This window comes from Pleurodeles waltl, chromosome 9, assembly GCF_031143425.1.
Source record: "Pleurodeles waltl isolate 20211129_DDA chromosome 9, aPleWal1.hap1.20221129, whole genome shotgun sequence".
Taxonomy (NCBI): domain Eukaryota; kingdom Metazoa; phylum Chordata; class Amphibia; order Caudata; family Salamandridae; genus Pleurodeles; species Pleurodeles waltl.
In genome coordinates this window covers 371,563,259-371,851,616 of record NC_090448.1, presented here as the reverse complement: position 1 = coordinate 371,851,616, position 288,358 = coordinate 371,563,259, and the positions used below count along the sequence as shown (strand labels likewise).

The following is a 288,358-nucleotide window of genomic DNA, read 5'->3' as shown; positions in this document are numbered from 1 at the left end:
CAAGCACCGCTCCGCTGGGCACCGCCGTCTCAAGCACCGCTCCGCTGGGCACCGCCGTCTCAAGCAGCGCTGGTCCATTGACAGTGCTGGTTCTGTGTCGAGCAGGTGTTCACGAAGCACTCTGGGCACCATGCCTCCTCCAATACCAGTGGAGTCAGTTATCCATCTGATGGACTGTGGCTTTGCACTCCCCAGGATGGTACAGTGGGCATGGAGGCCCCTCGTGGATCTGGCGTCGTGGACTCATGTGGCTGAGGTGCCCCCCTTTCCCTTCCCCCTGAGGTGCCTGTTGTTTTATCATCTGATGCCCCTGCAGTGTTCTCTCCAATGGTATCCGGTTTCTTGTGTGGGCTTTGCCCATGTGTTTGTACACATTGGCCCACGGACTATGGATATTTAACAGACTGTGCAGGACTTATTGACTATGTTTATACTTTGCACTATGTTCATTATTTCTTTTGTATATTTCATATGGCATATTTACCATGACTTCAATGAACCTATTTTATACATAAATTTGAAACTTCATTTTAATTATGTCTTTGCATTCTTCCGGGGGGTTTGGAGGGTGTCACTCTGACTTGTTGCTCTGCATTGGTGTGTAGGTATTGGGGGGGTAGGTATTGGGGGGGTGGGTTGGGGGGGCGGGTGTATCGCGTATGTGTGTGCCCGTAAGCTTTCCTCTTCCCCCCTCGCCTGTGTCGTAGGTGCAGTAATCACCGTTGTCGTCTGCGCCGGCGTTCGTACTCCTGGTAGATGAGCAGGTAGACAATAGCTGGTAGGATGTGTAATTCGGGTTCCATGCTGTCCTCCTTCCTCGTGGAGTGTGTATAGGTGAGTGTTTTCCCGTTCGTAGTCTGTTTCCGCCGTGTTTTTATCGGCGGGGCTCCCGCCCCGGAAAAGGTGGCGGATTGGTGAGTTGTGATAGGGTGGGCGGTACATTGTCTGCCGCCTGCCTGTTGGCGGTGACCACCGCGCTGTTTGTCGGTCCCGCCGTGGCGGTCGGAGTGTTAAAGTGGCGGGCTGTGTTGGCGGTTCCCGCCAGGGTCAGAATTCCATTTTTTGGACCGCCTACCTGTTGGCGGGTTGGCCGCCGCTTTATCACCGACCGCCAGGGTTAGAATGACCCCCTCAGTCTCTAAGGTGCAAGTGATGAATCAGGGGTATGCATATTATCCCCACTACATTCATGATTGAGGCAGTTCTCCACGGTTACAACCTCACGACCATCCACTCGCCTTCAATTGTCTAGGAATCTGCGTCGCTGACAGTGCTACTCCTTCCACCTGCCATTCTGCATTTCACGAACTGATCCAATTTCTTGTGGTCCGTGGAAAAAATTGAGCTGCCATCCACATTGACTCTTAATTTTGCTGGGTACAGCATTCCGTAGTCAAGGTGCATATTTCGTAGTTGTTTCTTCCTCGCGATGAACTGTCTTCGTGCTTCCTGCACTTGTAGCGTGAAGTCTGGGTACAGCGAGATTGTCAGTCCCTCATATTGCAATACACTCAATTCCCTGGCATGGTGCAGGGTGGCGTCTCGATCTCTATAGTTCAGCAGCTTCGCTATAATGGGGCAAGGAGGGGCCCCCGGAGGCGGGCGGGCCACCAGGGATCGATGTGCTCGCTCTACAACAAACAGGTCAGAAAAAGTAGCGCACCCCAGTAGTTGCACCAGCAACTGTTCGACTAAGCTTTCCACATTGTCAACTGCAGTGGACTCTGCGATTCCCACTATGTGCAGGTTATTCCTCCGGGAGCGTGCTTCTAAGTCGTCTACCTTTAGTCTGAGAGTGCTTAGTTCTTTGTTTAGTTTTACTTGGCTGGTAGCCAGTTCTGTTTGACCGTCTTCCACCTCAGACACCCTCCTCTCTGACTGATCCAGGCGCTCCGCATGTTGATCCAGGCGTTATGACATTCTATCCATGCAGTACGAGAGTGAGTCCAGCTTGCCATCTATCTGAGTTAGGCTATGTTGCATTGCCCCCAAAATTTGACGTAAGCCTTGGTCCTCACCTCAGGTTGCAACTGGACTCCTCTCGGGCCCCACCTCTGCTCCTTCTCCTGCTGGACTGATCATTTTGCGCCGCTCAAACTGCAACCTGGCCTGGGTCTTATCCGTCCTGCCCATGGGGTAGTTAATTTACTCCTGTCCAGCGTTGCTGGAGTACAACAGGTATATTCTACTGTGTCAGCCCAACTCCAGGGATAAACCTGTACTGGTAAATATGAGCGTACCTCTGCTGCTCAGTGTCCCACAAGCCAGCCTCGGCCTGTAGCGCCGTTCAGGCATCCAAGATCATGACGTGCCCAACAACCCCTCCGAGTCCGTCTCCTACTCGCACCGCCACTGTCACGGGCCAGTCCCCCCTTGGTCTCGGAGACTAGCAGTAGCGTGTGCACTCAGGGTTCTAAAGCCTGAAGGGTCTCCGCAGCGAAAGGCCAAACTCCCAATACAAGTTGCATCATGCACCGCCCCGGGGCCTCCAATGCACGTTTTCGCCGCCAACTCTGTACCCGCCGTATCTCGCCACTGCTCCCTGATGGGCCGCTCCACTCTCCGGTCTCCAGTGTGCAGGGGCTTCAATGCTACTCCCGGACCGCTCAGGGTCCCACCACGGGGCTTTCTATGCGCTCGTGCTATGGCCCTCAGCGCCCAAGGTCGTCACGAGGCACTCCGCCACGCAGGGCCAGTAAACCGCCAGTCTTAGCCTCCAACACACCCACTCCAATAGGCCTCACCGGTACCGCAGCACTCCCTGACTTCGATCCGCCGTGCTGCCAATCTCGGCACACAGCGCGTTCTCCGTTCGCTCCGCAGCACGGCTGCTGATGTCTGCAACACCTCGCCCACCAAGCCGCTTCCGCTCCGACCGGTGCCCTGCGTGCCTCTGGTATCTGTAGGTCTAGCAGCTCTCCACGAGATGCCGTATCCTGTGGCTCCCGGCCAAAACAGGGCTCATCTCGCACCTCACATATCTTCCTACCGTCAGTAGTGTTATAATATTTAGGCAGGAAGGGTTTGGATTGCAGGATTATTTACAGATTTTCAGGCGGCCGGTGGAGCTTTGTTACAACACAGCCATCTTGCGGCCGGGCAAGCTCCGCCCACCTAGTACAAAACTTTTAATAATAATCTTATCGTTACTAATAGCCCCCTTTTTTATCTAACCCTCTATTTGGTAGAATGAACATCTTATCTCGAATTGTTTCTAAAAGAAAGATTTAGGATGCCTGACCAATAATCTTCTTACCAGTTTCAATATCCAGGACGTTAACATATGGAAAGAATTCAAGGTTTAACATCGGCTCTGAAGTGTTTGTAAAAAAGTCACATTTGTAAATGTATTTTTTTTAAATGATGGAACTATGGGCCAGATGTAGCAAGGGTTTTGCGAGTCGCAAACGGCGAAAAACGCCGTTTGCGACTCGCAAAAGCCACTTTGCTATGTTGAAATGCATTTTGCGAGTCGGATCCGACTCGCAAAATGCATTTCCGAATCGCAAATAGGAAGGGGTGTTCCCTTCCTATTTGCGATTCGCAATGGTATGCAATTCCATTTGTGACCGCGTATGCGGTCGCAAATGGAGTCGCAGTTACCATCCACTTGAAGTGGATGGTAACCTATTCGCAAACGGGAAGGGGTCCCCATGGGACCCCTTCCCCTTTGTGAATGGACCCCAAAACATTTTTTCAGGGCAGGGAGTGGTCCAAGGGACCACTCCCTGCCCTGAAAAAACCGAAACAAAAGGTTTCGGATTTTTTTAAATGCAGCTCGTTTTCCCTTAGGGAAAACGGGCTACATTTAAAAAAAAAAAAAAACTGCTTTATTTAAAAGCAGGTCGCTAACATGGAGGCCTGCTGACTACAGCAGGCCTCCATGTTAGCGAGTGCCCATAGTCGGTATGGGGCCGCAATTTGCGACCCACCTCATTAATATTAATGAGGTGGGTCTTTGCGACCCCATACCGACTCGCAGAAGGTGTCTGAGACACCTTTCTGCATGACATTTTGCGACTTGCAAATTGCGAGTCGCTAGTACTCGCAATTTGCAATTCGCAAAATGTCATTTTGCTACATCTGGCCCCATGTGTTGAGCAATAAGTGAGCTTAACAATTGGAATGTTGGTCCATCAAATAACTGATACCTTCAATCACATAAAGATGGAGAGAAGGGGGAGGATAGAGATAAGCCACATAACCCTTTATATGTAAGAACAAATGGGACTGCTGCAGCAGAAAAACACAATTATGGTGGATCAGTTTTGCCTTTTCTGGCCACAGGAGGGTATTTCCTTTTATGGAAGAGGAAGCCTCACACACTTAATAGTGTCATGTTTCATCATCGGCTTCCTCCCCCCCACCTTAGTAGGACAATGCCACCAGGGCGTACCCAACCACCTGATTACTCAGCGCAGTAGGGAGTTCTTAATAAGTAATTTCTGGATCAAAAAAAGGATCCAGACAACTAAGCTAAAAATACCTTGTGTTGCCTGGGCATTTCACTTTTATTAGTGAGGAACACAGGCATTATTAAAAACAGGAAAAGGTGATATCTCGAGAATTATGTTTCGAGTCACCTATTAACGTCAATGTTGTTTCTGCCCATTTTTATAAGCCCTAACGGGTTGGGGCATGCATCAGGGCCATGGATCCCTACTTCACCTTGGTGCCTGGTCTAATTATTTTTCTTCCAATCTAGAAAGCAAGGGAACAACATGCAACAAATCCTACCTCAGATCAAACTAGAATATCTTGGGCCACCCTAAATTTAGGGACCTGGTCAGGGAAATGGACAACGCCCTTTACAGTCGCACTCACTCCAAAAGGTGTGTTGGTCCGTCAAACTTATTCTGACCCTCGCCATGCCAAACCCATAATTGGGTTTTTCTGCTGCAGCAGTCGTATTTGGTTGTGTTTGTTACTTCAAACAACTGACCCACATGTTGAAGTGTGGAGCCAGACAATAAATAAAAACTGCATCATTTGAGAATCTCAGAAGTAAAGGGTTATGCAAGTGAAGCACATATTTATAAATTTTAGGTATGCCTAGATGTGTCATTGCGAACCATAAATGACTATAAATGCCAAGGAACTTACATCTCATTGGTTTGAAGTATGAAGGGTAGAAAGAACCTGTAGATAATGAAACGTTGTCATAGAGAGCCCATAGTAGGGTCCGATTCTTTTTAAGACCCAGTAATTGTAAGAACCTAGAAAAGAAAGCTCACCAATAACAACATTTGCAACAAGGTAGTGTCCATCCTTCCTGAGAAATGGGAAGCTGAAGATATCAGATAGCCCTGCAAGGTTTTTTATGGTGCCATACAACTTGTGAAAGTGGTGAATCAATGTTCTTAAAGAAAGCCAAGGACACAATAAAAAATAAGGCTCTGAGTAGAAATAAAAAATTCGGCAGTATTGCCAATTTAATATTACATCTTTTGATGTTTTTAAAGGAGGCTACAGTAGTTGTAAGCAGGGATTCTTAATTAAGTTTTTAAACATCTCATCAATTTGAAATGATATTTTCACTCCAATTATGTAGGCTTTGTGAAATACCAGGAATCCTAATTAGGAAATGTATCATTATAAAAGATCTGAGTCTTGTTCTGATTAAATAATATTCTGGATGCCAGGAAGAGCTAAAGTCGGATTGTGAGTAAAAAAAGCAATATTATCTACAGTAGCGGCCTAACCCTGGTGTGAGCAGATGCCTCATTCCCTCGTATGCAGGGAAATCAATGGTGCGAATCAATAACGCCCTCCACAGGTTACCCCAGCACATGCCAGATGACTAACAGGGACCCGCGCTGTCAGCGTCTTTGGGAGGAAGGAGGAGGCGGCAAGAACAACTGAGGGCAGGAGCCCTTTAAATTATTCACAGCGCTCCCACCTTGCGGGACCCGCGCTGTCAGCGTCTTTGGGAGGAAGGAGGAGGCGGCAAGAACACCTGAGGGCAGGAGCCCTTTAAATTATTCACAGCGCTCCCGCCTCGCGGGACCCGCGCTGTCAGCGTCTTTGGGAGGAAGGAGGAGGCGGCAAGAACACCTGAGGGCAGGAGCCCTTTAAATTATTCACAGAGCTCCCGCCTCGCGGGACGCGCACGGGCGGTGCCCGGGCGAAGCCTGGGCCAAGGGCGGGCCCGTCCTTTGCCCGTCATCGACCGGAAGAGGCTGGACTGGGCCCCCCCTCTAACGTCTCATCCTCCTGCCTTGTGGTAATTTTTTCCGGAAGCTGTGAAAGGTACTGTGTGAGACCATTATCTATAATGGGGAAAAGAAAGATCAATGTGCAAAAGGGGGAAGGCGGGCCCAGCTCTCTCCAGTCCTCCATTACTAGCTATTTATCTTCTGTGATGGGGGCTATTGAATCCGAACTAGAACAAGTAGAAGAAAGGATTGGGGCTGTCCAAAGCACTGTACAGCAGCCCCCTTTGGAACCTATTGTTCACATAAATACTATTCCAAGAACCAGACCCTTACTACCGATCCTGCCTTCGAGTACTATACAGTCGGGCGACGATATACTCCCTCCCACAGATTTGAACAATTCTTCTACCCTATTAGTTATTCCACCCCTGGAAAGCTCTTGTTCTCAGGCCGATTCTCCTCCTTTGAAGAAGAGGAGAGCCGGGAAAAAGCCTAAAAATATAAAAAGGGCCTTGGGCCCTAAAAAGAGATTACCCCCCCTCCCGGTTTTAAGTGACAAAGTCCCAGTTTCCTTGGTTTCTACCCCTGAATGTCTTCTGAGAAAGGATGCTCCTGAAGATTTTTCAAGCATTTTAGACTTGCCACTCAAATCTTTTTGTGCAACCTTAGAGGCGAAACTTATCACTTTGATTACCAGGAAGCTAGATGGCTTTTGTAATGACGTGACCAGTACTCTATCTCATTTTTTCAAGCCAGGATTAGTAAGTATGGGAATATCTCACAGCCAAGAACCGTCTTATCAAACTATCCCTCCCTCTACCTTGGTACCTCAAGGAGCAAGTAACCCTTTGCTTGATCTACAGGCCGTTTCTGGCCAAGGAATTTTAGCTGACGACCCTGCACAAGGGTTGACAAGGGAAGTTTATTCCTCTAGGTTGCAAGACACGGGTCCAAATACATTTACAAGGCAGATTCTTTACATCTACCCCCTGATTGTAATCCGTATGTTTTGGTTCTCTCAAATGTTCCCCTTTTGGAGAGTTCTAAACCAGAAGATACCCAATCCTTAATTAGGAAAGCTGGTCACTGGTTAAAATCCAACATTAAATCTAATTTTTATCATTATAACAAGATTCTTATGGCCCGCAGAGTGAGGAGGGTTGGATATTCAAAGAAAATGGACGAGGGAGATTATGTTGTTTTAAATTTTCCAAATCCTTGTTCAGTGGACTATCTTTTGACCAACTCGGAACAATGTAATAGGATCCAAATACATCCCCTGTGTCAATTTTATGACCCCGCGCTCCTACCAAAACGCATTGTTACTAATTTAAGAATCCGCAGACCTGACCCAGAAAGGTCCCAATTACAGGTAAATGTACCCACAAGCAATCGGTTTTCGGCTCTTAATTATCTTGACGAGAACGACTGACTGACGGCTTTGGTCTTCCCCTGTTCCTCTAACACGGAGAGATCAATAGCTGGGAATGTCTACAATAAATGCACTTGGGACACAGGAAAGCCTGTATTGGACTTGTCAACTCCTATAAATACTAGAGTTCTAACTTCATGTTCTGGGTCTAGACCACTAACTCTGCTTAGCTGGAATATAGCAGGGCTGCGGTCTAAAATTGACAATTCGGATTGGAGGAGCTTTATTTCTTCTTATGACATAATTTGTCTACAGAAGCCCTGGTCTAAGGATACGTTCCTTCTGAATGGATTTACTTCTCTGTGTCAGCCGGCAACAACCTCCCAAATGGGGAGAGCACGTGGCAGCCTTCTAGTTCTTGTTTCCTTACATCTCCCTCTTTTAAACATGTCCTTAATCTGGTCTTCCCCTTATTTTATGGTTGTTTTAGTTTCTATTAGCGGACAAAAAGATATCTTGATTTAAAAAATTTGTAATAATATCCTTCGGGCCTCCTTATGGGTCACTTGGAGGAGGTAACAGACCTCATAGATTCATCAAATGTCTTGCAGAATAGTGACCTAATTACCCTATGGGTGGGCGATTTCAATACTCCTCTGTGTAGTAAGGAACACATGGAACTGTGTGCCTTCCCTGCTGAGGGCAGAGAGTCATTAATCCATTTCAATCATACTACTGAAGGAGATGCCCTAAACTTTTTTATTTGTAAGTTTGATCTGGTACACGTTACAGAGAAATTGGCTGCTGATGCCTGTAATATACCAACCTTCACAGGGAATCTGAAGGGGAGCATTTTTGATTATATACTTATTGGCTCTTCTGATTATCATTTAATTCAAGAATTTAAGATCACGCCTCACTGTGCCAGTGACCATAATCCCCTTAGCATTAATTTGGATTTAAAAATTAACCAGGTTCCTAAGAATAAATGTCTGAGAGCTACTACTGTTTATAATCCAAATTGTGGTTTACGCTTAAAATGGGACAAAATAAATCCTAAAATTTTTAACCACGAAATCGTAAGAAGTAGGTCTGACTCTATTCATATGTGTTTGTCCCAGCAGCTAGATCCTGAATGCATTGTTCGTGAATTTGAATCTTTAAGTACTGATATTTCGCGAGCCTTGGTGCTGGACAGGTCCTTGAAGGGGCCAGTGGCCCACAGATCGTTTGACTCTGTGTGCTCATCTGCCCATAAAAAACTTAAAGATGGTCTTAAAGCAGTTCCCCTCTCCCGCCAACTAGTTAAACTAGCTAGAGCCGATTACAAGGCCGCCCTTGAAAAAAGGAAATCAGAAATTAGGTCCAAGGCCTGGGACGAACTTCTGGCTGCCTCTGAGCTGAAGGATACTTCTAAATTTTGGAAGGTGATAAATCACTCTTACTTCTCAGATAATAATACTAAGGCCGATGACCGTCTTATTGCAGAGGACGTCTGGGTAACTCATTTTAGGAAAGTTTTTTGTCCCGGAAACAACGAGAACCTGCATATAGAAGATAATCCTACTGCTTATTCTATTTTAGACCCTAATATTAAGGCCTTAGATATTACCTTTGATCTCCATGAGGTCCTAAGCGCCATCAATCGATCAAGGCAGGGAAAGGCTCCTGGCCCTGATGGGATTCCCGTTGATCTTTTCAAATCTGAAATCGACCTTTGGGGTCCGTTAGTTACAAATGTGTTGAATAGCGCGGTAAATAGTAATGTACCCATTTCATGGAAATCGCCTATTATTGTTCCCATCTTCAAAAAAGGAAACAGACAAGATCCTTCCTGTTACAGAACAATTTCTCTTATCAATTCGACGGCAAAGATTTTAGGAAGTGTGATCTTATCTGATCACTTTTCTAGTAAATTAGGCCACAGACCCCCTGCACAGATGAAAACACTTTATAACTCCAAGTGTGTTGCAGCAGCCCTATACGGGGCAAGAGTTTGGGGCTACAACAAAATACCCTCTCTCCAGAGCGCAAAAAATAAATTATTGCGTAGATTACTGATGGTTCCAAAATGTATAGCAAACATCATCAGCCATGAGGAATTCGGCCAGCGTTATTTGGAGGACAGGGTCTCCATTGCTCCTCTACTGCTCTGGATTAGATGCTGGCTGAACCCTGCGGCAAAACTTGTCCAAGATTGCATTTCTGATTGCCTACAATTAGACAATACAAATAGGATTCCCTGGCTTGTGTTTCTGCGAAACTCCTTTGAGAAGCTAAGGCTTAGGTACATGTTTGACGAACCCCATTTGTTAACTACAAATTCTAGGTCTGTTTTGAAGTTAACTTATTCTGAGCATGTTTCAGAGCTGAGATTTTATAGCTTCCTGAAACTGAAATCCTTCGATACCTACACTTGGATTGTGACTGCTCCATGCCTTGAAAACTACTTGACCTGGTTTTCAAGTTCTAGAATAACTTCTCTTTTAACACTTTTCAGATTTAATCTAATTCATTTTAAGGTAGCCTTTCCCGAACCATGTTTTTGGAAAAAGGATCTACCATCCTGCCCCTGTGATTCCAAATCAAATCAGAGTACCTTGCATTTTCTTCTTTTTTGCCCTCTATATGCTGCTCCCAGAAAGGCTTTATTTTACCCATTTTATGTCATCTTAGACCTATCCACTACAAGGAAGCTCTATTATATTTTCAGAGACTACCAGATATCCAAACTTGTCATCACATACTAGATCTTGTTACAGCTTCTTTAAGTATTAGGAAAAGGTCTACTCTATTTTAAATTTCTATATGCGTGTGAAAGTCTACTATTTTGAGATTGTAGTGAATCCTAGTTTGTTTTAACGGGTTAACAGGAGTTAGCTTAGCCGTAGGCTTGTAAACTCGTGCCCCCGTCACCCAGTGACTTTTAACCTACTTAACTTGCTCTGGCTTAGTCCATTTAATTATTTATTTCCTTTAAAATGGCGGCCTTGTTTATAGTTAGGCCACTTGTTATGGGTTCTATTATCAGTGTCACTGTGCCAAGGCGTCAAGATCAAGCACGAAAGACAAACATACAGTAGGCATTCACACTTAGGGATTTTCCCTCTCTATACTTTCGAGGGATTGTTGATATTAATTGCCGTCCCAAGCATGCCTGTTATCTATTGTTATGAATAACACTTATGTCAGGGGACCTTGTAGATCTGTATAAATACAACACACTTTTAGACAGATAATCAGAGGGATTCCGGCCAGAGGGCATCGCCACCATCGCTGATACCGATGCTGCAGTCATCTTGACACTGATCCAGTCTTCGTGTCCCTGCGGAGTCTGAGATAGAGACCTCATTCCAAGGTAACGAGGGTTGGGGGCTCCTCTCATGGACACGGTTTTGGCAGATTAGGTTTAACGAACCCAGCTCTTTCTTTTTAGGTAGGAGGTTAGACCTACTCTCCTTAGGGTATTAGGGCTTATTCCATCTTTTACATATACATATATTTCTTTCATATATTGCATAATGGTGGGGGTCTTTATAACAATGACTCTCCTCTTTACAATACTGTTGCTTGGTATATTCATTATCCTAATCATTGCAGTTCATGCAACTTATCACAAATTGCAGTTATGTTGAATAAAAACTATTATAACTTTACTGCATCTGTGTTATTGCCTTTGTTTGTATGAGACATAATAAATCTGTGAGAAAAGGGTAATTTCCGTTTAACCACGACAACCCTGAGATATTGTATTTTGAGTCCATGCGTAAGCGACTGCTACAAATCACCTTTTACTATTGTGTTTTTGGTGAGGTACTGCTAGTAAGCCGGTAAGGTTTGGACAACAGTTACAAATAGCTGTAGGAAGAGACCTACAAACGAAAGTACTGTCATCCTGAGACCAGCAGTCTTGCTCAGAGCAAGAGTCCAAACTACGACATGGCGCCACCAACTATGGTGTTTAGGCACTAATTTACGGTTACCCTGATTATCGCTGTCTCACAGACAGCAGGTACCCTCAGTACCATTATACGGAGACGTCCGTGGTCTTTGGGAGAATCCTCCTCAGCCAAACAGGTAACTCCTAAATAGGCTGTAGGTTGTTCGAGCTCGAACTCACAAAAGGAAAAAACTTCCCCTATTTTGGTGTTCCGTTTCTCTAAACAACTATGGCTAATACCATAGACATTCCTGCGAATGCTAGACATGCACTTACACAACATTTATTAGCACATGGCCTTACAGAAGAGGGCGGGGAAGTTACTTTGATTATAGAAGCAACTGAAGCATACCAAACGGAAACATTTTACTGTTGGGTTGCCTTTCCTGAGGCTGACCAACGAACGCACACATTTCACACTTATGACATTGCGGACGTACCCGTAAGGTACAAAGCATACCAGTATCATGAAATATCGCTCACATATCAGGAGCATCAAAACTGGTTTGAAGGCCCCCTACCACATATACTGCGACGAGTGAGGCTAGGTCCTTTAAGTAATGAAGGGCCTACGTGGCCCATGTTTGCCACATATACACCTCACCCAGGCATACAGACTATGCCGCTTGTAGATTTAAGGATATTATATAATGAATTAGTGGCATTATATAGACGATTGGTCCAGTTCGTAATGCAAACATTAAACACTACACCACCGCGTCCGGCACCGCCAGTAGCTGGTGGATATCAATTGGCTACTGGGATTAATCCACAAACGGTGCATACCATTATGGGTAAAGTGCCCTCGGATCGAGAAAAAATACCGTTCTGGATTGCTCAGAAAACAAATCAGCTGGAAGCTGTGTTCCCCCATACGGGGCCACAGGAGAAACATAGATTGCTCACTATGTGCTTGCCATTCGGGATGGTTCCCTCAGTTGATGAATGTGCCACTTGGGGTACAGTCTTTGCTGCCGTTTATACTACCACGCATGGTACCCCTACACTGGCCAATTTGCCGGAAGTGTTGAAACAAATACAAAATGAGCATGGGGCTGCACCGGCCCTAGATCTGGGGATGAAATTGATGCCTAACTTTGACGCCGTCTCCTCGATAATATTAAGTAATATTAAAGGGGAAGCAGTAGCACTGGCGATACGCCAGCGTCTCCGGGAAACTCCACACCAGGAACAAGAGAGACAGCTACCGAAAATAATATCTGATAGCATTAGAGGGGTCTAAAAAGCGCTGGGACAAACAAAAGGATTTCAAGGATAGGAGAAATAAAAGAGCTGATTCTCCGCATCCGGAGTACTCCGACAGGAGATATAATTTCAGGAATAGGGATAACATTAGAACTCCAGACAGATATACTGATTCACGTCCTTCTCGTTCCTTTCAGGACGCACCGGATAAACGTAGCGAGAGAGGGGGCCGTCAAGATCGACGTCCGGAATACGTGAAAGAAAAGAAAGACTCGCTGCAGTCTACCATTAAAAAAGAAGAAAAGACTCCTCAGCAGAAGCCACAATTTAAAAAGAAGAAAGTGGCAGCACTGACAGTTAAAAATGCCAGTAGTATTGAGAACACTGTTGAGGAACAAGAGGTGGGCAGTGACTCTGTTGGACAGCGCGGCAGAGGTCACGATATGTCGCCAGAGTCTGAAAGATCATCTGGATGCGACAGCAACTAGCGATTACATCGCAGTTGAAACGGCGGATGGCCGCGTACTTCCACCCGATCGGGTTTTTGATTTAACAATTCAGATAGAGGGAGATGTGGAACGCATTATTAGTGTAATATTTTGGGATGAACTTACTAGTGATATCCTGTTGGCCGAGAGAGAGTGGCCACCTGAACATGTCCGCATGCTCCCACATGGGGAAGATGTCATTTTGCCTTCTTTCTCCGATCTTGTTCCGGAGACAGACAAACAAGCCTATGCTGCTGAATGGGCTTTAGCACAGGCACCTGCATTATACCGTAATCATGTAGGATGGGACAAGGACTCTCCTTGTCATGTTATTCCCGTTCGGTCTACACCACACCCGCAGCCACAATACCCTGTTAAACATGAAGCAAAAGCTCCAGTGACGGAGATACTGTCACAACTTGAATACCAGGGAGTAATTGAGCCCTGTACATCGGCAATGAATAATCCGCTATTTCCCGTTGCGAAACCTGATCATTCATATAGAATAGTGGTTGATTATAGGCACTTGAATAGTCATGCATGCACTTATGCTATACAAAATTCACACAGCACAGCGCTAATTAATAATATAGTGTGTAAAAAATACAAAACTACATTGGATATATCTAATGGTTTTTTCTGCCAGAATTTAGCACATGAAAGTAGAGACCTAAGTGCATTTTCCTATGGTTCTCAAAGACGCTTTTGTCGTTTACCACAAGGCTATAAAACAGCCCAGGACTGTTTTCGGCCCGTGTCACATCAATATTACAGGAGCTTGATTCCGAGGCATTATCATATGTGGATGATATCTATCTCACTGATGACACCCTTGACATTCATCTTGCCAGGGTTGATCGGATAATTTTGGGATTTGCCACCTTCGGATATAAATTTAATTTTAAGAAAAGCAAGATAGCCTTTCTTAGTGTATGGTTCCTAGGATATGAACTATCAAACGAGGGGAAGAGCCTGGCCCCGCACTTCCTAGAGAAGTGTGCTCAGCTACAGCCTCCGAACACGCTTAAGAAATTGCAGTCATTACTGGGTTTCTTTAATTTTGGCAGAACATATATTCCAGATTATGCTGAACGCGTAAAGCCACTATATGACTTAATTCAGCCCAATTATTCTAGCAGGCGATGGACGATTGAACACACACACATCCTAAGGGACATACAACGAGACATGCTAGAAGCTAGACACTTGTACACACAGGACAATAAAACGAATTTGGTCATCAGAATAATAGCTGGTGTCCTAGGATTTACCTATGTCACCTTTAATAAGGGTGACACAGTGCCAATAGCATACAAATCACATTTGTACTCCAATGCAGAAAAACGTTTTGCTCCTACTGAAAAGATTCTGACGGCAGTTCAGATTGCCGTCATAAAGGAGAGACCGCTTGCCCAGGGGAAACGCATTGTTGTTGTCTCCCCGGTTCCGGCCTTAGAGGCTGTCACTAAAGCGAGCGTTCCTAACGCTAAGGCATTGCATCCACGCTGGATTCAATGGGCAACATCTCTGACCGCCACTGATGTTGATTATGTGTTTGACCCAAGACTTCAGACACAAGAATTTCTCCAGTATGAACAAGAGTACCCCGCTCCCTTACACATATTGCCAATAGACAGTTATGATACCATCATATACACTGACGGATCGGCACAACCGGCTGTGGGTACTAAACATCAATACTCCGCAGCTTGCGCAGCCGTGTGCGGGGTAATGGAAGACGGAGTTTTTCATCCTCATAACACGTACACTCAGACCTTAGGGGACTGCACAGCCCAGTTGGCCGAGCTTAAGGCTCTTCTTCTAGCGCCCGAACATTTAGAGCCAGGAACACAGACTTTGATCGTCTGTGATTCATATTACTGCGTCCAGTCATACAATGAATACCTCAATCATTGGATACTGAACAGGTTTAGAGATTCTAAAGGGAACACCATTAAACACAAAATATTGTGGGGAAGGGTGGCTGATCTTAAGGATAAGCTGCCATGTGTCCATGTAGTTCATGCATTGGGGCACCAACGTGTAGGAATACATGTTGCCGGTAATACATTGGCTGACGAAGCAGCCAAAGCTTCAGTAGCTACGGCTTCTGTGGCTGCAGTGACTCGTTCTCGGACGAGGTTGGATAATGAAATACTGATTGCCGTTAAAGCCTCGGCTGCAGGCAAGCCCCTTCCGAAAGGATACCCTACGAACTATACATATCATATCAGTGCACAGAATGTTGCTTTTGCAACAATTCCTGATGTTGGTGATCGAGTGATCCCAAATGAAGACCAAAGATTGGAACTGATTACAGCTGCACATGAGGGTGTCGCTTCTGCACATGCTGGTATACAGGCCACTATCACCATTCTACAACAACGGTACTGGTGGCCTGATCTATGCAGACGGACTAAACAGTATGTCCTTTGCTGTGACATTTGTCAGCAGATTAAGGGCTCGAATGTCAGACGCCCTCCGCAGACATCTCTCTTAGTGTCAGACAAACCACTCCATTGTGTGTACCTGGACCATTGTGGTCCTTTGCAACCTGATGGTGCATACAAATACATTTTAGTGGCTGTAGATTCCTGTTCTAGATTCCTGTGGGTATGGCCACAGCGGTCGGCTGACGCCCGGACTGTTATAAAAGATTTGCTGATCTTTATCGGTACATATGCGGTTGCAGCATTCCATTTGGACCAGGGCCCTACATTTGCCTCTAAGGCTTTCAGGGACACCATGAGGACGATGGGTGTTGAACTCCATTACTCCTCACCATACCATCCCGAGGGAAATTCGGTCGTGGAGAGGCGGAATCGTGATCTAAAGCAGTCCTTAACAGCTAGAGTATTAGGTTCAGGCCGTAGTTGGTTACATCACCTATATGGGGTCCAGAGAGCACTGAATAATCAGCCAAGACGGTCCTTGAGGGGAAAGTCTCCATATGAGGTTCTCTTTGGGACAACTATGTATGTTCCCGATCTTGATGCCCCTGGTATGGTGGCAGGAGAAACACCATTTGACATAAAAGAACGTCTCGCTGTTTTACAGGAGCTTCAACAATTCCGTGATGATAAATCATCTGCAAGCGCTCCCACCTTGGGAATAAGGGATTTGGCGAAAACTTCGACTGGCTGGATTCCTAGCGTTGGGGATCTGGTTCGTGAGAAGATCGCTGTGAAAAAAGAGTTTGGTCCAGCATACAGAGCACCTGTACCGGTCTTGGGGATAAAAGGCACCAGGACTGTCATCCTTTCGCCATTATCTGGTTCCAAATCCAACAGATTCATCTCCATTGATGACATCAAATTACACCATGTGGCCGATTCTTCACAGTAGACCAGGAGGTCCCTTGGGTGGTTCCCGATCCCCTCTCACTACCCAACAGGACATCCCTCTACATAGTAGGGTTACCATCGCTACTACTGACTATGCAACTATGTCAGCTGCTGTTCCAGACACTTCCTCGACCATGGGGACGGCGGAAAATGAACTTTTGTTGGTTCCTGTAACAACTTCGGAGAACGCACCGCTACAGGATTTGGCTGTATTTTACACAAACACTTCCACGACTGGTAACGTCATCTATCATGAACCTCCACGAACAGTGGATGGGAATTCGATGAGTCCTGTGTTTGCGGAGACTTCCTCTGGCTATTTTGTGGACATTGATGATTTTTCTTCAGATTCATCCTCAACTGAGACTGACAAACTTTCCAGAGGTAGCAAGTTCTATCAATGGCTTAAAAATAACTATTTGATATATCCATGGAACTATCTCTGGTTCTGTTTGACATTTATTGCATTGTTTTTATGGATTGGTTTTGTGACTGTTTTCTTTTTACTAATTAATGGTCATTATATTGCTGATCGCTCCTCAGTGGAGCCTGTTGATGTAATTTTAACACGCATCATTCATCACATAAGGTCCGACGTGATTTGTCCCCTGACAATATTACAGCTATTCCAATTTCTGATGGGATTGTTTGGGACAAAGTTCCGTTCGATATATATGGGCCTACAGAGATAATTCAAATACCATACGTGTTAAAAATTTCTATGTCTGATGTTATTACACCTCATGTTGTCTCTGATGATTGGGATGCCCAAACAGTGGATTCCATGCTAACTGAAATGAAGGACTACTCCGCTTTTGGAAGTGATGATGTATATGATTTTACAATGAATTATGGTGAAATGTTCTGCTATAATAATTGGGGACATCACTACCTGCACCGTGCAACTAGATATAGGCCTCTTTTTAACTACACACAATGGGAACATTGTTCAACACCACGGGTGGGGAGTCCAAAGTATTACAGTGACAAATTCACATACTTTTCTGGGCATGATACAATGAAAGCTGAATCTTATTATTTTAAATGACCTAAGACACACATTAGAAAACTGTTGCTAACAGATACAAAACTGATTTATTCAGATCCCTTTGTTTCCCGACTTTCGATTGAGGGTTATGAATATTGGAGGGACACTATCGATTTGAAGAGTGTATGGGGGACGCAAGATTGGCAGATACAGGGTAGGGAGGCTTTGTTTCGAGCTTGCTTAATTCCTGTGCAAATGATTTTTTTAAATGACACTGTTGAGCAGACATCATGTCTGAGATTAGCTCAAATAAAGGATCTAAACACACCCAGTATCCCTACACCGATAAAATTTAAAGATTGGCAACACTTTCTAAATGTTTCTGAGGAAAGGCTGGATGCATTGGTTAAGGCTGGTGACTATAATTCTTCACTTTCCAGTCCCGGGGGATGGTTGGTATGGCCCACCGATACTGATGAGTGTCAAAGGCGTTTTTTGAACTCTTCAGGGTTTTTTTCCATTCATAGACCAGACCCTCGCTTTTTGTCAGGTCAGCATGCTGGTATAATTACAACTTACAGTGTGGGCAAGCTGTGCCAACAATGGGTACAAACGAACACCTTAACAGTGGTGAAACAACACCTGAATACTCTTTCTGACAGTATAGACCTACAAGATTTCCTATTAGGTCCTAGAAAGCAACGCTCGAAACGTTTTTTATATGCCATGTATAATGAAATTTGGAAACTTTCTCAAATTGAGGCTGCTGCACGTTTACGGCAACTTGATAAAGAGAATTTGGAAAACACATTGGCTGTTGTCGACAATGGCATGAACACGCTATCCAACAGGATTTATTCCCTGTCGAATATAGTGTCATCTGCTATTGATATCACTCAGACTGATTTGTCTCGGTTATATCATGGGCAAACACAGCTGCGTTCCATCATGCAGCTGAGTTGGGCATTACAGACGCTGAAAAGTGGCCACATTCCATGGAAATAACTTAATGGGAGTGAACTATTAGCTGCTTTTAATTTTTCCAGGGAACAAGTGACAATGGCTAAAAGAGAGACTCGTTTCACCTTGCTTCAAGTAGAAAAATTAGATAAGTTGCCCTTCACGGTAGCAGAGAGTCCTTCAACTATCTGGCTCTTACACGCCATTATTAATTTACCGTTTTCAACGTTTCGTTTCTCAAGCTGCCTGAAACATCTTGCAGTGGGACGATATGAACGGCTAGGAGATAGCTTTATTAAGGAAGAGTGGGAGTTGCCCTTTGAGTATCGATGTCTGAACGGCGAACAAGAGGTCTTTCTTAGCGGAAGTGAATGTGAGACTACTGTTCGTCATTCCATGATATGCAAACAGGTGTCTCTTCACGGTCTTTGCAATGCGGGGGTCGCAAATTTGGCCTGTTTTCTGAAGGGTACTCCCGTCCCCTTGATTCGTTCAGTGTTTCATGTTCTTTCTAATGGGAGTTATGTTCTTCTGAGCGATGACAGCTGTTGCGGCTTGCGACCTGGAATTGCCTACGCAATCTCAGTCACGAAGGTCGTTACGTGTTGTGGCCATGTTTTGTTTCCCCCCACACGAGAGATACAAGTATCTGAAATGTGGCCCCACATTGATACTATTAATGTGAACTATGACAAGTTGAGTAGACTGAAGGCGCTATTGTTTCAAAAACAGGTCGCCTTGACGTCCGCAAAAGAGACGTATGCTGTAAGGAAATGCCTCCTTGGCATGGTTGCCCCCTGACTTTTTGCCTTTGCTGATGCTATGTTTACAATTGAAAGTGTGCTGAGGCCTGCTAACCAGGCCCCAGCACCAGTGTTCTTTCCCTAACCTGTACTTTTGTATCCACAATTGGCAGACCCTGGCATCCAGATAAGTCCCTTGTAACTGGTACTTCTAGTACCAAGGGCCCTGATGCCAAGGAAGGTCTCTAAGGGCTGCAGCATGTCTTATGCCACCCTGGAGACCTCTCACTCAGCACAGACACACTGCTTGCCAGCTTGTGTGTGCTAGTGAGAACAAAACGAGTAAGTCGACATGGCACTCCCCTCAGGGTGCCATGCCAGCCTCTCACTGCCTATGCAAGTATAGGTCAGTCACCCCTCTAGCAGGCCTTACAGCCCTAAGGCAGGGTGCACTATACCATAGGTGAGGGTACCAGTGCATGAGCATGGTACCCCTACAGTGTCTAAACAAAACCTTAGACATTGTAAGTGCAGGGTAGCCATAAGAGTATATGGTCTGGGAGTCTGTCAAACACGAACTCCACAGCACCATAATGGCTACACTGAAAACTGGGAAGTTTGGTATCAAACTTCTCAGCACAATAAATGCACACTGATGCCAGTGTACATTTTATTGTAAAATACACCACAGAGGGCACCTTAGAGGTGCCCCCTGAAACTTAACCGACTGTCTGTGTAGGCTGACTAGTTCCAGCAGCCTGCCACACTAGAGACATGTTGCTGGCCCCATGGGGAGAGTGCCTTTGTCACTCTGAGGCCAGTAACAAAGCCTGCACTGGGTGGAGATGCTAACACCTCCCCCAGGCAGGAGCTGTAACACCTGGCGGTGAGCCTCAAAGGCTCACCCCTTTGTCACAGCCCAGCAGGGCACTCCAGCTTAGTGGAGTTGCCCGCCCCCTCCGGCCACGGCCCCCACTTTTGGCGGCAAGGCTGGAGGGAACAAAGAAAGCAACAAGGAGGAGTCACTGGCCAGTCAGGACAGCCCCTAAGGTGTCCTGAGCTGAGGTGACTCTAACTTTTAGAAATCCTCCATCTTGCAGATGGAGGATTCCCCCAATAGGGTTAGGATTGTGACCCCCTCCCCTTGGGAGGAGGCACAAAGAGGGTGTACCCACCCTCAGGGCTAGTAGCCATTGGCTACTAACCCCCCAGACCTAAACACGCCCTTAAATTTTGTATTTAAGGGCTACCCTGAACCCTAGAAAATTAGATTCCTGCAAACAACAAGAAGAAGGACTGCCCAGCTGAAAACCCCTGCAGAGGAAGACCAGAAGACAACAACTGCCTTGGCTCCAGAAACTCACCGGCCTGTCTCCTGCCTTCCAAAGAACTCTGCTCCAGCGATGCCTTCCAAAGGGACCAGCGACCTCTGAATCCTCTGAGGACTGCCCTGCTTCGACGACGACAAGAAACTCCCGAGGACAGCGGACCTGCTCTAAAAAGACTGCAACTTTGTTTCAAAAAGCAGCTTTAAAGAACCCTGCAACTCCCCGCAAGAAGCGTGAGACTTGCAACACTGCACCCGGCGACCCCGACTCGGCTGGTGGAGAACCAACACCTCAGGGAGGACCCCCGGACTACTCTACGACTGTGAGTACCAAAACCTGTCCCCCCTGAGCCCCCACAGCGCCGCCTGCAGAGGGAATCCCGAGGCTTCCCCTGACCGCGACTCTCTGAAGTCTAAGTCCCGACGCCTGGAAAAGACCCTGCACCCGCAGCCCCCAGGACCTGAAGGACCGGACTTTCACTGCAGAAGTGGAGGTTTCCCCGAGGAAGCCCCCCCTTGCCTGCCTGCAGCGCTAAAGAGATCCCTTGATCTCTCATAGACTAACATTGAAAACCCGACGCTTGTTTCTACACTGCACCCGGCCGCCCCCGCGCTGCTGAGGGTGAAATTTCTGTGTGGGCTTGAGCCCCCCCCAGTGCCCTACAAAACCCCCCTGGTCTGCCCTCCGAAGACGCGGGTACTTACCTGCAAGCAGACCGGAACCGGGGCACCCCCTTCTCTCCATTCTAGCCTATGCGTTTTGGGCACCACTTTGAACTCTGCACCTGACCGGCCCTGAGCTGCTGGTGTGGTGACTTTGGGGCTGCTCTGAACCCCCAACGGTGGGCTACCTTGGACCAAGAACTGAACCCTGTAAGTGTCTTACTTACCTGGTAAAACTAACAAAAACTTACCTCCCCTAGGAACTGTGAAAATTGCACTGTGTCCACTTTTAAAACAGCTATTTGTGAATAACTTGAAAAGTATACATGCAATTGAAATGATTCAAGTTCCTAATGTACTTACCTGCAATACCTTTCAAACAAGATATTACATGTTAAATTTGAACCTGTGGTTCTTAAAATAAACTAAGAAAAGATATTTTTCTATAACAAAACCTATTGGCTGGATTTGTCTCTGAGTGTGTGTACCTCATTTATTGTCTATGTGTATGTACAACAAATGCTTAACACTACTCCTTGGATAAGCCTACTGCTCGACCACAATACCACAAAATAGAGCATTAGTATTATCTCTTTTTACCACTATTTTACCTCTAAGGGGAACCCTTGGACTCTGTGCATGCTATTCCTTACTTTGAAATAGCACATACAGAGCCAACTTCCTACATATGCTCTCCAGGTTGCGAGATCATCAGCCGAGATACAATCCCTTTTAAATACCGATTTCCCCAAACACTTTGGAGAGTTGGTGTCCAGAATATTCAATGCTTCAAGCATAACTGGGATTGTTCATTTCTTTAAGGCTGTCGGGTCTGGTTTCGTGTCCATCTTCCAGACTGTCTTCAGAGTCATCCCATCAGCCATCCATTCACTTTTTTCCAGTGTGTTTGGTGGCTTTCCAATTATTTTGGCTTTAATAGGCGGACTACTACTGCTATTTTTTCTGATTCGCGGTGGTTGTTTTTTTCCAGCGACACAGAGCAATGGAGCCGCTCCCGTCAACGCAGCTGTGCCGTGAACGCATGGTTCGGTTCTTCGGTACGCCTTTGCTGGTGGAACTGGAATTTGACTGGTCATTGTCATTCCGGCCTCTACTGTGGTGCGTACAACGGTGTTCCGCTGCATATGGTGTCTCTTTGAACATCTGCCTATGGTCTGTCTTGCTGTTGCACCGACATCTCCTGTGGACCACGAACTGCTGATGTCCCCGATGAGGGTTCATACACGGTCATGCCCCTTGAGACTGAGGTTGCTCCGCGAGGCCACCTATGAGCTTTCTGTTATTCGATCTAACATGGATGAGGACACTACAGCGAGTGTCGATACACCGATGACTATGGCTCACTTCTGCTCTGTGGATCCGTTTGTCCGTCCAGCTCTCGATTTCACTTCAGACGATGTTGACTCATTTTTGAGATCCTTGAATGGTGACTTCGATGACATTCTTCAAGATCCTGCATATAGCACATAATTTGATGAATTTGCTTGCCAATTCCCGATTCTAATCAAAGAAGCAATTATACTAAAAGTTTGCTATACTTGTCATGGTTGATATTAAAGTCTCTGAAATGTTTTTTAGAAACGAATTTTATAACACAGCATTTATTTTTTCGTTAAGTTTTTTGGCTTTTTAGTTCAGTAGCAGCTTTTTAGCGATTGGGTTTTCTTTACCTTCATCATACCTGTTACGGCAATGGGGAGGGTGTAGTGAATCCTAGTTTGTTTTAACGGGTTAACAGGAGTTAGCTTAGCCGTAGGCTTGTAAACTCGTGCCCCCGTCACCCAGTGACTTTTAACCTACTTAGCTTGCTCTGGCTTAGTCCATTTAATTATTTATTTCCTTTAAAATGGCGGCCTTGTTTATAGTTAGGCCACTTGTTATGGGTTCTATTATCAGTGTCACTGCGCCAAGGTGTCAAGATCAAGCACGAAAGACAAACATACAGTAGGCATTCACACTTAGGGATTTTCCCTCTCTATACTTTCGAGGGATTGTTGATATTAATTGCCGTCACAAGCATGCCTGTTATCTATTGTTATGAATAACACTTATGTCAGGGGACCTTGTAGATCTGTATAAATACAACACACTTTTAGACAGATAATCAGAGGGATTCCGACCAGAGGGCATCGCCACCATCGCTGATACCGATGCTGCAGTCATCTTGACACTGATCCAGTCTTCGTGTCCCTGCGGAGTCTGAGATAGAGACCTCATTCCAAGGTAACGAGGGTTGGGGGCTCCTCTCATGGACACGGTTTTGGCAGATTAGGTTTAACGAACCCAGCTCTTCCTTTTTAGGTAGGAGGTTAGACCTACTCTCCTTAGGGTATTAGGGCTTATTCCATCTTTTACATATACATATATTTCTTTCATATATTGCATAATGGTGGGGGTCTTTATAACAATGACTCTCCTCTTTACAATACTGTTGCTTGGTATATTCATTATCCTAATCATTGCAGTTCATGCAACTTATCACAAATTGCAGTTATGTTGAATAAAAACTATTATAACTTTACTGCATCTGTGTTATTGCCTTTGTTTGTATGAGACATAATAAATCTGTGAGAAAAGGGTAATTTCTGTTTAACCACGACAACCCTGAGATATTGTATTTTGAGTCCATGCGTAAGCGACTGCTACATATCACCTTTTACTATTGTGTTTTTGGTGAGGTACTGCTAGTAAGCCGGTAAGGTTTGGACAACAGTTACAAATAGTTGTAGGAAGAGACTTAGGGGGTCATTCTGACTTTGGCGGGCGGCGGAGGCCGCCCGCCAAAGTCCCGCCGGCAGAATACCGCTGCGCGGTCAAAAGACCGCCACGGTAATTCTGAGTTTCCCACTGGGCTGGCGGGCGACCGCCAGAAGGCCACCCGCCAGCCCAGCGGGAAACCCCCTTCCATGAGGATGCCGGCTCCGAATGGAGCCGGCGGAGTGGAAGGGGTGCGACGGGTGCAGTTGCACCCGTCGCGATTTTCAGTGTCTGTGTGGCAGACACTGAAAATCTTGGTGGGGCCCTGTTAGGGGGCCCCTGCAGTGCCCATGCCATTGGCATGGGCACTGCAGGGCCCCCCAGGGGCCCCATGACACCCGTTACCGCCAGCCAGGTTCTGGCGGTCAAAACTGCCAGAACAAGGCTGGCGGTAAGGGGGTCGGCCGCCATGGAGGATTCCCTTGGGCAGCGGGAAACCGGCGGTACACCGCCGGTTTCCCGTATCTGACAGCGGCTGTACCGCCGCGGTCAGAATGCCATGGGAGCACCGCCAGCCTGTTGGCGGTGCTCCCGCGGTCGTTGGCCCTGGCGGTCCATGACCGCCAGGGTCAGAATGACCCCCTTAGTCACCTACAAACGAAAGTACTCTCATCCTGAGACCAGCAGTCTTGCTCAGAGCAAGAGTCCAAACTACGACAAGATAACATCTGTATTTTTGTGCTTTTGTGATTTTTAATTATGTTTTAGTATATTTATCTGCTATATGTCAAGGGGTTTTAGATTGGATGCTTATATGATGTTCTTAGAAATTGTTTTATAGTTTTAATTGTGTTTTATACTATTTATAGATCCGTAATATGTGTTTTGTCTTGCACTTTTATGGCAATTGCCGAATAAAGTTATTCGACTGACTACATAAGCAGCGAACTTGATATCTGGTCTGTTGACTCTCAAACCTGGAATGTCTGTGTTCATCATCAGATGTTTTAGGTATGATTTGAGATGTAAGGCAAATAGCTAAGGAGACCTGGGGCGCCCTTGACGTGATTCACCCAAAAATATCAAATCTAGTTTACAGGATTCCCATAAATCTAATTTAAGCCGTTATTCCTCCAGAGATTAGCAGAATTGTGTGGATCAACAGTGAGCCAAAACTGAAATGATAGAGCACATGCCACAGAAAGGGCAAAGAGACCATATCAAAATGCTTCTTGGTGCTTAGTATGATAATTGCAGTTGGCTTTCCAGTAACCATAGCAACATCAAAGATCGATGTGTCCAAATTTGCCTGATTGGTCACATCTTGTGTTGGAACAAATCTATGCTGCACAGGATCAACCCACTCTTCAAGCAAAGGTGAAATCCTATTCACAAATATTCCCTTGAATTCCTAATAACTAAGAGTGAAAATTTCGAAGCAAAATTGTCTTATATTAGCCAAAATGTCTTTATAAAACATAAAGCGATATTAGTTCCTTTCCAAGAGGGAAAAGGGAAAGTTTTTTGTAGCAAAATAATTAAACAGTAATAGCTTAAAGGGTGCTAGGGTTTTAGTTCAGACCATCAGACGTGGATCCCAATATTTGAACAGATGGGACAGTGAGCAGATAGTCAAACTGGGACCTTATTCTAGACAGAAAAAAAGATCATCCCACAGAACAGGGAGGTGAGAGGGCGCAGTGAAATCTGCAATAAAATAGAGTATCCACCAGAGTTGGAAATGGCCCTTCCTGCCGGGTTATCCCCAAACTTTTTGCCTTTCTTCTCCTATTTTTCTGACCCTCTTTTTGTTGGCTTTAGGACTCTGGGCACTTTACCACAGCTAATCAGTGCTAAAGTTCAAGTGCTCGCTCCCCTACAACTTGGAATAATTAGTTTACACCTGTTTGGCTTATTTAATTTACCTGTAAGTTCCTTGTAAAGTGGTATAACATATACCCAGGGCCTGTAAATAAAATACTACTAGTGCGCCACCCACAGAAGTAGCCTTTGAAACCTGAATCAGGTCTGCCACTGCAGGGCCTGCATGCGCTGTTTACTGCCTTGGCTAGTCAAACTACTTGCCAAGGTCTAAACTCCCTTTTTACTACACCTAAATCACCAATAAGGTACGCCCTATATAGCCATCTGGGCAGGGTGCTGTGTATATAAAAGTTAGGACATATGTCTTTATGTACCTACCCATCATAGTAATGATAAACAGCCTATTTAGTTTCTCACTACTGTGAATGCTGCTTCTCTGATAGGATTTCATTGGAAATGTCCTGACGTATGTCTAGTGGTATCTTCTGATCTATGAGGAATAGCGTGGGCGTGTTTAGTATGTTCGGGATGGTAGTGAGAAATCCTGCTTACTGGTGTAGGTGGATTTTTTATTACTATTTTAGAAATGCCACTTTTAGAAAGTGGGTATTTCTCTGTGCTTATAACTCTAGTGCCTCCAGTGTTTTGTAGGCTGACTCCAATCTACATCTGGGACACTTGTTGCATACTTTCCGGATGCCATCACACAGTAGGGGCTGGGTGTGACAGAGGAGGCCTCTGCATGCCGATAGGCTTCATGGGCTGGGGAGATGGAGGGTTGTTTACACCTTACATGTGAATAGGCTAAGTGCTGCCCTCACACAATGGACTGATTACCCCCTACTGATGTCTGGAGACAGGGCTGGGTTCAAAGGGTGTTGTGCTTCACTTGAAAGGGCTCTCTTGAAGTCCCCCCTAAACAAAGGCATTTCTGAGTATAAGTAGAGGGGCTGTAGGCCCCTGATTTGGAGAGCACTTTTGGAACTGGGACCAAACCTCTGCCAAATGGACTTCTGGACTGCACAAAGGATCCATCTGGACTGCTCTTCTTTTGTTGCCATGTTACCTGGTGTCTACTGGGTGGTCCAAAGGACTCTTCTGGATTGCGTTTCTGCTTGTTGAACTGCTGCCAGCCTGTTCACTGACTTGGTCCCAGTTGAGACACTGTATGAACTGGACACCAGATGCTGCTGCAAGGACTTGTCAGGAACCACCGCTGGGATTGCCCTGCTGATGTGCTGACCTGTGGACTGCTAGGTCACAGGAAGGACTGCCCACTTGATGTTCTCTAGGGCCTTTGTGCTCGCCTGCCTGCACTCTGCTTCGGTGTCCGGGTGTTCTCCAGGGGCAGGGTGGTGTGCCCCATTCCCCTCTGCTTCCTACTGTCTAGCGTTAGTGCTAGAATCTGCTTGTGCTGGAGTGCTCTTGCCTTCCCATGTCAGCGCGTTGTAGAGCGCATGTTGAGCACTTTAATTTCTCTTCAAGAACCCCCTCCGGCTGTGGGACCGTGCTGGGGGAGGGTTGGTGCTTGCCTCGCTGGTTGCAGGCTAAGTGCCGTCATGGTAGCGTGAGGAGACGCTGGCTTTTTAATTTCTATTAAAATCATACTTGAACATCGGGAGGGTGCTCTGAGATGGCAGGCAGACGAGACGCCTCTTGTGGGTGCCCCAAGGAGAGCGCCCCTTTCTGAATAGGAGTGCTTGCTGAGGCTCCCGCTTCCTGCGCGCTACACTGCCCTTACAGAGGAGCTGGGGGACTGCCACTCTGCTTACAAAGGTGACCCTGCTGGCCTGACGAGGAGGATGAGGGAAACTTCTCCACCCCTGCGACGACATGCCTGCTGGAAAACATCCTTAACAATGCCTGCTTAAGGATGTGGACATTACCCATGCAAGCGTAACCACAATTGCCTGAACAACGCATGGCTTTTTCAGTGCCTTAACCATGCATGTACTGAACTATGCATATGCATGGTTAAGGCAGAGAAAAAGCTATGCATTGCTCGGGAGAGGATGCAGAGGACATTGTGCGGTAAGTGGGACTGGGGCAGGGGTTGTGAGTGGATTAAGGGATTGGGTGGGTGGGGGTTTCGAAGGTAGGTTTTTTTTTTTAAGGGGCGGGGTGGGAGTTTGGGTATTTTTTTAAGGGCTTAGGGTGGAGGTCGGGCTATTATTTTTTTGGAGTTGGGGTGTTTGGGTATTTTTTTTATTTAGGGTTTAGGATGGGGGCAGGATAGTTTATTTTTAAAGGGCTCGGGGAAAGTTTCAGGAGGGGTAGTAGGAGGGAGGATAGAAGAGGAGGAAGGATCTGGAGAGGACGCGGTGAGGTAAGTGGGGTTTGGGGCAGGGTTGGTGGGTAGTTTTTAGCAATGGGGGTGTATTTAGGGCTTTGGGTGGGTGGGGGATGTCAGAAACTTTAATTTTTAGAGGCAGGGGTAGGGAGGTCAGGTATTTTTTTTAGGGCTCAGAGTGGGTGGGGAGGTCAGGGTAATTTAGTTTTTAGTGGTAGGGATGGGGGCATGATAGTTGTTTATTTTTAAGGATTAGGGTGGGTAGGGATTTGGGGTAGTTTACTTATTGGGGGAGGTTTTAGGGCTCAGCGTGGGTGGAGGGTATCGGGGTAGTTTAGTTTTTAGAGGTGGGTGGTCGGGTTAGTTTTTTTTTAGGGTTCAAGGCGGGTGCGGCTCGGAGTACTTTACTTTGTAGGGTCGGATAGTTTTTTTTTGGCTCAGGGCAGGTGGGGTTGTCGGGTAGTTTAGTTTTATATGCAAGGGGTTTAGGGATCGGGGTAATTGGTTTTTAGGGTTCAGGGCGGGTGGGGGTGTCAGGGTACTTTAGTTTATGGGGGGAGGTGGGGATCGTTTTTTTAGGGCTCATGGCATGTGGTGGGGTCGGGGTAGTTTAGGTATTAGGGGTGTATGGAGTTTTGGGCCTCAGGGCGGGTCGGAGGGTTGCATGACAGAACCACGCATGCTGTTACGCATGCGTTTCCACACATGCCTTTACTAGGCATGCTTTTACAACGAAATTCGTTCTGAAGACATGCATGATAAAGGCATGTGTGGAAACGACTCGGTCGTGGTAGCGACTGCGTTGTTAAGGCATGCGTTGTTCCGGCCTGCTAGCGCTGCTAGTTCCAGACTCTCATTGTTTGTACTGCCGAGTGTATTCCGCTGTAGCACGCCTCAGCCCCAGGGATACACTCGTGGATCACCCATACTCGTGTCGGAAGGGCACATCCTGAGTCTCCTGCCATTTCGTCTTGTGGCTGAGGATGCAGCGGAGACTTGCTCAATGCACGGGGAGCTGCCCAATAAGGTTTCCCTGCTGAATCGTGCCTGTGGAGCCCCTTTTGCCCCCGTCCTGGTCACTTTAATTTTGGGGCAAACAAGACTCGGCTGGCAGGACGGGAAGGGAATCCTAAACGGAGGTCCCGTCCCTGCCGAGCCACAAAAATAATTACAGGTGTAAAGGTGCAAGAGTTACGGGACCTGTGTCGAGATATTACTGTAATTAGAGAGGTAAGAGCGCAAGAGTTCCTAGACTCGATGTGGTGGGTTTTGCTCACACCGTATACTGTGTAAAGGAAGCGCAGACGTACTACGACCTTCGTTTTTTCATAGGCATTATTGGTGATGACCTCGTAATTCTCAGTTCACAACTGTGTCTTTTGCTCTCAAGCATTTCTTCTGAGTTTTCAGACCTGATATAAGGGGATATATCATGTTGTGAATATTCTCAGGATCTGCCTCGGGTGCACTGGGAGTGCAGTGTTCATACCATTTGTATACTCACTTTTATTTACACTTGTGGGCCTGAGGAGGACGGTTTGACAACTGCTTGCTCAGCAGAGTATTACTGACATGTTGTTTTTGGTCTAATGATGTTTTATGCAATACAGTTTTTTTATATAACTTTTTGTGGAGTTTTCTTTGTGGTGTATTTATTGTGTCACTGGGTTGTGTATCTTGTGCAAATGCTTTACACATTGCCTCTGGGATAAGCCTGACTGCTCTGGCCAAAGCTACCAAGGGAGTGAGCCGGGGCTATCTTGGGTGTGTGACTCCCTTACCCGGACTAGAGTGATGGTTAGTGCCTGGCTTAGGTGCCTACCCTAGCCAACCAAGAACCCCATTTCTAACAACCAGAGAGAGCATTGCTGAAGGTAAGTAACTTATTCTTCTGATGGATACTTACTACTGTAGATTCCTCATCTTGTGAATAGATACGAGGGCAGTACCTCCCAGGTGGTGGGTCAGGGAACTGTCTCAAACCAAAAACGTCCTGCAGGTCCAAATGAGCAAGGTTCTCCTCTCATGGACCTACCTATCAGGGTAGTAGTGCTTCCTGAAAGTATGAATTGACACCCAAGTTGCAGTCTGGCAGATGTCTTTGACAAGTGTGTCACATTCCAATGCAGTGGCAGCAGCCTTGGCTCTGGTTGAATTAACTCTTAGATCCCTCTGGAAGCTGCCCCTAGGCCAATGTGGAGCAGTTTTTAATACAGAGTACTATCTACCGTAATATGATCCTTTTCTGTACCGGTACTTTTTTAGCCACAAAGAGCTGATTGTCCACCCAGTGGTCCTTGGTACGACTGATGTATAAACTCAAGGCTCTTTTGGGGCCCATGTGATGGAGTCTTGCTTTTGAGGGGTGAGGCAGAGCAAAGAATGCTGGAAGAGTGATGGTTTGGCCTACATGAAAAGAAGTCATAACCTTTGGCAGAAATGCTGCTCTGGTGCAGGAAAAAGGTAGTTATTGACGTTGAACAAACAGAGCCTGCAGTTCATTCATGTGGCACTCTGAGGTTACTACAATGAGAAAGATCATTTTCAGAGTCAGGAGATACAAAGGGCAGCTGTGCATTGGCTCAAATGGGGTACACATATAAGGAATGTGAGATCCAAATTAAGTTCCCTCTATAGCATCACAAAAGGTTAGGTTGAAAGCAAGTAAACTAGACATTTAAGAAAACACATCACAACTGGTGATTTAACCAAGGACAGCTGGTCCTGCAAAAGCAAAAGGGCCAGAAGGGTTGAAAAATAGCCTTTAACACTACCAACAGCAAGTTCTTGCTAGGTTAAAGACATCGCAAAGTGCTTTGCAAGGGTCTGTATAGCAGGACCTATACTAACCAACAAACTTATCCCAGTGCCCGATGTAAACAGATTGCTGCTACAGTGACATCTGCAACATTGGGAGGGAGTCAAAAGCAGTTAACTGTTACCAATGTTTGTTTTTCCTCTCGCTTTCAGGATTTTAGGCAGGAACTCTGCGCGTGTTTTGCAGCCTTTGGCGCAGTGATCTTTTGGGAGACGGAGGTTAGAGACCTTGTGTGTGTCCTCCTGCATCAACTTTTGATGCAACTTTAGGAAGAACCTAAAGGAAGAATTCTCCATCTCTCAACAGTCCCGGATCCCATGGTTGCACATTCTCAGACCACGTGGTCAGGCTTCTACAGAGGTAATCTCGTTGTAAGATGCAGTTTTTGTCTATGTTATCATCAGTCCTCGATGTTCCTCATGGTTTGTTGGTTTTTCCTCAAATCTTGTCTATTACGCTTGACATTCTGTTGGTAGATCCTCTCAATCCCTCTGTAGCTCTTTTGCTTACTTCCTGTCCCACTGGTGAAAAACAAGAATCTGATGATGTTGACTAAACAAATGGACTTCCAGGGAGTATGTCTGATGTCATAAGGAGAAAGACATGCAACCGAATGGTCAGCGGTGCCAACGAGAGGAAGAAACAAAAACATAAGGGGCTATAAAGAAAATTCCGAACACAAACACTAAGCAGCGGAATAATGCATGGCATGTAAATTCAGAAAAGATTTGCACAGCAAAACCTGACACAGAGAATTAAGCATGGCATTGTTACAGGATTCTGGTTGTGACATCTCTTGAAGCAATATTTGCGGCACAGAGGGTGCACCTGATGCTGGTATTAGATATTTCCTTCCTCTCTTGTACAGTCTCCTACATGCTCTTCCTCTGTATGCCTAGAAGGTTCTTGAAAAGTTGTTTCATCTACTCCCTGTAATAGCATTCATTCCTAGCAAGCAGAGCCATGGAGTTAGCAAAGCAATATTGTGTTGATGCTCTCAAAGTGTAGCTTTTTCCACCAGCTTTGATCATCTTACTCTCTTTGTCGTGAAGTGGCAAATCTCTGGTACCCCACATACTTTCTTTTCTTTGGTGCTGTGGGAATGACAAGTTAATACTGTGGCACATGCCCCTGGATGAATAATAAATCTTAAAGTGCAGGCTTGAATCTTTCATCAAACCTAAGAGTGATTAATCTTGTTTTGACAGAGTCTTTGAAGCTTTCAATTGAATACTTCATGAGCATGGGTAGGTACTATGTGGTATAATCAGTCTTGGACAGTGTCTCCACAAGGACGTCTTCCTCCCCCTAGTTAGCAAGCATGGGCATGCTATGGTAGGCTGTGGCCCATTACTGCATGATAAGCAAAAGAGTCCTCTAGTGAAGGACATGGCTCTAGGAGTGAGTCAACTTGAGGGTCAGCCCTATAATCGTACTACGCATGCTCCAGTTAATTGGTTGGCATGGATCTTAATATGGTTGGAGGGCATCAGCGGATCTGTGAAGTGGTCTTGATCAGTAATTAAGATACTGAGTGTGGTAGGTACAGCTGTGTTGCTGGTAGTGGTGGGATTGTGTCTGGCCTAATCTTTTTTGGAATTGAGGAAGATTAAGCCCCTCTGAAATAAACTCCTCAAAGTTGAGTCTGCTACTTTTGGTAAAGTTGGAGGCATTATGCTCATTGACTGGGTTGATATAGATTTTCCTCTGTCGAATATCAGGCTGCTCTCCTGCATCCTCATGTTGTGCATGGTTGGAGTCAAGTTTGTGCTCTGATTCAACAGTCTTGGTGCTGAGGGCTGTTTGAATTCCTGTTGCCTTCGGAACTTGGTGTCTCGGCTTCTGACCTGAACCACAGTGGGCATAGCAGACTTCCTGGCCTTCTTTGGTGGAAACTGATTGGTTGAAACATAGAGCTCTCTGGGCAGTTACTTGTTAAGTGGTTCAAGACTGTTTTCAGGTTGATCCCCCCAGGAAATATTTGCTGTCTGTTCGAGGCAGAGCAAGCTGTGCTTGGTCCTCTGTACTAGGGCCTAAAACCAGTTGTGGTTCTTGACTTCGGTGCAGGTATTATGGGAGGCGTGGGAAATTCTTCCTCTTCTGCATTCACGGGAAGCCACATTTGAAGGGCTCCTTCCTGATGGGTCTACAGGCTGCCATAAAACACTTCCTCCTCATTGATGACGTTGATTTATTTGGGAACTGAGGAAAGTGAACTTTGGCTCATGGTGATACATTGTTGAATAGTTTTGAATAAAAGGTATCACATGCCGAGGACGTGATTTTGTCAAAGTCTCTCGGAAAACAGGAGTCACAGACCCAATCCTGGCCAGACCGTGAATATTTACAAGTGCTTTAGAGGCAGAATTTTAAAAAATTGCTATCCCCACACCGTCCTTCCACACAAGTCATTCTCATATAATATTCACTGTAACGGGACATGAAGCACTGATGCAGCTGCTATTTCTTCAGTGACTTGATAAAAGTTACTTACTTTTGATAACACTCTTTCTGGTGGCTACTCTATATAATGGTGGATTACTCACTTTTGGAATATTCCCAGGGTGTCAGACTGGATTAGGAAGCTTTTCAGCAATGCCCCTGCATGCCTGTAGGTGGCACAGTGTGACTCGCACTAGCTCCATACCTCCCCTGAAATGAGACAGGGTGCAACAGCATTTAAGCACCACCCCTGACAACAGTTTCTTGCCTGACTTTCTTCACCATCAGAAGTGGAGGATTAATCAGCTATTGGTGCCAGTATGCAGATATTCCACTTAGGACCTTTTTAGATACCGGTCCACAGAATAGGGAGGTGAAAGGGTAATAAAGTATCTGCTGATAGGATATCCATTAGAAAGAGCTTCAACGAAGGTAGCCTGGTCATCTGATGGATACTTCTAACCGCTGCTTTCTCATTTTTATAATAAATATCAAAATAGTAGCTCCCAAAGAGAGAGGGTCTGGGATATGGGCCCAGACCAACATTTCCTGCAGGACAGAATAGGTGCAATGTCCTTCCTGTTGGATCTGGCTGTCAAGGCAATAGTGCTTCATGAATGGGTCCAATGATGCCCACGTTGTAGTCCAACAAATCTCAAAGACAGGCCCTCTGAGTGCGCACACAGTGGTGGCAGCTTTAGCCAATGGTGTAATGGGCATTCAGTGTCCTCAAGGTTACTTTTTCACCAGTGCATAGCAGATTCTAATGCAGGGGCTATCCACCTCAACAAGTCGTCTTCTGAACAGCCTTCCCTTTCTTCATTCCGAAAAACCCCTCTCAAAGCTGATCGTCCACCCAAATGGTCCAGAGTATAATCGATATAAAGCTTAAAGTCTTCTTGGTCTATGGAGCCACGTCTCCACTTTTCAGGGGCAATCAACGCTGGGAGAGTGATGGATCGTCCAACTAGGAAAGGAGTCCGAACTTTAGGTAAAATGTCTACCAGAGTCCTTAGCATCCAATTTGTTCAAGAGAAAGGTGGTGTAGGGCAGTTGCAGCAATAGTGCCTTAACTTCACTCATGCAATGAGGAAGATCGTCTACAAGGTCAGAAGACACAAGTAATGAACAGCTGTGCATCAGTCTGTAGGGTGTACTCATGAGAAACATCAACATCTAGTTATGGTCCCACTGTGGAACCACAAACAGATTGCAAGGAACGTGTCATGTCTTTAAACCTCACAACAGCTGACTTAAACATGGATAATTGGGACAGTACATGTTAAAAGGCCTAAGATGCTGACAAACAGCCTTTAATAGTACCCACAGCAAGGTGTTAATGGCTCAAAGATGAAATAAACAACAGAACATCCAACAGTTTAGCTTGTAAGGAGTCTGTCTTGCAGACTTCACACCAAGCTATTATTTGTCCCAGTGTCTGGCGTAAATGAACTTTGTGGAAGGACACCTGGCAGCAAGGATGACATCCACCACTTCAGGCAGCAGTGCCAGGAGAGCCTCTTGAAGTGGAAGCCTGATCAGGGGGCAGATGCTCATGCCTAGAAGTTCCAGGTATCACACTCTCTCGACCCAAACCGGAACCACTAGGATGACTTGGGCCTGATCATTCCTGATCTATTTAGGACCTCGGAGCATTGAGGTGGGGGTGGAAAAGCATACAGGAGTACAGTGTTCCATTCCAGTCAGAATGATGTGGTGGAGCTGACAGACTGTATCTCTGCTGTCCTTAAAGTGCTCAGGGGCAAAATCAGCCAAAAAAGGTGTGAGCCATCAAATGGCATATCCATGAGAAGCCTGCAGTCTCCCGAAAATCCAGTGGACAAACGTCCACACATGGTGGCGCAGCATAATGCTGGTGGCTACTTCCCTCCTCAGTCAGTGGTGTCTAAGCAAGCACAAATTGCATATTTAGCTAAATCTTGTCCATCTTGTATTGTTTCAGCCTGAGAGGCCCTAAGGTCTTCTGAAACTGCATGCAAGATCTCACTGGCTATGGCCCATAGGGCATGCATATAGTGGCCCAGTAAACAGACTGGTCAAAGAGAATATTTGTTCCTTAGAAGCCTCAATCTGCTTTGCCTTAATCCAGAGGAGTTGTAGGAAAGGAATTAGGGTTAATCTTACTGGTAAATGCCTGCACCACTAACCTCTCTGGAATAGGGTGCTTAGTGAGACAATCATGGTTGCCAGGTGCTGACCTGTGACCCCTAGCCGCCCACACATTCACTGCTGGGCAGGAACACGGTTCGGACCAAGTACCCATAACATTATCTGTGAGGATCTCATCAAAGTAAAACATGGGCTCAGACATGGAGACCATAGTTGTAGATTTTCTGTGGGAATTAGTCTTGGTTTTGACAGTAGGCAACTGCAAATCCAGGACTTCAGCTGCCTGGAGAACCACTACTGGAAATGACTGCTCTCTTCAATAGGCAGTTCAAGTGGTGAGTCCAACTCTGTTTCAGGGGAGGTATCAAGTGCACTGGCCTCTTGCAAGTCTATAAAGAATAACTAGTTTCTTACCTTCTGTAGGGAAAATGTTGCTTACCCAGTAGACATCTGTTTGTGGCATGAAGCTGTGTAGATTCACATGCTATGCATCCTTCCGCCATCAAATGTTAGGCCCAGATGTGTGCAAGTTGTTTTTCGAAGAAGCCTTTCAAGTCACAAGGTTGGGCTACTCCTACTCTTGTTAGTAATACGCATGGGCATCAACTCCATTGTTAGATTGTTTTCTGGTGTAAGGCGAGTGAGGATGGAGTGATTTACGAAGCTATGCAGAGATGTATGTCCATTCCATCCACAGGTGTCCGGGGAGTAGGATGGGTGCATGTGAATCTACAGCACTACATGCCATGAACAGATGTCTACTGGGTAGGTAAAAGTTTCCATTCAAGGCATGTGTGGCTGTAGATACACATGCTGTGCCCAGACTGTAAAGCAATGCACTCTCAAGCGGTGGCTAACCTGTGGGTGTTGCAGTAGATTGAAAAAGTGTAAGGAGTACTGCTGGCTAACTTTGGCCTATTGTAGAACTGACACATCCACACAGTAGTGTTTTGTGAAGGTGTGTGGTGTGGACCAAGTAGCTACTTTGCATATTTCAGCTACCGGAATGATCCCTAAAAAGGCCATAGCAGCTCCCTTTTTGCTAGTAAAGTGAGCCTTTGGAGGGACGATGAAGTCCTCTTTTCTGCTATCGAGTCTAGTTGAGGGAAAAACACAAGGAGTTCTAACAATTGGTTGAGGTGGAATTATGAAACCACCTTATGAAGGAATTTTTCGATTGGTGCAGAGGACAACTTTGACTCTATGCACCTGAAAAAAAGGTTCTTCTAAGGTTAATTCCTAGAGCTCACTGACACATCATAAGGGAGTAATAACGACTAGAAACAGCACTTTCCATGAACAGAATTGGAGTGGACAAGAGTAGAGAATGTCAAAGGTGGACCCATAAGCCTGGTAAAAATGATATTACGGTTCCATCATGGTGCTGGGTAGGTTCTGGGAGGGATTATCCTTTTGAGGCTTCCATAAAGACTTTGACAACTGGAATTTTGAAATAGGCATATGTTGCCTATTTAGTAGGTAAGCATCTATAGCAGCAAGGTGGAGCCTGATAGAAGTAAATGCCAATCTGCAATTTTGCAGATGTAGCAGTCAGTGTTCTGGTCAGCTGGTGTGAGCGGGTCAGTTTATTGTGAGTGACAATAGTGGACAAAATGTTTCCATTTGGCTGCGTAACATGCATGTGTAGTGGACATATGTGTTTCTTTGAGAATGGCCATACATGAAGGTGGTACTTTAAGATATCCAAATTCTAGGACTTCAGGAGCCAGATTGTAACCTGGGTGACCTGGATTCTGGGTGGTGTATTTCTCCATGGTTCTGCATGAGAATGTTCTGCCTGACTGGGAGTTTCTAGTGAGGAACTACAGATCATTTTAGAAGTGTTGTGAACGATGGTTGACAGGGCCAAGTGGCTGCTACCAGACAGAGATGTTTGCCTCCTGGGGGAGAGGAGGAAAAGCGTAGTCGAATATCCCTGACCAGTTCTTCCATAGTGCATTGCCTTTGGACTGTGAATGTGGGTATCTGGATGCAAAGTTTGGACATTTTATGTTTTCTGCAGTTGAGAATAGATCTATTTTGGGGAAGCTCCACCGCTGGAAGTATTGGTGGAGGACTTACGGGTGGAATTCACACTCGTGGATTTGCTGCTGCATCGGGCTGAGGTTGACAAAGTTATATTCCATTCCTAGGACGCGCTCCACTAGTACATATATTTTGTGATGAAGAGCCAACATACAAATTTGTTGGGTCAGCTGAGAAATCTGTGGAGACCAAGTCTACCGCCTCCCCTTTCTGTGGAAAAAAACATGGCTGCGGTGTTGTTCTTGCGAGCAAGGGCAACTTTTCCCACTAGATAGGGAAGGAAAGATTTTAACGCTAGTTGAAGTGCTAGTTACTCTAATTGATAAGAAGGCCCTGCTGTTTGGGTTCCCAATGGCCTTGGGTGCTCAAAGTTTGCAAATGTGCCCCCCATCTAAAGAGGGAAGCGTCTGATGTAATGGTCTCCTGTGGATCAGGTTGAGAAAAGACGGCCCCTGCAACAAGTTTTTGGTGTTCCACCACAGGAGCGAGTGAAAAGTTTGGCGACTGACACATACTAGATCTTCCCAATGACCCTCCACTGGAGAACATTGTTCCGCTAGACATTCCTGCAACAGATGCATTTTTAGTCGTGCATAAGGAAATTTTGCAATGCATGAGGCCATTATGCCTAGAAGGCCTGTAACCTGGCAGTCTGGTAGAAATTGTGGTAGGAGTGTCTGAAAAGACTATACTCTTGCCACATTGGGGTAAGCCAACCCTCTTTCTCAGTTAAGATTGCGTCTAAGTATAGTTGAATTTGTTGTCGTTGGATGTGAGATTTTGAGATATTGATTGTGAATCCCAACCCGTGTAAAAAATGTAAAGTGGCCTGAGTCTGTTTTCTGCATAATTGGGCAGTGGAACTCTTGATGGTCCAATCATCTAAGGGAAGATGTGAATGCCCTACCTTAGAAGGTGCGTGGCTACTTCTGAAAGGCACTTTGTGAACACTATGGGAGCTGTAGTGACTCCAAAGGAGGGTACTTTGAAGTGATAGTATTTTCCACTGACCACAAACCTGAGGTGACGCCGATGTGCTGGGTGTATAGGTATGTGAAAGTATGCATCTTTCAGGTCAAGAGCAGTCATAAAGTCTCACTGCTGTAGAAGAGGTATGACATCTTGGAGGGTGACCATATGGAAATGTTCGTTCGTTACTTTATTTCGGCAAATATTGCCATAAAAGTCAAGACATGAAATAAATACAACATACACATATACATTTCACAATTAAATATAAGATACAATACATACAATTAGCAAGAAATATATGGATGTCTCCATGGTTAAGCAGTACCGCATATAAAAATATAAGTAACAGTTTATAAATTAATTAAAATTAATTAAAAGCCAGAACTAAAGAGAAAGAAAAAAAAAAAAAAAGTTAATTAACTTGGATCGAAGAAACAGTGCATCATATACCTATACAAGGAAGGGAAAGATCGGGCCACCTGATAAAATATTACAGTTTGTGACCAAGTCGTTTTCTAATAAGGTACACATTGAATAAGAATCTACTCGTGCCAAACACCACTAATTGTGAAGTATTAGACTGGAATATGCGCTCTGCTTCTTTGTAGGATCTAACCCCCACATATTTACAAACGGGTTTGATCCAACAATCCCTTGGTTTCTTGTATACTGGGCAAAAGAAGAGTAGATGAACAACATCTGCTTTAGCCCCTAAAGTACAGAGAGCGCACAATTCACAACCTTTTACCCCTCCCCAATTGCATGTGTATGCATTAGTCTGTAAGACCCCATACCTAAACTGTAAGTATAGTGTTTTTGCCAGTGGAGGACCGATCTCATCCAAAAATTGTTCGAAATAAGGTGTATCTTTTATGTTCAAAAAATTCAAGGTCAAGGTACCAATCGATGAACTATGCAGTAGCTCTCCGTTGACATAAGACCAAAAGGTGTCCCTTACATATTTCTTAGTACATGTTGTCATATTCTGAGGAACTTCCCATAGGTGTGATAAACCTAATCTCTCATACCACTTAGATACATATTTTAACCAAGGGGTATTCATATGACCATCTATCTGAGTTAATTCAGTCAATCCACCCTTGTAATCACTCAACTCCGGGGTTACCCATAGCCTAACCCAATACAGCAGTGGTCTTAATAATGCTTGATAGTCTGCTCTTTTAAGGTTAATATCGAGGAAAACAGGGACTAGAGGAGTTCTTGTCGGTATTTTGAGTAGCCTTCGTACAAAGTGGTTTTCCGTTTTTCCAAAGTTATTGTTACAGTAGTAGCCCTAGAGTTCAGCACCATAAAGGGCGGCTGATTGGGCCTTCGCTTTATATACTTCAAGTGCCGGTGAGATTGCTTTAAAGTAACTAGCTCAGTGTACTTTTAAAATAGGCATTGAGTTTTGTTTAAGGGATAAGATGCTTTTATCCATCTGTCCTTTCCAGGATAGGTTACTATCCAGCATTAACCCCAAATAATTAAAACTCCCTACCTGTTCCAGTTTTTGATTCTCCAAGGACAGATTATTCCTGAGGGTTTTCTTGGGGTTTATGGACATATACTTAGTTTTGGTAGGATTTATTTCTAACCCCTTCCCCACACAATACTTCTGGAAAGAATCCACCAAATTTTGCAAACCTCTCGGAGTTTGAGAAATAAGGATGGTATCATCGGCAAATAATAATGCCGTAACCGGCTCACCACCTAGCTTCGGGGAGTCATGTACACAATTCCTTAAATAGCTCGGAATATCATTAACATATAATGAGAAGAGTGTAGGTGCTAACACGCAACCTTGGCGCACACCACGGTCTACAGGTATGGCTCTTGAGGTTTCACCTTCTTTTCCCCATCTAATTTTTGCATAGTTCCCTGTGTGTAGCTTGATAAGTTCTTTAAGTAGTTCCCCAGGGACCGCCATGTTCCTTAGTGTAATCCACAACAAATTGCGAGGAACAAGATCAAAGGCGGCCCTTAGATCCACAAATGCCACATAGAGACTACCCTTCCTTATGTTTATGTACTTCCAACAGATGCACATAAACCTGAATACCTGGTCAACCGTACTGATTTTTGTTCTAAAACCAGCCTGATATTTGGTTATTATTTTAGTCTCTTCAATCCAATCTAAAAGCCTATTTAAAATGTGTCTGGCATATATCTTTTGAAAAGTGTCTATTAAACTTATTGGGCGATAATTGCTTGGATCATAACGATCACCTTTTTAAAAAATTGTTGTAATTTCTGCCCCTTTCCATGAATCGGGGATCGGTGTGCCTGCCGCAATGGAATTACTCAGGTAATTTATATAAGGCCCCCACACATCCACATCGTATTTTAGTAGATCGCCGGGAATTTTATCAGGGCCTGGGGCTTTGCCCATTTTCACAGCTAATAAAGCCTTATTAGTTTCTTCTACACTAAAAGATAATGGGGCGATACTCATTTCTAAGTTTGTCTCATAGTCCCCGAAGGGCAAACTCTCTTTTTTGTTAGCATAGAGCTTAGTGAAGTGATCACACCAAGTGTTTTCATCTAAAAAAATATCCTTTGTTGATCTACCCTGCTTATTTCCCTTAGCGATTAAATTCCAGAACATGCTCTGATCCCGTAACTTAGCTGCACTCAAGAGATCCTCCCAAAGACTTTCATCCCATACTTTTTTAGCTTGGGCCATAGTGTGTTTGTAGGTTAGTCTACTGCTTTTTATATCCAAACAGTTCCCGGATTTTACTGTCTGGATCAGTCTTGATTTTGCTATTCGACAATCTTTATTATACCATGGGTTCGCTGTCTCAAGATGGTTCCTTATCCTATTACCATCTTTTTTATAAATTTTACTCACTAGTGGAGTTAGTGCATCTACCAGCTTAAGGTGTAAATCAAGAACACCTTGCGTTCCCACTAATGCTGACTGTAAGTCTCCTACCGTTTCAGCAAATACATTGTAAATATTTATCAGCGTCTTTTCTGTTCCCAAGATATATGGCCATCTTAGAGCACGCCTGTTATTGGTTACCTCTAGCTCCGCGACCGTGGTATTTAATAGGGTCTCTTCTTCGGATCTAATAATAAATGGTTGAGAGTCTAGCCATAGTTGGAGGGGGAAATTATCACTCTCCGTCCTGTGGTCTATCTTGAAATCAGTTATTTGGTCCCATATATTCCGGGTAGCCATTACAAAGTCTATATGTGACCTGAAACTTCCCCTAAAATAGGTTGGAGCTGCTGGTCTGTCTGATCGAAATCGACCATTGCAAGCCCTTAGATCATGTACCACAGTCAACTGTAAAATCTGCAGGGCGGCTTTTGTACTTTTAGCTGGACTTGCAGATTCTAAGGGCAAGATATCATTAGCAGCATCTTGTTCATCAAGCAATTTTTCCAACCCCAAGACAGGCTCATATTTACAGTTAAAGTCCCCACCAACTAACACCTTTACATTATCTCCTAATGAATCTAAAAAGGAGTCCAAGAGATCTACCACCTCTGATTCCTTGCTAGATGAGGACGGTCTATTATATATATTTATTAAATATATAGTTTCTTTCCCTCTTGTATCAATTTTAAGGCCTAGTAGGTCCGGAGAGGGGATGGATAATTGGGTGACAACTATTTCTAGAGTCACTTTAACCCAGATAACCAGCCCCCCTGAGGCTCTACCTCTAGTTGATGGAATAGCATAAGAACAGTATGTTTTATACCCCAGCCTATGGGGGGTTTCTACCATCCAAGTTTCCTGTAGGAATATGATATCATAATTTTCAATATAGGAACACCATACCACGTCCGCAAGATTCCTGGCTAAGCCAGCTATATTCCAAGATATCAGTCTAATATTTGTTTTCCCTTTAACACAGGGTGAATCTAATACTACAGGTAAGTTATCTTTTTCTGTAACATCCTCTAGTTCGACTAAAGGATTTAATTCTTTGCCTTGGTTATAGTTTTTACTAACATCATTAACCTCCATTGACACTGCGAGGCACTTATCAGGTACGCCCAAACTGATTACCTCACTCAAGATAGAATAAGGGGATTTAACGATATTTACCAATTTAACTGTCCATGAGTTTCTGGGGCTCGAAGGTACTAAAAGTTTCGGTTCTAAATGTTCTATACTCTGTTTTTGCTCCCACTTCTGGGTATATACTAACATTCTGTGATAGATTCCCCTGCTCGTGGGAGTCAATCGTTTTCATCCAAAGTACTCAGTGCCGAAAATCTATTTTCAATTGGAATATAAAAATTTGTGTTCCTTCTATTAGTCAAGGGTCTGTGTTTTTTAGAAAATTCTGATGTACTGGCTAGATGTCTATAAAAATAACCCAAAGGGTGCACAACCACGTCAGACTCCTCTACGTCCAGAGAAGCTGCTCTAAGAAGAACAGTCGCAACATGTTGAGGGTGCCTAAAGTTAACAATTACACAATCCCCCTTACATTTTTTCCTCGCGTTTCCGATCCATGATACCCGTCTTGTAGACAGTATATGGTCGGATAATTGTGGGGGGAAACCACAATTTTTGTTTAGCCAAGCAACTGATTTCCGCTTGAGAGAATCATGTGATTCCTCACGGAAATTCATTGCTGTTGGATCTAAGGGAGGAACATTCGAAAGGACTATGACATATGGTTAACAATCAGGTGGGAGATTAATATGATTTGGCCTGTTCTCGGGAGTAGTGTACCTCACGGTATTGGATGCAGCTGCTTTCATATGAGAGGTAATATCCACCATACATGGTGGTTCCCTAGATTCTGGTAAACATGACCTCTGCGCTACAACCAATTGTGCAGAGTTACCAGATTGGATGGGTAGCTCAGGTTGTTTCATAGTCTGTTCCTTACATATCTTATCTAAAAGACCACCCAACCTAGATACCTCCGTAGATAACAATTAAATTTTTTCCATAAGAGGTTTAGTCATATGGTCTAGTTTTTCCTCAAATAGCTTAGCGATGTGACCCAAGAGATCACAATTCACATTGTCCTTATTAATTATAATCTCGTTATTAGCTACATTAATTCTATGACCATATTCTGTTGTTGGTTTAAGATGCATGTTCCCCTGCTTTATTTGCGTTTTTCTGCATTTTCTAACAGCTCTCTTAGGAGGAGAGTGAGACAATACAGACTCACTCGGGGGGTCCAATGGGTCTTGAATTGGTGGTTCTAAAACTAAGGACAAAATGGCTGAGTTTTCCAAAGGGAAAGTTTCAGTATTAGGGGGATCCGTCATAATAGAACCGCTACCATCGTCTACAGAAGAAAAAATTTCTGAGGTGGACTCCTTCCCTAAGGATTTCCTTCTATCAATGTTTATCTTGCTCACCATTTTAACTAAGTAATTATCCAGGGTGGAAATATTTTTAGCCATTCTACACCACCCTCACGTATATAACAACCACTACTAGTATTGATAAAATACTCGATGGACTGTCTAGTATTTTATAGCCCTGCCCTACACAGAGCTTTTATATCGCAACAAAGTGTAGGGCACCTACATATATCAACAATAACACAGAACAGCAAGTGTATATGACCCAAAAGGCACAATAACTTAATTAGATAGAGCCCAAGTACACAGCTTACTAAAGCGTTAAAATAGAAGCAGTTAACAGCTTAGCGAATTGCCCCAACCCGACCCCTTCCGGCCCCCTAACGGCTACACAACGGCCCGCCCTTTACCTGCGCTTAGCCCGGTGCGGCCCGCGCGCGGCCCCGCTCAGCCAGGGGCAGGACCAGTTTAATAGCGCCTTCGTGCACGCAAGATGCGTTGGTTCCGCTAAGGGGACCTAGGTAGTGTAGTCCCGTCCTGTCCCGTCAAACGCTCCCCCCCCACAAACGCTCCCCCCACACAGCGGTCGCGATGTCAGGCGACTTCGGAGGGGAGACTTGGAGGCCAACAGAAGGAACAGCAGTCCTGAGGACCACAGGGGCACGCAGGTAAGCAGCACGATGCGGGCGTAGGTAAATTTACTGTAGTCTCTGACTTGGCTTTGTGGCAGAAGTGACCAACCAAGACATTTCCAGTTCCGTTGCTTTTAGAAAAGAGAGGTGTGAAAGGAGACTTTAGGTTTTAGATACCCAAAAGTGAGAGTGGAGACAGCTCCAAATGAGTGAGAACGACAAGCTAATAGGCTATAGTTTCAACCAGACTGCGCCTTTTAAAATGGGGTAATTATTAATTGTGCAAGCCAGGTTAACACCAACCCAGCTAAAAGTAGTTAAACAATCTAGCAGAAAATGATGTGTATAGAGAGCACTTTGCCGAGGGGTAACAATCTATTTAAGTATAAGTTAGAATTAAAAAAGGAGAAAGATAAGAAAAAGAATGAATAAAAAAATAGATTGTCACTTAGTTGTCCCGCGTGTAGTAGCTCCTGAGATGTTCCTGCTCTTGATATCCCAACAGAGGCTGGAGGCGAGTCCTGAAGTTCCCAAGAAGACACTGCTGGCCGGGTCAGGAAGGACGATGGTTCTCCGTTCCAGTAAGTATTTCGCTTTCCTTTGTGAGCTGGGGCCCTCAGAGGGTAAGTGAAAGGGGGGGGCCCAGCCCGGCCTCTTCCGTGCAATGATAGGCAAGGACGGGCAAGGACGGGCCCGCCCTTGGCACGGGCGCCGCCCGCGCGCGTCCCGCGCGGCAGGAGCGCGAGTTAAATTTAAAGGGCTCCTGCCCTTTCACAACAGCAGCAGAGTGTTTCCCCCGGTCTCTGGCGGCAAATGCGCTTCCCGCGACGGCGGGAGCGCGAGTTAAATTTAAAGGGCTCCTGCCCTTTCACAACAGCAGCAGAGTGTTTCCCCCGGTCTCTGGCGGCAAATGCGCTTCCCGCGACGGCGGGAGCGTGAGTTAAATTTAAAGGGCTCCTGCCCTTTCACAACAGCAGCAGAGTGTTTCCCCCGGTCTCTGGCGGCAAATGTTCAGAACTACTGTGTTTTTTAGGGGCCTTGGGTAGAGAATGGGTCTGAGAGAGCCATCTTATTTGGGAATTAGAAAGTACACAGAGTACACTCCTAATCCCTGTTGTTGAGGTGGTACTACTTCGAAGGAGCCTTTGAGAATGAGGGACTGTACTTCTCCCATGAGCGGTTTTATGTGCTCTGGTGAGAGCCTGTGTTTGTGGGGTGCTATTGTGGTAGTTAGCTTTAGCTCCAGGTAATGACCAGGCCTATTAATGTCCAGCATCCACTGGTCAGAAGTGATGTTACACCAAATGGGTAGACATTGTTGAAGAGGACCCCTGATAGGTGTTTTGTGATCAGGGGCATGAGTGGTATGTCAGGTTTGGTAGCTGTGGTAGGGGTAGCTGTTGAGGAGGCACCTTAACCTCGCCCTCTTGAATTATTTCCCCTCTAGGAGCCTCTGGAGTAACCTCTACCTGAGAGGGCCTGGGCATGCAGGCAATTGTACATTGTGGAGGTTTCAGGGGAAACCTGGTTGGAGCCTCCACAGAAGAGTGTGTGGCAAAAGGATTGCCAAAAGTGGGCATTTGAAGTATGCCCATCGCCTTTGTGGTTTCAAAGTCTTTTTTTAAATTTTTTCTAATACTTGATCTCCTTAAGGCCCAAAAAGATGTCCACCAAGGGGGAGAGTGAACAAATTCTGCTGAACCTCAGGTTTAAAACCTGATATGCGCAGCCATGCATGGCGTCTGAGGAGGAGGCTTGAGCTAATGCCCGAGCAGCCATGTTGGCGGCGTCAAGGGCACATCTTATAGTAGTGTTAGAAATTAACTTCTCTTTGGAGACTAATTTATGCTGTCTCTTTCTGTGTTCTTCAGGGTCGTACTGAAGGAGTTCCTCCATTTTGTCCCACTTGACTCAGTCATATCTACTTAAAAGTCTTACAGAATATTAGCAATACACCAGTGGTTAGAAGATCGCAACCCTACTCTCTTTCCCGCAGCATCCGGTCTCTTACTCTCTTTGTCAGGCAGGGGTGCTTCTCAGGTTGCTTGGGAGTTAGGCCTCTTCCTAGCTGAATGGACAACCATAGCGTCCGTTCAAAGCTGATCTTCAATGTAAGGGGGGGTCAAAAGCAGAAGACTTATATTTTTTTGTCTACATAGAGAGTTTTCACCTGTGCAAGGACAGGGTCCTGGAAAATATCCTGTGTGTCGCACCACACCTTTTAACATAGGGAGGTGTTGTGTGGTACATTGTGTGAAGGACAGGGTCTCAAATGAAAAATCCTCCTTTAGAATGTCAGAATGGAAGGGGAACCTTGTGATAAGCTTCGGCTCAGGCAAGTATCTCATGATATGTTGAGGAATCATTTGGGGGGATGAATGCTCTGGTCCTCTAGCATTAAAGTTTCTTTTCAGTGCCCAGTGGTAAAGAGTAGTCAAAATATGTCTGAACCTGATATGAATAAAAATACAATCTATATGAGAAAAAAATAGAATCTGAGGTGGAGACTATGTCCTAGTGTCCTGTAGATTTCAGTGGAGGTATCGCTGAACATCTTCACAGAATATCAACTTCATAGAAAACAACTAACAATGTCCGTGTCCCCAACAAGATAGTACGAGTGTGTATAGCATGTGACTCAAAGCAGCACTTGTTGCAAATGACCTTTTATTCACCATACAATAAAATATATTCATTCATTTTGAGTGCAATGGTTGTGAGGTCCTAATACAATAATGTTAAACAACAGTAGCGCTCCCAGCTATTGTCCAAAAACTTGTCCTCCACAGGACCTTAAGAATACTCCACTCAGTAGACTTATGGCAATGTCCCTTTTGAGGCATTTAAGAGCTTTAGCAGTAGGGCCTTTGATAGGAAGTTCTGAACACTGCTTAACATAAGTTGTTTACTGTCATGCTAGCTAATGTGTTTAACCTTGTATGGGGTGAGAATACAATTGCTCTGGATAATAAAACTGTTTATTAGCTTCCAAAGATAGGAACTGATCAGATGCTGGCAGAGGATAAGGTTTATAATGGTGAAGATACGGTGAGGCGGTCTATAAGCACAATGAACAAATTGTAGGTCTAATCATATAGGGAAGCACAAGAAAGCTCTCTGATAAATATTGAAGGCATCATTGCCTCCTTGATTAATACTGTGCCCTTTGACCAAGTAAAAATGAACCTAGAACTACCAGGAGCTCGACATCAGTAAGTAACAGTAGTGGTATCAGAAAATAGGATACACTGCGTCACCTTCAAACGTATCTCAGAGCTCAAGGGACCTACTGCCAATATTATGCAAAGAGCTTTGCTGCGTTGGATCACTGTACTTCACAAAATATTTATTTCTATCATTGATACTGAAAAGTGACATTTTTACTACTATTAATTTAAAGTTGCACCCCCAATTGGACGGTTTGTGTGTGTGCATGAGAGCTGGGTTTTAGTGCAAGTATGTACCACAAAGTTCCAAACTGCCAGGTCATCCAAATTAGAGAACAAGAGTTTTTAAGAATATCACATGATAGAACGCTGTGGCAAAATCACAGAGAAATCTTTTTAGACTTAAGAGTAGGGCAAACCTCTGCCACATCTTAGCTGTCCCCTGGTATGTTTGCATGCTTGTGTAGCTTTGGAGATGCGGTTTCCAGAGCATTGATATGTGGAGCTCTAAAACGGAGAGAAATCAAATTCACAAAGAAGTTAAACTTTGTCTCCATGGAATTGAAAATGGAGCTCACTGCAATTTCCTTCCTTAAGCTGTGACAAACCGTTGTCCTTGCAACCTTCTGCCCTGAGGTACAGATTTTTGTACTTAAGGCTTATGCTCAGAGACACTCTGATTTCCAGGGTTTGACGGCAAAAATAAAACACATATGTGCCATATTGACTTGACATGATGGAGGTTAATCAACCAACTAAACAATAACCCAGTCCAGAGTAAACATGTTCCTGGCATTTTACACTGACTGAACCAATCCGAAAGCTAAACCTGTACAGTACAACTGGCAAATGGCATAAATTATGAGCCTTGAGTGTAGGACTTTCAGCACCACAGATGAAAGGATATTTAGGCGATTTTGGCCAATCAAAATGGGTTGTATTTGCTGTTCCCAATAGCAATCTGGTGCTTTTAGTTGGCAGGCGGTTCAGCAACTGCCTTACCTCGTCTTGTTATATGGCTCCCACTAAAAGGTCTGACTGCATTAGGACGACAGGAACTTCAGGATGTAGGGACTGAGCCCCTGTACGCCACCAGGAATGGTTGGACCAATTCACCTGGACCCCTAACCTTCATGGAGCGGCAGGTGATTTTGGCGACCTCGAACACGACCACTCTGATTCCCAAGGAAACAATAGAAACAAGTGTTACCCTTTCATTGTTTACTCATGCATGCTCAGGGTAAACACAAGAAAGATAAGAATAAAGGTTTTCAAACGTTTATTGAATTAATCATATTCTTGAATACAGAGAATGAGCTGGTATTATTAGGAGGATGAAAAAGCATTGTATCCAGCATTACTAACATGGTGAGCAGAATAAACAATCCACACATGGCGATCTTTCGTGATTATATTTCTAGGTACTCCTACCTATCACTACCTACACTCTGACAGCATAGTGGGTGTAACCTCTGCCAGATTTCAAAGGGTAGTCTGAGCACCCCCATACCTGGATAGCTGGTCCAGGGAGCCAGTCTGAAATTGAGTTGGCAATCCTCCTTTGCAAGATCAAAGTTCAGCAGAGCTGCATATCGAACACAGGGTCTGGTCCACAACAGTCGTGGCCAGAGTTCTCCTCTGTCCCATAGAAGCCAGTGCACAGTTTATATAATCAAAACCATACAGCGTTAGAGGTGCAGCTCTGATGCGATGATATGTGTAGGTTTTAGAGCTGTCTCCAAACTGATAACACAAGCGGAAGGATATCTTGTTCTATGTTCCTAGCCTTGAACAGGGGGCACAGATTACATGGCGAGACAGGCTTACTGAAAAGAAGCAGTATGTGCAGCATATTCTCAGAATAATATTGTACATGCATAAAAACATGTAAAACACCATTGCTAAAACTATGTCAACCTAAAACAAAGTGAGTCCTAGCAGGCCTCCCAACAGTCTTTTGGTACATTTGAAAAAGGTTATTTAGGAAGGCGGAGGCAGATGTTGCATTTCTGCGTAATGGCATGTGCCGAATGGGAAGATATGGGGAACACGTCAGTATACTGTTTCAGGAAAAGGCCAAGAAAAGACTTTTGGCATCCAAGATGCTTTCATTGAAACAAAAGCTACATAGCAGAGGGCCTGCTCTTCTCAGAGGTTACCCATGAAGATGAGTGAAGTCTTACATTCGGTCTTCATTATGAAGCAAAAGGAAATACATCATGGTCTTTGCTGGCCAGTCACAAGTGCAAGGTTCACAAACAAAAAAGTATACACATCTGGTCCAGAAAAGAAAACATCAGACATCTATCTGTACAGGGGTCCAAGAAGCCTGTCTAAGGATTAAAATGCCATCTTCTTAAGCTTCCAATTTGCCCAGGAACCTTAGGTTGAGGATTTTAAGCTGTTCATCCAGTTCCATCCGGACGATTCCGTCCTCGCCATCAATACTCAGGAGCACACCTGTAGCTTCTCGGTCCTCTCCCAAAATTACCTTCACCTGCAAAAACAAAAAGCCGGAGTCAAACAAAAGGAAAGAAAAAACACCACTTCAAATGAGAATTACATTGTAAAGAAGTCTGAGGAACAGGCACAAAGGGGTATTACCAGAAGTAAGGCATGCGAAAGGGGAAACTCTTGAGTGTTCATCATCTACCACATCACTACTGGCAACAGACACATGGTCCTGATGCACTGCTCCATGTATGACTATATTATGCAATAAACAAAATGGTTGCAAAGTCTTGGTATTGCTGGTTCGCATACTACGTGACATCACAAGCAGAGACATATTACTTCAACTAGCCTCTTCTTAGTAATCACAGGCACTAATAGGGTCATATATTACAAATTCACGACGTATAGACATGAATCCAAATGTAGTGCCTCATGTAAAACATCACACACGTTGTGTCACCACAGCTCAGCAAAGTAAAATCTATTAAATCAGACAAATCAAGAGAAACTTGACTGCATTCATCTCACACATCACATATTCAAGATGCGGGAACTGAAAGGTATTGTATTTTATTACAACACACACCAAACCCAAAGAGTATGGCACCTTTGATATGACACAAAAGGAATATCAGTCAGTATTAAACACTTACAACAGACCATACTGCCAATAATCAGGGTTAGCTTTCTGCATCGTGAGAGTAGTACAAAGTGGCTTAATGAGGTGAGAAGGCACTGATTCCTACCTTATTGTTCTTGGATGGTGTAACGGGTTCCAGGTGTTCCCCAGAGATACTTACTACCTTGTCACCATCCTGCAGGAAAACAGAGCACAATCCGCCCTAGAGAGAAAGAGAGTCAATCAATCGCCTGAAACAATGACCCAGCTTGAGATTATATTTCGACAAAATCTATAAAGGGCCACACTGGAGTTTATCAGAATCCATTGGTAAGGAGTGTGCTCTAGCTTGGAGAACGAAGACCATCAAGTTTTCAGGCATCACCAGCTGACAAAAGAACAGATTCAGATGTTTTTCTAAGTCTATCAGAAGTGGCCTCTTCACTCTTTACATCCGTTTTCTGTACGCTTAAAACTCCCTCATCATGCACATGTAACGCACTGCCCGCGTTCACGTATCTATTTCTACACAGAGGTTTGTCACTGCCTTTGTGCTCATAATTTTCTAATGCAAAGATATATTAATGCCCTATGCCCAGAGTCCCCTCTAATGCAGAGAACAGCAACTGTTATCCTTGAGCACATACCTCTATGTTAAAACATGCAGTCTTTTGAGGGTTCAGTTAAGATTTATAAGCATCTATTTGAAGCTCAAGCGCCTACTGAGCAATTTCATATTCCATGTGACTTCCTAAATATCAGAACGCTCAAGGGTATCTGTTATAACAAGACAAACACTGCAAGTAAAATGAAGATTTATTGCAGGAAAACCAACCCAAGATAGGATCCATGCTCCGTCATCTTACAACTCCCCAACTCTCCCCAACCGCCTTTCTCTCAGAATCTTAGCGTCTCCAAGCTCCAGAAGTAGGTCCTGGAACACAGGGACAGCAAGGTTCCAGGTATGACTCAACTAAGCATTACAACACATCCCCCTCCCTTTACATTGATGTCCCAAAACCCAAACAGAACAAAAACAAAGAAATAAAAGAGATGGGAAAATACAGTGTTGAAATAACCCGCAACTAACAACACGTTAAGAAACCTAGGGCCAGATGTAGGAAGGCATTAGCGCCTCGCAAAGGGCAAAAAAAGCCGTTTGCGAGGCGCTAATGCCCTCACGCGATGCAGAAACACATATTGCGAGTCGGTACCGACTCGCAAAATGTGTTTCAGACTCGCAAATAGGAAGGGGTGTTCCCTACCTATTTGCGAGTCGCACCGCAATGTAAGTTGATTTGTGACCGCGAAAACGGTCGCAAATCAACTCGCAGTTACCATCCACTTGAAGTGGATGGTAACTCATTCGCAAATGGGAAGGGGTCCCCATGGGACCCCTTCCCCTTTGTGAATGCTCACAAGAATATTTTTTCAGAGCAGGCAGTGGTCCCATGGACCACTGCCTACTCTGAAAAAAAACGAAACTAAAAGGTTTCGGTATTTTTTCTATTTGCAGCTCGTTTTCCTTTAAGGAAAACGGGCTGCAAATAGAAAAAAAAAAACTGCTTTATTGCAAAGCAGTCACGGACATGGAGGTCTGCTGTCTCCAGCAGGCCACCATCCCCGTGAGTGCCTAGACTCGCTATGGGGTCGCAAACTGCGACCCACCTCATAAATATTTATGAGGTGGGTCTTTGCGACCCCATAGCGAGTCGCAGAAGGTGTCTGAGACACCTTTCTGCATTCGCTTTTGCGAGGTGCAAATTGCAAGTCGCAGGGACTTGCAATTTGCACCTCGCAAAAGGGAACCTTCCTACATCTGGCCCATAGTCTTTCATCCAGATTGGTTTAGAGCGTAGTCTGGACGGAACATTAGTAGACTCCATGGAAATTTTTGTAGAGAGGTTTCCTCTCCAATCATTCACGGTGGAAGAGCTCTCGACACCAGTAGAAGAGTTCTCCACACCAGATCATTTTGCTATTCTGGATATGCTCCACGCATCCCCATTGTCCACGATCACAAAATTTGTCTTTACTTCCCTGATGCGGAAAGGGCCCTTGAAGGATGATTTACCATTGGTTTTAAAACTCGGATTCTTCACCAACACTAGGTCACCAACCCTCCACCTCACCTTGCCAACACAATGCTTGGCATCAAAGCACAACTTGTAATTGTGTTGGTACTTATCTCGGAGACTAGGTGCCTTATCAAACCTATCTGGGTCCAAATCGACTCGATGTAGAGTGTTGCTGAACCATGCCGGGAATAACTTAGTACGACCCAACCTTCCTCTCATGTACTCAAAAGGGGCAATGTTGGTGATGCTATTTGGAGTGTTACGATGTGCCCACCACAGATCTCTTAGAAGAATGAATAAGGGAGTACTAGTCTCAATAGCTTCCTGCACACAAGCCTTCATCATCCTATTCATACGCTCAGCTAAACCATTTGCCTGTGGCAGGTACAAGGCCGTTCTCAAATGCACAATAGCAAGGGAGTCTAGAAATGTCTTCATATCTTGTGAAATCAACTGCACTCCATTGTCCGTTTCTAAATGACTAGGTATTCCCTCTTTAGAAAACTCTTCTTCCAAAAATTCAATCACAGTACGGGTATCAATTGAATTCACACATTTAGTCACTACCCATTTGGATGCATAATCCACCATGAGCATGACATATCGTTCATTCGGTGGTTACAGATGGAAGGGTCCCATGAAATCAAGACCTAGTTTCACCCAGGGTTTATCCGGGACCTCGACAGGAGAGAGAGGCGCTCTCACCACCACTTTGCTCTTGTCATTATGTGCACAACTCAAGCAATCTTTCACAACAGCTTCAGCTTCACTATCCAGCCCTGGCCACCAATATGAAGATTTATTGCAGGAAAACCAACCCAAGATAGGATCCGTGCTCCGTCAACTTACAACTCCTCAACTCTCCCCAACTGCCTTTCTCTCAGAACCTTAGCGTCTCCATTCAGAAGTAGGTCCTGGAACACAGGGACGGCAAGGTTCCAGGTATGACTCAACTAAGCATTACAACAGTATCTTTACCTTACACAAATTAACAGCCGATCCTGTCTATACGTGGGCACAACAGTAGAAGCTGCAAATTGCATGACCCCCACACCTTGCCGAGAGATCACCCTGTCTGGAGAAGCTTTTTTTTCCAGGTCAATCACTTACTGTCACACTGCGAATTACGCCAGACTGCCCAACCACTTGGTTGTCCACATAGGTGTCTCGAACTTTGACCTGAATGTCAGTGGTGACCCACTCATTGGTACTTTGCTCGATGGATGAGCCAGGCGTGTGTGGGTTATATGCGCCTGGAGACGGGGCACCGGGTGTCATAGGACTGTACCCCACTGGACTTGGACTTGGACTAGCCTGGAAAAACATAAGGGCAGTTCAGAATTTCTTTCCATTCAAAATGGCACAGAATTATAAAATGACAGAGCTGGTATTTTGGTCTGCACGCTGACAACACAGACTTGAATGACTGATAGCAAACGTTTCTTAGTTTTATAAAGGAACCTCATCTTGATTGTTTTGGGGCCTAACAAAAAACAAGTTGTTCCATGCAGATTTGTGTTTCAAGACTCATGAACACAGAATTTAAAGCTTGAAAGTACACAATGAACAACGCAGTCGCATGGATGATTAATTGTGTGCAGTGGAATGAAACAACAGCATATTTCATGGAGAGAGGAGCTAGCAGGGAAACCTTACCTGAAAGGTAATGGTGGATGGCGGCTTTACACTAGGGGATCCTGGCACTATGGAAGAGTAAGAGCTTGGTAACAGAAATGGAGAAACCACAAGAGCCTCCTACCCAGGCTTCCTCACACACAGGGCTTTGAATCTCACTTTAAATGGGTATTAAATGAAGATGGGCTCTTGCTGGACTATATCGGATTAGATGAACTTGTAGCTAGGAAAGACACTTTTCTAAAGTCACAGTGAAATTGTCAATTGGATACTAGTTAAGATTGCTTTGGTCACCAACTTCAATATAATCAAGTGAGCACGTTTTAAGATGGCGTCCACCTTTAAAAAGGTAAGTATAAACATTATAATAGAACACAAATTCAGTTCCAATTAGAACGAAAGACAGTTTTACTTCATTACCTGGTGTAATAAAAACACAGAAAGGATATATAGGATAAGGAAGGATGAAAAGATGGAGCTTTCCGTACTTCATCTGGCAGTATATGAGCATGAAGACTCTAGTTTTGATACATAGGAATGCCTTCATTTTACATAATAATAAGACCAATAAAGAAAGACTTTGGGCGCTGAAATACTCTTGTATATACAATTGGTTTGGACACTGAAAAAGTTGTGAGTATTCTGGATGTCAAAGATATGGGAGAGATTATAATGAAATGATCCTTGGATTTTTGAGTGGAATAAAGGACAAAGGGCAATGTCTTAGGGTGAATGTGACTTTTATGAACATTAAACATTTTTTGGAATTTTGCTTATTTCCTTTATGTTTTTATAACTTCTGGTGATAATTTGAAATTTAAGCTATTTTATAGGTTTTCACCTGTAAGAGATTCTAATGAAACAAAATGCATTGGCATGGAGATTATTAGCCTTTTCAATGTGAGAAACAAATTATATATATATATATATATATATATATACATATATACACACACACAAAAGGAACCCGAAATACTGAGGCTCAAAAAAGTGGCGGTCCGACCATGGTTTCGGGAAAAAACATACATGAGACAAAAACAAATTCTTGTAAAAACAAGAAAGGTCAGGACACTTCCAGTGAAGTTGAAGCTTTTACTTCTGTGAACAAGGCTACGGCTGAAACGCGTTGGGAGGAAGTATCTGTATGACAGTAAAAGCTTCAACTTCACTGGATGTGTCCTGACCTTTCTTGTTTTTACAAGAATTTGTTTTTGTCATATATATATATATGGAAAATGTCTCTTACCCAGTGTACATCTGTTCGTGGGATGCAGTGCTGCAGATTCACATGCTGTGCATATATCGCCATCTAGTGTTGGGCACAGAGTGTTGCAAGTTGTTTTCCAGTCACAAGATCGAGTGACTCCTTCTCTCCTCCGTGATAGTGCGCATGGGCATCGACTCCTTTGTTAGATTGTTTTCCCGCAGAAGGGTGAAGTGAGGAGTGAAGAATTGTATATGTACAAATATATATAGAAAGTAAAGAAGATGTCCATGCAATGTATATACATATCTACATATTAATAAATTACTACAACGACTACAGGCTGCCGGGGAGGAGGGAGGGCGCATGTGAATCTGCAGCACTACATGCCACAAACAGATGTACACTAGGTAAGTGACATTTTCCGTTCTATGGCATGTGCAGCTGCAGATACACATGCTGTGCACAGACTGAAAAGCAGTCCCTCTCCTAAGTAAGTGGTGGTTAGCCTGTGGGAGTTGAAGTAGTTTGAAATAGTGTTTTAAGCACCTCTTGACCAACATTTGCTTGTTGCCGAGATAACACATCCACACAGTAGTGTTTAGTGAATGTGTGTGGTGTGGACCATGTGACTGCTTTGCATATGTCTGCCATTGGTATATTTCCCAAGAATGCCATTGAAGCTCTTTTCTTTCTAGTAGAATGTGCTTTTTGCTTTAAAATAGCAAGTTTGAAAACACTTTACTATCCATATGGCCAATCCTTGTTTGGAAATGGGATTACCCTTATGAGGCTGATGGAAAGCAATACAAAGTTGTTTAGATTTTCTAAAGTCTTTCATTCTGTCTATATAACACATGAGAGCTCTTTTAAGATCAAGCAAGAGAACGGAGAGCTCTTTCAGCAACTGAATCTGGATGTGGAAAGAAGACTGGCAATTCCATTGACTGATTAATATGAAATGGTGAAACCACTTTGGGTAAAAATGTTGGATTTGTCCTAAGTACTATTTTGTGTTTGTGTGCTTGGAAAAAGGGTTCTTCTAAAGTGAATGCTTGAATTTCACTTACTCTTCATAAGGAAGTAATTGCTACCAGAAAAGCAACCTTCCATGAGAGAAACTGACGAGCGCAAGAATGCATGGGTTCAGAAGGTGGCCCCAGATGTCTTGTGAGCAAAATGTTAAGATTCCATGCAGAAGATGGTGGAGCTGTAGGTGGAATAATTCTTTTAAGACCTTCCATAAAAGCTTTTTGACAGGAACTCTAAACAGAGAGGTGTGTTGTTTGTTTTGGAGGTAGGCTGAAATTGCTATTAAATTAATTTTAATAGATAGATATGCAAGATTTGCTTTTTGTAAATGAAGCAAATAACATACAATACCCTGTACTGATGCTTTAAGTGGGTCAATTTGTTTAGGTTGGCAGTAATATACAAAATGTTTCCATTTATGTGCATAGCACTGCCTGTTTGAAGGTTTACATGCTTGTTTTCGAATGTCCATACATTCTGGTGGAAGCTGTAGATATTCAAATTCTATGACCTCAGGAGCCAAATCGCCAGTTTGAGCATACTGTGATTGGGATGCCTGATCTGACCCTTGTTTTGAGTCAATAAGTCTGGTCAGTTTGTAAGCTTGTGATGTGGTGCTACCGACAGATCCAATAGTGTTGTATGCCAATGTTGACGTGCCCAAGTGGGAGCTATGAGTATCATACTGAGGGAAGTGTGACGGATCTTGTTGACCAGAAACTGAATTAATGGGAGAGGGGGAAAAGCGTAAGCAAATATCCCTGACCAATTCATCCAGGGAGCATTGCCCTTCGATTGAGTGTGTGGGTATCTGGATGCAAAGTTTTGGCATTTTGCATTTTTGCTTGTCGCAAAAAGATCTATGTTTGGTGTTCCCCACATTTGAAAGTAATATTGAATTACTTGTGGGTGAATCTCCCATTCGTGTATTTGTTGCTGCGTCCTGCTTAAGAGGTCCGCTAGCTGGTTGTGTATCCCTTGGATGAATTCTGCTAGCAGGTGAATGTGATTGTGAATTGCCCATTCCCAAATTGTTTGTGCTAGAAATGAGAATTGGGATGAGTGTCCCCCCCACTGTTTTTGCAGATAATACATTCAATGTCATGTTGTCCAACCTACACTGTTTTGTGTATGATCTGCAGTTGGAATGCTTTGATGGCTAAGAACACTGCCATCAATTCCAAGTGGTTTATGTGGTAAGTTTGCTGGACTGAATCCCATTCCCCCTGTATTGTAAGATTGTTGAGATGGGCTCCCCAAACTGTCATTGATGCATCTGTGGTGATTATGGTCTGTGGCACAGGGTCCTGAAATGGCCGCCCTTTTGATAAGTTGGTTTGATTCCACCATTGCAGAGATTTGCAGTGTCTGGCGGTCCAACAACACTAGATCCTGTAATTGACCCTGTACTTGAGACCATTGTTGCGAGAGACACTGTTGCAGTGGTCTCATGTTTATACGTGCATTGGGCACTATTGCTATGCATGATGCCATCATTCCCAATAGCTTCATGACAAACCTTACTGTGTAAGTTCGATTGACCTGCAATTGGGATATGAGAGTGTGCAACGCTTGGATTCATTGTGGAATTGGGTAGGCTATTGCTGACTGAGTGTTCAGAATTGCTCCCAGATAAGGTTGAATTTGTGCTGGCTGAAGGTGAGATTTCTGGTAATTGATTGTGAACCCTAATTTGTGTAGGGTATTTATTGTGTATTGTGTGTGCTGTTGACAGTTTTGAATGGTGCTGGCTTTTATTAACCAGTCTCCAGATAAGGGAAGACATGTATGTACTGTCTTCTGAGGTATGCTGCAACTACTGCTAGACATTTTGTGAATACCCTTGGTGCTGTTGTTACTCCAAAGGGCAGTACTTTGAATTGATAGTGCTTGCCTGCTATCAGAAACCTTAAATACTTGCAGTGTGCTGGATGTATAGGAATGTGGAAGTAAGCGTCCTTTATATCTAATGCTGTCATGTAGTCTTGTTTTTGTAACAAAGGAATGACATCATGTAGAGTGACCATGTGGAAATGCTCTGACAGAATCTATTGATTTTAGAGGTCAAAGATGGTCTGAGTGTGCCATCCTTTTTTGGTATGAGGAAGTATGTAGAATATACCCCTGTACATTGCTGACTGATAGGCACCATTTCTATTGCACCTTTGGGGCTGCAGGGAAATTCACCGCTTTAATGAAGTGGAGGCACCTCTTGCGGCAGGAGATTTACCTCTGGATCTGAAAGTGTGTCCTCTGTAAGAGCCTCTGAAAGATCCTCTGGGATAATATTGTTGTCCCTGTTTTAGTTGGGACGTTGAGGCCTCTGAAGTGTGTGGCTTAAACTCTCCTCTAAATTGAGGTTTACGAAATGAGCCCTGAAAAGGGCTCCCATGGCCTTTGCTGTATCAGAGTCCCTTTTCAATTTGTCAATAGTTGTATCCACCTCCGGTCCAAAGAGTTGCTGCTTATTAAAAGGCAAAATAAAGGACCGCTTGTTGTATTTCAGGCTTAAAGCCTGAGGACCTCAACCAAGCATGTCACCTAATTGTGACACTAGTGTTTATTCCTCTAGCTGCCATATCAGCTGCGTCTAGTGCTGATCGGATCTGATTATTAGCAATGGCTTGTCCCTCTTTCACTACCTGCTGTGCACTTTTCTGATGTTCAGGAACTCCTGCATCTCTTCCCAATGTGCCCTGTCACACCTGGTTAAGAGAGCTTGGGAGTTAGCAATTTGTCACTGATTTGCAGCCTGAGTTGCTACTGTTTTGCCTGCTGCATCGAATTTAAAGCATTCTTTATCAAGGGGAGAAGCATCCCCTGTGGACTGGCTATTTGCCTGGTTTCTGGCTGCACCGACTATGATGGAATCTGACGGTAACTGTTGTGAAATAAAAATTCAATCAGTTGGTACAGTTTTATATTTTTTATCTATTCTAGGTGTATTATACCCTGGCCTTCACTGGTTCTTTGAAACTGCCATCAGCATGTTTTAGCATACCCAAACATTGGCAAACATTGATATTGTTCGTGAGTTGAGGAAAGAGTGTTAAATAGAAAATCCTCTTCTATTGGCTCAGAGTGCATGTGTACACTGTGATAGGCGGCTGCTCTGGAAATGACCTGATTAAAAGCTGTGGTATCCTCAGGTGGAGACTGTCTTGTGGGATACAAATCAGGATAACTGAGTAGAATTGGGCCAGAGTCATGCAAGTCCCATGGATCCATGTTGTAAATACTATCACCCATATAGTCCCCATGTGAAGAAGCATGAGACTGTGTGGGTGAAGTTGGTGGTGGTGGAGTATGAGGTGGTGGAGAAGAGGGAAGATAAGGTGAATGCGGTGGAGAAAGCGGTACAGTCTTTGGCTTTATGTTTAAAGATTTTCGCCAGTGAAGGGCCAGCATTCAAACTCTCTTGGAATGCTAATTTCCTCTTTGTAATTGGAGGAGGAGAGGCAATAATCTTTCCAGTCTCTTTCTGGATTTGAATCCTCCTTTGTTTTTGGTCCATGACCTCAAGAATGGGTCTAATGTCTTTTTGATCTCCCTCCTGTTCTAAAGATGAAATCTGTTTTCTGCCTCCTAATGAATGCTCCGAAAGCTTGGTGGCAGCATGCTTCATACGGGCCAACAAAGTGGTCTGATCGGTAGGGGAAAGTGTTTTTTGGCTCTGAAGAGGGGCTTTCATTTTTGACTCCGAAGAGGAGCGTGGATGTTTCGGCTCCGATGTGGTATGAAGCTGACTCGGTTCCAAAGTGGAAGCCTCCATCTTTCGAATTGATGCCAAAACAGGCGTGACAGTCTGTTCGTGGGAGTGATTCTTGGCCTTTTTCAGTGCTGAACCCGAGGGTCGGTTGACGATTTGTTGCTTTTGGGTCAAACCATGGCCAGCAAGCAGTGGTAGACCTATGGCCTTCTGTGATTTCTTAATTTGTTTTTGATGGGAAGGAGTTGGTGTACTCACGTACTATACCACAGAGAGTACCTGGCTGTCTCGAATGGAGACTGCAGTGTGTGCCTGTTCCTCACCAAATATTGTATTGTATTGTATTGTAATCGTATTTATATAGCGCTTACTACCCCTGACGAGGCGTCGAAGCGCTTTTCGATGAGTAGCACGCTACTCCGGTACCCAACAAGAATTAGTGATGGATTAGTATAATTTAATAAGGAGTACAGTTTTAGTATTATTATGAGTTAACTTGAGTTGCAGATATGAGAGTTTGTTAGTTAGATTGACTGGAGTAATGGAGGGGTGGAGGAGGAAAGAAATCCAGAAGTGTTAATTGGGAGTTTATCCTACATTTACTCAATCCAAAAATATGTCAGGTTTTTGTCTGACAGACTTCGATGCTATCTCCAATCGCCTTGCTCTTCGATCTTGTAAGGTCCTCTTCGATCGAAAAGACCGACATGCCTTGCAGGTCTCTTCTTGGTGGTCGGGAGAAAGGCAGAGGTTGCACACCGAATGATGGTCGGTGTAAGGGAACTTGGTGTGCAAGGAGGACAGAATCGAAATGGAGTCCGATCCATGAGCCTATGATGCTGTAGGCACGAGAAGGGCGCGGGCACCCGAAAGGGAGCTTAATCGATCCCGACGCCACAATCGGATTGAGTGTAGTCAGAAACGCGATCGAATACGATACCGACGTTAAGAAAAATGAAAGAGAAGTTCAGATAGTACTGAAGCAAAAGTGCCAGAGCAAGAGGGAACACATCCGAACCCGACCATGGAAAGAAAACAATCTAACAAAGGAGTCAATGCCCATGTGCACTATCACCGAGAGGAGGACTCACTCGATCTCGTGACATGAAAAAAAGCTTCTTCGAAGAAAAACAACTTGTAACACTCCGAGCCCAACATCAGATGGCGATATATGCACAGCATGTGTATCTGCAGCTACATATGCCATTGAACATATATATTTATATGTATATATATAAATATATATACAGGGAGTGCAGAATTATTAGGCAAATGAGTATTTTGACCACATCATCCTCTTTATGCATGTTGTCTTACTCCAAGCTGTATAGGCTCGAAAGCCTACTACCAATTAAGCATATTAGGTGATGTGCATCTCTGTAATGAGAAGGGGTGTGGTCTAATGACATCAACACCCTATATCAGGTGTGCATAATTATTAGGCAACTTCCTTTCCTTTGGCAAAATGGGTCAAAAGAAGGACTTGACAGGCTCAGAAAAGTCAAAAATAGTGAGATATCTTGCAGAGGGATGCAGCACTCTTAAAATTGCAAAGCTTCTGAAGCGTGATCATCGAACAATCAAGCGTTTCATTCAAAATAGTCAACAGGGTCGCAAGAAGCGTGTGGAAAAACCAAGGCGCAAAATAACTGCCCATGAACTGAGAAAAGTCAAGCGTGCAGCTGCCACGATGCCACTTGCCACCAGTTTGGCCATATTTCAGAGCTGCAACATCACTAGAGTGCCCAAAAGCACAAGGTGTGCAATACTCAGAGACATGGCCAAGGTAAGAAAGGCTGAAAGACGACCACCACTGAACAGGACACACAAGCTGAAACGTCAAGACTGGGCCAAGAAATATCTCAAGACTGATTTTTCTAAGGTTTTATGGACTGATGAAATGAGAGTGAGTCTTGATGGGCCAGATGGATGGGCCCGTGGCTGGATTGGTAAAGGGCAGAGAGCTCCAGTCCGACTCAGACGCCAGCAAGGTAGAGGTGGAGTACTGGTTTGGGCTGGTATCATCAAAGATGAGCTTGTGGGGCCTTTTCGGGTTGAGGATGGAGTCAAGCTCAACTCCCAGTCCTACTGCCAGTTCCTGGAAGACACCTTCTTCAAGCAGTGGTACAGGAAGAAGCCTGCATCCTTCAAGAAAAACATGATTTTCATGCAGGGCAATGCTCCATCACACGCGTCCAAGTACTCCACAGCGTGGCTGGCAAGAAAGGGTATAAAAGAAGGAAATCTAATGACATGGCCTCCTTGTTCACCTGATCTGAACCCCATTGAGAACCTGTGGTCCATCATCAAATGTGAGATTTACAAGGAGGGAAAACAGTACACCTCTCTGAACAGTGTCTGGGAGGCTGTGGTTGCTGCTGCACGCAATGTTGATGGTGAACAGATCAAAACACTGACAGAATCCATGGATGGCAGGCTTTTGAGTGTCCTTGCAAAGAAAGGTGGCTATATTGGTCACTGATTTGTTTTTGTTTTGTTTTTGAATGTCAGAAATGTATATTTGTGAATGTTGAGATGTTATATTGGTTTCACTGGTAATAATAAATAATTGAAATGGGTATATATTTGTTTTTTGTTAAGTTGCCTAATAATTATGCACAGTAATAGTCACCTGCACACACAGATATCCCCCTAACATAGCTAAAACTAAAAACAAACTAAAAACTACTTCCAAAAATATTCAGCTTTGATATTAATGAGTTTTTTGGGTTCATTGAGAACATGGTTGTTGTTCAATAATAAAATTAATCCACAAAAATACAACTTGCCTAATAATTCTGCACTCCCTGTATATATGATGGAAAATTGTTGAAAGGTATTTACAAATTGGTTTCAAATGTGAAATATAGATGTGCTTATAAGAATGAAAATCATGCCACAGGACTACAAAGACTTAATGCACGTTACTGTTTTATGTTTAAGATTTTCACCCCCTCACAAAGTATTTTATGATCAGGATAGCAGCCCATTACCAGCAGCACCTAAATTATATAATAAATAATAATAATATAATTGAATAAAGTCTGCGTGCATGGATAACGTTCAATAAAGAGGTCAAAGAAAACCATTTTTGAAAAATGTAATTACTTATTTTGCCTACAGAATGGAATCATTATTTGTAGGATTCAGAACAAAATAGCACATAAAATCACACTGCCAGCCTAAGTCTCCCATGCGTTTGTATTTCTAAAGAGCATATGTGCACAAGCATGCTGCTCCAGCTGTCTTATAGTGGCTGTGCATCACTTTGTGGCTGTAAATCTTCTACCGTGGGCAGGCTGGGATGTGCCGCTGGGTGCAGGCGCTAGTGGACGTGCTTAACAGTAGGATTCAGCTGGCTCCCAATTACCCTATGTGGAAATGTATAACATGCACCCCAAAGTCAGAAACATCAAGCGTTCTCATGACACTTAATACTAAGGTCTCTCCAATGTCAATGCAGATCATCATTTCAACCTGAGCCATCGAATATTAAAAAGAGTGGACACCAGCAGCAACCTATAAGACAAATGGGTACAGAGTGTAACACTATCACAGAAATTATTAATCACATTGCTGCCAAGTGACCCATGGTCATGTGACACTGTCAGAACGTCATGGCGTTTCAACCAAAACCTCGCCTTCTGAGAATTTTACATTTGTTTTGCATGGGTGGGCTTACCAGTGCCAGGATGCAAACATCTCTTGTCTCAATATGAACTTGTTGAATTTGTTTATGGACCGACGGGGAGGGGAGGGGGTTGAGGGTGTTGGAGGCAAATAGCCAAGGTGTTAGGTGGAATGGTTTAGTAAGTTAACTGAAGAATTAATTTCTGATTATAGTACTTGGTAGAAAAATACTGACATCTCACTAAGTAAATCACATCGCATGCTGTTCTCTGAAAGGTGTCCCAATCTGAATCTCAATTATCAGATCACCATGTCAACAAACAATACCTGGTACGCCATGGGTGAGGGGGTTGGATGATAGCTGGCAGGCGAGAGAGTATTTGGGTAGCCAACAGGACTTGGTGCCACTTGGTGGTAACTCTGTGGACTTGGACTTGGTTGGTAGGACCCTTGTGGAGATGGTGCAGCATATGGGGAGAACTGGTCTGTATTGTACCTGGAGGAAGATAGGTTAGTGAAATGAGAGGAGAGTACTGAACTGCAAGCCCATTATGGCCTTATAAAGTGGGGAGACTATTCCTACAATGGGAAGAATACTCACATTGCTGGCGTGCCTGGTGTTTGAGGGTTGTACGGTGGATTAACCGGCGGGGATGGCACATCTGGATAGCCTGGCGTCTGTGGGTTTGGAGTCCCAACATATCCTGTCGGAGAGGGTGAGGGTTCATCGTCAAAAGCAAACTCGTATTCTTCTGCCTCAGCCCTAAAGAGCACAAAAGATTATGAACTTTATAGAAACACTAGTTATGACTCTATGACAAGATTTCCCCACTATAAGCTCACATTTGCTTTTCATCAAAGAATGCTGCCGCTCTGATACGGTCTCATGGAATCAGTTTTGGGACCGGTAGGAAGGGTCTTCAATTCTTATGTAACATTCTTGATTCTTTCAGAGGTATCCATAACTGGTGGGAAAGCCTGAAATACTTAAGGCCTCTTTATCTTTGTTCTGCTCTCAATGACTGGTGCACTTATGCTGACAAAAAGTAATCATCATTTAAGATTGCTTGCCTAGCATGGTGATCATTAAAGTCTCCTGCCTAAAATATTGTACACGGTCAGGGGGTGGTTTCCTTAGGTATGAGGATATAATATAACAGCATGACTAATAAATACTTCACAAAGGAGATGCTTAATTTGAACCTCCGTAGGAAACAGGGAAGGCAATCCCACCAACCTGGAGGGTGTGTTAGGGTTGATTGGATCCCAGGCTCCACTCTGTGCTGGCGTCCGGCTGCCATCATGGAGAGGCGTCTGCGAACCATAGTGAGGTGTTCGGCTTCCTGAAAAGAGTTTAGAGACGGTATCCAGTTTACAGATGTGAAAGGAAAAAGGTAATCCATTAATGATACTAGCAAGGGAAAGTTACTTATATGTAATACTGAGTCTGCAGCTGGTTGTCTTATTGAATTACACAGAATGCAAAATCCTGCGAGCTAGCCATTTGCTTTAGAATAGTCCTTCAAAAATGGAAGGTATCAAGGTGGGAGAATTAAAATAACCAGATCCCTGTGTAATATTGATCAGAAACTTGCATGCCAATGAAGATAGTGCTATATTCAGTTTATTTGTTGTGGAGCAGTTACATAATTTCCCTAATGGACCTAGTAGAACCTTTTAATGGAAGTGGCAAAGAAGTTGCTGCAATTGTATTATATGTCGCACCTGTGCAATGTGTCTAAAGTGGGAGATCGAACCATAGTGTTTACCAAATGTTTGCACTAAGAAAGCACCTTTCCTACCAACACGTTTTAATATTTTGTTCCTCGTTTGCAGGACCATGGGTAATAATTACATCTGCCTGGGGGCTCAGTGGGGATAAATTGTATTCTGTTTTCCCTAAAAATATATTTCTATGATGAAGTAATCCTGCAAAACCAGTTTTGACTGGAAAAGGGTAAAAACAGGACAAAATGAATAAGAAAATATGTGTTTTATACACAAAGAAAGGCAACATTGTAAATGCAGTTAGGAGCCAGAGATGGTAAACAGACAAAGGGGGTGATTCCTACTTTGGCCAGAACACCGCTGCGCGGTCAAAAGACCGCCGCGGTGATTCTGGCTTTTCCGCTGGGCTGGCGGGCGACCGCCAGAAGGCCGCCCGCCAGCCCAGCGGGAAAGCGCCTTCAACGAGGAAGCCGGCTCCGAATGGAGCCGGTGGAGTTGAAGGCATGCGACGGGTGCAGTAGCACCCGTCGCGATTTTCAGTGTCTGCTTGGCAGACACTGAAAATCTTAGTGGGGCCCTGTTAGGGGGCCCCTGCAGTGCCCATGCCAGTCACATGGGCACTGCAGGGGCCCCCAGGGGCCCCACGATGCCCGTTACCGCCAGCCTCTTCCTGGTGGTGAAAACCGCCAGGAACAGGCTGGCGGTAAGGGGGTCGGAATCCCCATGGCGGCGCTGCTTGGATTCCCTAGGGCTGCGGGAAACCGGCGGGACACCGCCGGTTTCCCGTTTCTGACCGCGGCTGTACCGCCGCGGTCAGAATTGCCCTGGATGCACCGCCAGCCTGTTGGCGGTGCATCCGCGGTCCCCTACCCTGGCGGTCTCGGACTGCCAGGGTAGGAATGACCCCCAAAGTGTTGGAGACCCACAGGAACAATAGAACAAGTTACTTACCTACAGTGATGCCTTATCTGTTTGAAACATATTCTAGTTGTAGATTCCTTACTTATGAATTTCCCCCAGGCGACACTGGATCCGGAGAATGTTCTGAGCAGTACCCCTGTGCACCCTTAGGCGAAGGCGATCAGTTCCAGGTCCGTTGTCGGTGTTGCCCGCACCAGATATGACATTTCGGGTCCTATATAAGCTCCACCCTGGTGCACTGACGTTAGTTTCTTTTCACGACTTTCCACGCCAGAAGCGCAGAACCATAAAGACCACTGACTACTATTGCATCAAAACTAAGGTCCTTAAAGGGGGAGTCCCTGTCCCTAGAAATCAGTTTGCGGGGAAGATGGGTGGGTCAGCAAATAATCTGCAACTAGAATATGTCTCTACCAGATAAGGCATTATCAAAGATAAGTAATTTGTTCATCTGATAGACTTCTAGTTGCAGATTCCTTACCTTTGAACTTCCTTAGGTATCATTTTAGTATTAATCGTCTCAGACTGCATTTTTTTGTATACTACATGCATCCCACTGGGGCCATCAATGGCTCCATTAAGCTCACATTGTGTAAACCTTAGCTCTGTTGCCGTGCCCAGGTAAGTGTCTTTGTTGCATGCACTCCAAAGTTTATTTCTGCATCCATTCTTAGGCACTGGCTTCTGAAGAACAAGTTACTTGTCCTTTGGTAATGCTTTATCTGGTAAAGACTAACCCTAGCTTCAGGTTCCTTATCTTAGAATTATCCCAGGGTTTAGACTGGATCTTGAAAAGGTTTTTGGGAACAGTACCCCTGCGCACCAGTAGGTGGCATTGTTCGGCTCTGTGTGACATTGTCTGCGATGGAAGTGACATCCACAATGCCTATATAGGCACCACCTAGGCGCGCTGAAGTCAGTGTCTTTTCACAACTTTCCACAACAGGAGCGCAGAGCCACGAAGAACACTGACCACTGATGTGATAAACTAGGGCCCAGAAAGGTCTGTCCCTAGAAATCTGTTCGCAGAGCAGGGAGGATGGGTGGTCGATAAGGAATCTGCGGCTAGATAGAGTCTCTACTAGATAAGGCGTTACCAAAGGTATGTAACTTATTCATCTGATAGAGAGTTCTAGTTGCGGATTCGTTATCTAAGAGTACATACCCAAGCAATACCATCCCAGAGCTGGGTCTGCAAATCAAGATCATACTAGAAAGTCCTGCAGGCCTGAACGGGAAAGTACCCATCTCTATGGACCTGACTGTCCAGGCGGTAGTGTTTGGTAAATGTGTGCAAAGAAGCCCACGTTGCCATCAGACAGATATCAAGGACTGAACTCCACATGATAATGCAGTAGTTGTGGCTGCAGCTTGAGTAGAATTAGCACGCAAACCTTCAGGTTGGTTGCTTTTTGGCGAGTGTGTAGCAGATCTGAATGCAGAGTACGACCCATCTGGATATGGTCCACTTCTGCATTGCCCAACCTTTCTTGGCACCCACATAACCCACAGAGTTTACATTTTTGTACAATCAAGGTAGAACTCCATTGCTCTTTTATGGGTTCAGATGGTGGAGTCTCTCCTCTTCGTTAGCGGGTTGTGGGGGTGCGTAAAAAGTAGACAAGGTGATGGATTGGCCTCCATGAAAAGATGTAACCACTTTTGGTAGAAAAGAAGCCGTAGTGCGAAGCACCATTTTGTCAGGATAGATGGAAAGTTAGGGCAGCTTAGATGACAACGCAGCTCACTCACCCTGCGAATAGACATAATGGACACAGGGAAGGCTGTTTTCAAAGTGAGAAGCCTGAGAGGACAATTGTGGAGAGGTTCAAAAGGCATATCAGAAATGTCAAAAACAAATTCAGATCCCTCTGGGGCATAATGAAAGGGGCTGGAGGAAACATATGTGCAAGACCTTTGAGGAACCTATGTACAATAAAGAAGGTTGATCAGGCAACCTCAGAAAAGGAGAAATAGCAGACAAATAACCTTTGAGAGTGCCCATAGCAGATCCCTGCTGGGCCAGAGAAAGGATTAACAACCGGATCTCAGAGAGCGGTTTTGTGACAAAGGGTCCACAACACCATCCCACCCTGCTTGTTGCAGTACCAAATTGCAGTGGTGGTGTCAGTGAACACCTGCACATCTTTCCATTGATAAAGGGAAGAAATGCTTTCAAGGCTTACTAGATTGCACAGAGCTCTAACAGGTTGATGTGGAGGCCGGACTTTGCCAGATAACAGATGCCTCTGATCTCCACCTCTCCAGATGACCGACCAAGCCCAGGAGTGATGCATCTGTCACTACCGTCAGATCTGGTTGGGGAAGGAAGAAGCTTCTCCCTCAGTCCCAATCACGGTTCATTATCCACCACTGCAGATCCTGCACAGTTCTCTCTGAGACCTGGACCTTGTTGGAGAGATTCCGCTGATGCTGTGCCCACTGGAACTTCAGGTTCCATTGCAGAGCCATATATGCCATCTGGCATTTGTCACCGGCAGCATGCTGGAAGCCATGAAGCCCAGCAGCCTCAGAGTCATTCTCACCAAAATCCAGGATAAAGGCTGAAGCATCGGAAGTGGGAGATGACAGCCTGGGGTGAGCCCGTCTTTAACAGCCAGTCGTAAAGATAGGGGAAGACTGAAATCCCTGATCTGCGCAGATGAGCTGTGCCCACCACCATCACCTTAGTAAACAACCGAGGGGCGCTGGAAAGGAAAAAGGTGAGCATGGTGAACTGAAGGTGCTCATGGAATACTGTGAACCGCAAGTAACCTCTGTGGGCAGGCAGGATGGGAATATGGAAATAATCCAACGCTACCATCCAGTCTCCTGGGGACACAACAAATAAAACCTGACCAAGAGTGAGAATTTTGAACTTCTCCTTCCTGAGAAAGAGATTGAGGGATCGAAGGTCTAGGATATGGCAAAGGCCCTTGTCCTTCTTGGGCACCAGAAAGTAGCAGGAACAGCAACCAGAACCTACTTCTGACATGGGAACCCTCTGTTTAGATTCCTTGACCAAGCGAGCTGTAACTTCCTTGCGGGAAGTGATAAGTTATCCTCCGTCATCCAGTGGTCGGTTGGTGGCATGGATGGAGGGGTAGTCTCGAACAGGAGGGAGTAGCCCCTTCAGACTATCTGCAAAACCCACCTGTCTGACGTGATGGATTGCCAGCGGAATAGGTGATGGCAGATCATGCCTCCAACTGGCCCTTGATGGGGAGTCAGACTAGGAAGGATTAGAGGGTTGGTGTGGTGGGCTGGCCAGACCGCTGGCTCCTGGATCCATAAGGTTGTTGGATCCGACCCCCTCTGCAACGCAGAGGCTGGGCAGCATGCACAGCACAGTGGCTGGCTGGGAATGGACGCAGATGGAGGCCCCTTAGGAAGCCACTAAGCGGGTCAAAGGGAGACAAGGGGACAAGGGGCTACAGCAAGGCCCAAGAATCTGGCTGTAGCACGAGAATCTTTGAAGTACTCCAGAGCCGGGTCTGCCTTGTCACCGAAGAGACAGGTGCTATCAAAGGGCATGTCCATCAAAGTAGCCTGGACATGCCCTGAAAAGCCAGACACGGCGCCTCAGGGCTACTGCCGACAAAATCGCTCTGTATAGCGAGTCAGTCGTGTCCAGTCTACAACAGACGTGAACTTTGCTGTGTCTTTCCCGTTTGCAACTACCTGAGAGAGTACAGCCCGAGCCTCCTCTGGGACCTGTGGCAGCACTTGACAACCGTATCCCACAGTGTAAGGGAGTAATGGCCGGAAAGGCCTGCGGGGTTCATGGACCACAACGGTAGGCTGGTGGAAGAAAACATCTTCTTTCCAAATGTGCCCAACCGTTTGGATTTCCTATCTGGGGTTGCACCCTGGGAAGTACAGGCCTGGATGACCAAGCTCTCAGGGATAGGGTATAGCATCAGAAAGCTTGGGTCACCCAGATTGGGGCGATGGCGGCGGGCAATTGTCCTGTTCACAGGAGCCCCTGTGCTGGGTTTGGACCAGGTACCCAGAAAGACATCTGTAAGAGCTTCATTAAAGGGAAGCATGTGTTATGAGGCTGAAGCTCCAGGCTGAAGCACCGCTGTCAGGAGGTTAGTCCTGACTGCCACTGAAGGCAACTCAAGGTCCAAGACCTCAGCTGCTCTTCTCATCACCATGGAATAGGAAGACCAGTCCTCCGTAGCCACGGTAGGAGGAGAAAGCATGCCAGTATTTGGAGAAGTATCCAATCCGCTGGCCTCACCCACAGGGTCTTGAAGCTGGTATTCTAAAGGGTCCACCAACACCTCCCATTCCTCACCGAAACCTAGCCCATAAGAAAGGGGATCAGGATCGGACATAGGAGGCAAGGATCCTGCCGGAGTTGGTGTCGTATGATGCCCATCCGACTCCATGTCCTAGTCGGCAATGAGAATGGGGATGGCGCTGCACATGGGTGCGGGCGGCGTGGGAGAGTTGGGACCAGAGTCGGGAAGGGTTGGGGTGGTACCACCGACACCGGTCTGGATCCAGGACTGGATCAATAGGTTCCACTCAGTGCTGAGGCCGGAGCTGCCAGCGCGGAACAGGAAGGGACCCCTTCTGACTCCGCAGGGCCAGAAGGCCCTCCATCGGAGTAGGACTACCCAAAAATAAGGCACATTGCCTCATAAATCTCCTTGAGTTGGGCAGGGTTCGCTCTGGCTCCTGGAAACTCAGGGAGGCGGGGAGTCAGCCCAGGTGAGGCCTAGGATGCGCTCCATCAGCTTGTTGGCCGTCGGACGAGGAGAAGTCAAAGAACAGTTCAATTTTTTGCTTTTCTTCTTGTACCTCAACCTACCAGATCACACCAAGGATTTGGAGTGGGATGATGACGATGGAGAATTCCACAAACAATCCCAGGACCTTCCTCTCAACAGGGATCTCGACTTGCGCTGAGCTGAGTATCGGGCCGCCATCAGCTTCAGGGACCCCTCCCTCAAAGCCTTCGGATGCATGTCCCGACAGTTTGAGCACGACTTTGGGTCGTGATCGCGCTCCAGGTACCAAAGACACACAAGGTGCGGATCCGTCATGGACATCACCCGATAACAGGAACTGCAGGGTTAAAACTGGTCTTCCTCAATGACATCCTCAACTCACCAGGAGTTGAATACTCAAAAAAAAATCGACAAAAAGTCAAAAAATGGCAGTAAAAAAATGACTGAGTGGTAGCTCTCTTCGCATCGGCACTAGCTCGCATGGAAAGAATAGAAATTACGTCAGCACACCAGGGTGGCATCTATATAGGAACTGCGACGTCATATCCGGTGCGGATGACACCGGTGATAGTGCAGAGCCCATTAACGCCACCTAATGGCGAGCAGGGGTACTTCTCCGAAAACTCTCTGGATCCAGTCTGATGCCTGGAGGAAATTCAAAGGTAAGGAATCTGCAACTAGAAATCTCTATCAGATTGGGCACACAATAGGTAGATAGTAGAATTACTCTGTAGGTCATTCATCATACCTAAACGGAACCAGTAAATCCTGTGCTTAGGACTGAAGATTCCACAGCCCTGCCCTTTTAGATCAAACAAAAAATTGATGAGCTACTTAGCACTGCAGTCAAAGGTAAGAGTTGCCTTTTGATGTAAGAGACATAAATGTTCCTTTGTTTTCTGTTGAAACAGTTTTGAGAAACTAAACCACTGAGTTCAGACCTTGAACAACAGAAGATGGATCAATAAACTATATCCAAAAGATTAAGGATGAGTTCAAAATAAGTGCCATAAATCAAAGCTGAGAAGAAGAGGAGCTTGGCTGTGTATGTTCTAAGTGGATTGAACTCACCTCACCAGTTATACAAAATTAAAAAAGACAAAGTCATGATTCCAAACAACGATCGTGGTCACCAAATATGTGCAGACAGCGCTAAACCCTGCGTTCTACAGCTTAAGACTCTTCTCAAATTTATAAACATTGAATTAGGGAGGTGTCAGTCCACTCGGACGATAGACTTTTCTAAGCTTAGAACTTGAGAAAGCTATCCACAATAGTGAAATATGATCATAAAGTTCACTTTTCCTACTTACAGAAGGAAGCTCACTGCTACTAAGGTGGTGGGGAGCAGCTGAAAAGTTGGGGTGAGAGGAGAAATAGAGGAAAATACAAAAGCAGGCGTGGGAGGGACAAGCACTCACCATCATGAACAGGTGTCTGCGAGCTGTACATGGGTGTTCTGGATCCAGAGGCATACATGGGTGTTTGGGAGCCATACATGGGTGTGCGACCGTGAGTGGATGTCATTCCACCTGGACGTCTAGCACCACTGCAAACAAAACAAATACTTAGTGGCCCCTGTCCTGTGCTCAAGTCACCCTTCAGAAAAACTACAAGACTCCTTCGAATCTAGCATACTGAATATTGGAAAATTCTTTGAGCAGTCATTCCTCTCTCTAAACAAGGTCAGACCTCTCTAGCCAAGGCTATGTTACGCCTGCCAGCAACATATGGATTAATTTCACAAGGGTATCCTTTTTGCCTCCCACTTCCATATGGATGCTTTCCTCTTCAGACCAAAAATTCCTGGTAATCTGTATATCCTAATTCCACATACACACTTAACTCTAAGTTACCTTGTACCTCAATATCCACATCAAACATATCTTCTTAACAACTCTGAACCTATCGATTCCACACCCTTTATCTTCAAGCGGACGTACTACCACCTGATTTTGCCTTCTTCACCTGAAGTGCCTAGGGACTACACCTAAACCCTTTAATAGACCCATTTCTCCCAAAGAATGCAGCACACTTACACAGTGGTGAGACGCTGACGATCTACTGAGATAGTCTGACAGGTGGAGTGAAGCTCAACTCGAGCTGTGGATTCAGTGGCATCCTTCACGACTCCAATGTACCCTATAAAGGAAATCAGGTCACTATACAAAGCATACAAAGAAGGGCTATAGCCTGGGAATAAACTATAGGAGTACCCAACAGTAAGTTAATATCTAACAATGTAAGCCATGAAGAGAGTATAAGAAGAAAAAAGGGGGTGGGATAGATGGAAGAGAGTAAAGAAACGAGGGCAGAAAAGGGAGGCAGAGTTTAAGAGGGGAGGAAACGTAGCGAGGAAGGGGAAAGGGAAAACACAAGTGGGTAAAAATAAGAAAGGAGACATCTAAAAAAGGAGACAGGAGGAATAGAAAGAGTAGTGGAAGAAAAGAAAATTAGTGGAAAGAAGGAAGATAGGAAGGAGAAAAAAGTTATGACTTCCACTACAAAAGAAGGATGAAAAGGGAAAAAATCTGGAAAGGAAAAATAGAGAAAGATGGGCAGTAAGACAGAGGGAGGAGAAGAAAAATATAAAGAAAGGAAATTAGATAGATGGATAGAACAGGATATGCGGTCAGAGGAGCATACTGTGAAATGCAAGTGCCACTTGAATATGAACTAGGACTGGAAACGTCTCAAAATGCACTTTTCCATTATCACATCCACAGCAAAGGAAAAAGAACCTAGTGCTAAAACGGAATGGACTTTTAGCAAACTGGGGGTTATTGAAAAGCCTGAATAGCAATAAGATGTTCTGGGGAGGTATTTTTCCCACGCAAGTTTCATCGGCTTCCTACCCTTGTAGGGTCCTTGAGAGATGCGCACAGTTTGCCCAATCAGATCACTGTCTCTACGTCCACGGCCTCGCCCCATTCCAGCTCCTGCAGCTGCACTGCCTCTCGGTCCTGCTGAAAAGTAAATGGGCATAGCATACAATGGTAAGATTACACCATGGCATCAACTCCCCACTTTGTAAGCACTACACTATTGACTGGTCATCCTGTAAGAAGCAATTAGGGAGAGAACTGCAAACAAACCTCTCAACTTGCACCAAGCATGAGTGACATGTACAAGTCCTTTTGGGCATGAGATGTGGTGGTGTTTATACAAAGATGACATTTACACATTATAGGTGAACCGGCTGAACTGCAGAAAAGCCCCCCATAACATTAGTACAGAGTACTGGTATTGAGAAATGTTCTCACCTGCCCCACTAGGATGCATAGGACTACTAATGCGAGGACTCATGGGTGCAAATCCTCCTATTGTGAGGTTTGTGACATCCCGAGGCTGTAAATAGAAAAAGAAGTGGAAACATTCTGAAGGAGACTGCTCATATTAATTCTTCGCCTCCAAGCAAAGTGTTAACAATACTAGAGCCTCTGTATAATTTGAATGAAGACCAGACTAACGCAAAGTGCCCCCTTTTAATATAGTCACCCTAACTTTTTGCCTGGTATTTGATACAATTTTGACTGACGTGCAGTGGGTTCCTGAAACCAGGTCCTCAGTGCCAGATCTCTTTCCCTAAAATTGTGCAATTGTTCCCCAATTGGCAATACCATTAGCACCCCTGTAAGTCCCTAGTAAATGGTACCCCTGGTACCCAGGGCATGGGTACTATGGAAAGTCCCTAAGGGCTGCAGCATGGATTGTGCCACCCTAAGGGACCCCTCACCACACTCATGCAGACTGCCATTGCGGGTTACATGACATGGGGTAGACAAATGTTAAAACATTACATGGCCCACATCCTGTGAGCCATGCCTGCAAACACTGCATGCATTATATGAAAGTCACCCCGACAGCAGGCCTTACAGCCCTAAAGCAGGGTGCATTACGCTACATGTGTGGACATACCTGCATGAGCAGATATGCCCCTGTGATGTCTAAGTCAATTCTTAGACATTACAAGTGACCCTGTTCAAGCCAGCTGAGGGTATGTACTGGGCACTGGTCAAAACGAATTTACCAGCTACATAATGGCTTTACTGAAACCTATGGTGTTTGGTATTGAACACCTCATATTAATAAACTAACACTCATTCCAGTTACGGATTTATTAATACATGCACCCAGAGGGTACTTTAGAGGTAGTCCCTAAAACCTACCAGTCCTCTAGTGTGCTGGCTTGCTGGTGCAGTCCAGCCTGCCACCACAGACAGGTTTCTGACCCCCTGCAGGTAAAAGACCGTTTTGGGAGGCCAGAAACAATACCTGCTCAGGAGGAACGTATTCACACCTCCTCCAGCATTATGGGCTTACCAAGGCCAGGAACTTCAAAGTCCCTGCCACCCTTGATATGTGACCCTGGCTTCCCCAGTCCTGGGAGATGCCTCCCCTTGCCCTGAGGCCCCTTTGGTACCAGGACAGGCAGTCATTTAGATAGTCAGGAGGCATGTTACATTCCAAGGCTTGTAACACCCCTAGGGCAAGCTACCTGCAGTGAATGCGAAAATAGCAATTCCATCATCTTGTGTGTGGTGGAATTAGGCACTCTGGGACAGGGTTATGTCTAATTCCTACAGGAAGTGGTTATGTAGGGTGTGTAGTGACCTCAAGGGTAAGTAGCCCATTGGCTACTACCCTTCACTCCACTTAACGCCCCTAAATTCAATATTTAGATGCCCCCCCCGACACCAGGAACTCACAATTGTTGAACCAAAGAAGGAGGACACCTAAGAAGCAAGAACTGAAGAGCAGCAACTGACTTGGCACCAACCCTGCCAGCCAGCCTGATATTCTCGACAACTGCACCAAAGACGACTCGCCCTGCAGCTGATCAGTCTCCAAAAGCCTGGGAAGGCTGCCAGCACTTCAAGAAGCAACCAACATCTCCCTTGGAGCAGAGGTGCTGCTTCCCTACACGTTTGCAGACACCAAAGACAGACAAAAGCGCCTCTGCCAGCGTGACCCCACCGGACAAAGCAACACTGCACCCGAGTCCCACAGCCCAAGGAGGAGTAAACTGACGAGATTTAGAGACCCTCCAGAGTTGAGGTCCCCAATGGGTTTAGCCAGACTTGACCCTCAGTCCCTGCCTGCAGCCTTTTTCTGCAGGACATCAAAACGGTGAGAGCCTTGGACTGTAAAAACCTGACACCTGAAAACACCACTGCACATGAGCCCCCAGCCTGAAAGAAGTGGGCCAATGGTGCCAACGAGGTCCCAACACCCTTGAGAGCTGGGCCCCCCTTTGGGTTTAGCTGGACTGGTCCCCCAGGCCCCACCTGTGCCTCTTTTCAGAGGCAACCGAGAACCACAAGTGTCTACAGCAACGCGATCCGGCCGGACAAAGACCCACTGCAAACGTGTCCCCTTCCAGTCTGAGTTGTAGTAGACCAATGGTGTGTTTGATGTACAAAACCCTTCAGACATGAGCCTCTTTTTGGGTTCAGCCCGACAGATGACCCAGTCCCTACTTGCAGCCTCTTTTCCCTAGGACCGTTTTCCATTAAAGTCGGAACAGCCGACACAGTAAAGGAACTCTGCACCCGGGCCTCCCAGTGCCTCCCAAAGCGACCTGTTGGTGCTGCCATGGACTTTGCCCCATACTTACCTTAACTCCTGAAAAACAGTGCTGTAGGTTGTTGCCAAGTACCCGTATGCAGTTTATATTCTTTTCCAATCGGATAACATAAGGGCCTCCAATGCTAAAAAGCACCTATGCACCTGGATGCCTCAGAGTCGACCAAGATGACCTGTTGGTGCTGCCTTGGACCTTGCCCCACACTTACCTTAACCCCCGAAAGAACAGTCTTGTAAGTCGAAGTCAAGTAACTGTTTGCAGTATATGCTTCTTTTCTCATAGGATAACATTATCACATTAAAGCAAGTATATTTGCTGTATACTTCAAAACTGCTAACTTAAGAAGTATTTACCAATAACAAAATTCTTGGTGCTAAAAAATATATAAAAATATGTATTTTTCTACATTGGTGTGGATCTCCTTATTGAGCGTGTATTTACTGTGTGTATGCAGCAAATGTCTAACACTCCCCAACCATCCTACCACAAATAGAGCACTTGGGAATTTTAAAGCAAGCCCTGTCCACTTCTAAGGGGATACCTGGACTCTTTAAACAGCATACGTCTTTTTGGTATACTACATAAAGAGCCAGCTTCCTACAGAGGCCATGCAGCATGCTGTAGGCAATAATTATATCCTGCAGCACCCTAAACTAAAGTCCTTATGGAACCTTTCCAGAAAAGAACAGAGACTTTATTTAGCTCTTTTTATCACGAGGCCCCAAGTGCAGCCAAAAACGGCAGCATCCAATATTTACAATAGCACCTCTTATATGGGAAGAGACTCGTCTGCTGCAACCATGTCTGCAAGACCAGGTTATACAATAGCATCCCATGTCAGGAAAGCTTTGACACATCCCTTGGTGTCTGAAAGAGGAAAGGATTTGCAACACCCTTTTGATGTTTGAAAGTGTTTAAGCTCTGTATCGCTTGATGTCTCATGGGACGAGACCCAGTGACAACTCCAGCTTTCCAAAAACAGATTTAGAGAGAAGGCTGCCTTATACCACTGTATGCAGCTACTCCTTGAAAACACAAATCTTGTTACACAATAGTTACCTTGGAGCCTCCAGCCAGAACAACGTGGCGAGTTTTACAAACAAACATGCCTCCATTTTCCACAAGTTTCTTACAGTGCAGGAATGCAAATCCCCGAAACAAGTGACGTATCTCCCCTTCACGGCCCTGCAGGAAACGAAGGAAAAACCAACATATATCGGTATTCATGCGCAAAATTCAGTCTCTATCTGAAATCACACCATCATCCGCAAACCTGAACTGGTGGAATGGGGGAATTTCAGCAACAGGACAAAGCTTTGTTAACTTTAATAATAGCATCTTGTACCGAATGAGGCCCGTCGATGACTTTCACAATATCTTTGACATGGATGTTGTTCTGCTCAGAATCCAGGGCCACAGCAAACCGGTTGTCCTTCTTCCTGGTCACAGCCTGGTGCTTTGTTGTGACCACTTTCCCATGCATATTCAGAATCTGTGGGATCAGGCAGAGAGCATTATAGCATGTCTAAAAATGCAAAGATATCGCTGTGTGGCCTAGGGGCATGCCCAAGGTGCCATCAGTAAACCATCATGGAACACCCACCTGAAAAGTCTCTCTCTCCAGACGAACAATCACCCCCACAGTCTGAGGGTCAAGCTGCACCAACTCCCCCCACTCATGCTGACCACCGACGTCCACCCCAGATGCGGTCTCCGAACACAGTTGCAAGTCCCGAGGTAGTACCTTCAGCTGAAGAATTATAAACAAAAAATAGTCAGATTTTCAAATAACAGATGATGAAAGGATTCAATGAAGGAAAAGTCCACACAGTTTTTATTTATGGGAGTCTTCAGCTTTGGAGTAAGGTCGAAGTGGACGGATTAGATGAGCCAGCTCACATTAAACTCACAGGAACAAATACTGAGACTGGCCGGGATGGCTGATGTGCAGAAAGAAATGTGCCAGTGGTCCTCTCCCTAGAACTGCTCTCCACGTTTCCCACTATGCCCACAGGTGGCATGTTGAGGGCCTACTGTACAGCTCTGCCCTGCTGCTGTCAGAATATAGCCAAGAACACTGCTGGCATTATCATTTCATCACATCCATATGTGTTTGCATATATTGAGTGTTACAACGTAAACCAGGCCAGTAACTTACTGGGCATTGTAATGGGAGTGGGTATACGGAGTCAGGAGTGGAAAGGAGTCTCAGCACAAGAGGGTTATTTATAGGTGGCGGGGCTGGTAAGTGGAGTTCAGAGTGGAGGCATGCAGGTGTGGTGACAGCAGGATCTGGGCAAGGAAAGGAAAGAGTTAGCAATTGATGCCTGAGGGGCTATGTGGATTACAGACAATTATCTGACGCACCCTGTAACCAGGAGCTGACCCTGCAACTAGGTGCTGTTTGCAGAGGAGGGTTGTGATTTGTTTTTAGTGTATAAACTGGATCCTACCACATATTTCTTAGGGACTCATGATAGTACGGTAGATCAAGGATTTATCACTTCAGCCACCCTTGACCTGTATTCATTCCATGGTCTGCTCTGTCAATTAGCTCCAGCCATAGAGACAAAGTATTGGCCACAGCTTAAAAAGAACTGCCATCCTGTCATCAAGTGAAGTGTTTTAACACTGTCACTTGTAGTAAACAAAGTCAAAATTATTTGTTTTCTACTAGCTTGGGGTTTATACTGCCTGAATATGTCACAGTCGTTATAACTGGCTGTTTATTGCTTGTCTTTCTATAATTATTGTATTGTCTATAAAGTTGGCATCCAACACCTATCTCTTAAAGCACTCCATGAACTGGATGTTTCATCTCCTTCACTTTATTCTATACATCTCTTTGTGCTCTACTACACGTCGTTCCTTATCAGCTGCATCTGGCAATTGTCCAGTACCAATGCATATTACGATATTCAGTGAAGAAACACAAAAATCACTAAACTTTTGAATGTGGTGTACAGAGCCACAATGCCGAGTAAGGTTAAACGTAGCAAATTTGCTTCAGTTCTGAGAGTACATGATTAGACCCCATCAACATGGGTCCTTCATGATAAGCGAGTCAGCCAGCATTTGGTCTTCAGCTAAGATGAATATGGTAGAGAATACTAGAACATCAACAGCATAATAGGAAAGTCACATGAGTGACTACAGGCGTGGGGCAAGGCTGACCCATGTCTGTCAGATTAATCATCTTTGGTATATATGGTGTGGAACCTTTTTTGCTAAAAGTAATGCATATTTCACAACAGTGCGGCACGGGAAGCCTGGAAGAGTTATCCACCTCTATGAAATGCAAATTTAGTTTGCTAAGTTATTAGTGTGTTGTATTTTATTGGAATAATGGTACATCTAAGTCATATGACACTTTTAAATATTTATTAAGTAATCTATTGGAGATTAAAATAAAAAGAAAGCAAATCAGAGTGTACTGAATCAACACTGTATGCTGAAGAGTGAGAAAAGCTAGTGCAACAAACAGAAAAGGTATGGTGGGCAGGGAGGCAGGCCCTGTTGCAAAAAGAGTAGAGTGAGATATAACCCCATAGTTGCTCACCTCATGCATTGTGAGATCTGAAAACAAGATGACAAAGTTTTCCTCCACTCGCACGATAAGCCCTGTGTCCCCCTCATAGCGCCCGGCGATCACTTTCACATGGTCTCCCATTTTGAAGTACTTTCGTAACTCCTGGGCTGGAAACTCTAGGATATCCTGCAGGGGACACAAAATGGGGATGGGACTCGAGACAGCAGAGTTCAACCAGTGGATCCAATCTGCAAGTGCTTCGCACACATCCCTTGCGTTTGACATCAAATTACCCTGACAAGTCATTCCAGACAGTCTTAAGGGTGCACACAAAAACCTTGTCACTTGCACTTTGGCTCACCTTTTCCTCACTAAAATTGTACAGGCTAATCTTGGGCACAATCTGCATAAATTCAAGAGGGGCACATTCTGAAACGTTGCCTTTTCACAATAACATCAAATTTATATTTGGAATGAACTTGAGGAAGACCCCGAATAAGTTTTGAACAAAGTTTAAAAATGAAAGATCTTAAACCAGTGACTAGCAGAATAGCAGAACATATTTGTCTTGGTGTGTTTAGGACACAAAAACCTTACTACCCAAAGATGCATACTCTGGTTAAAACATAAGCTGCACACAAAATGACCATGGACCTTAAACCAGAGATATGCTCAAAGTTCCCAAGTGCTTGGGAATGAAACCGGGGCACACAGAAGGGAACACTACCAGTAACAGAAGAGACACAGACCTAGGCTTGTAAGATGGAAGGCCAGGGATGTCCTTCTCGTGCCCCTTCTGTCAGAACATTCTATGAATCTATGGAAATCATATTTGAAAGGAGGGTGCAAAAGTGTGGCGATTAATTCAGACAGGTATATAAGCATAGGTGGTAATGCAACCAACCCATCATGAATCACGAGGTCTCCCTCTCCCTACTCTAGAACACATCAAGTTCCATGCTTATTTACCTGGTGGGCCTCTCTGCTCAGTTAACACTATGCCCACTTAGATGGTGTTTCTTTTAGTGACGTGACAAAAGAACAAATTCCTTTCACACAAGCCTCTTAGCAATTGCTACCCAATTAAGAGCTCCTGATCATGACCGCCCTTCATCCTCGAACATAAGCTGGTGACCAAGCTCAAGGACAATACAGAGCATCATGCAAAAGTTCAGCCGAAACCCATTTTACCTTCAGGTCCTCGTGCTTGGGCATGATGGTAATCTTATTGCCGTCCACACTTAAAACTTTACCCTGGAGATTGATCAATTCTCCTTCACAGACTTCCACATTGTCTCCGGGCTGCAATGAGTGTTCACGTTCCTTCCCTACACCAATGAAAACACAAACATGAGGCCATTCTTGCCCCATAAGCACCATGTACAGTGATGTATTATTTTATACAAGGCCACAGAACACCTGCTCCATTGTGGCATAAGAATGTAGTAAGAACAGAAAGGGACGGCTGAAGTCGCATTGGCAATTCTACCCTAAAAAATAAGAAAACAATAGGTGGCTTTAGTTTCCATCAAGTGTTGAGGGGTTACAAGTATGAAGTTATTCAGTCAAAGCTGCACTGGAAAGCACAAAGAGACGCACCAAAACTCGGCAGTACCAACTGCTTCTGCCCTTTTGTAATTTTACATGCAGAGTGAAGTGATAGAGAAGCGTGCTGTGATGTTGCAAAATGCTGAGAGAATGAATTTTCTTCATGCCCTTTCGAATGCCTGCTACTGTAGGAGCATCTTTCTGTGCTCAAGGACCATCTTTTATACATCTGCCTGGACTTGGCAAGCATGGCTGTACCCACCCCATTCTCTCGCCAAACCTCCACCAAGAAGACAAAGGTTGGCCAGGAGGAAGCCCATGCCAGTCGGTAGGGAACTGTGCCAGGAACCTGCTGCAAGTCACACCAAATGGGGCTATTAACAGGCCTACGAGATTTCAATGGAGGCGTAGTGAAGATGACAAGAAATATTCTGGTGGGGTGGATCCTATGGGGGAGGCAAGTAGCAACCTGTAGAAAAAGAGGCGCCTTAAGTAGGGTTAAAGAAAGGTGAAGAGCTGAAAACAGATAGTCTTGCTAGAGATGAATGGAGAGTGATAGGATGTGATAAAAATGCCAATTGCTCAAGTGGAGCTGGGAGCACATCTTTCTTCTTCTTCCAGTGAAAAGTGCACTGTGGACGCTTGTGTGTTGTCTGGGCTAGTAGGTGCTCAGTTACATGCCATATGGGTGTCAGAGGCTGCCTGTTAGTTGTGTATGCAAGGAGAAGAACAGGAGGCCAATGGGGCATGTTTGGCTCTGTAGTTCAGCTATAAGGAGAACTGGGGACACGTTGCAAGGATGAGAGAGCACCATATGTCATAGTGCAACATGTGCGCTCTTGGTGGCCAATTAGTGTTCTGGAGAATCAAGTGGCTTTGTGAGTGGCTCACGGAACTAAACTATCACAATGGCCAATTGAGAACTGAAAGAACTGGAGATTCAGAAAATGTTCACTAGTGTCGGAGTCTTTGCCTAGTTGTTTGATGATGAGCACTGCCTGAGTCCTGGCCCGGTATTTTTCAAAACAGGAAGAGCATAGCTGAGTTAGGAGCAAGGAAGTTATCACCTCCTGTGGTGTGCTCTTTCAATTTTAAGTTGGTGGTGCTGGGTGTTACTGTGTAGATGCATTGCCATACAGTGCCTGAAACTGGTACACTGTGAACTCCATTTGCCTCGTTTTGTGACCTGTGTTTTAAAAACATGTCATACGTTTTCGGGAACCGGAGGACAAATGAGAGCACTGCAAGGTGTAAAGTAGAAGTGTTAACTGAAGCTGTGACAATTAACAAAAGTAAATGTCGCTTTTGGTAAGGCCCTATGTTTTATTATGCAGTTCCCACTAAGGTAACAGGACTGTGTATTAGCACAACAGAACTTCAGAATGTGAGGAACTAACTCCATCCAAACCATCATGAGTTGTTGGCCAAATGCCTGGGTAGCTCATTCAGCCTAACTTGAACCTCCAAACCACCCGGGGTAGAAGGTAATTAGGGCAACCTAAAAATGATACTGACTCCCCAAAGAAGTTGTGGAAACAGATCTTACCCTGTAGTTGTATTACTCATGCATTCCAAGGCGAGGCACAAAGGAGATGTGAGATAAGTCCCACATATTCCTAAAAAAAATATCATGCAAGAAGTGCATATAAATGTCACTGCTACAAGCAGTGTAGCTAAAACGAATAAAATATGACATATAAAATGAAGTTAAAAACAGTAGGAACCAACTTGGGTCCAAGAGGTCCTCACAACACCCCAACCCTGGCCACTGAGAAAGACACCTTCTAAAAGAAAGACAATATAAAATACTAAAAGTAATTGAAATGTTGACACCAACAAGCAGAGCAAACAAAATAAAAATGAGCCAATTAAAAAAACTATTTGCTGAAAAACAAAGGATGAATTTTAAAAATCATCAGAGGCAGCCATGATGTCATTCAAAATATCAGTGGAGATGGAATCCAAGAGGGATCCAGTATCCACAGATGACATAACCACAAAAGTCTCGGGGAGTAAGTCGAAAGAACAGACATGATCACAACCCTCAGCCTCTGCTGAGGAAGTAGCATCCTGTGCAATGCCTGCAGTGATTGAGCCAGAAGAATGGAATCCTGGGAGCAGTAGCATTCATATCCATATGAGATGGTTCATAAAAGACATCTTGAAGCAAACGTAGCCTCATAGGACAACTCCAGAAATAATCCCTCAATGGGAACATTAACAGATTCATGTCTGTAGATAGTACCAATTGCTTTGCAAGACACACATCCAGTGAGCACTCAAAAGGGCACCAAAGGCAGCGGAACATAGGCTACACATAGTCGAACCATACTGTTCAGAAAGGCAAAGTCCAGTTGTCATTTAGTTCCTCCAACAAGGGTACACAAAAGTACTGTATCATTAGCTCCCAACACAGCTGGACATGCAGTAGTTCCATCACCGATTGGCTTTGAAATGAGACATCCATTGTGGAGAAGAAAGAGTAGCAAAATACCACCTTTTAAGAATAACACAAGTGGTATGCCTCCAAATACACTTGAAAACAGAGACTATCAAAGATGGAATTACTCTGAAGACAGAGTAGGAAAGTGCTGATAAAACCACAGCCATGTGCCTTAAAAAACTGTACAACATTCCCGGTGTTGGAAGCATTAAAAATGTGACTCACAAGTTCACTGAAGTGTCTTGAAAAGTTGGTATTTAAAAGCGGCTGTATCTTGGCAGATGACCTTGCCACCTGTAATTCAAATCCTTCACGGGCAGATGTAAGGCCACGTGTTTCTGAAACAGTAGTGTTTTTAATCTGCTCAGCTTGTCGAAGTTAACATTAAAGGTAGAAATGGAAGGCCAAAAACTTGCTTACCTAATCTCATGTGTTGCAGAAAAAGAAAATGTTACTTACCAGGTGAGCATCTGTTCATGGCATGTAGTGCTGTAGATTCACCTGCTGTGCATACTCCTGCCATCTAGTGTTGGGTCTGAAGTGTTGAAAGTTGTCTATCTTCGAAGAAGCATTTTTGAGTCATGGGATGGAGTGACTCCTCCTTCTCGGTGATACTGCGCATGGGCATCAAATCCTTTGTTAGACTGTTTTCCCACAGGCGGATAGGAAAAGGAGTGTATAGGAAGTATAGATAAAGAAATGTCCATGCAAATGGAACAACAAATGTACAAGAATATACAAATATAAAGTAACTGTAATGGCCACAGGCGTCCGGGGAGGAGCAAGGGTGCATATGAATCTATAGCACTACATGCCACAAACAGATGCTTACCGGGTAAGTAACATTTTTCGTTCAGTGGCACGTGTGGCTGTAGATACACATGCTCTGCATAGACTGTAAAGCAGTCCCTCCATAAAAGTGGTGGCTAGCCTGTGGGAGTTGCAGTTGACTAGAAAAGTGTTTGTAGCACAGCTTGACCTACATTGGCTTGTTGATGTGCTAGTACATCCACACAGTAATGCTATGTAAAAGTGTGTAGTGTAGACCATGTAGCTGCCTTACAAATGTCCACAATAGGTATGCTTCCAAGAAAAGCCATAGTGGCTCCTTTTTTCCTAGTATAATGTGCTCAAGGAGTAACAGGGAACTGGCTCTTGGCTTTAGCATAGAAAGTTTGTATAAACTTTACGAACCATCTAGCTATGCTGTGTTTAGATACTGGACTGCCTCTGTGAGGTAGTAAAAAAGCTACAAAGATCTGCTTAGTTTTCCTAAATCCTTTGGTTCTGTCAATGTAAAACATAAGCGCTTGTTTAACATCTAGAGTGTGAAGAGCTCTTTATGCAACTGAATCAGGCTGAGGAAAGAAGACTGGTAGCTCAATGGATTGGTTGATATGGAATTTGGAAACCACTTTGGGAAGAAAACTTTGGGTTTGTGCAAATGACCACCTTGTTTTTATGAATTTGGAAGAAAGGCTCTTCCAAGGTTAGGGTCTGGAGCTCGCTAATACGTCTGAGTGATGTGATAGCGACTAAGAATGCCACTTCCCAAGAAAGGTACTAAAGAGGGGACATGAATGAAGTGTCTCAAATGCAGGGCCCATGAGCATGGTAAGCATAATACGGAGGCTACAGGATGGTGCAGGAGGCACTCTGAGTGTAATAACCCTTTTAAGGCCTTCTATAAAAGCTTTGATGACTTGATTTCTGAACAAGGATGTATGTTGTCTGTTCTGTAGATATGCAGCTATAGCTGCAAGATGTAAATTAATGGAAGTGTAAGCTAGATTTGCTTTCTGGAAATGGACCAAATAACAAACGATGTCTTGGACAGTAGCTTTAATGGCATTAATATGTTTGGGTTGGCAGTAGCATATAAAACATTTCCATTTTGCAGCATAACATGCTCTGGCTGTAGGTCTACGAGCATCCCTAAGAATGTCCATATAATCCGCAGGCAATACTAAGTAACCAAACTCAATGACTTTAGGAGCCATATTGCAAAGTTGAGTGACCTGGGGTGGTGATGCCTGATCTGTCCTTGTTTTTGAATGAGAAGGTCTGGCCTATTGGGGTGCTTCTTGTGGGAACTACTGAGAGATCCAGATGTGTGGTGAACCATGGCTGACCCACCCAAGTGGGAGCTACAAGGATCAGGGTAAGAGATGTCTATCTGATTCTCTGAACCAGAAATGCAATGAGAAGAAGAGGTGGAAAAGCATAAGCAAATGTCCCTGACCAGTTTATCCATAGAGGGTTGTTCTTGGTTAAAGGTGTGGGTATCTGGAGGCGAAGCCTGGGCATTTCATGTTTTCTGCTGTAGTGAAAAGGTCAATCTGAGGAGTTACCCACTTTAGGGAGCATTTTTGAAGAACTTTGTGGGCATGCCCATTCGTGGTCTTGTTGCTGCATCCTGCAAAGTTATTGTCCATTCCTCGGACATACTCTGCCTCCAGGTGAATGTGGTGGTGAAGAGCCCAGTCCCATATTGTCCGAGATAGTTGTGGCGGTTGGGACAACTCTGTCCCCCCTTGTTTCTGCAGGTAATACATGGCTGTCATGTTGTTTGTGCACACAAAGACAACCTTGTGAGACAGGTGATGAAGAAAAGCTTTCAGGGCTAGAAATACTACCTGAAGCTCAAGGTAATTGATATGAAGGGATTGGCGACTGAGATTCCAAAGGCCCTGTACTGTGAGGTCTTGAAGGTGAGCACCCCAACCTGTCAGTGATGCATCAGTGGTCCGAATGACCTGAGGCATAGGGTCTAGAAAAAGCCACCATTTCAAAAGGTTGGTGGTGTTCCACCATTTCAGAGATCGGTGAGTATGGCGGTCTAACAACACTAGATCTTCCAGGTGACCCAGTGACTGAGACCACTGACGAGACAGACACTGCTGTAAGGAGCGATTGTCAAGTCTGGCATGGGGAGCAGGAGGCCATCATCCCTAACAGGTGCATGATAGTTCTGACTGTGTATGTATGATTCTCCTGAAATGGGGGAGAAGAGACTGAAAACAGTGAACTCGTGCTGGATTGGGGTATGCTAGCCCCAACTCTGCAGTGAGAATAGCTCCTAGCTAAGGCAGTATCTGAAAAGGTTGGAGATGGGATTTGACAAAGTTGATTGTGAATCCCAACGTGTGAAGCAGGTCCACTGTCATCTGAGTGTGATATTAGCACTGTCATAGTGTGCTGGCTTTGATGAGCCAGTCATCTATATAAGGGGACATGTGTATGTTTTGTCTTCTGAGGTGTGCGGCGACTACTTTGTGAAGATTCTGGGAGTGGTAGGGATTCTGAATGGCAGGACTTTGTACTGATAACGTTTGCTTGCAATCACAAATCTTAGGTATTTTCGGTGTGCAGGGTGGATATGAATATGGAAGTAGGCGTCCTTTAGATTTAGGACAGTCATAAAGTCACCTTGTTGTAGAAGTGGAATAACGTCTTGAAAAGTAACCATATGAAAGCGTTCTGACAGAATGTAGTGGTTTAATGGTCTGAGGTCCAGAATAGGCCTGGGACGTCTTTTTTGGAAATATGGAAGTACAGGGAGTATACTCCTGATCACTGGTGTTATAAAGGAACAGGCATGATTGCCCCTTTGAGAGGAAGGGATTGAACCTCTTACTTGATAAGTGTGAAGTGCTTGTGAGATAGCTTGTGAGCAAGGGGGAATGTTTGGAGTAGTAATGAGCTCTAGATATTAACCATGTTGGATAATGGAAAGGACCCATTGGACCGTGGTGATGTTGCGCCATTCTGCATGAAAATTTTGAAGTCGCCCCCCAACAGGTGTGGAGTGGGCGGGTGCAAGATGAAGGTAGTCACTGCTTTGAAGTGGAGGTAGATCCTTGGAAGGCAGTGCTCTTACCTCTGCCCTTGTTATTATTGCCTCTGTAGGACCCATAAAGAAACCCCTAGAATAGGAAGGGGAAGGCTGGCTGGTTTGGGAGGCAGATGCCTCTGAGGATGTGCATCTGTAACCTCCTCTGAAGGCAGGGAGACAAAAAGTGCCCCTTTGTGTGGGTGGCCTGTAGAGCATCCATGGCTTTAGCTGTATCCATGTCTTTTCTTAGCTTCTCAAGGGTAGAATCCACTTGAGGGCCAAAAGGATGCTCCTTATCAAAAGGCATGTTAAGCACTGCTTGCAGAACCTCTGGTTTGAAAACAGCGCATCAAAGCCACACATGCCTCCTTATCAAGACACTGGTGTAAACGTCACGTGCAGCATCATCTGCGGTGTCTAGGGCACAGTGTATGAAGTTATTAGTAATGGTTTGCCCCTCAGCAACAATTTGCTGCCCTCTTTTGCAGTGCTTTTCTGGGAGAAAGTGGAAGAGCTACTCCATTTCATCGCAGTGAGTCCGGATATATCTGGCTAGTAAGGCATCTGAATTGGCAATACGCTAATGGTTAGCTGCTTGTTCAGCCACACTTTTGCCAGCAGCATCTAACTTTTTACTCTCCTTGTCAGGAGAAGGAGAGTCCCCTGTGACCTGGCTATTAGCACATTTTCATGCAGTGGTGGCTACTATAGAGTCTGGAAGGAACTGTGACCTAATATACACTGGATCTGAGGGAGCAGGTTTATATTTTGTATCTACTGTAGGGATGATAACCCTAGAGCAGATGGGATCTTTAAAAATTTCATCAGCATGACAAAGCTTGCCAGGCAGCATACAAAGAAACTGGATATCCCTATAAGTAGATGGAAGGGTATTGAACAGGAAGTCCTGTTTGATGGGGTCCCTGTGCAACTGTACATTGTGGAAAGCAGCTGCCCTTGCCACTACCTCCTGGTAGGATATGCTACCCTCCGGTGGTGGGCAGAGTGTGTGGTATAAGTCTAGATCATTTCTCAATATCGGGTCAGGGTCATATGTGTCCCATCGATCAGGGTTCATCTGTGTCCCACCCACATCTTCCCCACTATATAAAGGGGATCCCTGAGGTGTAAAATCTCCTGCACTAGGTGAAGCAGGTGAATGAGGAGGAAAGGGAGGTAGAAGAGAAGAAGGGGTGGAGGAGGTGGGGAAGGTGAATGAGGAGGAAGAGATGGAAAAGGCTAGTGAGGTGTGCTGGTAGCCTTGTCCTTGGTAGTCTTCTTTGAAGGTGGCTTAGTGTCGAAAGCCTCTTGGAAGGACAGTTTCCTCTTCAAAAGTACAGGGGGGAAAGTAATAATGCACAGCGTACCCTCCTGGATATGGAGGCAGCACTGATGAGCTTCCAACACCTTCGAAATGAGTTCCACAGGTGAAGGTGTAGCTGAAGACTGGCTTGGATGTTCTCAGTTCTGTGATTTCTGTACCAAAGTTTTCAGCTGGTACAATTTGGTTGGCACCGAAGCGGAGGTGATAGCTTGTCGGCTCGGAGTCAAAGTACTTGGAGCCAAATTCCAGACCGCAATGGCAATGATGGCTCGGACCGAGATGTTGGAGGTCAAAGCCGAAGACGTTGTTCTTGTCTTGGCTATTTGTGGAGCCAAGCTGGGTGGTGGGGCACCCGGAACAATTTTTCAGATCCGGCCATGGCTTGTTGGCAGTGGCGGTCTGACGACCTCTGCACAGGGCTTTTTAATAGTCTTAGAGTGGGCAGGAGGGGCCACGGTACTCACGGAATGCGCGGATGTTACCTTGTGGTTTTTGATATCCAACTGCACATCAGAGCCCTGATTTGAAAAGCCCTTCTCTTGTTTCAGCTCCTCCTAGGCATGTTTCTCCACAAAGATGTCCGGGGTGTCTTCTGGACTCTCCAACCGATGAGCTCTTCAGCCCCGAAGGATCTTCTTCGTCGGGAAGGATTTACAGGTGTTGCAGGGGTAGCTTCCTGGTGGTCGGGGCAGAGACCCAGGTAATACACCAGATGTTGGTTGGTGTGGGGAAATTCTGCATGGCACTGAGCACAGAAACAAAATGGTGTGCATTCCATGAGCTCAGCTTAATGGTCGATGCTGTGTGGTGAGGTAGGCCCGAAACTGGCGCGGATGCCGTGCTGGGCCTGGGGTCGTTGCCCGGACCAACAAGTGGAGACAAACGTGAAGATGGAAATGTGCGATCGAGGAATAATACAGTCAGTTTGGAGGAAATGGAAAGAAAGATTTTAGATCTGAAGCGAGTCAAAAGACTGAGCGGAGACACACACGTCCAAACCCTATGGCTGAGAGAAAACAATTTAACAAAGGAGTCGATGCCCATGAGCAGTATCACCGAGAATGGGGAATCACTCCATCCCATGACTTGAAAATTCTTCTTTGAAGAAAAACAACTTGCAACACTCCCGACCCAACACTAGATGGCAGAAGGATGCAGAGAATGTGCATCTACAGCCACACATGTCATCGAATGAGTACGTTACCACAGCAAGTTACTATTTGAGAAACAGAAATCACATAAGGGACACCTGCTGCCATCCCACAATAGCCTTGTTCACTCAGCATCAAGTAACTTCCATTGAAAAGTAATTGAAACACAGGGCAAACCAAGGACTGAGAACTCCCTTCTAGTAACATGCCACTGATGCATTGCACATGCTGTAAAATGTCACCTGTTTACAAATCATTGAGTGGCTTACAGAGGTTTCACAATTACTTCCACTGAGAAAGATTTCCTTTTCCCCACACATACGTTGGTAGTTGATAGGTAATTCCCACATCTTGCGTATGAAACTCTCCCCTAGTGCCTCAAATCTGTGTACCACAAAATGTTTCAAACATGATGCAAACTGAAACGTGCAAAAATGGCAGAGAGATAACTCCATGCATTAACCACACTGTTGATGTTTCAGCCACTGTGAAAGGCAATTTTTCGATGTTAAGCATTGTGTATGTTGCATTCTTCTTTGCCATTATCTTAAATTATAAGGAAAGAATAACTCTTTTGAGTTCATGTGCTTCCAGGGCACGCAATTAAATTTTAGAACCCGCAATGTCCAACTCAAATGCATTATGGGTCTAAGCTGACTCTGTCCATGCTGTAAAAAAGCTTTGTTGTTTTGTACAATGTCAATTGCAGAAGACACAATATTGTTTAGTGTGTAAATACGAGTGCACAATGTATTCATTCCGTTATGGCCTGATCTATTTGCCTTAAATGAGCAGAAGCTTCCATTTGAGAATGCTTCCATATTTCAATTTAAATGGTGTACAAGAATCTTTTGGAGCATGTTGATATAGGACCTAACAAGAAGTCTTGCAAATCCATGTCATCAGACAGGAGAGGAAGGGGCTCTTTTACAGGTGGAATGATGTAAACACTGCTGACATAACTTTCTCTCACAGTAAGTAGTGACAATCCCTGTGTTCTGTGTCTCGATATAACAAGGGTCTAGTCTGCTTGCTTTAAAACCCTGCGAAGAATGTATAAAATATGCATGACAACTATTTGTGTCGTCTGGTCACAATATACACCTGTTGGGAACTGAAAGTGTTGAATTAATAGTACCGTTCTTAACAATACCATTGAGCTGATCTTCTGTGTAATTTAGTAGACTTTGCCAATTGTTAAATTACAATTGAAGGGATACTAGGCAGACTCATTTCTTTAACTTTTGCTAGACCTAGGCAAGTTGTCTGCTGAACAGTCTCATTCAGAAAACCCATCTGTAAAGGAATCAGACACATTTTAAGTAAGGCATCCATGCCCTCCATTTGCCAATGTTTTGTTTCCCAAACTGATTATAATCCCTTGTATGCTGATAACGGCTTGGAGCTGTCCTCAGCCATGGTGTGTGTGTGTGTGCTCAGGATGACTCCAAGACGTCCTCGCACACACCTTTGTTGGGAGCGCTGGTGCTCTGCTCATGGGTCCCACTGCAACATGGCTCTATTGTGGATGGCAGCAGAAGTGCTTCCACTGCCACCCAAACCCCTACTGGCGACCTGATGGCACCAATATGTGCACAGAAGACCTCCCAAAGGTAAGGAGGGAAGGGGGGGTTATTTTTTGGAAAACAGTCACGGGGGAAAGAAAAATGTTTTTCCTTTCCCCCTTGCCTGTTTGGAGTGGATACCTGCTCCACGATCACAGTCGAGCAGCAATCCACACCACTGGACCCCCAGGGATTTCCTCTGTGTTGGGGTAGCGACCTCTTGGGCAAGGGGCATTATTATTTAATTATGTTTTGGCAATATTTTTTGTTGATCTACCCCCTCAACCCCATGGCTGGGGGGATTGGTGGGGGGAAGTGTAAAACCCACTGGATGTCAGGCATATTTTTAGGATAAATATGGGAGTGACCCCTTGGGCAAGGGTCGCTTCCCTTCGGGGATATATATATTTTTTTAATTCGGAAATCCCCCACCCAGGAGGGTGGATCGGACATTTTTAGGGCAATCTGCCCTCTGGGAGGGAGAGGAGGGGGAAGTAGAAGCCCACTACACTCCACGGAAATGTGTGCAGAACGAGAGCAGCCCCTTGGGCAAGGGTCATCCCCTTGGGGGGATAATTTATTTTTGTATTCCCCGAAGCCTCCCCCCACTGCCAAGAGGGTGGGTCGGCTCTCTGGGGGGTGGGGGCAGAAGCCCACTAGGTATCAGGGAATAATGTTTTGAAGGGGAGCGACTCCCTTAGGCAATGGTTGGTCCTCTTGGGGCAATTATTTTGCCTTCCAACCCCCACCAGAGGGCAGATCGGCCATTTGTAGGCTGATTGGCCCCCTGGGGAGTAGAAGCCCACTTGCCACCAGGGAATTATGTTTTGAAGGGGAGCGCCCCCTTGGGCAAGGTTCACTTCCCTTGGGGGCCCATATTGTTTTCATTCCACCCTCCCCTGAGGGCAGCTTGGATGTTTTTAGAACGATCAGCCCTCTGGCGTGTGATAGAAGCCCACTATACACTATGAATTTTGTATCGGACCACCCCCTTGAGAAAGGGGTGCTTTCCTTCCAGGCCCTATAATTTCTGCCCCCTTGAGGGAAGATTTGTATTTCATTTTTGTGAAATCTCTTATGAATAAAAGTTACATCTTGAACCTTTCGATCACCGTCGTGCCAAATCCAACCAGTATGTGTGTGTACCTGAGGATGGTTGTGCAGTAATATTTTCTAGTATATTTCTGTCTTTCTCTGTCAGGGTGCACATTGTTTCTATGGAAAATCTACCAACTCTAGATATTTTTGTAAACTACTCACCCAGGGGAGTACAGGGTGGTGTTCCTCTCGTGGACCCCATCAAGTTTTTTTTACACACAATGCCCAGCAAACCACAACATTTGAGTAAAATAACACATTTTTCTTGCACTTCTGTGCCATATTCTTCCGGAATCAGATGTAAACTACAAAATTCCTACCACCCAGCATTTCCCCATGTGTGCAATTAAAAATGCTGCCAAACCTGTGGGGCTGGACCTAGTGCTTGAGACAACGGATCAAACTAAATGGGAGTCCTTGCAAAGGAACCTTAATTGACCTGGGTTTGATTTATTAAGTCGTAGGCACTTGGCCCAGCCAAACAAGTGAGGTACCATTTTTTCTCAGAAGACATGGGAGAATACTGGGTGGAAGGAAGTTTGGGACTCCCCACAGATCCCAAAACTTTCCATCATAAAAATGTGAGGGAAATGTGTTTAAGTCACATTTTGAGGTTACAAATGATTCTGGGTAACACTGCCTAGCGAGAGCCATGCAAGTCCCCCCATCCTGGATTCCTGTAGGTGTCTAGTTTTAAAAAAATGTATAGGTTTCCTTGGTTTCCCTATGTATCAGCTTAGTTAGGGTCCAAAATCAACAGCTAGGCACACTGAAAAAAGGTTCAGTTTTCGGTTGAAAAATTTGATGTATCCATGTTGCGTTTTGGGCCGGTACCTGTTGGGGGCTCTAAGCCTACCCACACAAATGAGGTACCATTTTTATCGGAGGACTTGGGGGAATGCTGGGTGGAAGTAAGTTTGTGGATCCCCTCAGGTTCCCCTTTCCTCTCCAAAATGTGACAACATTTATTTATAGCCACATTTTGAAGTTTGCAAGGGATTCTGGGTAAGACAAACTGGTGAGAGCCACGCAAGTCACCATATCTTATATTCCCCTAGGTGTCTAGTTTAAAAAAATGTACAGGTTTGCTAGGTTACCCTAGGTGCCGGTTGAGCTAGGGCCAAAATCCACAGCTAGGCACATTGTAAAACAAAAAGGTAAGTTATTAGTGGAAAAATGAGATGTGTCCATGCTGCATTTTGGGCTGTTTCCTGTCATGGGCACTATGCCTAACCACATAAGTGAGGTACCATTTTTATCAGGAGACTTAGAGGAACACAGAATACAAGAACAGATGTTATTACCAATTGTATTTTTCTATATTTGTCCCTTCCACATGTAAGACAGCTTGTAAGATCGAAGGCTTTTTTGAGAAATGCCCGTTGATTCATATGCTAATATGGGCTCCCACAAATTCAGAGATCTGCAAATAGCAACTGCTTCTAAATTTCATAGCTTGTGCCCATTAAAAAAATATAGAATTTCTTGATGCCTATTTTTCACTATCTATATTTCACCATATGAATTGCTGTATACAGGGTTCACAGAGAAAAACCATTGCAAGGTGCAGCTCAGTTATTGACTCTGGGGATTTCGAGTTCTTGGAAAACCCACGAACCCTATAAATCCCCCGCAAACAGAAGGATCTAGCAGATGGAATGGTATATTGCTTTTGCAAATCTGCCATTGTGATGAGAAGTTGCCAATGAAAAAGTTGTCACAAGTGGCTTTTTTTTCTTACTAATTTTCAATATTTTTTTTATTTCAAAACTTATTTTCTTTGAGAAAGCCTTGGAAGATTTACACAAATGATTCCATGATGAATTCAGAATTTTGTCTAGTTTCCAGAAATGTATAGCTGTCTGTGTTCCACCATGGGTTTCGCACCCGTTTCCACCACAAACTGGAAGGAGGATGAATGCACAAAAAAAACAGGAAAAATAAATTTGGTTTTCCGAATCAAGTCTGCCTGTTCTTGAATGCTGGGTAGATGGTGACTTTAGCACCTCACACCTTTCGTTGATGCTATTTGCAGGGAAAAAAGGCACTTTCCTATGGAACACTTTTTCCCTATTTTTCCCCCCAAAACCCAAAATGAGGCCATATTTGAGTACTTTCTTGGTCTCCTCCAGACAAATTGACACACCCAGGGTCCCTTTGGAATCCCCAGGGTGTTGTAAAAGAAGGACACACATTTGGTGTGGATAGCTTATATGGGCAAAACGTTATGGAGGCCTAAGTGCAAACTTCTTCAAATAGTCAAACAAAAAGCTTTGCCCACAAGGGGAGTAGGGGCGTACGGGGCCTGGCAAAGAAAGGATAAAATCAATTGTTTCTTTCTAATATTCATAACTTCGAATGACTAGTTGGGAAACAAATTAATTTGAAGAGAATAAATGAATTTAGTAGCGGTCAGCATATTTTTCCCTGCTTTTGTTGATGGTAATTTAAAATAAGATACAGGATCTGAAGGCCGTGCATGGCGCGGTGGTGGTTGGATTAACGTGTAGTAATGAAAATTACTATATGTTAAAAAAACACATAGAAATACACTGAAAAAAACAAAGGTTACAAGGATGTTATAGTTAGGTAATAGAATTAAAAAAATATATAACAATTCACTTAAAAAACAAAGGTTACAGGGACATTATAGTTAGGAAATAGAATTTTAGAAAAAACATAGAAATTCACTTAAAAAACCCAAAGGTTACAGGGACGTTATAGTTAGGCTCACATTTTAAAGGTACAAAACCCATAGAAATTCACTAGTTATAGTTAGGATTATCTCAAGTAACTATAACTCATACACTAAGGTAACTATAACTTGCACTCTCACATGCACTGCTACTTACCCCACAAATTACAGCACTCGTGACATCTTTGATAACATCACTAACCATATCAATGAAATATTTGCAGTAAAACAATGTTAACAGAAAAAATATAGTTAAAGTTCTACTTGTCCGTATAAGGTGTTTTTGTGGCTGGTCTCCCTGGGCTCCCTGCTTCCTTAGGTATCTCTCTGGCTCTTGGTGGGACACATTCTATGCACTTAGGAACCATGGTGCCAAGCTCAGGGAATACTTGTCCATCCTGTGCTGCTAGTAGGTCCTGATGTGCCGGAAAGTTAATGACCTTGTCCTGCGACATTTACATTACATCTAAGAACCATGTCTGCCTGGTCCACTGAGGGGTTATTAGGATTAAAGTCATGTGTGCCTGACTGCATTTTTGTAGCGCATGGTATAATTGGTATCGGTGTAAAAGTGTAGTAAAAAATCCCGGACCGTTCTACCATGCAAGCTCTTCCTAATGATTGTCAGTGGAGAAATCAGGAGGTGAGATTTTGGGATTTTGTGGCTTGCTAACAATTCTATGTGTGGTGTGCCCCACTTCTGAAAGAAGTCCTTCACCACCCTTTCTGTATTATCTTGCATTTGTGTATGGTGCTTGTCTGTCTGCTTAGTCTGTCGCTTCGGTATAGAGTTCCCCGAGGTGGTGGATAGACCTGTGCTAGCTTGGAAAGTACATGCGATCTTGTTACCACCTGTTTGCTAAGGTAGAACATTATGGCTATGTTGTCTGTTTAGATTTGGACTGCCTTTACCTCCATATGTGTCTGGAAGGCTTTCAGTGCTAAGAAGTCTAGTCCTGAATTCCAACATATTTATCCGCTGTACTGTTTTTTTTTTTTCAGTTTCCATAGACCCCATAGGTTCAGTTTTCCCATTTGGGTTACTAAGCTCATGTGAGATGCATCTGTGGTAATGGTTGTTGAATGGTCTTTTCACTGTAATGTTGTTCATATACCACCAATGCATCTCTCACTGTAGACCGTCAGTAACACCACTAGATAGTCCCAACTACCAGTTGATGTGACCATTGTGGTTTAAACCACTCCTGTTGTGGTTTCATGTCCAGCCTTGCTTGGGTTACTAAGGGAATGCAACATACCATCATGCCCATCATTTTTCCCACCACTTTCACTGTCAGATGTTGCCCTTCTAGTAGAAGCAATGAGGCGGCCTTGCTCTATTCTTGCCTGGACCCCCTTTGTCACCAGACATGCTTTGGACTTTCTGTGTTCAGAATTGGTACTAGACAACTTTGTTGTGCTTGGGAATGAATTTTCAAAGTTTAGTGAGAAAACTAACTTGTGGAGCATGCCATGACTGTTTGTATACCTTCCTTGCACTTTCTGAATGACTTTTCTTTTATAAACGTCACACTGAAATATCCTGTTGCTTTTTCTGTCTCGTACTTTTTTAAGCACTACAGCATAACAGTATTTCCAAAACAGGCTGTTCCCGGTAAAAAAGATGTTGATTACGGAGGCTTGCGCCTCTTGTTTACAATTCTTGTCTAAAGTTGGACACCTGTAGCCAGGCATCTTGCAACAATATAGTAGATGGACAGAGCTGTCTGCTGGCAGTGTATGTCGCATCTTATGCAGACTTGAGGAAGACCCCGGCAAAACTCTTTCCGTCCTGGAGCACTATCTTCACCCTCTTTCTGTATTTGCCCAGCAATTTCTGCATTAGCTCCTAAATCTCATCTCATTGTTGACAGTCATTTCTGTTCAACAGCACGTTAGCTATGTGCCACTGCACTTCCATCTTCATCTTCTCTTCAATGTGACCAATTTGATTCAGACTGCTCATATTCAAGCTGAACATCAGAGGTGTCTGCAAACCTCTTTATCTCTGAAGTGCGAGCAGTAAGTGGCATTCAGGTATGAATCTGGCCCTTCCTCTAATGAGTCTGCATATAAGTCTTTTCAGTCTGCTGTACTTTCCTTCCTGAGATGGATATGGATTCCATCCTCCTCCTAATAGTGGAAACAATTCTTATTTGTCTTCTCCTATAGTTCAAGTGTGAGCAGAGACTCTAAGGGGGTCATTCTGACCCTGGCGGTAATTACCGCCATGGCGGAGGTCGGCGGTAGCACCGCCAACAGGCTGGCGGTGCACCGCTGGGCATTCTGACCGCGGCGGTTCAGCCGCGGCCAGAAACGGAAAGTCGGCGGTGTACCGCCGACTTCCCGCTGCCCTTTAGAATCCTCCATGGCGGCGGAGCGCGCTCCGCCGCCATGGGGATTCTGACACCCCCTACCGCCATCCGGTTCCTGCCGGTTCTCCCGCCAGGAACAGGATGGCGGTAGGGGGTGCCGCGGGGCCCCCGTAAGAGGGCCCCACGAAGAATTTCAGTGTCTGCTTTGCAGGCACTGAAATTCGCGACGGGTGCAACTGCACCCGTCGCACCTTCCCACTCTGCCGGCTCCATTCTGAGCCGGCGTCCTCGTGGGAAGGGTGTTTCCCGCCGGCCCAGTGGGAAAGCCAGAATGACCGCCGCGGTCTTTCGGCGGGAATCGCTTGCCGGGCGGCGACCGCCGTCCGCCACGGTCAGAATCACCCCCTAAGTCTGTCACCTCCTGTTCTTTTCTTGTGCGTCTTTAGAGGGATTTTGTATTTCTTAAAGAGTCAACCTCTCGCTTCCTCCTCATTAAGACCTCCATCGAGGCACTGTTTTTTCACCCAACGGTGAGAGACCTTTGGTTGGCTTGAACTATTTCAGTTATCTTCTTCAGCGTCAAAGTCTCCTTCACTGATGTTCCTTGTCCCTCCAACACTCTTGATCCCCTTTTGGTGTCAACGCTGATTCCGAAGGGCGGCTCTCTTCCCTTTATTTTGCTTGTATCTGTGGGAATCTTTTCAATTTTGACTACTTTAGGGAGTCAAATGATTCCTCAGTGGGATTGTTTTAGCATGCAGTGAGCTCAAAGGTTACCTACCATTTCTTTGTTTCAGCGTGTTTGGAGTTTTATTTCTCTGGGTCTTCATGAACTCTTCACCAGGCATTTCCCTCTGCGCAACCTCGGTGACTTCATGTTGGTCTGTTTTTGCTTGACAAACACAAGTCCTAATGGGATTCCTTCTTGCACTGGGAATAAGCCATCACGTAGTGTGGCTACCTCTGCTTTTCCCATCTTCTGGGGCAAGGTTGGACATTTGTACATGCACAGCACTCTGTGGTCCTTCGAAAGGCAGAGGTTGCATACATCAAGACTGTTCTTTTGCCTGTACAGTGGAAGCTGGGGCAAAATCTAAAAGGGTTATGCTCCATGCCCTAGCTCATTGTCTGACCCATGTGGTCGAAGTAGATATTGGTTTTTGTCCAAAACTCGGTGTTTTGTAGGTCTTTTTCAGCACTTTAGTTTTCCTTCAATGTTCATCGGTAGCTAGGCTCTAATTACCTTCGTCTTAGATATTCTGCACTGTTTTCAGTGAGCTCTGGAGGTCTTGGCTGTGCTTTTAGACCTAACAGTGGAAAAATGATCTACCAGAGCCTGAAATGCTAAGCACAAACTCAGAAAGATTCTCTGTAGCAAGTAACAATGTAGTCCACCACGGCTGGCCGAACTACACAACAGTGTGACACTGCAAAGGGAATATTGCTCAAAGTTAGAAAAAAACTCTGCAGTGAACCTTAGGAAATTTAGTACAAATGCGTACTCTGTAAAAAAACATCTCAGCCATAACAGAGATCAAAGACTGCACCAGCAGTATGAATAAAGAGAAACCAGCATCTTGTCAACCCAATAACGAAATAAAACATGATGCTGGGTCATACCAACTCGACAGAATAGAGGAAAAAAGGTAAGGAAAATGTTACTTACCCTATAAGCATCTGTTCGTAGCATGTAGTGCTGTAGATTCACTCCTGCCATCTAGTGTTGGGCCCGGATGTGTGCAAGCTGTTTTTCTTCAAAGAATTCTTCTCAAGTCACGAGGTACTGTGACTCCACCTCTCGCTTGCATTGTGCATGGTCATCGGCTCCACCGTTAGATTTTTTTTTTCTCCTGCCGTCTGGTTCAGACATGTGCTTCCATGCTCCGGATCAATGCTGTCACGGTGATCTTTTCGTCCACCCACGGTTTCTCTCTCTCCCTCGGTATTGTCTTCGATCACATCTCCCCTGTTCTCTCATATCAGGTCGGTGTTTCCAGTTATGGTCTGGACAGTTCGCCAGCAACTCCAGCTCCCGGAGGTCCACTCTCACCATGCCTTGCCTGTGATGGAACAGGTGACCTTTCAGTATTGCTTACAGCATCATGCAAAGTACCCCTGGCCGACCTCCACCAGGTCTGTAATCTTTGTCTCTCATCTGAGCACGAGGCCTCTTGCAAAGTGTGCAGGTCCTTTCAATCAAGGAAGGCCCTTTAAGACTGCTGAGTCTGTTGACTGGATATGTCGCACAGGAGAGGCAAAGGTACTCCAGACCAGGACCTCGATTGGGAACATCATCCTGAACCTTCGACCGCTGACGAGGAGGCTTTCTTGCCAGGAGAGAGGACCGGTTCTGACCTCGAGATTGAAGGCTGGAGTCTCTGGAATGTATGAGGGAGAACTGTGCACCTGATTCTTTTAGTATTGGATAGAGAAACATGTGGCACACATAGTTTTCACCTGTACTTTCTATCAAGGTTAATAGTCCGAGAAGAATGTGCTTTAAACCCAAGAATACCAATCCAGGCTAATAAGGAAGTGAGGGGGCAATCTGTAATTTATATAAGAAAAGTATGAGAGGAAAATAAGTAAATAAAACTTTACCTGTGGTTTCTGTTACAACCTCCAAATCGATTCCTTCAGGTTGATCTTCAAACTTCTCCAGTTCAGATAGGGTAGGCTTCACTCCTTCAGTGATCTAAAGCACATTTGGTACAAAAAGTGTGCAGTTAGGTTTTGGGAATGCAGATCCCTTTCATTGACATAAGTGGGGCAGATATTTGTACTCACAACAGCAGACATGGCAAAACTCTTGAACAAGAAGCCTTTGCGGCTATAACGATTGACTTCAAAGATAAGGAAATCTCCATCTGAGGTGACCTCTCCACCTAGCGACCTGAATGGAAACAGAATGTGTCTCACTGAAGGTGCCACAAAACCAACCCTGGAAGCAAATGGTAAGGCACTCGAGTTTTACTGTCCATGCCTAGGTATTTATTTGCAGTTAAAGATATTGGTCCACGTATCTGTATTTATTTAGTTCTCCCAGCACTTCGAACAAACATTTTACTTAGATTCCATAGTTAGCCCAAGGACAGTTTGAAACCATTTGTGTAATGATAATTCAGGGTATTGGAATAATTACCAGCCATTATCATACCAAAGGCACAGTCTGTTTGCATGTGACAATCATTTAATCCTTTCAAAAAGGAACAGGGCACTGGTAGATTATGGTGGGGTTTGGTACAACTGTAGAATAAGACAAACATAATCTTAGTTTGTATTCTTACCTGACCATATTGTTTGATCTGGAGCACATCACTTTTATCTTCAGCCACCCTACGTTGCTCAGAAGGGGGAGTGGTGGTGGGGGTTTGGGGATGTGGGGGTGGTTTCAAAACTTTGTATGCAAATAATACCTATGCATGTTTGTGGAAGAAAAAGAAAAACTGCAACTGGATCTAATCAAGCTATGCTCCTAGGAGATGGAAGTATCTGTTATTTACCATTACATTCACTTACATGTATTCAATTGATATTTAAATTACAATAAGAGCTTAAGACTGTACTCTCCGGTTCAACATCTCACTAAGGTTCAAGTAGACCCACAATGAAGGCACACAAGGTCACTGGTTATTCAACATTAATGCCTACTTGAACAGTACACCATCGGAACCAGAACTGATGCCTGAAAAATGATGTTTAAATAATTAAGTGAACTATGCACTAAGCTTTATAGTATCATTTTGCCATAATATGACATTTTTAGAAACACATTCCCACGCAAGTGTATGAGCCTGTTTCTTGTGCTGCTTTCAGGCATCTGGATACAAAACGTGAGCTGATCAGGGTGAACCTACTCATTCCACTCCAAGACACCATCTTGGGTTGGTTGCTTCTCTTCCTCAGAGCCTCTCCTACCAGGGTTGTAAGCCAAGGCATCCAAGAAACAAGAGAAGCGATTAAAAGTAGTCTTTTGGCATTTTCACTATTTGGTCCTGTTAGGGCAATAACCTCCGCCACGCACTCCTCATTCATAACCTTTCCACCTATTGCACCCCATGTTCCATCCTGCCACTTCTGGATGGAGCACATACACTGAGGTTCTGCTGTAGTCTTTCTTTGACTGCATAATTACAGTGTCCCTGGGGGGCTCATACACACACCCTGCCCATCAGGGGGCTGGCCTTTTATAACTCCTGGCTGGACTTTACCAAGGTTGCTTAACTGCACATTTATTGGGGATTAGATGTCTATTGCTCCTGGATTCAGACTTTGCTAAAGCTTAGCTAAACAGTATCAGGGTCACAGAAACTGTGCCATATTATAAGCATTACTATTATACAGTAAAGGCCAAGGGGTAAATCATAAATACAACTTAAGGATAAATAAAACTAAAAGGTATATTCTTAGTTTAGTCATTCACAGAGAAAGTACACAGTTAGGTCTAGTTAACTAAGTGATCTTGAAGCTTGGAACTAAAGATGATGGGTGTGGGTGCAAGTCTTATGTCCATGGCATTCAATACGATTGGGGAGACATGGACCCTATATAGCTTTTAACAAAAACCTGGTTAACATCAGAGCTAGAATTTATTGAACTAGTCCTTTAAAAATGTAACTATACATTTCTCCATATGTTGCTTCCTCCTTCACTACTTTCACACTTTTCCAGAAACACATCTTGCAGATGATCTGGCTTTGTGCACTCAAACTCAAAAACAAAATCCTACAAACTGGAGATTTCTGCCTTTGGATATACATCAGAAGCAATCAACAACCCTGAACTTCTAGATTTCTGCCAACGGAACTCAAAAACTACCTATACAAAGAACACAACACCTGTTGGACAGCTATTGCCGTCACTCCCAAGCCGCTAATCACTTTAAGTGGAAGACTAAATTGCAAACAACATAGGTTTAATATGCCTATGCATTTCAATCCAATGCTGGTCCCAAAGAGAAGTCTTGCCAAGCAGACTACACAAAGCTTTAATTAATTGTCTAGTCCCACCACTAGATGCCCTCACTGAATCTCCGTGCTCCAACATCACAAAAAACGTTGATTGAGTTGCTCTGCTTAACCCCATGAACTCAAGTTAAACAACAAGGCAAACAACATATAACTCAAAAGAAAAGTGTCCCATCTAAAAAAAAACAAGTTTGGAAACAGGAACAATGCTGGAGGAAGCTAGGTTCATCTGTGGATACAGACGTCTGCAGATGCCACATGAAAGTGTATCACAGATTGGTGCTTAAGGATTAGAGAAACTGCCACACTTCAGAATCACATGAATGAGTGATTCAAAATATTTAAAAAAACAACAGACCTAGAAGTCTGAAATAACATATTGGTCACCTCTGAGCAACTTTGGGAAAATATGCTTACTTTCAGGAATAAGATATCAGTAGTTCAATTCAACATCCTCGACAAGCAGGAGCTCTCTACACTCAACACAAATGATTCTCTTGTTATTGACTTATGCCTATCGACCTTCAAAGGGATGACACAGGATCTAGTATATAAAAAGAAGGAAAAATCAGGGCCTCAAATCTTAGTGTCGAACCTTTTTACACATACAAAATAAAAAAACACATTTAGACTCTTGGGCAGGAACTATAAACATCACAGCTACCTAGTTTCAAAACTGCAAAGTTCCATAACACTAAAACTTCAATTATGAACCCACTTATTTAGAAACAAACACCCAACCCGCTACAACTTGCAAATTACATACAAATCAAAACCCCACCACCTTCAAGCAAAATAATGGAGAGGGAATGACCCATACCACACAATTAACAATCAGAACTCAGAGCTGGTAAGTGCATAGAAACAGTAATATCTGCTATCAGAGTACTACTACTCTACCCTTGTGACACCAAAAATCCTCATCTTTCTCAATGGTTTACAACACTGTAGAGCAGGACACAAAATTCTTGTAGAAAGACGGACTGGGAAACTGGACCAGCTCTTCAGTGGTTCCATTCCTACCTTTCGAAGTGAAGACTAAAGGTCAATACTGTTCATACAGGTCTTCAAGAAAAATTCTTGTGGCGCTTCTAGCTCCATTAGTTTCCGATAAATACACTCGGCCTCTAGTGCTGGCCACCTTCACTGACCACATTCAATAGCAAATATATACAGATGATATTATCTACTTCGATATGAAGTTGAATGACAAACAAGGAAAAAGTTGTTGACACACACATCTAGATTAAAGATGAATTCATACAACTAAACAGCCTTGAGAGCAAAATGTTCTTTACTACAGAAAAGTGATGAGGCAGTTTGTCATTCAAGGGGCTGGAAGATTTAAGAAGTATACTAATAGCAGCTAAAAAAAAAATCCAGGATGTGGTCTGCCACTAATCTACAGTCTAAACATCAACCTTTATCCATTGTTAACCATATCATCGAACAACAGATGAAGCTATAAAGGATCCTGTAACTCCTACGTTGGAAATACCATCTATGGCAGGGCACCAAAGGAAAAGATAAAAGACTACAAAATCATTCAGAAATTCTCTGTTGATGCCTGTAAAAAAAGAAACAAGCATTTGCAATGCAACGGGTCTCACATTTGCTGGAGTTAGAGCTATTAGCGCTCTAAACTCCTAACTGGACTTTTCTTGCCACACAAATTACAAGAAAACAACACACAGCGTGATCGCGCTATGTAAAATGCAGCACGATCGCGCTGAAATTGAAAACTGAAAAACCGAGTGCGATTGCGCTATGTAAACCCCAGCGCGATTGTGCTGCATGGAAAATAAAAAGATAAAGTAGTCAGGAAACCATGCTGAACACATGGAGCCTCAAATGGTTTCAGTAGTTTACCGGTGCTGTTGGGGTGGGCTAAATGCCGGAAAAGACATGACGTATGCATGCTTTTCACAAATGAAAGCAAGCGGATTTTAAAAGGCAAGCCCACGAACCAATGAAAGTGACTGACGTGACATGGGCGTGGCTAGAAGCCCAAAGAGAGATTACAGCATGGGACGGAGCGCTTTTCACTCGCCCATAAAAAGGGAGCCAAGTACAAAAAATTTAACAATACGCAGTGAAGTAGGCAGTGTGTGATGGCCCCTGAAGCATTAATTTAGATCAGTGCCTAGTGTCCTGGTGCTGCTGCCCCGTTGCACGACTGGAAAGTACTCCTATGGGAATGCAGCTGCAAAGAGTCAGAGAAGTGTTGTGAGGGGCTATACGAGAGCATTGATTAGAGGGGTTTGTTGTCTCAACAATGTTAGCATAGTTTGAGGTGATCACTCACAGAGGAACAACATTTTTTTAAAGTGCACAGTAGTTTAAGCAGTGTGTCATTATGCACTGGGAGGTCTCTTGTGAGAGTGCAAAACACACCTGTGGAGTGTTATTGAGGGGTCCTTCTGTGCGGGAGGGAAGTCAATAGGTGTGCCGATCTAGTGAGGCAGTTTTAAAATATACGCACGGTTAAGCCCCCAAGCAGAAGAAATACTCTTCTCTGATGAATGGCGAACACATGAAACATGCAGTGCTGGCTCATCAAGTATTTGACTTCTAAAATAATTGAAACGTAAGTTCCCTGCATTGCAAAGTGACTGATCTGCAAGTAAAAGCAGTGCTTTAAATGGGCCAGTACTGTCCGGTACCTAGTACTGGCACTTTTTTTATTTTGAGAGGGAGAGTATCTTCACTTCTCCAAAAAAACTTAATACTTTCAATCGGAGAGTACCGGCACTTCTCAGAAACAATCTGCACCTGCACTTCTTTTTTTCCATTTCACGCACTGAGTAAAAGTGAACTACTTCTGCCCAAGAAGCTGCGGGAAAAGGGGAGTGTGAGGTACACCTGCCCTCTCCTGCTCAGTCTGTCATATTCAAGAAAGATGTTGTGAAGGTATGACGTCTGCATGAAAAAGACAAAGATGTAAACCTATAATATGAAATAACATAGCCTGTTATTACACAACTTAATGTCACTGTTTTATGGACGTCGCAAGGATGAATGACAGAGTCGGCTCCACTAGGCTTCAAAGCTGCACCTGGCATCTATGCATAGCTCTCCGCAGCAGATGCATTAACCCAAGCAATACTCTTTTATTTCACATTGGTTTCTTGATTTTCATGGCTCATCTGTGCCTCATATTGAAAAGCACTAAAAAAATGAAACTAATTCAGTACAAAAATATGTTTTCACTGAGGCCTGTTCCACTGAGGACTCCTGTGGGCGTGAGAGGGGCGCCTTGCTCTCAGTTCGTACACAGCAGCTGCCAAGGTCTACTTCCGGGAGCTTTCTGCTGCTCTTATGCGCTAGGATGGGGACGTATCACCTAGGTTAGACTTCTGGGGAAAAGACCACCACACGTCTCTACCTTGTGTATAGGCACCAGGACAGCGTAAGCCACAGAGTGTCAAAATGCATGTAAACAACCCGTCAAGACTCTGGTGAACCAGCACACCCACAGAAGAGCAGCCATCCTTCATCTCTCCTCCACTTCACCAAATCACCAAACCTAACTAGGCCCGGTGGGTCCTGTTTAAAATTAAAAATGAAGCATTAATTAGGGTCAGTGCTCGGTGTCCTGGTGCTGCTGCCCCTGCTGCACGGCTGGAAATTACCCCCATGGGAGTGCAGCTGCAAAGAGTCAGGGCGAAGCGAGAGAGGTCTATTGAGGGGCTATAGGAGAGCACTGAAAGGGGGTGGGGTGGAATTGTTGTCTTAAAAACGTTTGCATAGGTTTGAGGTGATCACGCACCGAGGCACAACAAAGTTTAACAAGCGAAATCGCGCTAGTAAATTAGAGAAAAAAAGTAGTCCACGAGCGGACAGAAAACAGCGAGCCTTGCATGTTTTCTGTACTTGGTCGATACGCTCGAGGAGGGCTAGCCACCGGAAAAGGCATGACGTATGCATGCCTTCGACTAATGAAAGCAAGCAGATTTTATTAGGCAAGCCCACAAACCAATTAAAAACACTGACGTGAAGTTGACAGGGCTCCGAGCCCTTTTCTAAACACTAAAGCGTCTCGCTGCGATACGCATGCGCAAGCGCATGCAACGCAGGCTCGACCCTAAAAAGGTCATCACCACCGCACTCAAAGACTTCACTGGCTATCAGCAGCACAAAGAATTATGGGCCAGATGTAGGAAACTTTTTGCCTGGCGCAAACAGCTAAATTAGCTGTTTGTGACATACAAAAAGCACATTGCGATGCCCATTCCCATTTTGCGAGTCGGTAACCTGGTTACCGACTCGCAAAATGGGAACGCGACTCGCAAATAGGAAGGGGTGTTCCCCTTCCTATTTGCGATTCGCATCGCAATGCAGAATAAAGCAATTCGCAGTTACCACCAGTGTCACGCTGGTGGTAACCCATTCGCAAAAGGGAAGGAGTCCCCATGAGACCCCTTCCCCTTTGTGAATGGCCCTGAAAACATTTTTTCAGAGCAGGCAGTGATCCTATGGACCACTGCCTGCTCTGAAAAAATGAAACAAAAATGTTTCATTTTTTCGTTTGTATTGCAACTCGTTTTCCTTTAAGGAAAACGGGCTGCATTACAAACAAAAACAAACTGCTTTATTGAAAAGCAGTCACAGACATGGTGGTCTGCTGTCTCCAGCAGGCCACCATCCCTGTGAGTGCTGCGACTCGCAAGAGGGTCGCAAACTGCGACCCACCTTATTAATATTAATGAGGTGGGCCCTTGCGACTCGCAGATGGTGTCAGGGACACTATCCTGCATCCGGGTTTGCTTCTCGCAAATTGCGAGTTGCTCAGACTCACAATTTGCGAGTCGCAAACACGGAATTTCGTACATCAGGCCCAATGTGTATATGCTATGCCCAGTCTCTGGAACTGCATAATGGATTCATCCCTATTTACAAAATTTGATTCCATATCCATCATTTATTGCAACTTGATATGTATCACAGCAAATCTGATTAGACAACTGAATTTGATTGGGAAAACTCAAGGAGGTAAATTAATCCAGGTCAGGGGCACACAACCCTGCAATTCTCTGCAACTGGGCCTGAGGAAACCATATCTAAGACAAATCTGATATATCATCTCTATATCAAGCCATTTTGCATGCCCCACTATGAAGCAAAGGTCCCCAAATAAACTGCAACTTTCAAGAAGTGTAGTTTTGAAATTTAGTCTTTCACACTACAAGGTATCATAACTTTCCAGTGAATGGAAAAAATGGATATATAACCATCAATGTTTTTTTGCAGCTCAAAAGTGATAGCTTGGAGTCATAACACAGGCTATGTAAAACAATAAAATAAATAATCATTAATGTATTTATCCACTTCACTATCTGCCATCCACCCCAGGCAGCGTGTGATTACCTCTGCAAGCCGCATGATTCCCATACCTGCCCTAAGATTTAGAGCGTGCACAGTAGCGCTATGCAGCACCATGAAAATGGAAATGAGAAAATGTCTAAAGGTGCACCTCACCAATACACCTATCCTTGATAATGAGACTGTGACCCCCCAGCGTGCATTGTTCATACCTCCTGATAATCTCATGGAAGCTGGTTGAGGGTATCAGATCGCATAAAAATCAGCACACAGCTTTAAAAATAAATGTAAAAAAGGCACTAGCCAATATGCTATCCAATCATTTATCCTTGTCAGCTAACTCGCAATCAATTTATTTACTTTAGCAGATCCTCTAGCTTGAAAGAATACCACAAGCCACTCACCTAATTTTTTCGGGATCAAAGAGCCTCTGTGGAGGCCTCTTGAACTTCTTCCTTTTGGAAAACCAGTCTTTCTGAAATAAAAGGAAAACAAGTAAACGTTATTCAAAGTAGTAACTACTTTAGTTCCAGTGGGATAGTAACTGTGCCACTGAAAGCGTGAGGAGGTAATTCATTCCGCACATTGTGCAGACAGCTGTGCCATTCTGGTCACCATTTCTAGCATCCACAAGACCAACATTACTCACCGACAAGAGTACTAGACTATGCCGGACTGGAGGCACTCTGAAAATAAAGCCTCATTAATGGATATAGGATATAGGAGGGTGAACGCTGGTGGCAGTATTTAGAAGTACCAGAGATTCAAGACTCTTTTACCAGTATCCTTGGAAGAGTTGTATACAGACATTCTAAATGATATCAGTTCACTCGTCTTTAACTGGCATCATTCACTTCCCCCTGCTTCAGTGCAGTATGAATCAGCTATATGCTGTACATTACAAGAGTATATAGGTTGCATGGAATATAACCCTAATAAGGGCAATTTCTGATTTTCTTAATCTCTGGGCATGTGGCACCCAAGCACTAGCAGTCCTTACGGTCTGCGCTACAGAGAAACCATTCTATAGTATGCTAATGTATGTATTTGGTCTGGAATTCATATCTGCCTGGTAGCATCACCTGAGCAGCCTCTTGTGAACTCAACTATGCAAAGCAGCAGCCTATTGTCAAAGATGTCTGCACTGAGATGCTCCATCCATATCCATGTGGACAGCTGTCCTTCTCCTCTTCCTTACCTCCTCCCATACACCCATTGCCTCCATTATTTGTCTGCAAAAATGGTCCCTGCTTTGGTTGGCTAGATAGTTTGAATCCGAAAGTAGCACACTCTTCAGCAGTCACTAGATTCCAAGAAATACCCCAGTACTGGTCCTCTGCATCTACCACTTTGAACAGGTCTTGAATTCAATGTGAAGCTCCACAACACCAGCTGAGGGGAGACTTCACACCAGGACTCCGTCACGCCTCCTCCCAGGACTAGTAACAAGCCTCTTTACCAAAGACAGATTAATGGTTAGTGTCCACCCAGGAGTGCACGCCTTTGGAGAGGATAGAAGTAAGAGAAGAGTGGGCTCAAAAGGCACGCAGATCAAAATGCCTAGCTGACCATGACTGAAGTCATCACCAGAAGCCCTAGGATTACTTATGAACTCCGAACAAATGCATGCACATTTGAACCCTTACCTTCCTTGTCCATCAAGCTGTACATGCACATCACTCTAGGTTCCTTGGTACTTGGCCCCTGTGCCCATGACCCTGACCGAGTGAGCAGGAGGAGATACACTCAATTCAGTCCAAGTCCCCTGCCACCTGACATATATAGAGTTCCACAGCACTTGCTGGTATAAACTGCACTGCACTGGATCTGTAATTATGTACAGTCGCCCATACCCCTTCAATGCCCAAAGCTCATTCTCAGTGGTCCGATTACATCATTTATATTGTGCCTCATAGCACAGTGAGGTTGAAAATACTCCTATCTGTACTGGACTCCGTGGTGCCTTCTGGATTTCATGGCTGAAAAGGGTGCTTGCAGTTTGAGTTACATGGGACATGTCAGGTGAAGTGTGGAAGGGATGAACAACACGGTGGCTGCACAGTGCATTTAATGTCTGCTGAGACGGGAATGCCCACTGCACAGCAAACAGGAGTATACCCAAGCACTAAAGGGCCTGGATGCAAGTTTGGCTGTTATTTCTACTTTTAATTAGACCTGGAATCATGCTAATGTAGCTCGTGGCCAGAGGTCTGGAGCTCTCTTTGACAAGGTCTTGATGGGCATACCAATAATGCTCTCGTAGTAGGAAGTGGACTGCTGTTTTGCATACACCACATTAAGTATTGGCCAGCGTGCTGTGCTTTTGGTTTATAGTGTGACCAGGCCTTTTTCCTGTGCCTGTATGGGTATGGTCTAGTGACTCCGCTGGAGTAAATTTGTGCTGTGAAACCCAGAATCTGGCACTGACAACCCACGTGCCTGGAAAGAGAGAGCAAGAGATAGAGAATATTCTTTATATATAACCGCCTGATGGTCGCCAGTAAGTAGTTATAGTTAGGACCATGTTTCCATAGCTAAAGCATTTTTTGACTTGCCTATATTTTTGGCACTTTTTGACGAATCTTGACAAAGTTTTCCCAAAAAAGTGTGCTAGTGATTCTTGTTGCACATAGGATATTTCGGGGTGATCCGTCAAGCGGGGGCTAAGAAAAAGGGCGGGGGGTCAAAAAAATGTTTCCTATGTTAATTCCCATAGCTGCTTTTAACACGACTACAGCCCGAACTGCTGGACGGGATTACACCAAATTTGTCAGAAAGGAAGATTTTGGTACGCAGATTCTGCCTATAGATATTTGGTGTAAATCATCCAGTAGTTTTTGAGAAATTAAAGGGGAAATAAATGTGTATATTTAGGACTGTGGTTCCTTCAAGATGATTTTGCGATGATCGCAGCGTATTTGCTAATGTGCACGCCACTAGGAATGCAGTGATTGGCTGGCCACAACCTGACCAGAAAGTTGCAACTGCCATTTTAAGGTCTCAGGACATGGTTCCCGGGACTGAAAAACAAAATGAAAAGTGGCACAAGCGGTCAGGGTGGAGGTACCCTGATCCCAGGGGTGTGACATAGCAGTGCTTGATGGTCAAATTATGGGTTTATTTTTTATTGCCACATGTGATATTCGCGAATATGTAGTTATGCTCAGCATGGGCCCCCCATATAACGTTGCAACAAATTTGTGAATGTTGGTTTCAATAAATTTGCGTATAGGCAAATAAAAAACACTCACAGACATTCATACACTAATTAATTCAGTCATAGATACACTCAGAGACTCATGCGCCCACTCACACACCCACTCACTCATGCACTCACTTAGACCCACTTACACACCCACTTTCAGATCCACTCACTCAACCACCCACTCACAGAGAGAGGCCCTGTGACCAAACCCTGCCGTGCACAGCCGAAGGGCGTGCCCGGCACGGGGTTGGGTGGTTATGGGGGTTGGCTTAAGGCCTTGTGGCCTACCACTGCCGTGCACGGCAGAAGGCAGTGCCCAGCGCAGGGTTGTATGGTTGAAGGGATAGGCTGCAGGCCCTGCCATCAATCCCAGCCATGATTGGATTAACGTATAATAAGTAAAATTACTTTACGTTAAAAAAGCCATAGAAATTCACTGAAGAAAAACAAAGGTTACAGGGACATTATAGTTAGGAAATAGAAATAACAAAAACATAGAAATTCACTGAAAATACCAAACATTTTAGTTAGGTTCTGAATATACTCGTACAAAACCACAGAAATCCAGTAGTTAGAGTTATTTCAAGTAACTATAACTTGCGCCCTAAGGGAACTATAACTCACGCCTTCGCCATGCACAGCTAATTACTCCACATATTATATCATTGATGACACTTTCTATGGTATAATTGAAATTATCACTACAACATTTGCAATAAAACTATTGAGGAGAAAACTGTGCATGGTGAGGGAGTGAGTTATGGTTACCTTAAAGTGCGAGGTATAGCTGCTTTGAATAACACTAACTGCTGAATTGTTATGATTTAATACGAGTAAATTCAGGACCTATCTATAACCTCCCTGTAACCTTTGTTTTTTTCCAGAACATACACACACATATATATATATATGTATATATATATATATATATATATATATATATATATATATATATATATCCACCATGATTTCTCCGGTTGGAACCTAATCTCAAACAGGGCGGCCTCTGCGCTGCGGATTCGAAGCACCCTCGCTAAACATCCAAACGAAATTCTCCACATGAAGAGATGCGCTGTACTCCTTGGTTCACAGCAATATGAGGCACTTTATTCACCACATTCAAATTGCGAAAGTGAAATCGGGTAAGGGGAGTGAATGCGATATAGATTTATTCCCATTCACTGTTTAACAGCTGTTGAGCGGCACGGAAGTGAAGCGAAAACTTAAATCAGAAGGCCATCTGTAATTTTAACGCATTGATGAGGCAGGAATACAAGGAAGAGCTGTAGTGTGCTTTTAAATGGAAATGCAAAGACACTGTTTTGAATAAAGAAAAAGTATGACGACGTTTATTGAGCACTTTGAAAGCATGATAATGACACTGCAAAATAGCAAGAAGAAAATTATATTTATAGTGTACTTTGGAATAGGAGACAAGGAAAATAAACTAAGTAAGCTAAATTAATTAATTGCACTCAATTCAAATGCACTACTAATGAAAAGACTGCAAAGAGACTCTATGACTTTAAGCCCACAGGACCATAGGGTGGTCGGTTTTATCACGTGGTCATTTTCAAATTGGAGAACTATGCACCTATGATTAAGGCTATTGTTGGTAGCCAAAATGCGTCAGGAAAGAACACTGTTTTTTACAATTTGAATGTGGTGAATAAAGTGCCTCATATTGCTGTGCTCCCCACGCATCTCTTCATGGGGAGAATTTCGTTTGGATATATATATATATATATATATATATAGATATATATATATATATATATATATATATTAATAACTAGTGGCGGTTGCCACTAGGTAGTTATAGTTAGAACCAAGGGCCAGATGCAGGAAATGGATAGCGACTCGCAAACGGCAAAAATTGCCGTTTGCGACTCGCTAATCGCGTTTCCCTATGCAGAAATGCATATTGCGAGTCGGTACCGACTCGCAATATGCATTTCAGAATCGCAAATAGGAAGGGGTGTTCCCTTCCTATTTGCGATTCGGAGTGGTAAGCAATACCATTTGCGACCGCATATGCGGTCGTAAATGGTGTCGCAGTTACCATCCACTTCAAGTGGATGGTAACCCACTCGCAAATTGGAAGGGGTCCCCATGGGACCCCTTCCACTTTGTGAATGGACCCACAAATATTTTTTCAGGGTAGGTAGTGGTCCAAGGGACCACTACCTGCCCTGAAAAAAACCCGAAACTAAAGGTTTCGGATTTTTTTTAAAGTGCAGCTCGTTTTCCTTTAAGGAAAACGGGCTACACTTACAAAAAAAAAAAACTACTTTATTTAAAAGCAGTCACGAACATGGAGGTCTGCTGACTACAGCAGGCCTCCATGTTTGAGAATGCCTAGACTCGCTATGGGGCCGCAATTTGCGACCGACCTCATGAATATTGATGAGGTGGGTCATTGCAACCCCATAGTGAGTCGCAGACGGTGTCTGAGACACCGTTCTGCATTGGAAATTGCGACTTGCAATTTGCGAGTCGCTCCGACTCGCAAATTGCAAGTCGCAATTCCCAACTTTGCTACATCTGGCCCCTAGTTTCTATAGAAAAAGAGTTTTTTGTTTTGCTAATAACTTTTGCCCTTTTTGATGAATCTTCACCAAATTATCTAAAATGCAACGGTGGTCACTTCAGCTGCTGTCGGGAAAGTTTCAGGGTTATCCATCAAGCGGGGGCCGATACAATGGGGGGGTCTCAGAATGCGTTTTCCCCATTCAATTTTCAATAGAGATTTTGAACAGCGACTGAGCGGAAACCACTGGACGGAATTACACCAAATTTGGCACAAAGGTAAATTTGGGTTCAGAAAGATGCCTTTTTGTTATCTCGTGTAAATCCATTCAGTAGTCTTCTAGTTATTAAATTAAAACCAAATTTGTGTATATGAGGACGTAGATCCTCCTCGGATTCGGAGACAAAGCAAGAACCTGATTGGCAGACAGCAATCTGACAGCAAAGTTGTGGCTGCGATTTTGTTTCTCGCATTGTCAGGGGAGTGGGAAAAACAGTGTAAAAACATATAAAGGTTCAGGATACAGGTATCCTGACCCCATAAGCCATGGGCAAAAAATTGACCATTTTTTTTCCGGCCTATCTGCGGATTCAAGGATCCTCCTCGGATCCTTTTGCCACAACCTGACACAAATATTAATGTGTGTGTTTAAAAAAAAAAAGAAATTTGCTGAAAAAAAAAAAAAAGTTTACAAGGACATTATAGTTAGCTTAACGTTTTCCCATACAAAACGACAGAAATTCAGCAGTTATAATTATAGTTATACTTATCTGAAGACACTATAACTCATTCCAGAAAGTAACTTTGGGCAAAGACTTATAGTTTCTTAATGTAAGTATAACTATAACTATAACTGTTGAATTTCTATGGTTTTGGATGGGTAAAATGTCAGCCTAACTATAACGTCCCTGTACCCCTTGGCTTTTTTTGAGTATATATATATTTACATGACTACTACTGACGTACATGTTTAGCAATTCAAAAATATACAAATTGGAGTGCTGTTTCTCCTGTTTGTTGCTGGGGCAGGAGCCCTTTAATCTTTTGGAGCGCGCCCGCTCCGCAGGACGCACTGACTCGTTGTTGCTGCCTGGGGGGCAGAGCAGGAGGCCTTTAAAGACCCGGAAGCGCTCCCGCTGCTCGGGACGCGCTGTTTCTCCTGTTTGCTGCTGGGGCAGGAGCCCTTTAATCTTTTGGAGCACACCTGCTCCACGGGACGCACTGACTCGTTGTTGCTGCCTGGGGGGCGGAGCAGGAGGCCTTTAAAGACCCGGAAGCGCTCCCGCTGCACGGGACGCGCTGTTTCTCCTGTTTACTGCTGGGGCCGGAGCCCTCTAATCTTTTGGAGCGCGCCCACTCCGCGGGACGCACTGACTCGTTGTTGCTGCCTGGGGGGCGGAGCAGGAGGCCTTTAAAGACCCGGAAGCGCTCCCGCTGCACGGGACGCGCTGTTTCTCCTGTTTACTGCTGGGGCAGGAGCCCTCTAATCTTTTGGAGCGCGCCCGCTCCGCGGGACGCACTGACTCGTTGTTGCTGCCTGGGGGCGGAGCAGGAGGCCTTTAAAGACCTGGAAGCGCTCCCGCTGCACGGGACGCGCTGTTTCTCCTGTTTACTGCTGGGGCAGGAGCCCTCTAATCTTTTGGAGCGTGCCCGCTCCGCGGGACGCACTGACTCGTTGTTGCTGCCTGGGGGGCAGAGCAGGAGGCCTTTAAAGACCCGGAAGCGCTCCCGCTGCACGGGTCGCGCTGTTTCTCCTGTTTACTGCTGAGGCAGGAGCCTTCTAATCTTTTGGAGCGCGCCCGCTCCGCGGGACGCACTGACTCGTTGTTGCTTCCTGGGGGGCGGAGCAGGAGGCCTTTAAAGACCCGGACGCGCTCCCGCTGCACGGGACGCGCTGTTTCTCCTGTTTACTGCTGGGGCAGGAGCCCTCTAATCTTTTGGAGCGCGCCCGCTCCGCGGGACGCACTGACTCGTTGTTGCTGCCTGGGGGGCGGAGCAGGAGGCCTTTAAAGACCCGGAAGCGCTCCCGCTGCATGGGCGGTGCCCGGGCAAAGCCCGGGCCAATGGCGGGCCCATCCTTCGCCCGTCATCGCCAGGAAGAGGCTGGGCTGGCCCCCCCCCTCTTTAATTCTTCGTTGGGACGGATCCGGGTAATTTTAATTTTGATTGAAAAGGTGACCCTACGAGGAGGGGAAGCCTTAGTCATTTGGGGTTAGTTGACGGCGTATTCAAAACACTACGGTTCTTCCTAGTTTTGTCCAGCTCTTGATAGGATACCAAGGTTTAGGAGCATTACAAGAGCCCTGTACACTGGATAGACAAGTGAGAACGTTTTGTTATATGACACTTGATTTCTGAGTAGTTTGGGAACTGGCATCTATTGACTGTTGATTGTGACTGCACATTTTAATTCCTAAGCCATCTACCTGGTGCAGTGTGTTGTAGAGGATTGGTAAGCCAATCTAGTTGGTATTCTCCGCCTAGTCTTACCTACCACATTGGAACAAGCCTGATACTATACATAATATGGGCAAAAGAAAGCACTTAACATTGAAGCCCTCCACAAATCTAAAAGACAGTACATCTATAATGAAATATATTTCAGGGGCAATGGGGATGATAGATAAACAAATTGCTAATGTTGAAGGAGAACTGTTGACATCTAAAGAACAAACTTCCCAATCATTAAAGCATACTGGGATGCCTGATGATACTATTTATAGTGATCACAGGGCTGTGAACATAGAAGCAAGGCACACAAATGGATGCATTCAAGACACTTTGAATTTAATCTATACTCTGGATGACCTTTCCCCTATAGCTAAACACCCAAGGAAACCGGTGGTAGGAACGGTAGATAATTCTCCCAATAAATCGTTAAAGAAAGATTCAACAACCACACTTGGTAGACAGCCATTAAAGAACCTATCTCAAAAGAAAATTTTAAGTAATTCAGCAGACACGACCCGAACTCTCCTCACAAAACTTTATGATCTAGTAAATACTCTGAAATCATCAATTGGGGCTTCATTGGACTCTTTGTCAGAACGTTTAAAAGCGGTGGAGAGCAGTCTCGAGGCAGGCTTAGGAATTATAAAGTCTCTACAACTTGAAGACACATATTGTGTGAAAAAAGTCTTTAGTACTCCACTGCTGACTCCAAACTATGAATCTAATATCCAACTTGCTACGCAAGACAGGATAGATGATTCATATTCGAACGCAAGGCCCCTGATAAAATTACACCCACCATCATCATCATTAAACTCTAATCAATTACACCTAACCTCAAAGTCTTTGACCAAATCACAACCACCTCTACCACCACTTAATGCTAGATTATTAAAGACAGTAAATAATTCTATACCCAGGGCAGAGATAAATCAGTCCCAGCTTAACTTAGGAGGGAGTCAACGGCCCGAAATAAGATCTTCGAGTGGAGGCAACTCCATATGTAGTGGTCCTGGCTAATGTTCCATCTCTAGATGACCGACAGCAGGAATCATGGTCGGCTTTGAGGAACAAGGCTCTTTATTGGGTAGGAACACGTCTGGGCTCTGGAATGGTGGGGGTCCTATTTGATGATATGAAAATGGTTAGAAGAGTTAAGTGGATCGGAAGTAGCAAAAAAGCATTGGAAGGAGATTGTGTGGTTCTTTCATTCAGATCCCCAGATTTAGTGGATAGAATTATCCGCGATCTGGGAGATAGGCAAGCTACTTCTCAGGGAATTTCTCTACTACCCTTGGGCTTTTTTTTACCAAAGACCTGTGGGCATAATTTTAAGAAACCACAATTAGTAAGTAGAATACCTTCATTTAGTCCAGATCCTATCTCTTCTCGTAATAGATTCCAACTTCTTACTACCTTAGAAGGTCTGGATTGACTCAGCATGAATAAGAAAGACCCTTCCCATGAAATGGTCCAGGAAGTACATACAGAAGGGCTTGGTACGAATAAGGAAGATATATTTTATGATGTGGTACTGGAAAGGAATTCAGCAGGAACCCAGTTAAAGCAGAGAAATTTCCCCTTAAAAGTAATTCATACAAAAGACGGTGGCACACCCCCTTTAATTACAAATAATGCGTATTGTCAAACCCAACAGAAACCGGAAATAGCCTTACTTTACTGGAACATCGCAGGCCTAGCTAACAAGATTAGTGATGAGCTTTGGGTGAATTTTATAGAAGACTTCTCATGCATATGTCTTCAGGAGACCTGGCTATTAAACCCTGCCCATATAAATGGTTACAAGACATTCCACACACCGGCTGTACAGACCAAACACGGCAGGTCAAAAGGAGGCCTATGTACATATATCTACAATAAGCTATGGCTGCAGAACCTAAAGATGCAAACTATGAGATCGCACTATCAAATGATAGAGAGTAATTTGGATCAGAAGACTCACTTAGTAATCATAAATTTTTACAATAACGCACCATCAGGAGAAATTCCCAATATCCTAACGGCGATGGGAGAGGATTTAAAGAAAAATGTGCAAGTAATAGACGTGAGACACTCATCGTTTGGGGTGGTGATTTTAATGTTCATCTCTGTAAAGAAATCTCGGAAAAGATATGTGGCTGGGATATTGAAGATATTGGTCCAAGACCTCACTTCTCACACAACATTCAAGGAGATGCAATTAACTTAATAGCTCAAAAATATAACTTGTCTTTTATAAATGAATTATACTTTGAAGAACCTCAGTTTAAACCAACTTTTAATGGAAGGGGCGCTGATACAGTGATTGGTTATGTTTTAATATCAACCCACTTTGCACATTATCTCACTAAGTATATACTTCATGATATTGCAATAAGTGACCATTTCCCTCAGAGTCTGAAACTCTTACTAACTCCCTCTACATCGGCCAAAGCTGATAGGGTCATATTGGCAAACGACATCGAACTAGTTCCGCGCCATGGATACACACTTAGATGGTCCCAGACAGACCCAAATACCTTACTGAAACAGTTAATATGTGACCATAATCAAGCCTTTGTAGGCTGTCTTACCGAGAACACAGAGCCAGGAAAGTGTTTAAGTGCCTTTTTGCAGATTACGCAAGGCGTAAAAGAAGCTCTTACCGTTAGAACGGGAAAGGCAGGACAGAAAAGGGAAATGGGTTGGTTTGACTATGACTGCTCAAAAGCACATAAGAGACTAAAAAAAGCTTTAAGTGCCCCAACAAGATGCCTGACTGAAGTACGTACGTGTAGACAGGAATATAAGACAGCTATAGGAAATCTGTGGGAAACCTTACACAAAGCTAGTTGTATTAAGGACAACACCCTCTTCTGGAAAACAATAAATTCTCCTGTGCTAGGGGATAGAGATACCCCTAGGATGGAAATTGCAATTTCGGAAGTAGAATGATTGCCTATTTCTCTAAGATATATTCGCAGCCCAGTGATGTAAATCCTACAGATTCCTTAAAAGGCCCAGGTTCCCAGGAAGGCCCACGTCTGATTATAACACCCCAGGTTAGCCTCGAGGAGGTAGTGGAAGCCATAAATTTAAGTAAAGCGGGGAAAACACTGGGTCCTGATGGTGTTCCAATAGATTTATATAAGAATAACATGCAGCTATGGGGCCCCTTATTGACGCAGACATTGAGGGCCATTTGCAAAGGACCCCCATCATCGTGGCGAGATTCTAATATTGTCCCTATTTATATAAAAGGTGATCACCTCAATCCAGCCTGCTACAGGTCAATCTCCCTACTTGATACATCAGCTAAATTAGCAGGGAGAATTATCCTGAACAGACTTCAAACATGGGCAGAAGAAAATGGTATCCTATCTCCAGTCCAGTATGGTTTCCGCACAGGAATAGGCACAGTGGAGCAGGGTCTGAATCTAAGCATCATTATTGGAAAGTACACAAGGATAAGAGAGGGTAATCTGTACTTGGCCTTTATAGATTTATCATCAGCATTTGACTGCGTACTACATGAGAAGCTATGGGACATCTTAAGCAGTATGGGAGTAGAACCATCAATAATTCAGTTTATACGGGACCTGTATACTGGGTGTAGAGCAAGAGTGAGGTACGGGCTAAGAGGGGAATGTACCAGGCCATTCGACATACATAGAGGAGTGCGCCAAGGCTGCGTACTCGCTCCATTCCTGTTCTCAATATATATAAATAATTTTGAATGTGAGCTGATAAGTAAATGTAAAGATCTTCCCCAAATAGGTAATCGTGCTGTCCCGCCGCTACTCTATGCAGATGACGCAGTGCTTATGGCCAGGACACCACTTGCCCTCCAAAAACTTTTAACTGCCTGCATTACTTTCATGACAGACCTGGGACTTACCGTTTACCGTTCTAAAACTTTTATAATGAACTACGGTAGGAAATATGTTAAGACTTATAATACTACTATCTAGGAGGGGAAGGTGGAAATAGCCCGAACATTCTCATACCTGGGCATACTGTTTGACAAACAGGGTTCCTGGTCACATTGCATAAAAACAAAAAAAGATCAGATTATTAAGACAACGGCGGCTCTGAGTTTTTTTTCAAAAAGGCTAGGGGGATTACCCCGCTGAACATGGTAAAAATCTACAGAGCCAAGTGTATCCCGGCTGCCATGTACGGATCAGGTATCTGGGGGTATATTAACTGTAAACCGATCCAGACGGTGGAAAATTATTTCTTCAGACACCTGTTAATGGTACCTAACGGCACATCGTCATGTATCAGTCACATGGAGCTAGGGGTCTCGTTTTTAGCTGATTTGATAACGATCCAGCCAGTACTATTATGGCACAAAGTCTGGACTTCTGAGCATACTGGATTAAATAAGGCTATTTTATCTGACTGTTTGATGTCAACATACTCGTAAAGGGTCCCCTGGTTGAAATATATTATGACCTTTTTTGAAAACATGGGCAGTAAAGAATATTATACAAACCCAGACTCACTGGGGAAAATCACCAGGAAGGAACTGAGGGCCTCGACATTAAAGTATCTAGAAGAATTGCGATGGGAGGTAGAATCAAAAAAGTCCAGCGTTATGTCTAACCAACTAATTTTGTATGTGGAGGACATGTAGCCCTACCTGGTAAACGTGGTAAATCACCGGCATCGCTTTGTTCTTACAAGATTGAGGCTGGACACCTTACATCGCTTGGTGACCTTTCCAACTATGAATGACTGGAGCACTACCTTAAGGCCATGTCCCTGTGACGCAAAGGCACCCCAAACCACGATTCATGTGGTTTTATTTAGCAAATTTTACGCTGAACAGAGAAAGCGCCTTTTAGTGCCCCTTTTAAGATCGACTAATTTGCGTCAGTGCCGTAGCGCGTATGTTAGACTTCGGGTTTTATCTTCTACAGAAATGTGTGGAATTTTAGCAGATTTTTTATGTTCTGTATTAACTGTAAGAAAGTTCAATGGGGGTATTGGTGTAATTTTAACCAGTCTATTTAAATACTTGTGATTGGGAAATCTGATGATATGTTTTTTATCTTTGATATTTATTTTTATTATTTAATTCTATTTATTGTGCTATTATATATAAATGTGTTTTTTGATACTTTTATGACTTGCTGAAAGTCGAATAAAGTTTGCACTACTACTACTATATAGATATAGATATATTATATATATATAATATATATGTGTATCCTACTGGCAGTCGCCAGTAGGTAGTTATAGTTAGACCTAGGTTTCATAGGAAAATCATTTTCTGACTTGGCTATATCTTTGGCACCGTTTGACTAATCTTAATGACATTTTTCAAAGAAATTGTCCTCTAGCATCTTTTGTGCATAGAAAATTTCGGGGTGATCATCAAGCGGGGGCAAGGAAAAGGGAGTGTCAAAAAAAGTGCATTTTGCATGTTAATTTCCAAAGAGATTTTAAATATGACTGTAGCCCAAACCGCTGAATGGAATTACACCAAATTTGGCAGGAAGTTAGCTCTTGGTCGAGAAAGCACGCTTTTTGTTATTTGATGTAAATCTGTTCAGTTGTTTTCAGGATATTAAAGGAAAAAGAACTTTGTATAGCTAGGCGGAGCCTAAGTAGAGATCTCATGGTGAAATCGAATTGGCTGTCAGCACTTCAACCAGAAAGTAATAGCAGCCATCTTGTGATCAATATACATGATACCATTCCATTGAAATGCATTGTAGTGAATACCAGGTTTTGAGGGTCACAAAAAGGAGAACGTATAAAGGGTAATAACAGATTTTAGTTACAATATAAATCGTTTGTTGCTAAGGTGATTTTACCCCATGAAAAAGCCTTCTGCTGGGATCTCATGAATCATGTTTGAGAGAAAACTGTTTCTATAAGGTTTTGTGCAAGTAAAATCTGGATCTAATTAACGTCCCTTTAACCTTTGTTTTTTTAAGTGAATATATATATATGAGGCATATGGTGATAGTCCAAGTACTAGGGCCAGTCAAATCATTCTGGATGCCCCTGGTTTAGGATGGCACAAGATGGAAGATGAGGGAAGCTTCCCTCAGCTAGTGGAAGTGTATTGTCAGCATTACACAAGCTAGACAGTAGAGCCCAGACAATGAAGTGAAGAGGATCCAGACTAAGACCCCTTTAGAAATTCCAGGAGGCAAAGAACTGCTTATTAGTTCTTTATGAGCATTGCCATTTTGTAGCTTGTAGGGTGAGAAATGGGTCTGTAGCTTCTGTTCAAGGTAAAGAAGTTTCTAGGGCGGGTCTGCCCTTTTTCTCTGGCTCCGATTGCCGCTTCATGAAGGTTGATGACAGTAAGGTACAGAAAACTTCATCTTACCCATGTTTTGTATACTTATGTTTGAAATCAGCCCATTTTAACCTGTGTGAAAGTCATCACTTTGCACAAGGGCTGTGTGAAGAGCTGCCAGGAAGAATAGGAAAACCAACCCAAAGAGGTTCCGAAACCATAGACAGTGGATCCAAAATATCTCTCTAGAAGAAGTGTATAAAATTGGGATCCAAACTACCTCACTTTGTTATAGTTCCAAGTTATTTTATGAACAAGGAAGAGAGTGCTCTACAGGGTACATGAAGGCCTGCTGAGTGACCAGAGCTGGCATCTGCCCAACAGCCATTCTTCCAGAGGTGAGGGGACATTGCATGAGGTCTGATCTTTTGGCTGGAGGAGCGGAAGGTCTGCCTAGAAGCCTGCCTGGCTACTGAGAGAGGGAAAGAGTGTGTTTGGCCTTGCAATAGGAGAGACTGTCCAAATAAAAAGCCCAGCTTGTTCCTGGTGTGGGAATAGTCGGGAGAGCGAGTAAATACCAGGCAGCAAACCAGGAGTGACTTGTATGTGGAAGGGGAACCCTGATCTCCCTAAACGGTTCTCATTGTGAGCTGAATCAAGACATCTACAAATGCAAAATCGGCAGTCTGTCTTGGTTGAATCACTGGAACAGCAGCATCAGATTTCGAGTGCACCTATGCCACCAAGGTGTGCAATCTGCCCAGAGGCTGCACTTACCGAGGTCACCTTTAAAGTATAAGATTAGCAAAGAGGGCACACCTGCAAAATCCAGAATCCCACAAGTTCCCGGCCTAGGAAGGACACAACTGTAAAAGACTGGAAGCTGCTGGAGGAGGTTGCTGTAGCGAAATCGCACAAGTCTTTACGTCCCCAGCCATCGTATGGTCCACCCCAGGTAGCTCCAAAGTCACAGCTGAAGAGAATCACTGCATGAGTCTATCTATCACCCTCCAAGAATCCAGCTGCTGCAACCAGGTAACTTCAGGGCTGCAAAGCATGTGCAAAGGAGTGGTTAGGAGCAGAGAGAAGTCTGTTGTATGAGCTAAGACTTTTTCTATGACAATATGACATTGCCAGAAAAGAAAATTAACTGTTGGTGAGCTCACACCTTAGGGCTGATTGACTGACTGCAATTATGCCCAGAAAGTGCTGCGTCCCATATTAGATGTCAGAGTTCCCAAACACTGGGGAACACAATTAGTAGTCGGTGAGCAAAGAATAGTGTAGTGTCTTGAGATGCAAGTGGGTTTGTATTTTACCCCTGTACTTTTCTGCCCTAAATTTCACTGTGTAGTATAGAGTAATTATATGGGATTAAAGTAATTTCATAAAGTACTTTCTTTTACACAAAAGACTAGCTCTGGGCTGGACCCTTGCTCTGCATATTGTCGTATATTTAAATGGCCCTGTTTGCAGAGTTGTAGTAGGATGCACACCAGGACACCATTGGCAAACAAACTCAACCACCCTGTGGATCAGTGGCAGTATCTGATCTGTGGTCCAAAGAATGGGATCTGACAATGTTGCTGCATATAAGCACAGGAAGTGTGGAGATTCTGAGAATACACATAGTCATGCATGTACATATTTATCATCTTTAGGGTATAGAGGTGACAGCAACACAGGGACAGCTCATTGGAGGGGCTCAAAAGCCACTAAAGAGTGGTCTATTGAGTCCACTGGGAGCAACAAAGGGCAACCGGTAGGTGCAACTGTTAAGCAAACCGAATATCTTGAACACTGATGGATTCCACCAAACTTTCATATCATTTATCAGGACAGGGTTTAACGGACAGGAGGAGGCCATGTGATTGCTTTTAGAGACATATTTCAATGCTCCACCTTTCCTCTGGACAGCCTTATTAATTAATAATAAGGTTGGGTTGTCTGTAAAAAGCCACCATTTTTTTTCTCTAACTGGGGCGCTTATTTATTATTCCCCTGGACCTCACTCAGAGTTTGTTAACTTGATTGGGGAAGCAATTGCACCCTTCTGCGCCAGGTATGCAAACATCCGAGTAGTTGGAGATAGCAATCTTCACATAGATATTATGGAGGATACACAAGCACTCAACTTTGTGGACACTCTAGCAGCCCTGAAACTACACCACTAGATTTCAGGACCCACACATAAGGCGGGACACACAACTGATTTACTGCTGTCCAATTTAGAAAACGTAATAGCAGAAAGACTTTTACCTCTTGTTTGTATGGAACATAGACTCATCTCTTTTAAAGTAAAAATTTCTATTTTGAATGTCAGCTGGCAACAACAGTGCGTAAAGTGGAGTAAAGTTTATTAACAAGACCTTTTGAACTTGTTAGATCAAGCCCCAACCTTGCTTAGTGGAGCTATCGAAAAAGATGCAGAGCAATTTAGTAACTGACTTACCACCGCAGACAATCAATTTGTCCTCCAAAATACGTACAGTCACCTAGGTGACCTGCATCGGCCCTCTGGTTATCCCCCGCACTTTTGCTGGGAATAAAAATATTGAAAACATTTAGAAAGGAAATGGAAGGCAGATTATAAAGGATTGGACACGAAAATATAAAATCAAAAACAAACTATATAAAAGCAATAAAAGCTGCTCCAGTGGAGTTCTTCTCGAGAAGAATCAGTACAGCTAATAAATCCACTCATTCAACTTTTCAGATTGTTGAAGCATTTCTTCAGCCTAAACCAGTTAATGTCAAGATTCCTCCCAGTTAAGAGCTCTGTGATAACTTCTTTTTTGAGGAGAAAAGTGAGAAAAATAAAACAATCAATAATTGACTCTACTTCTACCAGAGCAAACAAGCAGAGCTTCTAGTATGCTCTTACAACTTTGCCTGATTACCGGCAAAGACTTGAGGCAGGCCATATTAAAATGCAAATCTGGATCTCCTAGGGACCTCTCTCTTCCTGTGCTCTTAGCCCTGACAAATGACACGATTGATCTGGTCTTAAATAATATCTTCAATACTTACTTAGCGACCGCTACTTTCCCAAAAAATGTGAAAACAGGCAACTGTGATACCACTATCATTGAAAAAGTCTTCAGCTAATCCAGCCATGACTTCTAACTTTAAGCCAACTTCTCTGCTGCCAGCTGCTTCAAACATGTTGGGAAAGTTTGTGAATAGTCAGCTGTTTGAATATCTTGGACGTTTTGAACTGTTCAACTCTTCTCTTTCGGGCTTTAGGCCAAGATGCAGCACTAACACAGTGCTACTAGAGGTATATGAATACAGCAAGGAATTTTTAGATCAGGGCCTGGCAGCTGCTCCAATTTTGCTGGACTCATCGGCAGCATTTGACACGGTCACTAACAGATATTGCTTCAGCAGCTGGAAGCAATAGGGGTAGGTAGATTAACTTTACTATGGATTCCTTATTTTCTCAATATAATAGAGGACAAGTAAAATTGTGTCACTTGAACCATTTACATCAGCACTTAACAGCAATTAATTATGGTGTCCTGCAGGATTCATCACTGAACCATATCATTTTGAATGTTTATCTGGTTTTACTTTCTTCCCACTTAGGGCAACTTTAGCAACACAAAAGGATGATGGACGGAGTGCTGAATAATGCAAACACTCACCCCCAGTCACAGATCTGGGTTTAATTCATCGTTCTTTTGCTCACCATGCCACCCCAGTTTGGACGTGGGTCCCTTGCTCACTGTGCCACTGGATTCCAGATAGCCTGGCTGGTGAAGGGTGAAACCCTGAAACCGGTCCCAGGATGCTTGTTTCCGGTCCAGTGAGGACCTGGCTTGGCAGTTCGGGCTGGACTGTTCCCATGAGGTACAGGGTCAAGACTGATTTGCATATGGCTAGATCCAAACTGGGGTGGCATGGTGAGCAAAAGAATGATGGATTAAACCCAGATCTGTGACTGGGGGTAAGTGTTTGCATTGTTCAGCACTCCGTCCTTTTGAGTTGCTCCACTTTCTTCCACCATTGAATCCTATTGCATTTAAATTATCTCTAATGCCAATGATACTAATTTTATCTTTATTACTTAGGCACGAAGGCAGAACGAGCACAGCTGGCATTCAAGAGATGCCTCGTACATTTTGTTGAATGAATGAGAAAGAGCTGCCTGCAATGCAACTCCGATAAAATAGAGGTGATGCTGTTTGGTAAGGCGATGGAAAGACTGGTTCAAGGATAGATGGATGGTGGAACTCGGTTCTGCACCAGTGCCCACAACTAGAGCCAGAAATCTGGGGAGTTCACCTGTTGTGTAGCCATTTTAGTTATAGCTCCATGCACGTTATTTTAACACACTAGGCCGCTGTGCACTTTATCCTTGATATATTTTATTCAGCTTCGCCTTATTATTGTTACAATAACCATTTTTACAGTCTTGTTTTATTTTCGTCTATCTAACTGTTTTTGCCTAGGCCAGCACTCTGTTCTCAAACAAGACATTCTTGATCACTCTATGCTTCTCCCAAAGCTACAACACGGTACATTGCCGGTGAACGTGGTAGAAGTTTAGTCTCCAACATTCGTAGAAAACACACATCCTTACGTAGGGACATTTTCTCAGAACATCAGCTGTGTTCTTATAATAACACTTCCTTGTCCCTTACATGTTAGAGGGAGATTCCAACCAGGGAACCACGACTGTATGGTGATTGCCGAATGCTTTGCTACTGATGCTAACGCAGACCGCAGGCCTTTGCTCAGGTGTGGGGGTTGATGTCTTCCCAGGGGAACCAGAAGGGCAGAATTAGAGCTTAACATGCTGTGCTCTATCCTAGCCTAGGTAGGGAACAGTGACAATATGAAAGCGTTGTTTTTATGCTTCACTCTTCTCGTCACAATTTTAATACTGTCCTGTTGTGTCGTTCTGGTTATTGCGGCTCATACTTTGCTTTCTAAGATGCAGTCGTTTTATTATTAAACTTATTATTGAAACATATACTGCTTCTGTTTGTTATTTATATATGAGACTGAATTGTAAGCGAGAGAACCGGATGAGACCTGAGTGACCACGACTTCCCTGAGAAGCCCAGTATGTCATGCGCTCGGCTGCCCAATCATCACCATCTTCTGATAGTTAGCAGGAGCAAAACCCAGATTGGAGGGACAGGTGTCACCCGCAGTGGGTTAGATTCAGTCTCCCACACCGCGGGTGATTCTGCCGCTCGAAATCCAGTAGTCTCATTAGAATAATGACCCTTGATTCGGGCCCTAAGTAAAACTCTGAAGTTCATCCCTATTGAAATAGGAAAACAACTGAACATGTAAAAATAACATCTAGGTTCAATTGACTATGCTAGTTCTCTGTATTTGGGGCTTCCTAAATATCTACACAAGTGGTTGAAGATAGTACAGAATGAGGCAGCAAGGCTAATTTTACAACTTCCTCGCAGACAACCGATTGCTCACCGGCTTAAACTTAAAGAACTGCACTGGCTGACAGTTAGATAGACAATCCTCTTTAAAGCTCTAGTTACCATCTATTAAGCCTCCTATAAGCCCACCACTAGTTACTTGAATAACAGGCTTGTTCACTACCAGCCAGGATGAGCTCTAAGTTCATCAGAAGATCTGCAATTGAAAATCCCCCAATTTTACACTTGCCACTTGCGGAGGTCGATCTTTCACCTATTTGGCCACCTTGGCCTGGAAGAAGCTACCTCTTCCACTACTTTGAATATCAAAGGAGAACATATTTAGATCTCAGCTCAAAAGCCAGCTATTTGATGATTAAAAGGAAGTGTGATGCATACTCTTTGCTTCTCAGCACCAGAACGCCTCGTTAGGCAGCTGTGTATAAGTCTGACTGATTGAACCAAGGGAAAGCTATATTAAAGCTCACTCAAGAACAGTTATGGCAGTCGTGACACAACCACTTAAGACATCCAGGAGTGAACTGGCTGAGGGAAGGAATTCAGAGGTTCAGGCAAATAACCATTTCCAGGTCTCAAAATGCCCAAATAGGGAAGACAACATAGGAATATGTCAGGCAAAGTGCATCAACAACAAATCAAGCTGTGGCAACAAGGTGCACATGCATTCTCAGAATAGTTTTAGTTATGGTTCACTGTGCTGACAACAGACCTGAGGTGTTGTCTCCTGCACTGGGTGTCCAAGCAAAGACAGAGTGGCTGCTCAAAAGCAGGACAGGAAACCCTGTGAGCTGGTCCTTTGACGTTTCATATATTATTCGTTTTGCAGCGTGACAGCAACACTAGGTTTCCATTATTCCCCTTAAACATCCAAGAGTCTAAGTCCATTTTAGCATATGGGCTTGGCAGAATTGAACTCCAAACTAATAGTAAACCATCAAGTGAGTGCAGTCTCATCCAAAGTTGCTGATGGCACTATAACCTCTTGACCCTACCCAACAGGTTTCAAGCTCCAGACACTTGAAGTTTTCCAACTTCTGGGAGACCACTACTTATTCAGTTTCATTCCCAGAGCACCAGCCAGAGCTGCCCAAAGCAGGAACGCAATCTGTTGAGCATTTTCATGAAGACCCCTTCACAAGCATGGAAAAAAAAGAAAAGGTAAGACAGCAGAGATACAATTGTTGCAATAATCATGTATTGCCTTTGTTTCTTTTTTGGGGTTACCACTTTGTGAGAGACTGTGATTTAGGAATCTGCCATGGCCTCTTAAAAAATTCAGAAGCTGTCCCCTGACATTAGCAGAACATTGGCAATATACTTCAATGCTAGATAACCTGAGTCTAAGCACTATTAGGATATTTGGTTTTGTACCTCAGGCAACCAGGCCCATTGCTCATTCACAATAAGTGTTGGGACACATAGGGGGTCATTCTGACCCCGGCGGTCTTAGACCGCCGGGGCCAGGGTCGGCGGGAGCACCGCCGACAGGCCGGCGGTGCCCCGCAGGGCATTCTGACCGCGGCGGTAAAGCCGCGGTCAGACCGGCAACACTGGCGGTCTCCCGCCAGTGTACCGCCGCCCTTTTGAATCCTCCAAGGCCGCGCAGCTAGCTGCGCCGCCGAGGGGATTCCGACCCTCCCTACCGCCATCCAGTTCCCGGCGGTCCGCCCGCCGGGAACCGGATGGTGGTAGGGGGGGTCGCGGGGCCCCTGGGGGCCCCTGCAGTGCCCATGCCACTGGCATGGGCACTGCAGGGGCCCCCCTAAGAGGGCCCCTACAGTATTTCACTGTCTGCTTGGCAGACAGTGAAATACGCGACGGGTGCAACAACACCCGTCGCACCTTCCCACTCCGCCGGCTCGATTACGAGCCGGCATCCTCGTGGGAAGGGAGTTTTTCCCTGGGCTGGCGGGCGGTCTTTTGGCGACCGCCCGCCAGCCCAGGGAAAAACTTAGAATACCCTCCGCGGTCTTTCGACCGCGGAGCGGTATTTCGGAGGGGGGAACTCTGGCGGGCGGCCTCCGCCGCCCGCCAGAGTTAGAATGACCCCCATAGTACTTAGTATATTTCAGTTAAGGGAGGATGCCATGTTCTGTGTCTTTTTCGTGTTTCACTCTATCACATGTCTTTAGTGAGCTTAACAACCATGCAAATCCAATGATGGCCCGAACTCGCCAAACCCTAGCTCTTAAGTGGAGGGGCCACCCAAACGGTAGCCCTCTTTTAGGGAACAGAGACTGACCTCTCTTTCCAGGCTAGACGAGACCGACAGTAGTGGCAGCTTGATTATAGTGAAAGGACAGCTTTTTCACCTGTACACTTCAAGTGAGATGCCTATTTGATCCCCCCATGTTAAAGGCACATCTAGTCTTGCTCAACATCAATATTTCTCTGCCATACTTTGTCGAGTGAGAATGTACACGCCTGTGTTTTTTTGTGGATAAATGTAAGGTATGTGTCTATCTATGACTACCTAAATGCATGTTGGCGCCAACTGCACTCCACCTGTGTTTGGCATTCAAGATGGTGGCTGGCTGAGTGAGAGGCTGCCCAGAGCATGCCTCTGACCTAGGGGTATGCATGTAGATCATACTCGTACAGTTTTTCCTATGGGCGGGATGGTGTTGCCCTACCATGCCTTTAGAGATGCTGATGCACCTCTGCCTAAGTGTTCTCTTCTCTTCCTCTTTGACAGGATCTCAGTCTCTTAGGTATCATACCTTGGTGGATATATATTTTAGCTGACCTGTTTAAAACTAGCATAGGAGAAGCTACAGTTCACCTGAGCTCTGCATCCTGTGACCACCCAGAACACGTGCTCCTCCAGGAAAAGAGGAGAGCTCCAGTTACTCAAACAATACAAGAGCTTTCAATGGGGCAGACATGACCATAAGCACTTGCTTCTTTGCCCAGCACATTTTTCCAGGATTTACTAAACACACAATGTGAAGCTTCACATCCGTGAAGCTGAATAAACAATCCTGGTGGTTGCTGTCTGCTAATAACTACCTTCCTTTGAGGCTGGTACAAGCTTGGACAAAAGACTCAAGGAAAGCGGCCTCTGAGTGTCCTGTGCAAGAAGAGACTAGTGCCTGTGGAATAATAGGCTGGATTGCACATTTCATGCCAGTGGAGTCTGGAGCCCAGCTGACCAGAATAAACATATGGCACCCATCATGGGTGTGCAACAACTCCTTATTATGAGGTCCTTTCCCTGCCAGCTGCTTGAGAATCAACCACCACCATGCCTGGATCACCTGGTGCCAGAATGTCACCCGGTCTCACAAAGTCAAACTGATTGCATTTACATTTGCTGCATAAGCAGACAGAGCCACTGTTTAATAACTAAACATCATTAAAGTTCCCCCACCGCTCCCCTGAATACACTCATACAAAATGTCAAAACAAGGAGCGTGTGAACAGATGTGCAGCCTACTGCTGAAAATTAAATACATAACACAATTCAAATCAATTTGCACTCTGATTTTGGGTGTTTTTTGTAGTAGCCAAAAGGGTGCCAAGAACACATATTTTGAATTCTTACCATTCTATTGTGCTGTTCTCAAATGTTTCCCTAAATTTCCCCAAAAGTTATTCAACTCTTCCACTGGATAGACGGATTTATCCCATTTCTATAAGGCTCTCACATTCCCTGAATACTGTTGCTGTATACAGTGCTTGCTTAATAAGCAGAGCTGGGAAAACGCTCTCCACTCTATTTAAGAAAGTCCTTACCATGGTAGCATGAGCTTTTATTCTCTCATAGTCAATCCTAGGAATCATTTTCAGAGAGATTGTGTTCTGGCTTGGCTCCACATAATCCACCTGTTGAGAAGCAAAAGACAAGAAATAAGTCTGAGCAATAGATTGCATGTATCATTGTGCAGGGATTACTTTACCACAACTTCTCTGACCCTTCATTTAATGGGAGCCATAGCTCTAGAATGCACAGGAAGAAATGGACAAAAAACTGGAAGACACATAATGGCAGTGAAAAAGTGGCAAAATAATAAACAGGAATAGGAAAGACACTGGAATGGCAAGTAAGTCAACGTACTTTCAATCACAAACTTCAAAGCTATTAAAGGAATTCACTCTGCCGACATGGCATGATCAGCCTTACCTGGGCGATGTCATCCTTGTAGAGTCCACGTTTTAGTCTCACCCAGGATTTTGGCTTTAGAATGGATACCTCCTTCACTACCTTCAACACGTCTGTCATTTCCTTGATGGGCACCATCTGCTGGTTCCAGAAGCCCATCCGCAGGTTTCCTACTCCCTCAATTGCCTGCTTCACGTGGGTCTGTTTATAAGCCTCTATATAGATGTATCCCTTCACATGCTCAGGTGCTATCACAGCCTTGATCTGGAGGGGCTGTGGTGGTTCAGAAGGCAAAGTTAGACACAGTTAGACTCATTCTTCAGCAAAGAAAACCTAAACCTATGTTCTGTCACACAACATCTTTATCAACCACAGTCAGATTTTAATGCTTACTCATGCAGTCTAACTCTTTAAAGTAGAACATCTATGAAATAGTAATTGTAAAGTGATAGTGACAAAATTCTCCAGTGTCGAGCAGAGTCTAATGTGATTATAGACTGATTGCTCTGTCTTCCACACCACTGAAGTATCTTCTTAAAGTCTTTAGTAAGGGCACTATAGGGTGTTCAAAACCTCTTGCCAGTTGTGAGTGAATTCTACAATTTAAACCTTTTTTAGGGTCGATCGCACAAGCGCTCCAAGCCCTTGTTGTGATCTCTCTGTGGGGTTTTAACCATGCCCATGTCACGCCCATCAGTTAGGTTGCTTCGTGGGATTGCCTTTCAAAATTCGCTTGATTTCATTAGTGACAGGCATGCATATGTCATGCCTTTTCCGGTGTTTAGCCCTCCTCGAGAGCACCAGTAACCTACTGAAAACATATGAGGCTCCGTGTTTTCTGAATGGCTTTTGCACTACTTTTTATTTTTATTTCCTAAGCAGTGCGATCTCACAGGGCAGTAGTCGAGCGCCTTGCATGACTTCGACCCTGTTATAGCAGATAATTGCACTTCTGCCAGTTACACGGATAATTGTACTTTTGTCGATATGCTTGATTGCAAGCCAACTTTGGTTTCCCTCTGTGTGTCCTTCATGCTCATGGCAGCCGTCGGCTCGCTTATGTGAAACTGTTTTACATTTCATTTTCAGTTTATGTGTTCAAGAAAAGTCCGGTTAGGAGTTTACAATGTTAATAGCTCAAACTCGAGCAAATAGGAGACCCATTGCATTGCAAATGCTTGTTTGAAGGTGATGCCAATAAGACAATCTTTAAATTGTACACAAATATTAATGTCCCATCATACTGTTCTATCGGCTGAACATAAAGATGTTTAACTTGCATTTAACAGTATTTATTACATTCGGACTTTTACATTTAAATCCATTTAATATGGAAAACAACGTTCCGATTCATTCTGCACCTACACACGGTATTTATGAAGAAAGGAGCTCACGGACCAAGGGTGCCGCAGTGGGGCAGTAAGAGAGGGAGGACAAGGAGGGAACAGCATGTCTTCAAGCAAATGTTTTGCAGAACATTCTAAAAACATCTGCATTTCTGGATCTGGCACCTAGAAATAATGCTAGCAATAAGCATTAGGATAGTTAATGATGCAACTATACACTTGTAAGAAATAGGCACATGCCCTTGAAAAGGACTGTTCTGATTAGATGGCATAAAGTTCCTTGCATTTACTGAGACTAAATAAACAGGAGCACAATAGTGGCCTTGATGACTCATCACTTCACGTGAAGGTGCAAGTAAGACTTATACATCAACATATTTCTGCATAACGGAAGCGAGGATTTACTTCAAATTTCATTGAGGAGCTTGCTCTCAAATAAGGGGGTACAGATTGAGTAAACACTGATAATCATGTTTTACAGTCTCATCCCTTAACAAGTTAGTGTTGCAAGGTGTTAGTAAATATTGTTAACAGAATACTTACATGCATCCATTAAGCTACCTCCACTGGCCATTTAGCGAAAAGGAACAGGGCTTCGACCAAAACGGCATGCAGAAGACAGTCTTTCTTAAAAGGAAAATGGCAGAACCTTAGCTACTGGCTCTTGCCTTGTTTCCTGGAACCTTTCATAGCAGCATGCATTACAGCAAGCCTGACATCCGGCTGCCATTTTGTTTACCTATTTATAGAGCACTACTTACACCAGAGGGCGTAATGGCGTGAGGAACAGGCAGAGGGTCACTTTGCAGCATAGGCAGGTGCAATAAGTGAGGAGCGGAAGAGACAAGTCTCTGTGGAGCTGAGTCGCTGGAACCCTGATTCAAATGATCAAGTATGCAAGACAGCTCCATAGTTTAGGCAAACCAAGAAGCAAGAATCTCTCTATGCCCCCTATTCAGCTGTAAGCCCTCTACACTCCCTACCCAGCTATAAGCCTGCTTAAGCAGGGGGACCGATGTATGCCTAACCCAGCTAATTGAGATCTCTTTTGGCACATGGGGCGCAAGCAGCATTCTAGAAAAAAACTGGCCGTATTCTACAGCAGAAAAAAACAAAGGTTCGAGGAGGCATTTTTTTTTTTTTTTTTTACAAGAACAGAAACAATTTACGGGTTGATGAATAATTTCCTCAGAGATCAAGAAGGCGGCTTCACATTTAAAAAGAGAGTCTGTGTCATTATCCACAGTTTAAAGCTTTCAATGAAACACCAATATGATTAATAAAGCTCAGAAGACCTGCTCAAGTGACCACACAGTGAGTGATAAAAACATAAGACTTTATTGTGCAGTAGTATTCAATTCTCAGTTCCTGAAAATGAATCCTAATGTTTTATGTCAACCACGTTTTGACCTAATTTTTGGTCATCATCAGGACCTAAAGTTGGGGAGATTGGGCACAAATTTGTGACGCGCTGATGAATGCGCTGAGGGGTGTGTGCCAGTGCCAGCCTAACTCTGTGGTAACTGAAATAAGGGCACATCAACAGGTCACAAACTGTCCATTTCATAAAAGAGTACTTTTTTTCATACTGCAGACCTATTTACTGACACATTTGTCAGCTCAGGATAATTCTGACTATCCGAGCACCACCTTGCTTAATTCACCTACATTTCACACGTCATTCTTCTGAATTGGAAAGTTTTTGCTCGGTGGATGTGTCCTTACTTCAACTACCACACTGTTAGTGTGTCTAGCTGGAGCACGACTTGAGGAAACAGGGTTTTTGTTGCAATACCACCCCACACACGTTTTGCCCTCTTTCTAGCTACTAGATGCAGACTGTTGGACCTGGCCCTTTTTGCAGGCTCATCCCCAAACGTTTTTGCCTCCTTCCTCCTATTTGTTCTGACCTGTTTTTGTTGGCTTTAGGACTCTGAGCACTTTACCACTGCTAACCAGTGCTAAAGTGCATATGCTCTCTGTGTAAATTGTACTGTTAATTGGTTTATCCATGATTGGCATATTTGATTTACTAGTAAGTCCCTAGTAAAGTGCACTAGTGGTGCCAAGGGCCAGTAAATCAAATGCTACTAGTGGGCCTGCAGCACTGGCTGTGCCACCCACATAAGTAGCCCTGTAATCATGTCCCAGACCTGCCACTGCAGTGTCTGTAGGTGCAGTTTTAAACTGTAAATTCGACATGGCAAGTGTACCCACTTGCCAGTCCTAACCCTTCCCTTTTCCTACATGTAAGACACCCCCCAAGGTAGGCCCCAAGTAGCCCCATGGGCAGGGTGCAGTGTATGGTTAAGGTAGGACATATACTAATGTGTTTTATATGTCCTGACAGTGAAATGCTGCCAAATTTGATTTTCACTGTAGCAAGGCCTATCTCTCTCATAGGTTAACCTGGGGGCTGCCTTTACACATGATTAAAGCGTAGATTCTCTTTGGGAGCAGATAGACATGTGGAGTTTGGGATCTCTGAACTCACAATTTAAAAATACATCTTTTAGTAAAGTTGGTTTTAAGATTGTGTTTGAAAATGGCACTTTTAGAAAGTGGGAATTTTCTTGCTTAAACCATTCTGTGCCTGTTTGTGGATTCCCGATCTGGGTTAGTTTGACAGTTGGGCTGTTGGCACCTCTCTCTAGACAAGTGGCACAAAGGGAGCTGGGGTGTAGCCTGCATATCCTGATGAGCCATCTGTGCTAGGAGGGAGGGGAGGAGTGGTCACTCACACCTGAAAGGGCTGTGCTTGCCCTCACACAATGTAGTCTCCGACCCCCTGGTGAGTGTCTGGGGCCTGGCCTGGGCAAGGCAGGATTTCACAAACAAGTGAGACTTTCCTTTGAAGTAAGCATACTTCAAAGGCTAAAATGGGTTTAAGAAGAGCACCCAAAACCACAGACTTTAGACACTTCTTGGGGTAGACACTCTACCTCACAGACACTTCTGGACAAGAAACCTGCTGGTACCGAATCCCTGAATCAGACCTGCCAAGAGGAACTGCCTGGCTGCCCAAAGGACTCACCTGGACTGCTTTCTGTGAAGAACTGCTGCCTTGCTGTTGCCCTGCTGCCTTGCTGCTCTCTGGATGTGCTGAGAAGTGCTCTCCAAGGGCTTGGATAGAGCTTGCTCCCGTTCCCTTAAGTCTCAGGACCAAAAAGACTTTACTCCTGCAACTGGACTCCTTGTGTGGCAAAAATTTGACGCACAGCCTGCTAAAAACCACGCACAGCCTGCATCACAGTGAAAAATTCACTGCACGCCAAACTGGAACGGCGCAGCCCGACTTCGCAACAAGAAGATCGACGCAGCGCCAGCGTAGTGACCGGAACTTCGATGCACAGCCCACCAGATCGACACACAGCCGACCCGGGACAACACAGCCCGACTTCCAGAGAGGAATCGACGCAGCACCTGCCGTGAAGGAGACATTTCCACGCAACACCCACCCGATCAACAGGGCGCCTGTGACTTCGCTCCGCAAGCCCAGTATTCCACGCATTAACCCCAGGGCATCTGAAAACCCCGCAACCCGAAGAGGATCCAAGTCTGCACGCCACAAATCGACACAAAGTCTTCCCGTGCATGTAAAATAACAACGCAAGTCTGTGTGCAAAGAGGCGAAACTGACGCACACCTCCCTGTTTTCCACACATCGCCTCCTATGCAGTCGCTTGCAGAGATTTTGAACGCAAACCAGGTTCTTTGTGCGTGCAAGAGACATAGGCCCTCATTACAACATTGGCGGTAAAAGCCGATTACCGCCGTGCAGAAGACTGCCAACACACCGCCGCGGCCGCGGAAATCCGCCACAGCTATTATGACCCACATCACGGAATCCGCCAAAATTCAGACACCCACACAAGTCCGCCACACCAAAGGTCAGTGATAAACTGGCGAAAACAAAACCTCCACCATCACACCAACAGAAATACGCCAACACTATCACGACACACAAATCCACGCAGCGGTCTTTCAACCGCGGTATTCCATTGGCGGTCCGCGCTCAAAATACACACACACATACAAAACACAGCCACATTGGACCATTCGAAATACACACACATGATACACATACACACACTACTCCCACACACCCATTACAATATAAAACACACCCCCATATCACCCACAAACCCCTACGACCACAAGAAGCACAGAGAGAGACACCACCATCAACAATACTAGCAGGCACACAACACCATCACCCACATAACTTCCACGCACCTCACACAACACCCCACTACATATCAGCACACTTATCACCACACACACCACCCCACACATCACCCACACCACCCCATGGCACGGCAAAGACACCCCAGGTTCTCCTCGGAGGAGCTCAGGGTCATGGTGGAGGAAATCGTCCGGGTAGAGCCACAGCTATTCGGATCACAGATGCAGCACACCTCCATTGCAAGGAAGATGGAGCTATGGCGAAGAATAGTGGACAGGGTCAAAGCAGTGGGACAGCACCCAAGAAATCGGGATGACATCAGGAAGAGGTGGAACAACCTACGGGGGAAGGTGCGTTCCGTGGTCTCAAGACACCACCTTGCTGTTCAGCGGATGGCGGCGGACCCCCACCTCCCCCCCAACAACTAACAACATGGGAGGAGCAGGTCTTGGCGATTCTGCATCCTGAGGGCCTCGCAGGAATAGATGGCGGAATGGACTCTGGTAAGTCAAATCTTAACTATTACATTCCCCACCCTACCTGCATGCCAACACATACCCCCACCCTCACCCCCATCACTCCAACTCCTCACACATGTCTCAACATCACAAACCACACATCCCAACACCAAGCCCTGCATGCAACACCAAAGCATGGACATCCATCACCAAAGCATGCCCACTGCACAAAATCATACACCCCCCTAAACCATCATCACACAAGGTCCCACACAGGAATGCAAGCACTGGGGTACACGGTCACCCACCCATTGCACACCATGGCACACACAGATGTAAAAAACATCCTTTTATAGCCCTGCAGGACCCCTACCCAACGTCACCGGACAGGAGGGTCCACACATGTCCACACCACCAACAGAAGAGGCCCACAGTGATGACAGCAGCTCTGTCCAACTGGATCTAAATGACCAGCACGGCCCATCGGGGACCTCGGGACAGTCGGTTCCCATCATACAATCACAGGCCACTACAGAGCTTCCCCCCTCTGGAAACACCAGCACAGCACCCACCCAGCGGTCCCATACCTCTGTCCCCAGGACACGCCAATCAGCAGTGTGTCCATCACTACAGGGAACCCCGGCTAACCCACCACCCCAACAACAACAGGGACCTGGGGGCAGTGGCAGTGGGCACATGGTCCAGGGGACGGAGGCCCAGGAACACAGGGGAACTGGGAGGGCTGCTGTGCGACAGGGGGAGGACAGGCCAAGGGAACCCACCATCGTGGGAGCCTACCACCACTCCCAGGAGACGATGGCAACAGTACTGGCCAAGTTTCAGGAGACCCAGCGCCTGCAGGAGGAACAGTATCTGGGCTTTAGGGAGGAACTCAGAGCCATCAATTCCACTCTGGGCACCATTGTAGGGGTGCTGAAGGAAGTACTCAACACCAGGAGGGACACTGTGGCACAACAAGGTGCCCCTGACACTAACATGGACGATGAACTGCCCATCACCTCCGCTGGCGCTAGTGGACAGGAGGCACCGCCACAGGACCACCACACCAGCACCCCACCCCCTGCAGAGGGAGAACCACCCCGCAAACAGTCCCTGAGATCCAGGACAAAGACAGAGAATGATGCCAAGACCCCTGCCAAGAAATGAGACCACCCTGAATGTCACCCTTCTGTCCCACTTTGTCACCCTGTCCATCCTTAAACTGCCCCAGCTCCACTTCCTATGCCCATTTTGGCAATGCACCTGTGAGACTAATAGACAGTACTCTGCCATGGTATTCCTCCAACATCACCCCTCACCATTTTGCAACCCCTTCCAATGTTTTGCACTTAAATAAACACCCTTGAAGCACAAAACAATCTGGAGTCAGTCTGTGATTTCGGAATAGTGTATTAGCAATTACTGTGGCAAAAAGCTCTTTCAATTGTAATGTCAACATACCTATGTCACACAGCTCTAGTCCATGAGGAATCAAAGCAGATGTCACACAGTGGGACCCACATCTGTGAAATCGTAAGGGAAAGTGACAACTCAGTGACCATACACTGGGTGAAAACGACAGACAGTAGAGAGGTAGTGGTGTTAAAGTACATGTAGTAGGCAAGTTGCAGGATCACTGAGTCCCTGTTGTCCATGTCCTCTTCTTCTGCTTCCTCGTCTTCACTGTCCACAGGCTCCACAGCTGCAACAACACCGCCATCTGGACCATCCTCCTGCAGAAAAGGCACCTGTCATCGCAATGCTAAGTTGTGAAGCATACAGCAGGCCACGATGAACTGGCACACCTTCTTTGGTGAGTATAATAAGGATCCACCTGTCATATGGAGGGACCTGAACCTGGCCTTCAGGAGGCCGAAGGTCCGCTCGATTATCCGCTGTGTTCGCCCATGGGCCTCATTGTAGCATTCCTCTGCCCTTGTCCTGGGATTCCTCACTGGGGTCAGTAGCCATGACAGGTTGGGGTAACCAGAGTCATCTGCAAATAAAGAGGGACAACTGTTAGACACACACTAACCTGTAGGGATAACCCCAGACCCAGACAACAATTCCCACTGTCTTGCTTCCAGGTGCTCACCTAATAGCCACACACGGTGCCTCTGGAGTTGACCCATCACATAAGGGATGCTGCTATTCCGCAGGATGTAGGTGTCATGCACTGAGCTAGGGAACTTGGCATTCACATGGGAGATGTACTGGTCTGCCAAACATACCATCTGCACATTCATCGAATGATAACTCTTGCGGTTTCTGTACACCTGTTCACTCCTGCGTGGGGGGACCAAGGCCACATGTGTCCCATCAATGGCACCTATGATGTTGCGGATATGTCCCAGGGCATAGAAATCACCTTTCACTGTAGGCAACTCCTCAACCTGATGGGAAACGATGTAGCTCCGGATGTGTTTCAGCAGGGCAGACAACACTCTGGACAACACGTTTGAAAACATAGGCTGGGACATCCCTGATGCTATGGCCACTGTTGTTTGAAATGACCCACTTGCAAGGAAATGGAGCACTGACAGCACCTGCACTTGAGGGGGGATTCCTGTGGGATGGCGGATAGCTGACATCAGGTCTGGCTCCAGCTGGGTACACAGTTCCTGGATTGTGGCACAGTCAAGCCTGTATGTGATGATCACATGTCTTTCCTCCATTGTCGACAGGTCCACCAGCAGTCTGAACACCGGAGGATGCCACCATTTCCTCACATGTCCCAGCGGACGGTGCCTATGAAGGACAACAGCGAGCACAGAGTCAAACAACTCAGAGGTACGTACCCACAGCTTACACAGAACACGAATCCTAATCCGAAAAGTGGCCTGTATGTGTGTTGAGTCTAGGCCTAGGTATGTGTGACGCAGTTAAAAATTAAGCCATGTGGGCCCCTGAAATGGCGGCTGCCTGACCTCTAAAGTGGGACAGTGGGATGTGAGGTAACTGCGCTGACGTTGTACACCGTCGTGGTAGGCGGTCGAAGACGGCGGCGCAATGCTGCATTAGTTAACATTGGACCCTATGGGACCCAGGAGCCAATGACAATGTACACCCGCGCGGTGACTGTACTCACCGCCACGGACGTGACCGCCATTTTCTATCTGATCAATCACTCTATACCTGATCTTCGACAGGAGAGGACCTACACTGTAAGTGCTGCTGTGACCTCGGTATGGAAGAGACAATGGCTCGAGTGTCTGGGGAATGGGCCCCTGCCTTCACATCGGAGGAGTTGGAGAAACTCGTGGACAGGGTCCTCCCCCAGTACACGCTACTCTACGGTCCTCCAGACAAACAGGTAAGTACACTGGGAGCATGCTGTATGAGCTATGCCTGTGTGGAGTGGGGTGGATGAAAGAAGGGTGGGGGGAGATTGAGGCATGCATGAAAAGACGGTGAGTGCATGTGCCACACGGCAAGGGTAGGGATGGGGGCCAATGACTCTGACGGTGCAGTTGGTAATAAGTTTCTCTTCCCCCTGTACAATTCATGTAGGTCAGCGCCCACCACAAAAAATATATTTGGCGTGCCATCGCTAAGGACGTCCGGACCCTGGGGGTCTACCACAGACGGAGCACCCACTGCCGGAAAAGATGGGAGGACATTCACCGCTGGAGCAAGAAGACGGCGGAGGCTCAGCTGGGGATGGCCTCCCAACGTGGGAGGGGTGCCTGTCGCACCATGACCCCCTGATGTTCAGGATCCTGGCGGTGGCGTACCCGGAGCTGGATGGGCGCTTGAGGGCATCACAGCAGCCACAAGGGGGTACACTCTCATCCTGCTGATTTTGCGCGCAGTGGAGGTGTCTGGGTGTGGGAGGTGGGCTGTGGGTTTCCCTAGGCCATGGCGAGTTTAGTAGGCAAGGTCCCTCTGTAAGGCAGGCCATGTGGCACCCCACCTCTGTAGAGTGCCAAGTACACCTAGTCATGCCCCTGTGTCATCCATGTGTGCAGATGTCATCCATAGCCTAGTAGGCCATTTCCCAGGGATTGAACAGTGGAGCCCAAGAGCGCGGCGTAGTGCAGGGGGCTTCTGTGTCTGTCGTGTCCGCCAACGGTAGCGGTAATGCATGCACTGAACATGTCTTTCTTCTGTCGTCGTCCTCCCTTTTTGTGGTCTCCCTGTTCTTGTGTGCATTAGCATCATCAGGCGGAGGAGCAGTGGCACCAGAGCACGCGGAGCATGAGGGAGCTGCATCCCGCATGGCCCTGGAAGGCGACACTACGGACTCAGAGTTCACCAGTGGGACGGAGGGCGAGGGGAGCTCCATGGCGGGGACAGGAGCTGACACCAGCGACACAGACTCGTCCTCTGATGGGAGCTCACTTGTGGTGGCGGCAACATCTGTGACCCCTGCATCTACAGGGACAGCCGCCACGCCCCCTACCAGCACCGCCCTCCCAGCAGCCCCTCAGACTTTGCCCCGTGCCCGCTCACCCAGGAGGGTGGGCATCACCTTCGCCCCAGGCACCTCAGCCCCTGCCCCAGTCACCCCTGCTGCCCTCAGTGAGGAGGCCATTGACCTCCTCAGGTCCCTCACTGTTGGGCAGTCTACCATTTTGAATGCCATCCAGGGTGTCGAAAGGCAGTTGCAACAAACCAATGCATTCCTGGAGGGCATTCATTCTGGTCAGGCGGCCCTTCAGCGAGCTTTTCAGACTCTGGCCTCAGCACTGATGGCAGCCATTGTCCCTGTCTCTCGCCTCCCCCCTCCAACTTCCTCCACCCAGACCCAATCCCCTGTACCCCAGCCTATCCTAAGCACACCTTCAGACCAGCATGCACACACGTCAACACACAAGGGAAGCTCAGGCAAACATAAGCACCACACATCCCACAAGCACTCACGCAAGCATCACACACATGCAGACACACCAACATCCACTGCCTCCACTGTGTCCCCCTCCTCCTCGTCTACCTCCTCCCTCCCAGTCTCGTCTGCACTCACACCTGCATGCACTACATCTACAGCCACTACTGCCATCACCAGCACACCCACCACCACACCCCGCTCACGTGCAGTCACCACCCCCACTACCATTCACACATCCCCTGTGTCCTCTCCCAGTGTGTCTGTGACGCCACCTCCCAAGATACAAAAACGCAGGCACACACCCACCCAACAGCCATCCACCTCATGACAGCCTCCAGCACATGTACCTTCACCCAAAGTCACCAAACGAACACCTCCTACAACCACAACCTCTTCCTCCACTCCCAAACCCCCTCCAGCTACCCGTTCCAGTGTCTCCAAAAAAACTTTTCCTGTCCCACCTTGACCTCTTTCCCACACCTCCCCCACCCTGTCCGTCTCCTAGGGCCCGACTCTCCAGGTCCCAACCTAGCACCTCAGCCACAACATCTCCGGGACCAGTGGTGCCTGTAGTCACTGGAATCTGGAGTGCACCGGCCACCAGGGCAGCCAGTGTGGCACGGACCCACAGCACGGACAGTCCCCCACCTGTCAAGCATCAAAAGTTGGCCAGTGCCCGGCGGGAGAGGGGGAAGACTCCAGCCACCAAACCCTCTCCCAGGGGTCCCAGTGGGAGTGTGGGGTCAGCTGCGACACCTTCCAAGGAGGGGAAGGGCCACAAGAAACCCAGAAAGTCTGGGAAGAGCAGCACAGCGGAGGAGACCGCCATCATCCCCATTGCCCAGTAGGCCATCACCCGCGCTGCCCCCCGCCTCAAGCACCGCTGAACAGGGCACCGCCGCCTCAAGCACCGCTGAACAGGGCACCGCCGCTCCAAGCACCGCTGAACAGGGCACCACCACTACAAGCACCGCTGAACAGGTCACCGCCGCCTCAAGCACCGCTGAACAGGGCACTGCCGCTACAAGCACCGCTGAACAGGGCACCACCACCACAAGCGCCGCTGAACACGCCACCGCCGCCTCAAGCACCGCTGAACAGGGCACCGCTGTTACAAGCACCGCTGAACAGGGCACCGCCGCCACAAGCACCGCTGGCCCATGAGCGCCAAGGGCACTGACGTTACTGAGTCCATCACGAGCAGGATGAAGCACTCTGGGCACAGTGCCCCCTCCAGAACCAGTGGATATTGCCATCCACTACCTCTGTCCTTTATCAGGATGAAGCACTCTAGGCACCATGCCCCCTCCAGAACCAGTGGAGACTGTCATCCACTACCTCTGTCCTTAGCAGGATGAAGCACTCTGGGCACCATGCCCCCTCCAGAACCAGTGGAGAGATACATCCACTACCTCTGTCCTTAGCAGGATGAAGCACTCTGGGCACCATGCCCCCTCCAGAACCAGTGGAGAAAGGCATCCACTACCTCTGTCCTTAACAGGATGAAGCACTCTAGGCACCATGCCCCCTCCAGAACCAGTGGAGAGATACATCCACTACCTCTGTCCTTGGCAGGATGAAGCACTCTGGGCACAAGGCCCCCTCCAGAACCAGTGGAGACTGTCATCCACTTGAGAGACTGTGGATTTGCACTCCCCAGGATGGCACAGTGGGCAACCCACCAACTGTATAGACTTGAGACACTGTGGCTTTGCACTCCCCAGGATTGAACAGTGGGCAAACCACCCACTGTATAGACTTGAGAGACTGTGGCTTTGCACTCCCCAGGATTGAACAGTGGGCAAACCACCCACTGTAGAGACTTGAGAGACTGTGGCTTTGCACTCCCCAGGATAAAGCAGTGGGCAAACCACCCACTGTAGAGACTTGAGAGACTGTGGCTTTGCACTCCCCAGGATAATGCAGTGGGCAACCCACCCACTGGAGAGACTTGAGAGACTGTGGCTTTGCACTCCCCAGGATGGAACAGCGGGCAACCCACCCACTGTAGAGACTTGAGAGACTGTGGCTTTGCACTCCCCAGGATGGAACAGTGGGCAAACGACCCACTGTATAGACTTGAGAGACTGTGGCTTTGGACTCCCCAGGATTGAACAGTGGGCACATGGCCCCCTCGTGGATTTGGCGTCGTGCACTCAACTGCCTGAGGTGCCCCCCCTTTCCCTCCCCCTGAGATGCCTGTTTTCTTGCTCTCTGATGCCCCTGCAGTGTTCTCTCCGTCATGGTCGGGGATCTTGTGTGGGCCTAGCCCATACCGTGTGGGCCCAGTGTTCCACGGACTTCATTGGAGCACTACCTGGACTACTACGCTTGGTGTATATTTTGTTTATGGTGTATATATATATTTTTGCTTTCGTCGATTTTCATATATTACAATGGTTACTCTCATTTCCTTTTGTCTTTGTATTCTTCCAGGGGGTTTGCGGGGTGTAACTATAATGTAGAAATATGTATTAGTGTGTGTGTGTTGTAGTGGGTGAGGGTGGGGGTGGGGTGTTACGTGTGTGTGTCCCTGTTCCCCCCCCCGTGTCGTAGGTGCAGTACTCACTGTTGTCTTCGCTGCTGGCGTTCGTGCTCCTGGTAGAGGAGAAAGAAGATGAGGGCTGGCAGGATGTGCAGCTCGGCTTCCATGGCGTCCGGATTCCTCGTGGGGTGTGTAGAGGTGGGCGTTTTCCCTTTGGAGTCCGGTTTCCGCCGTGTTTTTGTCCGCAGTGAATCCGCCCCGGAAAAGGTGGCGAATTGGTAGGTTGTGATACTGTGGGCGGTACTTTGTCTTCCGTCTGTCTGTTACGGTGACCACCAAGCTGTTTGTCTGTACCGCCGTGGCGGTCAGAGTGTTAAAGTGGCTGTCTTTGTTGGCGGTTTCCGCCAAGGTCGTAATTCCAATTTGTTTACCGCCGGACTGTTGGCGGTCTTACCGCCACTTTAACACCGTCCGCCAGGGTTGTAATGACCACCATATTGTTTTTAAGAGACAAATGACACTTTATACCACTTTTACAGTGATATCTCAACATATACTTATTGCATTTTAATTGTTTTGACCTGCATCTTATCAGAAAAATATTATATATTTTCCTAACACTGTGTGGTGTATTTTTGTGATGCTATACTTTTTTATTGCATGATTTATTGCACAAATACTTTACACATTGCCTTCTAAGTTACTGCCTTCTAAGTTAAGCCTGACTGCTCAGTGCCAAGCTACTAGAGGGTGGGCACAGGATAATTTGGATTTTGTGTGACTTACCCTGACTAGAGTGAGGGTCCTTGCTTGGGCAGGGGTTAACCTGACTGCAAACCAAATATCCCATCTCTAACACAGATTTTATACTCTGACTGTGCACGGAGGCCTGCCAACTAGACCTCAATGCCAGTGTTCTTTCTCTAAAACAAGGTGATATCTAATTATAACACAATTGGCAAAAAACTTTTGACCTCCTGTAAGTCCCTAGTAGTAGGTACTCCTGGTACCTACTGCATGGGTAGTAAAGAGGGCCCCTTAGGGCTGCAGCATATTGTATGCCACCCTAAAGGACCCACACACAAATTCCACACAGACTGCATTTGCAGGATGCATGACATGGTGCAAACCATGAAGTGAAATCATAACATAGCACACTCCTGTGTGCCATACCAATGTCACTGCATTTAATTTAAGTCACCCCTACAGCAGGCCTCTGAGCCCTAAGGCAGGTCACATTATATTTTACGTGAGCACATATCTGCATGAGCAGATATTCCCTTGTGATGTAAGTGAACAGGGAAGCCATCTTAAGGTACGTACTGGGCACTGGTCAAAACGAGTGACACAGCTATATAATGGGTTCACCAAAAACATATGGTGTTTAGTAGTCAAACATCTTGTATTAATAAACCCACACTGATTCCAAGAAGAATAGTAGTGCTTGATGAATGTGACCACCATCACTTTTGTGAACACACGAGGAGCACTAGTGAGGCTGAAGAGGAGCAGAGCCAACTGAAAATCCTCTCTGCTGTATATGAATATACATACTGCAGAAACAAGGCTATCATCCTGTCACAAGGATCCAGAGCTACAGAACCTGTGCAATGTGATAATTTTTAATTTATTTTGCCTTATGAATATAGGCTGAAGCCTCATCCTTCAGCAGGAGGAAACAGCAAAGAGTAAACCTCACACCTATTGCATCAGAATGAATGGGTGCTTCCCAGGTTAGTATGGAAAGAACTAGGATTTGATTTACAGTTCCTACAAATCAAGTAGGACTGTGTATCTGGTCAACATAAACTTCAGAGTATAGGGACCCAGTCCACGTATACCATCAGGAAATGTTGACACAATTCCAAACTAGCTCACAGTGCCACGTCTGAACCCCTAAACATACCAGGATACCAGATGGGTTTTGCAACCTTAAATACGACTAATCAGAATCCCAAGGAAATCGGGGAAACAGATATACTCTTTCATTGTCAGACTACCCAAGAAAGTTACAAAAAATGTTGTTTAGAGCATTTATTGCAACAATCTTACACTTGCATAAAAACATGATCTGTGATTTTTTTTAGCAAACGAGACAAAGCATAGTAACCAGCATTACAAAAACGGTGAAAAAGATAAACAGTTCAACCATGATTTTGTGATTGTGTTGGTACAGAGATAGAGGTATAGAGAGCATAGTGGTAGTACCCTCTGCCAGATCTACTGCGACAGCTCAACCCCCCCATACCTGGGTAAGATATCCGGGAAGCCACAAAGCCGAACTGATGTAGTGCAGGATATTTGTCCCGTGCAGGGTAGAGGTCAGAATCCAAATCAGTATCAGAGTCAGCTAAGCTATATTTCGGGCACTGCGAGGTGCGCTCCAAGATAATCCCAGTAAAAGTGCTCCTCTGCTGCACATGGTGCAGAGGCAGCTTTTATAACACTAGCCCTGTTTGCGCAACACTGTGTCAGAGGGACAATGTTATGATATGTCTGCAAACACGGAGCTGTCTTAACAGACAATCAGAATAATTAGCTTTGGACATAGTGTACAGACTAAATAGCATCAACACATCAATATCACTTGAATGAAAAGCCAAGTAAAAGGTTACCAGCAGAAAAAGAGACACTAAAATAAAATGTGCATTTAAAAATGGAGACTCTAAGCGGGCCCTATTGTGCTTTACCACAGGTTCACCCTTCTGTGTTGTTGAAAATCTAGACCACCCGACTCTCTAAACCTGGAAGCAGTGGCAGGAAATCAGGATCACCAGGGCCAGGTCTATGACATCTAGCAACCTGCCCATTCACCGGTGGCCAAGAACAGAGTTTAGACCAAGTTCCCATTAAGGTATTAGTGAGGGCTTCAAAGAGAGAAGGTAAGGCTGGCTCACATTGCAAAATTACTGTGAGGACATTTTCTTGACTTCAGCAGAAGCCATGTGTACGTCCAGGACCTCAGCCACTCATCAAGTTATGATGGCAAAAGAGGCACTCCCCTCCATTTGGGGGCCAAAAGGCAATTTCAACTCTGTATCACGGGAAGTACCAAGCACACTAGCCTCCTGTACGTCCTTGTAAAGGCTGTTATCATCATGGGGTTGGGGGGAGTAAAACATCCCCATCATCTTCTCCGAGTGGGTCAGGCTCGGGTACTGTGGGAACAAGGTTCAGTGTAGCAGATTCAAAGCACAACCTTGTCAGGATTGGACCAATGCTGGTTTGAAGTCAGACATTGTCACCTGTATCGGACTGTCCTACAGCATCAGCAAAAAGGAGGCACCAACATCGGTCCTAAAGCCGGTGTGAAAGTAAGCACCGGAGTCTGTTTCCGCCCGCTGGCCCAAGAGAAACTCAAAATAGGGCCGGCGGAGTTTAGCTTGTAATGGAGGTGTAGTGGCGTTATGAGTTTGTCTGGAGGCCTCCGCTGCCAGGGAAACTCATAATGAGTGCCTGTGTGTCTAATATATCAAATAGCTGGGATAGTTGTGTTAAATTAAATCTATTTTGTATGCTATCTGTAGCACTGAAGAAGAGAGGAAATGTCCCTTCAAAAGTTAGCTCCTGAACACATCACTGAAGCAAGCTTAGTGCTTGATCAATAATGACATTTTTATTTGTGCTAAGACTGACCCCAGTGTAGAACACCAAACCACTGCACAGTATACATCTGTAATATGATCAAAGAAGATCTGTTAATGCATGACACAATAAGCACATACAGCCTGTGGAACCACAAGCGCTCATCTTGGACAGTTATGTGGGTCTTGTGTTCTAAACTCAAAAGAGAATCATGAGCCACCAAGTGCATCTTCTGAAGAAGAATCAAATAGGATATTGTTTTGGCTTGTATGAAATGTGCACAGTAGGAAGGTGCTAACCTACTGAAGGTTTCATAAAAGATGTAACAGATCCTTGATAGGTCGGTGGAAATATGCATTTTTGTGGTTTAATTATTTTCTCCATTCTCTCCATGTGAATACCTCGAAATTTAGCAACTGGCAAAGATTCGTACAGCTGAACTCTGTGGTCTGCAGCATACCCTAACGCACAGTGTCACATAGGCATGGTAGGAAGGAGGCAGACAACTGGTCTTGCTTACGTCATTAGAGAGAGGATCTCTCCCTTAAAGGATCTGAACTGTCACAGACACACAAACATAAAACAAGAATCGAACCTGGGCAAGGCAAAATCATATATGTGCTAGGGCATCATCATGTTTAGTTGAAATGAAAGTGGGCCCAATAAGCTGACCAAATACATGTTAAACATCCAGGGTCCCAGTCTATGCCATGCAAGGTCCTCTCTATGGCAGGGATATTTCAAATATAACAATCGGCCAAGGCGAAAGTATTGTGCATTGTGACAGAGCAAGAGAAATATATTTCTCACACTTCTAGAACTGTACTTATTTCCTTCGTTAATAAAACGCTACATGCAAACTAGTTTAACCGAATCTCAGTGCTAGCTGGGGACTGAGCTAATGCCAAAAGATCATTCTCTCTAGGCCACAGTCGGTCAACAATCTGAACTGGTCAGGAAGCGGCAGAAATATGCAATGTCAACAGCAGTAACACATGACTTACTGTGTCAGTAAACTGGTAGGCGATATACTTCCTCATCAATAAAAAGGTTGTTGCACGTTCCTCACCGATCTAAAGAGAGGAGGAGAGTGACACCAATTGAGATCTGACCCCATGTCCATTCTAACCAACAGGTGCTAATGGCAACCCAAATTAGGGCAGATATGAAAGGGGCAAAATTCAAAGGGATAATTCCTCAACAGGAGATTTTGGAAATTTCATTATTTAACTCGAGCAAATTCTATACTGTTGTGTTCGGTCTCACTGGCCATTAAACACCAATCAATTATTTTAGAAAGAATACTCTGTCATTATTTGAATTCTCACACTCAAATGTGAAAAATGGCTTGCAACTCATCCCCCAACACCTAAATGTCACAGTAATAATAACTTTTAATTTAGTTCTTACTGTCCGATTGAAGTTATCAAACTCCGTGGTATTGAAATTTATTGATCTTTGTAGCCTACCTGATACTGAATATAATATGAAGGAAGAATACAAATTTTGACAGCATGTGAGTCACTCCCTGAGCAATTTGTTCCACTATATTATTGTATACCTGAAGGGAGACACAAATCCTGTACATACCTTACATTTGACTGTCCAGAGGTTAGGGTCTCTGTTTGGAGAGGAGAAAAGGCATGTTAGCAGAGCAGACACAAATATGTGCCACTTACATTTTCTAGAGGAAATACTTAGTGTATGAAAGTGCCCCATTTGACATGGTCACCCCCACTTTTTTGCCACTACTACCTGGGTTTTGCGACTGAAGGTGCACTGGGTTCCTGCTAACCAGGACCCCAGTGCCAGTGCACTTTGCCTAAAACAAGGTAAAAGGTCTAATTGTGTAGAATTGATGCACTCTTTAGTACCTCTGTAAGTCCCTAATAAATGGTACCCCTGGTACATAGGGCCTCTGTACTAAAGAGGGTCCCTTAGGGCTGCAGCATGTATTGTGCCACCCCAAGGGACCCTCCCCCTACAAATTGCACACAGCCTGTCATTGTAGACTGTGTGTCATGGTGCAAGCCATGAGTGAAATGTCTCAAACCACTGCATCTAATATAGGTAAGTCACCCCTACAGCAGTCCTTAGAGCCTTAAGGCCGGGTGCATTATATTTGATGTGAAGAAAAATCAGCATCAGCAGATATGCCCCAGTGATGTCTAGTTTGAGTCCTAGATATTAAAAGTGAGCAGGGAATCCACCTTAAGTTATGTACTGGGCACTCGTCATTATGAGCTACCCATCTACATAATGGATTCACTGAAACCTATGGTGTTTGGTATCAAACACCTCGTCTTATTAAATCCATACTGATGCCAGCATTGGATCTATTATGACATGCACCTAGAGGACACCTTAGGGGTGCCCCCTGAAACCTGCCAGACTCTTAGTGCAGTGTCTGACTGGTATCGACCAGCCTGCCACCACAGACAGGTTTCTGACCCCTGGAGGTGAGATCCAGCGCTCTAAGAGACCAGAAACAATGCCTGCTCAGGAGGAAGGTGTTATCACCTTCGTCAGTAGGATGTCCAGTAAATCTGCATACCAAGGCAAGGGATTTCAAAGTTCTACCCCCTTTGATATGTGGTCCCGGCTTCTCCCAGACCTGGGAGAGGCCATCCCCCATTCCCTGAGGCCCTATTCGCACCAGGACAGTCAGGAACCTAGCTATGCAAGGAGGCGTGCTGCACTACCAGGCTAGTCACACACCTAAGGTGGGCAGCCTGATGCGCTCCATGAAAGAAGGGTTCCACCATCTTGTTTTTGGTGAAATTAGGAATTCAGAGACAGGGTTATGCCCACTCCCTGTAGAACGTGGTCATATAGGGGGTCTAGTCACCCCAGGGGGCAGGTAGCCAATTGGCTACTACACTACACTTAAAGCCCCTAAATTCAGTATTTAGGTACCCCTCTGACACCAGGAACTTAGTTTCATATGTTGGAAGAGGATAAAGTAGAGCCAACCAGCGTGCAAACGGTGGGCCAGCCTGGGCTTTTGCCACCAAATCCTGTCTACCTGCTGCTGTCCTGACAATCGCCCAGGCCCAACTCGTCCTGCAGCTGTGCATCTCCCAAAACGCTTGGAGGGCTGCCAGCACTTTGCAGACCAGCTAGAATCTCCCCTAGAATGGCGGAGCCACTTCCCTCCAACCTGGGAATGCAGGATGCTGAAGACACATTAGAAATGTTGTGAGTTTTTTTGGGACCACCAGAGGGTCCACAAACTTCAGGGGTTGTGTCCGATCTCAGGACTCGATCTCCCACAACCCACTCAGGTAGTATAGTGCCAGTCCAGTCGCCACTGATGAACTGGTCTCTCTGTTACAGCAAGTCCAGCAGTTGCTCACACGAAAGCAATGCTATTCTTTCTGGGGAACAGAAATCACTTCAACTTCAGGTCCAACGGACTTGGGGGTATCTCTGGAAGGGTGGAAATTGGTGGCGCAGTAAGCACTTCAGAATCCAGTGGTAGGCAGGCATTCCTGGCAGTTGAGCTCTTAGATTATGTTCACCCTGAAGCTTAATAGGAGGCTAGCCAACTGGCCCTTGGAGACACTTCTTCCGTCCTGGCACAAGTGGAGTTCATTTCCACAAGTAGCCACAGCAGGAACAGTCATCTTTGCAGGCCCTTCGGGAGCAGTCTGAGCAGTCCATCCCTTGGTGAGGCCTCTCTTTGCTGGGTCCAGGGAGCAGCAGGGAAATCCTTCTTAAATCTTCTGTGGACTGTGTGTTTGGGGTGCCTCTTTTTTGCCATCTCCTCATTGGTGGGACTGGAGGACTCAATAGCCAACTGGTTAATAGTTCCCACAAGGCTGCCGTTCCCACTTTACATCACTTCCTGAGGGTCTGGCCGTCAAACAATCCCAGGATATCCCTCTTTGCCATAAACCAAGATAGCACAAGCCTTCTTCCCTGTGACAAGCCCGGGGCACGCCCTGGGGGTGTATTCAGCACAGTGAGATACTTCTCCTCGAAAAATGGTTGTGCAAGGACTTTCCCCCCCTATTTCTATTCTATTACTATTTTGGGATTTTATAAAGCGCATGGCTGCCAAAGGCTTCCCAATGCTACTGCAGGTCGAAACAGAAAAGAAACAATCATCAAGAGACCTATAGATGAAAGAGAATGGTTTTCAGAGTTTTCCAAAAAGAGAGTTCAGAATCTACTGTCCGAACTTGGGCCGGGAGAGAATTCCACAGTTGGGCTGCCTTAAAAGCAAAGGATCTACCTCCCCATCTTGCTCTTTTATAGCGGGGTATGCTAATCAGGGATGCAGAGGAGGATCTGAGCAGACGTTGGGGGATATAGGGAGTGATAATCTGTTTGAGAAAAACAGGACCTTTGTTGTCAAGAGCACTATGAACCAGTCAGGCTGCTTTATACGCTGTTCTACAGGTAACCAATGAAGGGTGGCCAGGGCAGGTTTTGCTGAGGTATGGATCGGGGTTCCCAGCAGAAGACGGGCAGCGGCATTCTGTATTACCTGTATCCTCCTCAGGACTTTCCCCCCTCAACCTGTGTATCAACACAAAGGAGGGGTCAGGCAAAGGTGTAATCGTCATATGCTTCACCGAGGCAGTAGCATCTTTGAATCTGGGCCATTTGTGGCCACTGGCCAGCAGCCATCCTGCTGCCAGAGATCACACCCCCTGCCTTCAGAAATTCTCTTTGTTTCCTGTGCCTGGGAATGTTTCACACTTCCTAGCAGGGAGGCAACATGTTCTCTTGTGTGACAACTACTGAAGATAAGATAAGAAAGGCTACCAAAGGTTTGGGACAACAAAGTGGTGGCTTTCTAAAGTTACCATTGTATTACAAATTACCTTGAATATGACCTCAGCAATGTCTTGAGTTTAATGTAACAAATAATTTGATAACTTGGAGTACTACCTTTGGTGGTCCAAAATGTAAGGTGGCTAGTCAAACTCCATGTAAGCCAATGGGACCACTGAAAAACAATGAAAAGAGCAATTTTGTGATTTCGCTGTCAAGGCATGTTGAGCACGAAAGGAACATACCCTTCATTTTAATAATAAGCACATTGCCTAGTGGGCTAGCAAGGCCTCTTCTAGGGGTGGCTTATTAATACTAAAAAGGAAGGATCTGACCCAGCAAAAAAGGGTTTATTTCACCAGGTCGCTTTGGCCGGTTTAAGCTATCTGACCAGACTCCAATGGCAGGCCTAGAATCACGTTTTCACCTTATCATAACAGTAGTAGCATTATTAAGTGCAGCAGTCCACGTGTGACATTTAACTCACTAGCCCTGGGTACCTCATGTACCATATACTAGGGATTTACATTTAAGTTAAATGAGCAAAACAGTTATCAGCCAATTGAACACATACTTTTTATGTCAGAGCACATGCAATGGGGCCTGGACAGCAGAGCCTCGTGCACTACAGAGTCAGAAAACAGCAGCATTATCCCAAAAACAGAGGGGGTGATCATACAAAAAGAGGTTCTGTCCCACACAAACTTCATTTTAGAGCACTATGTGCTAGATGGATAACAACGGCCCCACACCTTGGTTAGGACCAACCAGGGCAGCATTCAGATCTTTAGTTTTTTATGCTGAAGCTTATATCCTGCAAGGGGTCTGGAAGGTATGCAAAAGGATGCTAATGCAGGGATCCTGGACCCAATCTGGTCCAACTCTAGTCCTGACCAATTCTTGATATCACTCAAAAATCAAGACCAAAATAAAAGGTGTCACCTCATAAAACAAGAATTCCTAAAACTCCCAATAAAACCCAACCCTCAAACTGCTTCTGGTCCCATCTGGTGGTTCTGATTTTTAAGAAGACCGGATGACTAGTGAGCCAGGTCTCACTATGATGGACACTTGTCATGAAGAGCAGACATAACTATAATAACTGCACTGGAGACTGTCTCGATTCCTTAGAACAACATCATCACAATCTTCCCTCCCTTTATGTTCTATTTCAATGTAATTATAAAAAATATACTAAGCATGTTTTCCTGGAAGACAAGCATATCTTTTTTTAAAAATAATATAAAAAGTTACAAATTCCTATATTTAAAATGTGTTCTGGGTTCCCACAAGTAGGTGGTGAAACTGCAGTGCTTTAGAATATCAAACATTATCCCTTGACGACAAAATAACAACAGGTAAGAGTTAAGAGAGTTATTTTTCACTCCCTTTAGCCAATTGTGTTGTGAGAAGCTAGAACTATAAAACAAATTAAACATTTTCATGCAACCTTTCTCCAAAATTGGCCTGAAAAACATTCTATGGAACAAGGTGTCAAAGAGGCCATTTTTAAAAGTGGAATTCTGCTGCAATTCCTCGGCAATACTTATTTTCATGACAGAAAAAATCCAAAGATGCTGCTGAAGGTTGACACACACTATCACTGGTACAAATCAGAAAATTCTTACTACAGATATCTTTATGGTCAAAAACCACAAGTTAGAAGAACTTTGAAGAAAAACAAGATAAACTGTCTGGACCATCATTAAGACAAAAGGACAGGAAAATAATATTCATCAATAAGGGATGCTGCAAAACAAATTTGGGTGGGAAGTTTGAAGGTTCGCCAAAAAAGGGGGAGATTCTGCTTATGAATTAGTCCAAGAGTCATTTGGAGCTGGCAAGATTAGAGTTGTTTGGGGCTGTGCGGATGTAATATTGTCTTGAATGAGTTACATTTTAGATAATATGACATGCAGTTGTTTGTGGTGGTTAAGATGTTGAACATGCTATAAACAGGCCAATTTTAAATAGTCTGTGGAAACCTTTAAAATACGTGTCTAAATACAGACATAACCTTGAGAAAGTACCAATGGTACATACTAGCCAGAATCTTTCATTCAAAAATGTGAAACATCGGTATACATTCTGGTGTGCACAAAGAACAGTATTTACAGGTTATAAAAAAGGGAGGGAATGTAAAAGTTAAAGAAGGAAATAAATCAAACAGAAGAACTGGCCCATGATGACTTGCAGTGAAGCACTCTAAATTTCAGACATATGTGCACATGTGATGAGGCAAAATGCCATTACTCACAGCACAAAGAGAAAATGACTAAGAGGGTTGGCCCACTGCCCCATGATTTATGCTGAGATGGGCAGAATCAGAATATGAATGGCACTGGCAGAGGAGGGCTGCCCCAAAGCCACTCTACATATGTATATGAATGTATATGTATTATTTCAGGCCCTCCCTTTGAGGGCCTGACACTGATCATCACATAAACCCACATGATTTCTCAAAGGGAGTAGTCAACATGAAAACAATCACCTACTAAGGTAACTTATGGGATCCCATGTAACCAAACAACTGTCTACAGACTTCAACAAAGGCCTTAAAGGCCTCTTGGATTTAAAATAGGCTTTTTATGTCAAGTCTAGGCAGCGCTTGCGCTGTCTCTTTGAGACATGTTGTATACACTTTGTGGGTTTACAGCCTGCTTATCGCCTTTTTATTCATCCCTTCATTGGCCATTGAAAATGCTTACTTGCTAATGGTGAATCCTTCCGTATTGTCCACCTTTTTGAGTTTTGTTTCCTCCCACGGAGCACCGCCCAAATACTAGTATCTTTACGCTTTGGTGTTTATGTGTTTGTTTTGCAGGACTATTTTTTTCTTTGTTTCTTGCTTGTGTTACTGTTTGCCTGTCTTTGGTGGGTGCATGTTCAGCTCCGGCACCTGTCGCTGCTTGCATTTTATTACAGCATTCGGAGTTCACTTAATAACCCAGTGCCATTCCGGGCCACCACTTCCCGCCTGTTGCCACTTGCATAAGTTTAAATAAGCAAGTAGATACATTTTCATAAGGCACAAATGCGAAGTACAATGAAAATACTGTACCAGTTTAACAAAAAGTAGAGAGATGAGATACGCTGATTTTCAATTTCCACAAAGGCAGAGTTAAATGTCAAAGCTTAAAAATGCATATAATTTTACTATTTTTATTCTACGCTGCGTTTGCACCATCAGTAAAAGTATGTGCTTGTTTATTCAAACTTTGACATTTATCAGTGCTTTTGGCAAACTGAAAGGCAGCCTGTCTCTCTCTTGTTTGCTAAACTGGTATAGTATTTTCATTCTATGTCACGTCTGTGCTTTTAGAAAAAAAGTATGTGCTGAGCAGATACTTTTTCATAAATCACTGAATGCAAGTTAAAACACAACAGGGCGAGCCATCTGCTCAGCAGGGCCTGTGTCGCTTCCCCCAGCTGCTCTCATCAGATCGTTTGTACAGCGACAGTCTGCAGCATCCTTGTATTCACTGCCCATTGCTAAATATTTCACAATGACAAGATTTTTCTGATGATTGATAAAAAGTGTAAAGTGAAGTGTGAAAAGGTCAAAGTCTTCGCAAAATGAAATATTTCTGAATTTTCATTAGCATATATTTGCAATGTAAGTGATGCTTCAAATTATGCCAATGGGGTTAAAACAACTGACCACAACAGCCTCTCAAAGTTATTCATTGTGTTGGAACGCACAACCATGTGCTCATTAAAAAATTCTATGCCTGAGCCTACATCGACATTTAGCCATACCCAAAAGGCAGGTTGTGAGGCAGAGAAACGGGTGTGCATATTGTTTTCCAGTTGCTTGCATTATAAAGGGATATTTTATCAGTCTGATACACCTATAAGTTGTGAAATGTTAACACTGTTGCATATAACATATGGAATTCACGTGCTAGAATGGTCAAAGGCACGCCTATGAATACATGTCTTTACAGGCCACACTTCGGGATCTGATTGGCCTCAAGGCACAATTTCTGGTAGATAAGGGGCATAGTCACGTATTGTGTATGTCTCCTTATAATCTTTTTCAGATGGCATCAGTTCATGTGTTAATTGTCAACATAGGTAGCAGGTTTATGAAGGAAAATAGAGAAAGTTTGTATTCTGATAGTGAGGCTATGGTTAGCATTGCTGTTGCTATCATACGGCATGTTCTAGGATTGCGTGGAAGCTATAAACCCCAATATGTCAGCCTCTAAGTAACTGATTTAACCAGGCGGGGTTGATGTAATCTAAGGATTAGGAAGGTTAATTCCTTTTTCAATAAGCTTTGGTGTATGTACTGATTGTTAAACCAGCTTCAAAACTGATTTAATCTAAGACCGCAAGGCAGTATGTTATGCCCAGTGCTTCCCAGAATGCCAAAACCAATGGTTGTAACCAATCAAATAATTCATAGTTTTCACAACCGTTTAAAATTCATAAAATATTGTCAACCTCAGGATTTTTTAAGAGCATTCCTGGAGACGACAAAGTATACCTTTTTATTGCTCTTATCATAGTCTTAAGTAGAATTGTGACAGTGTGTTGATTCACTTACCCATATTTCATTTTATTTGGTCTCCGAGGGATTGGGCGTAGGGCAGAGAGGAGAAAGCAAGCATGAGGGTTGAAGCAATTGAAGCAGAGCTTTCACCCCACCTATGCTCCGCGTGTTTAATGCCTCCCTGCCACCTGGCCTAGTCAGGGAGGCACACATGTAGAGACACAGGCGCCACAGATCACCTTTGTAACAAATAGATTGAGAGGAGCTGGGAAGCTCACATAGTATAAGGAATAATGCATCCCTTTACTTTACATTAGAAAGGAACTTAAACGTCACCTCAGAATTCAAAGAACTCGTCTGTAGCCTCGTTCTTCTATATGGTCCCAAAACATCCCTCTAATACGTAATGTACGTTTGTGGAAACTTTAGCCAATAAATAGCAACACCAGTTGACACGTTCATTTCCACAAGGGGAGTGTTGCCACTCAGAACAGACATTATACAAGTCATATGGTGTATGGAGATAAAGAGAAGATAAGAAGGTCACAGCGGTTAAGGAGGGGTGTCAGGTTACATGCCACAGACCCTGCTCCTTCTAGATGATGTGTCAATTAGAATGCCCTCCAGGAGCGGTGCAAATCATTTGGGGCACAAAAGAGTTTGGCAGTAACCTGGAGAAACGGAATATTTGAAATAAAAGCAAACAAAAACAAAAATTAGGTTTTCTGAATTCAAAACAAGCCCTCACATGAAGTTTATTGCCCTCATTTTCAGTGATGCTTAGTCAGCTACCACAATATATATTCTAGAAAAATTAAGCAATGCCAATATGGACGTCTGCCTAAGAAGGAAACTGTTGGGCTTTTGGAAGCTCTGAATACAGATCTACTCCACTGCCTCACATCTTCCTTCCTGCCAACCATGTTTTTTCACTTCTCGTGCATGGGCTGTGTTAATGTTGTAGTCGTATCATTTGTCAATTTAATCTTGTCCTTCATGAAGAGCTCTATTGCTTCTGTTGCAAGGCAGGCGCTATGAAAAAAATAACCACCATAAACAGACAATCGTACAGCTGGTAAAAACCAGGATTTTGAGCTTCTTTGCCAGTGCTCAGAGCTCTGTATTCCTCCCTCCCCCATCGCTGCTTGCTTTGTGCACGAGAGCTCGTGCGAATTCTCTAAACACCATAGCGTCTACATCGTGGTACTTAGGTGTTGTTGGGGGTTGCTCTTTCTGTACCGTGTTCACTCTCTGAGAAAATACACAACCTGCTTCCAATAACTCAGAAAAGACTGATTGCGGAGACTCAAAAATTCCATTGACATTGCGAAATGCAAAAGCTCTCGTATTACCAAGACCTATTGGCTTTTCCAACGTTTTACAGCTTGAAAAATATTTTATTACTTACAATTTTAAATAAGTGTTTAAATGCAATAAAAAGAAAAAGATTTATTGTACCACATTATTTACAAACGCTTAATAGCCAACATACATAAATTATTAAGCAAGCCATTAAAGGCTATTTTAATAACAAGAACATGTACAATATACAATTAATATACACAAACCCTACTGTATAACCGCAAACAAAAAATCTTGAAAACGCAAAACTTATTGGCTTTGCTAATGCTTGTTATGATAAGCAAGGCAGACCTACTGCCCTTGTCGTCACTTTTCAGAATATATGGATTAAACCAATGGCACATGACGGAGCCTTTCCCAGTGAACTCATCAGGCCTATAGCCTTTGAAATTGACCTGCAGACCATAAACTACCCAGGCCTTCTACATTGAGCATAAGCATTTCCCAAGGCAGCCATCAAATTTTAAATATGTACAAAATCATAGCTAGGAAAACACCACACACCTTTTCTTATAGCAACCTAATAGGAATTCTAACAATGTAAATCGCCTACCTCCAGGATTTGTCAGAGAGGGTAACCAGCAGCAAAACCATTGCCTAGTAAAGTACACTGTAAAATGTCAGATAACAAAACGTTTGTTTGTAGGTGTTAACACAGTGTACTATTAACAATCCACTCTTAAATGCCCTTAAAGGCATTCTGCTTTCATCATATGCTTTTCATATAAATACGTCAGACCTATAAATGCGACCAACTTCCGCCCAATCAAATGCCGTATTCAAGGATATCGACATTAGGGAGCAAGAACAACTCTCTCAGTACTGCTTGTTAAATCTTTTTCTCTGTTGATCACAAAGTAGAGAGACAGCTGTGCTGTCAAGCCAGACATAACCACCAAAACAATATACTCAAGACCCATCACTTCACGGCTCGCGGTATAAGACAAATAATGTTCCCATTGTTTCCCCATATTTACTTTCACTGCCTTCTACAATGGGACTTCATCCACTGATCCCCCGCCCCCCCCCCCCCAAATCTTCTATGCTCCATCTAATTACAGAAACATATTTTGTAAACCTCTCTACTGCCCCTGTGCGGATGTCTTCAGTCACGAAATACAGTTGATACATATGTTTGCATTAGTGCATGTGCCAAGGAGCCAGCCACAGACAAACCTTCCTTTAGACCAAATCACTGAGTAACACACTCATAGCAAGCAAGTCTCCGGCATAAACATTCCTGTTCCTAAATAAGGAAGATGAAAAGATCATAATAGCCTCTCTGGAGGACACATGAAAACCATCTGCTTGATAGGACCACATGCTTTTTATAAGATAGTTCAAAGCAGTGAAAGAAAAATAAGGGTGTGCTGCAACCACATTTATATTTGTGTGGCACTTATAGAAAAGTATCCCTCGACCCCCACCGTGGGAGGACACGACAATCACAAACACCGAATGATATAGTGACACACAATCCTTCCAGACTCCAATTTAATCCAAGGTACTTGGTATTCCTTACTTGACACCGGGCAGTAACTGCTGCTGGGTGATGTCGTCAGACAGTTCATCTGATCCCCCAACGACTCTGCCAATCAAGAAGAAAGAAGAGAATGGAGGTACAGGTTAGCAGAAAGTCACTGCACTAGCAGAGACATACAGGCAAAGAAATACAACAGGAGAAGTGTTTCAGAGTCATTTCTACAGAAAGGAGAACAAGCAGGCAGCACGTGGCTTGGGGTACTGTTAGAAAGACACAGAAACGCCCTTCCTAAAAATATCACTGCGCTTCTTAGTGGTCAGCAAGGGCTGAAACTACCACAGTGTTGTGGGTCTCAATGTAAAGCTTCATAATCCCCTAAACAAAGACTACTCTGTTGTGGATTTCAAGAACCATCCATAGGCCTTGGACTGTCATGCTGTGGGTCCTGATGAAAAACTCAGTCAACCACACAAAAAAGAACTTGTTGCTTACAATAAGTTTCAGTGCAGCACCGTGCTGAGGAAGACCTGGGACAGCCCCCCTGTAGGCCTCAGTGCAGAGCATCTCATCAGCATGACCTTGGAAGTCCTACTGTGGATCAGAGTGCAGCGCTCCATTGTCAAAAGGGGTTGAAGTTGCCTGTTTACTGTGGGTTTCACTGGGATTGCTCTGGTTAGGGAAGTAATACAGTGTTGCACTGCCAGGAACACCTGTGACTGGCCTGATGCCTATGGTGTCAGGTCAAATTTCCACTATCCAGAAGAATTAACAATATAAACCTGCATGTCTACAAATAAGTGATGGATAACTAACTAGTCGTTTTCTAGGCAACACACACACCAGTCATGCTTGCCAACCGCTAGGTCATGTCAAACAGATGGTCTCAATCACCTAACAAGAATTCCGCCAAATGAGCCGCTAGTGGGCTGGATTAATGCAAGCAGTAACATAAGGCTAGGTAAGGAACAGTATAAACAGAGGCCATCAGGAAACTGACACTGAGGTGGTATACACCATGTGTGCAGATTGTTAAAAACAAAAGCACTGACAGACTATCACATGATGCTGAATGGCATCTTAAAGATGGAGTTTAACACCAGTAATAGAAAAAACCCTTAAGCAGCGCTACTCCACCCCGGTACTCACTGTTCTACAGAGGGCTTTGCATATTTCTTCATGTAATATTCTGCCAACTCCTCTTCCCGTTGGTCCCTGTTAGAGGAAACAAAGCACATACAAGTAGTCAGTGAATGGCACCTCAGATTTACATATTTTGCATCTAAAAATAAAGTTCTTTCAGTTTATTCCATTCCACATAATGAATATTTGGATTAGTTATTAACTAAGCAACCTGAGATCACTTGGCACACTGCTCTCTAATCAGTGTGTAAACCACAATCTTAAATAAAACAACCCTCGAATGGTCCTATAACTGACTTGCACTGTACTTAGAGGCTAGTTTTTCAGTGGGCCTGGCTATTTATTTAATGCAGGTATGAAGTAGCAATCTGTTGTCATTCAGTGCTAACTTCAGATGGCCCATCAGGTGACCAGCTTGCAGTCACTCCTTTCAATTGTGGCCTTTTATCAAGGTATATGGAAGTTGTAGGTTGTGCAAGGAAGAACCTTCAAACCCCTGCACTGGCGTGGACTACGAGTGGGTACTGCAGGCCATGTCATACTGCTAGAGTCCTACATGGAGTAGAAAACACCCTACAGATAAAAAGTAAACAGCAACACCGAGCAGACGTTCGGGGGTATTGTGAGTGAGGTATGTGCTAGCAACAGTGTCATTTCTGAAGGTTTAAATTCGCAGGTGCCATCTTCGCAAACCTATGACTAAAAATGGAAATGGCACTCCTTATATTTTAGAACATTTGTGTGATGTTCCAAAGCCATGAATAAAACTACAACGAGAATCACCTTACTTTCTTCCAGAGGTACCACCGCATTCTCATATGTATATGCAGTAAAAGGTATAAACCTACTTTCTGTTGGATACACATTTACCTGCTGCGGGGTTGAGGCATTTTGATAAGGGAAAAGTCAATCAATTAGCTTTTTAACCATATTTAGGTTTTTAATCATAAAATCATTTTATTGTCAATCAAATATACTTCGTATATACAACCCTAAATGCTGTCACGTATAAAGAAAAATCTATATCTCCAAATCTATTAACTATTGTATTCACAAAAAACATCATCTATGTAGTACACCATATCTATATGAGGCTGAATTTATTTTGATGCGAGTCCGTGGTTGAGAATAGGCCATCACTCGGGAGGCACCGAAAATATTTGCATAAATATCTTTCTCACAAGAAGGTTCACATTAAGTGGTTTTCTTCCGGATCTCAGTGGGCTGTTATAGAGGCACCCTATAACTTGCATCAAGTGCGAGGCCTTGATCGTACAGAAGAGGCCAACAATTGTGAATGCAGGCTAACCACATTTTGTCCCACAGGAAACATCTCTACTTTTTTTTAATGTCTGACATTGTTGACCAAACACACATATTAATAACATACTCATTAGCCAAAAATCTTGCAACTATCAATTTTTTTCAAGGCTGTATGAATCACCTGTATGCACAGAACTGCAGCGTTACTGGAATAGACTTAATCCCACGCTTTTAAAGAAAAATTACATGTAATCGAAGGGGGAGGGTAGAATAAAAGGCTAAACTTGTCAGACTCCCTGACCAATATCTAGACTTGGGTTAATTTCAATCAAGTAAGGGACTCTCTATTTAAATATACACAACATATGCTGTTAATGACCTTAAAAGCAGGGTATTTCAGAGGCCTTAACAAGACCCTGTAAATGAAACAGTCAGGGCCAGTAACAACCAGGAGTAGGAGACAACAGTTACTTAGCAGAGCCTTGAAAAGGGGTTGACAGAGATAACCCACCAGAGGGTAGCCCAGGGTAGAATTAAACCATCAAGTGACCTGTGACCACCCCTTTTCGAAACCCTAGTGTATATAACAGGCTATCTACTTTACTCCTGGAGCCAGCCACAATTCGTTTTAGCTTTACATCCTTAACTCGCACAGCTGAAAGTGGGTAGGTGAAAGGTCAGGTCCAGCACCAGGGATTGCCTCCTGTATCGCCACATATGACAGAGGGCACAATGCAAACTTGTGGAGAAGAGGCCCCGACAGAGAAAAGGTACACTAACTATCGACCTTAAAAAATGTATATTAACTGAGAGTGTGAAGTTCTCCTGCATCTGTGGGTAAGGGAAAAGAGCTCGAGATGGTTTATTAACACTAACTGATGTACCTTTCAACTTAAGAATGTTCAGAATCATAGTGCACCTTATCTGACTATTTATTGTAAAATCCCCGCCATCTCCTGCAAATAAACTGCACAGGACAGACGTTAAGTCATACTACAATTGACCATCGATAAGATCTGGAGATAGCCATCTGGAGCCACCAAGGTTATTGCATCATACATGGTCAACCATATGACCAGTAACTATAACTCTAAGGAGGACAAGAGATGTATCACTAGCAGGAAATATTGCTCAGTCACTTGCAGAAGGTGGAACTGAGCCTACACATCTGTCCCAAAATACTTAGAGTAGATGAATGCACATATTGATGAGGAATGCCCAAGAAAAAAGTTAGGACAACTTTTAATAGTAAAGGGGCAGACAGAAGAAGAGTGGATATAAAACAAGTTCCAAAAGGCAACCAGAAGAAGCTGACAGTGCTGCTAAGCTGAAAGAAAGGCAAGACTCTACTAAAAAAGATCCTGTGACATGCTTCAAGCCTTTGAAAAAATAGACTATTACATTGAATTCTCTATCCCAAGCAGAAGGAAGACGTCTACACCCAAAGGAACATTAAGGTAAATAGCAGGTAGAGTAAAACATATAAGGCACCGCATCAGCAATCATCTCTTGCTGCGTGGAATAAGATAAACACAAAGGCAGTAGGACTTCAGCAGTCAAGGGACCATGAAGTATAATTGAACAAACTGGAAAACACCTACAAGGCAAGGAAAGACATTCAGCTGAAAGACTGAATCCATTCTTAAAAGAAGGTGCTTGGCAAAGAAATCACCGAAGATACATACTTCGCAATAGGCATTAGAGGGAGAAGAAGAATAAAGGCAATATATTGTAAGACGTGTTAAGATGTCATCCTTTATTTTTGGTGCCACTTGCATAGTACAGACCTGCCCTAGTGGGCCAGAAGACAGCTTTTGTTGGGTGGTGGTCATATTGGAGGGGGTGTAAATAGGCGTGCTAAAATACATCACCGACAGGATGTTTCAGAAGCAATGGAGGCAGTTAACAAAATATCAGTTTTGTTTTAACAGGTTTAAAGGTTAGACATCGGTTCACATAACAAAGTGCAGTATTAATGTGCATAACTCACAGAACAAATAAAAACAATTTTACCAGCAAACACCATTTCCGTGGAAAGATGCAGTATGCAGAGATGGAGGGGCCTGCAATACCACTTTAAAGAAGGTTGAGGGAAACAAATAGGGCCCAGTTGCTAGAAAGTCAGATAAGTCTACCAAGAAGCACACTGGTCCCACCGAGCCATATGGGGAGATAAGGTCAGATGCCCCAGGATATTTCTAAAGAGAACGCATCTTCTGACAGGCTGGCTGTGGTTTTGAGACTAAATGTGAGGGTGTTTAATTTCTCTGAACAAGAGGGGATAGGTTTGGCAATAAATAATTAAAAAGGCATAAAATATCATATTTAAGAAACAATTTCTTGCATCGGTAACAGATAGATTTAGACACAAATCTTTCCCACACAGCTCTTCAGGAGTTATTCAGAGGAGATCTCATAGCATTTAGCTCTGAGGACAACTTAGCATTCACCTGCATTGAAACAAAGAAAAATAGAGGTTGATAGATTTGTAATACTGATAAAGGGTGCAGTCAACTGCATATTATATGAAGTGCTCACCGCATTCCAAGCAGCAAATACTTCTGGTAAAATGGTTGGCTACTGTATAATTAAAGGAGACGACAATAGTGATGACGAGTAAAATGAGGCAGATGGGGTTAAGAGACAATGGAGCCTGGTCCACCTACAAACTAATAACTATAGTTTTCCTACATCCACTGCATATGCAAAAGTACATACCGCATCAGGGTCAGCAACCTATTGCTGATGGTGGTTTCAGCGACTACAGGTTCCATACTCCATATGAAAAAATAATGATATCACATAAAGAAGCAATTTGGCATCTAGACATTCAATTAAAAATTACCCAAATATCCGTCTGTGGGCCTTTAATAAAATAAAATTAAAAAACAGGCAATTAATTTTATCAAGATGACACAACCTAGGTCCCCATTGTGAGTGGGCCGGTGTTTGGGCCCATATTTATCTGTCCCTAAAAAAGCTGATTTAGCTCGGTGGAATTTATTGGGTTCGAGAAACATTTCCCTGTTATGAGTTTTTCCCCGATAATGGGGACTTAACAAGCAGATGTTTAAAGTTTAATGCTTCAAAATCAGCATGTCCTGGTAAGCTGCATTTATATCCGCCCACCAACACACCCCAATTCTACCCCCACTTCCTAGCCCGCTACCCAGGATGAATTTCAAAAGGTTTCACCTACCGAAATGTACTGGTGGAAAACTACTTGCACGTGGTATCAGCCATCAAAATCCTGGATTCGATATTTCACAATTAACCAAGCCATGCGTAAGGAAGGACAAGGTATAACCATGCAACTTGACAGCCCACGTCTCAAGGGTGCATACATTTATGAAAGATATCCCATTAAAAGAATAGATGCAAAAGACTGGTTGACAAGCCATACAAGTATTGATGACGGCTACCATATGATTAAACTTGGACCGAAACATGATGATGTAAAAGTTGTCTGAGAAGGCTGAGATGATTGAAATAAGACCCTTCACCTGCCAGAACTGTTATCAAAACAAATGGAGGCTCGCATTCACCTGTGGTATAAGAAATTCAAGATTAATTCTCTTGTACCCATTCAGTGCAGATACAGGCACGTTCTGCATTTTGGATACAAAGTCTGTTCCTCTGCTTTTTCATGTTGAAAGTCTGAGTGGCTACTTAGCTCTCCACTTGAAAGCAGGCTCAAAAAAGACAACCATATAAGGTTTAACAAGAAAAATCAGATGCAGAACAAATGCACCAAGTGAAGCCTAGAGCAAATGTTCACTTTATTGTGGACACTGATGTCACATTGTGATCATCCCACAGCCTGAAAATAGCCAGAGCATAGTGAGAAAGCCATACCTCCATACGTTCTGCAGCCTGCGTGCTCCGGACCAGTCCTCATTCACCATGGCATTGTCAATTTTGGAGGCTGCAGCAAAGATACAACAACTGGTTTTAACAGGCAACAAAGCAACCACTGCACAATGTAGGGTAATGGGCCTAACATCAACTGGGGACTACCAACCCACTTCAATTACTCGTTTCTGAAGAAGAGCTAATGGGCACATGAGGGTGCATGCCTGGTCCTGCACACAGACTGAAGATGAGGAAGCAGGTGGGGAGACAGCAGGCAGTGTGCCATGGCGTAATAAACAGCCATGTGACAAAATTGTGAAGGTTTATCCAGCCAATCAACAAGCAGCCAATCAATAAGCAGCCACTCCGCTGCAGCTAGTCCAGTGTTACACACAATATGTCAACTAAAAGCCCAATGCTAACAGCACGCATAGCCTTAAACAGCCATTAGTTCTGGGCTGTTCTGAACAACTAGTCGCTGTTTACAAGAATTCTTCCAAATAAGCTCCTATAGAGCCCTGGCCCAACAGCAACTGAGAGAATGGGCAGTTTATTTGCGTGCTTAAATTATTTGGGACTCGCTTAGTCACAGAGCACAGGCAGAGAGGCCTATTTGCTCCAAGAGGTTTTACAATACCATAGAATTTCTATTAAAAAAATTGACACAATCACATTACAGCCACATTACATAAAGCAATTATAAAAGTCAAATTTCATAGTCTCAGATAGTGGAATGTTTTAATCTTCAAACCAATGATTCCCAAACAGACAAGGGGCCCTCACTGGAACTAATTAATTTGAAGTGTGTCCCCCAGTGTTAGTACACCTGCTATTACATGGAGTCAGTGAATATATCTCCCCTGATCTCACACATATTAGTCACTGTGAATTTCTCAAAATCCATAAATATGCAATTTCCACAAGTTACTTGAATAGCACATGTGTGATCGGTGTTAACCATCAGCGTGAGTGAAGTGCGCATATAAATCAATTCAAGTACTTAGGCTCACATAGAGGGTCTTCAAGACCTTAGAAAGCTAAAACCCCTTGTGCAATGACCCTCTTCCCCACTCTCACTCAGAAATACAGCACCGCAAGTAGGCTGGGTGCTGGTAGCACAGCATGAGTGGAAGATGAGAAAGCAACATGTACTCACCCTCGATCTCTTCTGCTCGTGGTGGAGGCGGCGTAAAGACAGGACAGCATGAACGAAACAATGGCAGCAAAACCAGCCACGGGGTGAACAGGAGGATAGAAAACGGGAAGGGCAGAAAATTAAAAAAGGGGGCACAGTAGCGCGAATGAATGAAATATTAAAAACTAAAACCCGATATTCTCACGGAGAGGAACACTTGCTGGAGAGGCACACTGGTCACCACACCCAGTCGCTTGTAGTCACCCACCAAGAGATGATCCACAAAATGCACCTGCATGGCTGGTAGGAAAGCAATCACTCACAAAAAAACACATGCATCAGGGAAAGGCTTGTAAGTAATTCACCAGCCTCAACAAAGGCAGTCATTTATAAACTTGAAGAGCAAACGTACGAACACTAACAAAATTCTGCCAATGACTAAAGGGCTAAATAAAGTAACTACGTTCATCTGGACCTGACAGTTACTGCAACATACTATTTTGAAGTTATCAGGAGAGAAGCTGCAATAGGCTAAATAGAACAGAGACGCAACGGTCATCTGGAAGGCCAATAAATATTTAAATCAAAGGGCATAAGGAACATCAATTAACTTCTTGGATGAAGCCTTTGAATGTATAAAAGGACCTAGGGGTCTTGTATCTATAAATACATTCTAAAGGTACCGTCATGCAACATTTGCTCAAGATCATTACCACCTGCTAACAAGTAGGAAATTGCATTGATTATTTCCTGAAGCAAAGAATTCTAACAACACTCTTACCCACAGTTGAAAGGTCAAAGGTTAAAACTCAGTATTCCCTATCGGAGGGCATTAAAATGTCTCTGCTAGTGGCTTTCAGATGACAAAATGTAAGCATGGCAGGAACTATGACTGGAAACACTTGAAAATCTAGAGCCAAGAACACCTCACAAGAACATAAGCTATTGCAACTCTCTGGCCAAGTGTGTTTTACAGTGGAATTAGTTAAGTGTTTATAACTAAGCATTTGCTCTCCACAAAGGAGAAATCAAGGCCAGTATACTTACTAGATACTCCCCAGCCAACGTTTCCCATTGAGCTACGCTTTCCAGAAACAGCTGAGTGAAAAGGATGTCTTTTGGGGTTGGAAAAAGGAATCCAGATTATTGGAGGGGAGGTCTAACAGTACATACTTGCAGGAAGAACGTAAGAAATGGAATAGCCAAAGTTGCAGAGATCTCAAATAGCAGAAGACCCCCCTCAACTGGCTTTAGTAAGTGCACCTCATGTGTCACTATATCATTGGCTGTGTTTAACTTGAGATTAAATACCAAACCAGCTCTATTTGAAGCTTTCCAGTCTCATCTGGTCAACAGGTTACTGAAGCTGCCACATAGAGACCCAAGTTATCAGGGAAAATGCTTAGCTTGGGTGAAGAAAACACCATAGCTATTGTGTCAGTTTGCAGAAAAATTAGACTTTAGACACTCTGAGCTGTGGAGACTACGGCCCTAATTAAGACTTCGGTGGATGGAAAAGGCTGTCCGCCAAAGTCCCGCGGTCAGGATACCGCAAGTGCGGTCCCCTTCCCAAGGCCCCTATTACCAGTTTCCTGCTGGGTCAGCAGGCAGAACCAAAGTCCAGCGGGAAACAGCCCACAACATTGATGCAGGCTCATAATTGCAATGTTGTGGTGCGTAGGGTGCACCAGCACCTATCGCACTGAAAAGCGCGACGGGGCTGGCCATGGGGGCCCCTGCACTACCCATACCAAGGGCAAGGGAAGCGCACTGGCCCCCATGGGGCACACTGCACCCTGTCTCCACCAGCCTTTACATGGTGGTGGAGAGGGGGGTCGTAATCCCCAGGGCAACGCTGCCCTGGCGAATTAAGACTGCCAGCACCGCCAGCCCCCCCAGTGGAGGAGAAGTGGCAGTGCTGGGGGTCCGACCGTGGCGCAACCGCCACAGTTGTAATTGTGGATGTCAGACTGCCACATTCGTGGCGGTTCGACTGCTACTGCGGCAAACCACCAGGGTCGTAATAAGGCCCTATGTTATTTCTAATGAGGGATAAAGTGTTTATCAGATTACATCTTCCTTTTGTTTGTATGAAGAGATTTAAGAGATTCATTTAAGCCATACAGAAGTGAACCTTCATACAGAGATTCATTTAAGTCAAAAAGAAATGGCTCTTTATACCAGAAGATCAAAAAGACAGCTTTTTTTCTTTTAATGTCAAATTAATAGTTCAGAAGGGTTACAAATTTGGAAATGGTGTGTTAATTAAGAACGCTGTGCCTCTGACAAGAAGAGCATAGTTTTCCATAGAAGCTAGACAGATATCTGCATTTTAGAAAGCCATAAAGTCTGGGATATTTCTCTGACAGTTATGAATTCTAGGTATACCATGCTACAAGACCTACCTTTCCATTTGTCCAGCTTCTGGGGTATTCTTAAACAAGTGGATGTGTAACTCAAAGAATGCCTGTTTTCGACCCTGTACAAGGCTGATTCGGTCAAAAAGAAGATATATGGGCATTTACCTGATTTAGAGACTGCAAATTAGTAGGGTTCATAGTGGTTAATGGAGGAGGTTCTGGTGAGATTTGCAGTCTCTAGCCCTGAACAAGATGGAATAGCAAAAATGACCAATATCCATGTTAAATAAAAAAACAGCATTTCTTTTACTCTGCCCCTAATTCAGTCTTCAATCTGTTTATTGACTAAACTGTCTTTGCAGGGCCAACTAGGGGATGGTTATGCATATCCTAAAAACAAGGGCTTTTTCTTAATTGGCATTTGATAAGGTCTCAAAATAACGTCCTTTGTTACAAATGTCCTGTTGCCTAAGTGGTACCATTCTTCCTTCATATAGTGAAATATACCATCACTGCAGACGTTAACCAAGACATTTGCCTGAAAAGTATTTTAAGACATGTGGCTAGACCTCAGGTTTTGAGGGTTTGCCCTGAGGAGGCAGCGAGGAAAGTGCCGAAACCAGTCAACACTTACAAGCAAGGAATCCACTTACAAAAAGACACAAGCATTTGCAATGCAACGGGTTGCACATTTGCTCGAGTTAGAGCTATTTGCGTTGTAAACTCCTAACCGGACATTTCTTGCCACACAAATTACAAGAAAAAAACAGCACGATCGCGTTATGTAAAATGCTGCGTGATCGCGTTTTGTAAACCAAGCGCGATTGCGCTACGTAAACCCCAGCGTAATCGCACTGCGTGGAAAATAAAAGGATAAAGTAGTCCAGAAACCATGCTCTAAACATCGAGCCTCAAATGGTTTCAGTAGTTTACCGGTGCTGTGTAGGTGGGCTTATCACTGGAAAATACATGACGTATGCATGCCCTTCACAAATGAAAGCAAGCGGACTTTAAGAGGCAAGCCCACAAACCAATGAAAGTGACTGACGTGACATGGGCGTGGTTAGAAGCCCAAAGAGAGATTACCGCATGGGATGGAGCGCTTTGCGCTCGCCCATAAAAAGCAGGAATTACAAACACTGATTTGACCAGCCAAATGTCAACCAACGAATTGGAACTGTTTCTATCTGGGATTGATCTATGGGACTACCTTGGGTCGGCTCTAGATCTCAAAGGAATATACTAGATCGTCCAACTGTTATGAACTTCTAAGAGGAGTTTGCACCCTATATTGGAAATAGATTCTTTAATATTGGAATGTGTCTTAGTGATATGTGTATGTATTGTGTTTTGTACATTGTGTATATATAAGCATTATATGATTTTAGCTCTGGAACCTCATATACCTGACTTCACTGTCTAGAGAGTTTAGGTGTTAAGAAGATTTTTTGGTTCAATAATAAATAAAGTATTACTCCTGCCAGACACAGATATGGGAGGGCTTTTAGTTTTAGCTTTCTGATCCAGAGTATGGGGTGCCCGGGAGAGGGTTGTATGGGCATCCTTTCCACCCTTATCACCTCCCAGGTCCAGGGTCTTCTCAACTGCCTCTCCACTGTACTGTGCTTTTTAAGAGGGGGTGGAAAGTTTTAGAGGCCAGGTACCTCTGTCCAATCCTGCGATTGCTCCAGCCCTCCCTGCCCCAACCCTTCTGCACACCATTCTGGGACAATGCAACATGGGGACTTCAGGTTTTCTCCACAAAGAGCTCCTCTGAGGACCTCTGCTCCACCCCAGTGACATCACTGCTTGACCCCTTCCCACCAAAACTTCAAAGGCAAGCCTCAACTGTGTTGACTAAAGAGGTCTGGCCCTCCTCCTTTCTTCCAGTGGGCCTGGGCTGTCCCAGCCCTGGTGCAGAATGACACGCTAATTACCAGTCGCTGATTTATCCCATGCCGCTTTCCTACCCCAAGAATTGTGTCAATCACTTATAATTGCTCTTTTTGTGTGGGTGGGAGTTTTTTTCCCTCTGTTGGGGAGCAGAGTAATTAGCTTGCTCCAATACTGGGGACAAAGGCCTGGAATTTAATTATGAGTTGAGCCAGACAAATATGGCAATTGCTGAAGTCCCATAAGATATGGATCTAGTGTGTTGGTGACTGCTAATTCAAACTTGGAGTGCATGTTCACCCCCATTTGAAAACTTGCTGGACTGTGTAGCCTAAGTGGAGCAAAACTGCACTTTAGGGCTGTTTTCGTCTGGATGTATAATATAGTGAAATCACTAAGGTTTTTCAAGTAAGCCCTCCAGACCTACACTACGAGTGCTTAGTAGTATTATATGGCCTAGGTCAGAACCAGTCCTTGCAGAGCCCCTTCTGCACCACGCTACCTGTACGCAATTTCTGGGCTGCGAAGATGGTAGTCTCACACGAGCAGCCTGTATACATGGGTGCACACATATTCAGATGTAACCAGCGCAGTTCCCCCTACCCTAGCTGTACAGCAGTGACATTATCTTAAAAAGATGGACACTGGCGGTACACACACTCAGTGCAATTACACTGAATTTATGGTGAGTGAGACTCAGTTTTTATCAGGTAAAAATCAAAAGACCAGGTAGTCATTTGCAAAAAATCCTGGTAGAATAAACAAATAGAACTCTTTTGTTAAAGCCCAGATGTCAAATTGAAGACTCAAAATTGTAGTTTAGTTTCTCATTCTATCAACTTCCCTAGTGTGCTTCAACAAGTTCAGAATGTAATGCAGAAATGTGAGCTTTGCAGACAAATTTCAAGATATTTAAGCAATGTATGATGTACATTCCCTTTATTCCTTCTTGTGTTTTTTACTTTGAAATTCTTTTGTGCTTAAGGTTCCTACACACATGCAAAGTGACAGGAGTTTCAAAATACTCACCATTGAAGGCTCACCCTTCAGCGCAATTTGTACTTTTATTTTGAGGTTGTAAAATTCGTACTGATTTTAAAGTCTGAGTTACTTAAAAAGAATCATCCTTTTTTAGGGCTAAGAACCATCGTAAATTATGTTACCCTCTGCTGCACTTAGTCTGTCTTGATATTAGTGGCCTCAGTGCTGCAGATCCCAATTCTGGAATGATAAAACAAGACTATTTCCTAGAAAGATTATCTGTTAATCTTCGATTTATTTTAATGGTAGCCTAAATCATTTTCTTTGGTGCATACCATAATTCTAGTGTGACGTTTCACATCATTGTGTCTTTAATTTGCCTATGGAGAAGTCTATCCTTTAGATCTCAGAATGGAAAAAGGTTCAAAGAGTGCTCTGAAATCTCAGATCCCTTAGACTGAATGCTGTGGACAAAAGATAACTATAGATGGTGGTGAAATTGATCTTTCTAATCCAACCACTAAATCAGCACGAGAAGGTGAACTATATACAAGTCTAACAGGCTCACACTGGAAAATGTATGCGTGCATAGGCTCTGTGGGTACTGTTTAAGCTCGTAACCTAAGTGTGCTAATAGCACATCACAATTATTTTTACAACACTGCATTCTAAGCAACTTTTCATTGCATCACTTGATGTTGCACTTTACATATAAAGTACACTTGAAGGCAAAGTAATATGATGAAATTTCTTTAGGAGTGACCTCTAAACAAAAACACTATTACAATAATGGACCAATCAACAAATTACAAGACGAAACCTAAGGCAGAACAACCTTCATATTTTGTAGAAGCTCTCTTCATATGCATGGCCAGTTAATGGGGACAGAAGAGGGGTGGAGACATGTTTTGATTCCAACAAGCCCAGAATGTAATGCAGAAATGTGAGCTTTGCAGACAAATTTCAAGATACTTAAGCAACGTAAAGCGTTAATTCCCTTTATTCCTTCCTGTATGTGATGCTTGCTTTTCAGGTACAGGAAGAGTAAATGTTAACACAATAACGAAGTAGAAGGAAGTTGTTTGATTAAGGGCATCACACCAGCAGTTGCAGGCTTTCTCCCTCAACCTAAGGAAAATGTCCTGTGTCTCGATAGTCACTGTGAACAGTCAAGTTAGGTACTCACAATGAAATTTCACACCACAAAAGTTATGAACGTGTACATTTGAAAGCAAGGGTGTAGTCCTCCTTTTCGGGAGAATGTAGGCCCAACACACTAACAAAAGGAACCGGTAGGCATGAGGAAATGATATCAGCCTACTGGACATTGTGGCTGCGGGGGCCCATTCAATATCTCAAAGCTTCACCATGTTCTGCTAGACTGAGCAAAAACTGATCACCCTGGCTAAGGTACCAGAGATCTTCTAAAAGGACATCACTTTCCTGCCTGCCCTTTGGCTCAGGATAAGCAGTGTTTTTGTGATGACTTTATTGGATCTCATACAGCTGTGAAAGACATACTGGCTACAAAGCACATACTGCACTACTTGTTCATGATGTGACAGCTTTGTCTACCTCAGTTCAATGCTCCTTCTTCATTGGCGTACCTCCCTATTCTTGTTTTTGCGACACCCCTGGAGCACAGATTATTTGTAATCATTTTGATAGGATGAGTTGTATCCTTCCACTGCTGAGAGCAAGAAGCTTTTTTTTATTTGTCTTTTGGCAATCCATTTGACAACAAATATCCGAAATAACCACTAGTGGCTCAAGACACGTGCACAAATCTTTCTTTAAAAAACCTCCATCCTAAAATAGCCGCTCATATGCACACATGTACCATGACTCACTAGCGGGCATTTTGGATTTTTTTTCTTTTTGTTCATAATGCAAATGAGCAATGGCAAAGCCAATAACTGGGCACACCCCTTCTAAATGTGCTTCCTACTGGCCTAACCAAAGCGTGTTTCATAAAGGTGGTTTCTTAAAACGTTCTTAGGGTCTCTTACACTGTGCTTGTTTTATCTGAGAATCAGGTCTTTGGCGGGGATACCTACAGTTGAAGTTCAATTCTGCCACAGAATGGGTGCATGGTGTCCATTATCACCTGTAGTGCTTCTTTCTGACAAATGTGATATTTAATAAAATATGTTACTTCTTCATAAAATCGCAGTACTGTATTCTCTCATCTCGCTAGTTGCAGCTGTTAATTTCCTTTGGTGGCATAATTTTACCTGTGGGCCAGAATGCTCAAGCTATGCTACAAGAGAAATCACACTGCATCAATAGAATAGAGATGGCCAAGTTAGGCTATTGGAACACAACTGGGGTACGTGTTTAAAGTACCAACCACGGGAGAGAAAACAATTATGCAAATGAAAAGGAACTGAATGCAGTTAATGACAATTTATTGCTCAGAATAAGATTCACCGCCAAAGTCTTATACAAAAGCATGGCTAGATAACTTAACGATTTTTGCTTTTCTTGTTGTGTGTTCATGTTGTTAATGACATAAGTAATTATTTCACTAAGTGGATCGAGTCTTTTTGGACATCAGTTGCTTCCGTGATCAGTAACTATACCACCTCAGTGATTTACAATGGTCTACATATATGAGCCTTTAAAGGAATCTTAACTTCAGGCGCATATGCTTTGTCCGTACCCCAAAAACTAAACAAAAGAAGCACTGGCAAAGTCAAGGGATCTGGCTTGCCTGCAATATAAACAATATAAACAACACACCACCATTATTTTATTCATGCTAATATGTGAAGCAAAAACTTTGTGTAGCCGCTCCACCCATGACATGTTTACAACAGCTCAATGTAAACGTCCATAATATGCTCTGGGTCTGAATCTGAAGTTTGAAAGTCGTTACAGTTTCCAAAGTCAGCCGAAGCTGCCTGTAACCAGGGGCTTCTAATATACATGTCATCCTGTAAGCCATGCAGATGACAAAACTGTTGCTCCGTACGTATCTCCTAGAAAAGACTGAGCTAAGAGGGGTGGTTAGGAGGGTGGTGGAACAACCTTTTTATGTTGCGGGGTTATAAAGTTAATATTAATTGTTTCCCAGCAAATGCCAAACTGTCGTAATATATATGTATCTACAGTGGATAATTTCTGAGATAAAACAGTTATGATAAGCACTCTGAATGGGACACATCTCGAGGTCAATCTGTCACATTTTGCGTATAAATTTCATCCTGATTTTTGAAGCCTCTGACATTTTACATTTGTGACTTTTTTCTGAATGGCACCTTACCAGCTATTAGGCCACACTATTTTGTTTGTTTGGGAACGTTCATATTCTAACCTAGTCTACAGGGCTCAGGAATTAAGGTCATAAGGTACGTGCATCCAACAGCGTTTTATTTTTTATTTTGCCACCTAAGGTATAAAGATGCGTTTGTAATTCAGAAAATGCAAATGCTATACATCAGGACTGCTTTTTTAAGAGGAAATGCTTCACAGGAACCTGTCAGTCTGCAATAACACATCTGGTCTGAATATGCAAAGGCTCTCTCTTAAAAGTGCCTTTACACTGTTTGCCCATTACCTAATAAAAAACAAACAAGGAACATGCCCAAGGGTGACTTCAACAGTTATAGAACACCAAACAAAATGCAATCATTAACTCGTCATCGCTAAACAATGTTATGCAATCAACAAGCAGATTACTTAGCAAAGTCTAGGAATGTTTTTCCTACACACACACACACCCGTGCAGTGCCCGAGGATACCACACGAGGTGTTCTCACCTTTGCCGATAATCTGCTCCATCTCGCCATCCCACTGATCTTCATCATCGTCATCCCCATCATCCACGTCTGCAAAAAGAAACATAAAGTTGTATTTTGAGGCACGAAAACAGAAACAAGCCAAACAGAAATGCTTTCAATCAGATCAGAAATTCCCCAGGCCTAAAACATTTTTAAAAGAATCATGAAAGCCAGATAAACTAGCAACACCAACACTGAATCCCCAACTCTGGGGTTCACTGAAGGGCAGTCAAAATGACAACTAGTTGATCAACACACAAGGTCAGCCTGGCCTCAGGGATTCCAGTTTACCTGAAGCTGCAATTCATTAATAAAACCCATGACCTCCTACACCAACCATTCGCTTAGAATGCCGCAGTAATCCGGGGAGGAAACTGAGTTGGTTTGAGGTGAGAACCTCATGGACAGACAAAAACATTTGAGGAGATAGAGGAACTTGTCACTGTCTGGAACACTACCGGCTTCATCCAAGATGAGTCCTCTAAGCAGAGCCTTTTTTCGTGGCCTTTCATTATAGTCATCCTCCTCTTCATCATAATCATCTTCCTCCTCAGCATCTTCGGCACCTTCATCTCCTTCCTCTGGTTCATCTTCCTCTTCGTCATCATTTTCCTCAGCTCCCTCTTCATCCCCTTTATCACTGCCAGTAGGGCTCACTCGCTTCTCTTCTGCATCCTGCTATAAAAGGAAATAAAGTTTAGCAATCTGTCAGATCCGCTGAATATAGAAATAGAAATTATAGAAATTTCTACCTATTTTGGACTTGTCATAGGAGCCTTAAAAATATACATGCTCCCTTGCCTTTCCTTCCTAAACTCCCCACTTCATTACTTCCATCCCTTCAACCTTCTGAAGCTGAAACTTTACATCTACTTTGGGACGGTCCTTTTCTCTGTCAATCCCATGGCTAATCAGCCTTCTTGCCAATGTAAGGATCCTACTAATCATTCAGTTTTTACACCAGCCATGTTCTCCCAAATATTTCCTGGGACTAAAAAAATCATTTATACACAGCTATTCTCACCATTTATAGGTTCTGAACGTAGTTTAATTTAATCTGCTTCAGATTAACAAATTCAAAAATAACTGAGAGAATAAACATCATTTTAAATTTAGAGAAAAGTTATCAAGTCAAAGACAACCTGTCCTGCAAAGGGGGATATATCTGGTAAGGAATCATGTAGTGGGTGAGCCCTAAAGTGGCATCAGCTTTCTTTTACTCAAACTCTTCCATCAATTTACTCACCCTCTCTGTAATATCAATTAACATATTCCCCTGCCATTCCACAGTCCCAATTTGCTCTTCATCCCCATCAGACCAACCTCATTCTCCCCTGCGTCCTCTGGCTCACTACTTTTCTCACTCTCTTCCTCGGAGAAGTTACTGTCCTCACTGTCTGACATCTTGAAAGATTTTTATTCGTGTCCTGTCTGAAAAAACAAAAAGTTGTATATTTCACACACAGTTGCAAAAACCTACAAAGTGACATTTTACATAAACTATCATGTTCTTCAATCTGATAATGAAAGCAGCTGTCTGACATCAAGGTCCACAATCCCCAGAACACTAAATGAGTTTATAAAATACATTCAACCTAAAGAAAAGCAGTTTTAAAACTGCAAGTATCCTAACGAAAAGAATAGCAACATCTGAAGAAGGACTCATTGAGATACAAGGGCAAGCAGGAAAATATAACCAATTGATCAAGGGGCAACTTCATGACAGAAAACTGAATGAGAATAATGCACAGAGATATTATTGGAACGGTTAAGTCAGGGTAAGGACATCATTTCTATAAGGAAATGCCTCTTTTTTGCATGGTCCCCACTAATTGTTTTGGACTGATGTTGCTGAGGTTTCGACAGAGTGCACTGAGGCCTGCTTCCCATACCTCAGTGCCAGATTTCTAACCACTTACAAAATGTATGTTGAATTGGCTATCTTTGATTGGCATAAGTTGTCTTATGTGTAAGTCCATAGTATATGATAATAAGGGTACCTAGGACATGTAAGTTAGACTGTCCATCCAGGGTTGCAGCACTGATTGTGCCACTCTGTGTGTCACAAAGTATAAAGCAGCTCCTGGCCTGTCACTGGAGCCTGGAAGAGCAGGAAACTGCTAGTTCGAATTTGCCATTTAAACCAATGGCAAAGCCCCCACTTCCTTTAACAATATATGCAAGTCTCTCCTAAGAAAGGCCTATCGCGCAGTATGGCAGGGAGCTTGATATTATTAAGTGGGACATATACTTTAATATGTCCTAACAGTAAAGTCCCAAGTTGTCGTATTACTGTGAAAAAGTTAGTAGCCTCATTGGCTAGTACAAAGTTACAGGCTGACAAATCAGTCCTGCTAACTTGTAAATGGGTCTACTGAAATGGGTACTTTAAGGTATCAAATTAAATGTGGCATTTAACCTGACTTGGTCCCCAAGCCTAATTCACCCCAACTTTTAAAGAAAGCAACTTTCAGAAAGGTAACACTCTGTTGCCCAGTTTATCTGGCGACCTTTTACAGTTGCTGGCCATCAGAAAGCATATGGCCCTCTTGGAGAGTAGTGTTAAGGATATCCAGGGTCATGTACAATAGAGGCCTGCCACAGAGGGAAGTGTTACCTTCACCTTGCAAGGAGCCAAACAGTGTGCTGGCCCAAGAGACGTATAGTGCACAGGTAGCCACACCTCTTGGGTGGGATACCAAGCTCCTAATATCCAAGGAAGGGTTCAGACATCTTGAGAGTGGGCAGAATAGTGCACTCTGGGATTGCTAGATGCCAAACATAGTTGGATGTCGTCATAGGGTGGGAGGGATCCTGGTAGGCCGTTGGCTGGTGATTGCATCATCCACCTCAGGGCACTTTTTGGGCATAAGTATGGCACCACTGGCACTCTGAACCACAGATCACATCTGAACAGCAGAGGGGACCGAAGGAGGGCTGCCCTGCTGACCTCTTGCTGGACTGCACCTCTCAGCTCCTTAGGCTAGTAAAGAGAGGACTGTGCCTGTGGTGCCTGGCTATTGGAAAAGTCGCTCCCAAGCCCCAGACTGCAGTAGTGACAGCAAGGCTCAGTCAGTTGACCCCCTGTTCCAGCACCAGGGCCATAAAATATGAGGTCACCATCCTGGCCAGTCAGTAGCCACTCACAAGGAATCAGCGGTGACTGCCGACATGCAGTCAAGAAGTCCTCCACGCAGGACTCAAAAGTTGCATCAGTGTCTGCTAAACCCAGGAGAGTAACCAGAGGGAGGATTGGTCATCAAAAACGTACACTGGTCCTCACCAAAGTATAACACAGGTTCTGATGTGACCGGAGATCGGTACCCCATCCATTGCTGGACTTCTACTGGCACAAAGAGGACTTCAAGAAATTCTGACCCCTGTGGCCAAAGTCAACCCACCTTATTTGTGGATAGAGGAATAACTCCCTTGACCACACGGCACCCACAGCATCTTTCTGACTCCTCAGCACACTGCATGAGGACTACTCTATTAAACTATATGGTGGTCTTGATGCAAAGTGTGGAACTGGACCCAAGCTGCGTTGGTGACCATGTAAATGGCCCAATACTCCTAATTGGCCCCCATGACCTTCTCCCTGTCAGGTCTGGACGCCCAGTACGGGTCAGAATAGCCGAACACAGCTCTTTAAAAACTTTACCCACTTTACAGTTACCATGCTTGTTTGTGATTTGAACTAAAAAGATGAAATTTACGGTTTGCTTAAAAATCTATATCTCTGGAACCCTCCGGTGGGTTTTGCCCACTTTAAGAATCTTAATCATAAAAATATATTCTATTTTTATAAATTAGTGTTGGATTTATTTTGTGTTGGGTGACACAACAATTATCACGTTTTTTGGAAGTTAGCCTCCTAGCACTGTACACAATATTGAAAGCTGTCAGCTTGGTAAAGGTCCTGTGCCCCTGCTTCTCACCACCAGCCTCTCAGGTTTCGTTTGAGGCAAAGATGTTTTGGGAGAGAAAGTGCTTGGCCACTGGGGGAAAATAAAAAGCAGTCAATCTAAGCATAGATTACAGCATGAAGACACTCCTTGATCTCCCTGAACAATGTAAAGCGGCCATCAGTTCTAGCTGATCAGAGCATTAAGAGTTGATGCCAGCATGCAAAGCTGCTTCATCTTTATGAGGGTTTCTTTCTCACTTCCAAAAAGTCACCCAGCTGGACCAAGAGCTTCCTTCGAAACCATACTTAATTTTAAGACAACCTTATATTGGGATCCCATTATTCTACATATTCTATCTATTCTGGCTTTTTAAAACAGACTCTAGAGCAACAAACACTCCACAGGAAGCTTAAGAAAGAGAACGATGTACTTCAATAAATCCTCAATACCAACAATGAATAGTTATATTTTGCATGGAAGCAAGTGAATGACTTTTGATGAACAATGTCCTTTCTATTGCTCAGATTGCAGAGTAAATGGCAACAAATCTAAGGACCCCGTTCCAAAGAGAAATAGACATGAAGAGAATAATTGTACATTACAGCTTATTATGCAAGTGTCTCAGTAGGAGACTTTCAAAAGTTAAAGCATCAGGTCTCCAAAAAAAGATGAAAAATGCTGGGGATACCTCAAAGCAACCTCTTGACATCAGAACTTCAGTAACTGAAGGTTATACAATTCAATGCCTGAACTGCTGAAAGTAGTTCCACTTTTTGGAAGTTTAAATATTTCCATAGCTACATTTCTGGGACTAATGGTAAAGTGGGTGCTACGGAGATGCCAAATGACAAAAATAAATGACTTTGATAAAAACAAACATGAGACCATCAGTTAGGTGAGGTGATAGCTGAAATCATTCTGCTTTACATTTTCCGTCCCAGGAGTTCAACAGGCAGCCCAGCCAAGAGTTTGTAAGAAGACTAATCTAGACATGAATATACATGGAACTTCAATTTTTATTAAACACTATGCAATTGATTACTTCTCTGGAGTTACAACTCCGTAGATGGTTTCAGCTGAAATAATGCTAAAAGAACTATTATTTTGAGAACCATGAAATGTGAGCATGGATTTGCAAGAAAGGTAAGCTCCCAAATGCAACAAAAAAGGAATCATTTCTAACACTTTGACTAACGTGTAAAACACATAAGGTGTTTGTTTTGTGCTGTATAAAAATCGTGTTTTCCTCGTTTGTTGTTCAAGTATGCAGGGTTTGCTTGATGCAGCCTTATTTGGAGTCTTCAAGGAGCATGCCAAACCAGACTCCTTAAATTCTCTTTGTCCATGTCCTTTAAAACTACCAAAAAATACAAATAAAGTCAGGAGGATAACAATGGAACCAAAACACATTCTGGAGCCTAAAGCCAGCCACCTTTTTGGTGCACTATACTTGAATTCCATTCTGGGTATGAAACTTGTCCACATGGGCACTTCAAAATCTCAGCGGCTCGAAGTCACCTGCAAATTAGTACATGATCTACTTTCCCCCCTCAGCATTTTTAGCTTTTACATGAAACAACGGGGGTCTTGCCTGGTGATAGCAATACAAAGGCTTAGTGGCTAAAGGAGACCGGCCCAAAGCAATTCTCTACGTATGCATTTTTTTAAATTTATCATAAGATCTTATTGTCAAGTGTCAAGAGACAGATATAGCTGTTTCTTAAACCTTAACAGAAAAGAGCAGATAACAAAAACACATCAGTAGAGCCACTATGTAAAACCGAATAGGTTCAAATGGATTAGAGTAATTTTACAAAATATAATGTGGGCTGGCATTCTGAAGATACCAACAGTGAGATTACAACTGATAATAATCGGAGTCACTTATGGTCACCAAGAAGCAGTGCTTAATTTGTGCTTGTTGTTTCTGGTGCAGAGCACCAGCACTTATTTTTTAGGGCTGCCGCTTATTCTTCTGCCTCAAGCATTTCCTGCGAGCAAAAGACACATATGGGAAAGATGGAGGAAGAGAAAAACGAAAAAGCGTCACAAAGGTAGAAAGGAGAGAGCTGCAAGAGTGAGCTGAAGGGGCAGGGAGTGGCTGTAAATGGATTAAAGAGGCCCGAGATGGCTTCAGGATTATGCTGCCTTAGTATTCAGTGTCCACACATGTAAATGCAGCAGCCGCATGTTTAAGAGGAGAGCTTTGGGCAGCAGCATGTTTTTATTTACAAATCAAGCACTGCCAAGAAGACTATAATTCAGTGTTGGAATATTGTTCTAAAATAGCTCAGATGTTGGCCCAGCGGTGATGTTACAGCTTAGTTTAATAGTTAAGAAAGAGGGCCACATGTTAGGAGAGTCTAACACATAAGGTTTGAAACTTCAAAAGTAAGCCAACTGTCTGGATCTGGCACAAATAGAAAAGATGTATTCATTGGATTACTCCATTAAAATAGATATAACAAACATAAATTCCATCTACAACTACATTGTGCAGTAAAAGGTATATCCATTATACCCAAAATCTAGCTTACATAGGTTCCCATTTTACAAAATTAACCCTCTGCATACATACCATCAAGGTTACTCCCACTTCCATCAAAGCAGAAATGCTTCCTACATGTTCACAAGTTGAAATTTCAAAAGGATGGGGATAAGATATCTCCTTTGAATCTTCACATAAATTGTACATAGCAAGCGGAAACGCATTAGATCGTCCTCGACCCCTAAGTAAAATTGCACATAACAGATCCAATTCCAGCACTTTTCCAGTTCAATATTCGAGCCCCAAATGGGAACACATTCAGTCTAATTCTGCCAATAATGGATCATAAATCAAGAGAAAATATTGGCCTCATGTAGCATTCACCTTCAAAGGGAAACTCGTATGTGCTTCAAAAAGGGAAAAAATGATTCTTGTTGTTTCCCAGTCACTAAGTTTAACATTATTTCTGCCTCAGAAAGAATCTCTGAACCATATTAGGACACCAACTTCGTAGACACAAGTGTATATCAATAATACACTTCTAAGCCCCCACAGTCTGCCATCTCCTTCATTCGGATTTCTTGGCCTACAGCAACTGATACTAAATCAGATCGAAAAACTAGGCGGCTTCAATTTGATCATGCGTTTAAATAAACTAAAATTCCAACCATAATAAAAGGAAGGGGGCATATTTCAGCATCCACAAACCAACACACTCAACAGGGCTGGCATGAATGTATATTGTAAGAATTCCAGTGCAACAATGCAGGGATCTCAGGGGGTAATAGTGATTCCTATGAGAAAACTCACTGACAGAATAAATCAGAGTTTAGTCGGAGTATTTTCGGAAGGCCCTGATACAGCGAGGGTACAGAGGGATGAAAATAAACCTCTCCAGTCGATGTTTCAAGTTTGATTTAAAACACACTTTGGTCACAAAGACTTTTAGAAAACCGGCAAACAAAAACTTCAAACAGTACTGAAAGCAAACAATGTGAAACAGGGTGATGCATAACAAAACTGAATCAGAAAGAGCCAAGATCTATGCTTGACAGCTTAGTTCATCAGGGAATGACAAAAAAAAGAAATGGGACAGCAACATTTTTGTTCGAATCTGCCCCATAAAAGACGTGTTTTCTCTTTAGGGATTCTAGGAAATGTATTTTTTAATGTCCAAAGATGACACACTGGTTTGTGACATCGCACTGTCCAATCTGCCCTCTTGCTAGCCTTCAGAGTTTACTGAAGAGGGAGGTATGGGGCCATATCATATTATATTATATTTCATAATACCTCCCATAGTTTCTCGGATTCGGTTTAGCAAACACTGTTTGTATCAAGTAATGACTATCTCACAGCTAGAGCGTGCAGCCTTTGAGATATTTCAAGTATTTCATTTTTTAAATGTACAATATTCCTGGACCTAGAGATGTGAGGTGTAGAGGAAAAAACGTATTTCCTTCAGATGCTTAGAGGGCGATGGTTAAATCATACAACTACTTTGTAGACTGTTGTAGTGAAGGCCAACTTGTTCTTAGAGGTCCAGCACTGACGGGCAGCAGCTCTATGCTCGCCTTTGAGGGCATTCTTCATAGGTTTAACAATTTTTCATGATGTAGACTGCATCAGTGCACTTAAAGGTATGCAATTGGCATCCACATTTGTTTCAGAACAGATATTTGACATACTGTACTGCCATTTGTTAAATTTTGTTTTGACCAATGACTTTGTGTTTCACCACTGCGCATATTAGTTGCTCAATGTTCACCAGTAGCACATGGTATGTTGTGTTCAGTTTAGCCGCCTATGGGCTTTGACATTGCATTAGTCATTACATTCTGTATTCTGCCTATTGGCTTTGACATGGCATTAGCCATTACTTTCTGTATTCAGTTGAGCCGCCTATGGGCTTTGACATTGCATTAGCCATTACATTCTGTATTCTGCCTATTGGCTTTGACATGCTGTATCCAGTCTAGCCGCCTATTGGCTTTGACATTGCATTCCTATTGGCTTTGACATGATGTATTCAATTTAGCTGCCTATTGACTTTGACATGCTATTAGATATTCTGCCTATGGGCTTTGACATGATATTATATATTGCATTTTGTATTCAGCTCCGCTGCCTATTGGCTTTGACATGATATCATATATTACATTTTATATTCAGCTCAGCTGCCTATGGGCTTTGACATGATATAAGACATTGCATTTTGTATTCAGCTTAGATGCTTATTGGCTTTGACATGACACTAGACATTGCATTTGATATTTAGGTTAGCTGCCCATTGCCTTTAACGTGGAGTTAGACATTGCAGTTGAGAATCCAAGCTGTATTTTTCCAAGCTGTGTTTTTGCACCAGAGAACCAAGATGTTTTTCTCACAGTAGACTAGACATGATAAGAGAGAGTACATGGGTGTTGTTCTCTCTGCTTGAGCTTGGGAACAGGAGTAGTCTTGGAGACCTGGCCAGTCTCCAAAAGGCTTGCTCAGTTTCCCAGGTCTGAGAGGAGGGGGCACACCTTTGTAACGAATGACACAGGCTGCAGAGAGTCAGATTCGAATCTGCCGGACCTCGTGCTGGAGCTTGGCGCAGGCTGCCAGCAATCCCGTGTGGGTAGATGAATCTCTTTCTCGCGGCTGACAGGGGTCATCAGCTTGCAGACCTTAGAAAGATGAAGCTGTGAATAGTTCCCACACGGTGAAGTATTTGTTTTGCTTTGCATTCAATATCTTATAAATATAACCTGCTGTGTATATTGCAAACTGATATATTTTGTTTGATTAACGCGGACTTGAAAGCTACTAATTCGTCATACATAAATATTGTGGTTGGGGAAGAATTAACAACAATAAAAGTCTTCTTTGACCTCAGAAGTGCATTTCTGTTGTGTTATGTTAGTGCTTAGAAACTAGATAAGAGGAAAGCACTACAATTGGTACCAGGAGTCATGGGGTGTCGGTCATTAAGAGGTGATTAAGAGGGTGTTGACGAGTTGGTAGATTTCTAAGTGCACACTTTAAAAGTGTAATTGTTTTTGTTGTTTGGAGAATTACAGAAATTGTTTTTTTTGGAGAATCACAGTAGCACGGCAGACCATGTCTGGGAATGCATGTATTGGTAAACTGCCTGATGGTGCTACGAAAAACTGTGAATTGTTTTCTGTTTGGGGAATTACAGAAGCACTGCAGACCATGTCTGAAGATGCATGTGTAGCTAAAATGCCTGATAATGCTTTGAGAAATAATTTCTGTTGTACATATGTAGAAAAAGTGTCTTTTGGAAGTAATGATGACAGAAAGGTCTGGATACCTTTATCTGCTTACAGAGAAATGCAGGAGAAATGTAGGAAGTTGGAACATGAAAATAGGAATTTACGTGAGCAAATTAGCCCGACTGAAAGTTATAAAAGGGCTGTTTTTGAAGAATCTTTCTTGTCCCATTCCAGTAATGATGGGGTTAAGACAGCTCCGAGCTGCACTGAGTTTTCGTGTGAGCCAGGGTTTTTGGCAGCCAAAATGCATTCCTTAACTGATAACACGGACAGAGAGACCAGAATGTGATTTACGAGTTAACGTTGCAAAATGCACAAGTAAAACGAAAGATTTTAGAGCAAGAGCGAACTTTCATTAGCTTGTTTGATTTTTGGAAAAAGAATATCCCTCATTTGAGTGAAATCCTAACACTTTTGTATATGGTCACTGTGAAAAATTATATGCAGCTGCGCGCTTGTGATTTGGCAAATGAAATAATGCAGACTTTAGGTTTCTGCGCAGTGCAAGAAGGAAATACTTATGTACATTTAAATCAAGAACAAGGAAAGAAAATAGTGCCCCTAGCTAGAATCATACAATGGATCTGGTACTTGCAAGACAGGGCTAGAGTACCACAGGTAAAAGAATTACCGGTGAAATTGTGTGCACCATTTGAATTCGTGTCCACTGAAGATAAAAAGCATGTTTGTTTTACTAATGATTCATTGACTGAAATGTTGTTTTCTGGCACAGTAGAAGGAACAGCGTTGTATAATGTGTGTCAGATTTTAAAGCAAGAGCTACGTGAGATGTGTCATTTTTACGCTGATTTTTGGTTCATTGCTAATGTTTTAGCACCTAACTGGTTCAATTACCTTGCAGATGTTAATGAGAAAAATTCAGAGAGAGAAGTGTACACCCAGAATTCTTCCTTAGTGGGGATGGCTAAGTGGGTGCCCCAGAAATGTGAACAGCAGAGAGAAAAAGCCACTTACAGGTGGGCAGAGATGAGAGAGATGCACATTCCCCTAGATTTGATAAAAACTGTGCAGCACGCACAAAAGCAATCTGTCATGCAAGCAGTCACAGAGCAGTTGGGGAGAGGAAAGTTACCAGAACAGAAATGGCAAATTGATCAGGTTTTAGGGAGAGTGATTGCTGCAAATTACCAAGGAAAAATCGAAATTATGCTGATACCTAGAAAAGAATCTGTTTCATTCATACAAATTGGAGACAGAATGGCCCAAATTGGCAAAAATGCAGTGAATGGAGGTTTGGTAAAGAAGGAGTCTGCCCCAGCCCTTCTGACAGTGCAAGAAAAGGGAAGCTGTGGTGCAGCAGATAAAAACCTCAGTGCGGATGTGTGGGCTGAAGCCCTAAGTGATCCTCCAGAACCTGCAGAAAATATAACAAAGGGCCTCAAAAACGTCCTGCTGATTATAAAACAGGGAAAGAAAGAGGAAGGGTGCAGTTTAAATGAAAAATGTTATTTGCAAGAAAAGTCATACTTGTTTCTTTTGCAGATCCTACCACGTTTCGCCACTGTCCCTGAGTGTGCTGTGTGGTCCCCCTTCCGGTGTGTGCGTGTGGGGTCGGGGAAGGGACCGAATCCCCAACCTGAACCTGGCTGAGTAAAGTGCCAGCACCATGGATCCATTTTGCGCAAACTGCACCTTCAGTTCAAGTTCAACTTGTTTGATTGCATTCTTCCACTGGAACTAAGCTGTGTTTTTTTTTTCCCTTTCCCTTCTCGTATGGAACTCTGACTTTTGCTTACCTTCCAGCAAACCTTTCAGGTGGACCGTGCATCTTTACATGAGTAGAACTCATGCCACATCAAATTGCTAACACTGTTGAATTAGAGACTCATTCAGAGTATAAAAATTGCCCAGTCTTCTCTATGTAGATGTATCTGATGTGAAAGGTTATGAAATCAATGTGTTAATCCACTTCTATTGCTTTACAGGGATTGCTTTGATCTGATGTTTTTTTTTGTTTTTGTTTGAAACAGGATATATGTGAAACAAAAATTCATTGGTCAAAGGGCGGAATGTACTGCCATTTGTTAAATTTTGTTTTGACCAATGACTTTGTGTTTCACCACTGCGCATATTAGTTGCTCAATGTTCACCAGTAGCACATGGTATGTTGTGTTCAGTTTAGCCGCCTATGGGCTTTGACATTGCATTAGTCATTACATTCTGTATTCTGCCTATTGGCTTTGACATGGCATTAGCCATTACTTTCTGTATTCAGTTGAGCCGCCTATGGGCTTTGACATTGCATTAGCCATTACATTCTGTATTCTGCCTATTGGCTTTGACATGCTGTATCCAGTCTAGCCGCCTATTGGCTTTGACATTGCATTCCTATTGGCTTTGACATGATGTATTCAATTTAGCTGCCTATTGACTTTGACATGCTATTAGATATTCTGCCTATGGGCTTTGACATGATATTATATATTGCATTTTGTATTCAGCTCCGCTGCCTATTGGCTTTGACATGATATCATATATTACATTTTATATTCAGCTCAGCTGCCTATGGGCTTTGACATGATATAAGACATTGCATTTTGTATTCAGCTTAGATGCTTATTGGCTTTGACATGACACTAGACATTGCATTTGATATTTAGGTTAGCTGCCCATTGCCTTTAACGTGGAGTTAGACATTGCAGTTGAGAATCCAAGCTGTATTTTTCCAAGCTGTGTTTTTGCACCAGAGAACCAAGATGTTTTTCTCACAGTAGACTAGACATGATAAGAGAGAGTACATGGGTGTTGTTCTCTCTGCTTGAGCTTGGGAACAGGAGTAGTCTTGGAGACCTGGCCAGTCTCCAAAAGGCTTGCTCAGTTTCCCAGGTCTGAGAGGAGGGGGCACACCTTTGTAACAAATGACACAGGCTGCAGAGAGTCAGATTCGAATCTGCCGGACCTCGTGCTGGAGCTTGGCGCAGGCTGCCAGCAATCCCGTGTGGGTAGATGAATCTCTTTCTCGCGGCTGACAGGGGTCATCAGCTTGCAGACCTTAGAAAGATGAAGCTGTGAATAGTTCCCACACGGTGAAGTATTTGTTTTGCTTTGCATTCAATATCTTATAAATATAACCTGCTGTGTATATTGCAAACTGATATATTTTGTTTGATTAACGCGGACTTGAAAGCTACTAATTCGTCATACATAAATATTGTGGTTGGGGAAGAATTAACAACAATAAAAGTCTTCTTTGACCTCAGAAGTGCATTTCTGTTGTGTTATGTTAGTGCTTAGAAACTAGATAAGAGGAAAGCACTACACATACTGACCATTTCCTCTCAAAGGTAGACGATCCTTCCAAATCTTTAACAGAGACTCCACTCATGGAGAGACTAGAAGGGAAGCCAGGAAGTCGAAGAAATTGAGTAAACATCTGCCTCCATATGACGGTACCATTACTCCCTGCTCTCTCCATCTTGGAAGACAACTGGGAGCCCAACAAATGTATTTCCCTCAACTTTTGGTGCTCTCTGCTTCTTTACTGCCTTTCTGTTTTATTTACAAATTCATAAATTTTTTGCTTACTTGTCTTAAAAACACAGACAAAAAATGGAATTCTCACCTCTGTCCAAAGTGGCTTGCTGTTTTATTGCCACTTACCTTCCCAAAACAGTCTCCTTATTTCTCCTCCCTATATACTTTTTTAGGGTTGAGCGCAAATGACTCTGTCCCTGGTGTAAATCTCTCTGTGGGCGTGTAACCACGCCTATGTCAAGCCCATCAGTGTGGTTGGTTCATGGGCTTACCTTTAAAAATTAGCTTGATTTAATTAATGAAAGGCATGCCTATTTCATGCTTTTTTCGGTGTTTAGCCTGCCTCGAGCGCACCGGTAACCTACTGAAAACATACGAGGCTCTGTGTTTTCAGTATGGTTTCTGCACTATTTTTTTCTTTTTATTTCGTAGGTAGCGCGGTCTTGCTGGGCACCAGTAGAGCACTTTGCATGACATCGACCCTGTTACATGGATAATTGCACTTTTGCCAGTTACATGGATAATTACACTTTTGCAGATATGTTTCACTGCGACCGAACTTCTGTTTCCTTCTGTGTGTTTGCTTTGCGCTCATGGTGGCTGTCGGCTCGCTGATGTGAAACAGTTTTTCAGTATATGTGGCAAGAAAAGTCTGGTTAGGAGTTTACAAAGCTAATAGCTTTAACTAGAGTAAATGTGAGACCTATTGCATGGCAAATGCTTGTTCTTCCCTGGGGTCAATTTCTCCTCGGAACACTCAAGCGTTAAGCACACACTGGAATGGTGACAAGCACCACTAAGGGTGTGGCCTGTCTCAATACAGGCAGGTTTTAAAGAGCATAAATATCTGTTGGCCAGGAGTCAATTTAACTCTTTAGATTTGAAAAATGGCTTAAGGAACAACATATCGGTGTGTATTTGGCAGAAGTTGGGGAGGTTAGGTAGCAGCAAAAGCCAACATCCTAGCAATCTCATTCTTCCGCTTGTTGATAAAGTGGTGACAGCAAAAGTATAATATGGGAAAACAGAGGTTATTGAACAGCTTGAAAATGGGCCAACTGCAAGAGAAATCAGCAAGCAATAAATGGACATGTCAGAACGCGAAGCACCTGCTAAACAAAAGCAAAAACTAATCATCCTGAAAATGTCTCGATCCCCGCTTTGGGACCACTCAGTCTAAAATCCTGTGGCTATGCTTTCCTCTCCTCACAGCTGTGAAAAATACTGCTACCAACTTGCTAGGTAGAGCAAGTACTCTCTCCTCCACCAGGGTAAACACATCTATAGAGTACCCGGACTGTATGGATAGGAGTTGAAGCCAAAAGCAACCAAGGTACCAGAGCTGCACTTAATCCAAATTCACAATAGCCAAACCAGGCAGCAAAGATGACAGGACTGAGCAGCAAGACAGACTGGATGAAAACCCAGGACAATCAGTAAGAATCTCCATACACTAATCTGGCAAAGAAAAATTCTACTTGGGTAGTAAGATAGCCTCGCCAGTTAAGTAGACTACAAACATTTACACAAAACAGCAGAATACTATTTATCAGTCTTGTTTAGCCAAGCAACACCCAGACATTGGAGGAGGTGCATGGGATGATCACATAACAGAGAGAACTCATGCGAAGAAAATCATATGCGACTATAATTCATTACCATATTCTCCATCATTCTCTACTTAATTTCAGAAACCTGCCATTTAGACGTGCTTAAGAAGTAAGTTATTTTGCAGTAAATGTAAATCTAAAACTATCTGCATTAGGGGTGTAACTATTAAGACACTATGGTCGTCATTACAACCCTGGCGGACGGTGTTACAGCTGCGGTAATACCGCAAACAGGCCGGCGAAAAAAAAAAGGGAATTATGACCGTGGCGGAAACCGCCTACATAGACAGCCACTTTAACACTCTGACCGCCACGGCGGTACAGGCAAGCAGCGCGGCGGTCACCGGCAACAGACAGGCGGAAGACAATGTACCGCCCACAGTATCACAACCCGCCAATCCGCCACCTTTTCCGGGGCGGATTCACCGTGGATAAAAACATGGCGGAAACAGCTCTTACAATGGGAAAACACTCACCTCAACACACTCCACGAGGAAGGAGGCCACCATGGAGCCGGAACTACAAATATTCCCTGTGCTTGTCTTCCTGCTCCTCTACGAACACCAGCAACGTAGGCGCCGAAGACAACGGTGAGTACTGCACCTACAACATAGGGGGGGGGGGGAGGCAAAAGTCAGGGACACACACACGCGACACCCCCACCCCCACCCGACCTTCACCCACTACAACACACACACCAATGCATTTCCAAACAGCACAGTAACAACCCACAACCCACCCGGAAGAATGCAAAGACAAAAGGAAATCAGTTCAAACATTGTAATGTATCCAAATACAGTAACCAAATATATACATATATATATAAACATTATAAAAATCATACATCACGATTAGTACTGCAGGTATACACATATCAATGTCCGTGGACCACTGGGCCCACAATGCATGGGCGAGGCCCACACTAGATACCTGTCCACAAACGGAGAGAACACTGCAGGGGCATCAGATAGAAATACAACAGGCACCTCAGGGGGGGGGCACCTCAGCCGGATTAGAGCACCACGCCAGATCCACGACGGGCTCCATGCCCATTGATGTATCCTGGGGAGTGCAAAGCCACAGTCTCTCAAGTCACTCCAGTGGGTGGTTTTCCCACTGCTTTATCCTGGGGAGTGCAAAGCCACAGTCTCTCAAGTCACTCCAGTGGGTGGTTTGCCCACTGCTTTATCCTGGGGAGTGCAAAGCCACAGTCTCTCAAGTCTCTCAAGTGGGTGGTTTGCCCACTGCTTTATCCTGGGGAGTGCAAAGCCACAGTCTCTCAAGTCTCACAAGTGGGTGGTTTGCCCACTGTACCATCCTGGGGAGTGCAAAGCCACAGTCTCTCAAGTCTCTCAAGTGGGTGGTTTGCCCACTGCTTTATCCTGGGGAGTGCAAAGCCACAGTCTCTCAAGTCTCACAAGTGGGTGGTTTGCCCACTGTACCATCCTGGGGAGTGCAAAGCCACAGTCTCTCAAGTCTCTCAAGTGAGTGGTTTCCCCACTGCTTTATCCTGGGGAGTGCAAAGCCACAGTCTCTCAAGTCTCACAAGTGGGTGGTTTGCCCACTGTACCATCCTGGGGAGTGCAAAGCCACAGTCTCTCAAGTGGATAACAGTCTCCACTGGTTCTGGAGGGGGACTGGTGCCCACAGTGCTTCATCCTGTGAAGGACAGACAGAGTGGATGCAGGTCTCCACTGGTTCTGGAGGGGGACTGGTGCCCAGAGTGCTTCATCCTGTGCAGGACAGACGGAGTGGATGCAGGTCTCCACTGGTTCTGGAGGGGGAATAGTGCCCAGAGTGCATCACGCTCCCCATGACTGTCCCAGTTCCGTCACTGTCCCAGCTGCACATGGGCTAACAATGCTTGAGTTGGCGGTCTTTGCCCTGTTCAGCGGTGCTTGAGTTTGCAGTTTCTGACCTGTTCAGCGGTGCTTTGCCATGGCGGTCTTTGCCCTGTTCAGCGGTCTTCACCATGGCGGTCTTTGCCCTGTTCAGCGGTGCTTGACTTTGCTCTCTCTGACCTGTTCAGCGGTGCTTTGCCATGGCGGTCTTTGCCCTGTTCAGCGGTCTTCACCATAGCGGTCTTTGCCCTGTTCAGCGGTGCTTGACTTTGCTGTCTCTGACCTGTTCAGCGGTGCTTTGCCATGGCGGTCTTTGCCCTTTTCAGCGGTGCTTTGCCCTGTTCAGCGGTCTTCACCATGGCGGTCTTTGCCCTGTTCAGCGGTGCTTGACTTTGCAGTCTCTGACCTGTTCAGCAGTGCTTTGCCATAGCGGTCTTTGCCCTGTTCAGCGGTCTTCACCATGGCGGTCTTTGCCCTGTTCAGCGGTGCTTGACTTTGCTGTCTCTGACCTGTGCAGCGGTGTGTGGCATGACGGTCCCTCAGTGCCCAGCGGGCTGTGGCTGCCGGGGCCCTCCAGGGCACTGACACTGGCGGTGATCTCCGGACCAGTGACGATAGTGCTGCCCTCCAGGGCACTGACTCTGGTGGTGGTCTCCGGACCAGTGACGATAGTGCTGCCCTTCAGGGCACTGACTCTGGCGGTGGTCTCCGGACCAGTGACGATAGTGCTGGCGGTGGCGTCCCGGCCGGCATCGAGGATGGCGGCCTTCTCCGCCGTGCTGCTCTTACCAGACTTTAGAGACTTCTTCTGCCCCTTCACCACCTTGGGAGGAGTCACAGCTGACTCGCCACTCCCCCCGGTACCCTTGTGAGCTGTTTTGCCGGCAGGAGTCTTCACCCTCTCCCGTCGGGCACTTTCCAACTTAAGGTGCTTTACAGGGGGTGGACTGGCAGTGCTTTGTCTCCGTGTCACACTGGCTGCCCTGGTGGCCGGTGCACTCCACAGACCTTTAACACGCACCACTGGTACCGGACTTTTTTTGGCTGAGGTGCTACTACGGGACCTATGAATTGGAGGGGTGGGGGTGGTGGGAAAGAGGTCAACGTTGCTCAGGAAAAGTTTCTGACGAACACTGGGATGGGTAGCTGGAGGGGGTCTGGGAGTGGAGGAAGAGGAGGTGGTTGTAGGAGGTGTAACTTTAGGTGATTTGGGTGCAGGTGCAGGTAATGGAGGCTGTCGTGAGGTGGATGGATATTGGGTGTGTGGGTGCCCGCGTTTGTGTACTTTGGGAGGGGGCGTCATAGATGCACTGGGAGTGGACACAGGGGACGTGTAAATGGTAGTGGGGTGGTGAGTGCAGGTGAGTGGGGTGTGGTACTGGGTGTTCTGGTGCGAGTCCTAGTGCCTGTAGATGTAGTGCATGCAGGTAAGAGTGTAGACGACACTGGGAGGGAGGAGGGAGACGACGAGGAGGGGGACACAGTGGTGGCAGTGGATGTTGCTGTGTCTGTATGTGGGTGATGCTTGTGTGAGTGCCTGTGGGATGTGTGGTGCCTATGTTTGCCTGAGCTACTTTTGTGTGTTGAGGTGTGTGCATGCTTGTCTGATGGTGTGGTTGGGATAGGCTGGGGTAAGGGGGATTGGGTCTGAGTGGAGGAAGTTGGAGGGGGGAGGCTAGACACAGGGACAATGGCTGCCATCAGTGCTGAGGCCAGAGATTGCAGGGATCGATGATGGGCAGCTTGACCAGAATGAATGCCCTCCAGGAATGCATTAGTGTGTTGCAACTCCCTTTCTACACCCTGGATGGCATTCACAATGGTAGACTGCCCAACAGTGAGTGACCTGAGGAGGTCAATGGCCTCCTCACTGAGGGCAGCAGGGGTGACAGGGGCAGGGGCTGAGGTGCCTGGGGCGAAGGTGATGCCCACCCTCCTGGGTGAGCGGGCACGGAGCGAAGGCTGAGGGGCTGCTGGGAGGGCGGTGCTGGTAGGGGGGGTGGCGGCTGTGCCTGTAGAAGTGGGGGGCACAGATGGTGCCGCCACCACAAGGGAGCTCCCATCGGCGGACGAGTCCGTGTCGCTGTTTGCTGATCCGGTTACCGACGTGAAGCTCCCCTCGCCCTCCGTCCCACTGGTGTATTCAGAGTCTGTGGTGTGGCCCTCCATGGCCATGTGGGATGCAGCTCCCTCGTGCTCCGGTGCCACTGTACTTCCGCCTGATGATGCTGATGCACAAAAGAACAGGGAGAGCACAAAAGGGGGGGGGGGGAACGACAGAAGAAAGACAGGTAGAGTGCATGGCTTACCGCTACCATTGGCGGACAATACAGACACAGCAGCCCCCTGCACTACGCCGTGCTCTTGGCCTCTACAGATGCAATTCCTGGGATATGGCCTACATGGCTATGAGTGTCATCTGTCCACATAGATGACACAGGGGCATGTATACCTGTACTTGGCACTCTACAGAGGTGGGGTGGGGGGCCACAGGGCCATGCCTTATGAAGGGGCCTAGCCTACGTAACTCGCCCTGGCCTAGGGAAACCCACAGCCCTCCTCCCCCACCCAGACCCCTCCACTGCGCGCAAAGTCCGCAGAATGAGAGTGTACTCACCCCCTTGTGGCTGCTGTGATGCCCTCAAGCGCCCATCCAACTCAGGGTAGGCCACCGCCAGGATCCGGAACATCAGGGGGGTCATGGTGCGACGGGCACCCCTCCTACGTTGGGAGGCCATCCCCAGCTGAGCCTCCGCCGTCTTCTTGCTCTAGCGGCGGATGTCCTCCCATCTTTTCCGGCAGTGGGTGCTCCATCTCTGGTGGACCCCCAGGGTCCGGACGTTCTTGGCGATGGCACGCCAAATGTCCTTCTTCTGGTGGGCGCTGACCTACATGACATGTACAGGGGAAGAAGAGAAGTCATTACCAACTGCATCGTCGAAGTGAGTGGCCCCCATCCCTACCCTTGCCATGTGGCACATGCATTCACAGTCCTTCATGGTCGCAGAACTCTGCCCCCTTCCTACTGACATCCAGCCCTCTCCACCCAGCATAGCCCATACAACGTGCTCCCTGTGTACTTACCTGTTGGTCTGGAGGACCATAGAGTAGCATGTACTGGGGGAGGACCCCGTCCACGAGCTTCTCCAACTCCTGAGCAGTGAAGGCAGGGACCCTTTCCCCAGACGCAGAAGCCATTGTCTCTTCCAGACCGAGGTCACAGCAGCACTTGCAGTGTAGGTCCTCTCCTGTCGAAGATCAGGTATCAAGTGATTGAACAGATAGAAAATGGCGGTCACGTCCGTGACGGTGACGTCCGCGGCGGTGCGTATCATCACCGCCGGCGCACTTCATCATTGGCTCCTGTGACCCATAGGGTCCAATGTTAACCAATGCAGCACGACCGCCTACCGCGACGGTGTACAACGCCAGCGCAGTTACCTCACATCCCATTGTCCCAGTTTAGAGGTCAGGCAGCCGCCATTTCAGGGGCCCACATGGCTTCATTTACTACTGCGTCACACATACCTAGGCCTACACTCAACACACATACAGGAAGAGTTTTGTATTTGGTGTCGTGTTCTGTGTAGCTGTGGGTACATACCTGAGAATTTGTTGACTCTGTGGTCGCTGTTGCCCTTCTTAGGCACCGTCAGCTGGGACATTTGAGGAGATGGCGGAATCCTCCAGTGTACCGACCGCTGGTGGACCTGTTAACAATGGAGGAGCGACATTTGATCATCACCTACAGGTTTGACCGTGCCACAATCCAGGAACTGTGTACCCAGTTGGAGCCAGACCTGATCTCACCAATCCGCCATCCCACAGGAATACCCCCTGAAGTGCAGGTGCTATCAGTGCTCCATTTCCTTGCAAGTGGGTCATTTCAAACAACAGTGGCCATGGCATCAGGGATGTCCCAGCCTATGTTTTCCAACGTGTTGTCCAGAGTGTTGTCTGCCCTGCTGAAACACGTGAGGAGCTACATCGTTTTCCGTCAGGTGGAGGATTTGGCTACAGTGAAAGGTGACTTCTATGCCCTGGGACATATCCCCAACATCATAGGTGCTATTGATGGCACCCATGTAGCGCTGGTCCCCCCGCAGGAGTGAACAGGTGTACAGGAACCGGAAGAGTTATCATTCGATGAATGTACAGATGGTATGTTTGGCAGACCAGTACATCTCCCAGGTAAATGCTATGTTCTCTGGCTCTGTGCATGACGCCTACATCCTGCGGAATAGCAGCATCCCGTATGTGATGGGTCAACTCCAGAGGCACTGTGTGTGGCTATTAGGGGACTCTGGTTACCCCAACCTGTCATGGCTATTGACCCCAGTGAGGAATCCCAGGACCATGGCAGAGGAAAGCTACAATGAGGCCTATGGGCGGACTAGGAGGGTGATCAAATGCACCTTCGGCCTCCTGAAGGCCAGGTTCAGGTGCCTCCATATGATAGGTGGTTCCCTATTCTATTCACCAAGGAAGGTGTGCCAGATCATCATCGCCTGCTCGATGCTTCACAATCTTGCTTTGCGACACCAGGTGCCTTTTCTGCAGGAGGATGGTCCAGATGACGGTGTTGTGGCAGCTGTGGAGCCTGTGCACAGTGATGAGGAGGAAGCTGAGGAAGAAGACATAGACAGCAGGGAGTCAGTCATACAGCAATATTTCCAGTGACACACAGGTGAGAACAGTTTTTTTACTATTACATTCACTTTCACACTTCTACCTCTATCCTGTCTGTCAATTTGAAGCAGTATTTGGTAACTGAGTTGTACATTTCCATTACGGTTTCACAGGTGTGGTTACCAACGTGTGTCATCTGCTTGCATCCTTCATGGACTTGTGATGTGTGACATAGGTATGTTGGCATTGCATTTGAAAACGCATTTTTGCACTGTCATTGCTAATACACATTTTCAAAATCACAGACTGGCTCCAGATTGTTTTGTGGTTCAAGGGTGTTTATTGAAGTGCTAATTATTGGAGGGGGTGGCAAAATGGTGATGGGTGATGGTGGAGGAATGTCCATGGCAGAGTCCAGTCTATTAGTCTCACAGGTGCACTGCCCATATGGGCATAGGAAGTGGAGCTGTGGCAGTTCCAATCTGGACAGGGTAACAAAGTGGGACAATGGGATGACAATCAGGGTGGTCTCATTTCCTGGCGGGGGTCCTGTCATCTTGCTCTGTCCTGTTCGTGGATCTCAGGGACCGCTTGCGGGGTGGTTCTCCGTCTGCAGGGGGTGGGGTGCTGGTGTGGTGGTCCTGTGGCGGGGCGTCCTGTCCACTAGCGCCGGCGGAGGTGGTGGGCAGTTCATCGTCCAGGCTAGTGTCAGGGGCCCCTTGGAGTGCCACGGTGTCCCTCATGGTCTTTTGTATGTCCTTCAGCACCCCTACGATGGTGCCCAGGGTGGAGCTGATGGTTCTGAGCTCCTCCCTGAACCCCAAATACTGTTCGTCCTGCAGGTGCTGGGTCTCCTGAAACTTGGCCAGGACCGTAGCCATCGTCTCCTGGGAGTGGTGGTTTGACCCCATGATGGAGGAGAGGGCCATGTGGAGAGTGGGTTCCCTTGGCCTGTCCGCCCCCTGTCGCACAGCAGCCCTCCCAGTTGCCCTGTGTTCCTGGGCCTCCATCCCCTGAACCGTGTGCCCACTACTACTGCCCCCAGGTCCCTGTTGTTGTTGGGGTGGTGGGTTATCCTGGGTTCCCTGTAGTGGTGGACACACAGCTGATTGATGTGTCCTGGGGACGGAGGTATGGGCCCGCTGGGTGGGTGCTGTGCTGGTGTTACCAGAGGGTGAAAGGTCAGTGTTGGGCTGTGCCTGTGCAAGGGGAACCGACTGTCCCGAGGCCCACAATGGTCCGGGCTGGTCATCTGGATCCAGTTGGCCAGAGCCGCTGTCGTCACTGTGGGTGGAGTGGAGATGTCTGGACCCTCCTGTCTGGTGACGTTACGTAGTGGCCCTGCAGGGGTATAAGAGCATGATTATTGCATGTGTGTGTGTCATGGTGTGCAATGGGTGGGTGTGCGTGTACCCCAGTGCAAGCATTCCCTTGTGGGGGCATGTGTGATGATGGTTGGAGGGGTGTTATGGGTATGTGCAGTGAGCATGCTTTAGTGAGGGGTGTCCATGCTTTGTTGTGTCATGCAGGGCTTGATGTTGGGATGGGTGGTTTGTGTTATTAGTACATTGGTGAGGAGTTGGAGTGATAGGGGAGGGGGTGAGGGTGGGGGTGTGTGATAGCATGCAGGTAGGGTGGGGGATTTGATAGTTAAGATTTGACTTACCAGTGTCCATTCCTCCACCGACTCCCCCGAGGCCCTCTGGATGCATGATGGTCAAGACCTGCTCCTCCCATGTTGTTAGTTGTGGGGGAGGAGGTGGGGGTCCGCCGTCAGTCCGCTGAATCGCAATGTTGTGCCTGGAGACCACTGAACGCACCTTCCCCCGTAGGTCGTTCCACCTCTTCCTGATGTCCTCCCGATATCTTGGATGCTGTCCCACAGCGTTGACCCTGTCCACGATTCTTCGCCATAGCTCCATCTTCCTGGCTATGGAGGTATGCTGCACCTGTGATCCAAATAGCTGTGGCTCTACCCGTACGATTTCCTCCACCATGACCCTGAGCTCCTCCTCCGAAAACCTGGGGTGTCTTTGGCGTGACATGGGGTGGTGTAGGTGATGTGTGGGGTGGTGTATGTGTTGATGACTGTGGTGATGTGTGGTGGTGTGGGGTGTTTGTGTGTGGATGTTGTATGGGTGATGGTGTTGTGTGTCTCTGTGTGGTGGGGTTGTCTATTGCTGTGCTCTCTGTCTGTTGCCTTCGTCTATAGTTTTTGGTCGTAGGGGTTTGTGGGTGTGTGTTTTATATTGCAGTGGGTGTGTGGGAGTGGTGTGTGTATGTGTATCAGGTGTGTGTATTTTGAATTGTCTAATGTGGCGGTGTTTTGGAGATGTGTGTGTATTTTGAGCGCGGCGGTGTGTACCGCCAATGGAATACCGTGGTTAAAAGACCGCGCGTGGATTCGTGGGTCGTGATAGCATGGGCGTGTTTCTGTTGGCGTGACGGTGGAGGTTTTGTTTTCGCCAGTTTATCACTGACCTTTGGTGTGGCGGACTTGTGTGGGTGTCTGAATTTTGGCGGATTCCGAGATGTGGGTCATGATAGCTGTGGCGGAATTCCGCGGCGGTGTATTGGCGGTCTTCTGCACGTCGGTAAGCGGCTTTTACCGCCAATGTTGTAATAACCCCCTATCAGTAAACATTACTGTTAGGCCTGACGTCCTTGGCATGGGAGTTCCACAAACTTTCTTTCACCCCATGTTTTTGTTGGCATGTGCAATTTTCACATGTAACAATTTGCAAAGTGCTTGTGCTCTCTCGCATACATAGCAGAATTGAAATACACACAATTGGCATATTTAACTTAACTATACATCCCTAGTAAATGGTACTACCTCTACCCAGGGGCAGTACATTACATGCTACCAGTGGGCTGCAGCACATATTGTGCCACCCAATAAAGTAGCACTACAAAACATGTCTTAGGCCTGCCACTGAAGTCTGTAGTAGAGTTTTAATCTGCCATTTCAACCTAGTACTTATACATCACCCCTAGAGTAAGCCCTAAAGGCTCATAGGGCTGGGGCACAGTATTAAACCCGACACCACACCTTGCCTTTGTTTCTCAGTTTGGAGAAAGGGGCAGGGGAAGAACTGGCCAGAAGAGGAATTCCCCCACAGAAAGGCTGGCACCAGGTATAGAATTGTCACCTTCATAACTTTTCATCAGAACACTCCTAGGCCTGTGAATGATTCAGAAGAAGGACTGCCTTGGTGTTTGCAGTAGGATGGACCTGCTTGCCTTGAACTAAGGCTTTCCAGAAGCAACTGCAATGGTCAGATGGCTGACCACCTGTTTGAGCTACACGGACACAAGAAGACTCACGAAGCCTTGCCTTCTTGCAGCTGGCCAGCGCCAACTGGACCTGCCTGAGGTTCCCTCTGCTAGAGTGAGTCCAGATCCCCAAGAGGTGTCCCTCAGGTCCTGGACTCGTGGATGGCATCTGTGTACTCCCCCTGAGGAAAAGGTGAAGATACAAACGTTTGGGTGCCTTGTGACCATGAAGTGACCTCTTTGCGCTGAGAAACAACCATCTGAGATAACAGCTAATGTGAAGATCCAGAAAGACCTATTCAAAGCACTGACAGTGACAGCCCACATCGACCGCCAAAACAAAGCTCCAGTGAGACCTGCTCTTCGCACCAAAAGCAACAGCTTGTGCCGATGACCTATGCAAACCTCCTGTGGCACTCAGAACTTAGCACTACAGCATGGTGCCTGACCTCTTCCTCGCAGCCCTCAGGATCGGTACTCTTTGCATTGACTTGAGAAGGCAACTGTTCAGCAGGAGAGAACTAATATCTGTATTCAACCTGTGCTCCAAAGCGGCTTGCCTCAACTTGTGACATTACCCCACTCCGGTGCAACCAGATAACTGTGAGTGCCGCTTTGTGCTTTTTGGTGCTATTTTTACTTAAAATGTATATTTCTGTTTTTTCGACATTTTGGGGTAATCGTATTAATTCAAATTTACTCTAGTTCCCTAAATTGATTTGGGATTTTTCTTAGGTTTTGTTTTCACTTTATTACTTTTGGAGTGCAGCATAAATACTTTACACCTTGCGTCTAATTTTTTTTAGTGACTTATATGGTTCACCCATACAAGGAGTGTGTTTATTTGAGTGGGGCTTCCACTCATCTCAACTAATAACTCAATTTCTTATAATTACTTAGCAGGGTTAACAGATTGTTCCAATGACTTGCTGCAAATAGAGTGCCTTAATGTTAGAATAGGTTATGATGATAGAGTACATTATGATTTTGTTCCTCATTGTGAGAGAAAAAATATTGCATTCCTTGCCTGCCACTAATGACTACTTGACTTGACTTAAAGAAAGAGCTCAATGTTGGAAGATAGACCTATCTTTCAGCCATGCCACAAATCCTTTAGAACATAAACTCATGTAATCTGCAGTTTGAATTTCAAGCTACATTTTGGAGCTATATTATAACAAAGTTACCTTTATCAGAGCTTCACCATTTGACCAAGACTTATGCCTATCTTCATGCAAAAGGTAGTATTTGTCAACCTTGGTGCCATGATTCTTGTACTAACAGTCATCCTTAAGTAGAGTTACATTTTCAGTGAAGAAGAGAGTCAGTACTTCCCTCCTAAAAAAACATGAGTGAATCAATATCAACAGGGTTTTTACAGCCCGGATCCCAAATCTTCTTTGCAATCACATTCCCTCTATGCCCCTCGACTTTGTCCAAGTGATTACTTAAAAGGACATCTAGCTATTTTGGAGTTTTTTAGATCTTGGCTAGACAGCACATGCGCTGTCTCTAAAAGACATGTTGTTTATACTTTGTTGGCTTCAGCTCACCCACAAGCTTCATATTTGCTGGCTCCATTGTTGCTCTGCTAATCTTTCTCCTCATTTGTCCAGGGCGTACATTTGTCATGCCTCTTGTGTTGTTTAGCCCTACCCGAGAGCACCGACCAAGTACTATATAAATGAACTAGTAACCATTTTAACACCTGGTCAGGAACTACTTTTCTCTGTCATCTGGAGCTCTTGAGACGAGTGCCTGTGATACTCTGTAAACAGGTCTGTAAATCTTGTTATCTGGTCACATTCGTTGTGCATTCAAAGACCGAGATCAAATGTCAGACGCTGTTTTCTGTGCCGGTGTAGCTTGCTTTTTTTTAAGTGTTGGGTGCAGTCTAGAGAGGAGTGGGCTCTTGAAGCACGTGCCTCACCCCCGGTGTTATGCAGCAACCTGTGGGCAAGGGAAGCCTCTCTGACGTGCCATGATTAACATGGGTTCACTTGGAACTGACCTTTTTACAACGCAGTGCGCAACAATAAAGAACCCAACTGCAAGCAATCAATTTACCTGTAGCAAGATTTAGTTATTTTCCATAAATCTCTTGTGTGTGTTTCATTTTACATGATAGAGATCTTTAGTGATGTTGGCAATATAGACATCTTGCCCACTCTGCATGGTTACTAATTGTTGCAGTGTTAATCCAATATCTGGTACTGTGTTTTCATTGAACAACTCTTTGCATTCAGGGAGTTGGAGTTTAGGGAGAGTTAAATCAAGCCAATTCAACAAACGTGCATGACTAGAATTTGTGAAATGTTATTCCAGGGTTTGAGCATGAACATTTTCCTTTTTCATGGTGATTAAATTTATTTCACTAATTATGTCATCTTAAAGCAAGGCCCGCAGTTGGCCTCATGCATGCTGTTTCTGGATGGCCCGTGTAGGGAGGAAGCTGCATTTTGAGTCCTGAAGTTTATGTTTTTAGTCTTATTTTCACTCAAGCTACCAAGTGCACCGCATTGCCAGCTTCAAATACTGCACCACAGACAGATTATTACACTGCTGACCAACGGCAGCTTCTCAGACTGGCCTGAGTCAGATAGTCAGAGCACTTATTACATAATATAGTTACAATGCAATGCCCCCACTTCCCTCCCTCCCCTCACTGCCTGCCAGGTACCACCAAAGTCACAGTGTGACACTACACACCCGTGTGAGGTACACACAAGGCCCTCAGTATCTCACGTTGCCCGCCAATGACAACTTCTCAGGCTGCCACCGGTGCTAAAATCACATGGCTTTCCATTGCCTAGTGCCAGGTTCAGCCATGCCCCGCTTGCGGCATTCCACACCGGGGAGGTATACACATAATGCCACTCTTACTTGCTTCTCACACTGCCTGCTTCTCACATCAGAGCTAAACAGTCACAGTGCCAAATGCTTCCTGCCTTTCAGACTGCTAACCAATGTCTGTTTACCCCACTACCTATCTGCTCATGCTAAACTCTAGCACTTTGAGTTCAAGAGCCTTCATCTTTTGCAAGTACACAGCTCTTTCCACTGCAAGGAAGAGGGAAGCTGCATATCACATGCCTATGACAAAGTGTCTGTGTGCAACAGCAGCTGCTCTGCTTGCACCAGCGGGCTGACTTACGGTTTATAATCTCCCTCATAAATCAGCTTTCTGGGAGATAAACAGAATGTGAGAGCTAAGAGGTAGAATAATTTCTGCAGCCCAGCTGGTGTTCGGCACAAGCATTTATTTTTGCATATGCCCCACCACAGGCATATTAATGTAACAAGATCTCAGCAGTCCGAAATTTTATTTGAACATTTTTTACTTTTATAATGAAAGATATTAGGCCTTAGAGCAGAGGTCTTCAAACGTTTTGATGCCGGGACCCCCTCTCAAAACATTTTAGGTCTAAGGGCCTTCTCCTGACAAAAAGTTGTAGAACCTGGTAGTCCTCATCATCAACAATCATAAACGTCCCCAATTCCCACAGCAAAATAATTTTTATGATTAGGAAATAATATTAAACAGTGTTTAGCAAGACAAAGGTCAGTAAGTGTGGGAGTGTGGTCAAAGGTGTGGCTAAAAGCAAAGGTCTTAATTTATGATGAATTGGCATAGGGCAGTGCTGCAAGTCTTCTCGCTACACAGCCCTACGCCAATATAAAAGGGCAGGAATGGACAGTAGATATAAAAAACAGCGAATTCCTGTCCTTTTCCCCTGCGCTTGTGTATAAATTGCTGCCTAGCGCCAAGGAATGCAGGATTGTTTTTGTACAGGAAGGTGTACCTTCCTGTACAAAAATAATCCAAAGAGGCATTTTTCTCTTTCTATATATGCGGTAGAATGCAACACACATGGAAAGATGAAAAAACTAGGAGAAATTAAAAAAAAATCCTAATTATGCCTGCTCTGCGGAGGGTAACGTTTTGGCACTGCTCCAGTTTACATGATTTTGTCAATCTGGAAGAGCGTCAAAACCCATGGGTGTTGCATGGGAACACCCACCACAACGCCCATGGAACCCCTCCTTGACGCACAGTAAGGCAACACAGCGGCCTGCGCTGCTTTGCCTTACTCCATATCTATGAGGCCATGCAAATCCATTCAGGGTGACTTTATGTCGCGTTATAGGTATGACTGAGAGGCTTGTGCCGCCGGCGCATCAAAAAGAGTGATGGTCTGGGAGGTGCAAGCCTCTCATAAATAAGCCCCAAAATATTCTGTACTTTTTTATGTCTTTCACCGTCAGGTAGCTACATGTAAAATAACAGCGTGCTTAAATAAAAAATAAATAAAAGAATGTTGTTCATCATTAGGAAATGAACTGTAGTGCATAATGAAACCTCTATTAGTTAATACACTGCAGAGGTCTGTGAGTAATCAGGGAGCAAGAGAATTAAATCTTGATTTGTGCAGTGGAGAATAGTGACCTGTGTATTTTTAGTGCCACGAGGTCACAGCCTGTGACAGAAAGCACTGTGAATATGTAAGGCATTATTTAATACTTGCATTATACACAGTACAAGATAAGCCATTACACAAAGGTTTATGATAAAAGAGTGCTTCCAAAATGTAGATTTAAGTAATAACAGACATATGCAATACCATTTTTTAATAGCTGTCCCTTCTACACCTCCAGGTGAAGTAAGCACTATGTTAATACAATGACAATTAAAATCACACACTTCACAGCACAGTTAAGGCTGCACTACCACTCAAAAAGAATACATGTTTGCCATCACAATGCTTTGAGTGACTCAATCATTTAAAGCCAGAACCAGCATCTTTTACAGTTGTGGATTACTCTCTACTTTTGCAGATCTACTCCTAGTGCACATTTGCATTTCATTCAGTAAGCAGGTGCCCTGGCACCAAAGGCCTCTTTAGATGTCTGTGTGCCCTCCTTTCACAGAACAAGAGACTCAATAAATCAAAGTTCAGCTGAGGCATTTTAATGATCAGACAGATGAAGTGAGGCTGTGGAAATGTGCGACCCCCTGCCCAGGACTCCAGGGCCCCCCTGGGGGTCGTAACCCACAGATTGAAGACCTCTGCATTAGAGTCTTGTAATCACAATGTTTATGAAGCATTATGTTTAATACTATTAGAAGAGAGACCCTGCACACAGTTTTTCTCTTAACGGACCATAAAACAAATGACATACCTCAGCAGCACATTAGTACAGTAGGCAGGATGTATGCTTAGGCTTTAGCAAAGCTAGTCTTTAAGGAGGTTATTGGCCAGCATTCTTGACAGTGGTAACACGAGTTGAGGGAACCACAGAATTCAACATCATGTTACACAATTTAACAACACACCACATAACTCCACAATACACAATATCACTCTGCATAACTACACCCCAGAACACACAATCACATGCCACATAATTCCACTATATTAAATACCACATAATCGCTAGCCACATAATTCCCTACACAACTCCACTCAACGTCACACTATTCCACAATAACCAGTTCCACACTAACCCACATAATTCCACTCCACATCACATACATCCACTGCACTCCATAACACATAGCTAAAAGATACTAACATTGACAAAGCCTACAGGTATCGAATTGCCGAGACCTATTGGCTTTGCCAATGGTTGTTTTAATAAGGAGGCAGACAGAAAGGCACAGTCACTGTGCATATCAAAAGATGTGTTTTATATAGGTATTATGGTTACTATTGAGTGGATACATGACACTGAAGGCTGGGGGATATAATTGTGGGGTGGGGCAAATTGTAGTTTTCTTTAATTAAAATCTAACAAACTAGTCATACGCCAACATGATAAATCAATACACCTTCCAATTTCTGAAACTTTCGTCCTGGAACATTAGAGGTCTTAATAACACAACAAAAAAGTGAGGCTAGTGTCAGCGTATTTAAATCAGCATGGAACTGACATGGCTCTCCTGCAGCCAAAACCCTTTAATTTCTCCTCAAAGTGGTTAGGGGTCCAACATTTCTCTTGTAGCTCGTAGTCTGGGGGTTCACCATTCTCATTATGAAATAAATTAACTTTAAACCTCAGAGAGTTCAGAGACACAACGGGGTTAGGATTATTTTAGTAAGCGTTGCTTTTGTAGACACACCCTGCACCCTAAATTATACATATGTATGCACAAATACAGACACTCCCTGCTTTGTTCAATGATGTGTCTGAGGTGTTTGGGCAGATAATCCCATTAACCATAATCAGGGAACCAGATTTCCATCTACTGCTCCATTCAACAATACAATGCAAAGGGATACACCACCCTTTATTCAGGGATTCCCGAAGTCAACTCATAGAGGAATTCGATATCCAGGATATGTGGAGGATACACAAGGGATCCCAGCTAGTGATCTATTACTGTACTGTATGTAACTCTTATTATTGAACCGATTATTGAATATGTTCCTGTGCTTTACTTTCCTACGTGAAAGACATTACATACTTGCTGTGCACACTGTCCAACCAATCCCTTGTTCTATACCCAGCATAATTGTTGAAGATGATTCCGCTTGCCAGCTTTGCTGGATGCGTTTTGGGGCAGGCTTTAGCTCTGGAATTTCTGAAATGTTCACATTCAGAATGGGATCTGCCACTCAGTTCACTTCAATTTGGGAAGCTTTTAAGCTTTATATTTGAGGCATAACGATTTCCAACTGTGAGGGGTCGTGAAGTTCATCAAATCTCAAGTACACCAACTCTAATGCAGCATGCAAGACACTGAGACACGGTGTCTGAATAAGTCAGACAAAATTTTGTCATGCATCAATAAACTATTAGTGAACTTTGCGAAACCGCAGACAGAGAGGTGCGAACCCTGAGTCACTTGCTCACAAATTTAACTGGAGGAGAAACCCAGTGCAGCCCTTGCTTGGGTTCACTGTAACAATACCAAATACACAGTTATACCTTTGATCCTTTCATCAGACAAGGAAAGGGCCATCACTAGCAGAGATATTGTCAACACGTTTACAGGCTACTAGAATATCCTTTATCCCACACCAAAATAAACAAAACACCATACGACTACCACATCTTGCGGTTCCAAATACCTTGAGCTACTGACACTTGCTGAATAGATAGGGAGTGTAGGGTCACTTGGTTTGAACCACTAACAATCCAAGAAACTGGGAACACTGTTGAACGCTATTGGTAGTCTAGCCAGCGACAAGTCCCACTGTCTGGATGGCTTCATTCTACAAAGAATTCAAAGATATGCTTGCAACATACCTGCTGATATAGGAGGAAGCAACTGCAAGGGGCAGGTTGCCTACATCAGCCAGTAAAGCTGTCACCACGTCACGTCTGAGAACCAGCGAGGACTGTGCTTCATACTGCCCACTATCTTTATCCACTAAGAACAATAACATATAAGCTAAAGTTGTGGTTGCCTGAGCCCTGCCTCTCATGGACAAACTGGTCCTTCTGGATCAATTGACCTTTGGGCTGGTCCCTAACACCACACTTACATACCATTTTCACAATGATACACTAGGTAAGGCCCAAAGAGAGGCTACGTCGGGTCTTCTGGACTCAGAGAAGACCAGTGACTCCCCATAAAGGCCAACGTGCTAAGGAAGATGAGAATGGGGGCTGGGATTCTCTCTCTCTACTAGAGCTATTACACACCTCAAGACAGCAAGATTAAGGGGGTCATTCCGACCCTGGCGGTCATAGACGGCCAGGGCCGGGGACCGCGGATGTACCGCCAACAGGCTGGCGGTGCATCCAGGCCAATTCTGACCGCGGCGGTAAAGCCGCGGTCAGAAAAGGGAAACCGGCGGTTTCCCGCCGGTTTTCCCCTGGCCTGAAGAATCCTCCATGGCAGCACTGCAGGCAGCGCCGCCATGGGGATTCCGACCCCCTTCCCGCCAGTCTGGTTCTGGCGGTTTTGACCGCCAGAACCTGGCTGGCGGTAACGGGTGTCGTGGGGCCCCCTAACAGGGCCCCACAAAGATTTTCAGTGTCTGCATAGCAGACACTGAAAATCGCGACGGGTGCAACTGCACCCGTCGCACCCTTTCCACTCCGCCGGCTCCATTCGGAGCCGGCATCCTCGTGGAAGGGGGTTTACCGCTGGGCGGGCGGGCGGCCTTCTGCCGGTCGCCCGCCAGCCCAGCGGGAAACTCAGAATGACCGCCGCGGTCTTTTGACCGCGGTACGGTCTTCTGGCGGTTCCCGCTTGGCGGGCGGCTAGAATGACCCCCTAAGTGTCAATAGCTGCCTTTCTAGCAGCTTAGAAATATGCAGGGGACATAGCGAGAGTATCCACTATCCCCGGTGCTCTTTGCCACATCCAGGGGAACCCTTGAGCACCACTTCAAAGAATTTAATTCTTCAAAGGCATTTCCTTTTCCACCAGAAAAGTCCTACCATCCAGGTATGTCTAAGATATAAAGCTGAGTGAAAAGGATCCTGATAGAAAATGTACTCCCCCCTCCCTCTTCAAACCCTCCTGCCCACTGGTGAGATCCAGGAGCTTGGCCAGTTCTCTGCCATATAAATTAACCGAAGTATATCTGAAATGCTACCCCTCACCAGAATCATTAAACCGCCACTTCTGTCAATCCAGATCCAGTGGCACACTCACTCTGTTCAGTATCTGGGTATCCTTCTACATCATGACCCTTACAGATATCCATGACCCTGTGCTCAGCTTGATAACTGAGAAAATTGTGCGCTGAATGAAGCTACCCTATCCATTGCAGGCAGGGTTGCCATTATTTCAGTGGTGATACTTTACACGTTTTCATACTTCAAGAACATCTCGATCCCGCTCAGGAAGGCAGTATCAATTATATTATGTTCTCTACTCATTAGACTTTCAAGAGCAGGGGGAAACCTAGGATGGGTTGGTCCACACTAATATTCTCCTGTGACAGAGGTGGGTCTGATATCGTATAGACATATTACTTTGCCTCACAAGCTCAGTTTGCAATAGAATGGTACCATCCACAGATATGTATCCAAGACCACCAGCTGAACATTGGCTCCATACCGATCGCACTTGACTGTCACAAGCCCACTCACCATTCTGATACACAGTGTACAATACACGGCATTGGCATGGCTGGGATGTATAGAAGAGCTGGGCATAGATTGTGGTATTGCTCAGGTATACCCTGGATAACCCATCACTCACCCTGACATCCGAAGCACTCATCAACCAATCCCAATGGAGAGAGACTACACTATCATGGGTCATCACTTCAAGGAGGGCAGATTCGTCACACTTGCTGTATATTTTTTTGTTATTTATAATTGAGTTTTTCCATGAATGAACCCATATTATAATCTAATACAAAGAAGGAACGAAGCACATGCCAGTAATATCTGAAGTACAGCACTCAGTAAGATCAGCACAGTCATCCTACAGATAGGGATCATGCAATACAGCCGTCCTTCTATATGACCAAATGCAATCCACACGTCTGTTCCCAGCACAAGGCAATGCTTTTCATTGTATCTCCCATGGGCCAATGAAATCCATTCTCCACTGCCACAGTGTATCACCCTCGGACAGTTATATCTTTACTTGCACCAGACCATCTCACTCATTACATCCAAACCAAGTATCTTGATGTAGGGAATAGACAAGCAGAGGCCCATATATCATTAAGTCGCTGAGTCTGTGGGATCATAGTATAGTAGAGTTCCAATTGGTCAATATAGTACACCATATCTCACAACCAGTCTTGTAATATGTCTGCAGTCTCCTCTCCACACACAGGACACCTGTCTCTTCGCCAGCATCAGAGCCAGCGAGACAAATCACCTCACAGAGCTCAGCACAATTTTGGTATATCCCAGTAATGCCATTTTAGGGGTTAAGTCTACCACATCGTCTATCATAGTCGACAATATACCACTCATTTCATGCCAGTATTTTGCCATGGCCTGGCACCTCCATGCCAGGTGTAAGAATTCTGCATCTGATGCAGCGGAAATGCTCTCCGAGTTTGTTTAGAAGTAATGTATGAGGGATGTAGTAAGCTCGCTGGATATAATTACAATGAATAAGTCTCAGTCTGCAGTTAGGTGGCAGTTCTCCAACTTGGCTACAGCAGTAGGCCTACTCAGAATCTGAGAGGTCCCCTCCCAGATCCATTTCCCACTGTGCTCTTGACTTGAGGTTTGGCATGGGGGTTTCAGCTTGGATGGAGAAGTATAGGTTTGTCAGCAAGAGTTTAGCTGTGAGTGTGAATAGAAACAGTGATAGTGTTTTTGATTCTGATGGTTCTTGTGGAAACGTCGGATAAACTTCTTTGCACAGTGCTTGAAGCCGGTAATATGCACAGGTGCCCACTGGAGGAGATTCCAGTTCGGTCATCGCCTTTGGGCACTCCAGAGATGGACTCGATGGGACTAATCCTAATTCTTGCACCCATTTCCACTAATCAAATAGTTTACTGTATGATTAATTAAAATCTTCACAATATCATTGCAACACATAAAACGTATTTTCAGTACATCGCATTAAAACAAAAAGAAACAAAATGAGATAAACCTTCCATAGTGCCGTAAATCGTTTCAAGTTTTATTACAAATGCATTTCACAAAAAGTGGAACATGCAATACAGGAGCCCCAAAGAGATGCTATATTCTTCCCGTGCCAAAGTTGCGAAACAATGTATGCATTAATTTCCTTTCCATGCTTAAAAATGACGCGCGGGGTAAATGATACGTTCAGAGTAAAAGCATTTAATTTCAGAAGCATATTCATAAAAAATGATAAAATTTAGTTTCAGAAAATAGAGGTTATCATACTTTGCACACAGCTCAATAATGGAAATGGGAATCTCAAACCATTAAGACAGCGTCAGGCTCTTGTCAGAGTTTAAACCAGTGTGAAATTCACAAAACAGAGTATTTTCGTTCCAAATTTTAAGAACAGTGCAAAATAGCAATAAGTGTAATGTGCTGTACAAACATAGGCCCTAATTACAACCCTGGCAGTCGGTGATAAAGTGGCGGTAATACCACCAACAGGCTGGTGGTAAATACCGCCAAATTATAACCATGGCAGAAAGAGCTCAGACAGACTGCCACTTTACCACACCGACCGCCAGGCAGGGCGGAAACAACAGCCACCACAGAGGTAGCCACCAACAGCCAGGCGGAAGTCAATGGTCTGCCCACCATATTAAGTTCCTGCAAACCACCACCTTTTCCAGGGCGGTACCAACGACATCAAAAGCTTGGCGGAATCACTGCACAGAAGGGTAACGACTCATGTGTGGAGACTCAGGGAAGAACCACACTGCCATGGAGCCTGAACTGCATATATTCCCAATGCTGTTCTACGTCCTGCTCCACCATGAACACCAACGACGGCAAAGACGACCACAGTGAGTACAACCGCCTAGCACACAGGGGAGAAAAAAGAGAGTGACACACACACGCACAACACACACCCCACACACACACACCATACACACAACCAGATGCAGTAATAAAACATATACATCCCGTAACCCTCTGGAAAAATGCAAGGACAACACAAATAGATAAAAGTGAGTGTAATGAGATAAATAAAGTAGTAATACGTGCATCCAATCCAAAAGTTAATATATATTTACAAATCAAGGGACACTGCCCAGTCCGCAAAGTTCATGGGCCACAGGGCCACATCACAGAGTCCAAGGCCCCACTTGACTCCTGCAACAACACGGAGAGAACACTGCAGGGGCATCATTTCGAAAATAGGCAGGCACCTCAGGGGGACGGGGAATGGGGGGGGCACCTCAGCCGGCAGATGGAACAACACCACTGGTCCTGGAGGGGGCAACATGCCCTGTGCTTGGTCCTGGGGAGCACAAGGCCACAGTCTCTCAAGTGGTTGACTTGCCCAATGGCTCTGGAGGGGGCAACATGCCCTGTGCTTGGTCCTAGGGAGTGCAAGGCCACAGTCTCTCAAGTGGGTGACTTGCCCACATGCTCTAGAAGAGGGCAACATGCCCTGTGCTTGGTCCTGGGGCGGGCAAGGCCACAGTCTCTCAAGTGGGTGACTTGCCCACATGCTCTGGAGGGGGCAACATGCCCTGTGATCTTCATCCTGGGGAGGATGGGTTGAGTGGATGGCCTCTCAACTGGTTCTGGAAGGGGCATCGTGCCCTGTGATCTTCATCCTGGGGAGGATGGGGTGAGTGGATGGCTTCTCCACTGGTTCTGGAGGAGGCATTGTGCCCTGTGATGCAGGTCTTGGGGAGGGCAAGGTCACAGTCTCTCAACTGGGTGTCAATCCCACAGAATTTGCAGGGGCAGCCCGCACAACAGGCCATTTATGCAGGACTACACACTGTCTGCCGGCGGTGACGGCTGCTCAGTGGTAGTGATGGTGATGTTGCCGCTGGTGGTGGGGGAAGCTCCTGCCCATCCCCTGCAGCCTCGGATGGCTGCCCAGTGCTGGTGGGTGGTGGTGATGGTGCTGCTGGTGGTGGCTGTGGGGAGAAGCTCCTGCCTATCTCCTGCAGCCTCGGACGGCTGCCCACTGCTGCTGGTGGTAATGGTGCTGCTGCTGGTGGTGGTTCTGGGGGGAAGCTCCTGCACATCCCATGCAGCCTCGGATGGCTGCCCACTGCTGCTGGTGGTGATGGTGCTGCTGCTGCTGGTGGTGGTTGTGGGAGAAAGCTCCTGCCCATCTCCTGTAGCCTCGGACGGCTGCACCACCATGGTTGGTGGTGGGTGCTCTGACTGAGTCCCAGCACCAGGCCCCTTGTCCTTTCTGCCTGCGGGTGCAGGCTCTTTGCCCTTCCTGGCAGCAGCTGGTGATGGCTCCTTGCTCTTCTTGGCAGCAGAGTGGGATGGCTCCTTGCTTCTCCTGGCAGCAGCTGGGGATGGCTGCTTGCTCCTCTTGGCGGCAGCTGGGGGTGGCACCTTAACCTTCACGGTAGCAGCTGGGGGTGGCACCTCGACCTTCCTAGCAGCACTTGGGGCAGGCACTCTTTCGGTGTGGCTGCCTGGTGCCCGGGATCCCTTTCCACCACAAGTTGCTGGGGACACTACTGGACCCGTGGACTGGGTGGCTGAGGTGTTTGCCTGGGTTTTACACACCTTGGCCAGACATGAAGGGGGGAGGGGTAGGGAAGAGGCCTATGGTGAAGAGGAAAAGCTTCTTAGGGACATTGGGGCGGGAAGAGGGAGAAGGTCTGGGAATGGAGGAAGAGGGAGTGGTTGTAGGAGGTGTCGGTCTGCTGTGCTTGGGTGCAGGTGCATGGGCTGGATGCTGTTGTGAGGTGGATGGCTGTTGGGTGTCTGAGTGCTTGCATTTGTGTACTTTGGGAGGAGGGGGCACAGACACAGTGAGAGAGGACACAGGGAATGTGTGCATGGCTGTTGGGGAGGTGACTGCCTGTGAGGTGTGTGTTCTGATAGGTGTGCTGGTGATGGAGGAAGTGGATGAGGATGTAGTGCATGCAGGTGTGAGTGTCGACGCAACTGGGAGGAAGGTGGAGGATGAGGAGAAGGGGGCCACGGTGGAGGCAGTGGATGTTTGTATGTCTGCTTCTGGATGGTGTTTGTGTGAGTGCCTGTGGGATGATGTGTGGTGCCTGTGTTTGCCTGTGCCACTCTTGTGTGTTGTCTTGTGTGCATGCTCGTCTGCCTGTGTGCTTCGGATAGGTTTGGGTTGAGGGGAATGGGACTGGGTAGAGGAGGTTGGAGGGTGGAAACAGGGACAATGGCTGCCATCAGAGAGGAGGCCAGAGCCTGGATTGATCTCTGTTGGCCCGCCAAGCCAGTGTGAATGCCCTCCAGAAATGCATTGGACTGTTGCATTTGGGCTGCCAACCACTGGATGGCATTCACAATGGTTGACTGCCCAACAGAGATGGATCTCAGGCGGTCAATAGCCTCCTCACTCAGGGCAGCAGGGCTAACTGGGGCAGGGCCCATCCTCCTGGGGGAACGGGCACGGGCAACTCGCTGAGGGGCTGCTGGAAGGGCAGTGCTGGTACAGGGGTGACGGCTGTACTTGTAGCTGGGTTGGCACAGAGGTGTCTGCCACCACCAGGGAGCTTCCATCAGAGGAGGTATCTGTGTCTGAACTGTCTCCTCCAGTCTCTGCCGTGGTGCTCCCCTCGCCCTCCGTCGCACTGATGCCCACACCGTCGGTGAACTTTGCCTCCTGGGTCCTGTGGGATGCAGCTCCCTCCGCCACCAGTGCCTCTGCTCCTCGCCAGATGGGGGGAGAGAAAAAGGATACACTGAGTCAATGGTTGCACCAACACCACCGTTGGTGTACACAGCACCCTCACACACAGGGAACAGCCCTACGCACTATGCAATGCACTACCAGTAACAATGCTAGTCACAAGGGCATGGGGAGGGACACATACCTCCCACCTTAGCATACCTGGGACCCACACACCCACGCCCAGTAGTGGATGTCTACCAGCTAGGTTGGAGGAATGTCAAATCAGAACCCTGCCCAACTTGGGACCTACACTGCAATGTCAGCCCTGGCCTAGGGGCACCCACAGGCATACTTCCCCCACCCGGGTACCACCCCACCAGACGTAAGTTGTAATGATGGGCACTGTATTCACCCCCATGTTGCTGCTGTGATGCCCCCAAAACCCCATCCAGCTCCGGATAGGCCACTGCCAGTATGCAGGCCATCAGGGGGGTCAGGGTTCGAAGGGCACCCCTTCTTCGTTGGGAGGCCATCCCCAGCTGGGCCTCCGCCGTCTTCCGTGCCCAACGTCTCAGGTCCTCCCACCATTTTCCCACAGTGGGTGCTCCACCTGCCGTAGACCTCCAGGGTCCACACGTCCTTGGCGATGGCACGCCATATACCCTTCTTTTGATGGGCGCTAACCTGCAGAGGAAATACACACAGGAAAATTGAATTAGACTAACAGTCCTGCCTGTTACACTTGTGGCCCACCATACCCCTTCACATCACCATTTACACACACATGGCCCAGCACACAAGCTGTACGCTGCCCAGGGGACATCCACCCACCCTCCGACATGAGGCCTTCACATACACCACTCCATGCATTCATGCCCCATGCATCGTGCTTACAGTGTACTCACCTGTTGGTCTGGAGGCCCATACAGCAGTCCGTACTGGGGTAGGACCCCATCCACCAGTTGCTCCAACTCCGCCGAGGTGAAGGGAGGGGCCCTTTCCCCAGTCACACAGGCCATTGTAGGTTCCAGACGCAGGTCACAGAGGCACATGCAGTATAGGTCCTCTCTTATGGAAGGTCAGATAGCAAGTGAGTGAACAGATAGAAAATGGCGGTGACGTCCGCGCCTGTGCATACCGTCACCGCTGGCGTACATAACCATTGGCCACTGTACCCCATAGGGCCCAATAATAACCAATGAGGAGTTGCACGGTGGTTACCGACCGCCTCCCGCAACGGCGCACTAGTTCAGCGGAATTACCTCACTTACACCTGTCCCTCCATACAGGACAGGCGGACGCCATTTCAGTGGGGGGGAGACCATGGATCATAACTGCCTCACAGATCACAAATGTACATTCAAGACATATGCCACTAATACATAAAAAACATCACATCATGCATTGAACTGTGGTGGCTAGAATGTACGATTATGACCAGCTCCTCACTCTTTTTCCCCATAGATTGCAACCGCTGCAGATTAATAGGAGATGGAGACATACCCCTGTGTACAGACCCCTGGAGGGCTTGGCAACAATGGAGGACAGACACATTATCCACGACTACAGACTTGACAGGGCCACAATCATGGAGCTGTGTGCCCAACTGGAGCCTGACCTGATATCTGCTATCCGTCATCCCACTGGGATCCCCCCTCTTCTGCAAGTGCTATCAATGCTCCATTTCTTGGCAACTGGTTCTTTCCAAGTGACAGTGGGCTTGGCAGCAGGAATGTCACAGCCAATGATATCAATAGTGCTGACCAGAGTGTTGTCTGCCCTGATTAAACACGTGCAGCTACATTGTTTTCCCCCAAGTGGAGGATTTCGCCCCCGAGAAGGCTGACTTCTATGCAATGGGACATATCCCCAACATAATTGGGGCAATTGATGGAACACATATTGCATTTGTCCCCCTCCAGCAAAATGAACAGGTCTTCAGAAATTGAAAAAGTTTTCACTCAATGAATGTGCAGATGGTGTGCTTGGCGGACCAGTATATCTCCCATGTCAATGCTAAGTATCCTGGGCCGGTGCATGATGCTTTTATCTTGAGGAATAGCAGCATCCCAAATGTGATGCCCCAACTACTGAGGCACAGGGTGTGGTTAATAGGTGAGCCCTGGTACCCACCCGGTGGATGTTGCCCTAGTTCCCACCCAGTGGATGTTGGTGGATATGGTGTGGGCCATATTGCATAGTGTGTGGCTAACCGTTGTCCCTCGATATTTGCAGGTGACTCTGATTACCCCAACCTCTCATGGCTACTGACCCCTGTGAGGAATGCCAGGACAAGGGCAGAGGAACGTTACAATGAGGCACATGGGCGAACAAGTAGGATAATAGAACGTGCCTTGGCCTCCTAAAGGCAAGGTTTCGGTGCCTCCATCTAATAGGTGGATCCCTGTGCTACTCACCCAAGAAGGTCTGCCAGATAATCGTGGCATGCTGCATGTTGCACAACCTTGCCTTGGGACGCCATGTGCTTGTTCTGCAGGTGGAGGAGGCTGGAGATGATCGTGTGGCAGCAGTGGACCCTGTGGACAGTGAAGATGAGGAGGCAGGGGATGAGGATGAGGACAACAGAACTGCAGTGATACGACAATATATCCAATGACACACAGGTAAACAGTGTAAATTCACATTTCTTTGACAGTTTTGTGTTTGACATTGTCACTGGCAGGCTGTGATTTCCCATTTCTATGGCCACTCACTGTACCCTTTGGAAACTCTATTTTGCAGATGTTGGTGCCCCACTATCGCTCCTGATGTGTTCACTGCAGCCAACTACAGGTCTTTCCTATGTATACATTACTGTACAGTTGAATTGTAATGTTCAATCCTTGTTAAACAAATACATACTTAAATCTTTTGACATACTCCATACTTGTATTTTTTCAAAGTGGGTTTATTTCAATGCTCTGAAGAAAAGTGGGAAGTGCAATGGGCTGGGTTGATGATGGAGTAAAGTCCAGGGTATAGACCAGTCTATTGGAAGCACAGGTGCATTGTCCAAGGGGGCATAGGAAAGGGAGCAACGGCAGCTCAAGGTGGACAGGGTGACAGAGTGGGACACAAGTGCGACAATCAGGAGAGTCTTATTTCCTGGCGGGGTCTTGGCAATAGTCTCTGGCTTCTGCCTGGATCACAGGGAACGTTTGAGGGGTGGTTCTCCTTCTGCAAGGGGAGGGGTGCTGGTGGCCTGTTGGTCCTGTGTCGGGACCTCCTGTCCACTATTGGCAGCGGAGATGGAGGGCTGGTCAGTAGTCTCGCTAATGACAGAGGCCCGCTGGTGTGACACTGTTTCCCTCATAATGTTGGCCATGTCTGCCAGCACCAATGCAATGGACACCAGGGTGTTGTTAATGGCCTTGAAGTCCTCCCTGATCCCCTGGTACTGTCCCTCCTGCAGCCGCCTGTTCTCCTGCACACTGTCCAGAATCTGGCCCAGCGTATCCTGGGAATGTTGGTATGCTCCCAGTATCTCAGGGAGTGCCTCCTGGAGAGTCAGTTCCCTGGGCCTGTTCTCCCCCAGCACACAGCAGTCATCCCAGCTTCCCTTTTGTCTTGTGCCTCTGTCTCCTGAACCGTGTGCCCACTGCCACTGACCCCAGGTCCCTGATTGTCTTGAGTTTGTGGTGTGCCCTGGGGTACCTGTAGTGGCGGGCACACTGCTGATTGACGTGTCCTGGGAACAGAGGTATGGGCACGCTGGGCACGCTGGGTAGGTGCTGTGGTGGTGTTTCCTGAGGGGGGAGGCTCTGTGGTGGTGTGTGACTGCACCTGGGTAACCGACTGTCCGGAGGTCCCTGATGGGCCAGGTTGGTCATCCAGAACCAGGCGAACAGAGTCGCTGTCATCACTGTGGGCCTCTTCTGTGGGGAGACTGGATGTTGCTGGCACCTCTTCTCTGGTGACATTGGCTGGGATACATGTGGGGATGTAAATGCAATGTTATTTCTGTGTGTGCCATTTTGTGCATGGGTGGGTTGCCCTTTATGGTTGTTACTGCCCTGGCAGCTTTTCCTTGTGTGAGTTGTTATGTGGTGGGCTAGCTGATTCTCTCCAGTGTGTGTGCTTTAGTGATAGTTGACCATGCAGGGCTGTGCGTGGTGTCCATGCACTGGTGGTGCATGCTGGGCTTGGCATTGGGATGAGTGGGTTGTGATGGTGGGGTGTGTGGGAGGTGGTGGAGTGATGGGAGTGAGGGTGGGGTCGGGTTATGTGTTGGCATGCAGGTAGGGGGGTGATAGTAATAGAGAGTTGACTTACCAGAGTCCAGTCCTCCTGCTACTCCTGCCAGGCCCTCAGGATGCATGACTGCCAAGACTTGCTCCTCCCATGTTGTTAGTTGTGGGGGAGGAGGTGGGGGTCCACTGCCAGTCCTATGTACTGCGATATGGTGTCTTACTGCAATGGAACGCACCTTCACCCGTAGGTTGTTCCACCTCTTCCTGATGTCATCCCTTGTTATGGGGTGCTGCCCCACGGCATTGACCCTGTCCACGATCCTCCGCCATAGCTCCATCTTCCTAGCAATAGATATCTGCTGCACCTGTGGTCCAAATAGCTATGGCTCTACCCAGATGATTTCCTCCACCATGACCCTTAGCTCCTCCTCAGAGAATCTAGGGTGTCATTGTGGTGCTATGGGTGTAGTGTGAGTGGTGTGGGTGAGGGTGTGTAGGGTGATGTGTTGGGGTGTGTGATGTGGGGTGCGTGGGTGGTGTATAGGGGATGGTGATATGTGGCTCTGGTTGTGTGAGTGCTCTTGCTGTCTCTCTCTGTTGGCAATGGTTTGTAGTCGTAAAGGGTTGTGGGTAGTGTGGGTGTGTGTTTTATAGTGGTGTGGGTGTGGTGTGTGTATGGGTGTCAGGTGTGTGTAGTTTGAATTGTTCATTGTGATGTTGTTTTGTATGTGTGTGTATTTGGAGCGCAGCGGTATGTACCCCCAATGGTTTACCACCATTGAATGTCCGCCGTGGTGATTCATGGGTCATAAAGTTGTGGGCGTTGTCCTATTGCCGTAACGGTGTGGGTTTTGATACCGCCAGTTTATCACTGACCTTTGGTGTGGCGGAGTTGTGTCTGTGGCTGAATAGTGACGGATTGGTGTGCGTGTGTCATTATATGGTGAACGGATATCTGCGGCGGCGCGGTATGTTGGCGGCAGTCAGCATGGCAGTAAGTGGGATTTACCGCCAATGTCATAAAGAGGGCCATAGTATTTCAAAATGATAGGCCATTTATGATTTTGTATTGATTATTAAAACCAATGTAAGTTCACAAAGTGCAACAGGCTGGGCTAGCATCCCATTCCATGAGGGGAGGCCCCTAAAGAGAGTAAGGAAGCACTTTTTATATATACACACGACCACAATTGCAAATTTGTTTCATAAATTACAAATATTGTGAGGTGCAAGCAATGTTTTAGATTAAAAGCTGAGGGAAAAAAAAACATTAATATTTGCCCAACCTCAGGTTTTCAAAGTCGAGCTCAAGGAAAATATTTGCACCCCCACTATTAAAGTGCACCAGTGTTCAAGCAAGAGTCAAGGATTACGAACTCCATTCCCTCAATAACCCTCCAAAAATAAGGAAGAAATAGCAATTCATGCCAACCCCACGGGAACATAACACGTTTGTACATAAGACACTGCCTCCTTGCATGTTCTGATACTGTGCAGCAAGAATATTGGCATTGGGAATAGGTGCCTTTATGGGGCAGTACTGGCCAGCAGCATATCACGTGATCTACAGATTCCGAGGGTTATGCACACAGCCTGCGCTGCTGTTGACCTGGTATTTTGTTTTTCCAGTGTGCTCTGAGTTCCCATATTGGCAGTGTTGAATGTCTGGTGAGTAAAATGTCCCTTAGGGCTTTCCTCCCCAGGACGGCTTTCAAATATGACTGGCAGGCAACATCCTCATAAGATCTATAGAGGCCCAAGGCACCTGGGATGTACCTGATTTCTTTCAGGTCTTGATTTTATGAGAGGTGCTTTTTTTGTTTCTTTAGTATGGTCTTCAAATTGGGCAGTGTCACGGCTGGATCTTTCAGATTATCTGTGACAAGATTTGATGTGGTTGATACCCTATTAAAATATCTTGCCCATGGGCTCTTTGTGTCATTAAATATCACCAGCAAAGCACCCTTCATGGAACCTTCTTCTGCCCTAGTAACTTAGTGGTTGTATTTTACTAAGTCCTTCTTGCATTCAACATCCATATTAACCAACCCAAACTCCAGCCGTATCAACGTCTGTCTTGTTGTTTCAGGGAGCCAAAATATTTTCCTATAGGCTGCAATGTGGCAGTGCTCTAGTGTGTTTGTGAGTGATCCTGGGAAGGCGAGATGCCCATAACTGATAGCAGGTAGCAATTTAGCACAGATTACTGTATGTATCCCTTCAGCTGTTGGACTCTGTAATTCATGATGGAGCTTAGCTAAGACAAATGATGTTTTAGCTGCCTTTTCCTCAATTGCCCTCGCTTGCAGAAAGGCTTAGCCTGATGCGGGCAGCCAGACACAAGTTAGTCACCAGTTGTGGTTATATTTAAGGGGCCCAGGCTCCATGTCAGCTGACTTTTTTTTTACCCGTTGTCCGAAAATTAAGACCTTGGGTTTTGCAGCATTTGCTTTTAAGGAGTTTGTAGTGTTGTAATTATGTATAATTCCCAGTACCCTCTTCAAGCTCAATGCGTGTAAGATCTAGTATTAAAAGAATATCTGCATACTGTATAGTATGTAGCTTTGGCGGCCTGAGTCCTGGGGGAAAGAGGCTCCCTTTCAACAACTCCAGGCCTAAGTCTGCCATTTACAAGTTGAATAAAACTGGAACAATGACACATCACTGTTTCAACCCTTTGTTTTGTATATATTTTTGGAGTGATGTGGGTTTGTGTTAACTTGATCTGCACCCAGGTATTTGTGTATAGGGATGTTGTCGCTGCCAATGGATGTTGTGGGATTTCCCAAGCCGCGACCTTGATCCACAATGTTATTCCGTAATTAGAATCACCCAGCATTGCCCCATTTGTGCTGATAAAAATGTGGCGCCACTTGTGTGGCTGGGCATATAGCCTGTGACAAGAACAGATCAAACCAAGAACAATGGGAGCCATTGAGTGGGGACTACTATTGACCTCGGTTGGAACCATTCCTGTCACTGGCACTAGGCCCAACCACACAAGCTGTGCAGCATTGTTATCGGCAAAAGTGGGGCAACACATGGTGATAGGAAATTTGTGGAATCCTGCAGATTCCAGAAGTTTCCATCACAGAAATGTGAGGAAAATGTGTGTGTTTTAGTCAGCATTTGAGGTTGCACGGCTTTGTGTGTAAGAAAATGGGGTGGGATGCATGTGAAGCACAGCACCCTGGAGTCACCCAGATGTCTATTTTTCAGAACTAGCTGGGTCTGGTAGTTTTTCTAGGTGGCAGCCTATCCAAACCAAAAAAGTGCAGCTGTTCACTACTGCAAGTGGGATAACACTGGCCCATTTGTAAAAACAACACCCACAAGAAAAACTGCTGAGATTTTAGGAGTGGGGGGGGGGCTGATTTTAGGCTGGGAAGGACCCACCCCATTATTTTATAAAAGTATATATTGCTGCCATACAGTAGGCTTTCTACCCCCCCTCCGCCAAGGGCAGATCGGGGATAATTACCCCATCTGCCCTGGGATGGGTGCATAAAGGCTGTTTCCCCATTTTTGAGGGGGTGGTACAAAAAAAAAAAAAGAAATCTCTTGTTTCTAGTGGGCTTTCTGCCCCCTCTATTCCAGGGGGCAGACAAACTGTTTCCCTTTTTTGGAGGGGGGGGAGGTGGGGGTGGTATGGCCATGCCCATGCTTGGTAGCCCCCAACCCTAGTAATACAAAAAAGTAATCCCGGGTGTCAAGTGAACTTCCTGCCCCACGGAGGGGGGGAAGGAGCAGATGGGATAACTCTCCCAATTTATCCCTCTTGGGGGGGGGGGGGGGTGCCAGAAAGTCTGTAGGATTACATTTGGTTTAGGGCGGTGTAGGAAGTTGGCTCTGTATGCACTATTTCAAAGTAAGGAATAGTAAGGGTTCCCCTTAGAGGTAAGATAGTGGCAAAAAGAGATAATACTAATGCTCTATTTTGTGGTAGTGTGGTCGAGCAGTAGGCTTATCAAAGGAGTAGTGTTAAGCATTTGTTGTACACACACAGGCAATAAATGAGGAACACACACTCAGAGACAATTCCAGGCCAATAGGTTTTTGTATAGAAAAATATATTTTCTTAGTTTATTTTAAGAACCACAGGTTCAAATTTTACATGTAATACTTCAAATGAAAGGTATTGCAGGTAGGTACTTTAGGAACTTTGAATAATCAAAATAGCATACACAGTTTTCAAATAAATCACATATAGCTATTTTAAAACTAGACAGTGCAATTTTCACAGTTCCTAGGGGGAGTAAGAGTTTGTTAGTTCTTGCAGGTAAGTAAACCACCTACGGGGTTCAAGTTTGGGTCTAAAGTAGCCCACCGTTGGGGGCTCAGAGCAACCCCAAAGTTACCACACCAGCAGCTCAGGGCCGGTCAGGTGCAGAGGTCAAAGTGGTGCCCAAAACGCATAGGCTTCAATGGAGAAGTGGGTGCCCCGGTTCCAGTCTGCCAGCAGGTAAGTACCTGCGTCTTCGGAGGGCAGACCAGGGGGGTTTTTTAGGGCACCGGGGGGGACACAAGTTAGCACAGAAAGTACACCCTCAGCAGCACGGGGGCGGCCGGGTGCAGTGTGCAAACATGCGTCGGGTTTCAAATAGAAATCAATGGGAGACCAAGGGGTCTCTTCAGCAATGCAGGCAGGCAAGGGGGTGGCTCCTCGGGGTAGCCACCACCTGGGCAAGGGAGAGGGCCTCCTGGGGGTCACTCCTGCACTGGAGTTCCGATCTTTCAGGTCCTGGGGGCTGCGGGTGCAGAGTCTTTACCAGGCCTCGGGATCTGAGAGTCAGGCAGTCGCGGTCAGGGGGAGCCTCGGGATTCCCTCTGCAGGAGTCACTGTGGGGGCTCAGGGGGGGCAACTCTGGCTACTCACGGTCTCGCAGTCGCCGGGGAGTCCTCCCTGAAGCGTTGTTTCTCCACAAGTCGAGCGGGGGCGTCGGGTGCAGAGTAGCAAGTCTCACGCTTCCGGCGGGAAACACAGTTGTTTTAATGTTGCTCCTTTGAAACAAAGTTGCAGTCTTGGGTGAACAGAGCCGCTGACCTCGGGAGTTCTTGGTCCTTCTAGAGCAGGGCAGTCCTCTGAGGATTCAGAGGTCGCTGGTCCCTGGGGAAAGCATCGCTGGAGCAGTGTCTTTAGAAGGGGGGAGACAGGCCGGTAGAGCTGGGGCCAAAGCAGTTGGTGTCTCCGTCTTCTCTGCAGGGTTTTTCAGCTTAGCAGTCCTCTTCTTCTTAGGTTGCAGGAATCTGAGTTCCTAGGTTCTGGGGAGCCCTTAAATACTAAATTTAAGGGCGTGTTTAGGTCTGGGGGGTTAGTAGCCAATGGCTACTAGCCCTGAGGGTGGGTACACCCTCTTTGTGCCTCCTTCCAAGGGGAGGGGGGCACATTCTTATCCCTATTGGGGGAATCCTCCATCTGCAAGATGGAGGATTTCTAAAAGTCAGAGTCACCTCAGCTCAGGACACCTTAGGGGCTGTCCTGACTGGCCAGTGACTCCTCCTTGTTTTTCTCATTATCTCCTCCGGCCTTGCCGCCAAAAGTGGGGCCGTGGCCGGAGGGGGCGGGCAACTCCACTAGCTGGAGTGCCCTGTGGTGCTGTAACAAAGGGGGTGAGCCTTTGAGGCTCACCGCCAGGTGTTACAGTTCCTGCAGGGGGAGCTGTGAAGCACCTCCACCCAGTACAGGCTTTGTTACTAGCCACAGAGTGACAAAGGCACTCTCCCCATGTGGCCAGCAACATGTCTGGTGTGTGGCAGGCTGCTTGAACTAGTCAGCCTACACGGATAGTCGGTTTAGGTTTCAGGAGGCACCTCTAAGGTGCCCTCTGGGGTGTATGTTACAATAAAATGTACACTGGCATCAGTGTGCATTTATTGTGCTGAGAAGTTTGATACCAAACTTCCCAGTTTTCAGTGTAGCCATTATGGTGCTGTGGAGTTCGTGCATGACAGACTCCCAGACCATATACTCTTATGGCTACCCTGCACTTACAATGTCTAAGGTTTGCTTAGACACTGTAGGGGCACAGTGCTCATGCACTTGTGCCCTCACCTATGGTATAGTGCACCCTGCCTAAGGGCTGTAAGGCCTGCTAGAGGGGTGACTTATCTATACTGCATAGGCAGTGTGAGGTTGGCATGGCACCCTGAGGGGAGTGCCATGTCGACTTACTCGTTTTGTCCTCACCAGCACACACAAGCTGGCAAGCAGTGTGTCTGTGCTGAGTGAGGGGTCCCCAGGGTGGCATAAGACATGCTGCATCCCTTAGAGACCTTCCCTGGCATCAGGGCCCTTGGTACCAGGGGTACCAGTTACAAGGGACTTACCTGGATGCCAGGGTGTGCCACTTGTGGAAACAAAAGTACAGGTTAGGGAAAGAACACTGGTGCTGGGGTCTGGTTAGCAGGCCTCAGCACAATTTCAAATCAAACCTTAGCATCAGCAAAGGCAAAAAGTCAGGGGGTAACCATGCCAAGGAGGCATTTCCTTACAGGGGGCACAAGCCCTTGCCCAATGGTCCAATCCGCCCTCCCTGGTGTCTAGTGGGTGAATTCCCAAGCAGGGATCAACTAGGGAAACGTACCATTGGAAAGGGGAGATTCTCCCCTTTTCATTGATACCTCTCTTGTCTGAATCAGTGCTCAGGTTGCTAAGATTGCCCACTCAAGCACCGATGCAGTGAATGTGAAATGAGCCGATCGGATCATTTCACTTTCATTTTCAGTTGGATGACAGCAGCGCACCATGCGCGCTGATCGCCAATTCAATGAAAGAAAAAAAAAAAATTGTCTCGGGAGGTGGGGAAGCTCTTCCCCAGCCCCCTCAAAATTTTAGTTAAAGGAAACCCCTCTGGTGCACGCACCAGAGGGATTTTCTGCTTGTGTGTGAGGACGGCTTGAAGTCGTCTTTTGCACCAAACTGGTTAAAGCCCCCTAATCTTTCTCTACTAAAGTAGTTTTTTGAGCGAGGGTGCTATGTTGTGCTTTCCACTTTTGATACTGGTGTTTGCTAGCAGGCCACCACTTTATTCTTTTTAGTAGGGGGTTGGCTTCGGCTGTCAGCGGTTGTCCAGCACGGATGACACACACATGGGTATTAGAGCTCAAGTTGAACTTAATTGACAAGGGGTGATGGTCACTTTCTGTTCTAGTTAGGAATTGATATGCCTTGCATCTTGTTTGCAGGTGTTTACTCAAGAACATGCAGTCCAGTGTTGAAAGATTTCTGAACGTGGGTTGTGATCTGCCCACTGAGCAACCCTTCTCATTGCATGTGCACAGGTCAAGTTCTTTAATGCAAGACTCTAGTTTATTTCGGTTTACGTCCTTTTGGTCTCCTCGTGGTTGGCCGAACTTGAGTGTGTTAAAGCCTCCAAACAGGATAACTTTGTGGCCTGGGTGCTCATAAAGGTGGCCCGAATCTGGTTGCAGATGTCAAAGACGACTTTTTTTTTACCTTCCTTTTCACAAATTGATATAAACCGTTATGAGTATAGTAGGCGTGGGCTGTCCATCTATCACTAGGCCTAACAGTTCAAGCACCTGCATTTCATAGTTGAGACTTTTTACCTCCTTAGTTTTTAACTGAACATCGAGATTTACTAAGATGAAGAGACCGCCGGTGGGTCTCCCCAAAAGATTCCTCATCTGTGTGGACATATGAATAGCGTGATAGCCTGGAATTGATGTGGGTGAAGTGGTTCAGGTTTCCTGCAGGAACAGAATGTCCCCTGTGCTCAGATAATCAGGCACAACTTTCTTCTCCAGCAGAGTGTTCAGTCCTGCGAAATTCCAGTTTATTACCCTTATAGTGTGTCTAGCCTTCTTTTTTAGTTTCTTCCATAGTATTAGAAAGTCTATTGGTCCTTAGTTATTAGAGCAGCCGTTAGCCATCCCCAGTTCGATTGGTCATCGTGGGGGGTGTAGACAACTGTAGGGTTGCTTTGTGTCTTATCTCCCCGGCTGATTGTCAATTGCACTATAATTTGTTCCTCCCATGCTTGGGCAACTGGTTGCTTTGTGCCTCTCAGTATGTGTATGACCCCTTGTGGCACAGAAGTGGCACTTTGTTTTTTTAATTAACATATAAGGATATTTTTGCATCACAGGCTCATTAATGAGAATGCCCTATTCCACAAATCGCTTACTTTCCTTTATGAAGTTTCTAACACCAGTGGTATCTGTCCACTCAGTTAATGTTGATTATTTGTGACTGATCCAGGAGAAAGGTTTACATTTTATTGTCTTGAGGTGCTCAGAGGTATGGTATGCTAAAGATGGTATGTTTTTAGGAAGCGTAGAATGCTCGACCTGTTTAGGGTGTCCCAAGGTCCTCTTGAGTTGAAATCTGGCATGAAGATCAATATTGCTGTTGTGTCAGCCGATAGCCATCCTCCTCCTTGAGGACGGTAGAGTGACTGCCTTTAGTGCCAGGTTGAGTCTCTACCTTCCATACTACATGACTGTCATGTTGCTCAGAGACAATGCAGTGCTCTCATACCACATAATTTGCTCTTATGGTTATGTGGGATTCATTGCCCTTGTTATCAACAAGCTTCAGCTTTTGGCCATCTGAGCTGGGAGAGTATCCTCCTGCGGTGTTGATAGTGGCATAATTTGCACATGGAATGTATATGGGCAGATCTTCGAAAATGATGTATTATGCTCTTTCACAGGTGCCTTTGGATGGAAGATGGGATAGATATCTGTTTTTCCCCGGTTACTATTCTGACCCTGCTCCTCCTCAGTTGTTGTCGGATATGGTCCCTGCAATATGCATTTCTTTACTTTCTAAATGTAATGTATGTGTTTTTTGTTTATTTTCATGGATTTCCGCAACTTTTTCTTTTCCCAGCGTGATAAAGGTCTTTGCACATTTTCTGGCTCTTGTAGTGGTTGCAAGTTCATTATATCTAATCTCATTTGCCTCAGCATTTGTTTTTAACATGTCTACTGGGATTGTGAAGGGGATTATTCAATTCGGTCTCCCAGTTCTCCTTTTGCAAGTCCTCATTTGCATTAACATTTGTTTTTAGAATGTCTAATGGGCTTGTGAAGGAGGCTACTCCATTCTGTTCAATCTTACAGATATCTTTGTTTTTTCTTCTCCTAATGGAACCTTCTCAACCTGAACATTTGGGCTGCTTTGCTTGCCTGCGTCTGTGTGAATAAGGCTCCTTGTGATGCCTGCAATAGGGTCATTACCTGGATGTTCCATGACCTGCTCTTTTGTTTGATTATTTCAGAAGGGGATGTCTGACCCAGGACTATAGCTGGGCTTACTAAGGTTGATAGCAGTTTGGGTAGTGTAGCTAGTTTATCTGTTATGGCGTTGCAGCCCACACCATCTTCTTCCTTGTGTGTGTGCGCTCAAGAATCAGACCCCTAAGGGGGTTACTCAGTCCTTAAGCCCCTGAATGTTTGAGATACATATCAGAATCAGCTAGGGAGGGCAACACTACAGGTGTATGGGGAGCCGTGGCTTTTACGACAAGAGGAGAGTCAGGGGTTCACACCTATAAGAGAGAGCCCCTCACAAACTATGACAGGATCACAGAAGGGAAATACAATTGTACTCGATACAATCTTCAACACGGTCAACTCCTTCTTATTAGTGGCCGTCAAAGCCCTATAATGCCAGGCTCATAAATTATAAGTCCAAGTAGGTCTCATACAAATGCTTCTCAGGTGTGTTAACGCTCAACAAGAAATTGGATATGCTCAGCCAGAAACTAGATTATTGATGTAATACAATGCCCACCGCATCTCCTTAGAGTTACCTATGGGAGTTGAACATTTCAATCTATTACTCTCCTTATCAGTGAGCCATTTTCGCCCATTATCAGGTTGATGATTAATAAATTGATGACCATGGGTCACTGTCTTCCATCTCTTCACAGGCCCATCGGGTTCTGCCCAGATTAATTAATCGGTTTAGTCATTCTGAAGAGGGCCATATTTGAATGCCTTTGAGCTGTTGCCCCCAATAGCTGTTGAAGAGAGTTCTATGATCTCGGCGGTCTTGTGAACTGTGCCTATTTTAGGGGAAAATGTAATGCATTTTTTATTATTTAGGTCTTCCAGGTTGCCTGTTTTCTCCATTGGTGTAGTTATCACTGAGGTTAACCTAGTTATGGAAGTAGGTGATATGTTTTGCATTGCCCGGTGAGTGTTACCCGTTGGGGAATTTTGTAGCACTGCATTTGCCCTTGTGAAATACTTATGAATGGTATTCCATGAGTTGGTGCTGTTCGTCCTAGTTTTCCATTAGCTAGGCCGGAATTAACACCCTTCCCTTCACCTGGCCAGCCTCTTGAGTTTTAGTTTTTAAATGACTGCTTCAGTGTGATCTAGTTGGATATAGTGCCTTGGCCAGAAAAAGCGGGCAACTGTCCCTGGTCCATTTTTCCTTGGACTTTGATCTCCTCTAGCTCCAATCTTCTCTGATTTTTGGCGTTGAGTTTGCACATCTCAAACACTCGGTGGGAGACTTTCCCATTTGGGCAAATACTGATGTCCGACCTCGCTGGCACAGCTCCCGAGGCCGAGCTATTGACCTTGCCATTGCTGTTGCCATCTGATCCATTAATGTTTCCGTTGATGATTCCACTTCCATTGACATAGTCAGTTCTAAATGCCAATATTGCTTTAATTTGCGATTGAGCCCCCCAGACAGTAGGCAGTGAGTGGGAGCTCATCGGGGTACACCCCCAAGTCGCACTCAGTCTTAGCTGGGCCGCCTCTGCTGGCTCCCGGGCTCACACTTGCAGGGTCTGAGTACAGCCCCATAGCTCACCCCCTCAAGGCTCCCTGTGACTTCTCGTTTGCAAGGTAGCTGGAGTTGCTGATCCTGTAGCTGTGGCTGATGCTGTGGCTGTAGCTGGACAGCAGGCAACAAATGGTTCAGGCTGGTGCGGGCTATCAGTTGTAAACTGCTGTCCACGGTAGTAGCAATTGCACAGCGTTTCAGTATAATTCCATAGGACTTCATATACTGCTTATTCTTGTACAGACTTACTGCTCGAGGACCCCTTTGATGGGCGTAACTGAGGTGGGGAGTGCCAGTGTGGATGCTTGTTATATCCTAGTAATAAGCTTATAGGCACACCAATTTTGTTAGGCTTGAGATTAGATCGTGAAGTCTGTCTCTGGTCTATGCTTTCTGGGTAAGGGGCAAGGCCAGAGTGGCAGGAGAAGCTCCTTACAAACCCCAACCTCAACACTGCATGCTTCATGTCTCACTCCCGGTTCCAGTCCTCCACGTAGGCCTTGACGTGGTACACACCACTAGACACTGCTTGCTGCTTCAGAGTGTGATGTGTCAGTCCCCACTTCATGTCTATGCATGAGCAGCACAACGAGCCGGTTGTGACTACAGGAGGCAATGGAAGGCAATGGAGCCATGAAACAGTAGCAGGAGTCGGGGAGGGGACAACCCCTCCCTGGCCCCAACCAGCCGCACCAAGCCAAGTCAAGTTGGTCCAAGAAAAGCGGGCCGCTGATTCATAAGTGCTGCTGCAAGATCCGTCCTTCATGCAGTGAGCTGGTGAACTGGCGACATGCGTCCGCAGCATAGCTCCTCCTCAGCTCAGTGGACTATGTCACCCACCACCTGTAACTCCCATATAATTAATTGTCGGAGCGTACCTCCAATCAAGTGAGCAAGTGTAATGGGTATTGGTTCATGTGATCTTAAGGGGAATACAATATTGGGGAGCTGAGTCTCCTATACAATTTTTCATGTGCTGCTTGCGTACATGCCGTTGTGTCAATTTCCATTCGGTTGCACCATGCTCTTGTCCAGGTTTCAAGCGATCACACTTGCTCTCCAGTAGTAATTTTCAACTATGTTACACTAAAACTCACATGCACACTGACTACCACTCCTTTCCAGCACAGCCAGCCAAATTTACACCACTAACTGTAGTCATCTGGCTGCACTCAACACAGATGGGTAAATAGGCTACACAGGTTTTTCATCTCCAGTTGGATGCAGGTGACGAGTTCTGCTCTTACCGCTTGGAACACAAACTTGGATCTGAGATTGAGCAATCACTGTTGATGTATTCAAACAGCAGTCTAACATGCATGTTTTATAAACTGACTTTCCCAACCATAAAACTGCCACTTCTACCAACCCTCCATGCCATATATGCCATTACAGTACTGATTTCTTGCATTTCGCCTGGCGAGAAGTATCATTGCACAGATCACTACATCACTTTTGGGCCTGAGCCCTTTACCAGCATTACTGGGTTACAGATATGCCCAGGCAACATTGTAAATTAACATCCCTGCTCCTTCTCCTTCCTACGTGTTGCATCAAGGTGTCATGCCTGAAGGGTACAGCCCTCAAAAAGTCTGATTAGTTTAGAAATTCTGTCTTTGCAACTAATATGCTGAGCTGTAAGGATCGCATCAACATCCAACATCATGGCCACATGACATATGGGGTTCTCTTATGTTCACATCTTTCGCTATACAGATGCAGAGAGGTCACAGGGAAACCGCAAGCATCCTCCCAACGAGATCACAATGACTGTTGTAACTTCCTGTTTAACCCTGCTCATTGACTTTATTTCAAAGCATCCCAAACAGGACATATCAAGGATTGCTTGTTTAACACTGTTATGCTCCTACTCTCATCTGCTGATTCTGTATGGACTTTTTACTAAATGTCCTCATTGCTCTTGGTATGAATATATAAATGCTAAATGTTATTTGTAAGCGACGTGTCAGATAACTTCTTTGATTTTTACCCTAATGCCATTGTTTTTGTGTTTCCTATTTCATGGTGTTTCCCAGCATGGTATGTGCATCCATTTGGTGTTTTAATATGCCACAGTTCATAAAAACATAACATCTACTCCTCAGCCCCAAAGAAAATTCTAGTTGCAAGCAGGAATACACTTCAGCACCATTTGAAATGTAATTCAAAGGAATAGGACAGATTACAAAGGAGTCAACTGATAACTAATTATCTAATGAAGATTGCAAGAGGATTATTGGTTTCGTTAATTAAAATATTGCCTAGTTAATCAGACAGAGTCACTGCAAGAGAAAATTAGGAGATTGGCGTAACTGTAGAAAAGAATGTAAAAAATTAATTACATTAACCTAATTTGGTAGAAAACTGTAATGTTTTACAAGATAAAGAGGGGTCCTAGCTCCCACTGAAACTAACGTTATGAAAGGGAGATCAAGAAACATTTGGTGGAAAATGGCACAAATTATTTAAAGCACAGTGTCTTCATACAATTTTAATAACAATTGAAGGATTGTCTAAAATGTTGGAAAATCAATCTACAGAAATCAAATCACTGAAACATAAACTGGAAAATTTGCATTTAAAAATATATATATATACCAAACACTGGAACAGGTTGGTTCTAAAAAGGAGACTGAACATTGAATAATAAGAAAATGTACACAGGGACGCATGACTGCCTCAGAGATTAGGTGCATCTGTGCACAGAGCAGCAGAATGTGAAAAATAAGAAACACGTTGGAGAGAACATGGACTTTGTCTCCAAGAAAATCACAAGTTCTTGTCAACATAGAAATAAAGAGGTGAGAACTGGTCCCTGTGGAGCAAACGTACAGTGAATCAAAACTTCAAATAACAAGGCTGTTTTTAGATCCTGATCCCAAAAAAAGAAAATCAGGAAGGAAACTGGCATGGAGGAAGAAGCTTGAAGTAAGTCTAGTTTTTATCTAAACTGACAAAACTAGGAGAAATTGTTTAAATAATTGATAACATTCATTCCAAGCAGTACAGCAAACTGGTTGACAATGAATTATGATGCATACAAGTTCATTGGAAAGATCATAAAATAGTTTCTTTCTAAATGTACAAGAACCTACACACAAGAAATAAGGCAATTACCGGTCAGTTTATGCCACCAAACAAAATAACCCATTAATCATTTTAGGATATCTTTATTGAGCGACCTGAAACTAATTAAATTTGAAATACATGATGAAAAGGAGTAATAGTTCAAATAAAAAGAGACAAATAGCGGACAAACTGAAAAAAAACAATAAAAAAAGCAGACAAAAATGGATGTTTAGTTTTGTTGGATAGTGGTTACTATGAACAGAAAGTAGAATCATATCTACAAGAAACTTACATACTTCTAGAAAGAAAGCAAACATGAGCATACATATATAGCATTAAAACGTTGAGACATAAGCTAAATAAAATACTAGGATTACTGACAAAGTGAAGGATTTTCGCCACTATTTCTGAAAATACCAGTACATAATGCAGAATATACCGAGAGGTCAATATGATATGCAATTCTGCCCATTAAGGTTGGGAACGATTCTTTGTTTCAACCTAAGCAATATATCTTGATTTCTTTTCTGAAAAATTCTATTGAGATAGAGATTAAATCATCCATACAAGAAACTAACTTTTGGAGGAAACTGTAGTCAAATGAGATAAATATTTACTGGAAGGACATACCGTATGTACCAATATTATTCACACAGAGAACATGAAATGTGTGGAACAGGCATTGTTATTCTTAGTACACTGTGATGCAAATACGTTTTCTCGTGCAATTATGGGAGACCATACTGATCTACATTTATTTTAAGTGGAAAGAGAATTCTTTTATTGGTGACTGAAGTTTCAATGGGATTGAATGTAGCCCCACTAATAACCAACATCTAAATTAAATACTATAAACAGGTGTTTTAGAAAATAGTGAATGGAAAAATCTGCTATTTTATGGGAGATATATAGTTTTTGTTGGTGTACTCAGAAACAGAGAGGAACTGGAGCATTACATCCAAAAAGTAAATGATGTCGAATCAAGGAAACAGTTTATGCATACCATTACAAATTAGGTATAAAATGCTTATATAATTTAAAAGAAAGAACAAATGATGTTTAATCCATGTAAAACAATAATCACAATTAACACAGATAAAGAGCATTACATACACAAATTGGATAGGAAATAAATATGTTACAGAGTTGAAATAACTATTTAAAGAGAATAATATGAAAATGAGAGTTGAGCGATGGAACTTACACCAACGATGAAAGAACAAGCTGCACAAAGGATTCCAAAGTAAACAGGAAGTAGGAGCATATCCTTGCGTAAACTGTTGAATCCAGTTATATTATCAAAGATGAAATGGTGCATCATTCCCATAAAGGAAAAAGGTAAAATTACAATGATATGCCACATGTGAAAGCAAAGAGTGCACATGTGGTCAGGGCTGGCTTTAGGGCCCTGTGAGAAGTGCGGCTGCACTTTGTGCTGACCTGGATTTGGGGGCATTGACCTCAGGGTGGTGCTGTGTTTATCAATAACTTACAAAACTTGCAATTTAAAAGCACCTGCTGAAAAGTTGCTTGTGTGTCCAGCCTTCAGGAATCAATGAAAATGTCAAGATACCTCTTGTGATTAATGTTCCTGCTAGGTAGAGAGATGGGAGTTTCGTCCAGTGGCAGCTCTGACTCACCATAAAGATAGTTAACGTACAGGCTGCAAAGAACAGAACTATATTTTATGTGGATAGCTGAGTGGATTAGTAAAGCCAGCCTTTACAAGCACTTTAAAACAAATTAATGCATGTGAAAGGGGGGCTATGGAGAGATGAGGGACAAATTTGCTGAGTGGTAGCGAGTTAATCTGAGGAGGTGGTCATGGGGTGGGCGGGTGCCAAAAAAGACTGTCACACAGTGTGCCACCAGCGCTAAAGCCGGCTCTGCATGTGGTATTGAAATGTCATGAAATAGGAGAATGTGAATAAATGATGCTGTTATTATGGTGAAGGAACAGTACGAGTTAAAAGGATATAAAGCATCTGGAAAGGTCTTTATACGCTTTTTATGCAAAAGTTGTAGAATGACACCTGAGAGGATATTATATTTGCTGCACTCTAAATACGAAATAAATTAGCCACTACAGAAGGCAGCTTCTCCTTGAAATGCATTGGGAACAAATACATATATCTTTGAAGAATTAACTTGGATACATTTAGCAAATTATTTGATGAACTGAAGTTGACAAAAAGAATCTGTGAAATAATACATTGCGAAAATAAAGGTGTTTTTGATATGCACGCGTAACAGTGCATGAGTAAAAAGATCCTGATGTTCTTAAATGTTAAACCTGGCATGTTGGCGTGATTTATCCTAACTTTTTGCCCTCTGGCCTCCTGTTTTGCTGACCTCGTTTTTGCTGGTTTTAGAACTATGGGCGCTTTACCACTGCTAACCAGTGCTAAAGTGCAGCTGCTCTCTGCTTAAATCATGGTAACATTGGCTATTCACAACTGGTATATTTCATGTAATTATACTTCCCTAGTACAGTGCACTACCTGTGCCCAGGGCTTGTAAATTAAAAGCCACCCACTTCTGTGGCCTTTAAACATAACTCAGGACTGCCATTGCAGAGCCTGTGTGTGCACAAATTTAACCGCCATGTTGACCTGGCAAGTTAAACCTCTTGCCAAGCCCAAACCTTCCTTTTTAATACATATAAGTCACCCCTAAGGTAGGCCCTGAACAGCCCCAAGAGTAGTTGGACATGTACCTTTACATTTTACATGTCCAGGTAGTGAAAAACTCTTAAATTAGTTCTTCACTACTGCATGGCCTATCTCTCCCATAGGTTAACATTGGGATCACCTTATTACATTTTGTAAGTGTAATTCCCAGTTAGGAAGAGATGGGAACCCCGAGTTTGATGTCTCTGGGATCATAATTTAAAATCACAATTGATGGTGAAGTTGGATTTCAAACTGTAATTCTGGAAATGCCATTTTTAGAAAGTTGCCATTTTCTTACTTTAAACCATCTAGGTCCAGATGTATCTTTTATTTGAATAGCGGTTACTTAATTGTGATTTTCTGCGAATCGCAATTAGGTAATCGCTATTTGAAGGTATGAAACTCCAGTAATTTAATTTCGCGATTCTCAATAGCACGCAAATCGACCTCCCTTATTAATATTCATGAGGTAGGTCGCAATTTGCGACCCAATGTGATTGGCTACAATCAGAGGGATGGTGGCCTGCTGGGCTCAGCAGACCACCATGTCTGTGATATTATTGCTTTTTTTTTTTTAAATGCAGCCCACTTTCTTTAAAGGAAAACGGGGTGCGTTTAAAAAAGAAAAATGAAAAGGTTTTTTTTCATTTTTTTTAAGAGCAGGCAGTGGTCCTGCTCTTAAAAAATGTTTTCGCTACCATTCACAAAGGGGAAACGGATCCCTTGGGAACCCCTTCCCATTTGCGAATGGGTTACCACCTACTTGAAGTAGGTAGTAAAATACTAATGTTTTGCAACCGCATTTCGGTCACAAAACATTCCTGCATACCACTGCGATTCGGTATTAAGAAGGGACAACCTTAACACACCCTTCCTAATACCAGATTGGTATGTATTCGCAATTCCAAATTGCGATTCGGTAACAATGATACTTCTGCCCCCTGGTGCCTTCTGCCTGTCTCTGAATACATGTCTGGGTGGGTGACAGCTGGGCTTGTGTGCAGCCACAAACAAAGGGAGCTTATGTGTGACAGGTGGACCATCAAATTCTGATGGCCCATCCTTGGTAGGATGGGAAGAAAGAGCTGACACATCTGAATGGGCTGTCCTGTTCCAACACAAATGGAGGCATTACCACCAGTAGTGAGTCTGGAACCAGGGAAGGAAGGGCAGGGACTCTGTGCACTTCAAGCGCCTCTCTTTGAAGTCTCCCCAACTTTAAAGGCACCACTGGGTATAAGAACTGGACTTTTGACCCTACCAACTCAGTACACTTCTTGACCTGATGACATTCTGCCAGGGAGAAGGACTGCTGTACTGTTGAAGGGACTGTCACTCTCCTGTACCTTGCCGGAGTCCTGCTCTGCTGTGTCTGCACTGCTACCTGCTGCCCTTTTTGCCTGGGAGTCAGAAGGACTGGACCTGCACCTCTACATCTCCAAAACCAAAGTGCCTCCAAGGGCTTGCTGGCTTGCCCCCTGTTTGGAAGTCTCAGGGACATCAAATAGTTCAATTCAACCTGCAACAGCACCTGGCTCTGGACTTTGCTTGCTGCAAGTGTTGCCCTGGCAAGTGGTACCAATCCAGTCCTGGGCCCTGGGAAGTGGGTGTAAAGTGCTGCAACTACAAAATCCAGACTTCAACGTCAATGCAGTGGGCGGAACCAACGCACCTCCCCCTGACCTATCGCCACTGCCACTGAGGACAAAGACATTGCATCGCTGGTTGCACAGCTCAATGATGACACATTGCCTACATTGCTAAGAAACTGCAAATGACGCATCTCAAATATTGCAGCTCAGAATAAACACATTGCCTACATCCAGAGGGATCGACACTGACACATCGCCTCTTCTACTCCATGCATTGGGCCCTATCAATGGCGCAACAAGGTACTTTTCCTGCAAGTCATGTTTGGTCCCTGTACCCAACATGCGCTCGGCCAGACTTTTCAGATTTTACCCAGTCTACTGCGACCACATAGCCCCAGTTTGCACTTTTAAGCACTATATTTGAAGATATTGTTTAAAAATTCATAACTTGACTTCTATTCATTTTTTGTTTGTTTTGGTCTTGTTTTGTTCATTAAATTAAGATCCTTTTTTCTACCTAGGTGTGGTAACTTTTTGTGTAGTGTTTTCACTGTTTTACTGTTTCAAATGTTGCACAAATACTTTACACATTGCTTCTTAAGTTAAGCCTGACTACCCTGTGCCAAGCTACCAGAGGGTGAGCACAGGTTAATTTATGCTGTGTGTCTAGCTTACCCTGACTAGGATTGTGGTTCTTGCTTGGACAGGGTGCATAACTCTGCCAACTAAAAACTCAACTTCTAACATGAATCCATAAGCCTGCTTAATTAGACATGAACATACCATGTAAAATGCAGAGTAATTCCTTATGCAATCTGCTTAAGAACAGCAATCAACTCAGTGCCAGCTGTTAGCTGCCAATTCTTATGCATGTTGTATTGAAAATGTCAATTTCCTGTGTTTTATCTTTTTTTCATTCTAAATAGGTAACACATAAAACTTGGATCGAAATGTGGTGGGGGAGGGGGAATCAAAAAAAGCAAAAATATAATTATACCTTCTAAACTAATAAAATCAAGCATCCTGAAATTCCAGACTTTTTAAAATCGATACCCTTGAGGATGTGAAGCCTCAACAATTTCTTAACCCAATCTTCAAATACTGGAGGCCTAGATGATTTGTATTTTGCTGTAATAATGATTAACATGATAAAAAGGTGTTTAATTTGAACATTAATAAGTTTCCCTTTATCAAGAGAACAGCCAAATGTGGGTATGACTGGGTTAAAAGTAATGTGTAATTGAATTAATTGGGACACAGAAAGATTCTGTGCCAGAATTCCTTCAATTAGGAAACAAAACCAGATCATAAGTAACCAAACTCCCAAACCCTGATCTAGGACCCACTAATGCGGGTTGACACCTACTTTGTGTAATAATCCAGGTGCTAAATAAAGTATCCATTTGCTAAAATAAGGTGGCATGGGTTTGCACCTAAAAATGTGGAAAACCCAAATTATTGGTGTGTTCACACAATTCTTCTTTTATGGGAATGACATTCTCAGTATTCCACTTTTTAACAATTACATCAAAGAAATTAACATAGGAACAGTACTATATGTATATCAACAAGATATGCCTTTAGTCACATGCAAAAATAACATCTGGGGAATCTCAGCTGAATCGTCTAGTTTGCAGAGGATGGTCTTGTCAATATGATCATCATTTTATCAAAAGACATTCAAAACTAGCCCCATAACCCAATTGCTCCAGAAACCATGTATTTGGCTTTCAATTACTGATCAAAATAAAGCTGGATAACAGATAGGCCTGCCACGTACAATGCATCAAAGGTTATTCTAAAACATTTTAGTGTGCTTCCTTGCATCCCTATGTTAAAATGTGTTTGTCACATGTATTGTTGGAGGAGCTATACTTTCAGTGTGGCTTGAGCACAACTAGTGCTCGTTTGTTTAATCTTTCTGTAGTGTGAGCGAGGCCCAATTAAGTGGTGACAATGGTTGCCATGAAGAACTCCTCTGGCGCAAGTTTGAACAATGTATGTACATTATTTCTCGTACGCATCTCCTGAAACCATGATCAAAGTGTCTCCCAAGAAACACACATAGGCCCTCATTATGAGTCTGGCGATCCAAGGACCGCCAGACTCAAGGATGGTGGGCGGACTACCACGGTAGTGGCGTTCGCCTGCCATATTATGACCCTGGCAGATACGCCACAGTGAAAACGCAGCCACCAGGCAGCCTGGCGATCTCGGCGTTTCAAATTCGACAGGGCAGCGCTGCCTGGGGGATTATTAGTCTCATTCCGCCAGCCTTTTCTTGGCGGATTACACCACTAGGGAAAGGTTGGCGGAATGGGTGACTCACCCCCCATGGTGGCCCCTGCACTGCCTATGCACTTGCATGGGCAGTGCAGGGTCCCCCATGGACAGCCCTGTCATTCATTTCATTGCCCGACTTACGGGTAGTGAAATGCGCGACGGGTGCTGTTGCACCTGTGTAAAGGCCCTGTTTCCCATTGGGCCAGCGGGCAGAAACACTGTTTCCACCCACCGGGAAAATCATAATAGGGCCGGGGGTGGACCTCACCGCACTGGCAGTGAAGTGGTGGACTCATAATGACCCCCATAGTCTCTAAGCAGAAGGCGGCTCTTGAGAGCAAGCTTTGAGTTTGGTGCTGCTCCCAGCAGCAATGCTAAGCCAACTATGCTGTGCCTGAAGGCCCAGCAAGTTCCATGCGCTCTCTGATCTGCCCAAACCTTATGTGCAGGGTAGGACTGGCCTATTCAGCAATCTGCTACAAGGGCTGTTCAGACAGGTGAATGCATGTGCTGGGCTTTTTTGGCTATTTGTGGGCATGATTTGTTGACAGGCAGGATGGTTTTTACAGCAGGGTTCCCTAATATTACCACAAACAGAGCCTGCAGCGAGCACAAATACATTCAGCCTGCCCATTCCTTGCAAAGTACCTATACAGTGTGTCTGTTCAAATTGAAAATGCCATCATCCTCCCCACCCCCTGATTTGCAAATGTGGTCACTAGCTGTCTCATTCGTCAATTGGAGCCTCTTATTTGGGTGCCACCGGCCTATTTTCAGTGGCAGCCTGCAGGTTTAAAATATGGTGGGGCACCATGGCGCCAAACTCACCATATTTGCTGCCCCCTCCCAGTGCGGCACTTCTCGCCCGCTTCCACAAGCAGGAGTGGAAGGACTTCGTTCCTGCTCAGTGAAACAGGATTCCAACCAATCCTGGAGCTGCTGTCATGCTGTTTTCAGGGTGAGAGCAGCTCCATGATTGGTAGGAGCAGGCTAACCCAATGCTCATTTTGAGGCTGGCGAACTGTGCCAGCAATCCCCCAGCTGTCTGACAGCCCGGGGATTGCTGGGTTTACAGTAGGCATGTTGGGCTGGCCGCAGCTAGACAACTGGACAACCCAACATGCACACAGAAAGGGGCAGCAGTCATCCTGCAATTGCAGGATGCAGCCCCACCCCATGCCCTCATGCTTGCCCTGTACACAACGCAAAAGTGAGGGCAATATAAAATGGCATTATTATGCATTTAATTTATTTGTGTTTGCCTGCTGGACTCGCAGCAGGCGGGGCGACACCCCTTAGGAGGAACCGTTCCTGCCTATTTTCTGTCGCAGTGTAACTCTGCTCCAGTTTGAGGCTCCAAGTCTGGCATCCAGGCAGGTACATACAGGACTTATAGGCTGAAGTGCACCTGCCCAGATAGATTTTTCAATGCTTAAACCATTTAATCAATGTGAGGGATGTAGCCCCGTGGTTCTAAACTTTATTTCCCGTCAACAGGCGACTCTTAAAAGGCGAACTAAGATCTTTCCAAATATATGTGTGTAAATTCACACAGTGTTTGGGTGCGCATAGTGGAGCATGACTGAAAACTCTAGTTAGAATTAGATTAGCTGGAGAAACTGCAAAGGTTAGTGGTGTGATGGGAAGAACAGGAGTGATTGAAACGCTCTGAAGAATAGTAACCCTTCCACAGACCTAGCCAATCATAACTAATATTTAATTATAATGACTCAATATAATCAGTGTAACTACTCATTGATCTGGTACTGCTAACAAGCAATAGCAATAGGTCTAGGCTAACAAGCATTATCAACAGGTCTGGTTATTTTTAGGCATAAACTTGTTATTTAATATGTCTTGATACAGTCATAGAAAATTCACAGCCACTCAAATATTGGTATTACTTTAATTTACTTGTGAGAAAGCGTCACTCAAAGTGTCACACGTTTGTCAGCAGAATGTCACTCATATACACACTGAAACCATAACAATGAAACACATAAGGATTCAGAAAACTTGGCAGCTATGAACAGAACAAATCTACTTCCTTGCTAAGACTGATTTCTAATGAGGCCAAGGAGAATATGGAGTATAGCATCCATTTTAGGACATGCTCATTCCTCACTTCTCATCCATCAACCCTACTTCTCATCCATCTGCACTGCTTCTCCTTCATCATCCTTACTTCTTATCCATCATACATCAGCCCTACTTCTCATCCATCATCCGCACTTCTCATCCATCATACATCATCCCTAATTCTCATCCCTGCTTCTCATCCATCATCTCTACTTCTCCTCCATCATACCTGCTTTTCATCCATCGTACAGCATCCCTACTTCTCATCCATCATCCCTGCTTCTCTTCCATCGTCCCTACTTCTCATCCATCATCCATACTTCTCATCCATCATTCCTGCTTCTCTTCCATCATCCCTACTTCTCATCCATCATCCCTGCTTCTCATCTATCATACATCATCCCTACTGCTCATTCATCATCCCTGCTTCTCTTCCACCATCCCTACTTCTCATCCATCATACATCATCCCTACTTCTCATCCATTATCCCTGCTTCTCTTCCATCATCTCTACTTCTCATCCCTACTTCTCTTCCATCACCCCTACTTCTGTGCCATCATCCCTACTTATTTCCCATCATTCCTACTTCTCATCCCTCATCCCTGTTTCTCATACCTACTTCTCATCCATATTCCATCATTCCTACTTCTCATGCCTCAGCCATCATCCGTATTCCTCATCCATCATTCCTCAGTCATACCAACACATTTTCAGTTTTGTCAAACACACCTTCACACTGATTGGCTGGCAACAGCCAATCAGAGTTATGAGAGAGGCCTGCATTCTATTTCACTGAAAAACAGCCTTCTCATTGCATGTGCTGGGTGAAGACAGAGGAGAGGAAATGCAACTGTGTGTTTGTTTCCAATGAATTCAAGGCTGTACAATGTTTCATTTTATTTAACTAAGTGGTTTTATGTTTACACAGGCCTCTGCAGAAAGCTCTGCTGGTCTGGGAAATACAAAGCGGCCGAAGCTTTGGCCATAAATCAGCTCTTGGAGAAAGGGATAGAATGTTCAGCTACAGGTCACTGAAAACCTTTCTGGTTTCATCTCCCAGATATAAAAGTAGCCTTAGATGTAAATATTTTATTTGTCACAAATAAAAATGAATCCAGAAAATATTTGGATGAATTGGATTGCAGTGTTACCAGAGTTAATTTTAAACATTGTCTTTCTACTTATGAAACTGAAACCAGAAAGGTGTTTGGTTCAACTGTCGATGAACTGTAAAGCTCTTTCTCCAAGAGCTGATTTATGGCCCAAGCTGTGAGCTCCTTGTATTTCCCAAACTCAAATAGCTTTCAAATAGATTCAGAGGCTAGTGTAAACAGAAAAAAACAGTTAAATTAAATTAAATGTTGCACAGCCATGAATTCATTGGAAACAAACACATAGTTGCATTTCCTCTCCTTCTTCTTCACCCAGCACATGCAATGAGGAGGATGTTTTTCAGTTAAATAGAATGCAGGCCTCCCTCATAACTCTGATTGGCTGTTTCCAACCAATCAATGTGAAGGTGTGTTTCACAAAACTGAAAATGTGTTGGTATGACTCAGGAATGAGGAGTAGGGATGATGGATGAGGAGTAGGGATGATGGCTGAGGCATGAGAAGTAGGAGTGGTGGAAAATGGATGAGAAACAGGAACGAGAAGCAGGTATGAGGGATGAGAAGCAGGAATGATGGAAAAGAAGCAAAGATGATGGATGAGAAGTAGGAACGATGGATGAGAAGTGGGGATGAAGAGCAGGGATAAGGGATGAGAAATAGGGATGATGTATGATGGAAGAGAAGCAGGGATGATGGATGAGAAGCAGGGGTGATGGATGAGTAGTGGGGATGATGTATGAGAAGTAGGGATAATGGATGAGAGGTAAGGATGATGTATGATGGATGAGAAGAAGGGATGATGGATGAATAGTAGGGATGAGAAAATGGGATAAGGGATGAGAAATAGGGATGATGTATGATGGATGAGAAGTAGGGATGATGGATGAGAAGTAGGGTTGATGTATGATGGATGAGAAGGGATGATGAGAAGTAGGGATGATGGAAGAGAAGCACGGATGATGGATGAGAAGTAGGGATGAGGAGTGAGGAATGAGGATGTCCTAAAATGTATGCTGTAATGGATGCACAGACACTGTCAGCCAATCTCGTACATGAACTGATAAACAAAATCTTGAAAATAAAGTATCAAAAGTTGAGCCCTTGGTGGGGGGGAATAAACAGCGTTTTGTATGAGGTTTCCTTGTAATTTGCATGGGCTCCCCATCATTCCGGTTTAATTGTAATACAGCCAATCAGGTGCGGACGCTGGCATATGGTCAGTAAACATTTGTGCCTCGAACAATCCAGAAGAAGCGGTAATCGAAACGGGGGCGTCCGGTGCCCTGTGGAATCTGAACACTAGTGCTGTAAATGGGCAGGTACTTTCCGGTTTGGGAACCTGCACTTCTACAGCTGGAAATGTAGAGTACCTCTAGGCACTCCTACAATACATTTAATGGAACAGTAAATGCACTTAAGCAAACAGGTACTGATGCTCTAAATAATGAGTACCTGCAGTTCCATATTTCCATTTAAAGCACTGCTGAACACCAAACAAGGACGATCACAGAACCCTGCTCTTCACTGCAACCGTTCACACCGCAGGGATCGACTTTCATGCAGTATGGGCCGAATTTTCAAGCTATCACTCTCGCTGAATAAAGTATGGGGGGCCGCAGATGACCCCCCCGAGTTATTCCTCCCTTACTACCAAGGTAACTGTGGCGCAGAACGTACTTGCTGCGATCCACGCTTTCTGTCACATAACGGGCTCCCGACTCTGGATGACTATTACCAGTCCCTAATGAACAGCGTCCAGACCAGTGATTACTGTAAAACCGCGATTAGCCATGCAAACGTTATCGTTCTTGTGACTTCCACCCAGACGATAGCCATCCGGCCGCACTACACCACGCCCCGAACGCGAAACTTCCTGTGGTCAATTGGCATTCGCGCCGCAGCACTTGGGCTTTGATTAATGGACTATCGACGAAGGGAATCATTATTGGGTTTACCTCGGATCAATTTTGCGTCGCTTGCTGTAGTCCGCTCAGGTGTTCTGTACGTTTGTAGCTTCTGATGTATTTTACTCCCTCAGTGCCTGTAGATGTGCATATCCAAAATACGTTACCCATTCTATCATCTTACTTCTCTCCTTACTCTTTAGGAGCCAACCTGTAAGGCAGATTTGCGAATCTATGTCAGGACAGCCAAGGGGCAGAGTATCATGCCTTCTCTTCTGTAATTTGAATACTCATCAATAAAAGAGTATTCGAAATACAATAAACTACAAATCCCACGAATCTTCAGTACAATCTTAAAAACATCACAGCGTATTAGCCAATCATAATATGTTGCCCAAAAAGGCATTCTATGACCGGGCGAGGGGCTCTGATTAAGCTTTTTTTTTCTTTACTGTAAAACACAGTAGCCAATAAAAATAATTCAAAATATCAACTAGTTTTCCGATCATAAGACCACCTTCTCACAGTGCAATCTACCAATCAATGGATTTAACTCTACAATTACGGCAGACACCATTTTGCGACATAGCTGGCATGTTTCCAAGGTCCATGCAAGATGTGATGCCCCTGTTCAGGTTTTTTTCTTTAAATTCTGGGTTTGGTTTTCATGTTTTATGATGGAATATACCAGAGTACACTTCCCAGACTTCAGAGAAAAAAGCTTGATTGAAGAAGCACATCACGCAAGGGTTTGTCTCTATGCATTTAATGTTTATATCATACGTGTATTTGATTTTTCACTTAGTGTATAACAATAGATGATAGTATTGTTCACATTATATTGTTTGTAACACATGCCACCACCTTTATGCATGCATTTGTGTCCTTTAGACCTGCAATGTTTTGAACCTTGTAAGCACTTAAAAATGTTCTAGCTTTTGCATCAAGAATTTTCAGTTCTATTAAGGACAAGGAGGCGAAGATTATGCTTCTCTTTTGGTGTTTATTATTAAACACACACAGCAGGTAATTAAAATAAACTTTAATAAATTACATTTCTCACATTTCTTGATGACATCATGTCCTCTGCACCAGTGACGTTCCCTGCATCATATGTAGGTCCTCCGGCGCCATCATCTTCCTCTTTCTTTGCCTGATGGCATGAGATGATCTTTGAGTCTTCACACCCAACTGGATAGGCCTCTGAAATGAACAACCACTGTTTGACTCAGTGGGAGGAGCATAACCGCAAACTCATTCGAGGACCAACTGGTGCGAAACTGGAAATTGAGAAGAAAGGTCCATCTTCCGTCAACCATTCTTTTGCTCAGAATCTGCAATAAGATAAGATAAAACCTCGTATCATCCAGAACTCTATAACAGAGGTCATCATAACTGACCTCAACATAAATGGGAGGGAAAACATAAGCAATACAATTGCCTTTGTTATCATTGCATAGAAACAATTTCAATATATTATGGTATTGATGAATGACCCGGTGAGATAATCCTTGCCTCATTGTCCTTAATAGAATTAAAAATTCTTGACACGAAAGCTAGAACTTTTTTTATTTTATGGCAGGATCCGAGGCTACAGATTATGTGGGATCAAACTGTTGTAAGACTAAGAAGCCACATCAGGAATCGGTTTATAGATAAAAAGTTTAAATGTAGAATCAGCAGACTAATCTGCTCCTTTCATAATGTCTTGTAGCTGGGAACCCAGACTGAATTACTTAGAAGCCATGGCACCTTTTACTGAATGTGCACCGAACCTAGAAGTATTTATACTTGCTTCTGAAAGAATCCATTTCACCCAGCGAGACAATGTAGTGGAAGACACTGGATGAAAAGGTTTTTGGAAGGCAATTAGAAATTGACCACTCTTAGACTGACTAGTACGATCTTCATAGTCTTTTAAGCAATGTACAACACAAAGCTTTGGATTTCCAGGGAAACTAGGATCAGTGATTCGCTTGGAAAACGTCTTCATAGTCTGGAAATGGAAAAAGTGACCCCATCTGGGGAAAATACAGGGCCTGAGATGTGCAGGGCTCTGACATCTAACACTCTCCTGCACAGTAGAAGAGTTAGTTTGGCAGAAAGCTGTTTCCTAGACAGGTCAGCATTACACGGCCATCGTTGTAGAAAGTTGAGAACAATGTTAATATCCCACAGTGCTGAATATTTCAGGAGGGGAGGATTGGAGAAACAAATACCACTCATGACCCTGCCTACCAATGTGTGTTCACCAATAGACTTACCTTCGAGGAAAGTATGACCTGCAGAAATAGCAGAGGGATAATTGTTGACTGAACAATATCCAAGGCCACTGGAAGCCATTTCTGCAAAGAAGTTGATGACAAAGGTAATGGGCGCCCCTAGGGAATCTACACCCCATAAGTCCCACCAACCCAACCATTTTTGCCAACTTGAGACGTATCTCTGATGAGTTGATTCAGCCTAGGATGCAGGGATTAATGTATTAGCCTGTTCCAAAAGGTTTGGCATGAACCATTGTCACCGGAAATGCACCAAGCCATGAGCTGAAGGTTGTCCTGTAGAAGAAGGGGATGACTGCAATGCATCAGGTCCGTCAGCAGATCCGGTAAAGAGGGTACTAGTACTGGACAACCCTGAGACATCTCTAACAGGATAGGCAACCAAGGCTGAGCCCTCCACAACAGTGTGACCAAGATAAATTCCGCGCATTGACGGAGGGCTTGCGCTGTGACCTTCGGAATCATTAGAAATGGAGGGAAGGCGTACTGCAGATGACTGTTCCATTGTTGAAGGAAGGCATCTGTGGCACTGGCTAGCGGGTCTGGTCTCCAAGAGAAGAACCAGGTGAATTGGTGGGAAAAGAATGATGCAAACAGGTCTGTGTTGCATCGTCCCCATGAATCCTGAAGTGCTTGTAAAACTGAGTGGAAACTTTCACTTGCTGAAATCTCTGAGATATCTTAAGTTCCAGTCTGTCACCATATTGCATTGGCGTGGGAGATACTCCACAGTCACCAAAATGTGATGATGGAGGTAAAATTGTCAGAAATTTGTTGCGATCTCTTCCAGAATTTGGATTTGCATTCCTCCCAAATTCTTGACATAGCAAACCACCAAGAGGTTGCCCTTCTTCAGCAGGACGCAATGTTTGGAGAGGGGAGACAATTTCTGAATTGTGAAAGGACTGACTAGGAGTTCTAAGTAATTGATGTGCAACTGGGATTCTTCTTGAGACCACCGACCCCCGGTAGAAACGTCGCTGCACCTGGCACCCCAGCCTCACCAACTGGCATGCGATTCGAGAACGATATCCGGTTGAGAACCGAAGACAACTGCCGTTCCATGCCGACATGTGGTCTAGCCACCACTGAATTGCTTTTGCCTTGAGGTTGAGTGAGATAAGATCTGAGTAACCCACACTCTTTTGGAGGGCTCGTATCTTCAAGCGCTGCAGGGACCAGTAGTGTAGAGGGGCCAGGAAGATCGCTTGGATCGAGGAAGCCAGGAGATCCACTATCCTGGCCAAAGTCCTCAGAGAGAACTGGTACTTGTGAAGGACTGATTTGATTTGTTTTTGGACTGTTTTTAATTTTTGCGGGGGGAGAGATAGAAGGGAGGAAAAGGAGTTGATCTAGAAACCTAGAAACTCTATGCAGCGGGCGGAAAAAAGGGCCAATTTCTTTTTGTTAATGATGAAACCTAGATCCTGTAAGAGTTTGGTAGTCTAATATAGGTGTGTCAGGAGCAGATTAATCTTTTGGGCCATTATTAGAATGTCATCTAGGTAAATAATCAGACAAAGGCCCTTGGAGTGGAGGTTCTCCACCACCGGGTGCGTGAACTTGGTAAAACACAACGAGGCTGAAGAAAGTCCGAAAGAGATGACTTTGAAGTGGAACCATTGGCCCTTCCATTGGAATTGGAGAAATATCTGGTGTGGATGCTAAATCGGGATTGAGAGATAAGCAACTTTCAGGTCCTAACGGACCATCCAGTCGCCTTCTCAAAGGATGTCCCTCAAAAGATGGATTCCCTTCATTTTGAAGTGGCAGTAGAGGATCCAACTGTTGAAATCCAGACAGGAGCCTCCCCTTTTTTTCCTTACCACAAAAATATTGTTGCAGAAGCCTGAGGGGTCAGGAAGGCAAGGGCAGATTGCCTCTTTCGCCGAGTGTTGGTCTATCTTGTGATGAATCAAGGATTGATCTGCTTGGGAAAAATGGAGAGGAGGGGGTGAAAGGTTTTGAGCGGAACCCCAAAGAATTCTAGTTTGATCCCCAGTACGGTTTCCAAAACCCATGGGTCTGACATCAGAAGAGACCAGTTGGCTTGGAATAACCACATCCTGCCCCCAAAAATCACAGATGTTGGTGAAATCAATCCAACATGTCGAGGATCTTGCATAAGGGGCCCAGGATGTTGAGGAGCTTGTCCTGGCAGGCTTTACAGGATCTGTTGATCCTTTTCTTGGACCATTGTTTGAGAAACGTGTCCAGGTTTGCGCTCAGGTCTGGGTTTTCCGTGACCTTCTGTGGGATGTCTGGGCGTGGGCACTAAAATTGAAGTCTGTTACGGACTTCTTTATCGAAGGCCTTATCAGTTTATCTTGGGCGTAGTCAGAGACTGCTGGGAGGGGTGACCATTTGGAGGCACGGGGATGGACTATGTTGTCAGGATCAAAGTCCATTGTAGAGTCCTGGGACAATAAGGTGCCTGAAAGGGGAGAGGACAGGTTGTGTGGGATGTCTCAGTGACGTTTGGGGGCTCAGTAGGAGTTGTCGGCGGAATCAGAATTGTTGGAGCCAGAAGCCACAGTGTCTTTGTCTTGAGGAGGGCAGTCTGGGGGGTAGACGCTAGTAGACTCTGGGTGGAGAATAGGTATGGTCCAAATTCAAATACTGGGATATGCAGAACATGGGCACCACGTGAGGCCAGTTAGATGAGTGTGAGAATTCATCAGTCAGTCGGGGGGGGGGGTGTGACATTGGGTTCTAAGTCATAAGGGGATACAAATAGGACATACCTTTTTAATTGATGGGCTATAGGTTGTATTGCGACTGCTAATGCTCTATTAACTGATTGCATGACAAACACGTCCAAAGCATGAACAATATCACCAGCCAGAAGCAGATTTTCATCATCTTGAGTAAGATTTTCAGGCAAGTCACTTTGAGCCATGTTAATATGTGCAAAGAGTCAATATCTCTGTCAGCCCAAAAATGGTATGTATTTACCTAACTACAGGGGTTCTGTAGGCTGACTGGGAATAGGGCCCCTCAGGAAAATCCTGTTTTTGCCTGAACTTCTCCTGGTCTAGGGCATGGAGGAGATGTTTGGAAGCTGCAGAGGTTTTAAATTGAGGAACAAAGCCTCAGTAATCGTGCAGTTGGCCTTATCTTGCTAAGCCAAAGCGTGTAGCTCGCGTCCCCATAGAGCCATGGAAACACTTGCTGCGCAATGGGACAGTTAGAAAGAGGACTGGACGGTCCTTGTGCTAACGCGTTTCGTCTCCTGGCTCCACGCACCCCCAGTGGCGTAGCGTGGGTTGTCAGCACCCGGGGCAAGGCAAGTAATTTGCGCCCCCTAACCCGTGGATTTTAGCACTCGAGTCTCTTCCAAGATGTTGCGTCCGGTGCGGACGTCCCCCCTGCACCCCCACGCTACGCCACTGCGCACACCCATCGGGTGCCAATAGTGATGTAGCAAGTATTCCTCTCGCAAATAAGTCAAATATTAATAGCGAAAACTATTTTGATAGAAAGCAAAACTACTTATCATCTCACGCAACAGGAAAGAAAGAAGAAGAAGATGGTGCGGAGGACCTATAAATGCAGCAGGGATCGATATTTGTCACAGGGGACATGATGTCATCAAGAAATGTGGGAAATGTACTTTATTAAAGTTTATTTTGATTGGCTGTTGTGTGCGTTTAACAATAAACAGCAAAGAATGAGAAGCATAATCCAAAGCCTCTGGTCCTGCCATAGAATTTACAGCATTTGCAGGCATCTGAGTCTTTTAGACTAGATACATTTGATTCTATAAAAAAGAGTGTTTATGTCACACTCGCAGTCTTTTTGTAGAGCAGGGTTAGGGCAAGACTATGCTCATAGATGTTTCGGCCGACAAATGTAGTCATCTTTTTAAGCTTTGTAAGTTCACATTGTGCATGGGTGTGGATGGCGGGGCATGACTGAAAATCCACATTTGGCGCACATTCAGCGGGAGTTGCCATCGCCTTGAACACCTATGTCTTGGGTGTATTTTATCATGAGAGCCGCTGATTGGCCTTTGGAATCAACATTTAAAACATTTTGCAAGCGTTTTGTGGATTTTGTTTCTGTTGCCTTGGGAAAACCTTAAACACACATAATATGAGCCTCCAGTCCTGCCGTAAAATAAAACATTTTCTGGCTATTCTGTCAAGAACTATCAATTCCCAATGGCGAAGGTTAACCCACCTATTGACATTGGTCAAACCGTGTGCATGTTTACACTTTGACAAGATATTTACAGTGAAAGAATAAACTGAATCAGTTTCATGGGAGCAGCAGTTATGTTAACGTTTTCTATTTTAGGAAACAAACAGAAGCAAAAATAACTTTGGAGGTGGAATTGTGGGCATCCACAAAGGGTTTGGGGTTTCCAAGATTCACATAGGAAATTGTTGATCAGCGTATCCAGCACAGATGAATTTTTTTTAATGAAACACTATATTAACACTGAACTGATTTCTAGAGCTTTAGTTTTCTATGGAATGTGAAAGTTTATGTTCGTACATACTGAAAGTGAGAATTATTGCAAAGAAAGATGATGTTTGGCTTATTTGAAGGGTTAAATCAATGGTGATTTGTGGATTGCTCCATGACAAATTGGTGTTATGATGGCAAATGTAGTTGTATTTTGAACTGTTTTGATTGGCTGCTCTGTTTACAGTAAAGAAAAGAGAAGCTTAATCCTCACCTATGTGTCCTTAATAGAATTAAAAATTGTTGATTACGTACCTAAATTGTTTTATCCTTCATTAACTACTTGACTGCCAGGGCTTCCCAGTCTGGTGCTAAGCTCTTTTTAGCTCTGGCTTGACAGCACAGCTGTCACTAGACGTAATGTAATGAACCTAAAAAAGACCTTTCAGGAGTACTACAATTAGGGGCTTTGGGTCCGCCCAAATGACTGTAGCCAGGTGTACATGTTTTGATTGGGCAGATGTTGTGTGACTCTACTGAAAGAGTGCTTGTGTTACCTTCCTATTGGCTTGTGAGAGGTACTCCTTTACTCCTAGATGGCATCTGCATCATGAGAGTCTAGCTGACATTTTAAACTGCCTATTTTGCCCTTTTTGGTGGACGGTACGCTCATGATGAAAAAAAACTTTTTTGTAGTAGCTGAAAAAAACCTCAGACATTACCCTACATATTTGTCTTACTTTATCCAGTCATCAATGTGAAAATAAAAGAATAGTTTGACAAAGTTAAACGATGAGTAGTTCACTACAGTGCATGGTTCGCAACTGAACTGAAAAAGAACACTAAGCATACATAACAAATGAAAACAAGATCTTTTTTATTTTTCTTTTGAACATAGGTCTACATTTGAAAGGTACAGAAAATCAAAATCGCAACGTCAAAATGAGCACTAGATTGTGTGAGGTTGATAATGTTTCTGAGTGGTGATAAGTTGCAATTTGAGCTTGGGGCAGAGTCCACTGATGTTTTATTTTGCAAACCTGAAGAGGCGGGTTTATACGTTCCAAAGCCCATTTGTGATAGCTGGAAGTGGAGCGAATACCCATCACAGTCTGCATGTGCTCCAGGGCTGAGTGTAATTTCCACCCAAACCTCCCTGGATGCTAAAGTTACATCATGTGATGATCACCTTATGTGAGGACATCCATTTCTTCTTCTGAATAAGTAAAAAACATCACAAATAGACACATTCATGATGCTGGAAAATTAGATGGCTCAACTTTTAAGGTCATGTAAGAAAGCCTTTATCTCTCCCCCTGTATTGTATTGTAGTGCAGCATTCATATAGAGCGCTTACTACCCTAATGTGGGGCACTGAAGCACTTGCCTATATGGGCAGCAATCTGCGTCATGTAGGGTGTGCAGTTAAAGGGTTATTGTCTTTGTTTCGTGATCCTAAGTGGGAAGTGTTTCCATGCTGTGCATGATGGCTATGGAGGTTTGGTTATCATGTTCTGGGATGCAGTGGTTAGCAATGTGGTGGATTATGAGGTTTGAGACATGTACACTCATTTTATTGTTTTCAGTAAGCTGGGCCCTTTATGATCATAGGTTACTTAACTAGTTTCTGCACTGGATTGTCCAACCTGAAATTTTGTTTTTAGTTTTGGTCCTGAGTTGGCATAGTTGAAGAGAGAAAAAAAGAGGAGAGATCTGCTGGGATGGGCCTTGCTAATATCATCCCGTATTTGAGTGTCATTGTGGGATGTAAAGAAGCACTCATAGCTTATAGTTATTTGGGTCCTGCAGTGGAAAACTAGATTGAAGTCCTTAGACTGACCAGATGTATGTGACAGATCTCTTTGGTTATTTTTGCCAGTTAATTTGTTGATGGCTGGTTTATTGGCTGGTACAGCACAGGTGATGGACAAGCCCCGTATCAAATATGTTTTATGTCACTATAAAAGGGCTAAATTACAATCGGCCCCTAAATGCTGAAATGTTCTATATGAATTGATATAACTATATAACACTACCCTGGCGAATTATAGGCCAGCCCATTTTAGCTTTCCTTAATATCTAGAGTTGTTTGCTTGTTGGCTTGTTCTCAGTCTGTGGTTTGTAAGCTGAAGTCTAAGAACTGTAAGACTTGCTCTTGGCAGCAGCAAAGCTTGAAGCCACAAACCATAGAACTGCAATTAAAAGCCAGTAGGCTTTAAGCAAGGAACTGCAGCATACAGGCCAAGAAGGAAGAGTTTAGAATGTATTGTGATCACTAGAAATAATGACTAGAAAGTGAAGTAACAGTAGGTCTTATAGCCAGTGAATTGTGGCTGTGAAGCCTGGAGATGCTGGTTTTATGGCAAGGACCCACAGCCTTACGGACAAGCACTGCAAGGTTTATACCAACTCTCATCTAAGAACAGTGGCAAGCAAAAATAAAGCAAGCAGAAAAATATGTGTGCATTTAGGTTCTGTGCAGTCGTTAGCCTAGCTTTAAGGAACAACGTCTCGTTGTCACCAACCCACAGCATTGTCACTGTTCTTTGCTTTTTGATGTCTGAGAGTTCTGCTCAAACGTTTCATTCATGAGAGTGAGCGATACTGGAAGATCACACTGGTCAAATGGGAAAATATATGAGGGTCAGCAGTTTGCCTGGACTGAACATGGTCCAGGATTTAGCCATGCACATTCCACTTTATACATCCACTGATCGAGGATGAGATGTCACCAGGTGAGAGCTGGGGTGCAGCTGAGTGGTAGGGGCTAGTTGAGCACAGAAACAAACCCACCTCAGGCATCGAGAAGTCTGCTCGCTCACTTGGTTTGGTGAGTCAGATTTTATGAGTGCAAGCAGACGCGGCCCGTCCTTTAGGGCGGAGAGCCATGCCCCCCACCTTTTGCCCCTCATAAAGAGTGTCTGTCAGGCTGAACAAAGGTCAGCCTGATAGACAGTCTTCATTTTCAGCTCAGACAGCCCAGAGTGAGACATGCGCGATTTGCACAGACCCTTGGCTGCCTGAGCTGAACTTTGCTGGGCTGAGGAGGTCACAGCTCCCATGGGCGTGACCTCCTCGGCTCAGTAAAGGTGCCTCAATGCCCTCCCCTGGGTGACGAGGAAAGCATCACCCATTCAATCAATCAATCAAAGAGATTTATAGAGCGCGCTTTTCACCCGTAAGGGTCTCAAGGCGATGGGGGAGGGGGGTATGGGGAGGTGGGGTCACTGTTCGTACAACCATGTCTTGAGCTTTTTTCTGAAGAGCAGGAGGTCTTTGGTTTTGCGGAGGTTGGTGGGGAGGGAGTTCCAGGTTTTGGGGGCAAGGTATGAGAAGGCCCTGCCTCCTGTAGTGGTATGTTGGATGCGGGGGACAGTGGCTAGTGCGAGGTCGGCAGAACGGAGGTTGCGGGTGGGAGTGTGGAAGTTTACTCTTTCGTTGAGGTAGGTTGGGCCGGTGTTGTGGAGGGATTTGTGTGCGTGGATGAGGATCTTGAAAGTGATTCTCTTGTCTATGGGGAGCCAGTGAAGGGATTTGAGGTGTGGTGAGATTTGTTTGTGGCAGGGGAGGTCCAGGATGGGGCGTGCGGCGGAGTTCTGGATTCTCTGGAGTTTGCATTTGAGTTTGAGTGTGGTGCTGGCATAGAGGGCGTTACCGTAGTCTAGCCTGCTGCTGATGAGTGCATGGGTGACTGTCTTTCTGGTCTCTGAGGGAATCCATTTGAAGGATTTTTTCAGGGTGCGGAGTGTGTGGAAGCAGGAGGAGGTTACTGCATTGATTTGCTGTGTCATGGAGAGGGAGGGGTCTAGGATGATGCCGAGGTTGTGAGCGTGGTTTGTGGGGGTGGGTGCGAGGCCTAGGGCGGTGGGCCACCAGGAGTCATCCCATATGGTTTTGTTGGGGCCGAAGATGATGATTTCGGTTTTGTTGGAGTTAATCTTAAGGTGGTTAGTTGTCATCCAGGTGGCGGTGTCAAGGAGTGCAGCGTGTAGGTTGGTTTTGGCGGTGGTGGGGTTGCGGGTGAGGGAGAAGATGAGTTGGGTGTCACCTGCATAGGAGAGGATGGTGATTCTGTGTGGTCGGAGGATGTTGGCAAGGGGGGGTCATGTAAATGTTGAAGAGGGTGGGGCTGAGGGAGGACCCTTGGGGAACTCCACAGATGATTTTGGTAGCGGTGGAGTGGAAGGGTGGGAGGTGGACTCTTTGGGTCTGGTTGGTGAGGAAGGAGGTGAGCCAGTCTAAGGCTTTGTGACGAATTCCTGTGTTGTGGAGGCGTGTGCAGAGTGTGTGGTGACAGTGTCAAAGTCCGCGGAGAGGACTAGGAGGATGAGTGCGATGGTCTCGCCCTTGTCAACTCTGGTTCTGATGTCGTCAGTATATGCGATGAGGGCGGCTTCCGTGCTGTGGTTCTTGCGGAACCCAGATTGGGAGAGGTCTAGTGTGTTGTTTTCCTCGAGAAAGTGGAATAGCTGGGTGTTGACTAGTTTCTCAGCGACCTTGGGGGGAAAAGGGAGGAAGGAGATGGGGCGGTAGTCGGACAGGATTCTGGATCGGCTTTGGGCTTTTTTAGGATAGCAGTGATTTCTGCGTGCTTCCAGGGATCTGGGTAGGTGGCGGTGTCAAATGAGGAGTTGATTGTGTCACGGAGTATGTGGGCGATGGTTGGGCTGGCTTTGTTGTAGATGCGATGAGGGCAGGGGTTGTAGGGGGATCCGGAGTGGATGGAATTCATGGCTTTTTCGGTTTCTTCGTGTGTGGTTGGGGCCCAGGTGGTAAGTATGGAGGGGGGGTCATGAGTGGTGTTAGAGTTGGGCAGGTGAGGGATGTGTGTGGTGGGTGTGTGAGGTATGAAGCTGTTGTGAACGTCCAGGATTTTGTGGTGGAAGTGATTGAAGAGAGTGTCACATAGGGGGTGTATGTGTGGGGTCTATGTTGCAGGCTTTGGGTTTGGATAGCTCTTTAATGATAGTGAAGAGTTCTATACTGTTTTGGGAGTTGTTGTCAAGGCGTGGCTTATAGTGTGCTCTTTTAGTGGTGCGTATGAGTTGGTGGTGGGTGCGAATAGAAGTTTTGAGGGTGGAGAAGTTGGTTGTAGTGGGTTCCTGTCGCCAGGCTTTCTCCGCTTGGCGGCATTTGCACTTGGAGTCTTGGAGTTCGGGGGTGAACCAGGGTGTGTTCTTGATGTTGCGGGTGGTGATGTGTTTTCTGAGGGGGGCTAGTGTGTCAGCGCAGGTAGTGATCCATTTAGAGAGGTTGTGGGCTCCGGTGTTGGGGTCGTTGGTGTGGGGAGGAAGGTTAAGAGCCAGATGGGAGTTCAGGCCTTCTGTGGGGATCTTGTCCAACATGCGGTAGGGTGTGGTGTGTTGGTGGTGGTGTGTGGGGGGTTTGGCGAAGGAGAAGTGGACGCAGTGGTGGTCGGTCCAGTGAAGTTCGGTGGTGTGGGTGTAGGTTATGTGTTGGCTTGTGGCTGGGTGCTGTGACCAGTTGTTTGAGTCCGAGGTTGGTGAGGATGTCTATGAGGGAGGTGGAGTTGTGGTCTTGAAGGTTCTCCAACTGAAAGTTGAAATCACCGAGGAGGATGTAGTCTGTGGAGGTGAGGGCGTGCGTGCTGATGGTGTCGGCGATGGTGTCACAGAAGGCGGGGCGTAACTCTTAGGGTGGAGTTGTTGTTAATGTGGATTAGGAAGTGCATGTGTTCTGCACTGTCGATAGTGTCTTGGGAGTTGGTGGTGACTTTAATGGTGTCCTTGTGCAGGATGGCGATGCCACCTCCTGGTTTGTTAAGGCAGTCTTGGTGTTGGAGTTTGTATCCCATGGGGGTGGCAGTGGCTAAGTTGGGCTCTGAGGAGTGGTTAGTCCAGGTTTCCGTGAGGAAGACGATGTCAGGTGAGTGTGATGTGATGAGATCCCAGAGTTCTATGGCATGTTTGTGAAGGGAGCGGGTGTTGAGGAGTAGGCAGTTGAGGTGGGTTTGCTGGGTGTTGTTGTTGTGTTGTGCGATGGTGTTGTTGCGGGGTGTGTTCTGGTTGTGAGTTGGTATGTGGTGGGGCTGGTTGGTGTGCGTGGGGGTAGAGCAGGTGTATATTGCGTTGGGGATTATGTGTTTGTTGGGGGGTCGCTGTGGTTGGTGTCGGGTGTGGGGGATGAGGAGCAGGAGAAATAGCAGGTGTAGCAGGTGAAGGGGCCATGTGTGTGTGCGGGCTGGAAAGGGTGCAGGTGGGGCGGGGGCCTGGGTTGAGGGAGTGGAGAGGTAGAGAGGGGAGTAGGGTTGTCTGGGGGGGTTTTGGCTGTGGGGGCCAGAGGGACTGGCGCTGGGTGTGGTCCAGGTCCACAGCGGCCGCCATTAAGAGGGTGGGGTGGGAGGGTATTGCAGCTGGGAGGAGGGAGGGGGCCAATGGGTGTGTGCGTGAGGCGGGCCGCACGGGAGGCAGCAGCAGGGAGCCGAGGGAACAGGCGGGGGAGATGGGGAGAGAGGCATGAGATGGGCGCGGGGGGCAGCGGGGTCAAGGGAGCGCGGAAAGGCTAAGAGAACACCATAAACAAAACAGACTAAAATCACAAAAGACGCACAGTATGTAAAGGGCAAGCAAAAAGGGCAGAGAGAGGCGAGCAGCCTGAGAAAAAAGATTATAAACATGTGTACGATGGACAGAGGAAAAGGGTAGAGAGAGGCGAGCAGGCTGAGAAAAAGATTATAAACACAGTGTACGATTGGACAGAGGAAAAGGGTTGACTTTGAGCTTCGCGCATCAGGTTTAAGCAAGGTCACTGATTGACACTCACCCTGGGCGCTTCAGGTTTAAGCCCTGAAGCGCCCAGGGCGAGTGTCAATCTGTGACACTTCGTCACAGAGTGGGGTGGGGTCAGCAGTCTCACTGACCCCATCCCACTCTGTGACAAGGCTGGGACTGCTGCCTTCCCTCATTTAGCCAATGAGGGAAGGCAGCAGTCTCAACCCTCCTAGGACCTCAAGGCTGAAGGTAAGTGTGTGTGTGATGTTTTAAAATGAATGTTTGGTGCGTGCGTGCATGCTTGAATGTTATGAGTGTTGTTAATGGATGTGCGTGCGTGTGTGAAAGAAAGAGTGTGTGTGATCTTTTAAAATGAATGTTTGGTGCGTGCATGCATGTTTGAATGTTATGAGTGTTAATGGATGTGCATGCGTGCATGTGTGAAAGAATGAGCGTGTGTGTGTGTGATGTTTTAAAATGAATGTTTGGTGCGTGCGTGCATGTTTGAATGTTATGAGTGTTGTTAATGGATGTGCGTGCGTGCATGTGTAAAAGAATGAGTGTGTGTGAACTTTTAAAATGAATGTTTGGTGCGTGCCTGCATGTTTGAATGTTATGAGTGTTGTTAATGGATGTGCGTACGTGTCTGTGTGTGAAAGAATGAGTGTGTGTGTGTGTGCTTCCCGCCCGCCCCCCTCCCTCCTAAAGCTGCTGGTCGCCACTGAGTGCAAGCTAGCTTTAGGGCCTACTGGCTCGGACAAGCTGACAAAGAACGCTTGTTCTGTTCCTTCAGAAAGTGAATGAGCAATAAATATGTCTTTATATCTTGTTTTTATCTTGTTACATTCCCTGTACCTTCAAAGACAGAGGTCAAATGTCAGCTAATGTCATCTTACAAATTGCGGCTTGTATTATCTTGGAGATTGGTGCTTACTTTTCTTTCACTGACTGCAAAGTTTGAGAATTTTGTAAAGTGAACTGTCTGACAATCATGCTGGGCACACAACATTTAAACAGCTTCTAATTGTACTGTATAAGTATTTCAAAATATATTTCATTAGTTAGGAAAGCACTTTTTTATACTTCCGAGGTGAGATTGATTCAAAGATTTTAATAGGATGAAAACAAATCAATATTTTATTTGGTGATGTGCAAATGATAAATATTTGCTAAAACCTGATTTCTACATATTATCTTTTGTACACTGTGAAGTTTTAGCAAGTTTTAGCAGTAAAACTGCATGCCAGTGAGAACGTTTGTGGCCATTTTGTGGAAAATGCATGTCTGTAAATGAGTGTGCTACCACATCATGCTTGAGTAATATATTTGCTAAAGGCAAGAGTTTTAAAATATGAACTGAGAAACATTCCTGCCCCAACCCTGATGACAATGATTTTGGTAAACTAAGAGACAAGTGAGGGGTCATGTGTACCCTAAGTGTGGGCTAGGTGTTTACTATACATGGAACAAACGCTTAGGCTGTTAACTCAACAAAAGTGTATTTGTACAGCAGACATGATGAACTTACATATTTGAAGATCCCCTTTTATGTGATAATGCAGAAAAAGGCTAAGCGGTGAAATAACATACTTGCCTAGGATAATACTATTTGAGACAAGTTTATGGGTCAGTTTATGGCATTACAGTTAAATTTAGTATATTAGCATAGTATATTCACTAGACCTGCAGATCTGATAACATTTTTCAAATTTTTTCGAGGCCTGCACCCGTTCTGCAGGCGCATCTGGACAGCAGAATGTATAGTTCTTTTTAAAGATGTTGTTTTTAGAGGTTTTTCTCATTTGTTAGTCTTTGATTCAATTCCTCGCGTGTTAGTCGATTTTTTTTAGGTTGTACAGAGTGAAAATCCGTATTTATAAAAATAGTTTCTGTGCTAATCTTTAATGTATTTATATTACTTATTTTTGTTGGCATGCTAATAATTAACCTTCCACTATAGTCCCCATCAACCCACCGATAACGATGGGCAGTTGACTGCCTGACACTGATTTGTAGGACTTTCAGATAATTTGAGAAGTTTGCTCTTGTCTGCGGTTTTCTTTGCAGTATAAGCCCCTGGCACGATAACATGTTCAGAGGTGTAAACTGCAAAGCTGGACTGCCACCCAGGCAAGCAGGCAAACACCTGTGAGATTGGATCTCTAAAAGGCCCCTTTCAGTCCCTAGGGGGCAGGTTTTGGTCCCTGGAAGCGGTGGTGCAGTTATGCGGTTCTGCTGCAACGCTGCCCGTTTGATTTTTTGGACTTGGTTTTAGGATGAATGCTCACGTCTGCGCACCAATAACAGATACCTTGGAGAGGAGGACTCAATTGGTGTAAATGGGGGCTGAATTTATATTTTCTTTGCCAGCGCAGCCTAAACTACCCATTCCAGCCCTGGTAAACTGGGCACTTAACCCACACACTGTTGGCACTTATATAATTGTTATCACCAAAGGATGCTGATATAAGACAAAAATAGTTGGTTAACCCTGATTTAGATTTGAACATTTGATCTGCGTGCAGATCCCAGCAACAGTTGCTGAACATGCTAAGCAGTGTTATCACCGGAACACAGCCTTTTGTTTTGAACTTTTCAGTGTAATTCATTTTATTGCAGCACCTTTTTCGTTTTTTTTGTATCAACCTTCATCAGCCAGGCTAGCTTGCATCCAGTGGCACAGTGAGCCCAGGACCCACATCTGGGCACACCCAGAGCACTTATGGCAATAAAAGCAAACAAACACAAATGATGGACGGAATGCAGAATTAATCAAACATTCGCCCCAGTCACAGATCTGGGTTTAATCCATGAATTCTTTTGCTCACCATGCCACTCCAGTTTGGACCCAGCCATATGCAAATAAGTCTTGACCCTGTTCCCCATGGGAACAGTCCAGCCCGATCTGCCAGGGCAGGTCCTCTCTGGACTGCAAACAAGCACCCTGGGACCGGTTTCAGGGTATCACCGCTCATCAGCCAGGCTAGCTTGCATCCAGTGGCACAGTGAGCACGGGGCCTTGATACCCTGAAACCGGGGCAACTGGTTACAATGATACATCCTGGGGGGGCTTATAGGAGGCCTTCTCCAAGCCTTACCTAACCAGACTCAAAGGTCCCCTGACCGGGTGGCCATACAGTAACTCAAAAGAGCTAAATACAAGACCCTTTTGAGGCACCTCCCTGTAGGCGAACAGAAGGCATGGCAGGAAGACGTCCCACTTATGCCTCAAGGGCTCTGACAGGCCCATGATCATGCCTTTCAAGGTGCGGTTGAACCCCTCAACCAGACCGTTACTGTGGGGGTGGTGAGGAGTGGTGAACTTACAGGCCACCCCACACTCCTTCCACAGAGACTTCATATAAGTTGATATGACGTTGGTACCCCTATCAGATACCACCTCCTTGGGGAACCCCATGCAAGTAAAACCCCCATCAAAGCATGTCCTACCACAGGGTGGTCAGTGACCTCAAAGGAAAGGCTTCTGGGTACCAGGTGACATGGTCCACCAAGACCAGGATGAACCTTTTGCCCATGGCTGTGTTGGGATGCAGAGGCCCCACAGTGTCAATACCAACCCTTTCAAAGGGGGTGCTGACAGCAGGAAAAGGATGGAAGGGAGCCTTACATTTCCACCCACTCTTGACACTTGCTTGACAACTTTGGCAAGACCTACAGTGTGCATCTGAGTGCCTGCGCATTTGGGCCAGTAGAAATGGGTGACTTGCGCTCAACAGTCTTGTTCTGCCCCAAATGTCCAACTAAAGGCACATCATGAGCCAGACCCAGTAGGAAGCCTCTGAAGCACTGGGGTACCACCAGCACACGGGCTGACTCAGGCTCATCAACCTTAGACTAACTATATAGAAGGCTGTCTTCCCAGTAGATCAAGTGTGATCCAGGCTCTGTGCCAGACGCCTGGTCTGCAGCCTGCTGTCACAACCCTTCCAGAATAGGGCATGTCTTCTGTGCCTCACAGAATGCTTCCCTGGAGGGATCCCCTTTCCTGGTGCTCCTGAGTCAGGTCAGGGTTCTCCCCCAGGTCAGCCACCTGTTCCCCTGTAGGCTCCAGGGCATCCTCAGGTTCAGCCTTCTCCCGGACCGTGGGAACTTCTGGGGTCGTTTTCCCACACCCCTTGCCCTTCATCCTTCTGGCAGACACCAGGGCCACTCTTTCAGGCTCCAGGGTCTCCTGATCACCCTGACAGGCTGCCATTGACCGAGTGGACACACACACACACCCAGGCACCTCCTTCCAAGGGGAATCCTCCAGGTCATTGCTAAGCAGACAATCTACAGGCATGGTTGGACTCACAGCTACTCTCAAGGAACCTGAGACCCCCCTATTTAAAGGGAACCGTGCCACTCTGGACAGGTGCTCTGAGTTTTCTACCGCAACTACTTGGTGAAGTACAAAGGGATCTATCTGCTCTTCAGACACCAGGTGACTTCTCACAGTAGTCACACTGGCTCCTGTGTCTCTCAGAGCCTCCACCCTTTGTCCATTGATGGTCACCCACTGCCTGTACTTTTTAGTGTTCTGAGGCACAAGGGTTCTCTGGACCATCTCACTGTCCCCTAGTGAGGCAAGGGTCATCTCAGCTGGCTCCCACCCACCTGGAACAGCTCCTTCCCAAGCGCTACACTGGCCAAACCCTGTAACTGAGCACCAGTGGGTACCAGTGTCCACTTGGACATTTGGGGTCCCCCCCCCACGTGACCCACGTGGTCACATGCATGACATTTGCTGCGGGAAGCCTCTCTGCAGATTTCCCTTTAGAAGACCAAGGCTTCTTTTCAACTGGGGGCCTATAATCTTTACCTTGGGAACTAGTTTGAGGCCCTTAAGAGAACTCCATCTGTTTACTCCTACCCTCCTTATTCTTCTGAGAGGGACCCTGCCCACCCTTGGCGTAGTCTCCCCCATACCTCCTCTGGACCCTGGTGCTCTCCCAGTGGTCTGCTTCCTGTGCAAGCTTCCTGGGGTCAGTCAGCTTGTTGTCAATCAGGTTCTGGTGCAGCTCTGCAAAACAAAGACTATACAAATGCTCCCAAGCAATCACATTGTACAGCCCCTCAAAAGTTGTTACCTTACTGCCCTTCACCCAATCGTCCAGGGACCTGCAAAAAGAGTCAACACATTCCAACCATGTTTAGGATTCCTTGTTTTCATAGGACCTAAACTTGTCCTTGTACTGCTCAGACCATACCTTGTGAGTAGGGCGTCCTTCATGATAGAGTAAGTGAGCCCCTGAGGATCCCCTAAGGATGTCATAGTATCCCTCTCCTCTACCTCAAAATGCTTCCACGGACCCGCACCCGAGTGTGCTTCAGGGACCAGATTCAAGTGAAGAGCAGACTTATACCCCTTAAACCACTGATATATGTCATCCTTCCTCTTGTAATCCTTCTCTAAGTCCTTTACAATGTGTACCCTCCTGTCAGGCTGCACTGAGGTACTGCTGCCACCATCTCTACTAGACTTGCTCCTCTGATGCAGTTCCCTTAAACTAAGTTCATGAGCCAGCAGTATCTTCTACTCCTCAAAGGCCAGTCTCCTCTCTTCCATCTCCCTTTGCATCCTAAACTTCCGTAACTCTATCTGGTGAGCACTCTCTGCCTGTCTGTCCTGCAACTCTTCAGGAGTCAGACACTTGGACGACACACTGCTACCAGCCCTGAAGACCCTCCCCCAGGCATAACAGGTACATCCAATACCACATTATGAATAATCTGCACCTCCTAATCATCATCCTCCTCCTCCTTCTCTGCGTGCCACTCAGCCGCCTTGGCTGTCACCCAGGCCCTCAGTGCCTTTTGCAGCTCCTCCTTCCTGGTGGAACTCTTAATGGGACAGGCAAGATCCTTTTCAAAAGAACAAGAGTCTTACTCCATAGAAAACATGAAAACGTTGATTTTGCACAAAGTAGCTGGTTTGTGTAAAAAATAAAGCCGCACGGGCAAGCGTGCGTCGGAAAAGTCAGCAATGCAGCGATTCCTTACTCGCAAGTGAGGCATGCGTCAATTCTTTTTCGGTTGGGTAGGCGATGCGTCATTTTTCTCCCTTGCAAGAGAGAAATGCGTAGATTTCCAGATAGGGCACCTCGAATCCACGCAGGTTCTCAATGACTTTGATGCCCAGGGACGATGCATGTTAAATCTGGTTGCACGGTGTCAAAAAAAACGTGCTGTGTGGGGTTTTCGTTCTTATCAGCACCCACAAACAGGTGCTGCATAGTTTCTGCAGCTGCGATACGTCGATCTCCCAGCTGCGATGGTCGTCATTTATCAGCCACGTTGCAGATGGTGCGTCAAAACGTTCCCCGCACTGCGTTCTCTGCGTGGATTTCAGCTCTTGTTATGCCATCTTCACCTTTCAAGGGCCAAGGGACTGGATAGGGCACCACTTGGCAGGGCAGAAACAGAAGCAGAGAGTCCAGGTGCTGGCAGAGGAAGTCTTTGATGGCCCTGGACTTCAAAACAGGAGTTAAGCTCAGTTCAAGCCCTTGGAGATTCTCCTCAAGCAGGAATGCACAACAAAAGTCCAGTCTTTGCCCCCTTTCACAGGCAAAAGCAGCAACTACAGGATAGCTGAACCAAATACAGGCAGGGGCAGCACTTCTCCTCAGCTCTTCTCCTTGGCAGAGGTTCCTCTTGGTTCCAGAAGTGATCTAAAAATCTGGGGTTTTGGTTCCACTACTTATACCCCTTTCTCCCTTTGAAGTAGGCCAACTTCAAAGGAAAGTCTCTGTTGTTCACAAGATCCTGCTCTACCCAGGCCAGGCCCTGAACACACACCAGGGGGTTGGAGACTGCATTGTGTGAGGGCAGGCACAGCCCATTCACGTGTACGGACCACTGTTCCTTCCACTCTAGCTCAGACGGCTCATCAGGATATGTAGGCCACACCCCAGTTTCCTTTGTGTCAATGTCTAGAGGAGATTCACAAACAGCCCAACTGTCAGTCAGATCCAGACAGGGAATCCACAAACAGGCAGAGTCACAGAATGGTTAAGGCATGAAAATGCCTACTTTCTTAACGTGGCATTTTCAAACTAACAACCTAAAAACCAACTTCACTAACAGAGGTATTTTTAAATTGTGAGTTCAGATACCCCAAACTCCAATTTCTATCTGCTCTCATAGGGAAACTGCACTTTAATAATATTTAAAGGCAGTTCCCATGTTAAGCTATTAGAGAGATAGGCCTTGCAACAGTGAAAAACTAATTTGGCAGTATTTCACTGTTAGGACATGTAAAATACATCAGTACATTTCCCACCTTTAACATACATGGCACCCTGCCCATGGGGCTACTGAGGGCCTACCTTAGGGGTGCCTTACATGTATAAAAAGGGAAGGTTTGGTCCTGGCAAATGGGTACACTTGCCAGGTTGAATTGAAAGTTTAAAACTGCCCACACAGTGGCAGGTCTGAAACATGTTTACAGGGCTACTCGTGTGGGTGGCACAACAAGTGTTGCAGGCCCACTAGTAGCATTTGATTTACAGGCCCTGGGCACCTCTAGTGCACTTTACTAGGGACTTACTAGTAAATCAAATATGCCAATCAAGGAACAGCCAATTACACATACACTTTACACTGGAGCATTTGCAATTTATCACTGGTCAGCAGTGGTAAAGTGCCCATAGTACCAAAAACAACAAAACAGAGTCCAGCACACAGTGAAAACATGGGAAGCAAAAAAGACAGGGGAGACCAGACCAAGGATGCCAGATTTAACAACAACATTTTGCAGTTACATGTGAAATACAATAAATGAGATTCAAGGCTGCCTTTAAAAGTCAAGCGCGCAAGCGCTTTTCGACCTGTTGTAAGTATTCTGTGGGCTTTTAACCACGCCTATCACTTTCACTCATTCGTAAGCTTGCCTTTCAAAAATCTCTTGATGTCATTGGTAAATGTTTTATGTTTGTCCCACCTTGGGGCGGTTTTGTTACCGCCTTGCAGACTGACCCTGCTACATGATTATTGCACCATTGTCAATATACTTCAGTGTGAGGGAACTATTTTTTTATTTTTTCTCTCGCCTTCGTACTCCATAACGGCCATGGCACTTACAACGTGAACAGCGCAGAACAATGCAAACTCCATCGGTGGTAGAACTCCATCGGTGGTATTGAAGTACTGGTCACATTGCTCACATGTTATCCACTGAGAGACATTTCTTTTGGCTCTCCCTTTCATGCTCCTAAGTTTTCACAAAAGCACTTGTAATTGATAAATGCTTTACATAAAAAACACAAAAATCCTCAAAGTGTCTCTCCTGACACAGCGGGATAGCCAATACAATATTCACGGCAATCTGGAAACTCGCACCACAATGCTTTGCTGGCCATTTAAAAAAAAAAAAAACATTTTTGCTCATAACTCAGCCTCTGGTGGCCCTAGGATAATGGGACCATCACCAAAACTTTCACGACAACATGCTCTTTCTGTCTACATCATCTCTGGGTCCCAACACTAGGTTAGTGGGGATCCAAAATAACAACCCCTCTCTCCATTTAGTGTCTGTTTAAGCTCCTCATGTCTGGGTTTTGTTTTACAGCTGGGAGTAGTTTATGTTTTAAAGTCCTTGTTTTTAATATCATTGCAGTAGCCCTGTTAGCTCAGAAATTGTGTAAGGCACTACGCCCTCTAGGCACTAAATATATGACTACACTGCAATATTTTCTGACATTTTCTTTTCATGTGGTTATGCTCTCTAGAGGCTAACTATATGATTACTTTACCATGTTTCTTACAAATGCTATTTTATTGTGGTGTCCTCTAGGGGCTGTTCTAAGCATTACAGTCAACTTATCAACATAGGACCATATTCGCAGCATGGGAACTCGGCCCATAAGGCTTTGTAGGGCATTACTTTTCCAAAACATTTTTTATCATAATTCAGCCTGTGGTGGTCCTAAGACAATGGGACCATCTTCAAAGCATTCAACACAACACGTTCTTTCTGTCAACATCATCTCTGGCCATGTCATCATCAACTTGACCATGTTTTTTTACAAATGCTATTTCCATTGTGGTGTCCTCTAGGGGCTGTTCTGAGCATTACAGTCTAAAGCCAAAATATTATTTCTGATAAAGGTTTTTATTGGGTTTACATGATAATTGTATATGTGTTATTAATCTCTCCTTATTGCAGTGATGACCATGATTCAGGCCAACTTAACACCCTTACTCTATGACTATTTGAACACTCTTGATATGTTAGTCCTACGTGGTTGTCTTGTGTCTTTTTTTGGGTAATTGTGTTAGCCAGTAAGCAACTCTGATGGTGGGGTGGTGAAAGTGGTATTCTATTGGAATTAGCATGGCAGATTTCAATTAGGATGATAAATGGCAACATTTTCATTTTTGGCTGCAGATTGTGGATGAAGGTGAATGGAAGTGTTTCAGTAATATGCAGGGCCACTGGAATTATGTGGCAGTAAAAAACAAAATTATGAGGCAGGGTTGACCAATTTAAGTGGCAAGAAAAGTCCAGCTATCAATTTACAATGCCAATAGCTCCAACTCAAGCAAATGCAAGACCTATTGCATTGCAAATGCTTGTTATAGTTGTGTGTAGTAGTGCTACAGGCAAAAGTCAGTATTTACTTAGGAATCTTAAATACGATACACACATTGCCATGTCAAAGCACTTTCCAACACTTCAAATTAGCAGAAATACAGTTTTTTTGCTGCTGGCATGTCTTATTTAAATGTTTAGATTATGGTCACCTGGGCATAGAAGCTTGCTGTGCCCTGTCCATGCTGAACATGTTGGGAGACCAGAGGGCATATTTATACTCTGTTTGTGCTGAAATAACGTATTTTGTTTTACTCTGTTTCAGCGCAAACTTAACTCCATATTTATATTTTGATGCTAGACCCATCTAGCGTCAAAATATTGGAGTTAAAGTAATTTTTTGCCTGTGGAAAACTACCTTGCGCCAATGAAATGTAAGGTAGGCCGCGTTCCTGGGCAAAAACTCTAAGGCCCGGGTGCCTTATTTATCCTCCTGTGCAAAAATGGTGCACTGGAGGGAGGCGGGCCTAAATAATGGCGCTAAGCTTGCTTAGTGCTATTATTTAACACCTGGGTCAGGGCAGACGTTAGGGGACGCGTGGGCCTTTTTCCATGGTCAGAGACCATGGAAAGAGCCCACAGGTGCCCTTCCCTGGCCCCAGGGACACTACCACCCACACCAGGAAGACACCTTAGGATGGGGGGACCCCATTCCAGGTAAGTAGAGGTGAGTATATTAAAAAAAAATGTAAGTGCCATAGGGGGGCCTAACTTGGGCCCCCCTATATGACACTGGCCCCAAGGGCCATGCCCAGGGGACATAAGTCCCCTGGGCATGGCCATTGGGCTGGGGGGAATGACTCCTGTCTCTAATTAGACAAGAGTCATGTCCATGGGGGCTGTGCGCCAAAATATGGCTCTATTATTTTCTTGACTCTAACCTGACCAGCGCCATTCTTTGATGCACAACCTTCAGTTTTTCCAATGCCTCCCCCACCTGGTTACCGTCAACTATTTTGACGCTAACTGGGCCTTACGCCGGCTAACGTCATCCCATAAATATGACTCCCGGTGTTTTGGGATGGCGCTAGCCGGTGGTATACTTTTTGATGCTAAACTGCGTTTGCGCAGTTTAGCGTCAAAAAGAATAAATCAGGTCCCAGGTATTTTGACTCAGACTTTTAGCTTTCTACCTGTGGGTGAACGAACGACGGTGCTAATAAAGAGTGAGAAGGAGGGTTTGATAGGGCTGGGTCTGTCCTCCTTAGAACCTTGGTACTTATGCAAAAATGCCCAGTCCAATGGGACTTCCACAGGGTGAAAAAAAGTTTTTTTTTATATGAAAAACCCTTACCCACCAGGGTTACTCCTTGGTGGCATGCTTCATCATTGGGTTTCCTCCTGTTCCACTACAAAACGAGGTGTGCTTACGAAGCACTTATGGTTTCATCAATGTGAATGCTAAAAGGGATAGGAGTGTTGGGGTCTTTTGGTGAGTTAAAAATACCGCCCTCTGGATGGTATTACTAATTTAATATGTCTCACAGGGGTGGTATGGCTAAAAAGGGGTGTTGGGGGGTATATTATTTACCTCACCACTCCTATCCTATTTAGCATTCACATTGATGAAACCATAAGTGCTCCCACGTATTCCGTCGGTCGTAGAACCTTCCTGGATATTGGGACTGTGCTTTCTAAAAATAATATATTGCCAAGCACTGGAACTCCTCGATGGCCTCACCTCTTGCGAACTGGCTAAATGCAAAGGGCTGGTGCTCTAAACTCAAAGAAACTGTTTACCAAGCCAGAGGCTGACCACAAAAACATGAAACGGTGTGGTGGAAGTGGTGGGGACACTATGGATTATAACAAATCAGTGTGGGTATACCTCTCATGATTACTAAACCATTTCTCTAGGTAATTTGTTGTTTATCAAACAAATGGCATTAATGAAAGGTTTGATGATCAAGTGTCACCAACTTCTCAACTTTCAGGGACAAGCACCCTTGCATCAAAAAACATTTATTTACTACTGTTTTTGCAATTTTCTATGCAGTAGTCATGTTTTCCTAATTTTTGTGGTTTCAACCTACTTGCAGTTTGTGGTGGAAACAGGTGTGAAACCCATGCGTGACCCCAGAAACATGATAATTTCTGACAAGTAAAGAACATTCTGAATTCAACAGGGAGTCAGTTGTGTAGGTCCTATCAGGGTTTTGCAAAGAAAATAATTGTTGAATTAAAACATTATGACAATTAGCAGGAAAAATAGCCATGCGTGACAACATTCTTGTAAGGAAATGCCTCTTTTTGTATGGTCATCCCCCAGGTTTTTGGACTGAAGCTGCTGGTTTTATAACTCGGAAAGTGCACTGAGGTCTGCTACCAGACCTCAGTGCCTGTGACCTTAACCTTAAACAAGTATGTTGAATTAGCTCATACCCAATTGACTAAGCTAACTTACCTGTAAGTCCCTAGTAAATGGTACCCGGGAGATGTAAGAAAGAGGGTCCCCCACAGGGATTGTAACACTGGTTGTGCCACCCTGGTATGACACGAGTAAAACAAGACTCCCAGTCTGCCATCTACAGGCTGGAAAAGCAGTTTAAACTCTTAGCCTGACTGCCGGACTTCCACTTGATTAATGTGTAAGGCACCCCATGGCAGGCCTATTGAGTCCTAAGGCAGGGTGCAGTATATTTCATGGGCTGAACGTGTATTTTACATAGTAACAAAGTGAAATTGCTGTTCTTACTGTGGAAAGACTTGGTCGCCTGAGAGGCGAGTACAAGGTTACATGCTGACTTCTCAGCTGTGCTAACTCTGAAACTGTGCAAGCAACATGGGTCATCCAAGGCATCAAATAAATTATTACACTAAGCCTGACTTGATTCTTAAACTAAAAGTAATGTAACAAGTATGCAACTTTAGCAAAGTTGGAACTTCTTTGCCGTTAGTACCTCTTTGCTCATACCAGATTCACACGGGGTCCTAGTAAGACAGCTTTCTGCCCTCCTGGGAGATGTGCTTATGAGTTCCAGGAAATTATACAATAGGGGCCTGCTCTGGAAGGAGGTGTCACCACCCTCTTGCAGGTAGCCACACTAATGTTGGTCCAAATGACAAGTTTCAAAGGAGAAGCTGCCTTCGAAGGGCAAATGGATAACACTTGGGAGAGGGGCTGGTCCATTGTTCGGACAGATAGACTGGCACTAGGCGCAGGAAAGGGGAAACTAATTGTTAAACTGATTTTCCAGGGGTGTGTAGCCCCTTTTGTAGCCATATCTCTGGGTTGAGTTAGGGAGTGCCACATGCTGGGAGAGGGGTCCTGCCATATTGGAAGTGGACAGAATGGTGCATCCGGGGATGCCCAGATGCCTCACTGAGCAGGAAGTAGTCATTAGGTGGGAAGAAATATGGTAACCCACTGGCTACCAAACACCATCACATGCTGCTCTGAGGGCATTTTCTGAGCATACTTAGGGCACCCCTAGTGCCCTAAACTCAGAATCTCGATTGGCCTGGAAGAAGGACTGAGGAAGGACTGCCCTGCTGCATTATGGAACCTGCAGAGCAAGGCTGCACCATCGTGGACTGAACCTGCTGCACCTGGTGGCTAGCAAAGGAGAGGGACTGTGCCTTCTGTGTCCTATTCATGGAGAAGTAGTCTCTAGAACCAAGCCAAAGCCAAGAGATTCCAAGGGGCAGCTGGCTGGTCTCCTGTTTGCAGCACAGTAACAGAACAGCTGAACAAGCCTGCTGAGGCAAGTTGGTACCCCTAAGTCTTCAACCTGCTGCCAACCACTTCTGTACAGCACCAGGGACCAGGACCCAATGCACAAAGTTGCACCCGAGTTCTCTGAGCCCAGTGTCACTGGAGTGCAGCTGGGACCCCCAGAGGACAAGTTATTGACGCAGGAGGAATTGATTGGTGACCACTATGTGTTGATTTTGCCTGTGCTTGTTTGCAGTTCAGTGTAATGCTTTGATTCACTATACCTTGTAAATTCTATATCCCTAGAACTCTCTGGTGGATCTTTCTCATTGTAGTGTCTAAAGATACATAAAAATACAGTCTATTTTAATAAATTGACGTTAGACTTCTTTGGTGTCTTGTTGATTTTGTTTCTTCAATTGTTTAGGTGGTGTTTAAATAGTTTACACTTGCTCATTTGTGTAAGCCTTGCTGCTTAGAGCCACAGTTGAGCTGAAGATTCAACAAACTAAACCTAAGCGTCCTAAAGGGGTTAGTAAATGTATTGCACTGTGAGGTCACAAAACAACACCATATAGTACACCTCATTTCCTCACAGTTTTCATCTGAAATGTTTTGATACAATCCCCAATATACAAAAGCAAAATACCACTATGTCAATCAGACCCCTCTGGTCTCAAGAATCTGTAGGGTTTATATGTTTTCAAAAATATGAGAAACCCAGAGGCAACAACTGACCAGCAGCTTATTATGACTTTTCAAGGTGTACGGGCCACATAACAATTCATATGATAAAATGTAATGAATGAAAAGTGAGGATGAAGGAAACTTAGGTATTTCTTGAATGCCCACAAAATACAGGGTTTATTTGTACAGCTCCGAATTTGGGGTTACCAATACTATGATGTGATTCAGAGGCTATTTTGCAAAATATGTTCTTTCTTGCACACTGGCCTACATTTGTAGGCCAAAACTGAAGAGAAATCCAATTGGTAATAAAAGTTCTACTATTCTGTGTTCCCAGATGTCCCCTGATAAAAATGGTACCCCAATTGTGTGTCTGGGCCTATTGGCCAAGAAATAATACAGCCTAAAATGCTACATCGACACATCCCATTTCAACCAGCAATATCAGCTTTTTTTATAACGTGGGTAGCAGTGGAATTTGGGTCCTAGCTCAGTCGCCACACAATAAATCTACCAAACTGCAACATTTCTGGAAACTAGACACCCCGGGAAGTAATGATTGGGCTGACTTGTGTGGCTTTCTTGAAAAATGTGTACCCAGAAGGTCTTGCAAACCTCAAACTCTGGCTAAAAACACCAATTTCCTTGCATTTCTGCAAGAGAAAGTTCCTGAAGCTGCAGGGATTCATAAAATTTCTACCAACCAGTGTTCACACTCTTCACTTGCTAAATATGGTACCCCAGTTGTATGGCAAGGCCTAACACCCCTAACACAAAATGCTCCAAGCATGCTGAAGCTGCAGGGATTCACAAAATTCCTACCAACCAGTGTCCCCACTCTTCACTTGCTAAATATGGTACCCCAATTGTATGGCAAGGCCTAACACCCCTAACACAAAATGCTCCAAAACACGCCGAAGAATCTGAAAGAAAAATGACCAGGTTTGGCAATGTGGGTAACTAGAATTTTGGGCCCTGGCTTGTCTGCCACCAACACATACTTACTAAACCTAGACATTTCTCAAAACTAGACATCCTCAGGAGTTCAGGATGTTGTGATCTGTGTAGATCCCACAATATTATTTTACCCAGAATGCCTTGCAAATTCCAAACTTTAGAAAAACACTGTCCTCACGTTTCTGAAAGGGAAAGTTCCAAAAACTTTGGGGATCCACAAAATTCTACCCATTGTTCCCACAGGTCTCACTATTAAAATATTACCTCACTTGTGTGGCAGTGTGCAGCATCTGTGACACACAAAGCACCGAAAACAAGACATGGAGACATTCCATTCCACGGGTTGAAATGGATGCTTTTTTTGCGCTGTAGGTACCTGCAGAACTTAAGCTCTGGCATGGCCACAACCCAAGGAAACCTACCAAACACAAACATTTCTGAAAAACAAACGCCCTGGGTAGACCACGGTGGTGTGACTTGTGTGGATCTCATGACGTTTTCTACCCTGAAGAACTTTTAAACCTCAATCTTTGGACTAAAACACACATTTCCTTATATCAATGCGAGAAGGTTCCAGAGCCTGGGTTGATCCACAGATATCCTGTCACCCAGATTTCACACATTTATCCCAATAAAAATGGTATACTACTTGTGTGGGTGGACCCAGTGACAGGAAAGTGCCCAAAACAAAACATGGAAAGATCAGATTTTCCATTCATACCATCATTGTTTTACGATGTGAATAGCTGTGGAGTTTGGGCTCAGCTGGGACTCAAAGAAACCTACCAAACTCAGACATTTCTGCAAACTAGATAGCCAGGGCAGTCCATGGTGGATTGGCTTGCATGATCCCTCCACCAGTTCTTACCTATAACACCCTTTAAACCTCAAACTTTGGCAAACAGCACAATTTCCTTGCATTCCTGTGAGGGTCCAAAAATTCCCAATCACCCAGTACCATAGCCCAATAGAATAGCACTTGTGTGGATAGGTGTAGCACCAATGACAGGAAACGCCACAAATTGCAACATGGGCAGGTCACATTTTTCCAATTCAAAACCAACCCTTTTTTTCCAATGTAGTATCTGTAGATTTTGTGGCCTGTGCTCTGCCTCCATCCAGGGAAACCTAACAAGCCCAGACTTTTCTCAAAACTAGATATCCTGACATGTCCATGGTAGCCTGGTTTGTGTGGACCCCTTTATCCACTCTGCCCTTCAAACCACAAAATCTAGCCAAAAACACTAATTTATCTCACATTTCTGTGAGAGAAAGTTTGTGAATCTGTTTGGATCCACTCATTTTCATCCGCCCAGCATTTCCATACTTGTCCCAATAAAAACATTATCCCACTTGTGTGTTTGGGCCCAGCACCCACAACAGGAAATTACCTGAAATGCAACTTGGACAGATCACTTTGCGCCAATGAAAACCATTTTTTTTTGTTTTGCAATGTGGGTAGCTGTGGGCTTTGGGCCTGGGCTCCACCACTCAAACACCGACATTTCTGAAAACTAGACACTTTGGGTCTCATTATGACCCTGGCGGTCTAATGACCTCCAAGGTGATGGTGGCGGTCAGACCTCCACCAATTCGGCAGTCTGAGCACCATATTACAACCACGGCGGTAGGGCCCTGGTCCGATCAGCAGCACTGCCAGATTACAACTTCATGTTGGTCTGGTGGTGCTGGCAGTGCTAATCCACCAGGGCAGCGCTGCCCTGGAGATACCGACCCCCTTCTCTGCCAGCGATTTCATGGCAGTAACACTGCCATGAAAATGCTGGCAGAGACAGGGTGCAGGGGGATGTAGGGGGGGCCTGCACTACCCATGTATTTGGCATGGGCAGTACAGGGGCCCCCCTTGCCAGCCCCATCTCAATGCTCATTGCCTGCTTTGCAGACAGTGAATATTGCAATGGGAGCTGGTGCACCCTACGCACTACAGCATTGCCGCTGGCTCTATTACGAGCCAGAGACAATGCTGTAGGCAGTTTCCTGCTGGGCCAGTGGGTGGAAACTGAATTTCTGCCCGCTGACCCAGCGGGAAGCTCATAGTGGGCCCTGCGGGGAGGCTGCCACACATCAGGACTTCGGCGAACAGTCTTTTCCACCCGCCAAAGTCATAATAAGGCCCATAGAGTTGTTCACTGTGGTCTGGCTTGTGTGAATTCCCCTACTTTGTCTTACCCACAACACCCTTCAAACCTCAAAATCTGGCTAAAAACTGCAATTTTCCACACATTTCTGTGAATGAAAGTTCTGTAATCTACTTGGACCCACACACTTCCTGCCACCCAGCATTCCTACACTTTTCTGGATAAAAATGGTACCACTCTTGTGTACCACTGTCTGCAATAAGAAAGGTCCTAAAACACAGCATGAGCAAATGAAAATGTTCATATTAAAATCAACCCTTTTTTGCAATTTGGGTAACTGTAGATTTTGGCCTTTGGCTCGGCCAGCACCAGGAAAACCTACCAACCTCAGGCAAACTAAACACCTGAGGGTTTCCAGGGTGGTGTACCTTGCATGGATCCCATAACATTTACTCAACTACAATGTCCAGCAAACCTCAAACTTTGTAACAAATCGCAAATTTTCTTCATTTGTCTATGAGGGAAAGTAGTGAAATCTGTGTTGCTTTATAAAATTCCTATCACTCAGTGTTCCCAAGCTTCTCCTGATAATAATGGTGCTTAACGTGTGTGAATCGACGTATCGCAAATGAAACTAAAGGCACCAAAATGTAGCCTGAATATCAAATCAAAAGTTTGGAGAAAAAAAAGACCCGTTGTGAAAAACTGCAGATTTTATCCCTATGCTCTGCTGCTAGGTATGGAAACCTGCCAAACCAAGACATTTTTTAAAACTACACACAAAGAGAAGTCAAGGGTGGTGTGACTTATGTGGGGTCCTACTACATCTTTTTAACAATAAGGCCTGCAAACCCGAGACTTTGGCTAGAAAAACTTCCTCTAATTTCTGCGAGCGAAAGTTTCAGAATCTGCAGAGATCAACAAAATTCCTACAAACCAGTGTTCCTACACTGTTAAAAACAATACCTCATATGTGTGGCTTTGCCTAGCACCAGTAGCAATAATTAATCAAACTAGGACCCATGCAAGGAGCATATTGATTTTTGCATTATCTCTGGTTTGATCCATTCGTGTTGCAGTTGCTAGGCCCAGCCATGTAAGTGTGGTGCTATTTATATCGGGAGAAGTGTGGAGTCATTGGGTGGTAAGAATTTTATGAATACCCACAAATTCTGTAGGTTTCCCTCACAGAAATGTGAGGACATTTGTAATTTTAGCCAAAGGTTGAGGTTTGCTGGAAAATATGGGTAGGAAAACATCTTGGGATCCCTGCAAGTCACACCACCCTGGGCTCTCCTGGGTGTCTAGATTACAGAAATATCTGACTCCCTGATTGTTGACTGATCCTGAGCCTGAATTGTGCTGCCATTCAGCATGATAGGTGAGAGGAAATTGGGATTTACCCCAACTCTGCCTGTCCACATCTCAAAATTATATCCAAAAAAATTCAAAGCTCTTCCAGTGTGCCACAGGGACCCCCAGGCAGGCAAAAATGTGTGGGGTTTTACAGGGTGGGAGCGCGACCTGATGCCTGGGCAGTCTGTCATCATCCCATATTTTGTCCTATGAAAAGGATATGGATAGATAGATAGATAGATAGATAGATAGATAGATAGATAGATAGATAGATAGATAGATAGATAGATAGATGGATATTCACTGAAAAAACGGAGGTTACAGGGGCATTATAGTTAGGTCATAGAATTTAGAAAACCTTAAAAATTCACTGAGAAAACCAAAGGTTACAGGGGCATTATAGTTGGGCTTAGATTTTACAAACACAAAACCATAGAAATTCAGCAGTTATAGTTTTGAGAGCCAACACTAACTTACTCCCCCTCAGTGCACTACTTAGGACCTCACAAATTACATCACTCAAAACATGGTCAGTACCATCACTGATGACATCTCAAATGACATCACTGATGACATCATCCAGTGAGTGTAAGTGTTTTGTAAACGTTTCTGAGACTTAAAGAGATATACTAAGCTATTGCAGAAGATACATTAGTATTCTCTCTGTACTACTAAAGAGTGATACAATTGGTAACAAATGGCATCTGATCTATAATCCTGTTTTTAAAGCAGGTGTATTATTTATCAGTGAACTAGCCTCTACACTGGCACGTTTTCACCTGCTGATGTATGTGTATGGTAGTGCTTTGCGACAGTCTAAGCTGTTCATTGAGCCTTCACTCCACAGTGATGGCTGAGCATTGTTCTGTTTTATTACATACTCACCAGTTTCCTTAGACCTATCTCCTTTGTGATGAATGACTGTAGTAGTAGATTGCAATAAAGTCATCTGTTCACTGTTCACAGATCTTTGTCAAAGGTGATGTTGCACTGTAGTAGACATTTACAACAGACTGACCTCGCTGCTTACACTTTTCTTCAGGATGAAGACACAGTGGCCTGTCCACTAAGACCTCACTACTGATCGTATGTAGTAGTGGTTTGTATAGATCTGACATTTGTACTAAAACCTCTTTCCAGGTTCACAAATGGTGGTGTTGTAGTGTGCAATAGACTAGCCTATACAGTTAGATGTTTTACTTTGGTCATTTGTGTTATTTGTGTTTAGAGTAGTGGTTCGGAAGAGATAGGACTGTCCTCTGAGAACTGTTCTTATGTGATAAGTGATAAGTGAGTGGAGTAGTTCATAATCTTACAGTCAGCTTAGTGCTGTACTTCTCTCACCCCTGTCTTCTTATTTATTAAAACGTAAAATGGTATTTTATGAATGATATTGAAGTCTGCTTTGCTGAAGGATGTCATGAGTGATGTCATCAATGATGTAAGTTGAAATGCCATCAATAATGTAATCAGTTATGTCACTGAACAGGTCATGACTGATGTAGTATGTGAGGTCATAAACAGTGCATTGCAGGGGCATAAGTTATAGTTAGCTCAGATAACTATAACTGCTGAGTTGCTATGGTTTTGTGTGAGTAAAATCTGAACCTAACTATAATGTCCCTGTAACCTTTGTTTTTTTCAGTGAATTTCTAAGTTTAAAAAAAAATTCTATTTCCTGACTATAACGTCCCTGTAATCTTTATTTTTTCAGTGACTTTTTAATAATTTTTTTTTTCTGTTTTCTAACTATAACGTCCCTGTAACCTTTGCACTTTTCAGTTAATCTCTACATTTTTTTAATTCTATTTCCTAACTGTAACATCCCTGTAACCTTTGTTTTTCTCAGTGAATATCACCAGCCTTTGTAATATAAATTGTACTACAACTTCACCCATACATTCAGTTCACTAATATACATTTCATAAATTTATAAATACATTTTATTAATACACTTATTCTTATTATACCTTTTAAAAGTAACAAATAACAAAACAGCATAAGGTAACTTATGTAAACTTTATATAAATACAATGCTGCAAGTCTTTCTCTTTTTTTATTCATTTTATGGATCCACAGATCCACTGCAATACCTTCACAAATCTGCTGCAATTGCAAGAACAGACCAAGACATTAATTTCTCATTCATTACACTAAGGCCCTCATTATGAACATGGTGGCAATCACCGCTCTGCCGGCGGTGGCGTTAACTACCACCAACAGGCTGGCGTTACTGACCGCCAAAGAATGAAGCAGATGAGAAACAAGTAGCGATCCATCCACACACTGCCATCATTGTAGTGCCGACGACGACGGAAGAGGCCGCCCCCAGGCCGACGGAAAGACCCCACCCGCCTAACAAATAATGAAGCACAAGACCGCTGTCAGTTCCGGGGGGAAACCACGTGGCGGAAACAAACAAAATAAAAGGAAACACTCACTGTAGGCACACACAACACGCTGAAACAGACATGGATAGAGAGTTGCAAATAATGCCAGTCCTGCTCCTTGCAATATACCTCCACGACCGTGATCGCCGACAATGACGGTAAGTACCGCAACCTAGTAAACATGGGAAGAAAGGGCACAGTTACACACCCACCCACCCCACCCATCCTGCAATGCACTCCCAACCCTTCCCACCATCTCAAGCTATACACACCAGAATAAGAGGTACTTACCCGACACAAGGCAACAAAGACCTGCACCAAAGTACACACATGGGCACACCACACTCCCACAATGAAACGATGAACCACGTCTCCATATTGTGCCAACAGCACCACTGGGCACACAAACTTTAATAGAACATGAAAATAGTAAATGTCCAAATAAGGCCATTGGCCAGTCCACGCAGAATACCCAGAAGGGCCCAAATGGGCCAGACTTGACTCCTACATGTGCACAGGGTACTCCACTGTAAAGGGATATCAGTGGGGCAGCCAGGCACCTCAGGGAACAGGGGCAGGGTGTGGAGGGGGGCTTGGGATTATGTTTGGGAGGTGGAGGGGGTTTGGGCTTGCCCTTGGTAGGTGGGGGAGTGGGCTTGGACTGGGGGGTGGCAGAGTGACCTGGGGCAACACAGGGCTTCTTCCTCTCTGGTGAAGGGGCAGGGGAATGGGAAGGGTGGACTGGGGCGGACTTGGAAGAGGAAGGAGTGGACAGGGCAAGGAGATGGGCATGTTTAGGGACAAGATGGGGTGGACCAGTGGGTTCAAACAGGTCAACACAGGAGAGGAAACGTTTCTCAGTGGTAGTTGGGGTGGATATGGAGTAAGGTGTGGAAGTGGAGGTAGAGGGAGTGCTTGTACCAGGTGTAGCTGTGCTGGATGTGGATGCAGGTGCCTGTACAGTATGCTGATGTGTGATCGATGTGTGTTGAGTGGGTGTCTGGGAACGTTTGAGTGTCTTGGGAGGAGAGGGTGTGGACACAGTGGGACAAGGCAGGCTGCCATTGTAAATGTATGTTGTCTGGGTGTCTGCAGGTCTGGTGAGTGTGCTGCATCTGTCAGTCAATGTAGTTGTGGTGAGTGCAGGTGTGGTGTCTGGGGTGGATCAATGGATATCAGATGTTGTGGTGACTGCAAGAATGGGGCCAGCAGCAGTGACTGAGGGTGCAGTGCTTGTGGGTGTGTGTAGGAGGCTGGACTGGCTTGTAGTGAGTACCAAGGGGTACTTGCACCTTGCACCAGGCCCAGTTATCCCTTATTAGTGTATAGGGTGTCTAGCAGCTTAGGCTGATAGATAATGGTAGCTTAGCAGAGCAGCTTAGGCTGAACTAGGAGACGTGTGAAGCTACTACAGTACCACAAGTGTCACTTGCACAATATCTTAAGAAAACACAATACACAGTTATACTAAAAATAAAGGTACTTTATTTTTATGACAATATGCCAAAGTATCTTAGAGTGTACCCTCAGTGAGAGGATAGGAAATATACACAAGATATATATACACAATAGCAAAAATATGCAGTATAGTCTTAGAAAACAGTGCAAACAATGTATAGTTACAATAGGATGCAATGGGGAAACATAGGGATAGGGGCAACACAAACCATATACTCCAAAAGTGGAATGCGAACCACGAATGGACCCCAAACCTATGTGACCTTGTAGAGGGTCGCTGGGACTATTAGAAAATAGTGAGAGTTAGAAAATAACCCTCCCCAAGACCCTGAAAAGTGAGTGCAAAGTGCTAAGGACAAAGAAGTCGTGTTAGAGGAATAATGCAGGAAAGACACAAACCAACAATGCAACAGCTGTGGATTTCCAATCTAGGGTACCTGTGGAACAAGGGGACCAAGTCCAAAAGTCACAAGCAAGTCGGAGATGGGCAGATGCCCAGGAAATGCCAGCTGCGGGTGCAAAGAAGCTTCTACTGGACAGAAGAAGCTGAGGTTTCTGCAGGAACGAAAAGGGCTAGAGACTTCCCCTTTGGTGGACGGATCCCTCTCGCCGTGGAGAGTCGTGCAGAAGTGTTTTCCCGCCGAAAGAACGCCAACAAGCCTTGCTAGCTGCAAATCGTGCGGTTAGCGTTTTTGGACGCTGCTGTGGCCCTGGAGGGACCAGGAGGTCGCAAATTGGACCAGGAGAGAGAGGGGACGTCGAGCAAGACAAGGAGCCCTCTCAACAGCAGGTAGCACCCGGAGAAGTGCCAGAAACAGGCACTACGAGGATGTGTGAAACGGTGCTCACCCGAAGTTACACAAAGGAGTCCCACGTCGCCGGAGACCAACTTAGAAAGTCGTGCAATGCAGGTTAGAGTGCCGTGGACCCAGGCTTGGCTGTGCACAAAGGATTTCCGCCGGAAGTGCACAGGGGCCGGAGTAGCTGCAAAAGTCGCGGTTCCCAGCAATGCAGCCCAGCGAGGTGAGGCAAGGACTTACCTCCACCAAACTTGGACTGAAGAGTCACTGGACTGTGGGGGTCACTTGGACAGAGTCGCTGGATTCGAGGGACCTCGCTCGTCGTGCTGAGAGGAGACCCAAGGGACCGGTAATGCAGCTTTTTGGTGCCTGCGGTTGCAGGGGGAAGATTCCGTCGACCCACGGGAGATTTCTTTGGAGCTTCTGGTGCAGAGAGGAGGCAGACTACCCCCACAGCATGCACAAACAGGAAAACAGTCGAGAAGGCGGCAGGATCAGCGTTACAGAGTTGCAGTAGTCGTCTTAGCTACTTTGTTGCAGTTTTGCAGGCTTCCAGCGCGGTCAGCAGTCGATTCCTTATCAGAAGGTGAAGAGAGAGATGCAGAGGAACTCGGCTGAGCTCTTGCATTCGTTATCTAAAGTTTCCCCAGAGACAGAGACCCTAAATAGCCAGAAAAGAGGGTTTGGCTACTTAGGAGAGAGGATAGGCTAGCAACACCTGAAGGAGCCTATCACAAGAAGTCTCTGACGTCACCTGGTGGCACTGGCCACTCAGAGCAGTCCAGTGTGCCAGCAGCACCTCTGTTTCCAAGATGGCAGAGGTCTGGAGCACACTGGAGGAGCTCTGGACACCTCCCAGGGGAGGTGCAGGTCAGGGGAGTGGTCACTCCCCTTTCCTTTGTCCAGTTTCGCGCCAGAGCAGGGCTAAGGGGTCCCCTGAACCGGTGTAGACTGGCTTATGCAGAATTGGGCACATCTGTGCCCAACAAAGCATTTCCAGAGGCTGGGGGAGGCTACTCCTCCCCTGCCTTCACACCATTTTCCAAAGGGAGAGGGTGTCACACCCTCTCTCAGAGGAAGTTCTTTGTTCTGCCATTCTGGGCCAGGCCTGGCTGGACCCCAGGAGGGCAGATGCCTGTCTGAGGGGTTGGCAGCAGCAGCAGCTGCAGTGAAACCCCAGGAAGGGCAGTTTGGCAGTACCAGGGTCTGTGCTACAGACCACTGGGATCATGGGATTGTGCCAACTATGCCAGGATGGCATAGAGGGGGCAATTCCATGATCATAGACATGTTACATGGCCATATTCGGAGTTACCATTGTGAAGCTACATATAGGTAGTGACCTATATGTAGTGCACGCGTGTAATGGTGTCCCCGCACTCACAAAGTTCAGGGAATTGGCTCTGAACAATGTGGTGGCACCTTGGCTAGTGCCAGGGTGCCCTCACACTAAGTAACTTTGCACCTAACCTTTACCAGGTAAAGGTTAGACATATAGGTGACTTATAAGTTACTTAAGTGCAGTGTAAAATGGCTGTGAAATAACGTGGACGTTATTTCACTCAGGCTGCAGTGGCAGGCCTGTGTAAGAATTGTCAGATCTCCCTATGGGTGGCAAAAGAAATGCTGCAGCCCATAGGGATCTCCTGGAACCCCAATACCCTGGGTACCTCAGTACCATATACTAGGGAATTATAAGGGTGTTCCAGTAAGCCAATGTAAATTGGTAAAATTGGTCACTAGCCTGTTAGTGACAATTTGTAAAGAGAGAGCATAACCACTGAGGTTCTGGTTAGCAGAGCCTCAGTGAGACAGTTAGGCACCACACAGGGAACACATACATATAGGCCACAAACTTATGAGCACTGGGGTCCTGACTAGCAGGGTCCCAGTGACACATAACAAACATACTGAAAACATAGGGTTTTCACTATGAGCACTGGGCCCTGGCTGGCAGGATCCCAGTGAGACAGTGAAAACACCCTGACATACACTCACAAACAGGCCAAAAGTGGGGGTAACAAGGCTAGAAAGAGGCTACTTTCTCACAGTGTGCATGTTGAGGTGAAAGACAGGGAGGCGGGAGAGGTGGACACACTGGGGTAAGTGTATGTTGTTGTGTGTGCCTTTGTATGTTGGGTGTGTATATGCCTGTGGTGGGAAGTGTGGTGCTTGTGTTTATCTGTGTGCTTCTTATGTGTTGAGGTGTGTGCATGGCTGTCTGAACTTGTGCTTGGGATGGGTGAAGGGAGTGGGGTGGTGGAAGGGGTAGAGGTGCTGGGATGGGGGGTGGAAAGACCAGGGACACTGGCTGCCGTCAGGGGGGGGGGGGGGGGGGGGCAGAGCCTGAAAAGATCTCTGTAGGCCGGACATGGCACTGTGAATTCCTTCCAGGTGTGCATTGCATTGCTGCATTTGGGATGCTAGCCCCTGGATGGCATTCACAATGGTTGTCTGCCCTACAGAGATAGTCCTCAGAAGGTCAATAACCTCCTCAGTGAGGGCAGCAGGGCTGACTGGGGCAGAGTATGAGGTGTCTAGGGTGAAGGAGACGCCCACCCTTCTGGGTGACCAGGCACGGGCAACTGGGTGGGAGCAACTGGGAGGGTGGAGATGACATGGGGTGTGGCGGAAGATGACAAAGAATCTGCAGGCCCACTAGGGTCCGCCACCACCAGGGAGCTGCCATTGGAGAAGGTATCAGAGTCACTACCGCCAGAGGTAGTAGCCTCCCCGTGTTACTCCCCTCGCCCTCCAACCCACTGGTACCCTTGGGCTCTGCCGACTCTGCCTCCTTGGAACCGTGGGCTGCTGCATCCCCACTCGCCGGTGCCAATATTCCCTCGCCAGATGATGCTGATGTACACAAAGAACACAAGAGCACAGGGGTGGTGAGAAAAAACATGAGAGAAATCTGTAAATACCTGTATGAATTTACATAGTTGGTGCACACACAACCACATTCAACTTACACACCTACACAAAGCACCTACAACAACAGTCATGACTATGCCCCTGACTAGTGGCCACTACCCCAGAATACAACTCATTTCCCACATGAAACACGGACCTGATGAACTGTGTCGACTACACACATGGGCGACCGTGGCCAACCAATGCACCCATTAGTCCATGGGCCCACAAAGAATCCTCCAGTACAGGAAGGTCAAGCCCCATGGGCCTGTTTGGACCGCCAACACCTGCCCAACACCATTTCCATGGCTATGGGGGGCATTACTGCAGGAACACACCTGTCAGAGTACCTGGCACTAGACAGCATACATACCACAGCACCCAAACACATCCATCAAAGTTGCATTAAACAGTGTTGCTACTCACCCCCTTGTGGCTGCTGTGCTGCCTTCAAGCGCCCATCCAAATCTGGATATGCCACCGCCAGAATGCGGGCCATTAGGGGGGTCAGGGTCCAATGACCACCCCTTCCTCATTGGGAGGCCTTCCCCAGCTGGGCCTCGCAGGTCTTCCTGGCCCAGCGCCGCAGGTCCTCCCACCGCTTCCTGCAGTGGGTGCTCCGCCAGTTGTAGACCCCCAGGGTCCGCAACTCCTTGGCGATGGCTTTGCCAGAGTCCTCTCTTCTGATGGGCGCTGACCTGTATGGGACACACAGAGAAGAAAAACAGACGTCCGGATATGCCCATCTGATACAGCTGACATGTCGTCCCCTATGGGACAGAAACTTCACAGGATCATTTTACCAACTCACTAACAGTACATACCACACAATCTGCATATGTGCAGTTACAAATCGAGCACACATGCATACAGGCATCCGCCACCATCAAACACATCCATGCAAGACAACCGCCAACTCACCTGCTCCTCTGGTCGCCCATATAACTTGGCATACAGGGGTAGGACTCCGTCCACCAGCTTCTCGAGCTCCTCCATGGTGAGGGCCGGGGCCCATTCCCCTGTGCCTCGTGCCATTGGAGTAACCAGAGTCAGGACACAGCAGCACACTCAGTGGAGTACTTTCATGCACGGAAATCGGGAGTCAAGTGAATTTGGGGTGATGACATGGCGTACGCTCTGCTGTGGTGTGCACCGTCACCGCCGGCAGCGATCATGATAGGCCCAGTTTCCCCATTTACAACCATATAAACCAGTGGTTCCCAAACATTTTCGACCCACGGCTCCCTTGATCTATTGGCCACTGGCTGCGGCTCCCCATTATGTTACTTTTTGTTGGCGGGTGGGGGATGTAAGCCTGGCCTAGGGAGTACATCCATTTTTCTCCCTGAAAAGAATTGGGATGACGCCAATGAAGGTATTGTAATTCTATATATAACTGTAAAAAATAAAAATGTAACAGTTGTTTAATTACAGCATGCATAGGGTTTTTTAGTAAGGGGAAAATATTGGTTGACGTAACCCTAGTAAAATGGGCAGGTCTCATTTTTATGTAGTTATAACATAACTGTTTAAATATTGTGAAATGTAGAATCCCTTTAGTTGTGTTTAACCACCAGAGGGCGCTCAAGGACAAAATTAAAAAAGAGCTGCTACAACTGAGTAGTTTTATTTTGTACGAACTGGCCCAAGGGCTATAAATAGCTCAGTGGTTCCCAAACTGTGTGCGGCGCCCCTGGCTAGTTTTGATGGTGCACCAGCGAGCCGCGGCGCACAGATTGGGAACCACTGATATAAACCAATGACTGGGTGCACGACGGTGATCAGTGCCTTCCTCCTTCACAACTACCGCCAGCGGAATTATGTCACTTCCACTCCTTTATACCTGGATGGCAGGAGGCTGCCATTTTGCTAGCACTCCATACACATTTCCTGGGCAGGGGCCACATTCACTGCCTACAAATCCCAGCCAATAGTCGCCTGCCCACATGAGCGTCTGTTCCCTACATTCACCCATCTCATATAATGTATCCACAATGGCATGCCATTAGACCAGAGGTATCTCTGCATACATGTGCCTAACGTTGTACATCATACATCGCTTGTGTGTGTTACCTACGTATTGCACACCAGTTATTCATTCACAACATGTTTTGCATGTGTATGTGTGTCCCTCATATGTGTTTTTTCCTCCCCATAGGTACAGACCCATGTGGCGAGGGAGGGCCCCATCTGTGTACAGACCTCTTGTTGATTTGGATACCATGGAGGAACGTAACATCATTGTCACCTACAGACTCAATCGTTCAACAATACAGGACCTATGTACTTCACGGGATCCTGTACTGAGACCGGCTAATCGGAATCAGCATGCCACCGCTACTGAAGTGCAAGTGCTGTCTATACTCTATATTTTGGCTATGGGCTCATTTCAGGTGACAGTGGGCATGGGTGCAGGGTTCTCACAGCCAATGTTTAGCCTCATCCTGTCCGAATTCCTGGATGCATCTGTAAAACACATGCAGACAAATGTCCAGTTTCCCCAAAGGGCTGAACTCCCTGTCATCAAGTCTGGATGTTATGCCTTTGCTAACATACCCCATGTGATATGTGCCATTGATGGAACTCACATAGCTCTCATACCCCCCCCCCCCCCCCAAGAGTGTATGAACAGGTGTACAGGAACAGAAAGAACTTCCACTTAATGAACATACAG

The 288,358-nt window shown here is 45.1% G+C and overlaps 1 protein-coding gene across 4 annotated transcripts; it reads right to left on the bottom strand.

The window, feature by feature from the left end:
• Positions 1-48,776: 48,776 nt before the first annotated feature.
• On the bottom strand, positions 48,777-246,652 carry LOC138259317 (transcription elongation factor SPT5-like). Of its 4 annotated transcripts, none has more exons than XM_069206947.1 (29): positions 246,406-246,652; positions 179,328-179,435; positions 178,463-178,682; positions 177,966-178,052; positions 167,857-167,926; positions 162,745-162,810; positions 161,638-161,703; positions 151,064-151,094; positions 150,478-150,546; positions 132,607-132,858; positions 132,219-132,308; positions 109,050-109,120; positions 101,144-101,249; positions 100,958-101,051; positions 81,574-81,710; positions 80,413-80,568; positions 78,457-78,603; positions 78,199-78,345; positions 77,913-78,038; positions 74,530-74,614; positions 74,122-74,232; positions 73,306-73,408; positions 72,688-72,815; positions 65,113-65,218; positions 64,477-64,638; positions 64,203-64,371; positions 53,776-53,979; positions 50,715-50,810; positions 48,777-50,011 (listed from the first exon to the last, which is right to left on the bottom strand). In XM_069206947.1, exons 2-29 carry the CDS (start codon positions 179,406-179,408, stop codon positions 49,871-49,873), a joined length of 3,321 nt encoding a protein of 1,106 aa, XP_069063048.1. In that variant the 5' UTR covers positions 179,409-179,435; positions 246,406-246,652; the 3' UTR covers positions 48,777-49,870. The 4 variants fall into 4 exon arrangements, with proteins under 4 accessions (XP_069063048.1, XP_069063049.1, XP_069063050.1 ...); XM_069206948.1 differs by having other exon boundaries at positions 177,984-178,052; positions 246,406-246,642; XM_069206949.1 differs by lacking the exon at positions 246,406-246,652 and adding an exon at positions 246,128-246,294 and having other exon boundaries at positions 177,984-178,052.
• Between the last annotated feature and the right edge of the window lie 41,706 nt (positions 246,653-288,358).

Bases quoted from the DNA above. Each gene is read 5' to 3' on its own strand.
- LOC138259317 (XM_069206947.1), bottom strand. From the start codon at position 179,408: ATGTCAGACAGTGAGGACAGTAACTTCTCCGAGGAAGAGAGTGAGAAA. The intron at 81,711-100,957 runs GTAAAGTTTTAT...TCATTGGTGTAG, and splicing joins GGTTGTAACAGAAACCACAG to GGAAGGAACGTGAACACTCA. The intron at 74,615-77,912 runs GTAACTATTGTG...TTCTATTTACAG, and splicing joins TTCTGGCTGGAGGCTCCAAG to CCTCGGGATGTCACAAACCT.